General features: G+C 44.1%; 3 protein-coding genes across 11 annotated transcripts; 2 read left to right on the forward strand and 1 right to left on the reverse strand.

Annotated features, from left to right (window-relative positions):
- The first annotated feature begins 254 nt into the window (after positions 1 to 254).
- On the forward strand, positions 255 to 21,514 carry CASP8AP2 (caspase 8 associated protein 2). Of its 2 annotated transcripts, none has more exons than XM_075747703.1 (10): positions 255 to 376; positions 2,098 to 2,173; positions 3,324 to 3,404; positions 5,208 to 5,308; positions 6,514 to 6,588; positions 7,797 to 7,912; positions 9,034 to 11,573; positions 14,114 to 17,069; positions 18,611 to 18,710; positions 19,153 to 21,514. In XM_075747703.1, the coding sequence occupies exons 2-10, from the start codon at positions 2,125 to 2,127 to the stop codon at positions 19,207 to 19,209; spliced, it is 6,075 nt and encodes a 2,024-aa protein (XP_075603818.1). In that variant the 5' UTR covers positions 255 to 376; positions 2,098 to 2,124; the 3' UTR covers positions 19,210 to 21,514. The 2 variants fall into 2 exon arrangements, with proteins under 2 accessions (XP_075603818.1, XP_075603817.1); XM_075747702.1 differs by lacking the exon at positions 255 to 376 and adding an exon at positions 795 to 903.
- Positions 21,515 to 26,728: 5,214 nt separating this feature from the next.
- On the forward strand, positions 26,729 to 36,813 carry GJA10 (gap junction protein alpha 10). The gene is made up of 2 exons (XM_075747713.1): positions 26,729 to 28,101; positions 34,200 to 36,813. The coding sequence occupies exons 1-2, from the start codon at positions 26,737 to 26,739 to the stop codon at positions 34,236 to 34,238; spliced, it is 1,404 nt and encodes a 467-aa protein (XP_075603828.1). The 5' UTR covers positions 26,729 to 26,736; the 3' UTR covers positions 34,239 to 36,813.
- A 2,736-nt stretch (positions 36,814 to 39,549) lies between these two features.
- BACH2 (BACH transcriptional regulator 2) lies at positions 39,550 to 235,533 on the reverse strand. 8 transcript variants are annotated; one of them, XM_075747712.1, is made up of 9 exons: positions 234,091 to 234,862; positions 191,625 to 191,711; positions 191,236 to 191,282; positions 145,667 to 145,771; positions 126,126 to 126,277; positions 90,437 to 90,691; positions 60,033 to 61,577; positions 49,405 to 49,611; positions 39,550 to 43,675 (listed from the first exon to the last, which is right to left on the reverse strand). In XM_075747712.1, the coding sequence occupies exons 6-9, from the start codon at positions 90,677 to 90,679 to the stop codon at positions 43,196 to 43,198; spliced, it is 2,475 nt and encodes an 824-aa protein (XP_075603827.1). In that variant the 5' UTR covers positions 90,680 to 90,691; positions 126,126 to 126,277; positions 145,667 to 145,771; positions 191,236 to 191,282; positions 191,625 to 191,711; positions 234,091 to 234,862; the 3' UTR covers positions 39,550 to 43,195. The 8 variants fall into 8 exon arrangements, with proteins under 8 accessions (XP_075603827.1, XP_075603823.1, XP_075603820.1 ...); XM_075747708.1 differs by having other exon boundaries at positions 145,663 to 145,771; XM_075747705.1 differs by lacking the exons at positions 191,236 to 191,282; positions 234,091 to 234,862 and adding an exon at positions 235,428 to 235,533 and having other exon boundaries at positions 145,663 to 145,771.
- Between the last annotated feature and the right edge of the window lie 52,825 nt (positions 235,534 to 288,358).

A 288,358-nucleotide genomic window follows, 5' to 3' on the forward strand; every position in this document is an offset into this window, starting at 1 on the left:
AGGAGCCGCAAGGCAGGGCGGCTGCCCTGAAGCCCTTTAAATCTAGGTCATGGTATCAGTCGGAGAGTCCTGACCGAGGACGAGCGCGGGGGGTGACTAACCCAAACAGGCAGTTCAGGCTCGGGAGGAAGGCCGGCATTACGTTACCACTTCCTCGTCACCCTCCCCAGCTCTCCTCGCCGGCCGCAGCCAGCTCACGAAGCCCAAGCGCGGCTCTAAGGTACTAAGGATGTTTCCAGAGGAGTTTGACAGCGGGCTCGCTTGAGAGCAGGAGCCGGACTTAAACCTCGGGCTTCCCGGGAGAGCCGTCGGAGCTGCCTCACGCCCACCCCACCGCAGCAGCGGGGCACGGCCCACCGCGCCCAGCTCACACCAGGTGAGCAAGCGCGTCACTCCTGCGGCTCTGCCGTTCAGCACAGCCCAGGCAGCCCCCGGCGGCCGCTCCTCTCCCCTTTCCACCCGCCACAGCCTTTACAGGAGGGCTGCGTGACCACCGCGGTCGCCTCCGGGCCGGAGCCCCTCCGCCCGCAAGGCGGGCGAAGGCGGGAGGAGCGCGGCTCGTCCCGCCCAGAGCTCCGGGCACCGCGGCTTCCCGCGCTCGGGGCCGAGCGGCTCAGGCTGAGGCACGGGCCGGACCGGGGACGCGCGGCCGTGAAAGGCGGGGCTAAGGGGGTGTGGCCATAGCGGGGGGGGGGTGTGGCGCGAACGCCTCGCGCTCCTCGCTTTGGCGCCAACTGCTTCAGGCCGTGGGGCGGGTTTTGTCGACGTCGCGGCCCGGGACGTGCCGTGCGTCTGCGGCCGTTGGCTGCCGCCGTCGGGAGCCCCCGCCCCCTCGGCGCCCGGCCTGCGGGACCAGCGGCGGCGACCTGCGGGGTGTCGCGGGCCGGGGGCGGCGGCTGACCGGTGAGTGGGGGCTGCGGGCCGTGTCAGCCTGCCGAGCGGGTCCTTCCTCCTCACTCCCCTTCCGTCCTTTTCCCTCCTCCGCCGGCCCGGCGTGGGGCTCGGCGCCGAGGGTGCCTCTCCCCTCCCCCACCAGCCCTGCGCGGATCCCGCCGCCCGGTTCGGTTCGGTTCGATTCGATTCGGTTCGGCCCGGTCCGGCCTTGCCCACCTCGGCCTCTGCCGGCGCCCTGCTGGCCCCTCCCCGCGGTCGCAGCCTGCCCGCCCCGGTCCGCCGGTGGTTGCGGGGCGCGGCGTCCCACCCGCGCGGCGGCAGCTGGGGTGTCGCTCCCGGGCCGCGATCGGCGTCTCTCCCGCGCTGACCCCCGAGAGGTGCTGGGCGCTTCCGCCGTGACAGGAATTGGGGGGGGCCGGAGCCCTTTCCCGCCCGTGCAGGGAGGGTGAGGCCTGGGGAGTGGGTAAGGGCCGCTGCCTCTGAACTGGCAGGCAGCTGCTCTGCACTGGTCGGTGCCTCCGCTTGCCCCGGCCCCCGAGCTTTTTCCTGTGCTCTTTGCCTTGCAGTGGGTGCCTTGGTGTTGCAGGCTTCTGCTCTCACTTCAGAGGTGCTTGTGTATCAGTGCCACAAGCGTGTGCGCTTGTAAAGTCATTCTGCAGTAGCTGTTGTGGCGAGTACTGTACATCCTGTGGCTGAGCATCGTCCTGTGGCTGAGCATCGCTGTACGTCTTGGCAGGCAAAATGTTTCTTGCCTGCTACCACTCATTATTGGTTTGGCTGGTGGTGTCAGACAGTGAAAAGTTGCGCTTAAATGGTCAGCAGAAAAGAAATCGGAATTATCAAGTCCGATTATTTTAACCCGTTAAGATACACATTCAGATAACCTGTTCATAGAATACAGTGCTTATTTTCATGCCAGAGTTTCTTTATAGGTCCTTTATTTGCTACATGTGAATAAAAGATATAGCTGAAGATCTTCTTCATAATGTTTATTTACAGGACAGGTGATTTCTTACTTGATAGACCTCTACATTTGTTATCTTGATGTAAGTGTTTTCGCATTCTGCTGTTGGATTTTGTTGAAGAGCAAAGGCCACAGGTAGCTCAGGTGTAATTGACTTATTTCAAGATGCTTCTGGTTTATGACGACATTCTGAAATCGTCAATTAATCTGTTGTCTTTCCTCTGATATTTTACTCATAGATGGGGAAGCCATAGGGAGTTTGTATCATGGCAACAGATGAGGATGGACTGGGACTGTTTGATATCCGCTACGGTGGTAAGATGTGTTAGATTATTTTCTGGTTTGCAGTGAAAAAACACAAGCAGCCTTATGAAAATAAATAGGTCCAAAAATATCTTGGAAAACAAAATGGAAACAATTTAAGTTTGGACAAATACTGATGAGCTTCAACTGTAATTAAATGGCTGCGGCACAGTATAGGTGTAAGCCATATCCCATTACTAAGTTTGGATTTTAAATCATAACTGTGTACTTTGGATTTTTAGTATGGTTTGAGGGGATGGCTGGAACCGGCCTCTCCCCTATGTTTTACAGTGTGTAATTTAAGCTTCACTGTGTCCTAATGAAGCGTGTATTTGGACATGTTAGGTTTGCTCCTTTGTTTGCTATTTGTAAGAGCAAATACGCTGTCATCTGGTGTAGTACAAGCCATCAAGGTACTCTAACGTTATTTCCAGCTCCACAGTTGATTGATCTGATGCGTGTTTGTGAGATTCCCAGCCCTAGAAGAACTGTGGGTGTTGATGTTTTTCTTTATAGTAAAAATATTTGTTGCAGAACTGGAGAGATTCACATAGAAGAGATGAGAGTGATAAGAGGCATTGGAAAAAAGACATGGAGAGAGACTGAGGAGATTTAGATTAAAATAGTTTTGCAGAACCAGTTAACATGTGAATAGATAGCAGTACTAAAGCAAATTCTTTGAATTATGATACAGACTGTTACAATGCTTTCTGTTATTTAGCAAGAAATGCTTCTTTTAGCAGTAGTGGTTTTATCGTACGAATTCTTTTATATTTGTTTCTGAGTTGTGTGACTTTTGTGCTCAATGTATTCTAGAAAACAGTTTCACATTCAGATCAAGTTGACTTAGTTCATAATTTTAAATTTTGCTTGTACTTAAAACCATATAATTCGCTTCATGCACAATTCTTGTAGTATTTAGGAACTGATCTTACAAGTCTGTCTTTGCTCCCTGGTGAGTAAAGACCTTTTCTCCACAGAACCAGTAGCTTGCCGAGTAAAATTCTCCTGTCTTCTAGTAGTCTGTGCTACGACTTTTACTATTCTCTACTGCTCTAGGATCATAGCTATGCTTATTTTGTGGGGAAAGTTAGACATTGGAGTTTACTAAATGTTTCTTTGGCCTTTTTCTTTTTTTCCTTTTTTTTTTTTTTTGCTTTAGCTGAAGCTTCCCCCTCCAAGGAAGGTGATGAGAGCTCAGTGGATATTTATGATGGCTTGGACAATGGTTTGACAGTTCCTGGTAAGTTGAGTGTATCTTGCTGCATGGCTTGGAGCGTTATAGAATCTCTGTGCTTCTTAGGCTAGTTTCAAGCAAAACAAGAGTTAGCTATTAAGTTTACATTTAGCTGGTGTAACACATGCTTCAGTTAGGTACTTGTTCAAATTCAAGACATATGTTACACTCTATAAATACAGCAGAGAATTCTTAAATCTATTAGCTGAATGATTATGAGATAGTTTTCATGTGATACTGGCTAGTTTAAGAGACTTGGGCATATCAAGTGGTGCAGAAAAACCTCACCTATTCTATCTGTGCTTTGTTATAAAGCATTTTAACTTGGAAAAAGCACCTTTCTGTTGTGGGTTTTAGTTAGTTTCAAGACAAGAACCACCAGTCACTGATCACTGAATCCCCAGTGAGAGCTCCAAAACATACTTTCTGTGTGGTGCAGTACATTCAGTAAACCCTTTTAACCTTTTGTTACTTTCTCAGTAATTTCCCATGCTAATGTAAATTAATTTTCTCTTTTAATTTCTTTGAAGAAAGAAATGGACCCAGACGTTATTTTTTAGGAGTCTTAGTGTACTGTTTAACAAAATGCCATTTCTAATATTTAAACAAGTGTTTCTCTACTGACCTTACTACTGTAAGCTGTTGACTTTTTATGGAAGGACTATACTATATCCTACAGACATAAAGCACCTATACATCTTTTTCTCTCTTTTCATTTTGTATTTGTTACAGCTGATAAGAGGATTTTCTAAGCCTATCTTTCACACACTGGGATGCATTGTTTAGTAAATGTAAAAGATGCAAGGAGGAATAACTTAATGCACTGCAAACATTTTTTATAGTCTGGTTCTGAGGGATTTTTTTTTTCAGTTTGAAAAGATGATTGGTGAGATTTTTGCTCTATGCAGATAAGATGTTATTTGCATGTCATCTTGCATTGTCTTAATACTCTTTGCTTTATGGTGTTGTCCAAAGGATTGAAGCACAGCTTTGATAGCTAACTTCGTTTATTTGTCTGCTTACTCTGAATCTGTATGTCAGAGGTGTCAGACGTCCTGTCAGCAATGTGTATTTGGTGAATAGAGCACACAGGTTGATTTGAGGAAAAAGCACTATTATCTAAATAATTGGGGTGTTTAGGTGTTGGGTTTGGGGTTGTTTTAGTTTCTTTTCTCTGGAACTAAAGCAAGGGACTTTACGTTTGTGAGGGAACATAAAGCAGCAAAGAACATTTATTCAAGAACATTTATTCATCCCCATACCAACTCTGCAGTAGCTCCATTCCTCCCATTTCATTCTGATTGACTGATCTGTGTGTATGTGTAGATCATTGGCATCTCAGTATTCTTCTTCTCAATAATGTTTTTTCAACTGCAAATGTTTCCAAGGTGAAGTCTGGCCAAAAGCTGAATTCTAGCTTTCTGCTACCTATTCGCTCTGGGATTGCGGAACCTCAGATCACTGCTAAGATGTAGCCCTTCTTGCTTTGTAAATTAGGCAGATTTACTGTGAGTTAGCTCTCCTTTCACTTAAAACAACTTATTAGACAGTCATAAAATGCACCCATCTTTGTTGTTAGGTGTCTTGTATAGCTGTTAATTTTTCTAACACAGTGTTTTCAGTTGAACTTTAATTTTCATCATTACCTTTTATAGATGTAAATTGGATCGAGTATTTCCAATGAAACTAACATAAATATTGAAATACAGAATAGGAATTTCTTTAGATAAGGTCACGTGTTTTCCTCAGTGAATGCAACCTGACTAGAAAAATACCTTTTCCTTTATGTAATTGATTTTCTTTCTACAGACAATTCTGCTCCAAATTCTGCACCAGCTGGAAACAGCTTAAATTTATTTGATGAGATATTAATTGAAGAAGGGACTGCAAAGGAAGCATCCTACAATGAGGTGTGTGTTAACGTGATAAAAATAATTCTGGTGTTTGGGGGTTTTTGCGTTCCAAGTTTTCTTGTGTAAAGAGCAAAAAATGTTGTCAGTATGCTCGCATTGTTAGAAAAATAGGGAAACTTGTAAAATAAAGAATTAAAAACAGGAGCGTGCGAATAAACTGTTTTGCCAACAAGTTTATCAGAATAAGTGAACCTCTCACGCTGTGACATGGTCTGTTCTCATTTAACATCCTTTGCATAGGGTTCATGTGTCAGCTACATCATGGGAAAATGTACCGCAATTTCCTTCTAGTGAAATATCTGTTCAGACATCTGATACAAAGCTAGTCTTGATGTTTCTCCCAACAAATTTTACCACACTAAAGCAGATAGGTCATGGATTAATCTTGTGTGTCATTAAATTTTGTCCTTGAGACTGAAGACAGCCATGCAGTAGATAACTGTTTCTAGCAAATCAGCAGAACACTCACTCATGTAGCATCACCTATCCTGGTCCATAAGACACATCTTAACTATAAACTTGAGCTTTGGAGTCAAAGGCAAAGACATCCACAGGTATAATACACTATAGAAGAAGCAGGAACAAAACTTCCAGGAGTCTACTAGGTGATGAAAATGTCACTTTGAAAGTTTGAAAGCAGTTGACTGTCAAGTATGACAGTAAGGAAGTTGTCTATTCTTCTGTGAAAGTTTTGTCTCCATCTCCTTTTAAAGAAGGGCTCATGCCAAATGTATTTTATTTAATTTTGTCATCTCAACAGGAGCATGTCCTTTGCAGTCTATTTTTGCAGTCCAGGTTTGTTTGTAGTAACTTTTTGTTGTGTTTTTCCTTATCTGTTTTGTATTATATAAAATCTGACAGACAAGTCCCCATCTGTAGGGCTCTGAGAACTCCTGCTGCCTGATAATTGTGTCTTTAATTTCACAATAATATGGTTTCCTGTTACTCTCTAGCCTATTGCTGTTGGGCAAACACACATAGATTTCCTCTTATCTGAGTGTTTGTGATGTTTTAGAGACTTGTATACCTGTTGGAGCATATTGAAGCTTTTTGTTTTAATATGGCTTTAGTATGTTACTTTTGGAAAAAAACCAGAGCTTGGCAATATCAATTGCTGTGTTAACTAACTATAAATCTAGAGGAGTAACTTTTCAGTGTAATTAAGTCCACTTCTGTGCTGTGAATTCTTCTCTTTTTGACAGTTGCAGGCAGAATATGGAAAATGTCAACAGCAAATTAAAGAGTTGATGAAGAAATTTAAGGAAATACAGGCACAGGTACTGTAGTTCAAAGCGCAACAGTGTCAAGATTTATGTAAAGCAAACTGAATATTGCTTTGAGAGAGGGTTAATTTCGTACGCTTTCCAGAATTAATTCGTTTGTAAAGCACCTCTGTAGGTGCTAGGAGCTTGTTCTACTTAGGAGAGTTGCTAGGATAGCCTGCTGACAAAATTAGTAGGTAAATTCACTTGTTTCACAATGTTGCATGCAGTAAGACTATAGTTGCTTAAAGGCTATCTTCTATCTCCTTAACTGTTAATTTGCCATGCTTATTTTCTGCTTATCAGAAAGGTATCTAGTTCTCTTGTGTTTGTCTTTTTTTTTTTTTTTTTTTTTTAAATAGGTCTTTAATGCACTAGGGAGAGGGTTGCAAAAGTACCTGAGCTGTTATTAGGACTGGAAGAGGATGTCTGTGTTGCTTTGAGCATAGTGCCATTTTGATAAGGCTGAACTGCTCTTCAAATTGAGCGAGTATTCCCGTGCTGTGCCATTCTATATAATTGAATTATCTTGGGCAATTCTGCAACGTGCTCTACTGTGTATTACATCTAAGTCCCAAAAGTTCTGTGCTTTGCGATGGTAAGCAGCTTCTGCCCTATGACACTTCTGAATTGTTTTCTGCAAAACTTGTGTGCTTTTCTGAGCAGGCTTTGCTGAGGACAATTATTAAGAGAAGGGGCTATCCCTAGGATTGACAGATAGGGTTCTAGAAAATCATATCTAGAAATGTTAGAATGATAGAGCACCCAAAGTTGGTTTTGATACTTTGAAAGAAATGCAATTACCCTCTTTCACTGAAAGTGCTTAAAAGCTACATCTCTCATTTGACACAGTGACCAGGAAAGCAATAAATTGTGTAAAAGAATGAAGCAAAGGGGACAATTACATTTTTTAATCTCTATGGTTACTTGGTTTATTGCATATTTCAGTTTTAATAAATTATATGCTTAAAACATCTTAATTACCAGGAACACAAACAGGAGCAGAACCGTGAATGATGTTTAAAAAAAAAAAACCAACCCACATCTCCAAAACAGTTTCTATGTGTTCCACTGTCAGTTTGCATATGATGGGACTTTCTCTAATTGTTGTCTTGCACTGTTTTTCATTACACATTTGGATACCCAAGCTAAATCTTGTTCGTTTTTTTTTTTCTCTCTCTCCTTGCCCCCCTACTCTCTTTTTTGTATATATTTGAAAACAGAATGTCATTCTACAGAATGAAAACCAAGCTCTCAAAAAGAATATTTCAGCACTTATCAAAACAGCAAGAGTGGAAATTAACCGTAAGGATGAAGAAATCAGTAATCTCCATCAAAGGTACAACTACATAGTGGAACTCAAAGCATGCTTTTTGTCTGATCATGTTTATATACTTGTAAGAAACTTTTATGTATCAGAAACTGTGGCCAGCAGGGCTAGGGCAGTGATTGTCCCCCTGTACTCGGCACTGGTGAGGCCGCACCTTGAGTACTGTGTTCAGTTTTGGGCCCCTCACTACAAGAAAGACATTGAGGTGCTGGAGCATGTCCAAAGAACAACAACGAAGCAGGTGAAGGGACTGGAGCACAAGTCTTACGAGGAGCAGCTGAGGGAACTGGGGTTGTTTAGCCTGGAGGGAAGGAGGCTGAGGGGAGACCTTATTGCTCTCTGCAACTACCTGACAGGAGGTTGTAGCCAGGTGGGTGTTGGTCTCTTCTCCCAAGTATCAAGTAATAGGACAAGAGGAAGTGGCCTCCAGTTGTGCCAAGGGAGGTTTAGATTGGATATTAGGAAAAATTTCTTCACTGAAAGGGTTGTCAAGCGTTGGAACAGGCTGCCCAGGGAAGTGGTTGAGTCACCATCCCTGGAGGTATTTAAAAGATGCGTAGACGCGGTGCTTAGGGATATGGTTTGGTGGTGGACTTGGCAGTGCTAGGTTCATGGTTGAACTTGATGATCTTAAGGGTTTTTTCCAACCTAAATGATTCTATGTTCTATAATTGTGTGGTTTAGTACTGGTACAATCAGAAGAAATAGGTATCTATCTACTTTGCTTGATGAGGTCTTTGGTTTCTAATTAAGAAAACAAGAAGGAACACAAAGGGTGAGCTTTTTTTGTTTGTTTTGTTTTGTTTAATCACCCATTCCTGGTAGGTTATCTAACCATCTTGCATGTTTCAGAGCAGATACTATTACACAGTTCAGCTTCAGAACTCACTCTCATTAAAGAGTTGGCAAACTCCATTGCAATACCTTCTGATGGTGATGAAAATTTATGAACAAAGTATTTGATCTAGGTATTTTGGAGGCATCCATCATGGAAAATTGTGGGGAAAGTGGCTCTTTGAGGTCTTACAAGCATGCCTTGTTTGCTGCATGGTCTGTAATAAATTAGCTCGTCTGAAGCAATCTACCTATCTGTAAAGACTGAGGTGACTTTTTTTTCTTTTTACAAACAGGCTATCGGAATTTCCCAATCATCGAAGTAGCTTCACCAAAACATACCTTTCAGGATCAACTAATGGAAGGTGCTCTGAGATGTGTAAAACAAAAGATTCCAAATTCAGATCTTCTGATTCAGGTGACAGTATAAAGATGGAGCACAGAATGAAACCTGACTGTTCAAAAGATACATACCACAGTTACTCATCTCATAATACAGACAATGGGAAGTCTAGCTCCGAAAAAAGAAACACTCCATATTTACTGAGATACCCTCCCGAAGAACTCTGCAACAATGGTACTCATATGTGTCTACCGAACTATGATCATAGTTCCAACAAGGATAACAGAAAAGAAAGAAAAGAAGTGAAAAGTAATGAACAGTATAGTAGGGGAAATGTCAACAAATACAAAAGAGAAGGACATCAGAGCACCGGAAACAATGGCAACTGTAACAGTGGTGACAGTGAAGAGGGGAATTCAGATCCTCAGCAAAAGCTGAAAACTCTTTCAGAGAAGGCTGATAAAAATGAGTTGCAACAAAAAAGTCAGAGCGTAAAACTCAAATCCAGTCCAAGTGTAGAAAGAAGAGTAGAAAGGAGTGTTTCTTCCTGGGAGAAACAAACTACTGGTAAAGACAGATTTCCAACAAGAGGTGAGTTGTATGCTGAGGAGAGATCACAAAATATATTTAAAAAAGACATTAAAACACATGATAAAGATGAAAAAAATGCTGGCCAAAAAAATAAACCAAATGAAAAGCTACAAGAGCAACCAAGGAGGTCTGGTAGAGGGAGTAGTCCACACTCAAAGAATGAACATTCAAAGAGTCTTCATGAATCACGTAAATGTCGCGTGGAAGAGTCTAGAAAAGGAAAAGACATCGACTGCAAGAGGGAAAGGGGAACAAATGATCATACTCCTCGAGAAGGAAGGACTTCACCTTCTAATTCCAACAGCAGAGAGCATAAATACGCACGCTTGAAGGAAACTAGTAGTAGGTATGAGTGGGAAACAGCACATTCCAAATCAGAAAGACACAGAACTGAAGAAAAAAGGAAAAGAGAAAGAGAGAATCAGGATGAAAATAGACATTTTAGAAATGAAAGAAAGGTTGCAAAACAGATTTCTCACCAATCTGCAAAAGAATCCAAGAAAGGTACAGATGTTACAAAAAGTGAGAGAAACAAGTCCTATAAGCTAGAGGAAACATCCAGAGTAGCAGAGAGCTTAAAAGATCATAAAGTTCCCAAAACTAAAGATGATCACACTGGGACAAAAAGCAAAGACTTAAAACTTAGCTTTATGGAAAAGCTAAATTTAACTCTTTCTCCTGCTAAGAAACAATGTCTGTCTCCAACAGATGGATTTAAAGCACCTTCTCAAAAGGCCACTGATGAGGGAAGTACAGAGCTCACGCTGCAGGCAGAAGTGTCGGATTCTGCCCACCCTGTTAACTGTGGACCCACAGAGCTAACTAATTCAACACTACAAGTTCTGGACAGTGCAGCTCAAAGCGACGTGGAGCCAGCACTGCCTGTTTCTGTCAGTTCTGAAAATGAAGCCTTGAAAGTAGTGGCAACAGCATATCCAGCACAGTCTGACGCATTGCCAGCAGTGGCACCTGACCAAGTGAGCTCAGAAACCTTACCAGAAGCAGAAGCATGTCCGGTACAGCCCCAGGCCTTGCCAGGAACAGCAGAGGTACTGATTCCTGGTGAGGTGCAGGCTGAAACTTTGTCAGAAGCAGTAGGGGCTTGTGAGCTGGTTGAATCGGAAGCCTCAGCAGCAGCAGTGGCAGTGACAGATCTGAATCACGCTGATTCTTTTCCCCTGGAGGTGGCAGGGACTGTGGCAGAGTGTGAAAACTCGCCTGTGACAGTGGGTGTGATGCAGGATGATAATGTACGAGCAGCAGCAGTGGCACCGTCTGAACCTGCTAGTGAAGGTTTGGGTGCCCTTCCTGAGTCAGCAGGAGAGAAGAAAGAGGAAGATAAAATATGGCTAGCTGCTGACGTAGAAAGCTCAGCAGACCAACGTGGCTCTCAAAACCTTGTCTTAGGTGACTCAGAAGCCAAAAGTTCTGGTGACCTGGAGTCCTGCGTTGCCACAGATGATATTAGTGAAACAAAACTAGACTCTTTAATGGAAGTAGTGAAGGACGATGGTCACTTGGCTGCAGAAAATGTTGAATGTTCCATTGAGGAAAAGGGTATCTGTGAAATTCATATGAGTACATCTGAGTCACTTGACAGAACTATGCTAACCGGTAAGGATGAACCATTAGTTGACCAAAATGCTTGTGATCTGGAGCCAGACCTAACTGAAATCAGTACAGCAGCATCTTCTCTTAACGGTGAGACAGATCCTAGAACTAAAGAGAGAGAAGCTAACCCAGTTCCTGTGGATGATGACAGCTCAATACTGAGCATTGATCTCAATCACTTGAGGTATATTCCAAAGGCAATCAGCCCACTGAACAGTCCAATGCGTCCTTTGGCTAAAGCACTTAAGGTGGAAAGTCCCTGCAAAGGCCTTGCAAAGAGCTACAGCAAAGGTATTTGTATATGTGTATTCTAATTTCTTTTCTACACAGAGCCTTAGAAGATCCATTCATGGAAAGCAGAAATTACTTTTAACTGCTTTCTCAAAAATACAAATTGTTTCTTTAGCCATAGTCATAGTGGTCCTTTTTGTTTATATGGCAGCTGTTTAACTGTGCTGTCAAGAGTCTAGCCAATTGAACAATAGTGCTATAAAAATTGGAGTTTGTCGCTGCTGACAGATGAGTGGTTGGAATGAGAGTTATGTACTAACTTCTAAAAAAAAATACTACATGTATGTTTCTTAATTGTGGTTAGTTCTGAGTAGATCTCATTTTTTTCACTGCAGTTGTAGAGACAAAAGTTATTTAGGATCATATTCTTTAAGTGTTTATTTGTGAGAAAGCTGGAGAGAGTACCTGAGAATTTCTAGGAATGTCAGCTAAGAGAAGGCTGTGCTCTCCATCTGAATTAATTTCGGTGTGAATTTTTATATATGTATTACAATTGTGAGCCAGTCGGTGGAGAAAAAAGTAGAACAAATAGAACATTAGGATTTATCATTAATGAAGTAAGAGTTAACTCCTAAACAAGTTGTCAGGGTGATAAAATAAGGTGACAGCACTCACAGGAAGTGAAAATAGGTGATCCAAAGTTTAATTCTTTTTAATTTTCTTTTTTAAATTCTGTGTGTGAATTTAACTCTTTCTTTAATGTCCTGCTGCAATTAATAACAAGTTTTCTTGGAAGTTTAGATTTCCTACTAGAAGAGGAACAGGAGAGTGGCATTTAAATCCTTTTTCTTATGTTTCAGAGCATAATCCTTATGGGTTTTTTGCAAATCTTATTGTGGTTTACTCTGGAATTCTGTCTCTTGTGCTTGAGACAGCTACTCTCTTAACTGTGAATTCCTTAAGCAGTTTATATTTCATTCCTACAGCAGTTCATAGTCTTTGAAGTATCTGGGGGACACGAGAGCTTAGGGAGCAGAGTAGATGAACGTCAAATAAAACTATTCTTCTAATTTTGTAATGTTTCCTGACTTACTTATTAGAGGAATCTATCCTGTCCACAACTGGCTACTAAATTACAAAGCAGTGATTTTCAGCGCTGAAATTAGATGCCTAGTTGTCTTGTGATCTGACTAATGACAATGTGTGTCAAATGTTCTGCATGTGTTAAATTGACAGGAGGCTGTGGTTTCTCTTGGCCTTCAAATTCAGCAGTCACCTTTCTGTTCTGCAGGACAGGAGTACATGTATTAATACTATATTTTGACCACTTTCATTTTGTACTTTGGTTTGTCTAAATATTGAAGTGATTAATTTAAGAAGGTATTGTAAAACTGAAATGGAGGCAGTGATGGAATATGGTTTTGCTCCTCTAGAATCTGTATAAGTAAACATTTTCAAATGTTGCTTTAAAGTGTTAATCACAAGTGCATTTTTTATGGAGAGCAATTTAGATCTGATCTTTTATGAGATTGAATGTTTGTTGGAGGTCATTAAGCAGTCTAATCTATGTGTGATTGAACATGAGTGTTTTATTAACTAGAGTGCCCAGCAAGCCTAAAATTAACTGCAAATCTCATTAATCAATACATATGCACTTCAGTGGAATTTTTGTACAATGGAAATGAGCTTGGCTTCTTGTCTTTTGTAACACACTGCTTTGTAGCTAGCTGTAATTGCTTATTTTTCTTAACAAAATATCATTTGATTTGAATTTTAAGTAATGATTAAATACATATTTAATGATATCTCAAAAATACAAAACATTTCACAAACTTACTTGTGAGGAAGAGTAAGGCCTACTACGTTTGGCAAAACTTTAGCCTTTTATCTCACACATCTCGTTCCTCATGCCTGTCATTCAGGAACCTGAACTGGAGGCTTTCTCCAAAATTTCTAAGAAAAAAGCTTTTTATGCTGTTGTGCTCAGTTGCAGTGCCGGTAATCTTAAATGCATCAAAAACTGAAATAGAAGTTTATCATGTGTACAGTGCCTAGTAGTCTTTTTCTTTAATATGTCAGTTTATTGAGAGACTCAAAGAACCTTTTATCAGCCCTGGAAAAGATAGTTGAATGCAAACATTAATACATAATTTGTTCTTCTCATTTTGTTTTTGTTGTGAAACTGCTAAAAGAAAATCCACCTATTGTATGTTAAATGTTAGTCCAGAATATGTTAAACTTAAAATTCAATTTGTGCAGTGTTCAGAAAACTTGTTAAAGTAAATGGAAAGCAGTTCAAAACTGATGGAATCTGCTAGATTTTTCTGTTTTCATTGGATATATTTGTGAGATCACATGGTTTTGGTGAAATGTTGAGGTCTTATTTGCCCTTTGAAGCTCAGAAAAATCCCTTAAGCTAGCAGCTGCTGAAGCAAACCACCTAAACTTCTCATAGCTCAAACTTCCTGAGTTGTGGTTGACAGTTTCAAACACAGTTCTGAACAGTCACTTTGCAGAAGAGAATCTTCCAGGTTTTTCTGAAAATGTCTGTTTATAATTGCATTCTTTATGGTAATGAGCAAACTGTTTTCTTTTTATAGATTTAATTCCTGAATGTGCAGTTGTCTGTCCCTCAAAGAATTTGTCAAAGGAGGTAAACAAAGAAAATCAAAAGCCAGTTAGTATGTCTGATGAACACTTAGAGGAGTCCCAGCTGAGTATCTCTTCAGATGAAATAGAAGAAGGAGAAATCATAAGTAGTGATGAAGATGAAGAAAAATCTAAACCAGAAAGAGGCTCTGAAAGTACAAAAAAGTCAAGACCAAAAGCTTCTCCTGAGACACGAAATTTGACCAGCAGTCCACAGAATCAAAAGAGCAAAACTGTGTGTTGCAATGAAGGTAACGGAAAATTTGTTTCTGTGAAAGTAAGTACAAAGAAGAACAGAGAGAGGCATAAAAATCAGACTTTCAGATCTTCAAAGGATATGAAGAAAAATAAAACTGTGAGCATTACTTGTCTTGAAAAAATAGTTCATGTTGTTGTTGAACCTTCAAATGTACAAGAAATCATGCAGATGCTAAGAGCTATACGAAAACAGATGAGGAAGAATTACATGAAGTTCAAGGTACACTTCCCAGTTCAGCATTTTCACAGAATTATAGAATCTGGTATCATAAATTTTACATCGTTAATAAAATACTTGAACTTTTCCAAGATGTCTACATTAGGTGAGACATTAAAATTGAATATCTGTGATATTATAGAGTCCAAACTTAAGCAAGTTAAAAAGAATGTAGTAGTGGACCGCCTTTTTGAACAACAAGTATCAGATATGAAAAAACAACTATGGAAATTTGTAGATGAACAGCTTGATTACTTATTTGAAAAGATAAGGAGAATTATAATAAAACTATGTGATGTGGTAAATGTGGGAAGTGAGAGTGAGGAAAGGAAGTTTGAAAGAGCAGGAAAGCAAAACCACAAAATCCGTCATAAAAATGATGTGCAAAGATGTAGAAAAAAGTCCCTGAAAGCCAGATCTCAAAAGCCTGAAGAATATATCCTTTCGAAGCAAATTGTGGATTATCAACGACCCAAGTGTCACCAGGAGAAAAATAAAACAGATGCACCAAAACCTGCTTTTACAAAATGTCTTAACTCCATTGATAACACGAGGAATTCCCAAACTAAAGTGCACCTTGCTAAAGAGAATCATCTGCAAGGCACTCTTACTCCATTGAAGGGTGTAAAATATGAAAAGGAAGGATTCCAACTCTCCAGGGATGCTAACAAGTCCGATATTAGTTATGAGCTTCTCACAGAACAGCAAGCGTCCAGTCTTACATTTAATCTTGTAAGTGATGCTCAAATGGGTGAAATCTTCAAAAGCTTATTGCAAGGTTCTGATCTCTTGGAAAAAAATGGTGGCAATATTGACAGAAATGAGTGGGAATTCAGGACTCCAGAAAAACAGTTTTTAGACAGTCATAAATGCAGAGGTAATGCTGCTGGACTGGTGCAAGAGATTGCTCCAAAGGAAGCTTGTGTGGAATCTCAACCAGTAGAGGATATTAACTGGCCTATTGTTTCACCTGTAGGAGCTCCCTCTTTAGCATCTAGACTTCAGATGTCTGTTGATCCAGATGTACTGGATGAAAGCTGTATGTTTGAGGTTTCTACAAATGCAGCTTCGTGCAAAGAAGATGAATGCAATTTGCAAAAGAATAAATCATTTGTTTCTTCTATCCTCCTTGAAGATTTGGCCGTTTCCTTAACTATTCCATCGCCTTTGAAATCAGATGCTCACCTCAGTTTCCTAAAACCTGAGAATAATTCTAGCTCAACTCCTGAGGGTGTTCTCAGCGCACATTACAGCGAAGATGCACTTCTTGAAGAGGAGGATGCCACTGAACAAGACATTCATTTGGCTTTAGAATCTGATAACTCAAGCAGTAAATCAAGTTGTTCTTCATCATGGACAAGTCGGCCTGTCGTTCCCGGTTTTCAGTGTCGCCCCAGCCTACCGATGCAAGCAGTGATCATGGAGAAATCCAATGATCATTTTATTGTAAAGATTAGGCGTGCGGTGCCATCTACCTCACTAGCATCTGCTCAGGTGGCTTCAGTGAAGGAAGCACGGGCATCCTCAGCCAAGACTGAAAAAGAAGAAACGCGAGGTGGGGAAAAGGAAAGGGACAGTCAGAGTGCCACAGCAGCCACTGTGCAGAAAACCATCAAACCGGATCTGGTTAAGACAGATCAGTTGCCTCATGTCAGCACTGGACAAGAACAAAACCCTGCCTTACCTCAGTCTCTAAAGGAGTCGTGTGATAGTATTGGAAAGGAAGAAACTACTGGGTTGCTTGAACCCTGTAGAAAATCTTCAAACACAGAGAACCATGATACTGAAGGCCCAGATGAAGGCTCTGAGCAATCTCAGACACACAAATCGAAAGTATCTGAAAACATGAATGAAATAGTTGTTAGTTCTCAAGCTTCTTTTCCTGCTGGATGCAGTATGGAGTCATACATAGACTTAACAGATGATATTGTTAGTGAAACTTCATGTCTTGCAGTGGAGTCCACTGCAGATAACAGGGCTCAGGAAACTTCTGCAGCTAACTCAGAAATCAGTGATAAAAAGGAAGAACTGGAAGAGTGCTCTGATGCATTTATAGACTTAACAGAAGAGCTTTCCAATGAGACTGTAGCAGGTGAATGTAGTCTTGAAACGAAATGCACTTCAAATACTGATGTAGGATGCCAGATAAGTATAGATGATAAAACCAGTAAAAAAAGGAAAAGGGAGGCTGTCAGAGAGAATTCCAACTCAAAAAAGCAACGAAAAGAAATTGAGTCAGCGGGTGAAGGGGGCAATGGAAGTGATGTGAAACCTGAAGAGGTAAATTCAGCACCCAAACGATGTTCCAGTAAGAAGAATGAGTTGCAGCAGAGCAAAGACTCTTCTCCTTTGGCTTCATCTGCATCATCACCTAGTCTGTACGCAAAAAACATCGTTAAAAAGAAGGGAGAAGTAGTAGTTTCCTGGACGAGGTAATTTCTGATTTGATCTGTTTGATTGTTTTAGTTTTTTTCTAAACTGCTTGATATACTGAACAGTGGGAAGAAAAGGATATTTAGCTGATGGCTGAAGTTATTCGGTAGCTCTACATCCTTCTGTAAATAGTGGAGTGGGAGCCTCCTTTTATCTATGCAGGATGGCTTTATGACATTGATGCCTTCTCTTAGAGTACCGCTGAAAGGTGCCAAAGCCTATTTTATCATTTTTCTCTAATAGTTGTCCAGGAGAAAACACATTAAAGAGATGAACTGATTTCATGTAATCCTGTTAGCAGCCTGTGGAAGGGAACAATTTTTAGTCATTTCTTAGGTAGGTTAAATCAGATTTGCCTTAAAGAAGGTGGCCCCCGTACATCATAACAAATTCCATCGCTTACTCAGATCTCCCAAAGCAAGAGTACTTTTTGCTTTTGTTTTTGTTACTCCACTTAGTAGGATGTGAGTGACAAATGAGGTGACTGTATGTGTTGAAGATACGTGCAAAATTATTGTGCTGTATTCTTATCTTAAGGAAACTATAGTTAGCAAGTTTTAGTGTTCTTGCTACAACTTGATACAATCAACACTTTATAAAAGGTGTCCTAAAATTTTCAAGACAGGCTTTTCTGAAGTATAGTTCAGATATAAAGTAAGTTTCTAGGTAGCATTTTAAAAGAAAATCAACTCCTTCATGGAAAAAAAGACTGCAAAGGCTAATATGATTTTAGCATGCAGATCAGTGAGATAAGAAGAGATTATTACAGTTTTTCTTATGAATATGACTAGGTTTTCTGTGTCACAGTCTTTGTCCATCTTTGAACTGTGCAAAAAAAAAAGTTTATATAACTACTCATTACATTTTTCTTTGAAATGGAGGAAATTGAAGGTAGTTTATTGGAATATGGCATGTTTCAATGAAAGATACATAGTAGCTACTGTATAATGACTGTGTCTATATACATTTTACATATACCTAAATTCATTAATGAGACAAACAGCAAATCTGTGCTATGCTTAAGAATAGACTCCTGGTCCTTTATTCTCATGTGAACAGTAGATGTGCTCTGAATATGTTTGTTATATTAGGCCACTTAGAGAAGTCAGGCAACTCTTTGTTTAATCTTTGAATGACAGTGGGCCTTAGGTGAAAGCTGCTGCCTAGCCATGCAGACTGAGGCACGTCCGCCTAGAACTACTGGCCCCCATTGAATTTATGAATTCTTTTCAATTTGAGTTTAAATGTCTGCTCTAGAAGCTTAAAACTCTTCAATGGCTTTGTTTTTGAGCTAACTCTATTGTAATGATCCTGCCCTTCCTAATAGGGTAGCATAATCTCCACTGCCACTTGTTTGTACTGACTCAGTTACTCTGTGCTGGGAGAGGGGAGGATCCTCCATAAATTCATTGCTGCTGTTTGAACTCATGTCCCATGGTTTAGAAATACTCAGAATTTTATATATGCCTGTATGTGTTTTTTGTTGGTGTGCATGTACACATTTATTTATTAATATTTTAAAAATGCATTTTTTCTATAGAAATGATGACCGAGAAATTTTACTGGAATGTCAGAGAAAAGGACCATCAAGCAAAACCTTTGTTTCCTTAGCCACTAGGCTGAACAAAAGCCCAAATCAGGTAGGTGCTATCATTCTTATATTTGATAACACTGATGTCGCTACATTTATGATTGCAGTTGAACAAAAACCTTTGGAGATCCACTAATTTGGAGTTGTTTTTTCCTTATGTCTTTTGTTGGGGGAGGGGGGAAAATCTAAGATTCTTTCTACAAACACCTGGAAAAATTAAAGTCTAATTGACTTTGAAGCCTTCATTTTTTTTCCTTGTTGTTGTGAGGAAACCTGTGTTAAACCAGTAGTTGGCTGTAGCTCTCTGTGATTAACCTGGAGCCTATTTCAGATGTCAAATTCTCTCACTAAAATTTATTGGAAGCAAATAAAAAACAAAATAGTGATCTTTAAAAAAAACAAAACAAACCTTTATGCTGTCAGATCAGTCTGTCTTGGTAGGTATGGAAATCTGAGGCCTTAATGATATGTCTTTTCTTGTCCTCCGTTAGGTTTCAGAAAGATTCAAGCAGTTAATGAAGCTGTTCAAGAAATCCAAGTGCAAGTAAGCTTACCACCAAGTTGCTTCATGGTTACAGGGTTTAGCTGTTACCAGCAACGATGGACTACAACCACTGCGTTCATATGGTGGGATTAGTGGGAGGTATCCAAGTCAGAAATACTAAGTTTGGTAAATCTGATGCACTGTTAATTACTTACTTCCCTGTCCATGTTTCCTCTGAGGTGCTTTATAAGTATAACAAACTGGCTAGTAAAGAATGTGCACGTACAAATGGTGCAGTATTGTTTCAAGGGGGTGGCATCTCCTGTTGGTTAAATGTGTTCTATAAACAAAGACAAGGGCGTGCGGTCAAGTGAAAATGGTGGCTCTTGCTTACCTTGTCGGAAGTACTGCATATGGTGACGTTGAACTATGATTTTAAAAAGTAAAAGTGCTTTGGAATCCAGTTGGTGGATAATCCTGGAAAATGACAGGTACGTCATCTTGGTTACCTTGAAATGTATTTTAGTAAGTTAGATCCTTTTTCCTTTTAAAATGAGGCAGGGCAATGATAGCAGTAATTCCAAAAGCTGCTTATCTAGTAATTGGATTCTGATGGTAAGGAAGAGGTGGTTCTTGCTTCTTCATCAGTTGCTCATAGTGGGTTTCAAGGAGAGAATCTGGCACTGAGTGTACGGTTTGTCTTCAACTTTAAGCACATTATCCAAGCCGTTTCTTAATGACTGCAGTGTTCAACAGAAATGAATGAATTTCTCTTTGAGGGTGCCCAGCTGTCGTCATTGACAACAGGGAAAATGTAAGCCAGTTGGCTAGTCTCGACCCCTAAATTGACGATTTTTGAAGTCAAATAAAATGAGTCCCAACCTCTGTGAGAGGGTGAAGCCAACCATTAATGCAGTGACTAGTTTTTCAGTTTAAATTGTGAAATGCCGTAATATGTATTCATTTACAAAGAACTGTCTTGAAGTTAAAAATATTTTGCAGTTCTAATGATATTTAAAATGACTTAGTATTGAATTTTGAATAGTTGGGAGGGATGTTTCCATGAAAAATGTATTGGAATTTTTTTCAATTTTATTTTTCTTTGGAAAAGGCTAATATGTTTTTCTGCTCCAAATTACATCTGGAAAAGGTACTTATGTTAGGTCTTCAACATAATGAACATTCTGTTTTGTTAAAAAAAATCAAAAATTGACAAGTGATTTTCTTTTTAAAATTAATTTAGAAACAGACCTTTACAGTTTTGTAAAATGTGACTTTATACTTACTAACCAGGAGAAAAACTTTTCTGTAAAAACAAGCAGTTTCAAAAGCTTGTCAACTTGGCATGTTTTGACAGCAATTGTATCTATCTTTACAAATTGTTTAGTGCATTAGAAATTCATTACGTTCTATTTTAAAGAACTCTTATAAATGCTTCCAGTTTTACTAGTACATACTAACAGAGTGTGTGTGTGTGTGTGTGTGTGTGTATATATATGTATACACACACACCTCTCATATATATTGCTGCTTTATCCCAAATTCCTAAGAAGTTGGGTTTTTGGGTTTTCTTCTTCCCCCTAAGAAGCATTCCTGGAAGTTGTACAGGTTCTTGTATTATGAATTCTTTGCTGTTTGAGGCTTTATTCTTTATTGAGGATTGGAATTGCTGTAGTCTTTATTCAGTCAGAACAGCTGCTGAGTTTAGACTTCATTTAAGAGCCCCACCTAAGTGCATTACCTTTCAACTCAGATTAAATTGGCTTTTTTTCAGAATCCAATGACCCCTCCTTCAATTTCAGCATAATGTTTTTTTGTTCCCTCTCCAACTAATGGGACAGACTTCTCATTCTAATAAACCATCGGATAATTTGTCAGTGACGTTGCCACTGACACCTTTGGAGTATTGTAAACGCGACCTATGGAATGGATTGTCATGCTGCCAAACAGGGTGTCGTCCTCGTTTTAGGCAGTGCTCTGGAAACTGTTACAAGGAATGACTTGAGTAGGTGATAATGTCAGTTCTGGCAGTCTTCCATCTTACCTGCTTGCTTCTAAAATGTTTGCTTTTGATGATCAAGTGTCGTTTTCCATGCTATGCCAGCAGCGCCTCGTGATTTCAGTTTGGGATAGGTGCGCCTACCCGTGCTTGTTCTTAACAGATATTTGTAACTATGGTTTACTTATTGGAGATGATTTAAATCTAACCGAAACTGTTCTCAGAATGGTCAGTTTGCAGAGTAGTGCTCATGTTTGTGGAAAAATCAGACTCTTCTTACTCATTTTAACCATATCCTTAGAGATCAAAATGTGCACAGTACTGAAGGCACTGAGGGAAATGGCTTCTTTCCACTTAAGTGCTTCCTCTATGTCTCAAAAAAGCAGGCAGTATTTTATTACAAAGTTGTTTATTCCTTGTCTGTGTTTATTTACTTTCTTACCTGTACAGGTGATGGGGGGGGTGGGGTTTGACTGTTTTGGATCTGACTTGGATTCTGTTTTTGTAAATTATGAAACTTTTTTAAATGTTTTGTCTATTGTAAGTATGTGTACAGGTTCCTACATGGTCATGTAAAATATCAGAAGTGTGTATATATATATAAATATATGTGTAAAAATAGAGAGAGCTTTGTTTAGCCAAAGATGATTTTTTTAACTATATAAAACTCCAGGTTTATTTTGTATAAACTAAATAGTTTGGTTACTGTAAGAGTAATGCAAAAAAATAAAACTGTAAAATTCACACACGTATGTTCTTGTTGAACAAAGGTTGCCTTGGAGTGATTTTGTACCATTGTTTGTAATTTATTTCTCCAACAAGAATTTTGATACCTATATGCAAAATGTACTGTATGTAAATCTACAGTCTTATTTGTGAAACCTCAGGTAAATGAAAACATTTTCTAGAACTGTTGGCTAATGGCTCGACAACTACAAACGCTGTGAAGCAGCATTAAAATTGACTTCTGTTAGTTTGTATAAATGAGTAGCTAATGTTGATGTTCTGGCCAATAAACATGGAAGTAATCAGCTGCTGCTCTGATGCAATTACTGCTCCGAATAAATACTGCTTATTTCTTGGTGGACATGACTAGATCAGAAATTGGACAATTTCACAAACTACATAAAACTTTTAATCCACTTATGAATTAGAACCTACAACTTTCCCCTTTTTTTCTAGAAACATTGGGTTAGCATTGAGTGGAGCATTACAAAGGAGAAAGACCTTCTTGTAGCCAAGGCTTTTCATTGGAAGAGTATAGCTGGCAGCCCTTGGAGAGTCTCACTCTGATTTGCTATTGAGGAATAGGTCTGCTTCTATCCAACACACATATTTTGTGCTGCAGCTCTTCCGCAGTTCTCAAGTTTTCACAGTGAGCAGAGCTGAAGAGGGTGCTCCTGAGAAACACCCAGAAGCTGTGGAAGCCACTGGAGACATCAAGTCAACACCATCTTCTGGTGAGGCAGCACAGGGCACCCAGGCCTGAGTCGAAGCTCTGAGACAACTGAAGCAGCAAGGTAAAGCCTTAGGGACTTTGTAACCAAATTTGGTCAGAAGAGGCATGGAAATAAAATGCCAGTGACAGGTACATGAGAGTGCGTGGGCTTGAGAGAGAGCGTGAGAGCATGTGGATGGGAAAGGCCCATGGGGATCTGGGTGGTTTGGATGGATATTAACACACGTCTCCGGATGTACTCAGACAAGTGCAGCTTGTGTGAAAATCCCTTTTTTAAACCTTGTCTGTCGCAGATACCGATTCTGAATGGGCTTGGGGGTGGCTCTCTAACCCAGCTGCAGAAGGGTTACCGTGCCGAAAGCCTGTGTTTCTAACTGAAGACTTGAGTCTCAGTTCCTGTGGCCTCCATTTTCAAAGACTCAGTCTAACGCATCCTAAATTAACTCAGCAGGCAACAGAGTATGAAATCGGACGTGACCGATCGATCCTTGGGCATTGATTCAAAGCGAAACTAATGGAATGTAAAGAAAATGTAAGAATCTATCGTACTGTAAAGGGTGCCTATTTAAACACTTTACAAAATAAAATTTAATTTGGGAGCTCGGTGGAGGCGTAAAGTTTGAAGAACCAACTAAAACAAGACATAGGGGCGTTGTGAACTATCGCCCTACAGATCAAGCCTCGAGGGAATGGCTTTGTTAGATGCCACTGACTGCAATAATTGCATGATAATTTTGGCTAGAGGCACTATCCTATCATCTGCTGATTTTTAAACTGTGCACAGATAGTTTAGACTGAGCGATCTTGGCATCCAGCTACAAAGAACCGGGAAGTCTGCTCAGCATACACGTCTGTGCTTTGGCTTTTGGGGATGTCCTGGCACTGTCGATGGAAGGTTTCTGACCTATAGCAATCAGCAGCGCTGCGTGCTCCTTCTGCAATGCTCTAGGATAGACTAACCAAGGGCTTTCTTCTAAGGTAAGCGGCAGAAAAATAATTCTTCCTAGGGCAGTATGGAGCAGGCAGGTCCATGTCAGACTCGAAGCCGTGCAAATTAAAACCAGGAATATTTGCATCTGAGCATTTAACTTTTTTTTACAAGAAATTTAAGATTTGGCTCTGTTTTTTCAAATCACAGCTGATGAAAAGCTGGTATAAATTTAATATAGAAATGATTTGAGAAGTGGCAAATGATCAAATGAACTTTAAAGAAGTAAAAAAAACCCCAAGAAAGAAAGAAATTTCTCCAAGAGAAATGATGGATTTCCATCTGGTTCTAACTGATTACATGCATGAATTTTTATTGTTTGAAATAACCGTATACAAATATTTGGCCAGACTCAAAGGCAGTCAGATGATATAAAGAGAAGTGTCTCAGGTATGTACGATCTGTACTAAAAATGGTATGTTTCTAGTATACTAGGCTAGTATACTAGAATACTAGATTTTCTAGTACACTAGTAGACTGGAAATAATGATATCATTGATATTTGAGATTATGCTCTTACAGCAAAATGAAATACTCCATTGCATAGAGCTCAGATAAGACCAGGGAAGGGAAAGATGGAAAAATTGGAAGCACATTGTTATGACAAGATTGTAAAGTAGTTTTGGCTGATTTCTTAGAAACTCTGACTTTCGTGGCTCTAGACTAACTTCTTGGCTTTATACGCAACATTCACCATGTCAGTATTCATACTGCGGTTCTAGCAGTGCAGATTTGAGGGAAAATGTCTCGGTAAAATAAGCTCAGTTAGAGAGTGGAATTACACCACTCCTACACTTACTCTCCCCTGTTGGCTGTTATAAAGGAAAGATGAGGATAGAGTTCTTGAAATACTGGTAGAACAGCTTAAGGAAGAAGCACATCTAAAGAGCCAGAGTGATATGTTTGTACTCCTCCTCTTGTCCTCTCTTACCCTGAATGGATACATTCACTTTCTGCTCCAAAATGGGTGGTGATAATTCCTAGTGCTAGAGGAATGCTCTCTTTCCATCTTTGAGATTAAAACACGTCTCCTTTCCCTTTTATACCTTGTGTTGACATTTGAGCATCTAACTCGGGTTGGGGTTTGTTGGGGTTTTTTTGCGGAGTCCATCAATTTCAGGGAGGGACCAGCTGTTTGCAAGGCAGCAAATACACCCAAAGCTCCTTTGCTTAACTGCTGCGTTGCCATCCTTCGGTCACCTTTCAGGGGAAGTGGTACCGAGCAATCAGCAAGTGTCACCCACTCATACTTGGCCTCTTGAGTACTGTGGGTTTGGGACCTTGCTCTACCTAAATCTCTACTTCTCACTTTACAGAAGGTGAACTATTCCGTATTAGCACTTCCAAGCTCGGAAAAGCAGAGCCAACATTGTTAACTTGAGATGTAATATTTTCTAGTAAACATTTCAACATATAAATGTCTTTACACCCACCCAACTTACGAGGTTGCAGCAATTCGATATCTGCTCTGAAAAAGATCTGTATGAAGTCAGAAGAAAGCTCTGTGTTCTTCAAAGATGAGAAAAAGAGACTACAATAATTTTTGCTGACTTTTTTTTCACTTATCTCATTTCAATGACATGTATGGGAGGGAAGGAGTGGGGAAAGAAGGTATTCCAGGTGCATCACAGCACCTAAGAAATAGCTTGACTAGCTAGGCTTCCTCAATGAGTTCCCCACGCCAAAAGGGAAGTTCATTGTGTAGATTCAAATTTGCAGAAGAAAAAAAAAAAAACAACCTAGGAAAAACCTTTCAGAATAAAGTCTGTAGGATGCCTACGCAGAGAATGACTGTACTGTTGGTTGCAACTGAAAATCTTTACTTGCAATCTGAATAAATACAGCCTCCAAGCAGAATCACGCTATGTGGGATCATATCATAAACCATAACCAAGCTATATTGATAATGGTGATATCACCCAGCTGTGCTATCAATTAAAATTGTGTAAGATTTTGGGAACTGCAACCAGCCACTCTTAAAAAAACTTAGAAACTACACTTCACTAAAGGTTGTGGTTTAGTGGAATTTGGGAAGTTTTGAAAGTACGGTAGCATAAAAAATTTATGTGCAAACCCTAAGGTAGATATGATCCCAGTTGCTTTCTATATTTTATTACCACGTTAGCAGAAAAAATTCCAGGGACATGACACCAAACGTGTGGTGCATTCACAAATAAACAAGCAAATACCTTACATTTCAATTCCCCACGTTACCTGAAGCTCCTGAATAGTTTCCAGAGAAGCGATTTGGAAATGAAGCGTCTGGCAGCAGAACGTAGATCAATTTGCTGGTGAATCAAAGAGCTTCTGGAAAAGAAGTAGTTAAAAAGATCATCTCACACTCACAGCTAAAAACCTCCACATTACTCCATCATGTAATCCCTTTTTTATTTATCTTATATGTTGAAATTTATAATTAAGACAAAGTCTTGGTGATTCAGTAAGACTTTAAATGCATAAAATTAAAGGCAGTAATCCTAGAAGCGCTCTTAATTTATTAACGTATTTGTAGTTTTAGGAATACAAGGGAGAAACTTGTGGATTGTTACCCTGGTAGATGGGAAAATATTGGATGGATGGCACTAATAATGCTACTCCCTTGGGGTACAAAATGAACCGGTTTTCTGTCATGGTTATAAGATTCTTCTCAAAACCTTGTCAAGCAAATGAAAGCCCTGAGTGTTATATATTATTCTACTTGTTTTTCACCCCAAACCGTGGCAAAGCCACAGACAGTGGAATGGAGTGGGTGTAGAATTAAACTATAGTTGGCAAAGGATCTGCAAAGTGAAAAAAAAACTGTCTTCTTTCCTAGTGGGAAGAAAATAGTGTAAAACTGTAGGCAGTTAAGAAGTACTGTGGCTTAAAGCTGAAATCAATCTCTCTTCAGTTTAAAATAACCTCACTTTTGCAACTTTCACCATAAAGTAATCATAAAGTCTGCCTTCATTTAAAGACCTACTAAGTAGAAAATAATTATGAACTTCTAAGAGCTCTCCTGCTATCAGAAGAATGACTATGAAGAATGAATATGAAACATCATTATTTAAAAAAAAAAATACTAAAGAAGGCCATTTCCAAAATGAATCCAGTATTGCATTAAAATAACATAATTTTTTTGTATTTCAGATATGAACTTCTGATCATGGGGGACTGGAACCTGTTGGGCAGCATCCTTGAAGAGGTGCACATCCACTCCACCATAGTTGGTAAAATCTGGCTCACAATCCTGTTCATATTTCGGATGCTGGTGCTGGGAGTGGCTGCCGAAGATGTCTGGGACGATGAGCAGTCCGAGTTCATCTGCAACACCGAGCAACCGGGCTGCAGCAATATCTGTTATGACAAAGCCTTCCCCATCTCTTTGATCAGATACTGGGTCCTGCAGATCATATTTGTCTCTTCTCCATCGCTAGTTTACATGGGCCATGCACTCTACAGACTAAGGGCTCTTGAGAAAGAGCGACAGAAGAGGAAAGCCCACCTGCGGGCTCAGCTAGAAGATCTGGAACCCATGCCCGAGGAACACAGGAAAGTGGAGAGGGAACTGCGTAAGCTGGAGGAACAGAAGAAAGTGAATAAGGCACCCCTGAGAGGGTCCCTGCTACGCACCTATGTCCTACATATCCTGACCCGGTCGGTGGTCGAAGTGGGCTTTATGATAGGTCAGTATCTTTTATATGGGTTTCACATGTCCCCCCTTTACAAATGCACTCGGCCCCCTTGCCCTAACACGGTGGATTGTTTTGTGTCCCGACCCACAGAGAAGACCATCTTTATGGTTTTCATGAACAGCATCGCCGCGGTCTCCCTGTTCCTCAACATCCTAGAAATCGCCCACCTGGGCCTCAAGAAGATCCAGAAGAGCCTCTACAGGCGGCCGCGGCGGCCGGCGGGCCCCGCCGAGGAGGACACCAGCCTCTATAACTCCAAGAAGAGCTCCGTGGTGCCGCCGGCCTGCCCGGCCAGCGACGCCTCTCCGCCGCTCCCCGCCGCCGCTCCGCCGCCGTCCCACGCTCCCGCCGCCGCTCCCCCTCCCGCTCCAGCGGGGCCGCTGGGCCGCCAGCACCGCGGAGAGCTCCGCGGCGCCCCTCCGCCCCGCCGCCGGCACAGCGCGGCCCAGCACCACGGACAGCAGCCGCCGCCCTCCTCCAGCAGCGAGGAGGCGCCGCGGGCCGCGGCGGGCGGAGTCCCCGGGGCGGCGGGATCGGCGGCAGGAGCCCGCCGGGTGCCCCGCAAGCACAGCCGGGTCAGCGTCTGTCGCGACCTTGACGAGGAGCGCGGCGACTCCCCGGACAGCGGGCACTGCCCGGGCACCCGCAAGTCCAGCTTCCTCTCCCGCGTCCTCACCGGGAGCCGGGCGGGCAGCGACAGCGAGAGCGCCGCCTCCCGCGGCGGCTCCGGCCCCGGCTCCGGCTCCGGCTCCGGCTCGGAGGGGAAGCACCGAGAGGAGGGCAGCCCGCCCAGCAGCCCGCCGCCGGCCGCCGCCATGGGACGCCGCGTGTCGATGGCAAGTAGCGGCCCGCGGCCCCCCGGGTAGCCCGCGGGAGGGGGGCGGCGGGGGGCCCCGGCTCCCTGTCCCGGCCCCGGGGAGGAGGGGGCGAGCCAGGGGGCAGGGAGGCTTGGGCAGGACTTCCGACACAGGCCTAACGCCTCGCATCCTTCCCGGATCAAGCCGAGCTCCCGCACGCTTGATCCCCTTCTATGGTGAAAGCAAAAATATCACTAGGGAATTACTGCGTCTTGAGGATCTCTAAGTCACCGAATCCCAGCTTTTGTATACTCATTACGTCATCCCAGTCGACTCCAGAGGACCGTCCCAGGGGAAGCTTGTTCAGCTCCAGCCTGCTCGACACTGCACGAGAAGTCTTGAGTGCGTTGAGTTCAGTGACTCTACTGCTTTTGGCTTCAGAGGGTTTCTCCCAGGGCCGACCACTGAGTTGAATTAATTAATCAATGAATAAATCAAAAAATCTACATATAAAACACCAAATAATTGCTATGCCAGGGCCAAGAACTACAGCATTCCTATTTTTTGCCCACACACTCTAAGCTTGCTTACAGTCAGTGTTGATAAGATACAATGCTTGCATTCGAGAAACAAGTAGTGGGTTTTTTTTAAAGTAATCTGAATTCCGATTGGTCCAGATCATGGGATTTGTCCTCTGACAGCAAAAAAGATCCTTTACAAATGCTTGCAGGAGCAATACCTTTTTATAGGCCATGTAAAACCCAGAAGATTACATCACACAATACTCAAAGTTATCAATTCTGTTCAATTTTTTTCTCACTCTTCCTAAAAAGAAATACTTTTCCTAAATATAAAACAAAATGAACCAACCAAAAAACTTCAAATCTTTTGTGGCAAGAAGCAGAAGGCACACTTACACGTTACTCATCAAAAACCTGTGAGTTCCTGCTTTCACGGAGTTAGTTTCTACAATATATAAACATTCAGCATAAGCTATATTAAATTGTCACTTAGAGGCAATTTAATCACTTCCCACTTTGCCATTTCTCATATAGGAAGAGGGCCTAGAGCCCAGTCTGTCCATCTTCTGCTGGTTTTTGATACTCAGATGAGAAGGCTCTTTAAAAAGGCAAAGTGCAAAAAAGGTACCAAGCAAGACAAAATTTCAGTAGCACCCTGTTGAGAACTCACAGAAGTTGCCTGGCAGCTTTTACTGTTTAATGACAATGACATTGTCTTTCAGGAGAGATCTTGCAGAGAAATGTAGTCAGTTTGCAAAGCAATGATGTCATTACTCTTGAAAGTAACACTCTTCAGGCATGCTGCCTTTGGGGATGATTATATGTGGGACAGGTACTAGTGTTTTAAAATGTGACTCATGTAGGTATACTACCTGTTGCTTCCTGTTTACATCACATGATATTTTAAGGTAAAGGTGCTTCTGTATACAATTGAGTCAATATTTTGGCAAATGCACTTTACTGCTAGCATTGCTAAGGCATTTTGTGAATAGCAGTTTCAATACACAAATATGCTGGTGCATCATCATAATATGGAATCTGGGCATTAAAGCTTGTATATGCTTCTGGTCTTTATTTCCCAATTCCTATATTATTCACTATTTCATTTTGGTTGTCAAAGGCACTCAGCGTTGGTTTGATTTGTTTTAATTTGACTTTCAGAAGACAAGCATCATGTATTAATGTTTAGATAAAAGAAAAATATGTATGATTAGATTTATCTGTGTGACAGAAGCATTCAAAAATTAATGATCCTAGCTAAAAAAAAAAAAAAAAAAAGGCTTTACAAGGAATTGTATTAAAAAATTCCAACTGAAGCACACAAAAAAATATTATCTACTGCCATGCCTGATTAATAGTGACTTGCAACAGTAATGCAGGGAAAGGACAGACACTTTTTAACACAATAATGAACAAACATGCACAAACATTTTCTAAACAGCCAAAATACAGTCTATGCTAACCTGGATTTTACTAATCTAAACGATTGCCAAATGGAGCAAAAAGATAGTGGAATTGACACTGATCTTCAATTTTCATTGATAACTTTCCCAGACTATAATCTTTACCTCCATAATGGCTGGAATGTTTTCTTTTTCCCTTCATCCATACCATTCTGCCAGAATTTGTCTGTAGCATTCTTCGCATTAGCTCAACGAGAGAGGACTATTAACACAACATTGAAAATATCACTTTCTATACCTCAACAACCATCTAGCAACCTCCAATCAAACACATACCCACGCTCTGTGCTAAGATAGAAGGACAACTGCAACTGCCCACAAATACCACAGCTTGCTTAGCTGAAAGAAAAATCTCAAAGCTACACAAAACCAAACCATCTGATGCTGCAAGAGTCTGCATACAAGTCAACTGGATCCTGTGCGTCATGACATTGAAAGCACCTAACACATCTAATAGAACAGATACAGATTCTTAACTTTTAGCCAGCGATGAGATTTTTTAAGCAATATCAGCAGTGCCATTTCTACATCAAACCTGAGTCTTTAACAGATAAAATGTTGTAAAAGTTACCTCTCATACTATATTGCATCTGGAATTGGGGGAGGTGAAGAATAAATTCTTCATTTCACGTCCAAATGTGGCATAAAAACCTTGAAAAGATATTTACTTTCCAATAGTTTAGTTTTAAACCACTCACTCTTCATACTCTATTCAGTTTCTTAGTCATTGCATTGTCCAAAGTTATCCATTATTCATATTGGGAAGCAAAAATGAGAGAAGCAGAAATCTTGAAAAACTTAGTAGGCTAAAGGCTTCTCAAGAAACTCTGATCCATTGTGAAAAACCATCTTTTCCTTCAGTCACTGGTTGGTCAAACTTTAAATCTATCAGGTTCTGAGAACAGACCACCAAAACTGGACACAGTTTTGTATCAGCAAAAGCACAGGGCAAAGCATAGGAGAAGGGAGTCACTGCATGACATCAGGGTAATTCCCAACTGATTTCAGTCCACCTAAACGCAATGACAAGAGCATCACCAACTGAACGGGTGAGCTAATCTCAACTCAGTGGAGACCTAGGGTAAATAACATTATGAAACTCTACATTAACAGGGTAATTCAGCATGTGTGCACAGGTGAAAACATGCTATCTGCAAACCTCCAAAAACCCAAAACTCCTTGGTACTGAGGAACACAGCATGCCTTGAAGTGATAGCGAACAATTTGTTCATCGATAACTGGCCACAAACTAATAATTTCCAAGGCGCTCTTAAAGAATACATCTTAGAGAATATATGGTATCTTATCTTTTAAGAGATATTGTGGGTACATACATAGTTCTGCCCTAACTTTTGCATCTCTTACCACATTTCAACTTTTATTTAAGGGGAGATACAGCTATGGACCAAAGGGGCACCTTTTGCATGGTCCTAGGCTGCCAGCGTCCCTTAGGCAAGCAGGTCTTAAATGGCTCTTTTCACACACAACTCAGTGAAAAGAGCTCCACTGAATTTAGTATAAGTGCAATTACAATTAACAACTGGGAGTCGGATTCACAAAGGTGTGTAGGAATCATGCTGCTGTCAATAGGATTCTGGACATGAATGATATTATGAGAAAAAAAACCCCAAACACATAATTTGCACCATTCAGGCCTTTGACTGGTGCATGATACATTTTTAAGTCTGATAAAATTACTAGGCTGATGCAGTCAAAGGTCAGTATAAACCTAGCAGAGATACAATCTGTGCTCTCTTGAAAATAGGCAGGGCCAGGAATTACAGCCTGTAATAGGCATCTCTCGGAGCAGTGCCTTAAGGGGTATTGTCCCACTGCCTCGCAGGTGCAACACTGTGTGAGCCATTGGGACCATTAAATAACTCTCTTTTTCTCGGGGCAGGGGGTATGAAAATAAGAGATCTGAGCACTCTAACTGAACAATTATCTTTACTTCCAAAGTCACCCGTTGCCAGAATCAAGCAGTCTTCCTCCTTGGCCATTTTCTACAAACTGAAGGAACGATTGCAGAACATCAGAAAGCTCAGCTGAGCACGGCCACAGCCTGGCGTCACATCTTCAGAGTGTCACAGTGTCATCACAATTCAATAGCTGAACACGAACATTTCTACAAAAGCTGGAGGCTGTGTGGTATTTCATTACTAGCTGTGTTTGAAGTCTTTTGCTAGCTGTATCTCTCCTCGCCTTTCTAAAGCAGAGGACTCCAGTTGCATGCTACCTGAGCATGTCCAGCATCAGTTCTTTTTGGCCTATATATAATAGTTTTCTAAGGAATTCTAAGGTCTGCTTTAAAACCTATGAGTTTTAATATGGTTAACCAGGATTGGGACTATTTACACTAGATGGGCAACTCTTCTCACAAAGGCACCATCTTTCAGATGACTTGGAACTAGGTTATCACATTTGCACCCCAAGCCTGAACTTGCATTGAGAGAACTACTGTGCTAGTCCTCTTGCTAGATTACTCAAGAACGTACCAAGAAGATGGGGAGACTTGACATTACCTAATGGTTGTGTTTATTCATTCAGCCAAGATGAGTTCCTGGACTCACAAAACAATATTTGAAGTCATTAGAGGATTTATAATATTCTATAGCAATATTTTAGCTGAACCATTCTCCTGGGAAACCAAAATTACTAGATCAGTATTTTCAGACAGAATTAGACATTTTAGGTACTTGGATTCAGATTTTTGTTTTTCAAGAAGTGCTGAGTTTTTTTCACCCTCATGTTCATTCCTTATTCTTTAGCACACCCTCTCCTCCAGGGAGCCCTGTGCTTTTAGACTGCCGTTTCTTTAAATCTATATTATTGGCTACAAAATAATCAATGTCTCTTTAAAAGCAAGGCCCCCTCCTCATGGTGAATGAGAGGGATGAAGCTGATAGTGAAGCAGCTGGTAAAGCTGATACTCTCAGCTCACAGAATTGGGTTGAGATAGGGCTGCTGATTTCATTCCTTTGCAGAAAAGAAAGTCTCTGGGGCTGAAATCCTGGCTTTGCCGAAGTTGGGGAAATTTTACAATTCACTGGGTCCGGTTTCCTTCACTGCACTGCTTCTTTAGTCCTCTCTGCTGTTCAATTCTTTTTCAACTTCTCAAGTCTCTGTTCAGCTTTGAGCCTTTTACCCAGTGGGAAAATACTCCGTAGCGAGCAGGATATGAAAGAGAGAGCTGCTATTCAGCCTGAATGCTTGCAGTCTTCTCCAGAACAAGGCGTGTTTACTCACCCTTTCAACAACACTTGAGGAATAAATATCCACTCATTTAACTAGTTGCTCACCCACTCTTGCTCCTGGGGCTGAGAACAGTGTGATAAGAGTGAATGTACATTGAAATAACAAACCTAATAACCACGGAGGAGTTATTTAAACAGCTGAGCTCCACCATGAAAATCTACAGGTGGGGTAAGGGACTGGTGAAACCCTGTGCTCCTCTAGGATGTTTGAGAATCCTTAAAGGTATTCACATTTACACCTGCTGGTAACTACTGCGGGTTTTGTAGAGTTTTTCTATGCAAACACCTCTTTTTTTAAAAAAAAACAACCCAACAATAAGAAATTCCACAGTAGTTGTATTTTATTCTGTCCTGGAGCACTCAGGAGCAGCTCATGGTGATAAGAGCCAGTGTACCAGTTATCCTGCAAAAGCTACTTGGTCACCAAAAGGTTGCACAAACACCAACTCACCAATTGCACAAACACAGATAAACTTTGGAGGTCAGCAGTGGTTGACAACTAATGAACCCCTCTGAGGATTTGTGCAAAAACAAATGGATAAGTTGCATTTTTAGAAAGTGGAACTTGCTTAATTGAGTCCATCTCAAAATATACAAAAAATATACAAACCCCTTTAACACGTAAAGCTAGGGGTCCAGGATGGATACACTGACTTCAAGCAAGTTACTTCAGAGATTAATGTCTTTATTTTGGTTTAAAAGCAGGTGTTCCCTCCCTCCCCACTCTCCCCTGAGCACTGAACAAAGCCCTACAAGGTAAGTATGTTGTCAGCTGAACGCCAGATTCCCACCTTCCCAACTATGTATGTGTTGGGACTTGGGTTAATTACGATGATAACATTTCTTTTTCTCCTTTAAGCCAATTCAGCTTCATGCTTTCTTTCTCTGTTATCTTTCAGAGCATGCTCCTAGAACTATCATCTATCATGAAAAAGTAATGACATTCTGAGGAGAAGAACTAAACTAAGGGATTGAGCACAAACCGCCTTCAGCAGAGAGATAAAAAGCAGATAATATGTTGCCATGTTCCCCTCTCCCGACACTATAATGCTAAATTCATAATACAGTTTAAGAAAGCAAACACTTTATTCCTCCATTTTACGCCAGTCCCAACCCGTACTGTACTCTGATTGCTTGCGTTAACGGGTAGCTCGCTCCACAACTCAAGATTTTTCTCACGTAGACCGAGTCGGATCTGGTCAGTGTGTGCTGCCACTGCAGAAAGAGCCTTGTGTCTTTGGGAGAACATTTTGGGATGTACAACTTGTTGTGCATGCTAGCAGTGTTCATATCAGAAACCAGCCTGATCCATAGACCTTCAAGGTAGCGGAAGACCCAAGGCACCTACAAGAAAGGGTTAGTTTGATTTGAAAGTAACCTGGAAGGCTACGTGGCCTCTATCTCCCCAGGCTTCAGCAGCCAATGAATAAAAGATGGCAGAAACGCTCAAGGAATCTGAAGGGACAGAGAATTTGAGAGAGATTAAAAAAACCAGCTGAAGAATATGCTGCTGCCCATCTGCCAGTGCCAATGCAGTCCTCAAGCTCTGATAGAGACTTTCCGTGCTAATGTAGCTTCCTCGTAGCTAATACTTTCAGCTTCAAAATTGAAACTAAGTAAAACCGAGCGATTTATTTCAAGTGCAAAACATCTGTGCTTTTCTTCAGTTTGCTGTTCAAGATCATCTGCGAGGTGTCACTTCAGGGTCATGAAAATCTTATTCCTTTCACTGTGTCATTAGTTCATACAGAGGAACTGAAAGACAAGCGAAGCCCAAAAGAGCTCATTTTCAGTTTGCTAGGACAGACTAGCTCTGGAGGGTTGGATTTCTGGGTTTTATGCAGCCCAAGAAAGCAGTCCTTCCGCTTTTGTATCCCCAAAATAAAGCACCTTCCTCTGACTGTCCCTGACCCTGTTTCTGGCCACATGCTTTTAGCTGCTTTTATTTGTGAAGCTTATCATGACTCGCATTTGCTATCACCTCAACGGCAAGCGATGCTTGGACCAAGCTCATTTGCTATGCCGGTTTCCCTAAGCATAAAAATCCTCTATGAGTGGGCAACTCTAAGGCAAGGCCAGCAGAAAGCAGGACAGCAGGAAAAAAGAGGGTGAAGCGTAAAGATTGCTTGAGATTACAGAGGGTTTGTTCTAGTGCACAGGATTTACATTCCTATTCTGCCTCACTACAAACTGATTGGCAGTTTGCCTGTGCAGTTGTTCAATATTTTAAGGCAAAAAAAAGGGAAATATTTAAGATGGTGGCCATTAAGTGCCAGCAACAACTGATCAGGGATGGAGAAACAGCTTTCCTGAAGTACATTCTCTACTGCCAGGCTATGTGTTGATGCGGTGGATGCTACGTGGTCTGACAGATTTGCGGGGGTGGGAAGCTTTCTGCATATATGCTCAACAGGAAGATTCAGAAAACTGGGGAACTCCGGAAAGTAACGTTTGATTTTCTTCCATGAGAATTTTAAGATCGCAAAAATTGCAGACAACTTTCAGTGCTGCAGATGCAGGAGGACGCAGTTTACATCCCTAAGGATGGTGGCCCAGGGCACGCGCTCCAGGGTTTCCTCTCCGGTGATAAAAAAGCCTGAGGACCTCCCTTCAGCAGCTTGCCCTCCTCCCCACTCCCACGGCAGCACCCCAGCAAGGTAGGACCAGGGTAGGACAACTGGTCATGCCACTCCCCCTTCCCAGGTCTCCTCCTGCCGAGCTGTTGAGCGGGCTCTCAGGGTGTATCCAGCCCAAGGAGAGGGATGGCTGCCATGCGTTTGGGAGTCCCTGAGAGCAATCCCCCCCGCTAGAGCCCGCACCCTGCTTGTGGTAATAGCACCGCAGGCTGTTACAATTTTTTCTTTCCTTCCTGCATCTTCTGCAGTATAAGTGATGCTAACGGTCCATGGCACAAGTTCCTCTTTCAGAATGGAACACCACCATATTTGGGTTACACATTGAGATTTTCAGCTGTATTTTGTTTCTACAGAAACCTCCCTCAGTTTCGCTCAGGTTTTCTGTAAAGGGGAAACAACCCCCAACCTCTCCCCTTGCCTCCCACCACGTATACTGACACTTTAGAAGACCAAAACAAAGACTTAGCAGAATTGCCTTAAGTCAAGCACTAGGGGAATGTGTATAGATACAGCTCATTTCATCTTCCAAAACAACTTACTTCATCTTTGCAATGAAATACCCTACAGCAGATCAAAGACAACTGGATCCCTGGATCAAAGACGAGGAGTGAATTAGCAATGGGACCACATGAGTGGAGGACTCTTCATCAGTCCAGAGATTCACCCGGCAGCATCGACCACATCCAACCTACCCTCCCGAATCTCACCTACAGCCCGCGCATTAACTGAGCACTGCAACATCAATTTCAGAGTCAGGATGAGTCAATTTACAATACATAATGATATGTCTTTATTTCATCAACAGAAATGGTGTCTAGACAAAATTCAGTTAACACTAGCAATTCAAATGAATGAAAAGGGTTGGGTGTATTTTTTTTTTTTCATTTTTGCTTTTTGCACAATACTGTATTTACAATGAGTAAATGACGTTTTAAATTCATTAGTTCGTAGCAATGCTTTCTTCCAAAAAGGTAAAAATTCTTAGTAACAGAGAGTAAGCATCAACAGCCACCTCATTTATTTATACAATAAAAATCACAAGAAACCACAGTCACCTAGAAAAAAAATAAAGACAAGCTTAAGAACTAGTACAATAAAATGATGCATTGAATTAAGTTACATTAATCGCATAGAATTTGTGTAAAAAGTATGTAGAAAAAACACCTGATGTAACCTGTTACAGTCATTGACCAGTTATGAGAGGTACAGAGGGTTATACAGGTAGATATGTGTGAAAACTGTCCATACTGTTTGACCTGGGGAGGAAGAGAAGAGGGGTTGCACCCCCTTGCATACACTGATAAAACCCTGTTTTGAATATGGCCTCTGAAGTTTGTAAGGCATATATAAGAGGTGCACTTGTAACCAACTGGTTCTGGAACAAACTCTTAGGACATCCCCACCCTTGAAATCAAAGGTGATGCTTGGAACTACGCATAAACAACCACGCATCGAGTATCACCAAAGTGTTTAGTATTGTTCCTGCTGGTCTGAGGGATCCAGATAGCTTCAGGCAGAGCAAACCTAGTAGCGAGCAGAGGATTGAAACCACGCGCGTTTCTCTCGGGTACATCACAAATGCAGGGTAGCGCCAGCCTGGGAGGGGGATCCCAGCCTCACAGCCCCCGGCGCGGGGTAGCTGCTCCCTCCTCTGCCCACGTCCCGGAGGGTGGGCTCCTCCGGTCGCAGGGACGAGCCTGGCCGGCAATTGCAGCCCCCGCTCGGCTCCCTCCAAAACGGAGGGGTCGTTTGGGTTCGTAGCCTGGGACCGTCTCTGCTTCTAAGCAATCAATGAAATCAAACACTGCCAGTTGCCATTTCTATTTTTGGATGCTAGTTTTTTTCTGCATGCCCTTAATCAGCCAAAAGGGACAACAGCGGCACTGCATGAACCACGCAGTGACTTTCACCTACGGAAAGGGCTCTGCCCACAGTCACTAAAATTCGTAGAAGGACAGGAGTCATCTAACTGGCTTTTTAGCAATCGTTTGGTTGGGGTAATGACCTTATAAAAAGGTATTTTTCGCATTCCTTCCTGCCAAAAAGCGATTTTATTTGCAAAAATGGCAACGTTATCTGTGTAATACCTTAAACTGCATATCAATATTTGACTTTGATATAAATAATACCTATCTTGGTGGAGTGTAGGAAAATACTGTACACTTAGTCTTTGCAAGTAATGCCTTTAAAATTTTGAGAGTAAAGGGAATAATTATTCTACAGACCACCAACAATAGATCTTTTAAATATACACACAGTATTTGAACATATGCATATACACATATATTGTATTCTACAGCATCAGATCTGATGCCTGAGTCATGACGTACTCCAAGGAGTATTATAAATATACATATATGTATTATAAACAGGAAAATACACAAACACACACTCTGACTAGAATTATAGATGTATGTATACATACATGTATACATATATTATATATATGGATATAAAATTAACTTGGACTGTGTTGGCAGAGACAAAACTGAAACGAAGTCAAAATCTGTTGAGAAAATTTCTAGCAGGAAAGAGAGCATAAGTTCTTTATGTTAATGGTTTTAGTTTCACCTCCCTTCTGATAAAAATAAACTGCTCTACACTTAGCAGATCCCCCCCCTCCCCTTATGCAAGGCCATCAGCTCCCCTGCTCATACTGAGCTAAACCTTCTCTAGGCAGCCCTAAAATAGAGAGTTTTAAAATGCTGCAACCATGGGCTACAACATTCACCCAGCGGCACCTCCAAACGCATCTCAGATCAGAAAGAAAAGGTGAAAACAGCGCTCCTGGTTGCAGTGGCAGAGGACGTGAAGTGGAGCAGACTGCGAGCTTGTGTAAACCTGGCAAATGTGCGCTTTGTCTCACTGCAAAATTCACTGCAGGCCTCCTATTCTGCAAACCCACCCCGCTCGCTTTTTTAACCACCGCAGCAGTGGGTCACAAAACACAAGTGAGGATGTGGTGTTGATTCTAGAATTGCTATGCTTCACCGTGCTTTCTCCTAGTGGATCAGATTTCATTTTATTACAGGATTATAGTGATTCCAGCATGCAGATTTTAAAAAATTTGTTAGGCAATCATAAAGTTACATACTAAAAAAAAATCTAACTATGTATCTAGGTATTTTAACTTCTATTTAAGCGCTCTGTAGAGTACAGACTTGAAGGGTTGGAGTCCAGGTTAACGACCACACTATCAGCATTAACCATTTCTCTGGCAGCAGTTAATCCATTTAGCAAAGTTACCTATCTAGTTCCCACTCTCCTTTTTAAAGAGAAGTAGCAGTTAGCATACTAATCACTGTGGCTTGCCTTTGCAGCACATTTTACTTCCTTGGGAAAAAAAATAATACAAGGATTAGATCCAAAAATATAGTGCATCTTAAAAGCAGCATATACCCTTAGAAAGACATTTAATAAATTACTTGTACAATATATAAAATAATAGTTTTATACTGCAGCATCAAACTCTGACGCCTGAGTCATCACATGTTAGGAAGTCTGTGATATAAATACTGGGATCTCCTGATAACACAGCCAACATTTTTGCTTTTGTTTTGCTTGTTTTCTGTTTTGTTTTCTCTCTCGTTATTTTTTTTTCCTTTTTTTTCCCCACTACCTTTTTGTTCCAGAATCAGCTTGCAATGAGCTTTAATCGTGTTCAAGGCACCCCCAGAGAACGCAGAGAAACAAACACATTATATAGTGTAGTACTCACCTGACAAAGCATAACAAACCTAAGTGAAATGAGGTTTCCTGGCGATACAAGTATAGCAATGGCAAAGGAAAAGGAGGACTAGATACAGACTGGACAAAGCTTCAAGGACTCGCACGCCCTCGAGAGCGGTGCGGTGCCCAGCGGGAAAATGGGGTCTCACCACGCCATTCCCAAGCAACACCCGACAGGACTGATGCTGCACGTATCCTCTTTGACAAAAGCAAAGAGATTCTTACTTAAGATTATGGTGACTGTTGGCCAAACACTTAAAATTCATAAATACTGCAGTATTCTTGTGGTCAGTTTGTTTGACCTCATGATATGAACGGTTGGGTACGTCAAGTCAAATGGCGTCCAGGTCTGAAACTAATTCTCCCAATGTCTTCCTTTAATGTTAGCCCAGTAACTGCTTTGAGAGCAGCATGGTTCGAAATAGCAAAAAAACCCCTCAAAACAAAAGAGAAACAAAAAAACAACCACCACCACCAAAAAAACCCCACTGAAAAACCATGATACATGTAAATATAGGAAGTAATGACACAAAATCAGCCACTTCTAAAGGGAAAGAATGAAATCAAACATCCAGAAAAGCTCCTGGGGGAGGGGAAGAGAGCGAGACGAGAGAAACGTTGAGGAAGAGACACTTATTTGAGCAGTGGTTTTAAATATCAGTTCCCAAGGTAGAGGAAATCAAGAGACCCAGCACCAGTATGAAGCCAGGTCAAACCTAAGAGCTGCAGCGCAATGGGTTGTGTGGGTGGGTTTTTTAAACCGTTGGAATGAGGTCAAGAGTACCAGTTGCACATGAGTTGTTAGTAGAGTAAATCTTCATGTCAGGAAGCAAGTTAAAACTTGGTTTTATACTCATAAAACATTCTATCTATTCATATATATAGGAGGTCACTTAAAAATAAAAAAGGCAACAGAAAAACATCTTTAAAATACTGTGTCAGTTGACCCTTCCCACCTGCCCGCCCCCAGCCCCCCCCAAGTAGCTATGACTCTATAATGTGATTCACATTTAGTTTTAAATTCTAGCTTTCACCATGGTCTCATAGAAACAAAACTTCTCTGCGAAGCACAGAACTGCTTTGCAACGTCAACGAATTCAAAGGAAAATCAAATCCCCCCACCTGCCAAAGAGCTTCTCAGTCAGTTACCTGCAAAAGATGGCTGGGGGGGGGGTCAGATATTTTTAGTTTAAGCTCTTTTTAAAAAGAAAGGACGACTCCTCCCCCTTTTTCAACTGTGTGAACTAGGAGTTTATGGCATTTGTATACTTTTGAACATTTAAAGGTAAGGATTTTGTACAGTAATGATTAATACTTAAACATAAATATTCTCCTACATTATATACTAGGGTTTTTTTGTACATGCGGGCAAAAAAAGTATTTTCAACAAACATGGCACATGCTATATGCATTTCCTCCTCGGTAGCTTGGCTACAATAGTTTGGGTGAAGAGGGTAAAAGCAAGACTTTGTGGCGAGTGGGCGACGGTCCATGAGCACAGTCTGAAGATGGAAGAAGTGGAGAGAGGGAGCTGATTCCTCCTCCAGGGTCAAGATGCTGATCTACTGAGTGCCTCAAAAAAGCACCAGCGCACACCTCTAGTGTAAACGTTAGCACAGACCACATTATCACTTAGTGCTTCTGAGAAGCTGCCTCCCCCCCCTCCTTTTTTTTTTTTTTTAATAGGTGTGAACAGCTGGTCATTTTTTTTTCAGCGAGAACAAACAATATCAGCCAGTAAAGCACATGACAATTGTCGTCCAGGATAAAGCCACGCAACCTGGCACACATAGGGCAAAGAACCACAAAATAAAAACTCAGTACACTTAGAATAATAATAGTAATTATTAAAAAAGCATTAGGAGGACGTTTTTCTGTCTACACTGTACATACAGATGTTATGCTTGGAAAGCTGCTGTCTCACACAGTCATAACATGAGTCAACATTGCTTAAGATACAAATCCAATACAGTTACAACTAAGCCAATTCACTGAGTAGTCTCCTTTGAGACAGCGCTCTTTTAGCTGCGGTTTGTGCTGAGGGCAATGCTGCAGGATGAGAGGATCCTGGAACACAAGAACTGATGGGTAAGCGACCGAATCGGGTGTTGGCAGATGCATGTTTTGCTCTTAGAGGATACAGTGCTAACTTGACTTCTGTAAGGAAACCAAAGCCAACAACTAGGGGTCTGATCCTGCAACTCCGCCTACCCGGGCAGGATCACTGACCTCACCGGACCCACCTCTGCGACTCGGGTCTGGTGAGGAAAACAGGTAACGTCTGAGGACAGCTGAGGTGAGGCTCTGGGGACTAGCCGGAGCAGCAGTTGCTTCCATGAGTAAAGGATGCAGAGCGGGGCTGGAGAAAAAGCTCCTGCCTGAGTATATTGATGTGATCTCCGTTTGCTTTACTTCGTGGAACGTATGATGAACTGATCCAGTTGTCAAATACTTTTTTCTCTAAAGAGTGAAATATACTTTCCCCTATAAGAATCCAAAAGCATCATTAACAGCACTTAAACTTGGTTTGTGAAACAGAAAGAAGTCTGAATATAAAAATAATTCAAGCAGATTCTCTTTACAAATTGTATAGTGAATTCAGTATTTGGCAAGACCGTTTTTACTACGTAATGAGCTCCTGAGTGTTTGCCTATTAGCTAAAACTTTTCTATTTTCTTTAAGCCATAAAGCAAAGAAAACCATATACTCAAGTTATACTGAAGTCACGACTTCATTTATGAAAAGAGGTTTGACCAGAAACTCAGTGCAAGTGGCAAAGTTGACCATTACTGTACAGTATCTGCAAGAAAATAAAATAACTCCACATTGCTCAAGTGGCACGAAATGGCTGTGCCAAAAAAATTGTCTATAATAAAATCTCAAATAAGTTTCCAACATTAAAGTTTTATAAATAAGTACAAATCGAATGATATTGCTGAACTGTGAACCGAGAAAAAAAAATTATCGTGTAACAAGTTACCAAACTAGTTCTAGCATCGAAGACAAAAAGGAATGTTGGAACTTGTTTATACAATAGAAATGAAAGCTTCCAGTTTGTAGGATGAGAAAAATTGAGGCATGCAGGGACTTTTGCATATGGATATATATATTTTATATATATTATATATAATATGTACAGTTTAGCTATAAAACTTTGATGTGTAAAGAAGCTGTCTTCAATGAAAAATTGAACATTCAGAGGAAATTCCTGAGTTAGGGTTTTGTGACATGGGCCACTGAGAAAAAAGCTGCGGTTGGGTCCTCAGAGGTGTTATGTCCATCCCTGTTAAGATTGAAATCAACATACAAAAACAGACAGTGTTGCCACTGCTTCGTTCCCTGCCTGAGCAAGGGATAGCACCATTGTGAAGAGAACTCCTGCTTGTAGAGAGGAGGGAATACTTAAAAACAGTATTGCTGCTAAGACCACTGTAGTGTGCACCAAATACGTTCTTCTAGACAACAAATGAGCACTGCCACTGGCTGACTGAAGAACACCTGACCAGGTGTAACGTTAAGGTTACAAGTCACTAGGTGTAATCTTTCCTAGGTTGTTCATCTGTTGTACATTTATCAGTCATTTCCTGACAGAAGTCTACTGTGACCGTTTGGCTGCTCTGCTCTGGTGGAAGCTCTCTCTCGGGGTAAGTACCTGTGTCAGCTCCATCCAACCCCCCGCCGGCCGAACAATTTTCCGAGACGTTGTTGGGCAGCCAGGGCGCTCCCAGTGGCACCGAGCTTTGCTCCGAGCAGCACTGCATGCTTTCCCCGACACACTGGGAGGTCACCAGGCTCTGCTCCACGCCAGCTGGGGAGGGGCTGATGGTGGTAGCTGGCTGTAGATCCATGGGTCGGAGAACGGGGCAGTACCGGTGGAGAGCTTGGATCTGTTCCGGGCTCTGCATGTCTCTACACACTTCTTGGGAAAGACACGAGAAGTTGTCTAACAATTCTCCCATGCTTGCTTTCAGCTGGTTCCTTTCTGAGAGCAATTTCTCTTTCTCACACACCTGAAAAAGAAAGAAGGCATCTTAGGTTGAGGAAGGGCCATCTGCTGGCTGCACACCCCGAGCGTGTCTGCAGCGGTACCCAAGAAGGGCATCAACACGTCACAGTTATTTTTGTATGGGCAGAGGAAAAGTCACAGAGACCACCATAAGGGTTGTGCAGACTGCAGTTTGGGAAACATCTGGAGAGAAACATTTGAGCTGGAAGAGGATAGGGTCACAAGTTAACCCCAAGAGACTGTTAGTTCCCTTAATAAACTAAGGCTGCTTGATGGATGATAAATCTCTGAAAAAAAAACATTTTGATGGAGAAAAGCCACTGCCCATCTAAAGAAGAAACCAGGGTTTAGTTCCTGAAGTGATGCTATGCTGCAGAAGTTCAGTTCACCCTCTAAGTGCCGGGTCGGTCAGTCAGGCTGGGTGCCCCTGCTTTGGCCCACCTGCCAGCTGAACCCGTTACCTCTGCAAAGTGTGTTATTCAGAGGAGAGGATCTCAGTGTGTGCTCTGTGGCCAGCACCATGGCTCATTTTCTTATGTCCTGATGCTTATTAGTTTGAGCTTGACCTAATCAAGATATTTTTATGAAAACCCTGAAGGTCGGTGGACTTCTTAACGCTCAGAACAAGAAGCTTAATGTCATTTCCTCTTTGTTCTGCTCAGGCTCTGCCACCCATACTGCCAAATGTCCTCCCCTGCCAACATCTAGCTTAAGCGTTTCAGACTTCCACTGTGCCAGCGGGCTGCTCTAGGAGGGGTCTGGGTGAGATGCAGGACAGCACCGGTGAGGAGGAAGAGTAAGAAAGTTTGGTGGGACTTATTTTTTCATGCACAATTCAAAAACTGGGAAAAGGAGCTCAGGTTGTTCTTCATCCAACAAAGCACCGGTAAGGCCCCAAGCCCTTGCTAGTGCAGGGCACTGTGCAATGTGCTGTGGTGGCAGTCATCTCCAACTTAGACCTCATGTGGCTGGCAAGCCCCCCGTGGAATGAGCGCTGCCCTCCCAGTGCTCAGGATGCAGAAAGGGTGGGGTTAGGCACAGAGTCAGACCCGGCCTGGAGTTACACCTCTAAAAACCGGTGTTGACTCGGTGCAGACCGATTGGGATGGTTCTGCTGCATCACCTTCCATCCCAGGAAGGCAGGCATGGGGAGCAGATTTGGTAGAGTACCAGAGCTATTTCCAGCACTAAGTTGGCCCTGAAAGCAGCGCAGCCGTGTACTTCACCTAGTAACACTGCTAAACCCAAGCTGCCTTGGCATCTGAGGTGTGAAAACTCCACAGCTCAGATAATCCAACTATGGGTGGTTGTTGACAGCTGATAGTATTGCCCTGGGTCCAAAGCCCGCACTGGAAGGATACAGCTGTATGAATAAGAGAGAGAGCAGTGCACATGAAAAGAACCAACTGCTAAAATATTGATAAATCTATCAAGAAAGCACAAAAATAATAAAAAAATAAACAGATGCTCAAGTACATCTTGAGATAATGAATTATGGAAGAGAATATGCTGTCAGTTTGCAGGGAAGAAAGGGAATGTGAGTAGGTAGACAGATGAGTGAGGGAAAGCAGGCAAAAAAATATTACCTATCGAATGCAGAGGATACAATCATTTCACTCACTGCCTGCTGAGAAATCATCTATGTCAAGATGGGTGACTTGCAGCAAGTACATGCAGGGGAAAAATAGGTCTTTCATAAAGAAAACCCAACCTAGTGAAAAACCCTTAAACCCTAGAACCACTACATAATTCAGGAGACTGGAAATTACTAGTCACAAAGTGGACAAAAGATGACAAAGGAATTTCCAGTGACCATGTATTGTGTGAAGTCAACTGAAGTTTCACTGCTGCTTTTCCTAAGAGTAAAAGTAAGCTCTTGAAGCAGACAAGCTGTTTGGACAGCATGAGTATGGGGGGAGGGCAGGAGTGCTGGAGAGGAAAAGTTAAAGCTGCATGAGTTTAATTTTGCAGCTTTATACTCTTGCAAACCTCGTGATTGTCTCTTTTACAAATGCCCTTTTGCAGAACAATGCACCAGATCCCATATCGCTACATACTCAAGTCCAGCTTGCTAAATAGAAATTTCAAAATTTCTTTCGAAGTCTACTGCACCTCGAAGGGTTTCCGAGACATGAAATTCTGCAGGGATCAGGCCCACAACATCACTCATATGCCTTTCATTCATTTCTCAGAGATATGTGTGTGTGCGCGCTGGGGAGAGAAGGGCACTTGAAAAATTAATTTTGCCTGTACACAGTTGATTAGGTTAGACAATAACAATAATGTTCTTGCATAAAGCCAAGGAACCCAAATTAATTTTCAAGTGAAGGCTACAGGTATGAAGGTGAATCCCCCCTTGCTGCTAGTCCAGCTCTTAGAGTGCTGCCCGCAGTGCTCTGCTCTGGACAATGAGACATGTACTCCTGCCCATCATCAGCTCATATGCAGCCAAGACTGAAGCCGCTTTTCCTGACAACCTGGACGAGGCAACGCTCTTCCGCCCTGCAAAACCTCTGATTCACCCCACATGCACTGTCGATCACTCTCCATGTAGGAAGCAGTTGCCCACTATTTTATCTTTGATGTTTTGTTTGTTTTGTATCAGTGGAGCATTACTCTGAACAACGTTTTGATTTTTGTTTCTTTTTTTTTCCCCCCAGGGCTTCAGCAGCACGGCATCTGAAGGCTTCGCAAGCCTTGATGATTTAAGCCTCCCAACCAGCTTGTGGGGTCAGCGTCACCTCTGTGTTACAGATGGGAAGCAGACAGGCACAGGCAGTAAGTGAGTAACCCAAAGTCATGCGGCGTTCTGCCATTTGTGAGGTGAGGGTAACTCAAGCCTCTTCCAACAGATCCCTGCCTCTTTCACACTACGTTTCCTACAGCTTGCACAGAGAATGAAGCACAACGAAGCCGACACTAAAGGCCACTTTCAATATGCAACCTGTTATGACAAGAACAAGAAGTACCCTGTTCGCCAGACCCACCAAGTTCAACCTACAACTGAGCATGTTTTAAATGCGCACATAGACATTTAAATTAAAGACTCCAAATAACCTTTAATTTTAATGGAAGCTGGGTACACAGAGATCCAGTAAGGAAATCTGCTTCAGCTCCTTTTGTTCTATCTATGTGAATTAATTTATCACTCAAACCCTTGGATATTCGAAGGCCAGGTTTAATGCTGGACTCCTAAATCTATGCTGGATAACGCAATTAAACTGTCCGGTCCTGCATTCTGCACACCCACACTTCTCATAACAGCTGAACTGGGACAATTACATTATTTTTGACGTCTCAGAAAGCTTTTAGGACTTTTAAACAGATGACGAGGTGCCAACCCATTCTTAAGTTTCAGTGTTGCATTCCTCCAGCTGAATGACACCCTGTAGACATGTCTTCTCTCCATGACACTTGTATCAAGCCATTTTTTTGTTGTGTACCAGCTTGCTCTCTCAATGGGCAAGGGGTTGGCAGGGGAAGAGGAGCAGGGCCCTCAGACCACAGGAGCACTGTCAGAAAGGAGGGGAGTTTTTTCAGGTAAGGTGCCTAGAGCTAAGATGTCTACATCTGACATGGCTCTCCAGGTGATCTTGTTTAGCGGTAGAGAGGAATGGGCACTTCTGGGCTGGATGTCACATCCTCTGCTGCAGGATGACACAAATAAGACTCGACAGGTACCTATTTCTCTTCACTGACTATAAAGGAAACCAGGACAACTACCTCCAGTGCGGGTGTCTATATTGTAGACATCTGTATTTAGCCACTGAAACCACACCTGAGATGTCCATATGATGACTGAGAGAGGAATTTTCTGAGCAGCCTTTTAGTCTTGGCTCCAGTCACCTCACTGCCTTAGATTAAAATGCAGTAGCACTGTCCACTGACACACTTGACCCATCCCCAGATGTGCTCTGGCCAGCGAGCAGGGCATGCTTTGCTCTCTTCTCCGCAGCGGACTACTGCCAGAGACATGCATCAAGGAGGGTTGGGGCAAACCAACAGTTGTCACCTGAACCCAATGCATGGGATGTGAAGGCCAGTGCCCTGTGTAGTGGGAACAGGCCTTTTGTGTTAGATGGTCCTTGAGTCACAGGGCACATCATGAGCATTAGAGGGAGGAAGACAGCAGGAGTAAGGAGAAACATACCTTGCCATCTGACTGACCTATGCCAAGGGATGCCCATTTGTCTGGATATTCACCTTATTGGCTTTTCACTTCCCTTGCCATTTCTGCCATTTGCTCAGTGAATGAAAGAGCTCAAGAAAAGGCATAGCAAGCTGAAACATCCTGAAAACGCTGAGCTGCCTTCGAGCACACCAAAGAGAAAGTAAATCTCTAAGTAGAGATAAGTTGGCCCTGCCATACCACTGTTTGGACCAGACAACCTTCATACTCATCTCTCTGGAGCACGCCACAAATCCCTGTCCAACAGACTGTTACCGTAGCTAGGCTTGGAAATGGGGCTCAGATGAGGCAATGCCTTTGTGAATGCACTCTAAGTACTGGGGGTAAGTTAAACTGCAAGAAGCAAGCTGCGATATGGGCCTCCCTCCTCTTCCAACTCACTCAACAACTTGCTTGAGATGAAACCCTCCGCAGGTTTGCCAACGGCACCAAGCTGTGTGGTGTCGTCGACATGCTGGAGGGAAGGGATGCCATCCAGAAGGACCTTGACAGGCTGGAGAGGTGGGCCCGTGCAAACCGCATGAAGTTCAACAAGGCCAAGTGCAAGGTCCTGCACGTGGGTCGGCGCAATCCCAAGCACGACTACAGGCTGGGCAGACAATGGATTGAATGCAGCCCTGAGGAGAAGGACTTGGGGTTGTTGATTGATGAGAAGCTCAACATGAGCTGGCAGTGTATGCTTGCAGCCCAGAAAGCCAACCATGTCCTGGGCTGCATCAAAAGAGGTGTGACCAGCAGGTCGAGGGAGGTGATCCTGCCCCTCTACTCCGCTCTTGTGAGACCCCACCTGGAGTACTGCGTCCAGCTCTGGGGGCCCCAGTACAGGAGAGACATCGAGCTGTTGGAGCGAGTCCAGAGGAGGGCCACGAAGCTGATCAGAGGACTGGAGCACCTCTCCTATGAGGACAGGCTGAGAGAGTTGGGATTGTTCAGCCTGGAGAAGAGAAGGCTCTGGGGAGATCTAATTGTGGCTTACCAGTGTCTGAAGGGGCCTACAGGAAAGATGGTGAGGGACTGTTTATCAGGGAGTGTAGTGACAGGACAAGGGGTAATGGGTTTAAGCTGAAGGAGGGTCGATTTAGATTAGATGTTAGAAAGAAATTCTTTCCTGTGAGGGTGGTGAGGCACTGGAACAGGTTGCCCAGAGAAGCTGTGGATGCCCCATCCCTGGAAGTGTTCAAGGCCAGGTTGGATGAGGCTTCGGGCAACCTGGTCTAGTGGAGGGTGTCCCTGCCCATGGCAGGGGGGCTGGAACTAGATGATCTTTGAGGTCCCTTCCAACCCTAACCATTCCATGATTCTATGATTCTATATCAAAATAAACAGATATCTAGGCCTCATTCCACTGGAATTTGTGTTTTCCATATATATTATGTATACACACATACCAATATATTTTTCTATATTAAATTATCATACTACTGACTCCACTTACTTACGTACAAACTGACTGAACCCACTATCTCTGGACAGGAATTGCTGTCAGTGCCCTGCAAGCTGCGGCGCGAGGGTGAGTGGGGCTGCGGCGACAGCGCACAACTCACCAACTTGCGGATTTCACATTCTAGGTTCTGAATACAGTCCAGTTTCCTCTTGCGGCAGCGCTGAGCTGCAATTCGGTTCTTGCTGCGCCGGCGGACGTCGTGGATGAACTCGAGCTGTTCTGAGGTTAGCTTGTGCATCTTTATCATCATCTGGAAATCATTCCTTGGAAGATCTGTGATTTGATCAACAGGAAAAGGAAGTTTCACCTAAAACAAACAAATACGAGACAAGAGCAAAGAGTCATATTTTGCCTGCTGAATGCAAGCTGAACAATGCTGAGCGGAAGGATGCTTACCTATGCTGCCGCCCCCTAAACAAACAGCACACCAAGTTTTACATTGAGCAAGTTTTTAACACTCCCTTGTGGCATATCGTGGAGGTCCAGATGGTAAGGATCAGATTATAGTTGTACTGAAATGAGCAATATAGATGAATCCCAAGTAAAAATTTCATCTTTCTAAAAAAGCTCTAATAACAGATCTCCTTGTATTAAAAGAAGGCTCTGTCCACTAAGACACAGCCTTTTGGAAACAGTGAAGTACCTTGCTGCTATTAATTTCAAACTGGTTTCAAAGAATGAGCTATTACCGCAGCAGGAAACCTGTGTCTGCATGGCCTGCAGGACTGAAAGTTTGATTAGGTGTGAGGTTACAAACGCAACTTGACACTGCAAGTGGATGAAAAATACCATATTGTAATTAGGAAAGGTCGCCTAATCAGCATTTCAACTGAGCAGTACACTATATAAGAAGAAAGGGTCAGAGGAGTGTGATGCAACATATCCTAACCTGCTAAAATATATGCATTTTGAAATAAACCAATATTTACTGACATTCTAATGTTTTTGTAGACTGAAGAGCACTTAAGTTGCATTGCTTGAAAAAACCCCCAAACAGTCTAAAACCTCAGTTACTGGCAGTAAACCATTTTTTCCTTCAGGCCACAAACTGCCATCCCATTTTGACTGTAGACCATGCGACCATAGCTCCAGGTTCCGACTTCAGGAATTCCAATCATCTCTTCCACTCCATCCATTCCATCATCTCTTCCACTCCTACCAATTATGCATTACAGCAAAGCAAAACACAAGGCTCCTGACAGTTTGGAGCAATGAACACACACTATCTCAAAACCTGGAGAATGGCGGATGTGCTCAAAGACTTGTGTTAGCTTTTTTCCCCCAAACCTATCAGCTTGCTAAAATCAAAGTAAGCACCTCTTCCTACAAACCTTGCTTCACTTTGTAGCTTCAGACCGATAACATGACTATCAAAAAAATAATGTTCCTCGGTGGACTGCTGTGTTTGGTGGTCAAATAAGAATCAGTTGACAAAGCTGAAGGAGGTGACAACTGAGTAACTGATTGACCCCCTTCTTTTTTTGAGTCATACCCACACTGCCCAAAAGATGGCAGTAAATATTTACATTTCTGTCGCCATTTGGTACAATCCAACCTCTCGAACAAGGCGACTATTCTGCATGCAGGCTACCAAAGAAGATACGATTTACCTTGCTCCAGTCAAGCAAAAGATATGGGTTGAAAAGGTTCCTTTGATATTTAAAACATGGTTAACGTCTTCGAACAGTGCACTTTAATTATTTGGAGATAAATAAAATAACAGCACAGATTAGAAATAAGTTATTTTCATTGGAGAGCTGAGTTTGTGCAGAACAGTTTGCTGAGGACACATGTACACAAATACACAGCAGCGGTCTCTGGCACTGACAGTCACGGACCCTCACTGGGCACCCGGACATGCCAATAACCAGCTCCTCGCCTTGTTTATGAGCTTGTGTTTTCTTGAGCTCTTCTATCATTGCTCTGCACATCTCCAAGCCTGGGCCACGTGAAATTCAGTGGAAACACCTACCGCATCCTTTCAGATGGTTTCATGCCCTGAACATTGCCCTTCTGCCCCATGCGTCCACGCACTGCTTCAGAACACACTACTTGACAGGTCTATTTAAACCGGCAAGAAACACCAAACAATACCCCAGTCCCCCCAGATTCCTGCTTGTACACACAAAGGCTGACCTTAGGCACAGTGATGTGGACTACCTTGTTTACAGATTGCTAATGACATGAAACCTGTTTGATTTCCCCTCCCTAGCCTTTGGACGGTCAACATAAACTCAGTGTCACCTGGTTTTCTCTCAAGCTTCAATCAGGGTCTGAAAACAAAAACAGCCTGTGCTTTCCTCTGAAAGACACCACAGTCTGACTGCAAAAACAGTCCTTTCACGTTCCCAGTTTTTCCTTATTTTCTTAAGTCCAAAGCGGAAAGCAATGTTAACTTTATTTCTTCCTCCCTCTCCCTTGCAAAACATATTTACTTGCAAGGAGGAGATGTGCTTGCAGCTGGAATGGGAATAAAAGGGAAGCGACTTAAATCTGTCAGGTAGAAGTTGCTGAAGGGAAATGGGAAAATAAATTGAAATAGATTCATAAAAAAAAAATAACAGATATTGAAAATAAAACCATCCACACAGCAGGCCAGAGACTGCTATCAGTAAACCCAGCATAATCCCGCTCCTGTCATAGGCAGCACTGTGCAGGATTAAAAACGTGAAAGGGAGAGTGGAAGTGAGTCAGACTCATTTCCTTCACCATTCACAGCATTTTTATTGCCTGTCTCCCTCTCCGCAATTAGCTGTCAACTGAAAAAAAAAACCACCGAGCCCTTGGCGCGCACACAGTGAATAACTGCGCCGGGGTATTGCTGCAGCGAGAGGCTAACGGTGTTTTACGTCGGCGTAGGGCAAGACTCTCTGCTGGCATTTATCACAACAGAGCGGTAAGTCAATCTGCAAGAGCCGACGACTGTGCCACGGCTGTGATTCATCTGACCCACTTAGAGCCGTCTGAAATGACGGGTTGGGACTAGCTCGTGTCCAGGTCCCTGCTGTTGGCACCGAGAAGAGCGAGGCCTTTGGATGGCAATGCACCCCGCATGGCTTCTCCCTCCTCCTGCCTGCAGAATGAGCAGAGAGGAGACTTAGGAAAGATGCTGTACCTTATGGTATCTAAGGTAGGTGAGAGAAACCTGGCCTGCGGTGTCTGAAGAAGGACAGTCAATCTTTTCTAAGATGTGTAAGAAAAACACAGCAAGTATGTTTTCTTGTAAACTTTTATTTTTAATAACTATGAACTTCATACAGGAAATGACTGTGTGCTCTTTGGTTCAGACTATTTCAAATTAGGAATGTAAGTGGGATCCCTACTCCTCCCAGGAGTTACTCCAGCCAGAGCTAACCTCACAGAGCTCTAAAATCTTCCCTATCAGCACAACTGCTCTTTCCCTGCATTTTTACACCAACAACAGAAGCTCTGTTTCCACCACACAACAAATAAACCGACACTTTCCGCCACCGCTGCAGCCTCTTTTGACCCCGACTCTGGCTGATGCACGCCCGAGAGGACAGCCAACCCACTCTGGTGAAAAAGAAAACTTGTTTACGATTTTGCGGCAATTTCCCCCCCCTGTATTAGCATTAGGACGCCAGTGTAAATGTCATTGCTTTGAGTGGCTAAGTAACAGCAGCGATCTAAACAGACAGGGACAGCCATTGACTCAGCACATGAAAGGTCCAGATAAAACCAATTAATTCCTTCAAGCTTCACTAGTTAGTGCCAGCTTGGATCATATGCCAGTTACTGCTGTGCCGCTCACATACTGTACTAGTTACTGCTGCCGCTGCTCTCCCTCCTCTCTTTTTCTTTGGAATAAAGGAAAGGACCAAGGCCCCATATTCACTCACATTAAAATATAAATGCCAAATGTTGGGAATTTCCTTATGTCATGAGCAATATTAGCTTTTTCACACTTTCTTTATATCTAAATTTCAACATCATCTTTCTTGAGCTGTCAAGTGTTAGTAAAGACACTGAACTTCCCAAGCCTGGCTTAACATCACAGTAACTAAAAGGATTCCTAGATTATCCCTAGGAAAAAGTAATCACTATTGGGCATGGGAGGCTTAGGGGAGACATTATCACCATGTTCCAATACTTAAAGGGTGGCTACAAAAAAGATGGAGACTCACTTTTTACAAGGAGTCACATGGAAAAGACGAGGGGTAACAGGTGCAAGTTACTCCTGGGGAGATGCCAACTGGACACTAGCGGAAAATTTTTCACAATGAGAACTATCGGCCATTGGAATAATCTCCCCAGGGAAGTGGTGGATTCCCCAACATTTGACACTTTTAAGATTCAGCTGGATGGGGTGCTGGGCCATCTTGTCTAGACTGTGCTTTTGCCAAGAAAGGTTGGACCAGATGATCCTTGAGGTCCCTTCCAAGCTGGTGTTCTATGATTCTGTGATGTAAGGTACCAGCTTACCTTTATAAATGGTTCGAAATCTTGGTCATTTGTTCCAGAGTTTTAAGAAATAAAACTGTCACCTTAGTGCCCTTAAACTGAAAGCCAGAGCTATTGAAAGCCTCTGACACTTAAAATTGCCCAGCCTTTGGAAAGCTCTCAGGACCTACCCAAGCAATTTAGCATAGGGGCTGAATCATATCAATGCTTTTTTGATGCAGAAAGAGGTAATTTGCTTCACATAGAAGAGCCAAACACATTAATGCTCTTTTTCTTAGTATCTTCCCTAGCATGCAAGTCTTTCTTCTGCAAATGCTCAAGAAGAAATTCACCCCAGGACAGGAATTGAGGTGTGTTCACCTGTGTGAGGGGCTCGATTGCCTACACACTATTTCAGGCACCACTTGTGGTCCCACAGCATAGAGACTTACCTGAATTAACTTGGACAGAAGCTATCTAAGAAGCACAAAGCCAATGGGCCACACTTTGTGTAACAGGGAGAACAAGTAGGATGCACTCTCACTAGTTCCCTCACTCTGCTGTCTACTGGCATAGGTAAAGCCTTCAAAGCACCTCTTCTTTTCAGATGTCTACCACACCAGGAAGGCAGAGGACTGCAAGTGAAGAACAGCAAGCCCAGGCAGCAAAGATCTAGCACTGTGTCAACAAACCAGGTCTAAAATGGGCTTGATCAGCAAGTCCCACTGCAAGCAGCCTGTCCTATCTGCCACAACACAGCTGATGATCATGTACTTGCCTGGGGTCAACTCCAGTCTCACCTCCTGAGGGCCATGAGGGGTGTCTGGGTTGGCAAATGCTGCCTGAGAGGGCACTGCCGTGCACTTAGTGGAGGCAGCCTGGGTAACCTTTTGATTTGCCACCTGCCTCAGAGAACTGGGGGACGGGGCTGCTGGCCCCATGGTTGAAGGCTTTAACCTAACAGTCAGGAGATGTGGATGGAGTTCTCATCCTTTAACCCATGACTTGGACTTGTATTCAGATCACACACTGTTGGTGCTTAAAATGCTGAGCTGACCTCTTCCCTGTCACTGCTTGCAGCGTCCCCAGTTTCCAGCCCTTAAAAGGGCACAATACAGTATGCCTGCCCATTAACAGGCTTTTCTGTGACCAGGGATAGCACAGAAACATTGACAGAAGCCTCAGGCGCGTTTGAGAAGGGCAGATTAGGCAGTGAAACGAGAGGGGATAAAGTGCGGTATGTCTCTGAAAAATCTGCTTTTGCAGAAAAAAATACAAGAACTGGAAAGAGTTCTTCCAGAGCTCCAGCAAGGGCTTCAGCTCAGGGCATAACAGCATTGATTGTGGGCTGCAATGAAATAATACAGTGTTTAAAAGGACCTTCCTGAAATTTCAAGCTTGTAATGGAAAACTCTCTGTTGTTGAAATCCAGTAATTCTCTGCTACCAGCATGGATACCACTCCTGCTGAAGAGAGGAAAGGAAACAAAACTGCCATGAATTTTATCTTGCAAGACCAATGTTTGACAAGATTCCATTTAACCAGATGGTGCCAAACAGAATTCCCAGTGCTTTGCTGATGCTGCTGAGGATCCTGGTCAGGAGAACATCCACCAGAGAAGAATGTGGAGACTAACTTCCTCATTTTCAAATTTATGAACCTAGTAAGATCAGGAAATCTGGGATGACTGAATACCAAATTCTGAGGAGGAACTACAATAGAAAAGCAAGTTAACACCTTAACATGCATTTTCCTTGGTTGTCCTTCTTTTTACATAACAGTCTTCGCTGAGCAGAAACACTAAGCAGTGAAGAAGACTCAGCGCAGGTAACTCAGCACAGCTCCAGTAGATTTCTGCAACTTTGGTTTACCCCCTTTTACCGGGGCTCTGACTTTTAGTACTTTGCTAACAATCAGCAGATGAACAGAGAAAGGGTGGCTGCCTGTCACTTAACAAAGAGGGCTTTGGACTCTCGCTGAAGGTTATTTGCCTACAATATCCTCAATGGTCCAATTGCATTAGCTCTGCCTTTATGAAAATTTCCTTTGAAAAGTGAGTCACTAACCCAGGTGGGAAATTCTTTTGAAATATAAATGCAATTGAATACAATTCTCTAGATAGTAATAGTTCTTGGAAAACTCCACCTCTTACCTCCTCCTCCCCTTGTTTACTCTTTTCCTAAGAAAACTCACTCATCAAATTAGACTGAGCTGAGATTTCTTTTTAACTGGTTTAAGTAGTACAATATTTTTACAAGTTTTCTAGCAGAACCCCCCCCCCCAGATACTTGCTGAAGAAAATGAGTATCAAGAAAAGTAGGCAGTGTTGAAGTTTCTGTTCCTAAGTAGGTTAACAGATTGACAGACTACTTCCTTCTCAACAATTGATTATTTCAGGGCTTATTGTTTTGTTGTTGCTATTTTAAGCAGGATTGTCAGAACCTGCCTGCAAGCACCGAGCGTAAGTCTTCTCTCCAGTATTATATCCCCAATAACTGATTTTTAACAACCTGTGGAGGCCTTAGGGAGCCGGGTGAAAAGAGCAACACAAACTGTTCAATGTTTCTGTGAAGTCCCATCAGCTCAAGTAACAGCCCCGTTCCTGCAACTCTGTAACACGGGGACACCCCACATCGCACTTGCTGCTTCTAGCACAAAGCCTTAAGAAAGAGAAATCCCAGAAGATTCTGGGAGGCTCCCTTAACAGGAAAGAAAAGGAAAGGCAAAGACCTCCTGGAGAGGATATACCAGCAGTGTTACAGGGACCACCACCTCCTCTGACACTCGCGACTGCACCCCGCACCCCGCTACAGGAGGGCGGCTGGCCGCAGAGCGGGGTCATCTTCACCCACACGACACTCATGCCGAGCCCTACCACCGAACAACTTGGGCACGTGCTCCTGAATGGCATCTGTCTGTGGGAAAACAGAGTGTCCTAAAAAGGCAGAGAGACAAAACCTTTCACCTACTTCTCACACAATCGATACACTGGCAAACAATGTTTTGTGACATTAACTCTGGCACCGACAGCAGTCTGAGACCCAAATTGAGACCAACAAGGTCCAAATTCCAGGGGAACTGAGAAGCTCTGTGAGATAACCGAGGGTCAGAGTCCACCAGGCTTATTCCCATCAGGCCATCCCACCCAAATGAAAGCCCAGCAGGAGAAGGGCCTGTGCAGCCGCTCTCCGGAGGGGCGAGCGCCTGCGTGTTGACCCCAGCTATCTTATCAGGTGCTTTTTGAAGAGAAGCTCAGCAAACACTGTGTGATTCAATATGACAGGGGGCAAGGGACCCGTCTGGGAAGTTGTTAGGACAGCAAGGGCAAACCAACAGTTTTAGGAATGGAGAAATATTCCCATGCAGCTTAAGGGAAGGCAAAGGACAGAAAGCAGTCCATTTCAGACTGCTCTGAGTCTCTCTTGCTGTTTTCATGGCAGCCAAACTGCTAAAAGTAGGTAGAGCAACTTATACAAGAACTTCCTGCTGCCATTAGATACTTTCTACTGTCTGGTTTAACATATCCTTCACTGAGGTTTCCACAGCGGTGGATCTTTGACAGGACAAGGGGTAATGGGTTTAAGCTGAAAGAGGGTTGATTTAGATTAGATGTTAGAAAGAAATTCTTTCCTGTTAGAGTGGTGAGGCACTGGAACGGGTTGCCCAGAGAGGTTGTGGATACCCCCTCCCTGGAAGTGTTCAAGGCCAGCTTGGATGAGGCTTTGGGCAACCTGGTCTAGTGGAAGGTGTCCCTGCCCATGGCAGGGGGGTTGGAACTAGATGATCTTTGAGGTCCCTTCCAACCCAAACCATTCCATGATTCTTTGATCTTGCAGGATTGCAGGATACACACCCCAAGTCGCTCTATACATGCGACATTGTTTAATGAGGCTGCAATGTCCTTTCTTGTATTGGTAACAACCTTTACAAATTCATTTTTCAGACAAAATCTGTACCGAAGCACTGGTGTGATCGGTTCACCCTTCGCTCGTTCAGGACAGTGCAGTGCAACCTCACAGAGCATTAATTTCCTCACCACAGTTTTAATGCCTAGCAGTCCTAATCAAAACACCTTGGGGGGAAAAAAAAAAAAAAAAGGAAAAAAAAAAGCCTTATCAGCAGTCCCAGGGAGAAAACTTGTTCAGCACAGTGCGGAAAATCTTCCCAGGAGGAAACAGTGGCAAAACCAGGAGTGGAGCAGACCCAGAGCCAGCGGCACACCGAGACTGCCTCCAGTAGCCCACCTGCTTGCTCTCTTGTCAATGTGTCTCCTCTCATCCACGCTCTCCTGCACACATTCGCATACTTTTTTTGGGGACACTACCAACAATCCCCTATACCCTTCTCATTTGACTCTTCTGGGCTCATTTCTGCTGCAAAATCTCCACACAATTAGCCAATTATGACAGCTAATTAGTCATCAAACCCCAAAAGGCTAACCTCCCGCCCTCTTCACAGCCTCACACTGTGCACTAGCCCTTGCTGAGCGAGCAGCACACGTGGGTGGAGATCCCATGCTCTCCTCGGTCCCACTCCCTGCTCCCTTCTGCCCTTCATAAAGGCAGGACTTCACAGAGTAACCTTGGTATTGCCAAGCAGAGTGGTTCTGCTGTAGGGCTTCCTGAATGAGGTCCTATGTACAGCATGCCACCCACCTTCCAAGGAGACTCTTCTCCCTTCTGCATTGTCCCCAGCTCAGGACATGGGGACAAACAAGACCTGTCCTCTCAAAACCACAGGTACAGCATCACAGGACTTAGGACACCAGAGGCTTCCCAGGCTCTTCAGCTCTTCCTTAGAGCTAAGCAAAAAACCAGTCAACTAAAGGAATCATCCACATTTGCCTAGAAGGTGTCTTCCATAGCCTGGGATGTAGCTGCAATAAGGACTGGGGGATAAAATAAAGTTCATTCTTTTCATCCCTACCCTACAACTAAGCCCAACTGGTTCTGTCCTGGGTGCTCACAGCACGGGAACCCCCTACACTTGCAGTTGCTGCTCCCCACGCTGAAGCACAAGCTCTCAGTGGAGCATTTCAGTGTTACTAGAGGAGCCATACACACATTTTCACCCAGACACTCTCCAGGTCATGCAGTTTCCTAATGAAACTATGAAAACATCCAGTCTTTTTTTTTTTCACTTTCTGGGCTCCACAATGCTTCTCCATAATTTAAGTCTTCCATCAAACTAGTGACTTCACACAGACAGTTTATTTGATCATGGTTAGCCACTTATCACCACAGCATCTCCAGCTGGCCCATTTAAAGTGGGCTCTTTCTCTTCCATCTCATGGGAGAGCCACAGGACAATTCACAGCTTGGTCTCCAGCCCCTGACCATCCCCCTGCCATTCTCCTAATAGTCCTGTAAATTAAAAGATAACTTCTCTTCAAGACCATTTATGCAACGGCTGCTAGAGCTCACCACCAAAAAAATCACAGAATCATAGAATATTAAGGTTGGAAAAGACCTCTAAGATCAGCAAGTCCAACCATCGACACAACATCACCATGTCTACTAAACCGTGTCCTGAAGTGCCACGTCTACATGTGTTTTAAACACCTCCAGGGATGGTGACTCCACCACCTCTCTGGGCAGCCTGTTCCAATGCCTGACCACTCTTTTGGTGAAGAAAAAAAAAAAAAAGTAAAAAAAAAAGTAAAAAAAAAAAAGTGGGGTCACAGGTAGGAAACGTCATCTCAGTTGTCACTTATTGGAGGCAAACTCCATTACCTGCATGTGCAAGACACACACACACACAGACAGAAGATGAACACTGTTCCGCAGCCGAGGGTGGCCAGCTCTGCAACTGTTCAAGTCATTTCACACCTCTTTCTCCTCCCACTCTGTCTGCCTCCTCTGCTCAGGCTGTTAGTGATACGCAGCGAGGGCTCTTGGTGCAGGCTGCCCGACCCTCGGTGCCAGTGAAGGCAAGGCTTGAGGTTGCTCAAACACACCAGCAGCAATAACAAGCGGAGCTGGAACCACCTTGGCAAATTAAGGCTGAAGAACAGTGTTTTGTGCCATGGGCAAGGGAAGGAGGAGGACAGGACACTGCTAGTAAGACTCATAAGCACATCAATGCGCTCTCATCATTCAGCAGTTTGCTATTGCCCCATACCCAAGTTTTGATAAGTGCCAAACACCTCGGAGGTCAAGCAGATCTATTTATGTGAAGTCAACCACACGCATTCAGCTGATGAGGAAATAAATAGAAGTTACTCTTTGCCTCTATAAACAAAGTAAGTGCCAAGTCATTTGAGAGAATAAAGGAGTGATTAATTGGGTCACAATGACTGTGACATATGTACTTATCTTAAATCCCTACCTCATGCCCTCTGTCTTGCACAGGACATGATTCACTGTCTGCTTCTGAGAATGACCCAGACTCATCGCTGGAGTTTGTTCCATAGGATGGCTCACATTTAATCTGGGCTCGGACCGGGTTGTACAATCCATCCCCCACCACGCCGGGCTCCTGGTGCTCGGGCGCCAGGAATCGGGGGCCTTGGGAGCAAGGGGAAGAGGAGAGCTCGCAAAGACGCAGACTGCAGGGAGAGCCGCCGCTGCCGTCCTCTGCGTATGAGTAGGAAGAGCATGAGCTGGAGGTCCTGGTTCTGGTTTCCAAAGGAGGAGAGCGAGGGCAAACTTTAATTGGCACCGGACAGCTGGTGTTCGGCCGCATCCTTCCCGTCAAGTGATCAGCTGTCAGTCCGCTGTGCGAATAGGTCTGAGAGCTGGGGAGAGACTGGCTACTGCCAGCCCACAGACCCTTTGGCACAGTCTCACTGAGGTCTTTGTCCAAGCTGCTCACACCAGAATATGAATGCACCGAAGTGTTTACTTGGTCACAAGCATTTGAAGAGAATATAACACTCCTCCTGTCCAGTTCTCCTTCTTGCTTACAGAGAGTTTCAAAGCCGGGCCCCCTGAGCGGTGATCCCACTGTGAAGTTGGAAGCATCCTTCTGCATGGCATGGGACTGTCCATAGTTCCCTGTGAAAGGGACGTAATCAGTTTTGTGGTCACCCTGAGTTGTCCCTTTTTCAAAAGGGCATGCTGGACTCCTGCCAAAGTGCTGTTGGGAAGTGCTGGGGAAGCCAACCAAATCTATGCTTTTTGTTCTGTTGAAGAAAGACCGCAAGCAAGAAGGAGAGGACCCACTTTTTGGCCTGTCAACGCAAGTGGGGCTTGGCTGTTTCCTGTCCATTTCAACATCCCCTTCTTTATCCCTGATGTCAGGTTCATCTCCAGACAGGCAAAGTGTGATGCTTTCTTCATCATTCTCTTCATTCTGAGGCTCGCTTTTTATCTGCCCCATAGCAAGTCCTGATTTGAGGCCATTTCCAGAGCTCTCTTCGCTGAATGTGCTTGCAAAACCTGAGGTACTGATGTGTGATGTGTTGTAGACATTCTTGGTACAAGCAAGCTGGTATTTCTTGTATCTAGGGTACCGTGTTACTGCATCTTTGTCCAAATTGTCCTTGCTATCTCTCAGCATGTCAGAGTCAGGCAGCATCCCTTCCCCTTTGTCTGTTCCAGCAACAGTGGTTTCAAAATTGAAGGGCTCTTGGTGCACCCTCTCTCTTGGGCAAGATATTTTTGATGTCTCCGATTCCATCGTCTCTTCCTCATCTCCATCTGAGTTCTCCTCATCATGCATGCGCTGACAGGTGGTGTCTTTTTTGCACAGGAACAGGCCATCTTCGTTGTTCAGCAGTTGCGTCTGAAGGAAGCTGAAGCAGGAGTCCTCCAGGTTGTGCATGCGCAGGAATTCGGCGCAGTGGATGACCTCCTGGATGTTTTCTCTGCTGAGTAACAGCTTAGCAGTGTAGGCAAACTGTAACAATGGACCAAATCCCCTGACAGTGACCTGCAAAAAAAGAGAGGGAAATTGCCAGCATTACCATCAGTGCTTGCTATCATCCCAAGTCGTGTAGCTAGATAACCTAACACACCTAGCGTCCAGAAATAAATACTGCTCAGTACCAGTTATTTGTCTATCAGGTCAGCAACAACGCTACATCCAGTATCTAGCACTGCTCCCTTTATGTTGCTCCTGTACATTGTTGTACAGGTTGAGCCAAGCATTATTTTTCCCAAATGTCTGCAAGACTTATGAACTGAACCTCTGCTGTAATAAAAGACTGAAAAAAGACTGGTGTGGACGCTGCTAATTCTCGGATGGATCTTCTTTTAACTGTGATGCAGCCCACCACCCTGAAAGTACCAATTCAAATTTGATTCTTCTGCCTCGCTGGAAGCTCTGGCGAATGGTGGTTTCAAGCTTAAGAAACCCCTTAAATACAAAAAGTATTTTGAGAAGGAAACATTTAATATTGTAGAAAAATTCAATGGAAAATATCTTTCTGCCTTTTTCAAGAACAAACTGGTTCCTTTTTTCTTCTCAGATTTTTGCAAGCCATTGCTCAATAAATAGTAGGTAAGTAATGACTGCACAGCTCTTTTCTCCATCCCATGGAGATTTTTCTCCTCATACTGATTGTATTTGGTCTGGCTGAGATGGAGTTAATTTGCCTGATTTTAGTTAGTCTAAGGTACAGCTACCAGGAAAGAAATCCATATTCATAGTTCAAGTGATACAAATCGGTTCAAGTCCCACCTCAGTACATAATTTTCCACCATTTTCTTTGTAGAAAGAGTAACAACTGTTTCCAGGAGACAGATCTCCAACCAACTGTTCTAGGTCTGAGTTATGCACCACTACTTGTCCTTTTTTCTCATCATACCATCTATGCTATATTTTACATTCACACATCATATATTAAAAAATACACACTTTCTCCCCCCAGATTTTTTAGTGATATCTTCACATATAACTATCAAATAACTTGCTAAGCCACATGGTAAACTATAGATATTGTCTATTTTTTGATCAAAAACGCTAACTTCTGTTGCATTTTCTCCCCCCACCCCCCCCCCCCCCCAAAATGGGCAGGACACAAAGGTACTGGAAAAACCTCTATTCTTCATGAAGCTGTGAGAGTCTGCTTCAAAACCAGGGCTCACCATCAATACTAAAGGTTTCTTCACAAGAAGGAGATTCAGTGGTTTGGCCACAAAGTTGAGACTTGGGAGACCACAACTCAATTTCCTGCTGCACCAAACACCAACTACACGATCCTGGCAAATCACTTCAGTCTCAATTCACCAAGACACCTTTTTGCCTTGCTTGCCAAGGGCAAATCTGAGTTCTCTGTGCTTTGCCTACCAAGGAAAGGCATCTAGATGGGATTCAGAGCACCCAAACACCTGCACGCCTGTGTGAGATTAGGATGCACAGCCTGCAATCTCCTGGCTGTAGCTGTCTCTGGTAGGTGTTCCCAGGTCAGTTTCTTCTTTTAAAGCAAACAAGAAGAGGAAGCACTGCTGCCTCCTTTTCATAAAACAGTCTAAAGAACAAAAAAAGGGACCTAGAAAGTAGGAGACCAGGTCCCTTCCCCAGGCTGTGGGGTTTCAAACTCACATTTCTCAGCTCCTCAGAAGGATATCCTATCCAGTAGGTATGGGATACCCTAAAAGTGAGCTGCTTTTCCCTGTCCTTCCAATTGAATTAACACCACTGAGCAAGAAGCCAGTCAAGAGGTCGGTGAGACATCAGGCCATGAATTTGTGATTGATTGTCTTATTTGTGATTAGCATAAATCTGAGTGAATAATTTGGTTCATCCCAATGAAAAGCTTATAAATTCCCTACACTGCCTCAGGACCAGTGGTAGAGCTCACAGATTTTTATAGAAAAATCTGACTTCCAGAAGCAAGCCTTTGTTATTCATAGATCTGCACTTGTGATGCTGGATTATAAAGATACCACAAGTGGTGCAGACTTTGATGGAGAGAAAAATATTTTAAAACACCTCTAAAATTGGCCCCAATAGCTTTTCCATACATAATATTACTGCTGTATCTGCTATTTTAAGAAACAGTGCATTTTCATGCACATACTTACACACTTGCACATTCCTGTTTTACAGTACACCTCTTGTACAGAATTGCCTAGATTTACAGCTGGCTATTAAACTGATCTCTGCTTTATCAGTGTTACACTTTCTGCCTATTTGATTATCAGCTCACTAAAGGCCTATCTGCATTTTATCTATGCAGCATGATTAACAAAATTGCTCGGGAACTTAATGAGCTACTCGCAGGCCAATGTTTCTCTTTGAGAAGATCTTCAGTGTGGGGGTTTAAATATCCCTACAGAACTTTTAAGCTCCACAGCAGCATAGGTTCGTAGGAGCAACCATAAATACCATCTAGGGTTTCTGGGTCCCTTTTGATGAGGAGGGACTCTGGAGCACCAACCCAGCTCTCCTGGCAGTTGTGTCACTTGGCCACTAGGTGGAATGACTGGAAAGCAAATTAAAATAATTTTCTTGGCCGGGCAGGGTTTCACCTGCCTGCCTGTCGCCCCAGCGCAGGCACGCTGCAGAGCCTCGGGCTGACTCATATCACCCCACAGCAAGGCTGTCACCCACGCTGACTCAGGTTTTCGCTCCCAATAAACCACCGCGATAACAAACAGCAGCAAGACAGCTGTTACAGCTGTTCTGCGCTGGATGTATCAGAAGCAAAGCCCAAGACTGTGCCGTGGGCTCCCCACGGTGCCCGGCAGATGCCTCAAGTGAAGGATGATGAAAACGCCCGTCAAACATGTGCCTTGACTTCCTTACGAGATCTTACCCGGTTACACAACTTTCCTCACTCTCACAATCTTCAGATCCAGGGGGAGAAAGTTTCTTTTCAAGCACCCGGTGCTTGTCATTGCCCTCAGGGAGAAATCTCTCAAGTGCCAATGCTTGAAAATGCACAAACAATAACTTTGGTAACAAACGGATGCAAAGCTTGCTGCCAAGTGTGAAAGCCAGCACAATCTCTGTTGCCTGAAGCTGTCTAAATATTGATTCGGCTCCCATGGCAGGTCCCCTGCCTCAGCCCCACCAGCTTTGGGACCGTCCGCATCTGATGCATTCTGGCAGGAAGGCAGGAATCGAGGCGCTATGAGCACTGCACATTGGGAAAGAAAAGGCTTTGAAGCTGCATGTATTACCATCACACATGCATTTCTGTAGGAAGAGGTAAGAACAGTCTTTTAAAATAATTTGACCTGACTGATGCATCCCAGTGAAAACAGTTAGTGAAACCAAGCTGATCTGTGTTTGCAGAAGGAAACAGATCATTTCTCTGATATAACAGTCTCCATTTACAAGTGAGAGAGACTTTTGCTGGATGGGTAAAACACATGCCAGCAACAATTTCAGTTTATTTTTTTCTTACTGTAAATAAGATGCCATATGTTCAAGATTTGCTTGCTTTTAAACCTTATTTTCCATATAAATTCATGTTTAAGTAGGCAGGTCAATTTGTGGGAACCTCCACTGGGCATCTAGTCCAAACTCATATGCCAAGTCACTGCTTCCCTGCCCTCCAGTCGTTTGTCTTTTTCCAATTTCTACCCATTTCTCTTGTTTAAATGGAATTGACCAGCTACAAGAAAACCAAGGAGAGAAAAGGTAAAATGTACACACAAAACAACAATGCCCACACAGACAAGAAGAGCAAAGCAAAGATCTCCACTTCTCTGAGGCTTGCTTTGCCTTAACCTTCAAGGCAGGCCAGAAGAGGACTTCTCCTGTGTACTTGAAACATGCCGAACACCCCGCCAAGTCTAAAGACGAATCACTTTGCCTTACTTCTGTCCCCAGCTGGTCTTGTACACATTAAAACCCTTCTGCACACCTACTGCACAGAGGACAGGGGTACTGCAGCCCCACCTAAGCCATCTGACACATCTTCTTGCTCTACAGCAATCCAAGAGATCAAGCATCGGGGTCCTTGCACAGCTCCTGCCTTTGCTGTGCTGCCATGGGTACACCACGCTCAGCGTGTGGTGTGGTCATCCATGTCAATTCAGCGTTGTGGCGATAACAAGTTTGACCACTGCTAAGGTGAAAGAAATAAAGTTCTCCAGCCCTTTATCTGCCACTTGTCTCTCGGATTGAGCTAGCCGAGCCAGGGGACGTGTTTTGGATGTCCATGCCCTCCTGAGTTTATGATACTGAGGAACGGGCTAGAAATAATGCAATGATATAATCACCATCAAGAGAGCTGTTAATCAGCATTAGCCATATTGAATTTACTGGCAAAATACAGACAGCGGCTCTGCAGAAAATAAGCATGCAAAATCTATTTTAGTTCAGTCCAACACTGCTTTTCTTCTTACAGAGTCCTGTGGAGTGCGATGCTCTGGTTAGTTTTAATTGATTTAAGTGACCAGACCTCCACTACTTCCTTTGGGAGAACATTGCCAGACTCTACTTAAAACCTCCCTGTGAGGAAATCTTCCTTCCCTTATTTTCCTCCATCACTTCTCATTATATTTCCTCGATGCATTCCGGGCAATGCTTCTTCCTTCTGGAGAAAAAGTCGTATTGTTACTATACTCTCTATCTTCCCTTCTTCTTTGGTTGGTATTATATCATTAATGAAAAACTGGCTAATGCAAGGAAAACAATAATGATCACTGTGAGACAGGAGAATAAGAAGCTGTGATGAGAGTCAGCAATGAGAAATGCTAGTAGAGAAGGCAGCATTACAGATGCGAATATAGAGTGCTTTTAGCATAGCATTTTTCTAGTATTGGGCACACACTACTCTAAAATTAGGAGGAGGGTTAGCTCACGTCCACGTTAGGAACATTGTATTTTTGTAAGGGACTTCTAGGGCAGAAATTCTATTTTAAATGTAGTTGTATGCACACCCACAAGCGTCACGGGAGATACAACACTGCGGGTGAACTCTCTCTGGCTCCCCGTTGTATCAGGTCTCCTATGTGATGGCTGATCAAGCATGCCGTGGAGGCCTCCACGTTGTTTTGAACACAAGGGACGTGGCCTCAGAGCACACGCAGAGGTCTGAGATTTCCGTGGATGGGCTGGACTCACTGTGCACTGGAGAGTTCATCAGTGCATGCTCATTAGCTGGCTGCCCAGACTTCCAGATGTCTCAAAATCCCAGACAAATAGACAAAATCCTTCAATTCTGCACAGACAGTATTTCTTGGAGGGGGGTGGGGGAGGTGGGGAAGGTTATTTCCAAGGGAAACATGGATGTCTGGTAACCCTGCTCCAAATGGCATCTGTATGAAAAGTTGCATCTGGAGTGGGGAAGGTCAACCCCTGCAAAATGCCAGCAAATCTGAGTTCAATTTAAAGAGGGAAAGAGTGATTAAGGGCAAGGGAAGATCACTGTAAACACGTAGGAATGTAAAACTTGGCAAGGCAATATCTAAAATGGAGCAAGAGAATGTTTACAGTAATCTGATGCATACTAACATCAAGAACAGAGAAGAATTGTCTAGTTTGCTATGGGGTGCTATTGCTGATTGCAGCAAGAAGAAACTGAAGAAATCAAAATTGTAGGGATTTCTTCCTGGCTCTTAACCTAACAGTGAATTCAGTGCCATCTTGGAAGGCTTTCCAGGGAAGATGATGGATACTTTATGTCTGAGTACTGCAAAGCAAAACTTAGAAAGCACAACCTTGTTCTGGCGAGGTGGGCTTTGATAATTTGGTAGGCTTTTCCAGCCCTAATTTCTGTGTTAATGAGGGCACAGTGACAGTGATCTTCTAGAAAACAGCATCAAAGTTCAACAGCAAATGTACATGCAATTGTTCCTCTTCAAATAAAGCATACCTGGGGCATATTCAAAGAACAAACTCATTGACGGTGGCGTGGGAGGGCAGAGGCCCTCCAGGGATACAATGAGATCTGCTGAACATTAGTTGCTAAATCCCACAGAATTGGAGGTAAATTACACGGTCAGACCTTCAGACCCACTGAGAACACAGAAGTCCTGACGGAGCAGCACAGATGCAGATCATTATGCATTTGAGTAGTCTTGTTGAAATCAATAGGACTACTGATGGGTTTTCTGTGAAGCATGCAAGCTGCTTGTAAGATTATGGATTATATTTTTAGTATTTTGATTTTCAGGTTAAATTCATCACCAGGCACCCAAAAACAGTTAGAAACCCCTCATCTCTAATCTCCAAACATCGATTTAATTATTAAACCATTTTGTGGGGAAGGAAGGAAGGAAAATTGAATCAAACATCACATGCTGAATATAAAATCCCAAACTAAATATTAATTTAAAACAATTGGATAGAAACATAGAAGAAATATGACCATTTCCTGCAGAACCCAAAATCAATCCGTTATTTGCGTACTGTTTTGTAGCGGGCCTACTGTGGTACCCATTTTGTTAATGTTTTAGTGTTGCTATTGCAGTCTAAAGGCACGTGTGGAGACCTTTCAAATCCATCTCAGCCCTGAAGTTTGTCTATTAAGCCCAAGGATGCAGCAAACTACTAACTTCTCATTCGGCCAGCATGTTCCTAACACTACAACTTATATAATCAAACACATGCTAGAAATAGGAGATAAGATTAGTGACAGTTAACTGCTGCTATTTTTTTCCACAGCCTGAAGAAGGTCTCTGGGATTAAATATTAACTCTAATCTTATTTGCTAAAATTAGTGCAAACTGTATTCTTTTTCCTTTACAGCCAATTGCAAGTATAGCGCAGAAGTTATTTCAGAGTGTAATCTGATAACCAAAATCAGTCACCAAAGCTGTTATTCCATTAAGAGTTAAGAGACTTTCTGGTTATTTAGTTATTTTTACTTGGGATGGCGGATCCTGGCAGATCCTGGTTTTCCTAGCTTGAGCTTATTTGTTTTTGGGAAACTCTCTGAAAGATTTAAATATATTACTAGGCTCAAACAGGTTAGTCGCATGTGCAAAATCAGTGGTGGTAGACATCATGGTTTGTCCCTAAATATGCACAAAGGAAGCCTGCACACAGTCAGGAATTGATTTGAAACCGTGATCCTTTCACCTACGGTGGCAATCAGCAGGAGGCAGGAAAAAATCAGAGGAGAGCTGATAAACAGCAAAGTACTTTCATAAGCCAATGCCACAGCAGTACTTTACCATATTTTCCCTCTCTTTAATTTAACAGTGTTTCCATGTTCTCTCACCCCCAGCTTACAGATGTCTTTCCCCAATCTGCTTATAAAGCCATGGAGATCCTAAAAATCCAGGCCGTGGAGATCCTAAAATGAGTAATCACTTTGTAAAATTTAACTTGGGTGAGAAGAATCAGGTGCAGGTATTTGTATTACCTGGGCTTTTCAGGAAGAGAGGAATGTACAAATTGCTGATGGAAAAGACTGAGAGACCTTTGTTTTCATTCTAAAACCACTTTTTAAATTAAGCAGTTATCCTGCTGGCCCCGGTTTTACATTCTGCCACTTCTATAGTGTGTATAGATTTGGGCAGAAGAGTGACCTGAAGTCCAAGTGACAGTCTGGCATCTCCCACATCGCATCACATCACATCATGTCATGGCCACCACACCATCACCGCCAACAGACAACCCTCGGCACAAATGCACACCAGGGGAAGGGAGAACTCGAACACACAGCTCCTTTCTTTGAGAAGCTGATTTACCTTTTCTTAATTTTTTTTTTTTCTTTAGCAAAAAGTCCCACTGAAAACGCTACCACTTGCAAAGCCACACTGAGGTTGGGCTAAGGAGCATCCCAATATCTTTCCAGTGCATGGTCCACAACAGTCTCTTGAGGTGTCAGGCTGACAGCTTCAAGTAGATGCCTAACTCCCGTCAGCAGTACTTCTACAAAAGAGGCCACATTGGAAGTGCTTGTCCAACTTCTAATTTTGTACTTTTGGAAAAAAAACCCCAAAAAGCGCAAGTGCTCCCGTCAGCCTTCCCCCTTGAAGCCTCAGTTTTTGGCCAGACGATGAATTTACACTAGAAGCCCTGACTGCCTGTATAAGAGTATTTACAAATCAAAGGAGGAAAACAGATGACTTCTCATTTTCCTCTCTCTGGCATAACGAACACGTTGGGGGCAACACTTCAAAGGCCTCCTCCCTCCTCGCTTGAAAGGGAGGGAGAGACCAATATCCCTCAGTGCCCGCAGAGCATGACGATGCTCCCCGGGGGGCAGGTGAGACGGCAGGAGGCGAGAGGAGGAAGGAGAGGTCCTTCATGCTAGACTCGCCTTGAGGACAGGGAGCAGTAATTGCAAATCGCATCCATCGTCCCGTGAGAAGTGCGTCAGAACTGACGGCGGGGCAAGTGGCTCGGAATTGATTGCCAAGTGCAAAGATGGCATAAACAGCCAGTGGATCGATGCCCGTGTTATTGGTTATGTCAGCGTTCGACCACACGTGACTTTACGGGTGGAGTGCAAGAGTTAAGGCACCTGCATACTTGGGGTTTTTCCGAATCAAATTCGCTGTGTTAATGGCCCCAACTTCAAAGCGTTGTCAAAAATCCTGGTCCCCAAGCCTGGGGCCAATAATGTCAGATGAACCAAATGGGGAGAGAGGATCAGAAGACGTCTAAGAAATAAAAACAAAAATAAATTCAGAGTAGTAAAAGTAAAAATAATCTCTGATCCAACTGCAATGCTTATTTTAATCCGTGGCTTCAAGTTTTATTTCATCTCAGAGTTAATGAAGACCAGCTGAAATTCTTTTGACCTTTCAAAAGTGAGATGGTTTCAAATTAGAATGAAGAATTTACTTTTGGAAATCCTGACAGTATCCCTGGGCATGTTCAGCACCCTTCCCATTCTTGAAAATTTTAAGGGGAAACTAATTTGTTGAATTTGCCACAACTTTCAGAAAATATACTGGAAGATAGAAATCTCCAGGTATAAGCTTCAATACTTTGCTGCTGACACATTTCAGTGCAGGAAATGGGAGGCATCTTTACCAAACTAGAAGAATATGCTTGCAAAACCAAAAGGCTATAGGACTGGAAGATCCAGTGCTTTCCATAGCAGGGATGCACCGCCTAGATCACACCTACTCCAACCATCGGTCTCTGACAGATGTCCCCTGGCACACCCTGTTGGGTAGCTCTGGGTTTTATCATCCACAGTGGTTTGCTGAATGTAAGGGAACATTTTCCTGCACGGCTGCTGCTCCGGGGGAACGTTTTTCTGCATGGCCGCTCCTCCTGGCCACAGCCTGGCACGAGAAGCTGGGCAGCCAAGGGAGGCTGGTCTGCGCGGAGGTGAGGGGCTGCCGGCGGGGCAGCTGTGCGGGCACCGGGGCATGCCTCCCTCTGCCACCCCACCATGGTGCAACACCTTCGGCAAAACAGCTCTTGGGCTGGAGGGGGGAACTTCTTGCAACCCTGCAAGCAAACCTGCCACATGGTACCTGTCAGAGCACTTTTTTAAAACCTTACTTGGTAACTCGTGTTGCAGTCAAACACTGGTTTATTAAATCATGAAGACAATACTGCCTGTAATACTAGGCATCAAACTTGAGGAATCACAGCTGAAGTGCCACTCTTTGGAGAAAACACCTTAATAAACTTCAGCAGAAGGAGACAAATGTTTCCTAACTAATTACATGGTTTGGGGTATGTTGTCAATGTTAGAGGCTGCCCAGGGTGTAACTGGAGAACACAGACAATTCAAAATTATGGCCAAGAGAGTACCTGCAGGCAAGCATAGGTGAAAAAGCTTGGAGGAAAAATTTCAGGCTGCTCAGGTCAGACTCTGGGTGGAGGTGTTAGAAAGAAAATCAGACATGAGGATGTTTCAAATAATCTTTTCTCCAAAGCAACAACTTGGCTACAACATGACCGAATCAACAAAGAACACATAAAAACCAGTGGCGCTAATTAGCAGTTTAAGCACTCGGGCATGAACTGGAAGATAAAGCAAAGGGAAATATGGCTGTGGTATCTGGCAGCTTGCAATACATTTGTTTTTCCAATGCAACTCACACCTTAAGAAACCTGGAACACAGTAATGACGGATGACACAGGAGGGTGGCTCAGCAGAAATGCTGCCTTCTCTCCTTGGGTGCCCGTGCAAGCCATGCCGAAAATGGCAGGGGAGAAACAAGCAGAAATGAATAGATTTTAACCCAAGAGCATCATAATTAAAGTGTAACTGTAATTTAAAAGTAAAATCAGTCCCGTATTTTTGCAAAAAGAAAACTAAACTGACCCCCAGATTAAAAAAGAAAAAAAAAAAAGAGAGAAAGTGTTGAGCAGTCAGGAGGGGGAAGGAAGGAGTGGGAAAGCTTTCACAGAATGTAAATTGTGAGAGAAGACTCTGTGAAAGATCTGTTTAGGTGCGTATCATCAGCCAAAGTGGGAAGAAAAAGGGAAAACAAAAAGCAGTTTAAGAACTTCTAGAATGAAAACTCTAGAAGCCTCCAAGTTACATTAGGAAATATCAAAATAGGTACAAAACCAAGATATATGTAGAAATTTGCTAATTCACAGAGTGCTTAGAGGAACGGTTCAGAGTTTCCAAAGGTGCAATTAATACACAACCAAACACAACAATACAGAAAAATTACAAAGACCCGTAAATTACACAGGCTCCTCTTTCCCAAGCATGGCAGAATTTATTTGTGTGAATAAACTATATAATACAGTGCATTAAATACACTGTAATTACTTTATAAAAACAAGGACTACTTCACAGCAAGGCATCTCACCACAAGCCCTACTATTATACTTTGCATAGCGTAGGAGAGGAAGAAACAGGCTCTGCTAGATATGATTTAGGAAAACACAAGGCTGCACTCGAAGGAAGAGAACTGAATGAGAAGACAAAGGAACTGGAGAAGAAACAGGCTCAGGAGACGGGGCCAGACAACATCTGATGCAGCTCATGGATGCTCTGCTGTGGTTTCCACGTGGCTGACGATGCCAGCGCTTCCAGCACTGCCTGTGACCACATGCCCGCATGGCACAGCATATAAAATCACTGGCATCCTTACGTTGGGGTAGCAGAGAATGCAGCCCAGCAAAGAGCGTAACATTTCAAATCCAGAGATGCTTTTGCTGGGCTGTGGAACGAGCCACACGTCAAAGGCTTTACTATTGCGCTTCATGAGGTAATCACACAATTATGATTATTATCTGGGAGGCTGAAATCCTGTATAAATAACCCGGCTTCCTGCAGGCATCATATTTTTAAAACAAAACCTGCCAAATGCTGCATTTGTTCCAGTTTTCCTTCCCCTCCTCCCCTGCCTTGCCTTTTAATTTCCGGCATTTGCACATGCAATTTTTCTGTGTTCACCTCGTTTTTTGTTCTTGCATGGCTACTAACAGATCTGAGGATTACAGTGGCTTTTGTTCCACTGCTTGGCGTTCACATTTCATCAATGATGTCCGCTCAGCTCAGCAAAGCAGGTTTGCAAGGAGAACCAGCCACTGCTGAGCTGGCAAAGTTGGTCCCCTCCCGTCCTCCATAAGGAGCAGTTAACTCCTCCTGTGATAGCCCAAGAGGTTAGCTAGGCTCTATAAATTCCACCAGAAAAAAATGGAGGCCTTTGCCTTCTTACTAAGATTTCATGTCTTCTGCGAGCAAAGGTAAATGGCTCTTTTAGTCCCTAAAGGAGAGCAGGGTCTGCAGGAGTGTCCTGCAGCAAAGTGGTCGAAGGCAGGGAAGGATGGGCAGCGGCATCCCAGTGCAGCCACAGCCTCGTGCCCGGCTCCAGGCTGTCCCAAGGAATTGACTTCTTCCTTTCTGTTTCATACGCAAGATTTTTAAGATCTACCCAAAAAGTGAGGGGTAGAAAATGCCATCTACCCTAGCAGCCCTAGAAATACTCTTCACATAGAAGAATGATGGCATTTCCAGCTTGACATGCGAGTTCCCTGTCCTGGGAGGGTGGAAGTCAGGACTTTATAGTTATTTGTGTGTGTATGTGTGCGTGTCTACATATGCTCACGTGCACCCACGCATGCTAGTGTGAGAAAGAGACTAGAGAACATGAACATGTGTGAAAGGGACTGAATTAGCCCCATCTGCTCCAAAAAGATCATTTTCTCCTTGGATTTCTATTACTGTCATATCATTGCCACACTAGAGTGCTTCTAAAAGGCTACAGCTCTGGCAGCCAGCATCATTACAGCTGCTCAGATTATTAACAGTATAAATAAACTCTCAGAGACACTACTAAGAAAATATTAACTACAATTATCACTGTCTGATAAAATAATGAACAGTGAAGTGTTATTCTGCTGTCTCAGTCACCAGTGCGCATTTATGTGTGCCATGAGTAATGAAAAACAGTTTATTTGCATACTGAATCATCCTGGAATTGGTTCTTGCTATTTTGTTTTATTTATTTTTCTAAAGATCAAGCAGCACAGGTTGAAGCTCTGTGTTTGCAGAATTCAGTGTACCCCGCCTCCTTTTCCGCCGTATATAATCTCATTAATTCCAAGTGAGCAGAAAGCTATGCCTGTAGCCATGCACACGTCTGTCAGAGGAGGGAGATGGGGCAGTGTTCAAGCTATTAGCAGCAACTCTAAAACCTCCTGATGGACTTTTATTCTTGGGCCCTGTTGCTTTTTCTCCCTAGATGAGGAACAAGGGCCCACACGATGCCAACGCCGTGTCTGCTGTGTGGATCCTCCTTGCCCTTGCCTCCTCGGCTGGCCCACACTGCTTTGGCTTTGTCAGCTCGTTTTCCTCACATTCCCAAGCGATACTCCTGAGTCCTGTCCTTTTTGACAGCAGTGGGGAACTCGGGCTTGGTTTCTAATTAATAGAAGTTATTACTTCCCTGCAAGCACTGGCAAAAAAAGTTCTTAATCGCTTGGAGAGCAGGAGCCTCTCGCCCCATGTCCCCAGGTCGGGCTCCAGCCCCTGCGTGCGAGTAACACCCTCTTTGGCAGTCATCTTGTCTTCTTCACCATCTGTTCATTAGTGGAGCTCATTAAAATAAGGAGAAATAAGCTACCTGGGCCTGAAACCACTCACTGCTGGGCAGACACGACGCTGAAGCTCCGGTCCAGGCAGCCCATTCTCATGGCCCTGCTGCGGGAGAGGCTGCCCTCTCTTGAGCTGGGCCCTGCGGATTAGTAACCACCCAGCCCCAAGACATCTTTAATGTCTTCCCAGGACAGCGTCAAGTAACACCCCTACTTTGTTCAGCTCTTCCCTACCACGCCACCTCCACAGACCTGACCACCACCAGGGAAGGACAAAGGTAAAGGTGCAGGGCAGGCTGCTGGCAAGGAGGTGGCATGGGCCACACCGAGCATTTGCAGGCCTGAGCCCCAGTGTTGATGGCAGCTGACACTGCCCGAGCGCAATGGACACAAAGTGACATTTTCTCCATCAGGGCTTGCAGGGAAGCTGATGACTTGGGGTGATGGCAGAGTGATGTGGCTAGCATGAGGCATATTATCAAGCTGTATAGGCAAGCTAGGCTGTTTCTGCCTGAGCCTGCAAGGCCGGCCCACGGTGAGAATGTCCGTCAGGCTCCTGGGAAAGGGCCGCATCCCAGCCAGGTACGAAGGAAAATTAGAAAGAAGACAGGCAGGGGCAGCAGCAACTAAACGCAACCAGAAAGGAAGGCAAAAACATAATGCTGAGAGAGAGAAAAGGGCAGAGGAGATTTTCTAAAATAGCTTCCCTTAGCCTGGGCCAGAAAAATCCTGCACTGTACCTTTAGTGTTTTTATCCCCCTGCCCTTTTTCTGTGCCTATGTCCATCATTTCTCCAGCATCTCATGCTCCCTGCCTGGTCTCCTTTCCCTGTCTACAAGCCTTTTGTTCCTCCCTCCCTCTGCGCTCAGCCTTATTGCCAGCTCTGAGCAGCCAGCCACGGCGGGACCATCCTTCGATCTGCACACCTCGGGGCTCTCCTTGCCTGCATTAGTACGACAGGGACAGAGGGAGAAAAGCAGGGTGCAGAGGCAGGAGGAAATGCCATCCTTGAGCGTCCCTCTCTGCCAGCTGCGGGGGAAGGACAGCTTGGAGGAGAGATCTTCCTCCGTAGAAATCACTGCTTGGATGAACCTCCATAGAAATCACCGCCAGGATGAATCTCCACTCCTGGGAGGGGACGAGTCGAGCCGCAGCCTTCCTTGCTATTTTCCCTCCAGCATCCTCCCTCTCCTCACTCTCAGCAGTTGGCCTCTTCTGGCCACCGAAGCAGGTTAGACATGGCTTGCCCTGAATAAGTCACGTACATTAATTTTTCCTGTTTAAAGAGTTGTTCTGTAAAATGATTTATGAGAACTTCTTTGCTAAGGGAAAGAAAACAATGTATTGTTCCACACACATTTACAAAGACAAACATGCTCTCTCCAAATGAATTTTGTTCCCCAAAAAGCTCTTACGGAAGGCAAAACACAGCGAATGGTAAAAGATTCGCTGAAGAAGAACTGAAGTTCATTTTAAATCAGTGTACCATGTACAAATGCTGTCTTACAAATAGGATTATTTAATTTAAACCTTAGATCTGTCAAGTTCCATTACTTCAAATGGAGCCTGTCGTTTCTTGACTTCATTATAAATCAGGATTATATTACAATTTATGTTAGGTAAAGTCACTGCTTCGATAGGAGGCAGTGAAAAAAAATTACACAGCAGTCAGTAAATAGAGCAAAGTCATTGCACTGTTCTTGAAAGGCAAAAAGTCATCTTGCTAAATGAGGGTCCAAGCTGTCCTGTACCAAGACTGTTCCTAATAAATAAAAGACCTCTGGGAAAAGTGCTGAGCATACGCTGGATCTATTTTCAGCTTGCATCAGCAGCTGCTGCCCCTGGGATCGCATCTTTCCTCATACCCTACACCATATGTAATCACTCCAGTGCTGCAACCAGTCAGATAATGAAAGAGCATGGCATAAATCTATACTTGAGTGGAATGCTAAATGAGAAAAATAATACAAAAAAGGGGGAAATAAACCACATTTTCAAGTCATTAAGAAGAAAGACTTTGACATATGAAGTGTTGCAACCATTAATAGCACTTATCATATAGAGTGGAGACAAAGAGACAAATTAATCAAACTGACAGAACTGGGACATTTTATGCTAATGCAGGCTCCTGGGTTTTCGTTTGTATTCCTGTGTGTCTGGAAAACTGATACCATTACAGGGCAGGAAATTGCATGAATAACATGCAACAGATCATAAAAATTCACACACCAAGTGCAGAAACACTGCCAAAAGCACTGTAAAAACAAGGCTAGAGACCTCAACAGAAGAACTACCAACAGCTAATGAATGCAAATAAGTACAGGAATATTTCCCATCCATGCATAACAATGAGACATAGGCTGTGACTCCACGGTATCCAATAGTGTAGGTAAAATAAAGCCTGGAGAGCGAACATGCAGATAGCTGGGAGGAAGTGCTGGCCAAGGCAGGGTCTGAATTTGTTTGCAGTGTTGCAGCCAGCAGTTTAAAGCCACTGGGGAACTGGCATAGCCAAGTGCTGCCTCTGTCTAAATGTATCGCTATGTTAGATTTAATTTAACATTTCAGGTAGAAGAGAGAGGGGGAGGAGGATGGAAGAGGAAATAAAACAGAGCCACAAAACAGTACATAGTCACACAAAGCAAAAATCCCGTCACCCCTGTACAAATCTACAGTACACAGTAAAAACACTCGCAGATAAAGACATCTTAAACGTGATTCGTTTGGGAAATACAAAACGCACTTGCTGTCCAAAGCCACAGCCATGTTAGAAGGGGCAGGAAATGGCAAGAACTACAGGAATGCTGGGCAGGGCATGGTGCAATGCAGGATCTTGCCAAGGTTACTTTATTTGCCATAAAGGCTTCTCAAGGACCTTTAAAAAACCCTGGCAAAACAGAGCACTGGTGGAGTGCAGAGAGCTCATGAGCCACACAAACACCAAATGACAAGTAAGTTTACTCAATGGGCAACCACGGCATTTCTGATTGCTCTCCATTTTTTAAAAAAGTGATGCTTCCCCTTTGTATGGTAGCTATCGTGAAAACCTAAGGCGAAGACTAACTCTCGGGGGGTAAAAGGACTAAAGCTGATAGCTTTTGGAGCTGTGTCATTTCCAGCACTGCTCTCACCTTCCCCAGAATAGAACGATATGCAGCTGATAGGATTGAGCAAGAGCATTTACGTACCAGTACTACATGCACAAAGAGGGTGAGGAAACGCCAGCCTGCCCAGGGGTGGCTGCTATGCTGAGGCGCGAGTAGAGTTCAAGTCCTTCCCGCATTTGGTGCTGGAGAGCCCTGTGTTCAAAGGCAGCAGGACAGAAGCTGTTTTACTCCAGCAGAGGTGGACAGAGGGACCACACAACACAGAGCCCAGTTCTCCATCCGCTACCAGCAGGCTGCTGTGGAGGCTTTACCAAGTTTTAGCCATGTGAACAGGTTTTATCTCCAAACCTCAATATCTGTTTCTGTTCCTTCTATCACTACTGAAGTCTCAACAGGGTGCTTGGCACAGTAGCAAAAAATAGCTCACACGAAAGCAACCTGGTCCAAAAGCTTTCCAAAGACAATGATGGTGTAACCTTTGTTCTAAGGGGGGAAATTAGAAACAGGACATGGTTTAGTGGTAGACTTGGCAGTGCTAGGTTAATGGTTGGACTTGATGATCATAAAGGTCTTTTCCAACCTAAATGATTCTATGATTCTGTAATGCTATTAACTTCTGTAAATATACATCCACCTGACAAATGGACAAGGGTTGCAAGCTGCAAATGGAACAACGTTCTCCCGTCCCTTAAATAAAAAAGATAGCACAGACAATTAGTTACAAAAAGGCCTCACGAAAACCTCAGCTTTAAAAAAATGTTAGTATCAGGAGGGAAATAATTTGGTCAAATAGTTCCAACAACGTTGATTTCTTCTGCTCTTTACAATAGCAAAACTACCTTTGAAGTCTCTGAAGAACACATATGACACTTGACCCTTTCTTTTCCTCTACCTGCAATTAAAGTAGTTTGGCAAAAGAAAAGTCTAGAGTAAAACATCCATTCCTGAAAGAGAATATTTAGAGAGGTCTTTACTACCACCTTACCCTTCAACCAAGAGGTAGAAAGCACAGTGACAAGAAATGACCATGAATTCTCACACTCCTTTAGCTATGCAATTCCTCTTCAGAAAACCAGTTTCAGAACTGGACTGTAACCTCATCAAATAATTCAGAGTAAAACTGTATGTGAGAACTAAGCTGACAGTCCAGGAGCAGATGATGCAAACAGCCTGGGCCCCCAAGGCTGGGATCGACTTGAAACCCTCTGAGCTTGCTGTAAAGAGCAGCTTATGGTGTGCAGCGCCTGTCTGCTCTCCAGAGCTGCTTGGAGGAGGTCCAGCACAGCAGCCCAGGCAGTGGCTCCTGCTAAGCTCACCTCGGCTGTGCACCACCAGCTGAAGACAGAGGCCTGAATGACATCAATTTCTTGTCTTGAACAATTTACCTGCCTATGCCCTCTCAACTGATGTTTCCAATTGGAAAGTTCATGCATATTAGGGAAATAAATCCTGTAAGAGAAGGATTAGGCTCATCTTTGAAAAGGAAGCAAAATTAAACAAAGCCTGAGGTAGCTCTTACTGGGTGTTCTCAGTCCTCCAACTGCAAGATACATTGAAAACAGGGAAAGAAGAAAAGGAGTTATTGATTTAAAGGTTTCTGCCACTACTGAAAGCGACTCTTTCTGCTTCCTGAATGCTACCACGACTTTGTAAATGTGAACAAGTTGCTTTGTAGAATGCCCCAATGCCTATATATGTCATGGACACCTCTTCAGTCTTCACTTCCTTGGACAATGGTATAGGTATTACTTGTCCTCAATGGCTACTGCTTATATAAACCAAACAACAACGACAAGGATAGATGGCTCTTACAAAAGACAGGCAACTCTCTATTTTTTGTGCCTTGCATTTGACAAATTAATCGAGACATTTAAAACATAGCCTTTGTTTGATGTGTCCAGTCTCCTGAAAATAAACAAGTTCAAGGAATAGACAGAAACTGCTTGATTTGGCTTTATGTCCAGACAAAAAGGCCGTATGCAGAGCCATCCACAGGGGAATACACAAATCTGCAGTCAGATAAAAATAATGTTAAAAAATACTTCAGCAAGCAGATGGAGACCCATCCACCTCAGGTCCAGCTTCCCCTTCCGGAAGCAGAAATGAGCACTAGTCCTCTGTGGAAAGCAGAAGGAAAGTTGTCAGGATTTGTCTCTCCCCAGCTTTTTCCTGTCTTGAAAGGTTACTGGCTCCAACCCTGTCCTTTGAAAGAAGAAGGAAATAGCTTGAGCTTATTCTGGTTTTATTTGACCAAGAATACCCTGACAGGGAAATTTTCTCTGAAGGCTGCCTGTGTATCTGGGGAGAGAGGTGGCTACGCATGTTGTACTACTGCTGTGTGGTCAGAGATGGAAAGATATTTTGCTTCCATAGTTGTTTAAGACTTGTTTCTAACTAGCTGCAGGCCCTTGAAACAGAGCACCACAGGTCTGAATTTCAAAGTAAGCAAAAACCTAACACATTTCCCACAAGCAAAAGCTTTATACAGCCAAAAATGTAGCCTCAGCCTCCTAGCTGACAATCTGATGAAAATCCCAGATCACTTCATCAAAAGTATTTTTTCCTGAAACTGAGAACTGTACTGGTAAAGTTTTCATGGACAGTTTTTTTTTTTTTCTTTAAATCTACTCTTTTTACTTTGAAATGCTACCACAGACTGCATTCCCACCCATTTGGGGAACATAAAGTAAGAGGTATATGCACAGACTAGGGAATTTGGTCATATCACAATTCAAAGCAAGCAAATTTCATGTAGTGTATTATTACCAAGTGTTTGATGCACAATATACTGCATGTCCATACCTCTTCAAACCATTAGCAATCTTCGGGTCCCTTTCTGGGTCAATTCATTTATTTGGATGGTCTCCTTTCTATTTTACTACCTCCATAAACCCACCTCAGCCCTGGCTTCGGGTAGTACATCTGACACCATGGGAGCAGAAGGAAGCACTGAGAATACAACGCCGCCACTGAATCCATCCTGGGTCACACCTGCCAAATCTCTCTGCAGTCCTTACAGTAAGTCTGCACACTTCCATTTCTCTAAAGTGTGGTTCTGAAATGATGAGCAGCTGCTGCAGGGAATGATGTGGACCAGGTGCAATATATACTCAACTAAATATGTTTTTTTCAACACCAAAACAAAGATGCCTGGTTTTTGATGTCCTGAAAACCCACAGCTCCCATCTGCCGAGACTGATTAGCTCTCTGTGGAAGAGATCAAGTCTTGCTAGCTACCTACTCATCTATTGTTTGGGATAAATGGGATGCCCAAAAGCTACAATAACACAGAAAAAAGTTTTTACATCTTGCTCTAAGTATCAAGATTATTTTGTTTTAATTAAGATTTTCCTTCTGAACCTGGGTCTGAAACAGTTCTGTCACTTACGCAAAAATTCCTAATTAAGCATCCTCAAAGTGCCCCAGTCTCCTGGTAAAGGATTGGAAGTCTGTAGCAATTCACAGACTCTTTCTGATCTGCTCCATGCCTCCAAGTATACTTTCCTCTTGGATGTAGTAGTCTCAGCAGCTGTTATCGATGGCAGTGCACAGGACCTCAGGGGTGATGCAGGACGAACAGGCATTGAGCAGCTCCATCCTACCCTGATTGTCTTGAGAAATGCTGCAACTAGTCTGAAAATCCCCTCAATGCCTCCTGCATGCTTAAAAGATACAGAGGGAAGAAAATGAGACTGAAACTCTGGCTGAGGAGTGATAAGCTGGAAGCTCTGGGTTCAGTTACACAGGCTGCTCTGGGACCAGCAGCTGTGCCAGCTGTGGGTCAGTCTGTTCACCTCCATGTGAGGTAATGTGAACCCAAGCATTTAGAGAGAGGCAAACATAGCTGAGTGGTTCACACAAGGTGATTTAATCATCACTGACCTGATGCACAGGCCTACGCTGCAATTCCCATCTGATGCATCAGCTTCCACCCCAGCATTCAGAGAGGTGATGACAGTCTTTTATTTGTTCACAAGAGACCTCAAAAATCTACTGCTGAAGGTTTTATGTTACCATTATTTAATTTCAGAGCTGATACCTCTCAATTCCAGCTGTTTGGTGACACCTTGTTTATATATTGGTTTTACTGAAAGTGCTGGTACCGTGATTCTCTGCTGTTCTCAGCCCAGCTATGGCTATTTTAACTGCAGACCCCCAGCTAGCAGCAGTCCTTGGGTCATGGCAAGAAATTCCCAGTGCCATTTCAATTACAAATTAACCTTCTCTTCTCCACAGTGCCTTCTAAAGCCTCTATCACTGACTCTTAAGCGACCCAAAAGATGTATCGTGCAAACTTTAAGCAAAAAAAGCAACAACAAAAAAAATCCCCAAATACAAAACAAAAATTAAAGAAAGAAAAGATTTTAACTATTTTTGTGTGCGGGAAACAGACAGTTACACTTAACGGCACATTTTATTGCCCTCCGCTCTTACAAGGTCAGATTAAGCAAAGTGAAGGACAGAAAGGTTTATTAACAATCTGACCTATGTGATCTTAGGATCTTAAATTCCACTCAACTACATCTGTACCGAGCACCAAACTTCTTCAAGGGGTGTCTAAAGCTCATCCCTCTCCAAGGCCATTTGCCTTACAGTTATGAAACAATGTGCAGTCATACACATCAGTGAGCAGTTTGTCGCTAAAAACACATGCTAAAAACAATTTTTCAATTGATTTTGACCTGGCTTCAAAACAACTGCCAGTGGTTCTCATGATATCTTTACCCAGTAAATTAAAACATGCTTCCTACAGATATGCCTGATACTTTCTTTTCATTTAAGTCTTTAAACAACCACCCAACCCTCCTCCCAAGGTCTTTCAGAGAAATTAAATTCCATTTTTAAAACAAACCAAGCCTGGGCTAGATGGATCTGAAATTTGACCAAATACAGCTGCTCCTATTTATTTATTTTATTAAAGTAAATAAAGTGCCCAAGGACACAGCTTTCAGTAGTGTTAGACTGCACTGGGACTCGGAGGTGTTTGCTGGCGGTCTCCCATCAAAGCGGGACAGATGAAAATTCAGTGCTGCACGAAAGTCCTGGAATAAACCAGCCATTTCTCTCTTCAGAGCTTGCATCAAACATGTAACAGAAAGTTTGTCCACTTGTTTCTCTAAAAAACCCTACAGCCTGCCCGTAAAATTCACTAAGAGCATCCCATTCCCAAATCCTAGTATGATTCAATTGCCTTCTGCTCACCTAAAACCCGTATTTCACTTCCAAATTGAACCATACTTCCTAGCCTTAATGTTTGTTGACTGCTGCAATGCATCATTTGAATACATGCCATATTCCACCCCATAACATGCTCAATTTCACTGGTAGCTGAGAAAAACAGTCAGTCTGACATTATGCACCAGGGAATCCTTGTCAGAAAATGCTGTACGGAGATAAAACCTTATCTTCTTTGGGTCTTAGGAACGCTAACGAAACAAAGCATGGTACTGGGATCAGAAAGTACCTTACAGGTTGTGGTGTCTGATGTGGTGAAGCTGAAGGGTGTCTTATCTGGGCCTTATCTGTCTGTTTATTCAAAAGGCAAATGCTCAGTCTGTATTTCTGGACTCTTAAAAAAGCAGATACTTAGTTTGCTGGCATTAAAGAAATTCAAAGCTTTTTTAGAGGGAGAACAAGCAAAGGTGGAGGAGGAATAGAGGAGATCTTTCACTCTGCAGGTCCGGAGTGCTCACAGCATTGAGGTGCAGTCATGGCTCAGCCACCTAATTTTCATTCATGCCCACATCTGTATTTGAATACAGAAAAAATCTCCCCAAAACAATCAAATTAAAACATCAAAACATGATACACCTCCTGTTACACATGCTTATTGCTTCTGCTCATGCCCTTAGCATAATCTACCTCTACGACTTACTCTTCAGGACATCTTTTACATTTTAGATTATGTTTGTCATGTTTCAGCGAGAAAGTTTCCACACTGCAAACTGCCTTTTCAATAGCGAGTGCAATCACAGTCAATCAGCCCGATTTAGCACTAGCGGCAAGCAGGAGTCTAACAAAGCCAGCGAAATTGAGTCCACTTATCACGGTGGTGAATTTCATTCTGCGCATTCATCTCGATATCCCCTTTGACAGTATTTTTTTATATGCTTACTCGAATAAATAAATAGTACAACTGCCAAAGGGAGGGTAAAGGAGTTATTGCAAGATTTTCTCCCCTTAACACGCATGTATGCATGGCTTTTGTTTTGCTTTTTTAAGCCTAGCTCTCCCCACAACACAACAGAGATGTGTTTCACTTTTGTCCACTGGAAAAGATCAGAGAAGAATTATCAATAGTGAGATAGCCCTCATCAGAAAATAATGGAAGTTACACCATGTGGAATGAAAAGTATGTGGCTAGTTTCCTCATCATATTTGAGGCATGAAAAATCAGGCAGTGCCGGAAGCTTTTGCAGTTGGACATGGATGGAATTTCATATCACATCTTGATGGTCTCACTTACGGTTTATCGTTCATCTGCTAGAAACAAAATATGTCATTTGTACTTTGTACTGTGCTACATACGTAATGCACCTAAAACAAATGTGCATTTCTGTCTCACGGTATCTCCTGAATTACTATCATGTTATGTAAGACCTCAAAAAGTACCCGAACGCTCAGTTTTACTCTCACGACAGACCTGCAGCCTCCAGTCATCCTTCTTTGCGGTCAGTGTCAGCACTGTCAATCAGCATGAAAAATAACACATTCCCTAGGAGGAATTTAGGAAACCAAAGACCCAACTTCCATCCATATGGACTCACCGAAGCAGCACTGCTGAGGTGAGGTTGAAGCATAAATGAATTTGAAGCCTGACTTTATTTGAAGCGTGATGGATACAACCTCTTGCCACTACAAAAAGCTTTGCAGACAAAGGGGGTGGTGGCTTTCAGGAAGGCTTTCAGGTCACTGCTGCCTCCTGAGCCAAAGCAGAATTAATTCTGGCCAGTGCTGTGAGGAACATCAACAGCTGATACAGTCGTGTAAAAAGAAAACTACTAATGCTTCCCATTCTCTAAGAACTAACCTTAGCTACTCCTGCTACATCTCCGGGGTACCAAAGAAAAAGGGTCTTTCGTTGTTCCCTACTGCGTAATAACATCCCTCCAGCTGGGAAACAAACTTCCAGCCAGGCATTTTCTTCTTGCCCTCTTGCTCCTCTTTCCCATATTTATCACCTCTTCCACTCCAAGTGCCTATGCAGAGTGCTCCCAGCTCAGTTACTGCACTCCTTAAAGACATTATATTCATACATATACACACACTACACAGAAAGGAACGAGACAAAGTAATAGAATATCTTTTATTTCTAGAGAGATAAAAAGGAATAGTAATCGCCTTTAGCCAGCAGGGTATGTAATAGTTGACCTCCTGCATCCTGCCTTTGATTTTCTCCTCATTGCAATCATCTTTCGTTGGCTAATTCCCAGCATTTTTCCCTCAGGCTGGCGGGTTGGCATGGATGGTTAGCAGCTGCCAGTATTTCTCCTCCCTGTCAGCTACGAGCTATACTAATGTTAGATGCCTGGCTCAGTCCCACCCAGGGTGCCGCATGCCTTCGCTTTCCAACATACTCAGCTTTTGCCAGCCTTGAACCTGAACCGAGCTCCCGTCCCGCCTTTCTCCTTGCGAAGATTAACCGGGTGAGGGAGTTAAACCACGTCAACCAAAGAAGCAGATGACAGATTTCACAGGGCTAGACCTCATGGGCAAATGGCAGGTTTCGCAGCAGCCATCCGGGAGCAGTAAAGCAGTAAGAACGCAGAGAAATTCAGCCCGTGGTGTGTGCTAACATCTACTTCGAACATCATTCTCTTAATAGCAAAGAAAAGAACTGTGTGGGTAAACAAACAAAAAAGCTGCCCAAGCAAATCCCACCCCCCTCTTCCTAAAAGAGATGCTGCTTCCCTTTGCCCCTTGGAAGATTTGTAAGCCACAGCCAATTCTGTTTAATCCTTTTGGAAGGCAACGTTTCCAGCAGATAGTTCACTGTACTGAGAAAAGTCACCAGTAGCTACTCTTTGAAATCAATTCAAGAAATTTGAGGGTTACAGGTAAAACTAACCAGTCTATTTGAGAAGCAAGTTGGTTTTGTAACATACAGTATTAGACCAGTGCTACAGGAAGCTAGGTCTACTGCTTCAGATGACCTGCATTTAACTTCACCAGACAGAAAGGTGCTTTCATGGCTGGAATGACCATGTGAAATTATTTTTAAATGTGCACCCCAAAGTCAAAACAACCCAAGCAAGGTCAGGAATCTCATTTGTAAGCTGTAGGACTCTCATGCAACTGAGAGCTTTCACCATTTCAGTGCAGCCTCAGCTTTCAGAAAACCAGGTGAATGAGGTGTTTGCACAGACAATGCTCCTCTGTCCAGCGCCCAACTTTCAGCTTGCCCATACAGACTCGCTGTGCACTTCTATTAGCAAAGCCAGGCAGGTAATAATAGCGAATAAAAAGCCTATTCGATGAAGCACTGGCTCCTTCTCAAGTAGAGTACCACTACAGCATGAATGACTCAATCATCTACTCGAGAGCTATTACTTGCAGCGATGAAGCAATGTTAATTGGATAATGGCCTGCTGCCAGCTAATATTGGCATGACCTACAATACCTCTGGCTGACAGCCGTGTCTCTCTCTCTATCACACCTTTTTTTGTAATCTGGATGGGAAGTGGAAACCATTAAAAAAGCCTCATAAGTGCCATTTAACTTCTTATCATGAATTAAAAGCTTAATTAAGTGCCTTGTTATAGGAAGGAAGACCAGTTTTCGTGATTAAATAAAACAAAACAACAGTTAGGGGTATGGAGTGAATGAGTAACTTTACAGCTTAAAACTTGCTCTTGGAAAATACTAATTTTGGGTTGCATTTAAAAGCAGCTGCTAGAGGAAAACTGCACAATTGCTGAAAAATACCCTGAGTGAAAAGCAGGTGAGGTTCTTGTTGTTTACCAAAACCTGCAAACGAAGAGAAAAGCATCGCAGTGAAGAACTAACTGGGTCCTTTTTTATTAGCTGTAGGCAGCTGACACACTCCATTCCTCTAACTCTGCTCTGAGGGCTGAGGACACAACACAGCCGCATCTGAGCTCTTGTATTACGTGGCTGTTTTTCCAAGCACTTATCTACGCACTAAAATACATTGCTTTAACAAAAGGTGTAGTATAAAATCAAATTACCGAGGCTAGTACAAAAGGGTTTACAGAACACTCTTAAATCAGTGCAGAATTAGCTCCATACTGACTTAGTTGAAGTTGATGAGGAAAACGTTTGTACTGTGGCACATTAAGTCACACTTGAACTGACCTGAAATGTCTAACGCAAGGTTTTGCAGTGGTTTAAAACCCTCTAAGATCAACTAGTCTCAATTCTGTGTGTGCACAATGTCTCCCTACTGAAATGACTGGCATATCATAAAGACTGCTCTCACTTGTAATTGGATATAAACAAGAAATAATGTAAAAAACATCTGTTCACTGTTTAGCTAGACAACAGTTAACAATGTCTGGATGCCAGATTAACAAACAGACCCCAACAGGCTATGAAGAAAAAAGTCTGCAATTCAGACTTCAGAGGCAGATTTACTGCTTTGAATAATCAAAAATAAGATCTTTTATTTTGATGTTAAGCTCCCTCATACCAACATTACATGAGTGTAAAAGCTTTATATATAAAGCTTTATCCAGCTCCAATATCAAACCTTTGAGAAATAATAGTAATACTACTCATGCCCTTTCTCCACAATCACATACTTTAGCAGTTTTCAAACCATGCCAGAATTTAAAATGCAATGCTTGCATGGTTGACTTAAAAATATCTTTGTTAATTTAGGAGCGATCGTCACCTTTGGAAAAGTTTTGAACTGTGAAGACTATATTTAAAAATGATTTTCAATCCCTGGTTTTCTAAAATAATGATATGCCAACATAAATTGTCTCTAAGCCTGAAAAAAGTATTGGTTCAGGACATTAACTTTCAACTTTTGTTTGAAATTTTTTCACTGGAGGTATAACCCTCTACATGACAAATGAAGTCAGTTTTCACAGATACCTTTAGAAATAACTCATGGTCTGCCAGAGTGCTGCAGACCACAGACTGAAAACAATAGTCTTGGGAAGAGCCATTAGCTTATGAACTGAAGAAGACCCTGCTAACTTCTTTTAATGCAATATAACTAGGATGTTTTTTCCCCTGCTCTATCAGTTCTTAAAAACCAGGAGTGTTTCAGTTCCTTTTGTTGGGAGCTCCGACACTGTTCTTTGTTGGACACACAGGCACCTACCAAAGCACCCAGCACTCTGAAGCAGAGTAACGCCAGAAACAGAGACACGCACCTTACCCAAGGAGTAACTGAGAAATAATGAAGTGCATCAGGCAGCTGTCGTCACCCCAAGTGACTAGCATTTGTGAGGAAATTATTTATCTGACCATCTCACATATAGCTATTCAAATCAAGTAGCCACCAAGCAAATTAGATTCAATGCAGTTAACAGCAATTAATTTGCTCGTGGAAAATATCAGTACAAGTAAGCATCGGTAGCTGTAGGTATCTTGTTTAATAGGCTAAGAGAGTTCTTTTCCAGGATGAGAAAGTTAAAGCCCTGGAGCTCTGCAACTAATAGAAGCACGTGGCAAAGTAACAGTGGTAGTCTTAGGTGAAGTGTGACAATTTCAGAGAACTGGAGAAAACCCTAAGAACTAGATTCACTGCTTCTGCAAATCCATGGACTTCACCGGACCTGTAACAGCAGCCAGTGTAATCCTAAGTCACTAAAAATTTTTGATCTTTCATTGACACATATCTAAAATGTAAAATTCCAACAGTTCATTTATCCAAAGCGGATTCACTTAAACAGAAATCAATTATGATTGGACTGGAGGAATTTTTTTTACGTAATATCTCACATGAAACACATAGAAAGATAAACCTTTGTGTTTTAAATCTTTAGTGTCATAGGAACATAGGGCTGGGTCACCAAGTGCAGACATTATGATCCACCGCCCTGTTCCTCCCACTGGCCTGCGGCTCAGCACCTCACTGCTGCTGTGATTCAAAATCTGCTAATTCCCAATCTACTTTTACTAAAAGCCAGTTGAAACCAATCAATGCTTGTGTCAACACTGTCTTTTAGTATTAAAGAGAAACTCCTCCTCTCAGCTGCTTCATCTCCTCTGCCTACACAGAGCTGTAGCATGTCGCAGTTGTCATGCCAGCAGTATGAACCTACCATGGTCTGGTCTTCTCCTCCTTTAGGCCAGGCTCCTTCTTCTGAACATCTCAGTCACTCTTGTATATGCTTATTTGAATTTCAATTATTTTTCTTTAGTTAACAGGACCCGAATCATACACGGAGGTCTCACCAAGGCTTCGTATAAGAGCACTGATACTCTCCTGCCTCTTTGTACCTGCGCACCCTTGGGCACGTTTTGTCACCTCTCTGGTCGTGCCCTTGCTTTGGGGTGTGAAAGCTATGCGACACTGACTGAGACTTGATTATTCCACTGGAAATTATTAGTGGACACTGCAGAATCACAGTGCGCATCCTAGCACGTCCTCTGCGATATCTCTAAACTCCTATGCAAAATGTCTGGGTTGAAATTTCTTCATGAGTAATATTCAGTGTCAAGACTCATGAAGTCACACCCGGTGACCTACTTCTTCTAATGCTCTCCAATTTGTGCCGTGACAACATCACGCTGCTGCTGAAGTCTCTGGAGAGCCAAACCAGAGGGGGAAAAATGGTGTGTGACGCTTCAGAACCTGTCACCATTTAAAACCACACTGTGCTTCTTCATGGGCGTTAAGCAAATGATGGTGAAAAACCCTCTGTATGCCAGAGTGCCTTCCCACTGAGCGCCTGCCGCCTGTGCCCTGGGTACATCGCCACCCTTCTCGTGCCACCTGTCCCAGTCGGAGACGCTGAGCAGGCAGTGCCGAGGTGGTGGGTGATGGCAGCACCACCCAGCAGACACACATCTCCCCTCCGTGGGCAGTGAAGCCACCGGTGTGCCCTACGGTGGCTGTGCTGTCATGGCCATACGGCTGTGAGGAAATTACAGTGGGGGTGGAAGCCAGCCAGTGAGATTTTGTGGTAAAATAAAGTAAACTTTCCAGTGAGGTATGTATTTTCTAGGTCCCTTGGCTTCCTGCTGTGGGAGCCATGCCGCATGAGAAAAACCCTGCTTTTTGACAGACTGTGTTCATGGTTTCTCGGTGGAAAGCACATGGCCTGAAGCAGTTAAATCCCAAACTTGTCATGAGGGGAGGCAAGAGGAGGCAAGGCTGAATGAGGTGCAAGAGAGGGGAAAAAGGAGGACGAGGATATGAGCTGCCAGAGAGGGGTGGACAGCAATAAGCCTCCCAACAATGTGAAAGCTCAAATGATTTTTCAACAATAACCTGCCATCTAGCAGCCATATCAGCCCTTTCAAATTTCCTGTCTGGAAAAGCAGAAGAATATCAGGGTCTTGATAATGCCCTGAATGAAGATATGGTAATTAAGCGTTTGGGTACGGCGCTCTCAGTGGTGTTGAGAAAGGTGGGCTGAAGCATCTTAAAAGTTTTGCTGCCATAACCGTTAGGAGTTACCGCCAGTGAGGAAGGCTGGTGTGAACATGTCCATCCTTCAGCGATTCGAAACCCACCCAAACACAAAAAACACGTCCAGAGTTGTGCCGGGGCAGGCACTGACACCTGCAGCACGCTCCCCCTGACCACCTTAAGGGACCATGGAGGTCTTCCTTGCCACGCGGGATGGAGGGAGCTCGTGTTTACAGCAGGGGCATGTCGACATACTGTACCTCTTCCGGCAGGCTGACCACCAGGTCATTTTCCGTCTGCCCGACCAAGGCCTGCAAGAAGTACTCGCTGCAGGCAGCCAGCACAGCCCGGTGGGCGCGGAACTCCTTCCCCTCCACGATCAGCGTCACGTCACAGAGAATGTCCTGCTTCCGCTGGTCATTTAAGCAGAGGAGAATATTGGTACAGTGCACTGTTGACTCATACACATACATGGGGGAGTCAGTCTTCTCATCCACAGACATGCCGTTCACACCCTGCAGGGGAGAAGGGAGGAAGAAAACACAAACAAGGTGGTGAGAAGCAGCGCAGCTGCTGGGCAAACGTGGTGCTGCGGGGTGCTGCCCAATTTCTGGGTACCCTGGGATCATAGCCAAACAGTCCATTAAATCTTAAATCCGAATAGTTTGCTTGGGAAAAGTATGGGGAAGGGCGTTCATTGCCACCGGCTTTCACTGTGCCACGCTTCAATTACCTAAACCCCCCTAACTTCCCCCTGCAAAACCAAAATAGAGTTTAGATGGACTGCAAAGTGCTTTCCTTCAACCACCTACTATGCATCTATGATTTTTGATTTAGTAGAGGCAGTAACATGGGGACATGGGGAATTTTAGAAGATTTTAGCAAAAAATGCAAGAGCGACTGTTGGGTCTTTTAGCTGAAAAAAGGGCTTTGTGCTTGCTTCTGTTATTTTCAGATTAAGGGAAAATCCCCTCAAAACCCCAGCCTATTCTCCAACGGACAGGCAGCACTGCGTGTTTACACTGAAGACCTCGGCTGAAGTGAAAGGCAAGGTGGAACTGTACCTGATGAAGACAAGCCACTAACTACAGCAACCTCATTTTTCAATCATAATTAGAGGGATTAAAAATTAAGGGAGAGAGAAAGATGTTTAGCAGCTTCAGAAGAAATTCGCTTCCATGTATGGCTAAAGCAACATGCCTTCACTGGCAGTTTAATGTCATTTACAGAAAAAAACAATTTCTGAATTCCAGACCCACAGATCCAAGAAAATCCCCCAACCCCTGCAGAGCTCCGGCCCCAGGCGTCAGAGCAGCACATGGGTGCTGGGGCCACTCCTGCCTGCAGATAATTCACTCCCTCCTGACAGCAGAGGTTAGAAGGATGTAAGACACCTGCTACAACTTTCTGAGTAGGAAGTTCTCCGCCTGCTGTCCTGCAATTTCTGACACACGTAGAACTGGCAATGCCTCTGAATATGGGGCCTGGACTTGCAATGGTGATGGTGGTGGGGATCAGCTTCCCCCCAGCACCGCATGAATCCCCTTTGCGCTTCAACACATTGAAGTAATTCTTCTACCCAAAACTTTCTGCCCAGCACCAGCCTGAATTCTCTTTGCATTATTTTCCCATTTCAATTTCTCTGAGTAGAAAAGTGTAAAAGCCTGTGCTGTGTCTGAACAAACTGTGTACCCCAAAACAAACTGAACACACTAGGGTTTACATGGGAAAAAGTAGTCATATGTATTATTCTATCTGCTGCTGAAAGTCATGCAAATGCACAAACTTCATGTATTTTAAGGAATTATTTTTCCTTATTGCGAACAACAACTGCCTGCTGAGAGGTAAGATTCAGAGGCATACAGGGCTAAGAGCAACACACGTCAGTATTTTGGTATAATACTGCTGCACTGCAAATATCTGGCCTCTGTAGCAAGCAGAAGAAAAATTCCTCCTCCGCTACTTTTTAATCTGGACCTTTGCAGCATTTTTCCTTTGCCAGTACAATACACAGGTAAACACGTAGACACAACATGACTTCAAACTATTTCTCTTGCCATGCGTTCAAACCAGGGTACCATTTTCCTACAGTGTCATTCGAAAGACACTAATAATCTACACAAAAATGGACTTAAGAGGACCTGCTGTTACTTATACAAGTACTTGTAAGTACTTAGTAGACTTTTCAGAGATAACTCCATCTTCCCACCTTTACAGGAGTATTTTTAAGCTAGTGGCTATGATGACTCTTTTTTACAAAGTAGGTGTTTTTGCCAACGTTAAAAACTATAATATTACTGGAATTCTTAATGGGATGCTTACAGTTTCTCTTTTACCGGTATTTTCGGTATTCACTGCTGACTCATGCTATGCTTCTGAGTACCCAGCTTGAAAAGCCTACATGAACAGAAAAAACCCAACAAACCAACCCAGTATTCATTAGCCCTTCACCACTTCATATCTAGAGAGAAGATACAATTTTGCTGATCAATCTGCATGCAGGTAAGGGAGGGAGACACTGTGGGGGTTTTTTACGCTACCAGTTGGATTTCTTTATCAGGAGAAAATTCGTTCTTTTTTTTTCCCCTAAATTGAGACTAATGAGAAGAATTGACAGCAATCATTTTATTAACACTATGGTAAGGTAAAAGGGAAAATGATACTTGGCTCATCCCACTCAGCTTTCTGTGTAACTGAACTCTGATGCTAACGATAGCGTTATAATGATGTTCTAAGTGGTCACTCTTGCGTGCCATGAAATGCAAGAGTTTACAAGAACAATCTAGTGGGAAAACCTGAGAGTTGCAAATGACAATGCAAAGGGGAAAGCGTTCATTTTTTTCTTTTTTTTTTCCAGGCACGTCTTATGCCTGTAATGTCTCAGATGATGAAAAAATGTACAAGAAACCTGAAACCTGGCAGGTAATGAACAGAACATCAATTATATTTTCAGTGCCTTTAAAAAAAACCCAAAAAACACTGTTTGCCTGAAATTGCAATCCTTTTTTACAGTAATAGTGCAATTTGTGTGAATCAAACCCTGAATTACTTGGTTACTAATTAGTAATTTCCCACTTTTTAACTACAGCTCTCATAGAGTGTATTTTTTTTTTTAAATCATTGCATGCCCTGTGAAGTGCTGAAAATACCACGGTGTATTTCCCCGCTGGCAAACGAGCCTGCCTTCTATGCTAGGAAACCTGACCGATGCCGTACTGAAATGCTGGGGCTGTAAATCGCACCCTCTGCTCCAGCGGATCCCTAGCTATGCTCCTGGGAAGGACTTCCACCCAGCTGCTTGTATCATTGTGCTTTCCCAAGGCTACTGCTGTGACTCCAGGGGCTTCCCGAAAGCGGATCTACACCGTGCCCCTTCCCACAGCCGCTGAGAGCCCGTGTGGATGCCCTGGCCGCCAGCTGCAATCTCAATCCGACACAGACTTCCCCTGGCTGTGCCCCAGGAAGCACCCCGAGCCCTGCATTGCGCACAGGGAAGCCGGGGCTAGGCTATGGCTCAGGACCACCTATTTATCAGCTTTTAATCTTTCAACACAAGTGATTTATGGTCTTCCCTTTTCCACGATCTGCCATCGACTGAATGACCTCCAAGCATGAGGTGTTTCCTCTCCAGGAAGGCTTTATCCTACAGGACAGGAGCAAGATGGTGAAACCCTGCAGTGGGGAGCATATTGTTCATTTTCACAGGGAAAGAGTTTAGAGTGCAAAGAGAAAAGGTCACCGAAGGGCTTTGGCATGTAGTAGCAAGAAAATTAGCAGAATTCAACATTTATTTTTTTTCCTCTCCTTGGAAGAGAAAAGCAGGGGTTGGGTATTAATTCTGAACTATGAGGCAAGCTGGGCTGGAAGTCTTTTATACAGTGTTAATTCAAACCGCATAGTTTTTTGCTGAATTCAGTATTATGCTGAGTTTGCAGAACCTTCTTCATGGAAATCATTGTTACACACTTGGTATTTCTTCAAACCGAAGACAGAATGTCTTAGCAAGCCTTTCTCTGGCTCAAAAGAACATGCTGTGCATTTGTTTGCATATAGGTCACCATACTGCCAGAAAAAGCCTCTTTGAAACAAAAGTTTCCAGAAACTGGCACGAACTATTGTGGGTAAGGAAAGCACCATTGAAACCTTGCCAAAAAAAGTTGCTGCTAAAGGCCAGCAACTGCAGTGAAGCAAACTGGAACGTTGCTTACACGGTCCTTCCACAGAGACAGGTGGGAGATCCCAACGAGCCCTTCTGCATGGGCAGCATGGAGGAGGCACACGAAACCTCAGGAGACCCAAAAAAATTGCTCATGGAACATCCAAATCACTTCAGTTTGCAGCCCGTCGTCTCTACTGGCTGGCACTCGCCCAAAACTCTTCAGGAACTCATGAACACACTGCCTGAGCTGCTACCAAAAATACATTACCTATCATAAAAAAAAGCTCCTGCCTCACAAGACTATAGGGCAGGCAATGTGGTGTCTGTTTTTAAAGGGAAACATTAGGGGAGAGAAAATCTTATCAAGACAGACCAGAAAGTCCTGCATCAGAACTGGGTTAATTACATGAAAAGGTAAATCTCGATCGTGGCAGAGCTACAGAGCACTTAACCAGGCAAATTATCATCGTGACAAAGCAGCATGACTTCTGCAAGGGGAAGTCATGTCTCTGGTGGGCTCTATTAGAATTCCTGAAGTGTGTCAAATTAGCAGTGAGGAACTCTGGTACGTGTAATTAGTGTTGACTTTCAGAAATCCTTTGACAAAACCTTTACAAAAGGCTGCTAGAGAAGCTCAGTTGTCATAAGGTGAGAAGTTGCATCAGACTGGAAATCACTTAGGCTAAACCGTATTCAACAGAGAAGGGATGCAGGGGCAATCTTCAGCAGGTTAACAGTGAAATTCCTCCAGAAATGAAACAGCAGCAGCACCAGCAGCTCACATTTGCCTGTGGCCATGTCATGCAACACGCCTGAGCTTGGCTGATCTCTCAAGCTAAAGCAGGGTTGGGCACACTTGGTACTTGGATGGGAGACGGCTTGGGGGTACCGGGATCCTAACAGCAGCCTGCCACTACCTACAGCAAGGTCATCAAAAAGATGGAGCCAGACAATGGGAGCAGTTTGAAACAAGAGAGGCTTAGATCGGACATAAGGAAAAATTGAGGAACAGGTTGCCCGGAGAGGTTATGTCATCTCCATCCCTGGAGGTTTTCAAGACCAGACTGGATATAGTGCTGATCTCAGAGCTGACCTGCTTTGAGGAGGAGGTTGTGCTAGAAACCTCCTGAGGTCCCTTCCAAAATGGATTATGTGATGATCCTACATTGATTAGTGACCACAGACCATGACTGGGAGGCTGAAATTGATAAAATTAGTTCAAATGTCAAAGGTAGTAGGGATTGTTGGGAATTTCAAAAAGACTTAATATGAAAAAGAATTAGACACTAACAAGGTGAAACACTAAATCTAGGGTACTCTCTTATACATAAATGGCAGTTAGAGAAAAGGGAAAAAAAAAAAAAAAGATTGAGTTTGGAGAGGAACTCTAGATGTTGTCTAGTCCAGCCTCCCTGCTCAAAGTAAGGTGACCTACAGCAGGCTGCTCAGGACCATGTGCAGCTGGATTTTGAATCTCTTCAAAGATGGAGACTCCACACCATCTCTGGACAACCTGTTGCAGTGTTTGACCACTGTCACAGTAAATCAGGAACTCATTGACCTGGAATCTCAATTTGGAGCCTCTTATGAAAAACATGGACTGGAGACAGAGAGACTGTCATCACTTAGAGATAGATTTTGGAGAGAGAGAAATATTTCAATAAGGAGATATATTTTCTAGTTACTTCTGGTGTAGTACACTGTTGTGCAGTGTCTGCATCTGATGTTCAAACAGGGACAAAAGAAATCCTCAGGAGAACAATGAAAAAGATTATTGGCAATGAAAAAGCCCTCCTCAACATGTATGATCAATTCAGTAAACACTATACAAATAATACAAAATAAAAAGGTCAAAGTAGCACTGTTATTTATTGTTTCTAATGTTGCAAATAGGAGAGGACACCCAAGTAAAAGGAACAAGACAAATGCAGAATTTGTAAAAAGAAGAGCTGTGATTCCTGACCATAGAAACAAACTGAAATTGTACCCCATGCTCGTAGGAAGACACTTGCTTTGTTTTTCCTGAGAGATTTCACAGTCACTGCAATAACACTGCTGCATGTTACTGGGCAAAGAACTCACTGGATTCGTAAAAGGATTAGTCACTCCTCATAAAAATATCCAGGGCCACATTACTCAGAGTACAAGTTTACACGGGATGAATACTCACGTGCTCCAGCACGCTGGCCAACAACAAACTGCCTGGGCAGAGGAACGTGCGCGTGTTATCCATCTTTCCTGACCTACTAGCCACTGTCTCAGAAACAAATTACTTCATGGATGTCAACACAGATGAAAACACAAATCTATCACTTCAAGAGAGCAATGGGCACCCATGCTGCCCTGCGCTCCCCTCTCTCGAATGGGCACTGAAGTTGCATGGGTCCAAGCTGTTGAGGGCCAGCAGAAGAAAACATCTGTCCAAAGACTACATATGGTGAGTGTCCCTGACACCAGGGGCACCGCTCCCGCTGGCTCCAGCGTGGTGGTGGGTTTAGGACATGAGAAGCCATCAGATGTTAAGCTCAACAGACAAAAGGTGCACAGATTGCAGTGGAAGTGCCTTTGTAGCCTCTCTGCAGCAAAAGATCAGCGAGGAAGGGGATGGGGGAAAACAGGGCCTAAAAGTATCTTATCCCATGAAACAAAAGCTTGCTTGTATCCCAGGAGGTGTAAGCATGACACCAGATCTACAACAGCGCACAGAAGAATCAATTCCAAATTCACAGTAAAGGCCTGAAAAGGTTTATCGGTATCTGCTCATGATGCCTGTACCACCACATTTTAGTACAGAAGCCAACAGATAACACTCTGTGACTTCTCATCTAGGACTCGCAGTACCTGACCCAGTGTAAAATGAACTGCAGGTTTTGCTTGGAAGCAAAAGCTGGAGCTTGCATTATATCCTGCTATACAAGGTGACTCCCACCTTTGTCCTGATCATGTTAAGAGAGAATCAATAATGAACTGAGGTTATTTTTAGTTCCAGTTCACATTCTTCCAATCAGCTCCACTAACAGGTAAAAAAGACACTTAGGAATACCTTGAAGTGGGCTGCTTGAATGCATCTAAGGCTCTTCGGTCAGAGGTAGCTGGAGAGTTTGCACCGCAGATTTGCATGTAAATGTCTGACAGTATTTCTTTTTAACAGGATGCAGAGAGTGTGAAAAAATACTCTTTTGTCCTGAGGTTTTCTATTAATTTTTTCCCCTAACAATTTAGCAAAAGATACTAGGAAAAAAATGGGGAGAATGATGATAAAATAATGAAAAAGTCGAGAGGAACTCATACTTCTGACAAATGCCAGCAAAAGCATATCAGACTTGACAGTTTTCAGGGATAAACATGCACTGTTTTTAAGTGGCAAGTGGGAGGAAAATAATTTTCCAGGCTTCCTTCCCCATCTCCTAATATTTTTTCTACGAAAAGACTTGTTCTGTGTAATCAACACTTTGGTTTTAAAGAAATTTATCAATAACTGACACTTCAGAGCTCCTAAAATGACCATCCTTACAATTGGTTATTACGATCTCTCAATTATAACTATAACAACAAAGGATATGATTATATTGTCACTGCTTTCCTTTAAAAAGAAACTATTGAAAGGCCTAATGATTAATTCACCATTTTTGAGAGCTCACTGTAATGACAGAAGACTATATACAAAGGTCTCTTCAGTGAGCCCATTATTCAATTAATAAATGCTGAATACCGAGCAGTCATAGTCATATGAAACTCCCAAGAATTGTGTGAATTTTTAACCAATTAATTATCAATTACAACATCATAAAACACCAGCACAAAAATAGAAATAATGAAATTTAATTATACATTATTCTTCTTAGTTGCTGCAAATACTATACAAGACTGATTTTGATTAATAATTCATACAGCAATAAAGTATCAGGAAAGATAATTATACTGTGCCACGATTCTCACACTGATTTCTGTAATTACAGATTACAACAGTGTTAGCAATTTAAAAAGGTTAGGGAGCAGTAGTAATTTGCTATGTCATCCTCAGCAATATTAATGTCTTCTTCTCTGAGCACCCTAGATAATTGAAAATAGACTAGCAGGCCGCCGGGCTACACGGGCTTGCCTCCTGCCAAACATACTGTGGGTGCCAGGGCCACTAGCAAGAGCGTCTTCAGAAATGCGGTTTTCACATTCATCAAGTAACTTCTGCTGTAAAGCAGACGATACATGGCCAGGTGGAAAAGCTGTTGTAGAGCATGCTTGGCCGGCAGCTGTAGATGCGTGGGTGCCAATAGGGATGGCTGGTGCTTCTGACCCTACTGCCTCAAAGCAAAACGTTTGTCTGACCATGGGTGGGAAGGGGGATAGCTAAGAGAAACTCAAGAGAGGATTGAACCACGGGCCCACTACAGGGAGAGGTCTGGTTGGACACGCAGCAGGGGCCTACAGACATTTGGTAACTCTCCTAAAGGCAAGAATTTACATTGCTGAGGAGGTCGCGTGGCTCCAACACATCACGTGTTCACGGCCCAGGGAGCACCCTCTGAATTGCTAAACATCTGCACGTGGTTCAAGGGCCACAAACTGGTCCCTGATGAGCTACGTTGCGGGCAGTGCGCAGAAGTATCCACGCCTGGGCTGTTTGCAGAGCCCTGTATCTGTATGGCAAGCTTCACGTGCTTTTGAAGTAGAGATGAGAATACTGGAAATTCGTTCCTTCGCTTAAACCGACAGGAACAGGGCTGCATTCTCCAGACCATGGAACGGCTGCTTTTGCACAGCCTATACGTCGTCACAGCACACAGGCTTTGAAGCAGGAAGGAAGTCCCATTGCAAAAGTCACTTACTGGCTTTGTTATACTGGACCTAGACCCTACTGCACAACTGAACAGAGACTAGGTTAAAAAAAGAGGGACTCTGATCCTGCAGACCTTTAAACAGAACTGCTGAATATAACTTTTGCCTGCAGCATTTTGGTTACTTACAATGATTTCACTATTGGCAGATTGCACACACGAACAGAAAGGTACAGCTTAATTTCTGCAATGGATCTTGTTTTTTGTTTGGAGTTTTTTGGGGGTTTTTTGTTTGTTTGTTGGGGTTTTTTAAGTTAGTGTCAGGATGCCCATAGTTTCCATGATGAATGTTTATTTAAACCCCATGTGTCCACTCTAAAGAAACTGCACTTCAGGTTGTTCAGAGATTGGTACCATAAGGAGGCAGGGATTCCCAGTGGAAGGCTGCTTTGAAGAGTTCAAATAGATTTATGTTCCACATACAGATAAAACCTATTTCTTGACTTCAGAGGTTTTTGAGAGAATAACCCAGTTGAACAAGGTAATAATAGCTCGCAGTCTTCAGGGACTTTCGTTAACATGCAAATAATGTTTACACACGGTATATGTATTGATATATACATTCTATACAGGCCTACTAGGCTAAGTATGTATGTGCATCTTTCTATGACTCAGGAAAAATTAGGAAAAATTATATAATTATACTACTAATTGTCCTACAATCAATAAGACATGCTTAGTTTAACATGTGTTTTCAATGTTCCTTGAATACAAATGGTGATGCCTTCAGGAGAGAGGCATAGTAGGTGGGGTGGGGGAAGACGTAGTGTCGGTAGGACAAGAGAAGGAACAACAAAAGAACTGTCCTCTATCCTTACTTTTCAGAAGACAACTGACATACACGTATTGGAAAGTGAGAAACACAGGAGAACTCTTCCCTGATAAAGTCTCTTCTCATAGCTTTCCCATTGCTCTTTACAGTATCTGGCTACAGTGGAGGGGACTGGAACCAAGTCTGCTACTCAAAATAGCTTATTCAAAGCAGAATGGGGAATGCCCAACACTGAAACAGTGCCAGGAAACCACCAAGCAAAACAAACAACATATTATGTTTTTTCTGAAGTGGTCAAAGGCTTCAGGACCTTGGGGAAAAGACACAACCTTTTGCGTTACTCTTGGGTAAACCGGATTGCCAGATTAAAGAATCAGAGAGGCAAAAATGAACTAGTGATTTATCTTGCTCTCCAGCTTGGAGAGCTCTCTGAAAAGCTTTAAGGTCTCCATATAAACGGAGGCTGGAGATTCTGGCAAGGACTCACCAGATTTAGGTCCTGCCTTCCTTGCTTTAAATTAGTAATTTGGGGCTTTTGCTGAGGAGTGATATAATGACATGGTTTCCCTCCTTTTCCTAAACTTTTAAGTAATTTATGTCTACTTCTACGGGCGTATGTGCACATGTATGTATATAATTTGCACTACGATGCCATCTGGGATGACGAAATTGTTGAAGCATAAATGGTTGGTGAAGTATGCGAGTATCCAGGCCACTTGCCTGTATGACAGTACTTTGGGATAGTAAAAAATACGTTTCTCTACTTGAAATCTCTTTTGCTAATATGGCTATGAGAACAAAGGTCAGGCTGATATTAAACCAATACCACCAGTATTTGGAAGCTACATATTATCAGCAATGGTGCTGTTCTGCTCCTTTTAGCAGCCTTGTAATGTGAAAGATTATGCCAACAAGTTATGCAAGTAAAAGCTATTCATTTCCTTTATGTTTTATTCTCAAGGAGACCCAGTCTTTAAAAACTCCAGTAGAATTCAATGCTGAAGCTCTGTACTTGAATTTTTTTGGTTGCTATCAAATGAGCATTTTTTGTCAGTTGTTTTTTTTTTCCCCCAGAAAAGAACATAAAACTTCTCTCTCAGAATTACTCATTCATTTTCTCCTCACTTCCAAGCTGTACTAATTATTGCTTTTCCAGCCTATCTGCAGAACTGGTGGAAGAAATTTTGTCTGCAGGGGAGGGTATGGCCAAAACCACTGAAAACATCTTCCAACTACTCAAATTGTAGAGGTTGCAAAAACAACAAAAGCCCATTTTCTCCTGTCATACTACATAGTTGTTATGGGAAAAATCTGTTCTCGATTTTTTTTCCCCTAAAATGCAAGCTCTTCGTCTTTGCTGCAAGTTAGCAGATGTTTAGAATATCCTTCATGTTTCCTTGGGACACAAACTGGCATGTCCTTTGGAACATGTCAATTGTGATTAATAAGCAAAGAGCAGGAAGGCATGCAATAGGTCACTGGGTTAAAGTTGGGACAGAACTTTGCACCTCCTGCTCTTGGGAAAGAATACAGGTGTCGCCTTCTCCTTGGAGACTGGGCCACTATCTGCTTGTGTAGCGTTTTCCACAACCAAACGGATATCAATAGTAATGTTCTCCTTTGATAACATACATACTGAAGAAAAAAAAAAATGTTTCCTTATGGTCAAATCATAGATTTTTACTAATCTAAAAATAAATGAATGAATGAATAAATAAATAAAGTCTAGTGACTACTGCATTAGGATCCACAGATTTACAGGTATGAACATAGAAGGCATATCAACACATGCAAAAACCATTTTCACATGTTTTTCTAACCATCAAATGATCAGAAGGTCACTGAAATGACTATTTAGAAACTCTCAGAGCAAGCGCCAAGAGGATACTTGGATTACACCAAGGGATTCTGACAGTGGTTTTGATCCTGCAAGGATCTGAAAATTGCCATTTTGTTATTGGGAAGTTTAAGCAAGTTCAAGCAAGCCTTCCCACCATCCTCAGAGTCTGGCACATGCCTAGATTCCTATTTAAAGTCCCTTTATCCACGGACTGGCACTTATTCTGGAACTAAACTGCCTTTCCTGTTGCAGACAATGAATCATCCCCCAGCGAAAGGTGCATGGAAAGCAATCACTTCTGCTGCCACCACCTACCAGGCTGCAGCCGAGGTAAGGAGAGGATGTGAGCAGAAATGGGCACTTTGACTAAGTGCAACTGCATCTTGAAGGAGCCCAGAGAGCAAGAAAAGATTTGATGTATTTGGATCCTGGTTCTGAAGGTAAGTACAGCTGATGTAGCATCTATAGTTTCTTAGAGGGCTGCAAAGACAGCAGAAGGCAAAGACAAGTTTTCCTTCTCCTGTAAGATCCAGAGGAGCTTATGAAAGCTTCTTTGCTATGGTAAAGAATGAGCGATTAAAGCTGCAAAGGCTTCTATAAGAACTTGGATTTTTATCTTGAGGATACTTATATTATTTGTTGAGCTTTTCACGCAGCTTTTTGAAGTTTGGTTGGTTTCTTTGCCCCCACAGAACTACAATGTACTCAACACACTTAAAGCTGCAAAAGCCATTAAATCAAATCAAATCAAATCAAATCAAATAGGAGATTAACACGCAAAACCCCAAACTAAGCCACACTTCATCCCAGGGAAACAGAGTGCTTTGATTATTTCTGTTTGAATTAGCGCTCTCTGTCATGGGAGTTTTAATCTCAGGGTGTTTGTTCTACAGTTTGCAAACCCGAAAGGCAGAAAAGGACCACCTAATCTGGCCTCCTAGAGGCAATATCAACAGTTGCCTTTATCACACAGACTTGCAATCCTGACAGAGCAAAGAAAACCAGCAGTTTGTTTGACAAGCTCTCCAACTGTTACTGGAATTACCTATACCTTTAGCCTCCAACTTCTCTCTTGACAGATCCTGAAATAGCTGTTCCACTATTTCACCCTGGACTGACGTCAAGCTAAACCAGCCTTCAGTTCCCCGGGACATCCCTTTTATCTTTTGAAATATCAGAAATACAGTTGGCAGCCCTCCAATTCTCTGGAATTTCCCGTTTCCCAAGATTTATTATAAATTAGCAGCCACTTAACAGAGCTTTTCAGCTACCTCCTTTAAGATTCCTGGATGTAAAAGTTACTAGGATGTGAAAATGTTTAATTTCAACCACTCCTGCCTGTCTCAGATCCTTCTTTACTATAAGCAGTAAACTTTCTCTTCTTTCCACATCACCACAGAGGACGGACACATCCTCTTCCCCTGTTTCAAATATAAAAACCACCTAGGGAACATTTCTGCCTTTTCTATTTTCCCTTTTTTGATATTTGATTAATTAATGTTTTATCACGACTTCTATTTCTTCATTTAACCAGAATGACTTCTCATTAGAGTAACGTTTTTTGTTATTGATGGCAGTGTAAAATCATAATTTTGAGCAGCTGGCAGAATATTCTTCAACAATTCCCAGTGCGTTCAACGCTTTTTACTTTAAATGTAATGTTATGCCAACACAACAGGTTCTAACTCTGGAAAACATCTTTTTCAGTTCTGAGTACAGTGCATGCATAAATTTATCATCTCCTGGTAGGTGGTGTACTCTGCTTGCACGAGGTCACCGTATGGGATTTGAGGGCCCGTTACTCGCTATTCTTTGAGACTGTCTACAAATAATAGTGTTTGACAAATTGCTTCCCTTCTTGCTTCATTTTCTCATGCAACAGGTTGTAAACCTTTATTTTCCAGGCAGTTCTTAAGAGGACCACTCCCATTGAAACTCTTTTGGATTCCTGCTCGTGTGCCACTCTCTCCAATGCCTCTCCCAGAATGCTAATAACCTGGCTAATAAAAAGTCAAACAATGTGATTCTTGTACAACCATAATGGTTTAGAATTACATATACTGAAAGCATCGTAAGGTTGGTTTATGCGGTTGGATATTCACTGATGTCCCTCTCTCCCTCTATAGTTAGTTTACAGCCCCCATTTGCTCATTTGTCTTCAAGGGGAATGTACTATTGGTAGGGAAAGAGGCCACCAAAACCAGACACTCTTCACAGTCTCTGCAGACCATAGCTTGGAGAGCCACAAAATCCCCAGCTGTCCTCCACCCTCAGCAGCGTGGTGGCTGCAACCCCCTGCTACCTTCTGTCTTCCCTCTCCTTTCACAGGGGGACAGACACTCCAGGACACCTGACTGTACCATGTCTGAGGGCACCACAAAACAAATCGGTGAGGACCTTGTCTGCACGGTGGCAATCACCGTCGCCACGGTACTTTCAGGACCATGGCAGGTTTGCTCAGAGCTGTGTTTCAGGCAGCTGTGACCTACGGAAGCTTTCCCTGGCTGATGAAACGTACCCCATACCTACAGCCTGGACAATCTTTAAGAGATAACGATATTTGATGTGCGAGCAAATGCTTCTTTTCTGATAAGATAAAAAGTCTGCGTGCTTTTTCTGTTGTGAATTAAGAAGCTATATTCTCCATAGATCTCGGAGACATGCAATTAAAGACTGTCAAATTTGCATGCAGACAGGATCCAACTGAAGGCTGAGCAGGCGATGTTATAACATTTCTCGCTTGACTTGACAACCTTATATTCTTTTAACAGCTTCTGTGCATAATTTCCTTACCTTAAACAAACTAAAGGTGCCATTGTGTAACCTGACCCTCGAGCCCACGCAGCCCAGGAGCAGGGCGGGAACCATGAGATTTCTGCTTCCCAAGTGGTGCTGGCTGACCATCCCTCGTCTGCGAAACCCCAACCAAGCAGTCTGCAGCGCTGCACCGCATGTGGATGGAGTGAGCAGAGCGCAGCTCTGCCCGTCCCCCTGGTTTGTCAGAAAGCAGATTTCTGAGGCAGCATTAAGCAGAAGCCATCAGCTGCCCTGGGCTTTCTTTTCTGAAGTTTCTGGCTGGTCAGATGGATTTCCATGGGAATAGCAACAGCAATGACTGCACCTGTGGCCCCAAAGCCACTCTGCAGCTGAGAGCTCATGTCTTTGCTCCACAGCATGGGGGCACCAGAGCTTTAGAAGAGCTAAAAAAATGCTGAACATCAGAAAATTAACACAGAATGTCGAGCTTTATTTTTCCTATTTACTTCCCTCTCAGCTGAAACACTTTGGTGGTGGTTTTCCAACTACAGGCTGAGAGAACATCACAGCAAGAAAACTGGGACCCTGTGCACCTGAAGTCTGGCAAACTTTCTGTGGTTCAAAATAAGGCTTTGTAGAGGGAAATGACAAGATACAAGGCGGGCAGTCCTATTTCTGGTGCATGTGTAGAGTGAGAAGCATTGAGATGTCTACATGCAACAGGACTTAGCTGGCACATTCCAGCACTTATTTGGCAAGGTGTTGAGTGCCTTTAACGAGATTTGAGATCCCCTGCAACAAGCGGGATCAAGCCATAAAAGCATGAAGACAAGGAGATTAAACTACAGATTAATAATTATACAGTATAAACAATCTGGGATAAAACAAAACTCTTCCGCTCCATTGGAGACTGACACGTTTATGTATAAAGCGGGGACTCTATAAAGCTTATTGATTAGTATTTTAAATGAAACTAATCTAAAAGCATTACTAACTAAAATAGGTAACACAGCGTGCTAGGAAACAATCAATATTTCCCAGCGCTTGCAACCCCCTACAGCAATTTTTGTGCTAAAAAGGGGACCAGCCTAGATGGCAAACTCCAGTGCTTGCCAGGGAGCTTGTCTCTCCGTACACATGTAAAAGAGAACAGTCCGCAATGTAAAACAAGCATACTTTTTTCTTACTTCTTCCCCCTCAACTTCTGCCTACCCTAACTGTACCTAACCTATATCGCAGGCTGCAATAAAAAATAAATCATAATTAAAAAAAAAAATCACTCCCCAAATCTTCTAACTAAATCAATGATGTAGTGTGTTTCTTGGACTGTCAGAAGAATGCAAATACTGTTATGCAGGATCAAATCCAGTCTTTTTAGACAAACTTGACCACATAGTGACATAGCTTCATGGGAGGAAGAGACAATTTTCCACTCTCAGACTAAATGAAGATATTGCCATTAGCACAATTCAAGCTTCTGGAAATAGGCTCAGTTAATTTATATCTATTGGAAGTCAAGATCAGGTAAGTATAGCTACAGATTCATGCCATTACTTCAAAAATTTAAGTTCTAGTAATATACAGTTTTGTTATATGCCCAAAGGAATGTTAAAATGTTTTAAAAATCACTTCTTGTTTGATGAAATACAGGTCAGTCACTACTTTTTGTTATGAATGACACGATGCTTTTCCATCACAGCATACCATGCTCCACAATAGTGTCTTAGAAACAGACATGTATGAGCATGTGCATATAGTTATATATGTGTATACATGTACATATACATATATATTATATATACATGTGCAGATATACGCACAATGCTTAATTAATATCTCTTAGAAAATATGTATTATTGTAATTGCATGTTTCCGGAATAGCCCATGTTGCCTGGCACGAGCTTTCCAAACATTAAAAAATTACATGATCTCTATTAAAAGGGTCCGTGGGCCAGTCCTATCACTAGAGCTACCCAGACTTTATAGCAAGGAAGAAACACTCCTTTAACTCTGTACAAATTAGGTGGCTCAGTATTATTTGTAGCCATTATTCCATGCAAGTACCTATTCACAGACGTATTCTTCTCTGCTGCATGTGGCAAGAATTTTTTCAAAAGGAGCATAAAAACGAGGAAAAATTAAAATCCTGAAAAGGATGTTTGTGAAAGTGTTTTTAGTAATAATAAAGGAGGAAAGAGATGTGTGGAAAAAGCGCTGAAATGGGACTGGTCCAGAGGCAATGGTGAGAAGTTGAAGGGATGGGGAAAAGCCAGGAGCAACATCCACAAGGATGCTAATCATCATGTTATTATGGACGAGTGGAAGGATCCAAGATAAAAGAAGGGAAAGGAACTTGCTCATATCGGAGAGAGAGGAGACTGAAACGGCTGGGGGCTTACGGCTCAAGAGTTACACCGCAGGAAAGGCAAAGGAGGGATGGCTGAAGAAGTTTCAAGGGAGGAGGGTCTGTAGTGAGGGGGCAGGAGCTCAGTCCTGCCTCTGCTGCCTCCAGGGGGGCGGAGGGGCAGAGGTGAGAACAGGGGAACGAATCATGGCAAAGAGTGGCTATTTTCCAGTGTTTTCAGTGAGCAAAAAGACATTGAAGAAGCTGGAGATAAAGTTGTTGCATACTACAGCGAGTAAGGGTGCTGGGAGGGAGCAGAAAAGAGTGGGCAGGCGGCAGAGAGGGTGCACTGCCCAGAACAGAGAGGGGAATGACTGCCAAGGAGCTTGAAAGAGCAGTGGGAATGGAGGCGACGCTGATAAAACTGTTGCTGGAAATTGTCCTTTTCTCCAGTGAGAGGTGGGATGATGCTTTTTCAATGGGAGGCCATGGGAGGGAAAGTTGCAGGCACTCAGCAGCAAACAGGGAGAAGTGTCAGAGCGGAGAAGAGACGAGAGGGGAGAGGTAATCGCTGGTGAGAGGCTGGAGAGTGGGTGAGGACACAGCGCCAAGAGACGATAATCCAGCTGATTAGAGAATTAGGCACAAGAGATGTTAAGCGAAAGGCAGAGAGCAGAAGAGGCTATGGAGGTGGCAAGAAGAGCCTAAGCTTAAAATAAAACTGTCAAGCAGTCCGAATGCACCAGTCGTATGCTTCCCCTCTGCCTGCCCCCTCTCTCCATCGGCGGAGACGGACTAGCTTACAGCAAGGAGCAAACAAATATCCAGCCACCCTCAGGCTGATCCTGGAGGAGCAACAGAATAGGAAAGAGGGGAAATAAAAACTGGCTGACAATAGCTGCCCATGGATAAAAAGGAGGCTTTTAGCACAGCTGTGCAGCTATATTTGATTTACGTGGGCTTCTTCATGCAAAACAGAGGCACAGCAGTGCAAATGGCTTTCTAAAGAAAGCATTGTGGACAGAAACTCCTGCACATTAGAAAGACAGAAAGGAGACGCCGATGTCCTGGGCTATGCCGGGATGCACATGGAGCTGGGGATCCTGACTCAGGCAGCCAGCACAAAGGCGTTTCCATCGCGCCATCCCCATACAAGGCAGCGCTACGCCCAGAGGCGTGAGCGCTGATGTACACAAAGACCTAAGCGCCTTCTTAGGCGGCTTATTATTTTGAGTTTGAGCTTGACATCCCCTTGTAACGAAAAGGCGCATCTCCTCAGGAAAATGACTACCAAATAGTGGAAAAATCCTGTGCTTTGTGACAAAGAAGTCCATTTCCAAATTAAGAAACAAAACACAGCAGTCCTGACTGCACACTACACATTTTTGCAAATGTTCTTTTCTAGTAGCAAGTAATTAATCTTGCGTTAGAGCCTGAAAAGTCCCTACTAGTTTTTGAACTTGCAGACAGCTGGAAAATGCCTACTTAGGCTAGTGTGCACATCTTTGAGTAATTCCTACTTGCTAATTACTCTTCCAGAAGCTGCCAACAGCTATTCTAACATTTTGCTAACTAGGGAGGGATATCACATCGCATTATCATATATCATGTGAATTAACAACAGGATGCTGGTGAAGCAATGGGATAAAAATCAGGTAGTTGAGAAAGAAATTAAAGCTAATCGATTTGCACAAAAAAAATTCCATGGTACGTAAACAGTGCTTCAGAAACAAAGGGCACGGCTGGGGGGACAAAAAACAAAAGTGAAACCAGCGTTTGCAGAAGTTGTCAGAGTAAATTCCTTCTCTTGGTGACAGATGAGATGAGACTGAAGTCCGGGACCCCTTGCAAATGCGACTCGCTCGTACTCCACAAACCCACTGCGACCAAAGCAATATTCACCTCCGAAACACAACAGACATGATTCAAACTGTCAAGCCCTTGCACGTAAAAGCACAACGCTTTCCGCTGCTCGGCGAGGTTTCTGCAATTATTCATAGCGGCAGACCAGAGGGAATTCCAGCTTGCGGTGTGCAGAAAGCTCGCCGGTGCTCCTGCACAGCAGAGCAGACCCCTGCCATGGCTGAAGGGGCACCGAAGGGCAACAAGTAGGTGCTGCTGGAGGAACCCCCTTGAGATGGAGCTGCAGCGGCATGGGCATCCCGTGCAGCCCTTGGGCCTGTGTGGGAGGTGGGGGGAGGCAGCCTGGAGGGAAATCAAAGAGGTACCTTTATATATGTGCGTGCACATTAACTGCAGCGAGCTAGCGCAAGATTTGCAATAGGAATGCCTGCTCTGAAAATGGCAAAGGCAACTTATTAGCAGGATGAACGTCCTTATGCAGCATCTCAGGGAAGGCTCTGGCCACCTCTGATCAGATGTCTTTTTCTTGGAATGCTGTTAAGCTGTGGTCATCAATCCTATTTAAGGGAAGGGAAAAAAGGCTTCGTTCACTGCTTTCCCTCTTCACTTGATGTGACATAACATACCGGCACATTAGCACAGGCGAAAGAAACGGAGCCTGGCTGATAATGGCCACGCTTAGTTATTTATTAAGCAGCCCCGGGAAGGAGGCACCAGGCGCAGAAGATGACTACGCAGCTTGTTCATTGAATGCCTGCAGCAGCAGCAGCTTCCGACTACCGAGAGGTTTCCTTGAAATCCCTCCACAAACGCCCTGCAGCCAGTGTGTAAAAGCAAGCACTTGCCTTGCTCTGATTGCCCACTTGAACTTTTTGAGAAGGTTGCACATATTTACCATCAATCTACAGTACCGTGTTGCCAACAGACTTGCGGCAGAAAGACTGCAATGCCAACTGCGGTACTTACGCGATCCATGCACCCTTTTGCCGCTACACCTCAGAAGGGTGCGTAGGGAGGTACGGCGTTATCCCCACTTACTGGTGGGCCTTGGGGGTACAGGCAAACCACCTAGCTTAGGAGCTTGTGCTGCTACTGCCGGGGCTGTCGGCAAGAGAGATCACAGATGATTACTTTGACTTCTTGGATACTCGTCCAGATTGGTAAAATCAGTTAAAGGACAAGGCGATTCTCCTGATCATTAAGGCCTAGGCAGGAGCTGGAATTTGGCCCCACGTTGGTTGTTGAAATGCTTCACTGCTGGGCACTGCTACAGGGTTTAGCATCACTGCCTTCATTCTCTCTCTGTGGCTTCATCTTTTCTGTGCTCTGTATACATAAGCACACACGGACCATGAGACTCACAATGAACTCTCGTAATACCGGCTGTCAGCAGCCGACTTGGAGTCAGGAAAAACATGCTTCAGCAACAGGTCATGTCTATAAATATGGCAAAACTGATTATTCCAAGAAGGGTTCTCCTTCCTCTTAAAATTAGCAGTGTATACAGTCGGATATCTCAATGTAAACACATCGCTCTGAATTTCACTAGCTTCACTATCGAGCACTGTTGCACTGCTATGGAAGGAAAAGTATGAATCCTGTATGAAGTCTCTACTATAACAGACACTAAGTCTGACATGTGAAAAGTTTTATGGTAGTGTTTTTAGAAGAGTGAAATGAGAGAGAAAAAGCGTGAAGCCTAAAACCAGCAACACACTAAAGGTTACAAGAGAAATGTTAAACAAGTGTTCCTATGGGAAATGGGGAAGACAGCTGAAGCCCCTCATGTGACCAAGGCAATGGGCAAGCTCTGATGAAGAGCCCAGGAGAGAAAAGGGGCAGGTAGTTGTAAGAGAGGACAAGGGAGTTAATGACATCCTGGGTTGAAGAACAGGAAGGCTTTCCAGAAAACCTGCTCTGGGTACTTTAAGTAATCATCTGTAAAATATAGGGCAAGAAAGAGTCCCCAGGACTGGCCAGACCTGGGGACTATGTAAGACGTATCTCGCAAACCAGAAGAGCTCAGAAAAATCCTTGCTAGGGCATGCTGCTCTTTTATTTTATTTTTTTTTTTTGGCAATTTTGCTTCATTCTTTCAAGTCTGGTTTTAAGTAAATATTTCTTTAATAGTTAAAGGTATCCTTAAATCTCACCTAGTTGCCCAGGTTTTCAGAGACAAAAGCAGAGCACTGCATCCACTCAAGTATGGTTGGCCCTCAAACTGGTGAACGGGACCTCTCCTGCAGCGCCCAGCGGTGCTGCACAACTCAGCAGTAGCACAAGGATAATGAGATGCACCCCCCCCCATATTTAACGAAGGAACCTGTATGAAAGAGATGTCTTCCAGTGACCACCGCTAGACCGGAGAGCCCTTTAGCATGCAATAGGAGAGTGGAAAGAAAGGTCGAATGAATCATGAGCGAGCAAAAAAGGTTGTGGCGCACCCCCACACTCTTCCATTTCAGCTCTGTAAAGTTCAGCTACGTCCAGGTGATGCTATTGGAACCACTATCGAGAGAGAGAGAAGTGAGCAAGTCTGAATCAATCAGATTCTGTCTAAGAATTCAGCAAAATCCCGCAGCACAACAGAGGATGGAGAAGTTGTCATTTACGCAGGAATAACAAAGAAAGGTGAGTCTGGCAACCTTACACCAAGCAAAGGAATAATCAGGCAAGCTTCATCCAGCACTGTCACTGGGAGAAAAGGTCAGGAAAAACACAGCCAGATTTCCAAGCAGAAAATTCTCCCAAACCCTTTCCATGTCCTCAGGAGGAAATGCACTGCCAGCTTCTGCAGAGGGAGCCTGCCCTGGAGCCCCACGGGAGCAGAGCAGGGGACATGACAAGTGCCACAGGCCAATCTTTGCAGCAAAGGAGCAACTACCGCTTAACCAATGCAAAACAACCGCCTCAAATGCTCGCACAATGACAAAGCATCAGCAAAAGCCAAATGGGAGATGAACAGAAACATGCTCTCGCATCCAGAGCCATCTGTCCCTCTTCACTTGTTCTTGTTGTTTTACAAATTGACCTACTGTTCCAAATCCCAGATTTTCAGAAATAGCACTGGCTGAAGGTATTACCAGGAAAAACAATCAGCGTCAGCTAACCAGCATAACTGAGGAACTCTTTCCAGGAGGCTGAGGCAGTGATGACAGAAGCTGGAAAACCAAAATCCCAGAGAGGAGGAAGCACAGGCCACTCAGAAACATAGGCAAGAAGCAGCTGGACCAACATTTGACAGGACAGGTGATGTTCTCTTCTGCCAAAAGCAGGTGAGAAGTTTAACAAAGACCATTCCTGTTTTCTGGTACAAATGGTGCATTTCAGAGGACAACCAACCATCCTTTCCCTGCTCTCCAGACTGGCCTTGGAGTAAAGGAGACCAGAAAACCCAGGAGATTCCTAAAATCTACTGCTGTACCAAATAAACAGCTAGTATTCCCCTGTGAACAGAAAATTCCTTCAATTACTCCTGAACAATTACTGCCTCCCCACCCTGTACGAAGACAAATTTCCTCTCCAAGGTAATTTTTAGTATCATAATTAGGCCTGGTAATGGCAACCCCATTATTTTAATATCCTCAGAGACCTTTACCATCTCTCCGTGTTGAGGTTTTCCCTAAAGCACCCATCCTCATTGTTTTTCAGTCTTTTGAGCCCTTAATTTCCTATTAGATTGGCACGTCTTCATTGGCCTGACTAGTTTTATTCTGTGTTTTAATTGGTGGTAAGTGAATAACCCCTTCACAAGGCTTTTGGCGGGGAATTTTCTCCCAGCACTGCCAAAGGAGCCATGACTTGCTGTGTGTCCTCCCCCACCCTTTCCTTTGAAATGGGGAAAAAGGAAAACTAGGAAACACAACAGATGGTCTGAAATCCTCTTCCTGCGAAAAAACATCGCTACGGCAGCTAGCTTAGGCAATATTTCAAATATTTCCGCGTGTGCCAACAGCAGTATCCATGACTAGAGAAGATGAGGAGACTGCTTGTGAAACTCCCCCATAGGCACACTGTTTGCAACAGCCTAGTCCTCTTGTTGAAGGCTCTCTTCTTTTCCCTACTCTAAATCCAATGAGAAAAGTAATCTCCAGATTTAAAGCTGACAGGTGGTACATGCATAATTAAAGATGACCTAACAGAGAATGCTCTCATTTCTGGCATATTATCAGACACTTAAGCAAAGCAATTATCAGTAGGCAATCTCTTCTGTCAACAGAGATTGGATGAAACATTTTGCCAGTCAGGAAGATATTGTAATGACGATACATATGTATTTGCAAATACTCCAGCAATATAACATAGACTTAAATCTCTCTTATCTCAGAGAAATGTCTTCATCACCTCTGGAGGACTACAGTAACGTCTTCTCACATTTCCATGTTCCCCTGTGCTATTTCCAGGGACTCGCAGTACATACTACATAGACTCCACCTTGCTCCTACTCATGTCAACCTCTTCCTTCAACCCATCTGCACTCCCCAGAAGTCCTGCTGATCCTCCCCACCTAGTCTTACTGCCCTCTCTAGCTCCCGCACCCTTTACACCCACACTAGCTGGTAGATGGTTGATCTGTGCTCCAGGAAACCTTGTCCTCTTGCTTTTTTCCCCCCCAAAAAACAAGAAAAAACCCAGAAAAATTGTCCTCCCTCTTTCTTACTCAAAAGCAAGCAAAACCCCAACTCCTCCAACAAAACCCAACCAAGCCTCCCCCAAGCACCCTCTTCTTCACCTGTAGGCAGCAGCCACCTGAGGCATGTCAGGTGTTGGGCTCTGCATTGCTCTCTTTTTCTCTTCATTATACCTCTTGTGACAAGGACACCCGTGGGGAGGAATCATGGACCTCGCAACAGACTGTGCCCATTGTGAACAACCACATCTTACTCACTCCATCGTGGACCACGAGCTGAACACCTTTCCCCTGGGAGCTATGAAGGTGGAAGAGGTGAGTGGCCTTCCTCTCCCCAGCTTATAGTTGGGCCAAGTGCAAGCAAAGATCGGTTGGGAATTTTATGTGGAATCAACCCAAAAGCCTATGCTAGAACTAGGAACATCTTCCCTGCTTTTTGGTTGAACAAGCAGATGGCACTGCCTCCCAAAATAGCAATGTCACCCATGCAGTTTGAAAGAGGCAGAAACTTTTTAACCTAAACTCTTAAAATGCTTCCTTCAAGCACTGTTTTGCAATGAATCCAGAAAGTGTTCTGTGCCTTTTTTTTTTTTTTTTTCTTCTCCTAAGATGGGATTTTTTAAAAAGGATCTTTTGGGGAAGAAAAACAGGGAGAACAACAACAACAAAAAAATACTAGGAAAAGGAAAGCCTAAAAAGGTGAGTGGTTTTCTTAATTTGGGGGAAATTAGGATTGTAAGAAGTATTATAAACCGCAATTACATACACACACAGGACTGCACTTTACCTTATGAAAGAGCTGCTCTTAGGGTATAAAATTGCTTTAATATTGCACTAAAAGACAAGTGTTTTAAAAAAATGGCTTATGATAATGGATTTTCAAAGCAAAAGTAAAGCTCCTTTTCCCTGAGAACAGGGCTTTAGAGAAGGGAAACTCCACAATGCCAGTGGTTCGCATTTTGCTGCATTTCACAAGATCTCTCATTATTTAAATTCCAATGTATTTATGTCATACATGGATAAACGATCTTATTGTTCAGAACATGTCTTTATATGAACATCTCTGCTGTTAGAACTAGCGTTATTTTGCTTCCCCCCCCCCCCCCCCTTACCAAGTCAGAACAAAAGTCTCTTTTACTGCAGTTTTGGGAACTTCATGCAAATGGCAGTTTTTACACATCAATCGTCAGTTTAATAACACTAATGATAAGAGGGGAATTAACGGTAATGGGCTGACTTTTTGGCAAGCAAATCAGAGTTTATAGAGAAGTTTTTCCTATGTCAAACTTTATAGCCCTGTGTTATCAAAAGCACGAGCAGTGAAAATTAAGATTAAACCATTGATTCGTTAGCAAGCTGGGCTTACTGAACCACAACTTTCCTGCACAAAGATTGATAATTTAAAAATCCATTGCACAAGATAGGAAGAGATAACGATAGTCTTTTGGGACAGCAGGGAGCCATTTACACAACAAAATAAATTTGCCAGGGGATACAGATCTGACTGAGCAGGCTCAATATCTCTCTCAGTTAGAGCAATACTGGTTAGTCTCTCAGTCTTCCCTAAGGTGAAGAGTTTGGTCATTCCAACTCCCGCTCTACCCCATTCTTGCAATCACGGTACTTTGCAGCATTTAAAGTCTAGTCTTGCATCCATTGCTCCCATGAGTGACCCCAGTGACTTCACAGGTGCTGGTTATAGGCGTTTGTGCCACAGCACCAGCGTGGGAAGAGGAAAATGGCATCGTATGGTTAGCTAGGGCAGTGAGAACAAATGGGTCTTCTGTGGATTGATGGATGACTACAAAGAGACGCATTTTGAAAACGTGGCTTGATCATGACCGCAGGAATGACACTGAATATTAGGAAAAGCATTTGCTTTCCCAACATGCAGGGAAAAAAAAGCTGTGCCAAAATGCCAGCTTTTGATACAAAATACCACAGGAGAAGTGAGCGACAGCAGATTTTTAATACTACTACAAATGTGTGCTTAAGCAGGCATAGTAGTTTCCCATGGCAATGATGATGTAAGGACAAACTTTACATCTCTTACATCTTAACTCCCCTTTTTATCCAGACAGACGGATAGACACAGTCCTACACCCTGAGCCACTCCACCCCAGTTCTAATACGGGAAGTGTAGATACAAATGACACTTTGCTTCCTCCCACTCACCTTTGGCTATGATCAGGACCTGCTAATAAATTGCCCTACTGTTGAATCCCACATAGGACATCTTTTCCACAGATGCCTCACTGATTTTTCACACTGCCTGGAGGTTTGATGCTATGGTTTCCAGCTGCAGGCTGTAAGGATGGAATCCTGCATCCTGAGGGCCATTTCCATGGAAGCATTTGAACCGCAACCTTCCCAGAGTCAGTTTGGCCACATTTCCTGGCTAATGTCCCTACAACTTGAAAGAGTATTTCCAGGTAAAGAAGCCTATGCTAAGGATTGCTAATTTAACTGTGCTGCGTGTCCATCCTCCTGCCATGTGTGGGCTTTGCTGAGAATCAGGTTTTGGAGAGGAGAAACGAAGCTCGCTCCCTTATCATTATTTACAGCACGCACTTTCAGTGATGCTTTTCATGAGTAGGCAAGTGGAAAAATATGTTTTTAAGCAGTACAAAGTCTGCTGAAGTTTTACAAGAAGCCCCAAGGCAGGCAGGGCTTATTATGTGCCACAGGAATGAAACGTAGCATCTTTGGGGAGAAGCCGTTTTATCGTCAAGCAGCAGTTTGGGAGAACTGTGGGAGCTGGGCTGTCTCACCCACAAGCAAACTAGGAAATGACAGGAGCTTGTAGGTGTTATCTGCGTGTAAGGTTAGAGACAGAGAAGCAGTTAAGTCCCGTCTCTGAGGTAGCGCTCCTCTGAGGGTGGATGTAATAGGTCATTACAGAGAAAAAAAGAAAAAAAAAAAAAGGGCGAGAAATAACTATTCCACTCAACACCATCACTGTGGCTGGGGGAAGCGAGGTGGTGGTAGTAGTGGGTTTGGGTGGGCACTGAGCAAAATTGTGTGAGGAACACATACATATGATGCGCCAGCGCACGTGTACTGAAAGGGATGAAGTCTTTGGATTTTTGCTGCACTGTCACCATGACATCATGCTCCCAGCCACCTGCATCACAGACCTCGCCATACTGTCTGAGTGCCTCTAAGTGAGACCATAAAGTTAAAGTTTGTGTCGCATGACCTGCTGGTGCTCACCACAATCCAGCCCCAGACACTGCTAGTGAACGGTAACAACCTTCCCCTCCCCACAAACCTCTGCTAGAATTACCCCATAAGCAAAAGCCAGTCCCAAAAGCAAATCCTCAGCCAAATGAAGCAACACATAAAGATCACTGCTTGAGCTGGGAACACACAACTGAATTTTTCCCAAGCCTGGAGGAGTCCCAATTCCTACTGAAAAAATGGGAGCTGTGTGTGCTCAACCCTTTGCTGCGGGGTGGTATCCACTCCAAACACCACCTGAAAAAATACTGTTGCTTCATCAATACATCTGTAATTCAATAAAAAAAAAAAAAAAAAAGCATCTGAAGAGCTTTGCATGGTAAACATCAGAAAAACACTGCTTTCCAACCCTGCAGCCAGTTGTTCTATAATATTTTCTGCTTTGTGCTGACAACCTTTTTTCCATCCAATCATTCAGACACAATGCCTTCAGGTCTGTCTAAGTAATGTAATTTACTGGAGTGGAATTCCCTCGATACCTTCTGCAGCACTCAGTGACAGTATCATTTATACTCTACACTGTCATGCCATGACACTGATACATTGGCTTTCATCCCTCATTCAGCGCAGAGGGTGCAATTTCACCTTCCATTGTGCCCTTTTGCAGACTGCGCGCACAAATTTCCTCCATTCATTCCTAATTACAAACCTCTGCTGAAATACGCTCATTAGATTTATATTTCTCACTCCAAAGTGTCAATCTTATTCGAAAATTCCCATTTTCCGGAAGATTCATCCATTAGCAGCAACCTCCAAAGCATTCCTTAACCGAGTGCATTAAAAGTGAAGCTGGCAGATCAGAGATGCACTTAAAATACACCATTACAGCAGATCTCCATTGCTAATGTTTTTTCATTATTCGAGCAACGCAATGAGGAGCGCACGACCGGCCAGCTCTCCTCCTCCAGCATGTGACAGGCATAAGCCAGGAGCCAACCGCTACGCCGGGCTCTGCTCCCACGGCGAAGCTGCACCGCATCCCTGAGCATCCGCTGCTCCCCCCCGGGGTGCGTGGGGGGCATCGCTGGCTGGCCGGGATCTGCTGCTGCCGCCGTCTCACAGGACCTCCTGTACATCACGGGGAGCAGCGACAGCCGAGGTGGCTGTTCAAAGGGCTCCAGAAACTGAGAGCCATAGAAAGAGTTTACAACAACTGTAAAAATGCCTGAGTGCAGCTTGTTTGCTGTGGGAAAGTTGAAAAAAAAACCAACAAGCTGGGGGTTTCCCAAGGTAGCAGATCCTCTGCTACGCAACTTAACAGGTTGCTAGAGCATTTCAGCTGAACATCTCAACCACGTTGCTTTGGTCACTTATACTAATCCCAATTTAGTGCCCGCACGCTGGACCGTTCCTTTTGGACTGTGTCCAGAAAACACAACTCCGCAGACTCCACGGAGCAGCTCTGCGAGTGGTTAAAAGAATCAAAAAGAGATCTGTCTACCTCTTCAAGAGAAAGGTAAACACCTTAAAAACCTCATCACCATACAAGGGAAAAAATGAAGAGCCCGGCAGCGGGTACTGATAGTTGCACAACGCGTCCCATGTGCCATCTCTAAAAATAGCCCGTGCGGCGATACCCCTGGAAAAGACCAGCGTGTCTCATCCAGCTGGAAAGTGCGGCAGTGGTGAGCGGCGCGTGAGTGCCGTCACCGCATGACGCACTCTCTCCTGCCGTTTATCTTCAAAGCCATCACGTTTGAACTCATCTGCATCAGGCGCAGCAGTGGGGGGGGGGGGGGGGAAGAAAAAAAACCCACCTCTACTTCTGTATCAAAAAGGGAAAATTCCACAGAAAAAATGACAACAAACATTTACACTGCTCGTCAGCATCTGGTCACCTACAGGACCAAGACATGCAGGCAATTGTAACAGATGTAATTCCCTGCAGCAGCCACCACTGTGGAAACTAATTACTGCTGAAGTTTTGCCCATTCCCATCTGAAATATTTAAAACCTTGATTACTGCATTAGCTCTCTCGCCTTTCATACTCTGTATCAAGGCGCACACTGATGTAAAAGCAGAAACACGTTTCAGCAAAAAGGCAAAAGTAAGGCAGCAATGACAGACACCGAGCTCTCCTTCTAAAAAGAAAGGGAGGGTTACATCAAGATAATTTAAAGGGATTACATGTTGCATAATAAAAGACTCACCACCGACAGCATGGCTAGTCCATGGAACAAGTGCGTGTGCCTCTAAGTGCCCCCAGCACCCCACATCCTCCTCGCCACGCGGTGTTACTCAGAGCGAAAACCTATTGTCTTACGCAGCCCGATTCTCAAGAGCAACACCTCTGCTACCCTGTCAAGCCTGGAAAACCTGGAAAGGTCACGAAGCGACGAGAATGCAGTGAAGTTCAAGCTGCCGTGCAGGAGAAAGCAAGTTTTCAGCCTCTACCTTTGGTTCTGCAGCTCTTGGATAGATGCTCTCTCTACTCATCCATCACAAGAATGACATCAAACCGAGAAGCTTGACATGCAGAGGCACACTCATTCTCTGGAAATGCCACGGCTACTTAACGAGCGAAGCTGGGACAGCACCAAACCTTACGCCACGAAGTTACGAATTTCCCTGCACACACTGACAACATCTCTCTTTAATGTTTCTCTTGGCCATGAGCTGACATATCAATTAATGTGGTCAGAACAGATTTAGTAGCTCAAAATACTGCAACTAATTTAGCAGATTCCTAACACATGCAACTACCTGGAAAAGCTACCGAGACAGCATATTTCAATACCGTCACCCTACAAACCAAACCTAAAGGATTTTACGTGCCAAAAGTTAACCCTGAGAATTTGTTTCTTGATGCTCAGCAGTTTTGTACAGATTTCTTTTTTCTTTCTTTTTCCTTTTCCTTTTTTTTTTGTTTTCTTTACCAGAAGATGAAGTTCTGGATCAACAGTTCCAAGTTACATCAGCGAAGTTTTGGAGGGCAGATTTTAAAGATCTTTTAGTCCTCTCCAAAGCTGCTTTTTCCAGAGACCAGAACAATTCTGCTTCCAAAATCCTTTCATCACCACCTCTTACTTACGCACTTAAGCCTAACTCCTTTTTTTTTCCTAATAAAAAGTCGATGAATTAACATAGCTAGACCACACCACAAGTAAACTCTGCCTCTCCTTCCAACACAGACCCATTTACAAGCATTTAAGCCTGGGACTCACCAGACAGAGCCGAAGCTGCATGCAAGCCAGTCATCAGAGCTAAGAGAAGGATTATGCTCGCTCTACAAATTCTGAAGCATTTGAATCTTATTTTTAGTTGTATACAAAGGGCAATAAATGGAAAATCTTATGGTAACCACCATTTTTTCATGGCCACCCACACTTCCAACACCTACAGCAAGAGTATATAAATGCAAAAACCCCAGAACTCATGGCTCATCTGAGCAAGGGATGCAAACCAGCTAATTGCTGTTACTTTTTTTCCAGTTTGTATTCAGAGTGCCATTATATTCTGGTTAAACATCAAGGACAGCTATTTGCATGCAGTATGTATCTACCGTCAGGGATTGTCCTAGATTTTCATAAACTTAATTATTTTTTTTCCTCTAAGTTAACTTGTAGAGGCTTCTCTAAGTTAGCTGACCACTGACTGATTTCCAAGTAATGAAATCAAGGAGGTGCCTCTCCCTAACCCTCACTTTCTCCCCACCACTGCCCAAGCTATTGAGGTACAAGGAGTTAATGCTTCACTTACCTGTGAGAAATTATGCCAAATACTCTACCCAGAAACTGGTAATTAAAAAAAAAATCCCTTTACACTCATAATAGTAGAAGAACTTCAAACAAATTGCTGTCAAGGATGATTTCATTGTGTTTAAATCCACTTTACTTCAAGTCACTTTGCAAATTAGTCTTTAATTTTATACCTAAAACTCCCATGTCTACTGCGATGCTAGTTTACCCTCCTGTCTGTCCTATGCCTGATTCTTTCCACTTACCAAAAGCAACACAAGCATGAACCTAATTATCATCTGAAAACCTGCACAAAGCTAACCCAATTAGCTGAATAAAAAAAGAAATAAAGAAAAAAACCTCTGTCTTAAGACCAGGCTCAACAAGAGTGTAAGTTATGCCATGTCTGGAGATGGGGAGAGTGAACAATCTCATGTCTTTAATTACCTTGCTGTCTCTGAAAATGCAAGTTGTTATAGCCAGACAAGCATCCACTACAACACTTTTACTTCTCGACTCTTTGCAAATCGTAACAGGAAACACGTCCCGTAAGCTAACAATCAAAATTTACCAAAACAATTTAAGACAAAGTGTCAGCTTCGGAAAAAAGTACCTTTACCTGCCCTTGCTCATTAATAGCCCGCTAGACCCAACAGCCCATCGCCTTCCCGCAGCCCCCGGCAAGCCGAGCGCAGGGCTGGCCGCTCTCAACGCACACGGCTGGAATCGGGTGCGTGCTCTTCTGGCCAGGATTTAGGTCGTAGGACCCGTGTGCTGAACGCTGCAGAAGTGCGGGTATCTAAGTATTATGAAAATAAATGGGTCATACACCAGTGAGCTAACAACCACACCACCCCCAAGCCGGGCGCTGAATGACTGTGCAGGGCTCTGCCAGAGGGAGAGGACAGGGTGAACCAGCAGTGAAAACAAAACTGATGCGGTGAGATGGATTTTACTTTTCACTGGTTTGGGTTACAGAGAAAGTTGATCTCACCGTCACCATCTCTCAAGTGTTTTCTTTAAAAATTAAAATAAAATAAAGCAACACGTGGGCAGGTAAGCCGTCCCGTGGAGATGGGCTGGCATCTCGCCCCCCAACCCCGGTAAGGGGAAGTGCTGCCGGCCCCGGGCGGACGGAGGGCTGTGACTCAGTCCCTCGGGCTGACACATGCACGCACCCGGGCTGTCACCTGCCGCAGCGAAAAATAAAAGTCCTCGCCACAACACGGCAGCCACGTGGGAAACACCGAGTAAACAGATCAATGACACCGTGCGCCCACGCCGCCCGTTGCACCGCCGGGGCGATGAACAAACAAACCTGTGGTCAATGGCAGCAAAGGGGAGAGGTGCCAGAATAACTGGGTTTCATACCGCGTGCCGTACTGCAACAAACACCACTGTCCTCTTCTGTCGTACCAGCTAAACACAAGCAGGATGCTCCTCCTGGCCGTACGGCCCACGGTCGCCGCGTGTCCCCAGATGGGGACGCCTCCGGCACGGGGCTCTTGGTCAGAAACGTCCAGAGAGGGACGTCGGCTCACCGCCCACACACGTGTGCACGCGCAGCCGCTGTGCGCAAAACTACGCCAGTGCTTTACAGACTACACTGAAAATATTTGTCCAGATATATATTTTCATATTTTTTAAAATGATGTAATTTTGTATGACTATTTTATATAAAAATATAAACATTTACATATATATATATACACACATGCATATGTATATATAAAATAAAAATATATTTAATCAACAGATATATTTGCAGCAAACACTTATCAAAAGCCGTCCCCAGCCACCCAGGCTGGGGGGTGCAGCCTGCCTCGGGTACGGAGGCACTGACGCAGCGCTGGCAGTGGTCAATGGCTTTGTGTGTTCTCAACAGGGGGGCAGGAGGAGTAACCGGATTAATTAGCAGCAAAGAAGATTTCCCCTAGATCATAGGAAAACTCTTTGGCCATTGCACAACAACCAGGACAGGATGCCATGAGAGGTTACAAAGCTTCTCTGGGCAGGAGATGCTTCACGTGATGCTGCATGAGGGGCAGAGCCTTGCTATGCTGGTGCCACAAAATGGGTAAGAAAATGCCTTCTCCACTGTAAAACTGGCACTCCGGTAGGAAAACGTACCACAAAAAATCATGACATCCAGATATGGCCACATCTTGCATCAAAATCCTGTAGGATGAAACCACCTGTGTCCTCAGCTATGGCCGTGGCACTTTGGAAGTGGGTTTGGTACCTGGAGTTAGGAGTATTTGGTAAGTCAATGTTCAAAGGGATGCGACTTCCCCTTCAGAAATATGATCTCCTTCTTAATCCAATCAAGTTACCTGACCTTTCAGTGCAGGTTTAAAAAAAAGACACATTTTTCCCAGGCTGTGGTGGTAGGCGGGTGACAGACATTAAATCACCAAAATCTGCATCTTAAAATTTTACATTATTTACATCTGTCTACAGATGGTGAAGGACAGATTTCAAGAAATCTTATCACAAAAATTTTGAAATATTCTGAAGAACTCATACCTAGCAAACACAAACTTTGTGTGCAGCAGTTTCTGAGTTTCAGGTTGCGCTTATTTTTTTACCATGAACAAAACGCTTAAAGGTCATTGCTGAATTTTCAACACTGCATAAGCAATACGAATTAGGACAATTTATTAGACGCAGAATGCCATCGATTAGGATGTTATTTTTGCCTCTTTTAAAAGAAAAGACAGAGGGGTAAACCAAAGTGAGAAACGTGAGCAGAGCGTGGAAATTGCTAGGAATCGCCGCCCGTCTCCGCTGGGAAGCCAGCAGCCCTGCCCCAGCACCTGCCCCAAGGCACGGCCACATCCCCAGCACCCGAGCGAAGCCCCGTGCGTACGCTGCCGTTAGCCATTGTGCGGGATAACCAACCGTGAGCCACTCAGCGAAGAGCACGGCTTCTCCCTAATTCCTGTACTCCCTCATTATCACATATGCGGTCTAACCTGCTCAGGATTAATTCCCAGGGGACCTGGATAAATGCTGGGGTTTTTTTATCTTGACACACGCACTATAAAAGGATTTTGCAATCTGCTCTGTCAGAACAAGGAAGAAACCTTCTGCTTTGAAATCAAACATCAAAACGTATTATTTCTCAGCATCCTAGTAGTATTATAAAAACTAAATAACAAGTGGAAGGAGGGGGAAGGTATACTTGTTTACAAAATACTCTGCAACCTGGGAAACAGCAAGAATATGGTTGGTAGAGCTGGGTCAACTTTGTGCAACTGCTCTTTCCAACAGGGCTAATTAACAAGGGAAACTTTGTTTCTTTCTATGGGAATTGCTATACAAGGTAATTGTTACAAGCAGAGTTTGTTATCAAAAAAAGCCAGACAGCTGGAAACACTGAGAAATTGAGTAAGCAACAGGCAGCTTGCCCTCGCATCTACCTCTGCTGGCACAATCTGCATGCACAGCAAGTGCAACCCCGGCCAACAACCTGCGAGGCGACACGGGTGTTGTCTAGGAGTTAGAGCACACATCGTGATTTAAAAGTTTGACGTATCTCAAGCACATGACCATAATAAAAAGAAAAAAAAAAAAAGAAAAAAAAAGGAAAAAAGAAAAAAAAGTAAAAAAGAAAAAAAAAGTAAGGAAAGCACATATTCGATGATCCTTACACTGGTTTTCAAGTTTGTTTGGCCCTCAGACCCGATTTTATTGTTGGAAATGGAGACTTCTGATTATTTGCAGCACGAGAAGCAGCAGGACAAAACTTCTATGCGCTTCTTGGAATGAGACAGGGTTTTTTCCATTTATGTCCATCCAGTTTCTGGCTGCTTTTTCAAGTCCCCTATTCTTATTCATCCTTCTGGATGCCATTTTTAAAGTTAGTTCCTCTGAAAGGGTTTTTAATAGTGAATTTGCAAGATGCCTAATGATAAGTTTTGCAAGCTCCATGAGAAAAGCCTGCAAAAAATTGTGAATAAGGCTTCCAAACCTCATGGGAATGGTGCTAAGAAGGACTAATGAACAATCCATTGTTTCTGCCTGCCTACCTGTTACAACTCGCATTTTCAAGTTCTCTTCCCTTAAAACAAGGATTAGAAACAAGTTTCAAGCCAGATTCAAAATTCTCCTGTAGTCAGATGATTCCTGCTATCGGGAGTTTGATTAATAACTACATCATATATTGCCAAGCCCACAACGAAATGGCAATGCTCTCCCTTTTTCAGAAACAAAATCAAATCAACACCTTGTAAAGCCTCTTTGGCAGCGAATTCTCTTACTACCCAGCTTTGCTCCATTGCCTACTCTATTATCTTTGCTGATATTCATCACGCTGGAAAATTTTTTCTCCTCTCTTTAAAAACTGAATTTCCATATGCATTAAAACCCCCTGTCCTACTTTTGCAACACACTTCTCTTGTTTTAAATAATACTTCTAGTGTCACATAAACAAATAAAGCACCTCAAATGAAGGTACATTTCTAATATAAACTCTCCAGTTCCAAAATACTCCTATTTTTTAAAAAGTAATATCACAAATCAGTTCCTAAGATTAAAAAAGGTGTCAGTAAGCATTCAAGAAAAACTGACCAGCACCAAGTGCTGTGGTCGGCTTCACTGCCCGGTCCCAATTAAACTGTGTCGCATGAATTTACTACTGCAGCGAACGAACAAGGGCAGGAACATGCACAGTGCCACACTGTAAACCACAATTTTGTACTATCTCTGGCTCAGGCGGCCTTTTGCCAAGCTGCTCTATACCACCATTTGAAAGATAAAAACCTTGTAACCACAATGAGATTTGCTTTTATTTAAAAAATTAATGCAATAACGTTGCGCTCAAGCCTTTGGCAGCTCTGGGGTGTCCCGCTCTCTAGACAGCACAGGCCACCACATCCCTGTCATCCTTATAATGGTCCAGAGGCTTCTTCCACCTGCAGATCCATCCCGGAATTAGGGTTAGAACTGCTGACAAGTTAAAAAGGGTCAAAACAATTTCTCCCCTGTAGAATAGCCCAGCCGTGCCAGGCTGATGCTATGAGAAGTTTCAGAGGAGGATTAGCCATGATGGGGGAGGAAATTTGTGCACAGCACTACAGGCGCTCCCCATCCTGGGAGGAAAAATCAAAGCACGTAACACACATGCACCAGGAGCTACTACCCAGACGGAGGAGGCAGGAAGGGGTCTGCAGCCCCCTCAATCCCCTTTGTCTCTAGTAGATCTGTGCGTGGCTTCCTCCACTCTCCTATAGCCAGGTGGAGCAGCTAACTCCACCTGGAAGGAGCTGGAGGTGGCAATGAAGGTAGTACTGATGCTTAAAGAGCCTTTTGGGGCAGCAGGATGAAAGGAGAAGCAGCACCAGGGCTCCTCTGAGGGAAGAGTTCTGAAAACCCCAAAGGATGAGGATGTGGGTTTTATCATGGGAAAAATACAGGGATACCTGCAGTCCCGCTGTGCAAAGGATGGCCACCAAACTCACACGGAGCACGTGTGGCTTCAGCACAGCACACCAAGGTAAGTGTACGCACGCTTACCCAGTTGTAGAGAAAAACGAAGCGTAATTAGGGGGATGGGGTGAAGAGAAGCTATTTTAAGTACTTCTTGCTATGGTTTACTATGGTAGCAGAACACTTAGAAAAGCCTTCAAAATGACAATCACCATTTAGGTTAAAAAAGCAAGTAACTACTTCAATAACAATTTATTCACCACCTAATGTTTGCTGTTGAATTACAGCTTTTACAGTATTTTTCTAAAGTATGATGTTTACTGCTTCCACCTTGCCTCCCCAAGACCTTTTTTTTTCTTTTTTTTTTCTTTAAATAGAAAGGAATTTGAATCATGACTTACATGTAACTTTTCTAGGTTCTGTGCTGGCTAAAATGTTCTCACGATGCAGGGAACAGGATCAATGGAGAAATTAAGAGGCTGCAGCAATCCATTAAGAAGTGGCCCTCCAAACCTTTGTAGGGCAGTGTTCTGGCAACTCAGTCGATAGCAACCTAAAATAAAATAAAGGCAGGCATTAAAAAATTCAAGCACTGAATATTCACAAACCCCCTTTTTTTTTTCCCCCTCTTCTAATTCTAAAAGCAGTTTAGGGGCCTTTTTTTTTAAACATGGAAGGTCTTTATGTCAAACATGATGATGACATGATGCCCATTACATACCTCCTCTTACCTTTAAGCTGTAGACACCTTACAACAAAGACTATGTTTTTCTTGCATTCATACAGCACCCAGACATATGAGGCCCCTGAGAAGAATTACAGAACAGATAAACTAACACTTTTGTGATTACTCTACCAGATCATACTGCAGGTATGTGCGTACTTATGCACACATACTAAGAAATTCTTTACGATGAGGGTGGTGAGGCACTGGAACAGGTTGCCCAGAGAAGTTGTGGATGCCCCATCCCTGGAAGTGTTCAAGGTCAGGATGGACGGGGCTTTGAGCAACCTGATCTACTGAAAGATGTCCCTGCCCATGGCAAGGGGGTTGGACTACATGAGCTTTAAAGGTCCCTCCCAACCCAAATCATTCTGTGGTTCTATGAAACTGCGTGTCGCACCAGAAGGGTGTTCTAATAAAACTAGCAAAATGGTCTAACAGACTTTAAATAACAATTAATACTGGCTTTTGTCAAAGCTTTGCTTTGATTTTATCAAGGAATTTAAATTAGGAGCATAAATTTTTTTCCTTTCTTTCTGCTTTATTCTGGGGAGCTTCAGAGAAGCAACACCATCAGCGCAGTTCAGTGTCCCTGGGTTAATGCGATGTCATCATACTCCTCCATCCACCCTACAGGAAAGCTACGTGTCATGCCAGTCCGTGTCAAAAGAAAATCGGAGAGGGAGTAAAAGGTTTGTGTGCTCACAGCAAATTCACCATGCTGTCACTGCCGTGCAAGGGGCTCAGGGCTCAGGCCTGGGAGGGGAGGCACTTTGGGACGGGGAGGGCTGCTGAGAGCAGAGCTGGGAACGGGGGGCTGGAAGAGGGGGTGCACCGTCCAGCCCCCGAGTGCCAGCATCCCCGCACAGCCCAGATCCCACCCAATGCCCAGTCCCAGCTGACTCCGAAAGGGCTTCCCCCATCTACCAAGGAAGCAGTCGTGCTCTGAAGTGGTTGGGGAGGAGGCTGGGAAGGAAATACTTGTGGAAGGAGAAGTACTTAGTTTTAAGTTACAGGGATTTTCAAGTTGAAGTTTTCAAGTTGCCAGTGCCCAACACTTTACTGTTCTCCTGGAAAAAAACGCTTGAATGCTTAACTACTATTTACTTGAATAAAGTTGGCGATTGGGAGTGGAAAGGAAGATATTTTCTTTTGAACAGAAGGGGACAGCAGCAGTACAAGCAGTGGCACGAATCTGTCTTCCCAGGATCATCGCAAGGGCTGCGTCTGCAGAATTACCACAAACTAAAGCTAGATAAAGGGGGAGGTGAGGGGAAGTAAAATAAAACCCAAAAGTTTACATTTTTTCTAAAACTACTATTATTTTTCTGAAACTGGCAAAATGAACTCTTCAGGAAAAACTTCTGGTTTCTCAAGAAATGACTACTGACTCCATAAAAAAGTCAAAAAATAACACAAAGCAGTGCAAATGAAAGAGGTTTGGTTATTGCTTTTTGTAAGTACGTATTTCTTGGTTAAAAAAAAGCTCAATACCTTCTGAGCACTGATGCTACCACATCTAACTCCAAGCCTTGTAAAGAACTGGATCACTTATGAAAAGTAGGTTATTTCTTCTGGATGGCACCCTCCCAGACATCGTTTACCAACAGATGCTCAAAATGCTGCTACCTTTAAGGATTACTTGAAAAGAATGAGGTTATGCTAGGAACACAATGCTTGTGTCTCTTCAGTTCACGTAATTTTCTCCAACTGGGCATAACATTCATTGACAGACTGCAAGAGGACCAAATATTTATGGTCCCAAATATACATTATCTAAATTGCCTATAAAACTAAAAATATAAACTCCAAATCTGTTCAGTCATAAATCACTGGTAGAACAAAAATAACTGTTGCTTACTCAATGGCCAAAGGACTAAAACCAGGGAAGGCTCTGTTTTTTCAAGGACAAGTTAGTTTTCTGAGCTAAAATTGCACTTGTCAGGGCATATCAGAAGGAAAGAAGAATAAACATAAATGGGGAATAGGGAAATAAGGAAAAAAAAAGAGGGGGAGAGACCTGCAGTGCCACGCTTTTTTGAGAAGGTGTGATTGATGTTCACTGCTGTAGAAAGCATGAGGCTGCATCCCAAACATTTCATTCCCTTCGGCAAATGTCTCACTCTGTATCTCGCCCCATGTTCCCTAGAGATTCTTGCCTTACGTGGGACGATCCAGCCAGCATCAGGTTTTACACATGATCTAAAACATGAAAGCAGGAATCTCTCTGCCCTGAGGTCAGCTTAGGGTAGATTGAAACCTAACCCCCTGCCTACGCTTAACATGAGGGCTTCTTCATGCTTTCCATTCGATAAAAGAAACTTCTTTCTGACATAGGCAAATTATTAAAAGCAAAACTGTCGCTACAGCTGTAAACTTACAAGAAATACATGAAAACTGAGCTTATACAAGATAAAGAGCCAACGGTGCATCTACTGAAGAGATGTTTCAGCATTTTAACATGCTGACCGGCCAGGTTTACAGCACGGGAAGAGCCGGATCCTAGGCAGGGGAAGATGCACTCTCCGCTCCAAGGCTTGCTCACATCAAGGTCTCGGCTCTCAGCACAGACCTGCATATGTGGGCAATCAGTTATAGGATCATGAGAGGCCACAAAATCATCGTTCAATGTCAACTTGAAGACCCAGTTGCTTGAGTCATGGGAGGTGCAAGGAAACTTTATTTTAAGAAGAAGCATCTACCTTCACAGCTGCATAGAAAGCTAGAAAAATAACAATACTTCAAACCAGACATGATAAGCTTTTTTTTTTTTTAAACTTACATTGTTACCTCTTGTACATTTTTGAACCAGGTTATGTTTTTTTTCCCCTTACTGAGGGCTTCCAGTACTGCTTGGCGGCTCAAGTTAGCACTGAAGAATGCAAATGTAAAGGAAGATGCACCAGACACAACAATTGGCAGAAGGAAGCATGATGTTAAAAAAGTATTTACTTCAAGAAAACACCTTCCAGCTTGGATTTCTGTTACACGGAGGGTGTGTTTCAAAGAGAAGTTTTGTTGGTAATGTAAAATAATGACAGCTTTGATACTTAAGAGGAGGAAAACTGATAAGTTCTTCAGTTTGCAATGAACAAAGAAAGAAATATGCTTTGAGAAGAGCATAATGAATGAACCTGGGTATTACTCTGGTTAGCATGAAAGATGTTTCAAATACAGTAAATCATGTAACCATGCTCAAGAAAACCCGAAAAGCTGGGCGGACAGTGAAGGAGGCAAACAACAAATACACAGCGGGTTAGCAAACAGACCAATGTTCATAACGGGTGCGTAAAATTAGGGGTAAGTAAAATGAACCCACATGACAAGACAAGTTGGTGAGCTTCTCACAGATGCAGACAGGAGAAAAAAAATATTTAAGGAAGGCTGTGCACCAGCAAGCAGGAAGACGTGAGCACAGAGGTGCAGAGCTGGTGATTTCTGAAGCGACACCTCGCTTGGTGGAGTGTAATAGTTCTTACACAAACGCGTGCAGAAATTCGCCCCAGTGAAGTCAAGGATCCCAGTCTGTTATATGCAGTACCATCACAGATTAGCAAATGTGTTTTCTTTATGTTTGGTGTGGTTTTGAGTGAAGCTGGAGAATATTTCTTTCTGGTTGAAACAGCTTCATTGGAACATTTGTAGCTTGCAACTGCTTGAAGGATCGCCTGAGGCTGAGAAGGCATTTGCAATGCTCCTGATATCTAGTACAGGATCTCTCCCTGAAATCTGTAGATTAAATCCAAGATGATATCGATACCCATGTCAGAAAAGACGCATGGCCTGGCTTCACTATCAGTGCATTTAATTTCCTCCTAATAACCTGCCCGGTTCTTCCAAAGAGAAGGAACATGCTCATCCATCACTCCTGCTTGTGCTCACATGCACAGTTTGGCCAGAGGCAGCCAAAATCAAGAGTCTGAAGGGCACAGCAGCTCCTTCCCCACCACCTGGAGGCGGGACGCAGAAGACCACCGCAACCACGGAGTTATGGACCAGAAGCAGGGAGACACCCACTCAGGACCGCGAGGACCGGCCCTGCAGCGTGTCCCAATCTGGGCGAGCTGTGTCAACAGTCAGCAGAGATGAGATTGAGCTGTTTGTTCAGATAATGGCAAATCCACGTGAGGGATCAGTCTGGCTAGAAACCACGACTGAAGTCATCAGGAGGAGCAGCGAGATAACCTCCGCTGGCTGACTGAAGGGGAAGGCAGCTGCTGCTGCCCTGCGCTGGCCAGGGAAGCGCTCCAGGGTCTGCAAGCTGGATTTTCCCCTGCTACACTTAACAGCACCAACTGGGCTTAAACGGAAAACCCTCATAGAGGCTGGGGGATGTGCGTGGGGGGAATTTTCCACCCCCTCTGGTCCTCTGGTTGCAGTTAACTTTGTGACACATCAGCCAGGCTAGGCTGGGAGAGGTAGGAGACTAGTTCAAGAGCATCACCGCAGGAACTTGTAAATCTTTTTATGTAAAATCTGAATGACTTTATCACTGGAATATACTCGACTTAAAATAAAGCCACCCTTGAAAATATTTTATCTTGGTGGTATGACTCATGAAAGAATGGCTAGGTGTAACAGGAAGGTTAATATACACTGAGAAAGACCCCCGTACACCAATGTTACCGAATGACACAACCTGAATATTTATGCCCCACACAGTAAAACCAGTACACAGTGAAAGTCGTGCCTGATACTTGTGTATCAGATCTGATGAAAATTCAGATATCTGGCACATTTCTCCAGATACTAATCTCCAGGACTAGAGATTTTGGTTAATACACATGCAAACGGGAGAAAATGAGTTGGTTCAGTGACGAGGATGAAATCGCTGTCCCGGAGCCTGGCATCTCGGAAGACGACACTGGGCAGCCAGCGCCAGGTCTCTCGGGAAAGGATGCTTCCCAGAGCGGCACAAAATGATGCAGCTCACTGGGTGTGTGCTCCAGGACTCCTGCCCCAATGCACGTGAACCACATGAACGCACGCCTGCCCTGCCAAAAGAATGTTCCCGCATTGAACGTTTATCACAGTCAGACTTTTACTGCCGATTTCTTTCAAAAAATGCAAATCGAGAAAACAGTTAACATATACAGAATGAAAGAACAGGCCACAGTCAACCACAAAAACTCCCCATAAGGTTCAGCATGTGGGAAAAAGATAAGTAAATGCTGCGAAAGATGAACAATATTTAAGTATTAACACAAATGTTTTTTTTGGGAAGGTTTATCTGGCATCTCTACCGGTTTTCCTCCAAGCTCTAATACAAAAATAACTACATCTAACTGCGACGGGGAGAGATGGCAGCAGCTCAACATTGCTCCCTTTTTTTCTCTGTACTCAGAAAAAATCCCTGCCATCTTACAATGTCAGACAAACTAATTTTCAGGTGATTTCTGATCAGGGTGAAGTCAGTGAAGCATTTGCCAGTTCAGAAAGTTCAGTCCGTGGCCTCATTTTCATCAGCCTGTGAAATGAGGATGCAACGCAAGGGCAGGAGAAATACAGCCTTTCTCTGAGCTGTACAGCTGGTCCCCCACGCTCTAGCACAAAGTGAAGGAGTTATCCTTTAGCTCGTATAAACACTGACTGCAACAGTTGTGCATCAAACTACGCAGAGGGAGCCCATGGTGATGGAGGTTTGTGTGTACCATGAGCCCGGGCGAGCTGTGGTGGGGCCGAGAGTGGGCCAATGCTGCATCTCACGTGAAGGAGCTGCCACTTAGCTTCTCCGTCTTCAGCCTCACGCCAAGCAGGGGGAAGTCAAGAGACCTGAAAATGCTCTGTGAGTTAACTTCTCTGGTCATAACAAACAGAAAAAGAGAAAGGCAGAATCGTGATGGGAAAGAGCTTCAAAAATACGTTCCCTGTTGGGTGAGCTCAAGTCTGCTTAACAAGAAAAGCCAGAGAGGCCACGTACAGTAATGCTGAGAAAAAGGAAATGGTACTTCATTTTAGCCAGAGTCATAAATCTTACCAGCGAGCCTCTAACGGCAAAAAGGCGAGCAGGGGAATTTTTATACACAGATAATTAGTTGCGAGCTGATATCGGGTTTACTGTGCTTTTCACTCCGCTTGTGCAGTGCCTTCTCAACCTGCAAAACACCGCGTGAGGCTCTGGCTGCCTCGCTGCCGCTGGCTTCACTTAGGGTTGTGTGGCTGAAACTCCCAGAAACCCTTTTAAGAAAAAGGCAAAGTGGAGACGGATATTTCTGCTCCACAGAAATCTTTCTGATGTGCACCCAGATAGATTTTTTTCAAGGGGGAAAATGCACCATGCTTATAAAACCACCCCCTCTGCCACAGGGGAGATGGACCAACAGGACACCTTGTCCCACCATTGGCACCCTTGTCTTCTGGGGTATAGATGCCACTCACAGATCCTGCAGAGCAGGCAGTTCGGTCAGGGAAAAGGCTGGCCCATTGAAGCAGAGAAAGAAAATGTGGTCGAGGAAATTCATCAGCCAGAAGCAGCAGCAGAGCTGCCTCACAAGGAATAAAGTCAACTGGGTGTTCCCACCACGTCTACTGGAGACAAGGCAGCCCATCTGCCAGCGCTTGTTCCTCGACATCTCACTCTGTTTCAGAGCATGGCCAGGGACTTCCACTAGCGACTGACGTAAGCAAAGACTCCACTGCATCTAATAGTCAAGACTGCACTATCCAGCCAAAGAAAAGCCGCTTTTCGGTTTCTAGATGAGAAGGTATCCAGGGCACACGTGACAGCAGCACACCGGGTGCGCTAGGTGCCGGCGAGCGCCCCCAGCACTTCTGATGCTACCTTAGAAGGGATCGATTTGGTCTAGCAAAGGAGGTCTGGAAGCCTTCATCACCAAAAGACACCCCAGTTAGAGAACAGCTTGGAGAGGACAGCAGCCTGCCACTCTAAGACTGGCTGAGGACATCTCAGTGAGCAAGGAGAGCCCACCCCGTTTGCACCAGGAACTCTGAGGCGGTGCTGAGCTCGAGGAGGGAGCAGCAACAGGCCATGGCCCCTGCAGGCTGCCTTGGTGCTGTCCATCTCCTACGCTCTTTTTCTTCTCCAATCCAGCGCAAAAAGGCAGCTACACCCCATTGCTCAACCCCGCTCCTCTGCTGGTCCCAAAGAGCTGGAAGTGGGTTAAGGCTATGGGGCAGACCGGCTCCACCATCCCCGCAAGCCTCGTCTGCACGGGGTTAAGCAGCAGCTCTCTTGTCCAAGGCTCAGTTCTCTTGCTACCGTATGTTAAATAGAAAGACCAATCTGTATTTACTGCGCTAAACTACAATTATGGGGATTTTTTCAATCATTCAGCCTAATGGTATGCAGCTGTCACAGAAATCTTTGAACACATCACTGGCTCTCTTTAAGCTGATTAACCAGATAAGGAACCGTAGCCAAAAGACATGAAAGGATGGCTCCAAATTTCAAACTCTCAGCTGAGCAAAGAATTTCATTCAAAGGACTGTATGAAATGGAGGGGCGGGAGAAGGTTCACAACACAAATGAAGGTTTTGTTTACTACTGATATAAACAGCTGAAACGCTCTGCGTCGCTCGGTTTAAGAATCAACGTCCACCAGCCTCAAAGCGGTGCTGATGGGGATTACAGCTGCCACGCCGATCTGTGTGGATGCCAATATTCATGTCCTTTCTTCTGGACTGGAATTGAGGGAGAACTTACCAACAAATCTAACTTTACGCTGAAGAAACCTCTGTATGATATTGAAGAGCTCCAACACCAAGAGCTGCACCCCTTTAACTGAACTGCTTCTGTTCAGCGCGTTTCTTTGGATAGCATGGTATTTTTTTTTTTTTTTAAATTCAAGACAGCTCCATGTATTTGCTTTTATTTTTAGCATAATGTTTACTATTCCAATCAGAATGTTCTGTAATCTTGTCTAAATGGTTTTTTATTAATTGCTGCACCCCCCCACACACACCCTTAATAATTATCCTTGGGAGAGGTAAACATTTCAACACGAGTTACTTTAGTTAAAGCCATGAATATGCATTATTTATTTATTTAGGTAAACAGTAATTAAGAAGAATCACCCAGACTGTCTTCTCTTTGAAATGAGCGCTACTTGTGCTCATTCCTGCCTTGCCATGGGAATTGCAAGGCCCTTAGACACACATATTACTTTGTCCTCCTCCATTGTGATTTACGTTTGTGGGCCTCAGACCACGCAGCAGCTGCCAGGAAGACAGTCCCTATGTTGTCCAAGGCCATGCAGAGTGTCCACAGCATCCAGACTCACTCTCAAGAATGAGCAGCAGGGACCCAGACGTCAGTAGAGAAGAAAGTGGCAACATCTTGGGTGCAGGATGAGGACCAGAACGCTGCTATCTATCACCCAATATGCTGATTTTTAAGGTTTTTGCAGCGAGATCACCTCTACTAATATCAAAACTCTGATGACCCCTCCTCTGCTCTCTCTCCACGGACAGAGGGCTATGTCCTTACAAACCGAGGGGCTGTTACCACCGCAGCCTCTCCGTGCTAAGCCAGGGAGCATTTGGCACCAAACTGACAAGCGTTTGGTGCCAGAGCAGTGAGATAGCCCTGTGTGCAATATATATAACCTATGCATTGGGCAAATAAGCAGCTGAGTGGCTCCACTCAATTCCTCTGGATTTCTTCCTCAGTATTGCACAAGCTCAAACGTTGCAACATCCCATCCTGCCTAACACTTCCACCAACTTCTACCACGCCGTGACAGAATCAGGCAGCACCAGAGGCAATGAAGCCACTTACAGGGCACTCATTTTTTTAAACCAAAAAATTAAAATGTGTCAGACAGTCCTCACATGGCTGATCATCCAGCCTAAGGATCGCACCGGCGCTACAAGAGAGGAATCAAAATGTCTCCCAAAGACAAAGGGATTTTCGCAGATCTAAAATTATTAAGTAAATAGATAAAACTGCGGTCTGGGCTTTGTTTCAGTTTTCAAAGCTAATTTCCGGCCACCGTTCAGAGAAATGCTTTGCATTTCCATTTCTGACTCACCCGTTTTAACAAGTGCGCTCGCTGGAATTACTAAGCATGGGATCCGATCAAAACATTTCGCTTTCTGAATCAAAGTGCTTTTCAATCTTATTGATGTGAACTTATCTATAAATTTAACGTGGTGACCAACAACCTGGTGGTGCGTGGGTATGGTCCGGGCGCGTGATGCGATGGATCAGAGGACCCCTCTCTGACCGGGTGCCTTGTGTCCCACCGAGGCACAGGGACACCTCCCAAATTCTGCACAACTGCTTGGCGCGGGCTGATGCCGGTCTCTTGCAGCCCGATCACAAAATGATACACGCTTCCATAGACACGTTTAAACGTCGGGTATGAATGAAAAGCATTCCTGAAAAGAATCTGTTATGAAACCGAAAATCGGAGACCGCCGCAGCACTGTGCCTAAGTTGAGTCATCAGTTCCCTTTACAGCCTAATAATTGACACTGCCTTGATCAGAATGACTGATCCGAATGTTGCTTTGTGTTTGTGTGTTTTTGTTGTGTTTTTTTTTTATTAAAAAAAAAAAAAAATTTCCTATGTAAACAAGCCGCCTGTAATCTCACAGAAGCATTTGTATTTGCCAGATCACGGGAAACATCTGTCGAAAACAGATTTCGCTCTCCTCAGTCAACTCGGTACAGTCTGAATCAGACTGTACTACAAAGAAACCAAAAACAGGTCTTGTTACGGAAAAAATACGCTGCCAACTCTCAGTGGAAGCACTGATTTTCTTGCATTTTCTTGGGATCAAACGCTGCGAAGATTATTAGAAGAGTTCCCTCCTTCACCTGCGGGATGTCTCCCCCAAAGGAAATCCTGGGAATTTAAGAGTTGCTTTTCTCCCTTCTCCCTGCACTTTTCCAAAATTAAGAACCTTCTGGGAAGAGACAGACAGGAGAAGAATCAAGGTCCAGTGAAACTTCAGAGCATGCTGATTTCCCACCTTTTGACACTGGTACTCGGATAATGGAGCCATTCCCCTCCTGATGCTTTTAACAACCAAACACTCCCACGCGTCTGCATCCCTCAGGTCACACCTCCCCAAAACGATTCATTAATTATTTTCACATCTTCTAAACAAGGAAAGATCAAGTGAGACTGCAACTGCCTCTAGTGGTGTTTTCTGAAGAAGAGGTGACACAAAACAGCCTGGTTGCTACTACCAGGATAAGGGTGATGCTAGAGAGACGTACTGTGGGTGTTCTGCCAGGAAATCTGCCCTGGAATAGCAAAACCACTAGAACAACAAAAAAAAGAAACAGGTGTGAGACTTCAACAGAAAGAGAATTAGGCCACCCCATAGAAATGGAGATGACTGGGGCAGGAGGATCAGGCTCGATGGGTACCAGTCAAGTGTCAAGGCTGGGACTGAACACGAAGCCTTGTTAAATGGAACAATAATTTATAGATTATGGGGAAAGTATTTGAAACCTTTAACAGTGGATGCATGCTCTTTTTAGAAGTATGTCCCTGGATGGGTTGAGAAATTAATAGCCACGTCTGTATTAGTCTTTGTCGGTAGACTGAAACCACCAGTACCGTGGAGCTGATGTGATGCCCAATTTCGTGTTTTGCCTGGCAGCAAGTCCAGCCTGGTGCTGCAGACTGAGCACCCACCAGCAGCTGGAGCACATCAGCAGTGCTGCTGGAGGCACAACTCTCAGCTTTTATCACTAACTCATGGATCACACAGCATGTGACTAATTCTTAAAAACAAGGCATGGAGGTAAGAGGAGAACTTGATACACTTTGGAGAAGATGGAGGAGGACCCATCTAAACACCAAGTACTGAGAGGAATACAATGGTAGATTTTAAAAATTCCGTCTCGGAATGATGGAAAAAATGGCAGAAAAAGAGAAAAGAAAATTATTTACTGGCTGGAGATGACATTAAATTCTATTTCCCTAACTATGTAGGTGGCTGGGCATGAAGCTAATACTTCGAAGTATCTGCAAAATATTGTACTCTGTCTCCTTCAAATGGGACAAAAGTGGATTTAGATGAAAGGCTCGCTTTTCAATGACAAAACATTTTGATGCAAGCAATTTACACAGCTCTTTTGAAATAAGAAATCACTGCAGAGTTTATGACACCTATGACAATACAAAATAAGATGCAATCTCAACTGTGAGTTAGAAACAATGTCCAGAAGCATTTAGCTTTAGCTATATTCAGCACAGAATTCAATGAGTTTCATCAACCTTACAATGTATTTGGGGAATCTCATATTTACACTTTTACTTACTTCAGCTATTTTAGAGAGAAACGGATGGACACACTCCCAAAATGCAAGGAGACATGCTATTTTAGTCAGATTTGAGAAGAGATGGCACTTAGCACTGATTTTATCTGCCTGACCTAGGATAACACATGCTTTCGACTGTGACTTTTAAAAACTCTTTGAAGTTTTATTATTCCAAGGTACAAGGGTGGCAATATTAAGACAGAGGAAGCAGAGGAAAATTGAATGGGAATTGAAAGCACTTTGCACTCTCAAGGCAGCAAGCGAAAGAATCATATTTGGCTTCATGAGAGCATTGCCAATACTAACAAACCATTTGCCGTCTGGCGCTGCATACCAGCAGGTTGTGTACAAATGTACGTTAGTGTTTTGGTGCAAGCCAAGTGGGCAAAATTTGAATTGTATCTGCCATGGCTTCTTTTTAGTTCATTTTACACCCACTCCTGAATGTCACGATGAAAAAAAATTAAGGCGTGGGGAACAAAACAAAACAGGGTTCACCACCTCATAAAGAAAGGTATCTAAAATCGGAAAGACTGGACTTCACACATCTGTCTAGTTCTCCCTAACAGCTCAACTCAAACAGAAAACCTGGGCACTACATGAATTTCTTCTTCAGTTTCATGCCATCTAAAACCAGAAGTTACTATCAGTATTGTCACCATCCCAGTTAATCATCACCCAAAGCAGCACCAAGAACCAGCAAGACCAGAATCAAAGTTAACTCTATATCCAGAACAAAGAATGATTTTCTTAGCAAGCTCCTTTCTCTGCTCCTGAACTGTGGCTATCTCAGCTTCAGGGACCTCCAGCATTATCCATGCTCACTGCTCATTCCTGTAAGAAAAATGTTCTTTGCACCCAGGAATTATAGCTTAACTTTGCCATGTGAAGGAGCCTCTCTTTCCAATTCTCATGGCTTTTAGAGGGGTTTTGCATTTTGTTTTTGACTCATACCACAAAACCTGTCTGTTCTGCCTTGATTCTCTTGTTTTATTATTCTCTGTAGCCCTGGCATTTGTTTAAAATTATGTTAAAAAATAGGCAGTTGCACAGAGAACGATTAGTACAGCGAGTACCATAACCAAGCAATGTTATATATTTTATTGCTTATGAAGTCAGTGTACCAGAACCAGCCAAATCTATTAGTTTGGTCTGAAAGTCTATTTTTCCCTTCCTTGCTTGCAATAGGATAATTAATACTTGGAAGAAATAACAGAGAAAATAAGCATGGCAGTAGGTAAGCACTCCTAATGACATAAGCTCACATTTGGATCAAGAGTTGTGGTTTGGGACATATCTCTAGGAACAAAGAATAACAAAGTCTGTGTCTCAGCGTGTGACAAGGACACATGCCACACTGTCTGTTCAGCCATCATCCCAAAATACTCATTACCTGTGCCAGTGTCCTCGTCCCACTGGAAAAGTCTCTACTTCTCTGAAGCTCTGCAAGCAAAAAATTAAATCTAACACTTTCCCGTTTGTTCAGAGTGGCTGATGAAAAACTCATTAATGAATACTTGGGCAAAAAGGCTCACTGCAATTACAGCACACAGCTATAAAACCCAACGCACGATGGCCAGCAAATGTTTCTATATAGAAATTGGCTTAACACAGCTTCCTACTTGGTAATAGTGAGAGGAAATTCTGAATAAATATTTGTTTTCCCGTATTTATTTCTACACTGGGTGATGCAAGACAAAAGGATGTTGAGGCACCGAAGTGATTTCAGGTTTTGTTCTCTGTGCACGATTTGGCCTGCAATGTTGTAAGGCTTTTAATCTCATATACCTTGTTGATCCTATTATCATCACCATCATAATGAAACCAGACACAGCTTACTTCCCGTTCCTCCAGCCCGACACCGGCGGGGCACGCTGAAATGAGAGAGTCACTCATGTAAAACTGACTGAAGAAGGCTACCCATCATCTCAGCCACTTGGCTTCACCTCCTCGCACCAAACGGTGCCACCTCAAGCTGCTCCTGCCAACAAACGGGTCAAGCAGCAGCGCAACCCAAACCGTAAGGCCCAGAAGACATTCAATGTAGCTCGTCCACGGCAAAGGCAGAAAACAATCCCTGGGTGTTTCTACAATTCCTGTTGCTCTCACCGCAATCAGATTTTATTGAACTGTAATCCTAGATAAGTATATTGAATCTTACAGCTAAAGTCAATTACACTGCATTAAACAGCCAGCTTCCTGATTTGCAGGAGGAAAATCACTTCTTCGGTACAAAGCTAAATTAGTTCAATAACTCATTTCTTGCAGCTTGGCGTGGGGTTGAAATGGCAAAGGACAACTAGGTGGTTGCCATATTTTCAGGCACCAGTCCTTTAGAGATGCAAGCAGACTGAATTCCCAGTTTTACGAGTTGGGAAAAGGGATGAGCATGGCAGGCAGAGAGCGGACACCTGTAGTGTCAGCAGCACCACATCTCAAACCAGCCATGTTTTCTCATGGCAGGGGACTCTGAGCTAACCAGCCTTGGAAGGGACAAGACATTGCTTTTCCTGTAATTGAAAATCCTCGTACTTAGAGGTTTGGATTAGACACAGCAGCCGACCTGGAGCCTCACTGCATCTCTCCAAGTGATAAGCGGGTTCTTTATTCATCTAAAATGTGAGTAACTCAACCAAAATCAATGGGGCTGCTTCCCGGTCCACCAAGGCTTACGGAAGGCTCTCAATCACAGCCTCTCCAGCACATTCCCCCAGTGCCCCGTGCTACCCTTGCCTGTCTGCTGCCTTCTCACATGCTTTCCATGGACGTCCGCTCCTGGCCATGGTCAGAGGCAGGGCTGGCGGACCTCTGGTCTGGCATTCATTCTGCAGCCCAGCTCAGAATTTAGGCTGCTGTGTGCTGCCTTCAACTGGGATCTGAGTGAGAAACCAGATCCAAGCCAAACCATTTCACAAATGAAGAGAGAGGGAAAGCTGAGTGCAGTGAAATGGTGGGGAAAAATGAACAGGAAAATAACTGATGAGAGAGTTATTGAAGAAAAGCCAACTGGTCCAAGACAGAAGCTGGCTGCCATTTGGGAGTAAGGAACAAGCAGAGGAGGGAGGACGTGGGAGGGAAGAGCACCTTGTGCCACTTCTGTATCCTACCAAACACAAGTCATGATGGAGAAGAAACTTCTCACTGAAGGGTCAGCATAGGGAGAATCGGTGGCAGAAAGAGGTCCAGGTGAGTATGGCCCTCAAAGTAAGGCTGAGGAAGCATTTCTGTGGCCACGGGAGGACGACTGAAACATGGCAGGGATGGGAGGACTACACAGGTCTCAAAGAGGAGGATCTCTTATTAACCCTGGCAGCTCGGAGAAAGTTGAGGGTCAGGTCAAAGGAAGGTTTGTGAAAGCAAGGGAAAAAAGGGAAGGCAGTAAGGAGGTGGGAGTACAGGAAACAGCAAGAGCTGTTGTAGCAGAATCAAACAGAAAACAAAACAGGGCTCTGGTCTGAATATGAACCTGTCTGTGCTTTTGAGATCTCATCAGTGGCTGGAGAAGAGCATTACTAATGTTTGGAGAAGAAAAAGAGTGTATGGGGCTCCACACCCTCTTCCCAGAGAAAAAAAGAATTCCTGTAAGGGGTGAGAAAAGTTTAACTGCAAACCCACAGGAAATAAAAGGACACATCAAAAGGCATGTGACTTGTCATTTCTGATTCCTTACTCAGAATTAGCATCGGCACTGAGTGAGATTCATATCAAAATATCTTAAATGAGTATTTGCCTATCAGGGGTTGAGTGGAAGAGCAGGGGGGCTAAAGGTCATCGGTGGTAATGGGCTATCCAGTCACCCCAGCGGCAGGTTGGGAAGGTTATGGCCTATTCCCTCATACCACCTTCCTTATCTGCGGGGGTCACCTCCTGAGCAGGTTCAAGCATTCTTTGGTTTCTTTCTTACACACAACTGTATTTAAATGTCAAGAGATCTCTGTGTAACTCGGGAGATGACAGAAGCTGTGTTTCTGATCCCATTGGATTTGTGTGGGTCACACGTGTTGAGCAGACAGGAATGACTCCAAGCCATGAGGAGAGAGACTGTGAGGAGAAAGGCGAGAGACAGGGAATACTCTAAATGCCTGCTGCTGCACCAGGGCAGCCAAACTCCATGAGAAACAGGCCTGAAAGACTCATAAAGAAAAAACCCAGCCCTTTCTAGATCTGGAAATAATTTCCTCTACTCTTGAACACTGAAATGCAAGCAGCACAGGTGATTACCCCCCTGTGAGGAAGTACATCCCTCTTGCTCTAGTCCCAGGCTGGCTCCCCCCATCACAACATCTACGTCTTTAGGTAGCATCAGTAGGCTTCACCCTCACGATGGAAGGCAGGAGGACGATCTCCGCTGCACAAATGAGGAAGTCAGTCATGTGGCAGATGAAGGAGGTTGCCCGAGAACGCGCAGGAAACCTGTGACCGAGGCAGGGAACTGAACCCAGACCATGAGTTCCACTTGGGTGCCCAGTCCAAGCTGGGTGGCTGACAGATCACCTCTTCTACCAGGGCTTTGAAATTTAAGTTTGGTGGAGTTTTTAATGAATGTGTTTGGGTTTTTTTTTCATTTGTCTAGCCACTACGTTTCATTTCACTCACACTTCTGCTTTGTGGAAGTTTTTTATTCTGCTTCTTTTTTGTTTTGTCTTAAAAAACCAACACAACTGAACATTAAACAGAATTTAACCTTTGCTATTTGGTCTTCTCCCATACCAACATCAGCCTCTCTCTAGCTCTCAGTGTTCAGTGTCCTTCGTTCGTGCATCCTGAGTTCACAACTATGGCTTCATCACACACATCAGTGATATTTAGAAGGAGATGTCTTATTCACAGTTTCAAAGAATTACAGCAACTGCTTATGCAAACAGCAGAACTGTGATGCATCAGAGCAGATCTGGTGGGAAAACCAGAGAAAGGAGATGCACGAAAAAGGTAAGTTCCAAAGTCCATGCTTTGATGCTGCTATGCATCATGTCAAAATGAGCAATTGGCTGAAGAACAGCTACCAGTAAGCCACTGCATCAGAGTGCCTAGATTTTGTTACTGGCTTGGCTAATGAATCACTGGGCAAATGTGAGCAATGTACGCACAGCCAGGGTAGTCTTCATGATGGGTGAGAACAGTGTCTCTTCCTTTATCATCATGATCTGTGGTTTAATTGATATTTGAAAATGTCTTAAGATCTTTCAGTGAAAGGCACACAATATGTATTTCTAAGACAAAATTCTGTGGTATTATACTATATGCAAGGAGGTGTAACAAGTCAAACCGTTATTTCATTAAATAATTCACACTGGCTGAATCCCTTACAGAAAGTCTCAAGATCTTGAGAGGGAAAACCTGCTAATTTCCACCTGTGTAATAACTAGCATAGTGAGAAAGAAAAAGACTTCAGACTTTTGTGAGAAAATGCTGCAAAGCCACAAACTTTCAAAAGTGCCCAATATGCTATTTTCAGCTCATCTGGAAGCAGCTCAAACTATCCATAGCTAACTAAGGTGCACCAGAAGACTGTCATCATTCCACTTCCACTGCAGGCTTTCAGTAACTTGCGCCCACTGTGCATCCAAGGCTGTCAAGCCCTACAAAATAATATAAGACTTTTACACATAAAGCAGCCGAGCAGCTCCAAAAATAACCCTCTAAAAATACTGAACACTTGGTACCACTCGACAGCTGGAAAAACAATTGCTGATTGAAAAATTCAGTGATTGATATTACTTAATAGTTGGGGAAAAACTATTCGTGAATCATAATTAACATTTAGTTAACTATTTAAAAGAATGCATTTACTGTTTGAGGCTTCATAGAGAGCCAATATGTGGCCTTCTGGCACCATTAAACAGACTAATACAGTTAAATTGGAAGGACATGAGGCAGAAAGCCAGGCTGGAATAGTGAATCCTTCAGGAACTGGTATAACTGAGATCGCCTCAGTAGTGTGCACCCTGTGACACCAGGTCCAAACCCACTCCACCAAATGAATAGCAACCACCTCAGGATAGATTAAATAAAGGCACAGCTCCAGCTCTGGGTGCCACAACGATTCAAACACCATGACAAACTGAATGAAAATCCAGCGCTAACAGCAATAGAGCAAAAAGCTCCCCCTGAAACAGCTGAAAGGCTTACGGACAAATCTACGGCAGTGCCAGCCTAGGGCCAGGTGGCAGTGGGGCTTCTTGCTGGCAAGTGCTGCAGCACCCTGAGAGAAAGGACCAGAAGCACTCGCCGCCCCAGAGGAGCCAAGATCCTGCCTCCCGCGCTGAAGGGGTGGCCAGCAGGACTAGGGGACTGATCGTCCCGCTGCACTCGGCACTGGTGAGGCCGCACCTCGAGTACTGTGTTCAGTTTTGGGCCCTTCACTACAAGAAAGACATTGAGGTGCTGGAGCGTGCCCAGAGAAGGGCAACGAAGATGGTGAAGGGTCTGGAGCACAAGTCTTATGGGGAGCGGCTGAAGGACCTGGGGTTGTTTAGCCTGGAGAAAAGGAGGCTGAGGGGAGACTTGATCACTCTCTACAACTACCTGAAAGAAGGTTGTAGCCAGGCGGGTGTTGGTCTCTTCTCCCAAGTAACTAGCAATGGGACAAGAGGAAAGGGCCTCAAGTTGTGCCAGGGGAGGTTTAAATTGGATATTAGGAAAACTCTCTTCACTGAAAGGGTTGTCAAGCATTGGAACAGGCTGCCCAGGGAAGTGGATGAAACAGCAGTCAGTGCATCTGGCAGATAACTGCTGGCAGAGCTGAGCCAAGGAATTTTGTTCAGCACAACCTCTCCTGGAGCGCGACCCAGGTGTGTCAGTTGACTGCGCAGAACAAAGATCCATAAACAGGAAACTTATTCCAAAAGACTGACTCAACTGCTTTACCACTGGTTTTGAAGGACTCAGTGAAGGGATTAGCATATATATATATTTTTAGAAACTAGTTTATGTACAGAAATTTAACCTGTAGGGAATAATTTGCAAGGTGCTGAGCAGTGTGAGCAGCCTGTATAATATGCTTAACTTCAAGTGATTCGAGCCCTAGGTCACTAACCCTCCCACCCTTGCTCTCTGAAGCAACCGTATTATCAGAGGCCATTTCAAGGGAAATGCACTTAAGTCATAAATACTTTGCGTATCATACTTCTCATAACCTGCATCATCAGCAGCAGAAAAATGAAGGCAATATAAAAAGAAATAAAAGTTATAAAATTTCAGGTCACAAACATCCCCAAATGGATTATGCTTTCAAAAGGAACTGTATAAATGGCATGATGAGGTTTTCTTGGGGTACATCTCAGAGTTTTCTAGGATGATGTTATTCTTTTTAAGCGCAAATATGTTCTCAATACCATACTCAATGCAATTGGCTTGTATCCTGAAATGGGGTCTTTTTCATCGACACACGCTCATCACGGAGACAGATGCAGCTGACCAAATTCACCATCACTCACAGCCTACTGAGGTTCCCCAGCCATCCCCACAGCTTGTCCGCCGAGACAAACCAGTGCTCTTTTCAGATCAGCTAGGGCAGCTATTCGTGGACTATTTCAAATTGAGTTAGGCAGATCACAGTTTACGAAAATCTCCACAAAGCATTTGCCCTAGCAGGGCTATAACTGGTACAGCTGAAATGCTGAAGTATGAAAATTCAGGCAGGGATGAACACTCAAAAAACATGTATGCCACAGAGCAAAAGACAAAATAGACCAGTACGTATTTTGCCAACTTTCTTTCTAGGCTTATATGTAGCTGCCTGTTCTCAAAAGTGTTCAGGTATTGTGTCGAGGAGTTTTAGAGCAAGTCAGCAAAGAGCCTTTAAAGGGTTCTACCTCTGTGCTTTAGACATGGGAGCGCTCATGGTCCCACATGCATTGCTACTGTCTAGAAGACGTTAAGAGTAAAACTATGAAATTCTAAGGAACAATCAAACATCCAAAAAATGCCCCAGAACTGAAGAAACCATTTCATGCTACTTTTGCAAAAATACTTACTTACAACACAGTCCTGGAAGTGATTTCCAAGTAAGCCAACTGCTGTTCTAGACAGTTTACTGGATGGTGTGGCTCAGCTCTTTCATACAAGCAGCACCTACAGTTATATCTAGAAAAGGAAATAAAACCAAAATACTTTGTGAGCAAATACGCAAATCAAGTCATCTTTCTTTTAAAAACCATAACCAGATTAAAACTAGCTTTAGTAGGACTCTCATGCCAAGCTTCACGTGTGCTGCTCGCTTACGGAACAAGCTCCAAGGCGCAGCAAAGCCTACCTAGGGTGCTGAAGCTGAGAGCGACTGCGCTTGAGAAAAAAGCCCCACGCTGAGTGTATCAAAGCAGCAAACAAAAGCACGCAGCTGTTTTTCTCATCTAGTTCTACTTAAAGTGTTCGCAGGAAACACAAGATGAAATACTGGCTTTAGTGCCAAAAAACGTAGGTGATTTCAGCAAGGCCAGGAATTCCAGGCACCAACATCTTTTTTCTCTCTCTTGAGTGGGTGTTCACTTCTAAGTTGTAGACATGTTAGCAATTCAACGACTGAGCGAATTAACGTTCAACTTAACAGTCATTGTTAGTTTGGGAGGTTATTACTGCTTGTTCTGCTAAAGTGACAGGTTAAAATAGGTTTGTATCTGAAAAGTTGTTTTCTACAATATATATTCCTCAGCTTTTCGTACCAAATAATTTTCTTCCATCACATCGACTCCTATTGTATGAACCATCACTGCCAGCTCCACCACAGAAGCTGGGATAGGCAAGGAGAAACAGCACAGGGACAGGTGAGGAAGAGAGAGAGTTCAGTCCCCATCATTTTTCTTTGGGCTGCCACCTAATTTTTCCAGGCATTTTTTTGTTGCTTATGCAAGCGTTCTCAACAAAGGAACACGCTCGCATTTGCAGGACACATTCTGCTTTTAAAGCAAGCAAGCAAAGGCAAAACCTGAGTTAAGAGAGGGCTCTACTTCATCTAGCCACGAGCCTGAGAAACCTGTTTGCTACCAGGTGTTATGTGGTGCACGGGATGGAGAATTGTGATTTCCCAACTTTGCGGGTAATTATTATTAATGGAAAAAACAAATTTTCAAGTTTGAGCTGACTGGTAGAGAGGAAAAAAACGCAAAACCACCACATGTATAATTTTTGCAGACTCAGATCCATGTTGTACTAGTAAACGAGCTTTTATCCTTCCCTCCTTCGATTTTTTTTTTTTCTTTTAGGGTAGCTCACAAGCTGCTGACAACTCACACTGTACTAAGAGCTGTTCACACCGCACAAAGTGTTTACCACTCACAACTGATGCTAAAAATTAATTTACAGCACCGCTACAGCAAGCTTTGACAAACTGTCATGTGTTGACACAGTCATAAGTTGTTGGTTAAAAAAAGTAACACTTCCCTCTTCTGCCACCTCATGTTTGAGACCAGGGATGGGCACATTATGCAAAGTTTGAGGGTTTGTAAGCTTCACAAATGTTTGGGCTTCACAAAACAAGCTCGGTTGTGAAAGTTTTTTTCTCTTACAGTTAGGCGTGTTTATTGCCAAAAAGATTCTAGTAAGAAAAAAAATAAAAAATCCTTTCACATCTACCAAGATCTGTGTGTTGTGCAAAACTAGGAGAAAAGGCTGTAAAATAAATAACCTTGCATGATACTTGTTCTAGATAAGATCAGACCAATGACAAATAGCCTGTATCAACTACTCAGAGCTGCAGACACCACCCTCCTACTGTAGAAAGGAAGGAAAAAAAATATAGCTGCAAGTAAGAGGTTTAATTGTTCTCAGCTGTCACACAATGTTATCTTAAGCAAACGCATTTATTTCTCGATTCTTCTGTATAGCTCTATATGGAAAAAAAAAGAGCGGCGGCATTCATCAGACAAGGTCCAAATTGATTTCCGTGTACTCAAGATAGTAAGTGTTAGTCAGCACTCGTGCCCATTTTAACTCCTCCTCTTCTTCCTCAGGGCAGGATAAATAATCTGTCTAGTTTACACCCTGGAATCAGTAACAGACACAAAGGCAGTCTCGGCTGAAATGAGCAGTGTTTTGGTGGCAATGTTAACTTAAAACGTTAGCCCCACACTAGCCTAAAACAAGGCCAAGGATGGAGAGAACCAAACCAGCAAGACATAACCAAGGCATCCATTTGGTTGAGGTTTCAACAAGTCCTCTTCGTTTTTCTCGTCTTCTGAGGATTAGGTTGCTCTGCACTTCTAGACACCCATGTAAGCTAGGGACTGTCCTCCAGCAACCAAACCAAGCGGTCGGTTGGTTTTACCTCCAGCGTTGTGGATGGTCAGGACAGGAAGACTGCCGATGCAGGAGAGAAGAAAGGGAGTCAGGCTGGGCCCGACCCCAGGCAGAAATCAAAATGCTAACAATAGTCCAGGGCAACAGAGCACAGTACTGTGAAATAAGCACCCTCGGTGCCTGCCAAATGGGCTACATGAGGAGCACTTAAGATTTTATTAGTTTAGCACCGCTTTATCTTTTGCACCAGCAACCTGGGCTTACAGTGCTCCAATACCACTCCCTAAGCTCCACCACCTCTCAGAGCACACATTGCGCAAGAACGCAGAGAAAATTCATTCAGGAAATTAACTTGGCAATACAAGGAATTAATTTTCTTTGGTTTTTTCTCCTAACACTTGTACAAAGAAGAGATGCTTCAAGTGGTTCCTAAGTCCCAAAAAAAGGCAACGTTGTACCTTTGCAGAACTGATCCACCTGCCCTATGCCTGCATCGGTGCAAGAGTGATCCATGTAATTTCTCTACAAAACTCAAAACATGTAACATCAACCAAAAAGAGCTCCTGCAAAACATTAAGGGAGGGAGAAATTTCATACGGACTCTTCACTTGCTCACACGTCACACACTCTGTACAGAACTTCTTCATCATCTGAGATGTTACTCTGACAAATGATATATGTTACACTCTGATAGATCTAATGGAAGCAAAGGACATTTACGTCACTATAGTCAGGATGGACATTATCTTGTGCTGCTGACTGGAATGATATCATCCATGCTTAATTAGCTTAGATTGCTGTACATTTAGAAAAGCACTCAAGTGGCAACTTCTACCTCCCTCCCCCAAAGTAACAAAAATTTATAAATATTTTCAGCGCATCACAAGAAATGCATTATTTCACTGGATTCAGTCCAAGAGTCAATGAGGTTGAAATAAAGACGATTCAACTATTAAGTCAAAAACTTCAGCTGTGTAACTACCCAGAAGGTAACACTAATCTTCCTCCACCTTGGAGGAAAACTAATAAAATCTTAAGTGTTACTGTAAGTTATCTCAACTGGCCAAATACAATCTCTTCTGTGCGTTTTTACTTCTTTGCTGTATAGAAGGAAACACAAGGAACTTAAACTCCCTGGGTTCTTACTTTGGGATGGAAAAAGCCCAAGACATCCCCACTAACCCAGTGAAGAATACTATTAGGAAAAAAGTGTGACGTGGGTTTTTCTGGGGTCTTTTCTTTTTTTTTTTTTTTTTGAGCAAATGTACCTATTTACTTGTGATAAGTCTTTTCCTGATGGCTCCAACTTGCAAGTGTGAAGAAACCACCTAGAAGCAGAGGGGCCTTTCTTGCCAAACCCTTTCCATGAGCTTGTGCCTGCTCTAACCAACGCAGGGCCAGCACGGGAAGGTTCACTGCTGGGGAAATGCAGACCGAGGATCTCCTGTGGCCTCCCTGCTCTGCCCTTCAGGTTTTGGCACAGGGAGGATGGCAGAGTCTTGACCGATCCCGCAGAGGCACTCCCTCCCGCTGCTGTTTGCAGGGCATCAAAAGAAAGCCATAAAGATGACATTTGCCCTAGCAAGCCTTCACCAAGATTTCAAAAGCAAATGGGAATAATACGTGGAGCTGTCCTGCTCTCCTGATGATGCACACATACAACTGAAGAGGTAAATATATATACATATATATACACACACACACACACATACTGAATATGCACTGGGTAGTCACAGTCTGCATGGGATGCAGACTGTGTGAAACAAACACCCCTGGCTACAAGTTAAAAAAAAAAAGGAGAGTTGCAGCTTTCTTATTCCCACTCTTCCAACCAGCAAGGATAGGACTCTAACCCAAACCCTTCAGAGGTGCGGGGCTTTAAGAGGGCCTCTCCTCTCCCAAGGCAAGTGGCACCAGTGACTAACTACACCGTGGGCAATTTTCCTGTCTCTGCTCTACGCCCGTCTTCACGTCGCTGCAAAGGTCACCGCGTCATATCTGTTACACTGAGGTCTGCCGCCCACCAGCAAACAGGGAAGGAGCTTATTTGGACAGTCTGGCAGGACCTCCTGCGAGCATTTGGGGGTGGGGAGAAATCTTGCAGCTTTCCACTTGGGGAGGGCGCTTCAAAAATTATTCCAGTTCTTAAACCTTAAGAAGGGACTGAGATGCTCAAATTGCCTTGAACTGAACGGATCTCAACCTGCACCAGCTTTGCACAGTAAGCTTTGCTCAGCAAAGCCCAGGCCCTAAAGAAGCTGTTCCCTTCTTGACTTCCCCTCCCAGGTGCAGGAGAGTGAGCAATGGAAGCGATATCTCTGTAAGCATGAAACAGTGGGAAAAGGCAACAGATCTTTGTCCGCGCCTCTCCGGAGCACACCCTGTGCTTCCAGCCTTTTCAAGCAGAAGAAACTTGGTGGCCCTACGAAGAGTTTAATCACTTGAAAGCCAGCATCTGTGTTCCCATTGAAAAGGAAGTGTGAGGATCGCTCAGGAGGTAGATTGGGAACCGCCTGCCCCCCGCACACAGACGCACTCACACACACGCACATGGGCATCCCTCTCCCTTACTTTACCTTTTTTTTCTAATTGTATACACTAATATATTTTTCATTAATTTCTCAGCATTACATCTATTGTATGGTGCGTAACGATCAATGCCAGCATCACCTATAGCATTAGCACAGAGGCATGTAATTCACTGAAATAGGACTTCACTCTTCCCCGACTTCTCATAGCCAGTTTTGTTAAATAAATCCATCTAATTTCGTGTTTGAGTTGTGTTTACTCAGATCAAACCTTTACCAAAGCTAGAAGCATTTTGTTTCTAAAAAATATATTCTCATCCTCCCAAATCAAATCTCTACGTCTGGCTGAGACAATGTCATCCAACTTTTACTGTAGTGCGACGCTTCCAAACAAATGAAGTTTAAAAGTCAGTTAAATGGCAACACACAGCTGGAGGGCTCTAGAGGCTTATCTATCACATGGCAAAAATCAATCTTCCTACAGCATTTGTATAATGTGTTGGTTTTGCGTGGCAAGGTTTTGGTAGCGGGCGGGGGGGGGGGCTACAAGGGTGGCTTCTGTGAGAAGCTGCTAGAAGCTTCCCCTGTGTCTGACAGAGCCAATGCCAGCCGGCTACAAGACGGACCCACTGCTGGCCAAGGCCGAGCCCATCAGCGCCTCTGTGATAACATATTTAAGAAAGAGAAAAAACAGTTAGAGAGAGCTTTTGCAGCCAGAGAGAGGAGTGAGAAGATGTAAGAAACTCTGCAGACACCAAGGTCAGTGCAGAAGGAGGGGCAGGAGGTGCTCCAGGTGCCGGAGCAGAGATCCCCCTGCAGCCCGTGGTGAAGACCATGGTGAAGCAGGCTGTCCCCCTGCAGCCCATGGAGGGAGGATGAGGGGGTGTAGCGATTCCACCTGCAGCCCATGGAGGATCCCACGCCGGAGCAGGTGGAGGCACCTGAAGGAGGCTGTGACCCCATGGGAAGCCCACGCTGGAGCAAGCTCCTGGCAGGACCTGTGGATCCGTGGAGAGAGGAGCCCACGCCAGAGCAGGTTTGCTGGCAGGACTTGTGACCCCGTGGGGGACCCACGCTGGAGCAGTTTGCTCCTGAAGGTCTGCACCCCGTGGAGGAGACTCACGTTGGAGAAGGTCGTGAAGGACTGTCTCCCGTGAGAGTGACCCCACGCTGGAGCGGGGGAACGATGAGTCCTCCCCCTGAGGATGAAGAAGCGGCAGAAACACCGTGTGATGAACTGACCGTAACCCCCACTCCCCGTCCCCCTGTGCCGCTGGGGGGGGCGGAGGTTGAAGCCGGGAGTGAAGTTGAGCCCGGGAAGATGGGAGGGGTGGGGGGAGGTGTTTTTAAGATTTGGTTTTATTTCTCATTCCTCTACTCTGTTTTGCTTAGTAATAAATAAGATGAATTCCCTCTCTAAGTTTGGTCTGTTTTGCTTGTGGTGATAATTAGAGAATGATCTCTCCCTGTCCTTATCTCGACCCGTAAGTTTTTTTTTTTCATTGTACCTTTTCTCCCCTGTCTAATGAAAGAGGGGAGTGATAGAGCGGCTCTGGTGGGCACCTGGCCCTCAGCCAGGGTCATCCCACCACAATGATCATAGGATTCTCTGGATGGTTTTGAGCCACCTCAGGCCAGAAAGGTAAGTGGGTAACAAAGAAAAGCATGTCAAGTTTTATGAGATGTTTAGCAAAAATGTTTAAATTGGACTATATTGGTCAGTACATTCTGAAATCCTCCCATGTACTCCATGTGGCGTTACCTTGTGTGTGCAACCCAGTTACAAGTCAGGAGAAAGAACCAGCTCAAGAGTATTTCAGAGATTGGTCTCATCTACACAGCACTGCAGCTGGAAACCTTGCTTGAGCTTTTGATCCACAGTGATTTCCACAGGAGAAATCACTGCACGAAAAGTAAAAGTCAAAGTAGTCAACTAGCAGTGCACAGTCCATCTTTCATCCCTGCTGATAGAGACAACTCAATCAAAAGACGAACATGCTCCCCTCAAATAACCTCCCTGAGGCTACTTTTCTTTACAGTGTTCAAGGAGCCACCACCTCCTTTATGGGGTGGTGGGGCATGGCAGGAGAAATGTTACCAACTCTTTGGTACTTCCCCCCAAATTACAAAAGCATCCCAGTTTCAGGAGTTGCTGGGTTCCAATGAGGATGTGTTCAAAGCGCTGTCTGTTCAGCAGCGCGGATGCTAACATTGGCAATGCAAACATTGAAAAAGCACGTGGATATATGCAAAAGTTTCCTTCAGCAAAAAGCAAAGCAAGACCAGGACACAGGGATCCTAAATTAGCCCAGTTCCTGTCTTCCCAATGACTTCCCTCACCATTGGAAAGACTTTGGTTTGGATTTTAGTCAAGTCTGGTTTACAGTGCTTGACTTCGGCTGTCAAAAAAAAAAACCCAACCCTGCTGGAACGCTGTACTCATTACATAGTCTTGCAAAAATTATTAGCTACGTTACAAGGCATTTCCCTTTAGGGACCAGAAGGGGTGAAGAAAGGGGATGGAGAGTGACAGTTTGTGGTTTCTAATCCAGCAGTAAAAAAATAAATAAGTAAGAGGAATACAGGATATAATGTGTTTACATTTGTCAAAACAAATTTCCTGGAGACATGGAGGGTTCATGCTGCTGAGCTGTCACTTCTGCTAGAAACTGCTGCCTCATGCTATCGGGAGGTCAGTCACTGACCTACTTTCTGATAGAACTGAATTAATTTGCTGCTTCTGTACACAAACCTTTTTTTTTTTTAAAGGAATACTCAACAAACCCATAAAAAGCTGCCTTTTATCCAACTTGGAGCTTCAACCAATACTGTGCAAGGCTATTACATACCCTGGCACAGGGCCCACTCTGCTTGGTCTGCTTATTCTTTTGGAAAAATCCGCACAGAATATTTTTAATGAGTTGACGCTGCAAATAACATCTTTCCTCTTTGAACTCTCACATTACACTAATACCAGCAATATAACCCGCTACAGACAATAATAGAGGCTAGCACTCGAATATGCTGTGCTTTGTCTAGGCTGCTCCTGAAACAGATGCCTACCACAACAGGATTAGTTCCCCAAATAGACAGATGCATGGCACAATATATTTATAGGATTAAAACACAAAGTTATTAATAGAAAACAAGATGAGTAGGTGAAACTTATAAAGTAAACACCTGTTGATCCAATCATCCCCTGTAAAGAGCCAGATAACAAACATCTGTGCTCACCAGGAGATGGTAGTACTGACAGGAGCACTCAAACTAAAGCAGTTCACTCGGAAAGTGAAGTAGCAGCAGTAGAAGAGCTGCCACCTACTTGCTCTCTTTGCTTAATGTCACTACACAAATCCTTTCACTAAAATAAACCATACTTGAGGGTTTCACAGATCTTCCAAACCCTTGGACCATAAAAATATCAGAAATAAGCTCCTGAAATCGTCCTTAGCAATACCATAATTGAAAGCTTCACTGCTTGGGTGGACTTTCCAGGTCTCTCTCGGGTAGCAGCACTGCTGTTCGGAAAGAGAAAAGCAGCGTACGGATCTGTGAAAGCAGGGCTGTTCTGCGTTAAGGCTCTGGGCTAACATTTGCAAGTTGAGAACGCACCAACTAACACTTGCATCAGACCTCTTCAGCAACTTGGTGTCATACATTCACCTCACTCTCCATCTGCAAAGTGAAGATAAGGATCTTCTCCAAGTGCTTGGCTTGCTTAGTACCAAAACATTGTGGGTGAGACTTGCACTTTCCTTTGCATTTCCCCAGGGTCCAATCTAACAACAGCAGAGGTAGTACTAACCACCGTAATACAAAACAGCTAATGGTATCACAACAGATTTACGATCACTCGAGTTCCTGGACTTGATGAAACTCATGTTGCCTAAGGTAACTACGCCAAACCTAACACTTGCAACTGCAAGTGCATTTTTGTCAACCTTTTTAGCTTTCATCTGTGCATATTTACAAGCCCTGAATCTCAAGTTCAAATAAATTCAATAATTCACTCAAACCCACCAGGATTTGAAAACATTAGGGAAGTGTCAAGATGTCATCGAGCTTGTTTTGCAGGAAAGAGTGCTTTATAGTTTCAGAAAGAAATAGACAAGGGAGCTATTTAACGAGACAGTGGCATATTGAAACATGGATAGATAAGTAATTAATAGCTACCTTCTCTAAGTGAAAACTTTTCTGAGTGAAAAATCAGTTTATATGAAAAACTACAAGTCAATTGCTGCCATTTTTGGGTGGATAAGAACTGTCACGCATGTTAGCATCTCCATTACCATGAAGGATTTTACTACTTTAAGCAACTCACAAAGACCTTCACATAAAACAGCATGTGGGAAGCAAGGAACTAACAGAAGGAGACACCAACGAAATGTTGACGTTCGTAACTAGAATTCTAATGAAAAATGTTATCAGGAGTCCATGAAAACAGGAGAGAACTTCTGCCACAACAAGTCGAAGCTAAGGCAACAGGTTCATTTTAGTCTCTTAGGAGCAAGAGTAATTGCACAATTCTATAGGTGCTGTCATTACAATACAGAATATTGGCCAAATAACCTTTTTATGTTGGGTTTTTTTTTTTTTTTCTGCTGTTAAAAAGGTTCAATATTTGACTAGTAGGTCACCTACTTCAGAACCCTCTTAACCCTGACATGCAGGTTTCTTTACCAAATTTCTATACAGCTTCAGGTGGAACATATGGCACCTTGAAGTAAACAAAACAGGAGAGAGGAAAAATAGTCATGCTCCAAGAAATAGGAAGTATAAAGCCATTAATTAAGCATTTAATTCTTTTTATCCCTCATGTCTGTCTTCACAGTTTAAAGTCTCTCTCGGCAATCAACCAATTTTGGGATTCACTGCTGTCATGCCAATCGTGGCAGTACTTCAGCTAAGAAGGCACTGTCAAACAAAATGAAGTTTTCCTTCAGTTGGTACAGCACACAGGCTGCCTGGCAAGGGAAGGTGGGGGATAGGGCTTTACCTGCCCTACCTCCCCAGGACTGCAGACCAGTCCTAAGTGGCAAAGGCACCACTGAATCACACTGATGGTTGAGACTACATCCCACAGAAACCATCTCACTCCCTCCTGTACAACATACAAATAGCACTCAATTGGCTTTGAAACATATTTGAGATTTTTCAATTGTTTTCTTGTATTTCCAGCTTTCCTATTTTCTTTTCCAACCTGCACATGCCTCTGACTAAGGCATATCGTGAATGAAAAAATTTCCCAGCACTTCACTGTTACAGCTCAACCTTTCCCTCAACTCCAAGGACACCATTGCCTGTCCTTCACCCAGGGATGCTGCGCACAGAGCGCGGGGAAGGACAGGGCAGAGGGATTGCCCACTGGGAAGGAGAAAACACGTATCTCTAATTGGTATTTCTGTTTCTACCAGTTTGCTTTCACACTGGTCCTACTGGAATTGCGTTGGCAGACACCAAATAGTAGACTAGGGCTTTTAAGGCTTTGCAATACATAATGATAGTCACCGACACGATGAGCTGTGCATTTCTACCTGCTGACTCAGGCGAAGAAGGCAGTACGGATGTCCTGACTGTAAACTGCATTTACAATGCACATTTGGCTGCCTCACCTGAATCATCCCTGCGTTACCCATCCTGGTAAGCTCCGGCCCGGCAGCCGACGCTCCCAGCAGCTGGTGGCAGCAGCCATCTGAAACCAGTAAATCAGGCTGCCGGCTCCCCGGGCAGGGGCTGTCACCGTGCGCTCACCCAGCACCGACCTACTCGGCCTCTGGGAATCACTGCAACATAAATGAGGATAAACCAAATGCCAAAGAAGGGCAAATATTCAGTCCTGGAACAACGGCATGCTTTACAGCAAACGCCTTGCGGCCCAGAGCTTGAAATAGAAATTTATGTGACAAAAACTTCACTATGTGAAAGTCTGCATCAAAACCCCAGCAAGCTGCACTGGTTGGCATCTCAATTTCCAACCCTTGTGAAGTCCAAATAGCTCAAATACAAATCTGTAATATCGCTCTCTGAGTAAAAGCTATTTTAAACCAATTTTGGCAGCCACTAAGAGTCATAACCAGGATGCCAGCTGTACGGTTTCTTGCCTCCTTCTCCCAGCTCCAACTGGCCAGCAGTGGCGAGGGGACACTCGTCTTCTCTGCTAGGGAAGCTCTGACGCCTCCACCTTCCTTCAGACCAAATGTGCTGGATTCCTGCAACAAGGAGAGCCTGCCTTTGCCACTCCGAGGACAGATGAAGAATATCACCAATAAAAATCAGAATCTTCGAAGTTTCAAAAGTTCCCTTTCCATAAAACAAGCCTTAGACAGAGAATAACCAATAATGAGCTGCAAAGCTCTTTTTTATAGGCACTCACTTGAGATGACCCACATAACTCATCCACTTTGCCACTTAACATTTCCAAACTTAGAGCAGTATAAAAGCTTTTACAACCATGCATGATCATGTCACTTTTTTTTGCTTTATGTATAAAAGCGCCTAGTATATTTTTTAATTTTTCAGCAAAAATGAACATCACACAAATACATGGACTGTGATATCCATTTACGAATGACTGAATATCTAACATTTGCTGATCCTGGTCACTTCTGTGCTCCTCTCTACGTTTGCCACCAGACTCATCTGAAACATCTGAGCACATTTCAGCTTTCCAAACACCAGCCGACCCAGAAGTGCGGCTGGAGCACAGCATGCCCTTTAGCAGACTCCTTTCCCTGCATCCCCAGGCAGCACAAAGCTCCCATCCCAGTTTCCTACCTGGGAATGCATGATGGGAGGGCAAGATTAAGCTTCATGACCACACAGCACAGGCTACAATGCATTAAACTAAATATAATACAATAGAAATAAAAATAAAGGTCCGCAATAAGTAAATTCCATTTTTACAATGCACACTGCAGGAACATATGTATCTATCTGCAGAAGGGATTAGCGTTATACATCTGTGTTAGATGGAAGGAGGAGGAGAGGTCAAGTTGGGAAATTTGGGAAGCAAAAGCAGGAATATCTGACATGAAGACGGCACTGCAGAAAGAGGGGAGGGAATTTTTTTGCACAGCCATGGCAAGGCCTGCAGGGACAGGAACGTGCAGGGGAAGCGGTGGGGGTGGGAAGGGATGCTGTTCAAATGGCATCGCTGGCAGAGTGTGAGGTCAGTCAAAGGAGGTCATGTCATTCCTGCCTGAATTATCCTACTGGGCAAGAACGATCACCCTCCCGGAAAGAGTGCAATCCACAGCCTAACTCAACATAAGCGACCCAGGACTCAGGCTATGGAAAAACAAATCCCAGGAAGCAAGGCTGCTCCTGACAAACTGGACAGATAGAGTTCAGCTGCTGAAACACATAACCGGAGTGACATAATATTAGAACATATTTTTATGCTTACTAAGACAACAACAAACCAAAGCCTGAAGCTGTATTTTGGGCATGCTAGCTCAAACTATCTTTAGACAGGAAAAGTGTGTGCGTACAGATGTTCCAGCAGGCATGGAGAGCAGAGAGCTGGAAAAAGTGCTCGCTCACTTCCGAGCCTTATAAAAAAACGCCTGTTGTAAATAAGGGTGGGAATAAATACACCAGGCAATGCTGAATTGAAATAAAATTAAAAAAAAAAAAAACACCAAAAAAGCCCGGGAAAGAAGCCAATAGTTGGTCAGGGACTGGTGAGGTCTAATGGCTGCATACCTCCCCCCAGCTTTGCTTCTCCCAGTGGATGTTTTCAGGTGTTACCCCCTCCTGCGGTCCCCCCCATGTTTAATTCCTCCTGCCAGCTCTTTCATCCAGCTTTCTAACTATCTCACTTTCACAGATGCTCTCTTGGAAGCATGACTGAAGCTATAAATTCACGTCTACACATCTGTAACAAAAACAGTTTTTCTAAAAGCTATTCTTCTTCCCTATCGATGGTGACACAAATGATAAAGAGTCACTGGCAATTCTGGGGTCTCACTGCAGCTTTAAACACAATGCTGTCTCACAAGGAAAACAGCAGTAATGGGACTACTTTATATATATACATATATATATATATATATGAAGCTGTTATTCTTGGAATCACTTCTGTTTGTGAAGAACTGAAAAATACAAGAAGTGGCCTCAAAGCTCTTGTTCCATGGAGGTACTATTATTTTTTGAAGTAAAACATAATTATCACCTCCCTCCAGAAAAAACCTCATAGTCCATCAGTATGAGGACAGATCTAATTTACCATGATCACTGTTCAGCTGGTAGTAGTAGAAAAATGAGGGCAGCAACCACATGAAGTACAATTTAGATGTCCCTTGAAAAAAACCCTATATAAATAGGACACAGAAGATTAGGATGCTTCCATGTTAGGTTACGACTGAACCTTGCTTTTAGCCAAAAAACCCTAACGTGGTGTGGCAAAGAGCTGAGTTAAACCTCAGGCGCAGCGGGCCCTGCACTTGGGGGGCTTTCTGCCACAGGGATGGACACCCCTGCTGCAGCCCATGGAGCTGAGCTCCAGGCACAGCAAGGAGAGGGTCCCCACGTACATCCTGCTCAAATCTAGATGTGTTTTTCCTTGCCCCCTGCTCCAGATGTAAGGAAACCCTTGATGCCAGAACCAAATCAAGCATTGCTTGCAAGGTCTCTAGAGGTGACCTGAGCGTACTAATCATAGAATCATAGAATTGTTTTGGTTGGAAAAGACCTTTAAGACCATCAAGTCCAACCATTAAGCTAACACTGCCAAGTCCACCACTAAACCATGTCCCTAAGCACCACATCTACATGTCTTTTAAATACCTCCAGGGATGGTGACTCAACCGCTTCCCTGGGCAGCCTGTTCCAGTGATTGACAACCCTTTCGGTGAAGAAAGTTTTTCTAATAACCAATTTAAACCTCCCCCGGCACAACTTGAGGCCATTTCCTCTTGTCCTATCACTTGTTACTTGGGAGAAGAGACCAACACCCGCCTGGCTACAACCTTCTTTCAGGTAGTTGTAGAGAGCAATAAGGTCTCCCCTCAGCCTCCTTTTCTCCAGGCTAAACAACCCCAGTTCCCTCAGCCGCTCCCCATAAGATTTGTGCTCCAGACCCTTCACCACCTTTGTTGCTCTTCCTGGGACACACTGCAGCACCTCAGTGTCTTTCTCTAATGGCACAAAAGACCCTGCTCATCTCACAACCTCCAAATCTTTCTTAATCCCAAGCTTGTGCTTTGGGCATGATACAGAAGCAACTGCTGCCGCAAGCACTGCCTGTATAAGACAACTGTGATTTGCATGGAGATGCATCTCCTTTGGGCTCAACCTGATTTGCCTTTATGGCAAATAAATTAACTGTGGGCAACCACTGGGTTAATATTGGCACAGCAAATTCCAGGCATGAAGACATGGGAGAAAGAGCACGGCTTTGGGTGATGGAGACAGGCCACCAGCCTGCTGGCGGCAGGGTGACGGGGGAACCAGATAAAGGGAAACAAAAATGCACCAACAGGAGTAAAGAGAGATAACAAAGGGATTGATTTTAAAAACAAAAAGCCAAAGGAGGGAAGCTTGGCAGACAGGGACAGTGCTTGTGGAGGAAGTTCTACAGGGTATACTTAAAACAAGGGCAGGGAAGCAGGAGCAGAGTTTAGCACTGGAAGGGTCTGGTCCAACCTGGCGAGTGCCTCTGCCTCCAGAGAGCCCAGGAGCTTCCCATAGCTCCTCTCCTCTCCGCGTACCCAGCAGCACAACAAAGCTCTGCTTGCAATGGGTGTGCAGTGCCACCGCTACCGCAGCGTGACAGCCAGCAGCTTCCCAACACGTTAGGAGGATGCCTGTAATTCTTGTGTTGCCCTGGTTATTTGCCCTGAGTTTTGGTGAAATTTTCATATTTAGCAAAGTCACTACCGGTTTTATTGAAATTCACATACGCGTGCGCACACACACACACAGACACGGTGCTTAGAGAGAGACACAGGGAAAAATAGATGCTGAATTAAAAGTTCAGCTTCTTTCAACTAAATTTGTTAGTAAGTTCATCATCATTTTTTGACAGATAATCTTTCCATGGTGAATTATTTCCACCAGAAAAATAGGAGACCAACAAATTGCTGGATATAATTTGTGCCTTAAATAATAAAGCAATTAATGGCATTTTAGCAGGAACACATTCTTCTCTCCAGAAATAAAATCCCTATTTCATCTCATCTAAATTGCTTGGTCAGCTTCAAATGAGAGCAATATAAATCTCCTTCCCATACTGCTTCTGTTATCTATGATAAAGGGAAGAGACAGAAGGTAATCCTGTGTTCTGTATTCACTGACACATCATTTTCATGCTACACTACACTGTAATTTATTTCTAATGGGATAAACCTCTTGTAGTCTTCCTGCATTGTTCAGCCACACACATCCTCAATCGGTACCAAGATTGCAGGACTGAAGTGACGAGGTTCAGTGGAATTAGGATGTCTGCTGCACATTTCAGCAGTGCTACAGCTGTAAAAATAAACAGCTAGACTGTATAATTAAGGTATGCCTTCATTCTTTCCCACCCACTGCCTCCTGGAAGCAAGGCAGTCAAAGAGTATGACACTTTTCAGTACTTCTTGTAATTGCCAACTATACTTTTAATTTGGCATCTAATCAGTTTGAGACAATCCAAAAAGACACACGGAGCCAGAAGAGATTAAAGGGCGCGGAAGCCAACTGAAACTGAGAAGTCCTCACAGTCTTAGCCATAACAGAGATATCACTTCATATAAAGGAGAGTATCTTTAAAGCTCTTCCTGCTGTCCTGATCAAGAAGAACGCAAGAAATAAGTAAATCAATGTATGGAAATGAATCTGGGCCTCTGAAGAGCTACATGTATTATTATTGTTTAAAAACAACATTTTCCATATGATAGAAGAAGAAAAAAACATAAGACTTAGGTTTATAAAAGCTTTCTTCAAATTAAAAAAGTCTGGACTTTGAGGCAAACTGAGGATCCAGTTATTCTTAACGCAATCCTAAAATGGCTAGGTGCAAACAGAAAGCTACCTGTGATATTCCTGCAGAAATTAATATATTTTTAGAAAACATCCACATTTATTTGTAAAACATTTTTCTCTGTTAAAATGTGCAAGACCACCACAGAATACTTAATCTGCTGCCAGTTAATAAACAATATTATCAAGCACCACAACTTAAAGAGACAAGAATCTCAGTACTACTATGCCTTTCACACCCACCTCTCTACTTCAGCTGATCGCTATACTCATATACAGAGTGCACCTTACAGAGTAAAATATTATCTAATTAGCTGTTTACTACCTATCCAGCTACTTCTACGGCCCTATCACTCCACCAGTTTACAATAGGATTAATCTTGTCTGATTCAGACGCAAGGTAGAAACTTGCAGCCGAGACAGTCATCTCTCCAGATTTCCTTTACCATCAATGCAAAGTGACAGTCCCTTCCAGGGCACATGTCACACCATTTCAGGTAACCATCTTCGAGGAGGTGAACAAACCCCTTTGCTGCCTACAGAAGAGACTAAGAGCTCCGCTGCGGCCATCTGTACCCGGACAAACCCCTGCTCCAGGGGGGCTGGCAGCAGGAGAGCTGGGTCTGGTCTCCTGGGCCAGGGTCGCTCGCAGCAGCGTTTCAGCAGCTTTGCCATCTCCAGCTGGACTGAGGTCCTCAGTGTGCCCCAAGTCCCCCCCGGGTAGGATGGCAACAGCAAGTCTGCAGAGAAAGGGCAGAAGAAATCTAACACTGGGCACCGGCAGCGGGGTTGCAGCTGCTTTATACTGCTTCTCGCTGCAAATTATGAATCTGCCCTGTTAGCTCTGGTTTACCAACAGTTCACGCTTCAAAAATTTGACAAAATACCCCAAAGGCTAACTCCTGCTGAGCTCCATCCCTGCTGCCATGACCAATTTGTATTACAACTTGTTCTAGGGACGTATTTGCAACCACTTACGCGAAGGGTCCAAATGACTTGATTCAGCCTAGCTAGGCAGGCAGCGCTGCTCACGTCCGTGTTGGGTCATGGGGGAAGAGAAGCGGTCTCAAGAAAGCTGCCTTCCAGTTTAACAGGGTTTCCAGCTGAGATCCTCCAAGCGAAGCTCCCTGCAGAAACCACCGAGCAGTCTCGCCAGGTGCTCCTGTGGCTCTGCGGAGTGCTAGATGGAGAAGCCCTCACGCATCCAGAGCTGCCCCCCCAACCCCGGCGAGCCCCCAGCTCCCACAACTGGCCTCTGCTGCGTCCCAACCTACCTACAGGGTTTGGTGTCAACCTGTATTCTGATGTCTGCTGATTCTGAAGTTTCAAATACAGCAGGTCCTGTGTTCATTTAGGCTCTTCTCGTCCAAAACTCCCACTTAAATGCAATCCAGATGAGCTCCTTGGCGTGGATAGCACACGCAGTGGCTGCCCTCGCTGTCTGCAGCCCCATTTAGCAGTCTGTTTTCGAAAGGGAGCAGAATTATTTTAGATAGACTGCCTTTCACTGTGATTGGAAAGGGGCTCCTTGATCACACTCCCAAACTCAGACTCCGGTTTCTGAGCATCCCCAGAGAGGGAGGGCAGCGTAATTCACACCACCACCAATGCAGGAAAACATTTGTGCCTTTACTAGGCTGCTTGTGATGCTTATTGGTTCTTGCAGGGAAAATGCAGGACTGACTGAGCTCTTGGTGGGCAAACAGATGAGTGTAGTTTGTCATCCAGTAGCTCTAGACACAAAGGACGACATCACATGAAGCGCTCAGGTCTGTCTGCACCTACTGCCCAGGGTCACCCTGCTGCAGGGGGGCTTTGCTGCATGAAAGACGGCAGGCAGAAAGCAAACCCTCCAAAGTGATGCTCAGTCACGGGCTTCTTGTTTCCAGGAGCCCCAGCTGTCCTACAAGGCTACCAAGAAAGACTGCTCGAGGAAGAACCAAAAGGGCAAAACCTGGCTAGCTGGGCAGGTCGTGGTAAATGGTGATAAATGCCCTCGAGGCACGTGCAAGTAAAATAGCAAGATTAAATCCAGGAGGAAAACGTTAGGATTCTGACTGGCAACAATTCCATGGCAGAAAGCTTGGGTCTGGGTGCTGGAACTGCACAAGCCTGGAAGCTTCTCACCTCTACCTTTTACAGCTAGGCTGGATGAGAACTAATAGGAGGTTCGCAGGGAGAATGCCAGCAGATGATCAAATAAGCCTTTTCTGCCTTAAAACTCTCTGAAAAATCAGCTTCTCATCCAACAGGCTGATGACATTGCCACTAGGAATAAAAATGACAGCTGTTTGTACCCAAGTGTAGATGTCAAAAGAGGAGCAGCGGGTAGCACAGGATGTCTACCCAGGTAGATGTCCAAAAGAGGAGCAGGTAAGGTGAGGCAGCATAACTGGCCTAGCAAGAGGGGTGCAAACTACTTCAACCCTGAAGCACAGGAAGGTGCAGTGATAAAAGCAGGGAGAATGAATAGCGTCTGGTAACTTTTCTATGAAAGCAGAGTTTGCATAAAGGAACCAGAGTTATAAACAACAACCAACCAAAGCGCTATTTGTACAAATGAAGAAAGGATAAAAAAAGAGCGTGGGATGTTATTTTTGTCCCCACATTCTGCAAAGTCGTCTAAAACTCAGTAACCTAAACACTTTTTTACTGTAGCAACTGCCGTCATCTAAAACACCAAATGAAAAAAACCCACAAAACTGTACTAAGTCAAACACGCAAGCACCCATAAACGAGGAAGCTAAGGGCTAGCGTTCACTTCTGAAGATGATCTGTAGCTACAGTTACATCATCTTAGGTCAGTTTTAAATAAAGCTACAAGCAACTTCTTTACTCCCACTACAGTGTGTGAAACACGTGCTTTTTTCCTATTTCCACAGCAGCTTGCTTCACCTACTAGCCCCTGCAGATGGCTGTGAAACCAGAAAAAGAAGTGTACTGTCCACTGTTCCTAATTAAAATCCCATAGCCTTGTGGCCAGAGAGCTCTGGAGAACCAGTGGGGTCGCGTGATTTGCTTCAGGTCAGACAGAAAAAGCACGCCAGACCAGAGATGATGGATCTTTTGGCTCATGTGTGCAACGCAGCACTCCACAGCCAGGGCCAGAAAAGCAGTCACTGGGAAGCTCCAGTTCCTCTCAGTAACCTAACCTTAAATAGTCTAAATTCACAAAGGAGAAAACACCACGTAAGTCCCGCCCTCCCTCAAGTGAACCATGAGTAACTTTTTCCCCCAAAGCCTTCTTGCACCCGCAGATGTTGCTCTGGAAGCCAACGTGGCTCCACCGTCTGTGCCGATCTTTAGCCGCTCTCTGCAGTTTTTCTGTATCATTGAGTGCCAGTAAGCGTTCACAGTCCAAGTAATATCTGGTTTGACCATTTGCGGGTTCCTCCAGCTGCTCAAGAGCCCATCTGCTTGGACAGGCTTGCTGGCTTCACTCTCAGCACATGACCCAAGTTTTGCCATCACTTACCCTGGAGAACTTGGGGGACACACTGGTGACAAAGTGACAGATCTTTGCATTTGTGACAAATTCACTCCGTCTGTTACCTAGTATTTTCCCCAGGTATTTACTTCTAGAGGCATGAGGCGTCTGTGCCTTTGGTGAATTTCCAACACTCACATCCACATGTTAAAATGGAAATAACATCTGAGTGGAAGACTCCTAGTTTGGTCTTTACATTTGTATTTTCAATGACTAATTTTGTTTAAGTTGGTAAACGCAGCTGTTGCCTTGCCAGTTGGTGACATTTCCTTTTGGACTTCCCCGCTGGTTGGTGTGTTTCTGCCAAGACATGTAAATTGACTCATTCCTTGTATTCCTTTGCCTTTTTATATAATGCTTCAGTTGGCATTTGCTGAAGGTCTCCTGAGATTTGTTTTCCTAAGCAACTATTAGCCCTGCGATACTAGACAGTCTTTACTCAGATGTTTTCTTAATTGTCACTTAAGCACCCTATGCTCAGGATGCTGGATATAACTGATGTAACACTTCACTAAATTATATCTAGCTGTACTTTTTCTCATGGTGACTTGGCCATGTCAACATCAAATCAACAGCAACTGTAAAGAGGTGACAGAATGTATGTCTGTTTTACACTAGTGTTATCCACAATGAACCACTCATTCAGCTCTCCACTTACTTCAATGGTTCAAGCTTGTCAAGAATTCCCAATTATTATAAATACATACTTGAAAAGAGTGGATTAATCTCCTGAAAAAGGTAATAAAAATACCCTCCCCCCTCCTCAAGAACCCCAAACAAACAAGTGCATTGGGTTGGCAGGTAATCTGCCTCAAACCAGGGAGCAGGAAAGGCTATCCAAAAATCTGGCCATTCCTTTATCTCCTGGATTGAAATGGCTGAGCTGAAGCTGTAAGAGGAAAAAACCAGAATCTCTGTTTTGTTTTTTCATTTTTCATGACTGTACCACAGAACAACTCTTCAACTGTTGCAATCACTTGCATCACCTTTCTAGGATACTTTAACTGGAATCCAATTTCTCCATCAGTCAGATTATTTTTTTTTTCATATTCCTGTATTTCTTGAAGGACTCAGCACCTACTCATTCAATCATTTTTCAGCAATGAAAAATTGCAGCTTCTACTTACAGCTTCTCCAAATTTTTTTAGTGAATTTTTCACATCTGCCTTTGTGCTGTGAGACAGCATCTCTAATTTGGCATTTTCAGTTCCTTTGGCAAAGTCATAGTACTCCTCCCATCAGCATTCAAACGTCCAGTGTTGGCTTTGATATTTCCATCCTTGGAAAGCCCACTATTTGGGTTTGCTTAGCTGAAAACCAGTTACATTTTTTGCAACCTATGCCTTGTTCACTTGGTAGCAAAACCAAAAGAAACACCTTTTATTAATTCTCCTGCGGAGGTTTTTTTCTTTTTGGTCCTGTCACAAAAAATAACAATCACTTCTACTGCATGTGGAGATCTGCTGAAGACATGCACTGTGTTTGCCTCAAATACACTCAGACCACAGTAATTCCACCAACTGCTCTGGGGACATCTTTACATTATGCCCACGCAACACCAAGAGCCTTGAGAGCAGGCAGAGCTCTGCCAGGCCCCGTATTATCGCTTTGAAGACAGAAGATGATGCTTGGCTGTAGATTCCTCCATTCTGTCACTGTCCCTAAACCTGAGAAGGCAGCCTCCCCGTTAGTAAGCAGATGTCAGGCTGAGGAATTTGGTCCAAATCTGCTGACAGCTCTTATCTCATCATAGTAGTTGTCTGCTGGTAACACTGTGTAATTGTCATTTCATGTACTGTGTTTGAAATCTAGTTCAGAGCAATCGACCGCTAATTGGTTCCCAGTCTATAAGCTATTTTTCTGCCGTGGAAGTCATAATTAATGCTACTCCCTCTGAGTTATAATCATCTTGCTTCATGAATATATTATAGCTTTGTTTTCATTCTTAGATTGCTCTTCATCAATTCCTGGTCACAGACATTTTGCTTACTCAAACGATTTTATTTAATGTATTCGTCCATCTCTTTCACCTGCACCTCTTTGTTGTTGCAGCATTTCTTCCGGTGTTCCAGAAACCTACTTTCAGTGATTGGGGATTTTTTTCCAAAACTTTCCCTGGAGAACTTCTCAGAGGCTTGCCTGGCTCATGGTTTTCACCAAAACAGGTCATATCATAGAATCACAGAATCATGGAATGGTTTGGGTTGGAAGGGACCTTAAAGATTATCTAGTTCCAACCCCCCTGCCTCCACTAGACCCGGTTGCCCAAAGCCCCATCCAACCTGGCCTTGAACACATCCAGGGAGGGGGCATCCACAGCTTCTCTGGACAACCTGTTCCAGTGCCTCACCACCCTCACAGGAAAGAATTTCTTCCTAATATCTAATCTAAACCTGCCTTCCTTCAGCTTAAGGCCATGACCCCTTGTCATGTCACTACATGCCGTTGTAAACAATCCCTCTCCAGCTTTCTTGGAGACCCTCTTCAGGTACTGAAAGGCTCCTTGGAGCCTTCTCTTCTCCAGGCTGAACAATCCCAACTCTCTCAGCCTGTCCTCATAGGAGAGGTGTTCCAGTCCTCTGATCATCTTTGTGGCCCTCCTCTGGACTCACTCTAACAGATCCATGTCCTTTTTATGTTGGGGGCCCCAGAGCTGCATGCAGTACTCCAGCTGGGGTCTCAGGAGAGCACAGTAGATGGGGAGAATCACCTCCCTCAACCTGCTGGTCACGCTTCTTTTGATGCAGCCCAGGATATGGTTGCTTTCCGGGCTGTGAGCACGCACTGCTGCCTCATGTTGACCTTCGCATTCACCAACACCCCAAGTCCTTCTCCTCAGGGCTGGTGTCAATCCATTCTCCACCCAGCCTGTCGTTGTGCTTGGGACCACGTGCAGGACCTTGTACTTGGCCTTGCTGAACTTCATGGGGTTCACACAGGTCCAAATCTCAAGCTTGTCAAGGTCCCTCTTGATGGCATCCCTTCCCTCCAGCATATTGACCACTCCACACAACTTAGTGTCGTCAGTAAACTTGCTGAGGGTGCACTCCATCCCACTGTCCATGCTGCCGACAAACGTGTTAAGCAGTGCCGGTCCCAATACTAACCCATGAGGAACGCCACTCATCACTGTTCTCCACTTGGACATCGAGCCATTGACCGCAACTCTTCAGTGCGACTATCCAACTAATTCCTTATCCACTGAGTGGTCCATCTGTCAAATCCTCGTCTCTCGAATTTAAAGACAAGGATGTCGTGCTGGACAGTGTCAAATGCTATGCATAAGTCCAGGTAGATGACATCAGTTGCTCTTCCCTTATCCACCAACGTGGTAACCTCGTATCATTTCACCCAAGACAGAATGTGTTACTTACCCGGCACGTGCTTTGCTGGAACAGCTACCTCACCATTTTCCTCTATTTTGCCTCTTTTTCCAAGGACAGATTTTTACCTGTAGCTGAACCACCAACACAATTATTGCTTTTCATCTCAACCATGTCGTTTGGCCAGTTCGGTTTGGGTCATGAGACTCTACAATCTCGCCCTCAGTGAGTTCAGTTGCAACCTTGTTTTGGTCGTTGAGTTAGGTGGTACCCATGCACCGCCAACCGCTAAGGGAACACAGCAGTTTTCCTGTCACCTACATTCTACTTGATAAGGATGCTGCAAGATGAAAAGATTGCAGAGTATTCACATTTTACAGTAACAGCAGCCATTTCAATACCTGGCTTAAAAAAGAAACCACATCTTATATCTCAGAAGCAGCTGCGTTCTGTCTCCAGAGCTGCTGTGAATTGTTCATACCTTCTGCAGCACGACATTTTGCATGTCTCCCTCCCTCGTACCCAGCACACTAATACGTTAGAAGTTATCACCACCCGAAGCTTACGCAGGTTCACGTTAGGACTCCCTAAATACAGTGAAACACAGAAACTTAACACCTACCAGAGCTGGGAGAAAAAAATTCAGAAAATTTTTTTTTGGCTACTGAACTAGCTCATATTCTTCTATACTTATGGTGCTATTTGGTTCAGCAGATGGAGAATGAAAAGAAAGGTCCTTTTTGCCAACAATTTATACTACCTCATGTGAGAGATGTTATCTACACTCGGGCCCCACGTGACAAAGTCATTCTGGTCTTGACAGTAAGTAAACTGTAAAGGAATGGCAGACTTTGCACTTGGATGGCCAAGCCACAGACCTGAAATATTAACATTCAAAAGTCAAGGTTCAAGAGAGAGCCAAAATGGACCAGCAGTGTTGAAAAAAACAGTAGCTCAACATTGCAAAAAGCTCAGTCCTTCAGGGACACAGGCTTGATGGACGGGGGAAATTTAACCCAGAGGACCAGTACCTGGGACTTGCTTATTTACTTTTTCAGAGTAAAATTGTGGGGGATGATACCTATCAACCAAACAATAGATGTAGAAGCCAGACTGAATCAGGATGGTATGAGCTGCTCCATCAATCTGCAGAATGGTCAGTGGATTAGGTCAGTGCACTATCTGCACTGGTGGTGTCATCCTTGGCACCAGCCAGGTTAGTGAATGGGGTGGGGAGAGGGGAGAAGGGCAAAACACAGTTCAGGGTTAAAAGAGAATCTTCTGGTTAAAAAAATCAGACAAAAAATGCTATTATCCAAGATATTCAGAAATCAGTATCAGCCTTTTAATCTTGCCAAATCAAGATGGAAGACACAAACACAGAAGACAAAGAAGAGACGTTCAGAAGAACATAAAAACCAGAGACGACTTAACAATATTTGCAGATAACCAGCTCTCAAGTAGTATAAATATAGACTGAGCAAGTGTAACCAATGTATAGTTTGCCTTAAAAAAGCCAAACCACTCTCATTTCACCTCTTGTTGGTAACACACAGTAACAAGCAAACAGCCATGTAAAGTCTAAAGCAAACAACAAGGGACTCAAACCTTTTTGTATAACCCTGAGCAACTTCATTATGCCTCAGCTTACACACATGTAAAAGCTGTGTATACTGCAATAGGTGTCTATAAGATGGGTTTAATTACACTCTGGTGATTAAAGTACTGTTCAGGTAATTCTGCCATTTGTCGTTATCTGATACATCACTTCTCCTTAGAAAACACAGCTTTGTTCCAAAGTACGAAGAGCATAAAAAAGTGCCCTCTGTTTCTGAAACTGAAAGAGACTCTTGAATCCACTTGTTCAAATCCAGACTTTAAAATGCCATAAGCAATGCCCCGAGACTTTCTGAAACGTGGACCATCACGCTGCGGAGTTACTCACTGCTGAGAAAGAATGATCAGCGAGCAGATACAGGACACACCTGGTACCTGTCTGCACCAACTCCCCACCAAGTCTCCACGAGAAAACTTACAATGTACTTTTTTTTCTAGTGAAGAGCAGGTGTCCAAGTAAATACAGGTGCCACAAAAATCTGTAGCTATCAGGTCTCGGATGAAGAAAAGAGGAAGTTGAAGGAAGACTGAAATAACTATTTCAGATTTGCAAGAGAACAGCTAGCTTCCCTTGCCCCAAGTAATTACAATACCGCTTCTTTTGCTTTGGTTATGAATTTCAATTTTGTGATACCTATCTTTCTTTGCTTGGCCTCATAATGGCTAGACAACAAATCCATGCATGACTGTGCTGCAGTTTCGTTTCTACCTCTCTACAATTAGCCCTCTTTGACGGAGCACGTTTTAATATTATCTGTACTTCCAGATAAGCCGGGCTGCTGCTGCAATGCTCCGTCAAGATCGGGTTTATTGTCAGCTTTTGATTTTACCGCTTGTGAAAAAGCAGTAAGGGTGGACATGGAAAGGCAAGAACTGAAGTGCCAGCCCAAACAAGAATGGGCTGTTCCCAAAAGCCAGCGCTTGAGATACTTGGGAAGCCTGGAGAGCATACAGGGTCACCTCCTCTTTAACTCCTCCACTTTTGTCAGTCTCTTGCTTTGCATTTTAGCGCCTGTTGAACAGACAGAAGAAGAAATACTTGGGGGATGAATGCCAAGGAAAGACTTCCTCGCAGAACATTTTTGTTTCATTCTTCATTAGCGGGTGGGCGACAGCCATACATACCAACGTGGGTGAGCATGGGGGGGGGGTTTCATGGAAGACGGAGCACCAACGTTCATTCCCAGGAGGCTGAGTCTCACTTACGTGACACCCACGTTCACACTGCAATCACAACTGCACCAGTTACAATCTTGTTGGAGCCTCTACTCGTAGGATGCTGGTTAAAGATATCCTAAATCCCAACCCCATCTCCCATTATCCTAAGTCCTCTGACAGCAGACTCAAAACTCAGGATCCTTTATGGTAACAGAAAGACTGACCAACAGCTTTGCCACTATTATCATCTGCCAAGGAAGTACTTTTCATTATCTGTTTTTAAATACATATTAGCCTCATTACTTATTCCTTACCAACTACATAAAATAACACTGAAGAAGACCAGCGATACAGGAGCTTTTATTGTTTGCAACTTGCGTATCTAAGGGACAGCACCGTTGCATCGAGAAATGTCACATCAAGGTTTCCAGTAGCTTCAACATTTCCCATTTCATTAAATAAAAAAGGGGGTGGAGAAAGGAGGACACCGTGTTTCTGCTCCACTTATTTGACGAATGCAAGAAACTGTGTATAGAAGAGATCATCTGACACAACCTCTGAATCTTGCGGAAATGCACAAACAAAGCAAGATCGACCAGGGTAAGTAAAATTTCCTTGCACGATTTAGGCAAAAGGTTTAAAAAACCTGAAGCTTCTTGATACCTTGGCTGAGTGCTTCCAAATAATGAGTATGTGCATGCAAGAAAACTCACCAGTAAATAGCAGGTTTCAGAATTCAACGCCTTTCTATCTACACCACTTCAGTCTTTCAACAGATTAACTCCATATGACAACTTAGCTACAAGTCTCAGCCTGGAAGCACTTCCCTCCCCCCTCCACCGAAATCATAGTCAGAAATGCTCCGAAGGAGATTAGGGAGATGATTTTGCAAAGCACAAAGCACTGACCTAAATGTGTTCCCGTGTAAGTAGGTGGAGGTTCTAAATTTGACTTTAACAGCAACATTCAGTCCAGCCCTTTGTGTTTTTCAAGATCCGCATAAGCTTTTAAAGCCTCTCATTTCATTTAAAACAGATTTCACCATCTCTAGAAATGTTTTCTGCTCTTAGCCTATTTTGCTATAAACATACTGACAAATTGCACATACACATATTCTGCTGAACCTAGAGAAACGAAAGGTTTTGTGCTTCACCTGCTAGCTCTGAAACAGCACCAGTTGCAAGCAACGCTCTGGCTTGTGCCAGCATCTGGTAGCGGTGCTCCAGCATACAGGAGGGACGGCTGCTTCATCAAACAACGTGCTCTGTGAGCTTTTACGCTAGGCAAGGAGATCCCAAAATATAGGCCAGCCACATTTCTTGTTTTCATCCATGCAACACTGTTAAATCAATGGGATTTGCATGGATTAGCGAAGGACAAAATTAGTCTATTTTAGTAACAGTAAAATGACATTAAGATCATAACCCATCTCACGCTCCCAAGACTAGTTACTTTCCAACTCAATGTATCGGAAGACTCTTTCTGTCTAACAGTCATATCAGATGAAAATAAAACAGGTTGGGTTTTTTTTTTCTTTTCTCTCTTTTAGACATGATATATTTTAAAACTGAAAGAATTAATCACTTCATTTACTTTAAGGAGTGAAAAATGAGCACAGGCTGCTATGCTACTTGGTTAGAAAAAACAGACTCCAGAGGCTGCTGCCAGCTCACTAAGCCCTGAGCTATGACATCACAGCTGGCCATGACGTAATTCCTTTCGGAAGATGGAGCTCTCTTATAAACCAGTGAGGTTGGTGTTCCCCCTGCAACTGCTCCTGAGACTCTTACATGTGAATAACAGCACCTGTATGGGAACACTCAGATAAAATGTCACCAAGGTTTTGAAATGATAACCAGAAAATGCGCTGTGGTATTAGTTCTGCTAAATGTTATAAAAGCTTGAATTTTAGTTTTTATTAGCCTCTGCAAGGCTGAATTTCCCAGAATGAAGTATTTGGTGTCTCAAAATCATTTGAAAATGGTTTTGTTGTCCTCACGCTAAAGCTCTACACCCCACCCACCACTAAGATACATATAAAATAGCTAATCTGAGAGCAACTCACATGTTGGTTTTAAAGGTACCCAAAAATAAAATGGGCTGAAGGATACCTAGGATGAAAAGAAACCATGCATAGAAACACGCTTCACACACGTCGGGGACACAACCGCTTTGGTATCGCCTAAGAAATCACCAGCCACCAAAGGACCCGCGGCAGCTGCCCATCTGCACGCCGCTCCCGGTGCACAGCCGCCCCAAGTCAACTCAGCCCAGCTTAGCCTACAGCTAAAGCGGGCTACTCCATTTTTAGCCGCTGAGAAACAAAGGGGTTATTTGCTTTTAATGCAGCGAAGATTACGAAGGGCAACAAGTTATTAACACAGAGCCCAGGCAGACACTCGTTCAGCGCCTGCCCCTCCAAATACTTGGCTGCGAGCGCAGCGGCGGCGAAGCCCAGCGTGGCTCAGGCTGGGGGGGAGCACGGTGCAGGTCCGCAGGTGGCTTAGCGATCCCAGGGTGGGCAACTCCGACAGCATCCCGAGCCAAAGCCCTGGCTGTTGTACCTCAAGACTGATGATTTTGATAGCATTTTCCTCCAGAAGGCAGTTTTATTGTGGCTGCTTTGTTTCAAGCTGCTCGCATCCATTGCTCTTCGCATCCTCAGTAAAGCAAGGCTGGTTTACAGCCTCCATCCTAGGGACTGCACCTCAGCGGGGTTGCATGTGTGCACTACAGTTTAAGTACTTTGGGACTGCTCAGAGTGAAATACACAAAATGCTAATGTATTACTAGACTCCTACAATATTTTTAAATAGCATCTCCGGTATATGGAACTATTTTACAAGTAAGTCAGTGTTCTATGACACCAAAGATTTTTATTTTATCTTTTAAAGTTTAAATATCACAGAAAAGTGGGAGCTGATAGGATCTGCCAGCAGCACAAACAAAATGTATGAATCCAGAGTAGAAATGAAATAATCTCTCCACAACAGGGAAACTATGGCAAAAAACCAAAAAACCCAGCAGCTTAAAAGTATCGAACAAGCAAGTGGAACAAAGATCTCGAAGCACATTTGGGCATGCCCTTCTTCAGGCAACATGTCAAAACCACTACTTCTCCTCCCCTTCTCCTTGACAGACGGTCTGACTGGGCCCAAAGCCACAGCACCAAGCTGTGATCCTGGCAAAACCCACAAGGTAAATAAGGTTGGGCACAAAGTGCAACTGGATGGGAGGCATGTGAATGCTGAAGGATGAGACGCTGGCGATTTAGCAAGCAGAGCAAACTGCTCAGAAACAATGCTCCGGCACAATGCCAAGAGTTCTCTGAAGGTAAATGCTACATCGTCGGGCTGTATCCATTTCCAGTTGAGGCCCTCGTGCGTTTCAAAGGTTAAACGCTTCAAATTTCCTGGGCAAATACCAATTCTGTTAATTTTTCCTCAAGCTACTAAAAAAACTCCAACCAACAAACCCTCAATTATCCAGTTAGCATTTAGTGAATTTTGTTTTCTTCTGTGCTGCTAGCGTGGCATGAAGATGCAAGAAAGTGCTACCATGCTCTTTTGCAAGACAGGATATATTTCATTGGTACCAAACCACGTATACGTGTGCTTTGTAAGAGTAGCTGATTCCCTCAGAGCTCAAAAACACCAAGAAGATGCCATGTGACATTATTTGGGCATTTTCTTTTGTTTTAGCATTGTGTAGTGGAACTATCTGCACAAGACCCAATCAATAATCAAAGCCAGCCACAGCCAGATGACAAGTCTCTCTGCTTCTGCAGGTTTAAATGTCAAATTACCGATGCCATTCGAATTCTGGTTCGCTTTTAACTTCAGATCAAAGCTAACATAGCTGGGAAGACAATGCTTTCCACCCTCCACCTTCCCCCCCCCCCCCCCCGCCTCGCTGCTCTGAAATCATCTGTCTCCAAGCCAGAAGTCTAAATGGAGTGTAGGGCGAGTTCAAAACAGAGAAGGTTGATGGGAGTCTACTGCCAATTCCGCTCTGCAGTCACAGCTTGCTCCCACAGCTCCATTAGCTGCCTGCAATCAAGGGCGGCCGACTCAGTCCTGCTTGCTGTCCAGGTTTAATAGGTTCAGCTAGTTAATGAGCAATGGCTAGATTGCATTCCAAGACTTCACATCATTTACAAAGCAATTAAGTATACACTTCTTGGTCTCCTCCAGGAGCCCTAGAGGAGTGCCTCATTCTACTGAGAGGATAAATGCAAGCTGCAATTTTCGAAACTGAATAGCGTGACACAGTGGGAAACCATCAGAATATTCACCTTCTCTTAAGTATCAAGCCGAAGGCATCGTTCCTTTTCCACAAGCCTGTGAAGGGCTCCCTTACCTGTACACCCCTGGATTACAGATTGCTCTTGCCAGATGAAACCAAGATCTGTAAGCTGCTGGGAAGCATCTTGGTGAGCTGCTGACAAAGCAGGCTAGGGAGCCGTCGTGTTAACGAAACAAAAGATATTTAATTGGAAAGCCATTGCAAAGTCAGGGGTACGTTTTACATGTTCCCGACGGAGGACTGCAAGGCACCTTGCAAACAATGAAACACTTACCCCCAGATTTACAAAGCTCAGAAGCTAAGTGACTTGGGCCATCGGGCATCCCTCACAAAACCAGGACCATGTCCCCAGAGGATGAGGCTACCTCCAAGGGCAGAGCTGGGGGAAAAGCAAGCGTTTTATTTTTCACTCACACATGCTCATTCACCCTCCACGCTCTGGCACAACTTTACTGCTGTTAATGTATGTATTATTACTGCTCCAATGCCCCTTCCAAATGTTTGTGTCCTTTCAAGCTCTTGCTTCCCAGACAAAGATCCTACTGTTACAGGGTGGTAACTTCTCCAGCAGTGCAAAGAATCCTCAGCCTCAAACGGTTGATTCACAGTTGGACCAAAGCTGGATCCTCAACATACTCTGAAAGGATGACTCCTTACCTGTGCAGGCTGCCTCTTCCAGGCTGTGCAGCTGAACCTGAGGGAGAAAGGAGTCCTGCCGGCAAAGACCTGTTTTTTCTCTCCGTGAAGGGACTGAAAAGACACGCTGCTTCTATCTCACACCAAACGTTAAGAGCCATGATCACAGAGCTAGTGTGTAGACGGCAACTGCATCTAGAGAACAAGGAGACAGATGCTGGGCATACGTTCTCTCCTCATCCCGTGTACAGCACTCACATATGAGACTTACAAAAGCCTGGATACTTACTGGTTTACCACACCATTACCAAAAAAAAAAAAAAAAAAGAACAACAAAAAATCCCCAAACACTCAAGATCCCTTCACAGCCCGTTTCTGTAAAACTAGGAATCAAATAAATCTATCTTGGACAAAGGAATCTTTTGAATTTTTAAAAATCAGATTACCCAATCAGTAAGCCCACATCAATTCAGCTTCTCTGAGTGAAGACACACAGGTTTATCCACTATCTAAACTGGAGATGAGTTTAACAAAAAAAAAAATACTCCTTCACTCATTTACCAAAAAACTCATCACTAAACTTTAAAAAAAGACTCACACAATAACTCAGAGCAGTTGCTTTACTTTAAATGCAAAACCTTGGTATGGAAAGGAAGCACAGCTGAAGGGTTATATAAGTTTTTTCTTCTATTATTCTCCATTTCCTTTGCACATGCCAGTCAAAACTATAAAATACTTGTGGGATAAATGCAGAAGGCACGGTTTCACATTCCACAAGATCTATTTCCATGTGCTGCGTACAAGCCAGGCGACCACCCATGAAAGTCGGGCAACCACGATTTCGTCCACCAGCGCTGCAATCACATGCTAGCAGCCCTTCTCCATCAACGCTTTGCCCTGTATTTACTATGAGATTATTACCAAGCCTCATGAGCGTCCAAGCCTGCGGCAGCATCACCTCTACGCCTGCTCTGAAACAATACTAACGAGCAGCTCTGCGTTTTCTCCTCCTGAGAAGCTGTGCCAAATTCAAACGCAGTGCTAAAATAGTTTGAATACACCATCCACAAGAACAAAAGGAAAAGAAAAAGTAGGTAATCTTAATACAGGAGCCTGTAATATTAACAGCTCTCTACTTCTCGAACCTTTCCATCCCCTGTCATAGAATTCTAGAACGGTTTGGGTTGGAAGGGACCTCAAAGATCATCTAGTTCCAACTCCCCTGCCATGGGCAGGGACACCCTCCACTAGACCAAGTTGCCCAAAACCCCATACAGTCCCTTTTTCTGCCCTTCATCAATGATACTTTCGCCCCAGTTTTACTGAGAAAAGGAAAGCAAAGGTGGGTCATCATTAGTCTTAGGAAAGAGTATGACCAGCTATTTCCTCTCCTTAGAGCCCATGTTTATGTTTTTTTTCTTTTCATACGCTGATGACAGAAAGATTTGGTAACTGTTTCAGAGTCACTAAAAAGGAATCAGTCCCTTGGAGGCCAAGCTGGTTGAGAAACCTTGCTGGCTGGAGCAACAGAAGTAGGCACGACTTGCCTTTAACAAAGCAGAAGGCATTTGTTTTTAGTTAACTGGGTAAAGGGCAGTGAAACTTGGCCAAGTATTTATTTATTTGACTGGAGCGCCTGCAGAGAGAGGAGGGTGAGATGTGTGTAAGGTTTTTGTAATCCCAACCTTGGAAGGGAGGTAAGTGAACTTTGTTTTCACTGCTGGAATAAGACAGCACAGAAAGCCTGTGGTATGTCATTTAGAAACACTGATTTATAAAAGGGATGCTCTGAGGGGGTGTGGGGGGAAACCAAAGAAAAAGGTCTTTAGAGCTTTCCCAAGACAAAACCTTTTCTACATCTGTTGGCCATTACCTTCTGCCAGTTCAGGACAGCCAAGAGTACAAGGAGGTAACAAACCTCCAGTGAGCTTTTTGCTTTGCAGGAACGCTGCTTTCATTTCAGCAATGAGGAATGCTGACTGTACCCTGGGTGTCACTGAAGCATACCCCTCTGATCTCTCCAGTGGGAACACCAATTAAATTTAACAAAAGTAACAATAATGGGGCCTTACCGAGTCTTGGCCCAAACTGACGCTCAGCAGTGTTACTACTGGACGATACTTCAGCACATGCTAGTATGTGGCCCCACCAACTGTGACCAAAAGGCTTATTTGGCTCTCGGTTGTGTCCCTCTACTCGGTCTGAGGCTAACGTGAAAGGGATGGGCAATGAGAGATCCCAGCTCTGGATTCATATCAACTCTGGCAAACATGACTGACTTTCAGATCATGGCAGGGCAAAAACATGAAAAGGTTTTCCACCAAGGATGGCACCACTTGGGGATGCTGCAGAAGCTCGTTGGATGTGTGACAGGGAGCAAGAAACAAAAATAAAGAGGAAAACCCAGATGACTCTGCAGTACTTAGCTGGAGCTGTCAGGCAACAGTTAATGCTGAGGAATCTTGCAATTCTGTTTACGTTCTTTCACCACAAGCAGGTGTTGGGAAGCCCAGGATGGGAGGGGCATGCAGATAAAAAAAGAAAGAGGAACCACTTTTTTGTTGACGCGAGTGATCTATTCAGATGAATCTTTTTTACCGACAGCCTCTTTTCCTGGAATCAGCACGGACGCCCAAGTGTCACTCACTCGCGGGCTCTCCGATAAACAGACAGCGTACCTCAAACATTTAGGTTATGTTACCTGTTTGTGGTGGAGGATGACATGGTTTTGATGGGGTTCTGGGGGAATTAAGTAATTTTTAACAGAGACATTATTAAAACCTCCAGCCTTTTGCAAATTTATATTTGTTTTGCTGGGGTTTTTTGTCATTTTCATACTATTATAGCCATGTGCTGTCATGTTTACCATCTGAAAAATGAGGACCAAAGACGACCCCTCTCGTTTCTTCTTGGTCACCTTACATACAACCGTGCATACAATTTTTACACCAACAGATTTTGTACAGAGAAATGCTTTGACCCGCAGATTTCCCCCCACCCGCTGCTGCTTCTTGTCCAGCGCGGCAACCACCTCGCTCTCTCCTTTCTTCTGCAGCGCTTTGTTGCTGAATGTCAGGGTCATCGGTGCCACCGGCTGACATGATTAGTGTGGCTGACATTACACCACTGCTCTAAAGGAAGCAGGCAGAGGGCAAGGGGAAAAAAACCAAACCCAACAACCACCACCCAAAAGAAAACCTGCAGCCATTTTAGGCAGAAGGACTCAGGCTCAAATAAGATATTAGCAACCTCACTCTTTCCAATTAAAGAGAAGGTCCTTGCACCGCAACGGACGTATGCGGCATTTCAACGCGCTCCCGTGCTCGTAAAATCAGTACACTTCTGCCCGCCCCAACACATATCTTGGAGGTGTGCTCCCATTCTCAGAGATCAAAGGCAAAGATTATGGAAGGAGAAAAACAAAACGGTTAAAAAAAAAAATACTAAAAACCAGCACCAGACAGGAGATAAAGCCTGACCTGTGATTCAGCAGATTCGAATGCTCAGAAGTACAACAGCCTGTGCACTACTGAAAGACAGCAGCAGTCCATTACACGTATTGATTTGCAGCACTTTGTCAGCACTAATGATGTTACCTCATTAAAAGAGATAAATGCCCTACTGTTCTACCAAAAGCATCTGCTCCTTCCTCCTTCTCGCCTGTTCTCCAGCAGGGCCCTTAGCAGCAGCGCAGCGAAATCAAATCAAAACCCAACGCTAAACTCACTTAGAGCTGCTTGCTAAGGTTGCTTTTTTGTTATTTGTTATTTATTTTATTTATTTTTTTTAATGGTATAATTCTGTGTTTCCTACCAGGTATCTCTTCTCTTGACACCGACGGAGCACATGAAAGGAAAACAAAGCCCTGTGAATCACCACTGCCCTCCTGCTGGCAAAGGACTTCTCAGAAAATAACCTTATGTCTACCTCAGGTAATTCATTGACTGTTAGGTAAAATGATACGGGCTGCAACTTTGATCAAAAGAGGCGAAGCGATAGGTAAGGCAGCGATAATGACTTCTGTCCTTTAACGCCCAACGTGTTGCCACATACAACACGCCGGTTTTGTTTCGACAGATTCCTCGTTACATGCAAAGGTAGCAGTTTACCGTAATGAATGTTTTATGCATAATTCCTTTGTGTATAGGGTCTCCAAAGTACACATTATTAAAGTCTATTAAACTCTCTATTTAGCAGAATTACCAATGTGCCTTTGGGGAAATTACTACAATAAAGCCATACCGGTATTTAAATTCCAGTTGTTTAACAATCTTTTCCTAATCACCAATCCAGGTATCTACATTAAAGTGCAGTCAGACTTCTTCCAGCACGGCATAAACCTGTCTATGAGCTGCTTATGGAAATTAATTAAAAAAAATCAGTATTTCAACTTGGCATGTTTTTCATAATTAGCCTCAGACAGCTACTGCTTTAAAATAATAGGTACTCCTTCCTGATCCTCTTCACCAAGCAGGGCACTCCACAGTTAAGCCTAGGTACAGAAACAATTAACTATTTGCAGCCATACTGTTTATATCAACATATCAGTATCCGCAAGACACCAGCCTGTTTAAGGAAAATTTGGCCAACAAGGTCTCATTCTTTACAAATGGCTTTCCTATGAGAAAGGACCTGTCCTTGTGTGGGACTGCATGGCTTCACGGATGGAGCAGCCCAAAAGCTGCTCAAACTAGGAGTGTGCCTCTGGTCCAGCTACTCAACCCTCTGAATTGTGTGTAAAGCAAGAACAGAGCAGGTACTAAGTGTTGGTTGTGCCCCTCATACCACTTCCCCTGAAATACTGCATACTCCAGCTATAGCCAGCTACTTTCTAAATGTGCTGGTTTTCGTGGCAATGACTTTTAATTCCCAAGCTGTAAATGTGTGCCCACGCTGCCTGTGATAAGAACAGGTATTTTAGCAATGGGAAGAGTCTCACGCTTCTCAGGGGAGAGGAAGCAAACTTCATCATGCTAGAAATCACAGGATTCAGCTTCCTGGGGTGGGGTGGAGGACACCTAGATCCTAACCTTTCTGATTTCCTCCATGACCTTCAATAAATCACCATGTTCCTGCCTCCATTTCTCATCAGTACGAGGGTGATATTTCATCCTCTTTTTAGATGCTCAGACATGCTCAGGTTCTATCTATGGGGCAGTGAGGCTCTCCAGCAAAGACAACCAAGCAGGTACCTGCGCAGATGTCTTGTCCTTGCCACTACACACTGACAGTTTTACAACTTCAACACTGGTTCACTTCTCAGTCAACTTCAATGACAAAACCAACATTAACATATTGAAAAAATGCCTACAAAGATCTCACTAAACCAGTAGGCATAGAAACAGAATATAACTAATGAAGAGGAGTTGCTCAACAGGGCTTCACATCAAATGAAAATGCAGAATTTAGGCTATCATACAACTGCATGTTTTGATGTGCCAGAATCAAAGTTTATGTCCAAGTACAGATAAAAGGAGGACTAAAGTCATCATGGGACGCTGGTACGTATAGTAACAGTTCCTCTGACAGGTATGAATCAAATACTGTGTGCTCTTTTGGGGTCTAAGGCAAATTCAATGCCCTCTGGCAGGCCTACACAATGAAGCTGTTTCTGTCATGACCAAAAGTCCTCCAGAGAACAATCCTTGGAAAAAAAGCACAGCAAATGGGTGGACTTATTTTAGCCATACACTAATTCCCTATAAATCAATGGACAAAAGTGCTTCCTTTCTCCAGTTACAAACCCTGTGCCAAACCACCTCCTCTGTTTTACATATGCAACCTCATTGACTTTGCTCGACTTACACATGCACTAGAGCAGATTTTGCCCTTGTGTGCAATGGGAGGCCAAATCTCCCATAAATAAAGGAAACAATCTGCTCATTTTAACTGAAGTGGGATGAGGAACATCCCTTTCACCTCTAAAAAGGAGACGTACTTCTAAGAGACAGAAGGGAAAACACCACTAATTTCACTTCTTCAGTCCATGTCTCTATTAGCAAAGACTCTTGAATGCTTAGAAAGCGCGTATTTTTCAGGCTTTTAAGGTTACCTTATCCCACTGCAGATCAGAAGTCCAAGAATATCAGATGTTGGCTTAGAAATGCCTCCAGCATCTACTTCACTATCCATTAAAGAAGCACCTCTTCCATCCAGTTTTGATGGGGTGGTAGATCAAGGGTGCAGCTCTACTGCAGCCTGAAGCCATGAGTCCCTTTTTCCTCTCATTTGTTCCTTTGACTCAACCCTAGTTTCACAAGCATTAGGTGAGATGGTTCTGCTGAGTTACCCAAAATCCAACCATGTCTTTAGTTTAGTTAGCTGTTGGCTGGATTCACCACATCAAACAGCTCATGGTACAGCCTCATAAGCACCAAAGCAGGTACAAGAGGAAAGGGGGGAAGTTCTGGTCAAGGACACTGTGGGGAGAGAAGGATGAACAGCTGTAACTGGGACTGGCTTACGCTGCCATGAAACCTTTAGTCCCTGACACCTACCAGAAGACATTGTAGAAACACAAGACATAGTGCAGTGTGGCATTTAACGCGCACACTGCCATACATGTGTCTAATGTTCCCATCTTCTTATGTCCTCGTGCTTATCACACCAGGTGACAGACGTCATTAAAGCACCTGGCAATACGATGTCGCTTTTTTTCCAGGGTATTGGGTGTAGACATGGTGCTGCCTTCATTTGCTGTTGCGGCACGTGGACAAACAGCTACCTCAGCCAAGCTGTCGCCTTGTCTCTCCTGCCACCTACTGTACTGAAAATCAAAATATTTGTCACCAACTCATGTGTGTCTCCACTTCTGTTGGGAAATATCAACCTTTAGTTCTTGTAGAAGTACCACTGCATGCATGTGGGAACTCCCTGCTGTCACAACTCCTCCAGCGATGCTATCCAATGTTTCTTGATGAAGGCTAAATGCAGCACTTTGAGCTCTACTTAACTCACTGATGCTTCAGGGTCAAAATTAGCATTAAATACTAAAAATTCTCCAGAGTTTAGGGCATGAAGTCCTCTTCCCCTTTGCCCCTTGGAGAATTAATCACAGAAGATTTATTTTAAACGGTGAACAGGCCACGATGCCCCATAAACCTCCGTCCCGTTATTTGCTGTTATTTCCGATGACAACACTCACAAGGGGCAAAACCCAGCAGAAAATAACTTCCCATCGGGCGTGTGACTGTCAGCCCGTGGGTAGGGGTGAAACTGTCACTGCTCTTGAGCTGCGTAACCAAATGAGCATCACCCAAGAACAGACCCGCCAGATGCAAGAGTCTGCTTCAGACCGTGGTTTACCTTTGTCCTTTTAACCTCTTGCTCTCACAAAAGCACAGCTGAGCTAGCCTGGCTGTGCCACACACACCCTTGGCAGCGCAGGGCTACCCACGCGAGATGTCCTCCCGTGGTCCCGCTGCCTCCAACATCAACAGCTGCAGAAGATCCTTCACTGACGCTTGTGCCCAAGTGGTGCGTCCAAGGAGAAGACAATTATTTTGTCAAAACCATCTGGGTTCTGCCATCCACCCAGACACTGTTAATCACAGTGAATGGCATTGAGAAGGGAGCAACAAGTTGGAGTTGGTCCAGCATAGTCCAAGCCCACCACAGGGGCTTCAAATCCATTCATGGTACTACCTGGAAGTCAATAAGCAATCAACCCGAAAACGAGTAGACAGATATCCCATATTAATTATTTATGCCATCCTCACAGAAGGCATGACAACTTTATTTTTTAGTATTTTATTATTAATTTTGAGAAAGTATTCAAATAGAAAACAACAAGCTGAAGTTGCAAAAAGAAATCTCATTATTTTCTTGTAAGAAGCTACCTCGCGGATGCTGGCTTATTTTCCCATATATGGTATTCCCTTTTACCTAATCAACAGTTTGGAGCTCTATGACAGCAGACATCTTTGATAAAAGGAGTATTCTGATGAGGGAGAAAGACATTCAACATTTGCATGATCAAGTAAGCCATCAAATGTATTTATTTATGCTGTGACCATAGTAATCAAGAGGTATCATGTGGAACTGAACATCAGTTAAATGGATTTTAACTGGTTTTAATCTGATTTCTCACTGGTTGCAGTAAGGAAATCGTTGACTAGCGGGACTCTTTAGGGTCTTTACAGGCTGCAATTAGAGAAGCGGATACAGAAGATAAATTGTTCTACTCCTGCAAAAGCAAGCCTTACTTTTGCAAGTAATAGTGAGCCTTTCATCTTAGCACTTAGAATTTGATCAACTGAGAAAAAAACATTAACATAATTCCACTCACTCACAGGTAAACATCTCTGAAAAATGAGGATATTTCTTTTCCTTAAACAAATCTGACAAGGTTATAACTAAAAATATTTGTGCAACACACACAGTTCGGTATGGACACAGGGAAACAACTGGCATGAGTAACCGGAGTGTCTAATCCCAGCTATTTAGCCACTAAAATGCCTCAAGAGCTGTGATACATCTACTTAGAGCCAAATACGGCCCACAAATATCTATTAAACATGAATGAATTTATCAGGGAGCAACAGTATGTTCCCATTAATTGCACAAAGGCTGCAAACAGGTAGAAAAAGATCTTTTTACAGCACGTGATCAGAAGCAGCTTTTGCTGACACCAATTTAATTTATAACAGAATCAAGGCAAAAAACTAAAAGATCACGTTAGCAGTTAGTAACACTGCAGGAACTATTGGCTAAAAGCTAATGGAGTGAACAGAGCCTTAAAACAACTTGATATTTTTAACACAAACTTGCAAAACCTGCTACTGCAAGGGCAGTGTCAGAGGGCGCTCGCACATCCTCACTAGAAACTCTCAGACAACTCTCAAGGATCCCTAAGGATGCTCCAAGAGAATTAAAGAAGGCAATTTTATAGACGCTGCGCTGTCTGGATTGATGTCTCACTAAACCAACAGGCAAAGTTTAATCTCCAAAAGGACTTCTACCTCTGCTGCGCTCAACTGAAGGGAAGGGAAAGAGGTTTTAAGCTTGTTTGGTCTATGGCTGATGGAGACTTTCTAGCAAAAATGGAAGTCGCCCGATGAGCAGGTGATAAGCTGCTCTCAGAGCTTCCCTTGCTTTGAGAGGAGCGGAGTGGCTGGGAGATTTTCGGAGCAGATTCTCCACACAAGCTGTTACGAGAAGCCCCTATCCAGAAGGCTTGACAGGAGGAAAAAGGAAGCAGGGAAATCACAGTTAATGGGATTTGGCCACAACCAGAAAACGGCTAGGTTTCCGAATACATCACAAACAGTCCTGCGCTTCACTGCTGCACCAGTTCATTGCTGGATGAGAAAAATTTACATAGATTTAATGCCACGGAAATTTAGATTAATCTGTTTAGAACAAATCTAGCCTCTCCCCTGGGATGCCCTGTAGATGCATACATGAAGAAGAGGAAATTGCCACCACTACACCGTAACTTCTATGATTTTCTCTAAGGAGGAAGCTGTCAGGCTAGAGATTTATTTATTTTATTTCATAAGTCTCGTAAACGAACGTTTGCGATACAGGGAGGTCACCACCCCACTCATCTTAGAAATTGCCGCAGAGAATTAGAAAGTTTGCCCAAGTTTTCTGTGGGAGGGAATTGCTATCCGATCCTGTCATGCAGGATAATTTGAGTTCAAAAGTAGAGGGTTACCTCGCTCCCAGAGCATCTCTCCTTGGCACAACTTCAGATCGAAGAAGGTTATACAATTATGGCACTGAATAAGGTCTTTGGAAGGAAACATAGTGCTCTCACGCCTGGAGGAAAGCAAGCAAACCCCCAGCTATGGGTGGCATCACTTTGGAAAGAGCAACCTCAGCAGGAGGTCCTTAGAGCCTTCCTCACCAAGGCAGCTGGGCAGGCACAGCCACCTTGGTGAGGGAGGCACTGAGGACCTCCTGCTCACCCTCTAACCTAGGCAGAGAGAGAGTCGGTTGCTTAAGGCGGCAAGGAAAGAAAAATTACCACAGACGATGCCCTCTACCTGTGCGAGCTGAAGCCAAGCCCAGGACATGACACAACACGCACGAACTCCAAACTCATCCTTCCTCAGATCCCAAAGGAGGCAGCGCCACAGTATGTGCTAGGAGGGAAGATGCCAGCAGCAGAGAAGTTTCTGGTCTAATCGTGAGATAGAGGAAGAGGCAGAAGGAGTAGAAGAATGGAAACGATAGGAGAAGCAAGATAAAAGAATTACAGGGCTGATAGCATCTTATAGACAACATACTTTTAGAAGAAGGGGAGGAAGTTGAGTAGCTGTGAAAGAGGGGGAAGGAAAAGTAAGGCAGATTTTCCTGATAGTTAGGTCATGAACAGTTCCTGAAATCTCTCTTAGTTGGGCTGGTTGTCCAACATAAAGATGCAAAAAGCAACACATGCGGCATCTTTGGAGTGGAAAAAAAGGAGATATTGGGGAGCAGGGCACTCTGCAGGGGAATTAAAAAAACCTACAAGCCTTCTAAGTGCCATAAATAGACATGAAGCTATTGAGCTCTCAACCAATAACGAACGTGAATAGTTAACAGACGAGTTATGCAGAGTTGTCCACTAAGACAAAAATCCTGAAAACTTTGGCGCCTCACAAGCATCTTTTCTTTTGGAAATCCCACAGCCACTGCTGGGAGATTAGCTTTATAAAGTGAGAATTTAACTGGAATTGCAGCTCTGGGTAACTACGGGAAATGTTGCTCACAGCAACAGAAAATGTAGGATAATTAGGTATTTTGAGGAAGAGGGGAAAGAAAGTTACAGTAACTATGCAAACAGAATAAATAACAACGCTGTCCTTCTCCGGGACCTTTCTGAGGATCTCAGAGCAATCTATAGCCATTCCTCATTAAAAGCTGCCGAGCTACGGCCACAGCTTATTGCACAGGCTAAGTCCAAAGCCTGGCCGTGCTTCTCATCCTTATCCTCTTATTCCTCTGCTGATCCTGGACATCAGCTGTAACCTGAGGGGCAGGGACCCTGTCACAAGTTTGTGCAATGCAGGACCCCAGCCAGGACTCAGGGTGCTGCCAAGTGCTCCTTCAACATAATTAATGAGGCGGCCTGATCAAGAGACACAGAAGACAAAAGGTTTCCACCGAGTGAGAAAACTCTTACGTGCGAGAAGTGGAGGCTCTCCCCACGCCAAACGTGCTCAGCGGCGTAGCCCGGCAGGGCAAGCGGGCTGGGAAAGCCAGCCGCTTTTCAGACAAAAGTGTAAAAAAGAGGCAAGAGGAGAAAAAAAAGGGAAGACGAGGTCAAGCAGAGGGAGGCAGGCTCCAGACAAACCCTCCCCTCCCCAGAGGAAAACACCTCAGCAGACACCACTGTGGAGTCTACAGAAGATGCTGCTCAGTGGGGGAAAGGGTCAAGTTAAAATACAAACCCACGTTTACACGCTCCCATGAGTTCCTTAACTGCAGCTGAGAATTTAATGATATGGTTTGCATTGGACTTGTTTGATTGCACATGTTTTCCACAAATTTCCAGTTCCATTTTCTGCTCCTTCTCTGATTTTTAAGCATCATCGGGACAAACCACAAATATTCAGATATTGCCTTGCTAAGAAATCCGGAGTAACTGGAAGTTATATTAACAATATTTAAATACAGTCCATGTCTGTTTAAAGGTCTGAACGCATCTTGTTAGAACACTGCATAAATTAACCCAACCTAATTCCCCGGGATGCATCAAGATCTAAAAAGCCCCAAGTTTGATGTTCTCTCTTACCACCCACTTAAAAAAAACAAAACCAACATGCTGAGGTTAGCTTAGGTTGCAAACGGTAACAAAATCAACATTCAACTGAATAAATGCAATTTACTCCGTGATGTAATGAAGATCATGCCGTAACCAGTTCAAAACCAAAACAAGAAAAGGCTCCCCGCCGCCCCCTCCACGCACACCCCCACCCCATTTTCGCTGTTAGCGATGCCCCAGCGCAGCCTGCCCGCTCGGCATCCCGCATCACTCCCTCTATCGCTCCCCACCGCCCGAAACCATCCCTGGACGGAGCGAAGCGCGTGCTACTGCCGGGCTCCCTGTCCCCACCGCCCCGCTCGTGCTGGCGCCCAGACAAAGCAAACTCCGGTTGCATCACGGAGCAAACTCATTTTCCAGCAACCTCCCAGCCCGGAGTTTACCGCTACTGTAATCCGGTGCTGTCAACAACGCCGCCTTTGTTGCACGCCCGTGCGCACGGCTTGCTTGTTGGTTCGTTTGTTGTTTTTTGGGTTTTTTTTTAATTATTAATTATTATTATTATTTATTTTAAGGACAATTTTTGTTTTAAATGAGTAATCTGTTTTCGAGTGATTTCTCCTCCGCGCTGGCTCCACCCTGTACTGTAAACGAGACATTACCTTATACAAGAATGAATCTGCTGCATTCCTCTGTCTAGCTGCCTCGCAGCACATTTCCTACGCTCGCAGCAGCCCCGGCAGCGCACGCTCTCCCACCCCTTCCCCCCCCCTTTTTTTCTTTTTCTTTCCTTTTTTTTTTTTTTTTTTTCCTTTTCACTGCCTCGCTGTGTTTTTGTGTAAATGATCTCACATGACTCAACAAATCCATCTGCCTGGAGCAGGCCAAGTTTGGAGCCTTCCCAGGAGGGAGGAGAAGAATTGCTTTGTGGAAAGGACCTGGAGCTTTGCCCTTTCTCTGGCTCAAATTACCCGCCTGTCAGGCCTGACGGATTTGGCTAAAAATAAAAGGAAGCGGGCCGTGAAAAGGAGATGAATGAGCTCAGCAGTTCCTTAGATAACATGGGCCTGGTGTCGCCCAAAGATCCCAGAGCAGGAACTTTGGATGCCAGGCATGTGAGTGCAGTGCTGCAGCCTAGGTGAACTTGGCTGCATGGGGACCCAAAAAAAAAAAAAAAAAGCGGGGGGGGGCACAAAAAAGGGCAAAACCAACCATACGCTGTTGGAAATAAACGGATTAAAGACACGCAGAATGAGAAAACTGCCTGCTGTAGGTTTTGAGCTTGTAAAAGGGGAGATTTAGGGCATTTCCACTGGGGAAAGGGGGCGTGGGGGGGTGTGGCGGGGGGACACACGTGATGTCAGCCTCCCGCCCTGCCCGGGGAGCCTCAGCATCCTCCCTGCAAATGCCTGCCCAGCGCCCGCAGCGGGTATTAAGCACTTAGTTTGGCAATGTAATGACACGCTGCAACAATCTGTAATGTGAGGCAGTCAGCAAAGCCCTGGCTCGCAAAGCTCTTTCTCCTAACCATTAACCATATGTTTGGCTCTGCCGCCGCCTGAGCGAGCGGGTGTTCCAGCGCACCATCTGGTTTCTATCCACACAAGCAACTGCAAAGCACAGAGTATTTCCCTCCGGAGCCGCGTCTTCCTCCCCGGCTCCCCCCTCCCCACCCGGCCCCCCACTCCTCTGCTCCCCATCTTCCTCCTTCGCCCCCATCCAGCACCACCTTCGCCTCCCCATCACGACGCTCAAAGCGCCGGGGACCACCGTGTGCCACCCCACCAAAGATACAGCAGAAGGGGGAGGATGCTGCGGCATGCCGCCCCCCACGAGCTCACACCCATGCACGCACACACACAGGGATCGCGTCCGTCAGTGCTTGGGGTACCACGTTAAAAAACAGGCACGATTTTGACCGGTTCAGGAGCTGCTGCAGTGCCCATCGCATCTCGCTCAGGCACACATGCGCACAGGGAGTGTTCAATTTGGATTACATCAACTCCATCCCGACACTGCAGAAGGACTTTGAGAATGAACCTGACAACAGGAGGACAATTAGCAGTGTTATCTCCTGCTCCCAAGTAGGGCTTTCTAGTCACATCAGGTGTTGGTCCCCCATCCCACCAAATTAAGAAGATTCTGAGGGAAAAAGGAAGAAAAAGGACAAAAAAGAAAAAGAGGAATGGAATGAGAAAGAGCTGAAGAAAAAGAAATGAAAATATTTACGTTTCCTGTGATAACTAAACAAGCTCTTTCTGAAACTATAAAAAAAGCTTTCAAGTGTTACATTTTAGAAGACCTTGTACCATATGTTTGCTTTATGATTTTATGAATTCTAACTACTATTTATGTTTTTAAAGCACTTCCATCCTTCTGTTTATTTCTGAAGTCACCTATGGGAGATCAGCAGTAATTTTCCTCTCAGGTTGGCCAATTTAAGATTAATCATGACCTAATGCAAGTATTCAGGGATGCAAGCAATAGGATATTCAGCAAATCCCACACTTGCTCCTTTAAAATAAGTTTATACTCTACAATGAGTCACACATACAGTGTTTATCCAAGTTACCAGTGCTACAAGAAAAAAAAAGCCTATTACATTTGCAAATACATACAAATCGCAGCTGTAAGCACCCAACTGCTTACACCAGGACTCGTTTCTATGACTGGATATTGATTTTTTAATAATGTGTCATTATACCAATGTTGATACAGCAACTATCTTCCCAGAGTATGCAATTTAATACCAAAAAGAAGCTGGCTCTAGGAAATATCAAATCCACACCCATTCACATGCTATTTAAATGTCTGTCTTGGTCATGACTACAGCAATGCAAAGCCACAACTGTGTTTTTCCCACCTAGCACCTACAGAAAATGCAAAGGACTCGCCAGTTAAAAACTAGCTTAGTCTAAGGCAACGAGGTCTGCTGCTTGCTTCTTGATAAAACTCTGCAGAACCTTTCCAATCGGTGCTGGAAACCAAGAGGCCACGTTGAAAAAGATGCGTGTTTTTTGAATCTCCTCATACGTGTGAGAAATCAGTGCACAAAAAAAGCGTGCTGTAGGCCTTTATCCTGGAATCAAATACACGTGGGGAAAACCCATGTGCTTGTGAAAAGCCTGATGACTTCACTGGGATTGCCTAAGAAGTTTGAGGGTAGGATCTGGCCCCAATTATGAACGTGGAGTGCAATTAGCACTGTAAACTCCCCTCCTTCATCTCCCACTCCCCCTCAGTGAGGGAAATAATTAAAATGATTAAAAACATGAGAGTTGCATTTTAGCTAGCAACTTGTATTTCCTACAAAAAAGGATCTAAATATGTTAAAGTACATTATTTTAAGATAAAATTGTTGCAAACATATTAGTAGCATGCTTAAACATCACACATTAGGTTTCCTACAACCATGCAACAAGAAATTGCCTTTGTTCCCACACAGAAAACAACCAGCGGTAGTCCTCTAAAGCAGTAAAGGTCTAGGTCTGGGTCTTTCAGCAGATAATGATCTGCTCTGATCCAGAAATCTTTTAAAAGGGGGAACTCAAGGGAAATATTCATAGATTCAGAGTTGTGCAGTCTGAAGGTACAGTTAATCATCTGACCTTCTTCCATAAACAGGCATGGAGCTTCCCTGCCTACATCGATGCAGCTGTAAGAGGTTGAATTAGAGAATTTCTTAGGGTAAAAAAAAAAAAAAAAAATTTTTAAAAAAAACCCCAACCCCCCAAAAAAGAACAGCCTCAGATTCCACAGCCTGACATAAAGAAGGAAGCTACCGCAGCCCCAGCAACGTTGTCCTATTCAGCAATCAGCTGTGCTGTGGGAACACTCACACCCTCTCGCCCGGTCTGAATTAATTTAACAGCCAGCCACTGGGTCTTGTTATACCTTGTCACCTTCCTCTACTCCTCAATCCCTGACAAAGGGCCACTGTCAGCCTGAAACCTAGCCAGTTTTTAAAGCATAATAAAAAGCAGTGTCACATTATTACCTGAATCCACCGAGTCCTCCTGCCAACAACGATGTTTACGCAATCACATTTTTCTGTTTTTAAAAACTCCTCTCTTGTCTCATCGCTCTGTGTGAAAAACAACACAAAAGAGAAAATTGATTAACTGTGCACAATTATCTATTTTCTGCATTGGCTTTCCCAGCAGATATTTAGGTCTTTTGTTTTCTGCCATGTGTCATAAAGATACTAAACAAGAAAAAGTCCTTTCCCCAAAATTGCTCATTGACCAAACAGAAGTGACAGAGAACAATTTGGAGGGGCGGCCAAGGTACCACAGCCTATCACTTGTAGAGTGATAGTGAGTGGTAGTCCTGCACAGGAGAACGCAGCTGTCCTGCGCCCAAACCCTCTGCCCTCAACCCGAGGCATCCTGCCTGGCAGCGCTGGGACCAATGCCAAGCAGACACTCAGTGCCACCAAAAGCAGAAACACGGGGGAAGAGAAAGCTGCTTAAGTTTCTTTCAGTTTTGACAGTAAATACATGCCACTAATAACTGCAGCAGCAATGTAAAAATAATACTTGCAAAATTACATCGACAGTAAATTACTTAATTGTACAGTTTCCCTGAACTTTGCACCTACAACATTATTTAAGTAGTGACTTCGCTTAAAATTCTCAAAAGGGTCTTTTAGTGTGTGTTTACTCCCCACTTCACATATTAGTAGCTTGAAGTTTCAGGGTCAAACTCTCCTGCCAATACACCAATAAACCAAAACGTACACTTCAGATAAGAAATTTCCATACTTAAATAAGGAAGAAAAAAGCCCATAGGGTAGAAACCCAACCAAAGATACAACCTCAAAAAAACCCCACCAGCCTCTCTGAATGGCCAAAAGACACATCACCAGTAAAGAAAAAATGCAAGTGGATTTTCAGTACTGGAAATGCCATTAACATCAGTATTTCATCGCTTTCTCTGAAAGCAAACCAAACCAAACCCTTGGCTTAAGGAGATGCAACTCAACCATCTGTACCTGCACAAGGCCACATGAAGGAAAAGCAGCCACGCAGCACAGGGCAGGGGATACGGCTGTGATACCCTTCCTGTGATTTCAGGGCTTGGGCATCTGGCATACTCTGTCCATCGATGACATGGATGTCTGCCAGAAAGTTTTCCTGCAAGGTTTCGGTCGCAGCGGTCTGATTGAGCCATTCCCAAAAAAGTGGCCAGAAAGGCTCAACAAATTCTGGCAACCTCTGGAACAGAGAGTTTAAACCTGGGACTAGCCAGGTGCCACACGAAGCAAACCGCATGTTCTAGTCCAGGGATGAGGAGGAGAGAGGTGGCCTTTGCCTCTACCATCTGCTCCCAACCGGGTAGGGCCACCTCCCGAGCAAGGACAGCCATGAACCCTCTTCCTGCTCCAGGTGATCTCCCCGTGGCAGCCCCGGCAGCCTGCAGCCATCTTCTCTCAACACAGAGCAGCCAAGAGCTGGGCCAGCAGACGGCGGGGAAAAATACATCAAACCAAGAAATTTCACTTAACGGGGATGGAAAATTGGAGGTAGGATGGGGAAAGAGCGACAACCCGGTTAGGCACAGAGGGCTGCACGGCGGCTGTGCAGCTGCAACACTGCCAATGAATCGTGTTCAAGCCCCTACGATGCTGGTGGATGCCGTTTGCCATTTGTTTGCTTCCTGACTTTTTTCTTTGGTGTACCAAAGCTACGTTGCAAGAGACATCACTGATGAGCTGAAGCACTGAAATGGGAGGCAGACGTGTCAGGCGAGCGCTGCCCGCAGCGGCTCCCTTCGCCCTTGGCGCAGGGGATGTACCCGAGCCACGCATCAGGGCTATGAGGCAAGAGCGCGGGACAACTCTGATAGCTGTTGGCAGCGAAGATGGCAGCCACCCCGCCGCTCCCTGCCACCCCTCTCAGCACTCAGGCAGAGGAGCTGTGTCTTGGAGAGCAGCCACACAGCGCCGACGCAGCGCCGCTCCAGTCACTTAAACCTGGCATTTCCCAAGTGGCCATTAATGGTGAGTTCCTAACCAACCTGAAACCCTGGCTTCTCTCAAGCAAAACTAATGAACACTCGCAGCAAAAGGGAAATGTATTTCCAGTACATGAAATACTACGCAGTACGGAGACATCTCAGTGGCAAGGCTGAGAGATCCTCAAGATCCTTTGTCCTTTTGTATTAACTAACTCTCTTCCCGTAGAGAAGCGGCAATGCTTCCCAAATCATTCGTCAAACCCTCACGCCTGGCACCAATAAACAGAAAAGTTTGTGAGGAAATGAAGCTTTTTCAGAAGGATTTGAGTAAGGTGCCGTAAATAAAAGCCCGGGGACAAACACGGAACAGTAGGGGAAAACCAAGATGCTGAACAGGGCGTTCGCCCAGGGCTTGCAGCTACAGCTGTACGCTCGGCACCAGGCAGGGGACTGCCGGAAAGAGCAGGGTGCCATCACATAATCGAAACCTGTCCATGCATTCACAAGACTTAAAATTAGGGCTGCACAAATCCTTTTTATATCTCACCGAGTTGCACTCTGACAGTAGTTGTATTTTTATGTATTTGTATATGAAAATAAAATGAACAGCGAATAGTTGAAACCGCCCTAGATATTATGCTGCCTTAGACATTCACAGCTTATAACAGAGCATAGGTCTACAGTCAACCAAATGCACAGTGCAGGAAGACAGACCTTAAAGGTAAATAATTCAGGGCTTGAATTCTTTAAGGTAAATAATTTAGGGCTCTAATGAACTCGCTGACTGTAAGTAGAGAGTTCCGCTGCTTGGAACCCTCCAAACTGCCCTACATCCAATCCTCAGGAGTGCAGGGCAGAAAACTGTCAGCAAAAACACGCCTTGAATATTCCTGGCTATAGCAGCAAGGCCTCTGTCTAACACAAAATGAGACTCATATAGGAAAAGGCAGCTTCACAGACCGGTTCCACTGCTCTGTACTGTACCCATGAGCTGCTGAAAAGGAGGTGCAAACTCAGAAACACCACTTGGGCAAGCAGTGAGGTGATCTGTGAAGCAAGGTGTAGTTGACCCGTGTTGTGTCCCACGGAAGCAATGGAAAAACCCTTCAAGGATAGCCAACACAGCAGTTTGGTCCAGAGGTGCTAAAAATGCATGTGACTATGGGTGAGGCTGTAAGCTCTTTGCTAAATAAGATAGCTGGTAGATGAGAAGGAACCAGACAAATCCCAACTCCTCCTCACTTCACAATCTCTCTTCCCTACCCTCTTACAAAATTGGCTATGGTCAAGTGCTTTTATCAACACCTGGGAATTCCTGTGCATCTGTCAAAAAGCATCTCAGCCAGACAAAATCCATCAGCAAACCACGCTATCAATCCTCATCAATTCTTAAACTACCAGACAAGTCTCAGCCTTCCCAGCCAGCATCCTCTAGTTCCAAGGAGTCATTCACAAGCAGCAAGTATTCCTGACCAAGCAAGGAAATTGTATTAAAATGGAAAAATCACAAATTGTCAGTTATACAATGTTGTTGCTGCTAAAAAACCTCCGAGGACTTTTATGCTGTCTCACACATACATAAAGTAGTATGTGAAAACACCCTGGAGTTGCCTCACACCCTCTTACGAGACCTACATGAAACCAGACTGTGGAAGAAAACCCCGCCTTTCACCACCAGACACGGGCACGTCAGCGGCAATAGCCAAGGCGCTGCAAGGCTGCTGACGAGCCTGGAAACACCGTATGGGAATGTGCCCGCGGATCGGCAGTCGAAAACACAACTGCTGTCCTCGCTCCATGCCCAGCGGAGATGAGATCTCATCGCCAGCAGAGATCTGGGTCACCACCAGGAAGCTGGAGTTATCCCAGCACCATCTTCTAGGTAATGCTCCCAAAAGGGGAAATAAATCTGCACTAAGGTTGCATCTGACAAGATCCTGGGTGTCAAAACCAACCACTGGCAGTTTCTTTGTTCCCTGGTAATACCATCCAATTGAAAAAAAAAACCCTAAAAAACAAACCCAAACATATTGCATGATGTCCTCTATGCAACTACTTTGCAGAAAGAGTTTGCTGTAAATGCAAGGGTCAGATTGCAGCATCTCAAGAGCTGGCAAATGCATCTCGATTGCCAAAGTCTGCCTCCTAAACATCAGGCTAAAAAGTACTTGTTTGCCTGTCCTGTACTTCAAAAAATGAAAAACCCAAATGTGGGGAAGGAAAAAGCAAGAAAGTCAATGAAGTATCAAGTTTAGACCTATGATTGTGAAAAATAAATGCACTGAGTCTCCAAGTAATCAAGTAGCTGGTACCTATCCAGGCGCAGCACTGAAAACCAAACAAGCTTTCCAATCTCTGCTAACCAAAACTTTTGCAATCTTCCTGTATGCCATTTCCTTGTTTACATCTCATGGTACTAGAGTTCAGCTTTTGGAAAAATACGGATGGTGAACCTAGAAAGTGAAATGTGATATTATTTACAGAATAAGAGAGCACACCGTTTGCAAGAATTCGTAGCTGCACACATCCCAATCCTGTTCCTCAGTCCAGCACCCACTCCTGCAATCCTGTACCAACCAGATTAGCCGATGTGCACATGCTTGTGCTCTTGCAGAAACAATAGTCTCTTTCAGTCCGTACAATCTTCTGAAGAACCAGGCGAAAACGTCATGGGAAAAGTTAGGAAATATCTGCAGAAAACAGTCCGCAAGATGAAAGGCCTTTTAACTTGTACAAAATACATAACATGGAGGAGAAACACATAGCTTTGTTACCTAGCCCCTCTTCCAAGGGGCTTTTTTTTGGTTTGGGTTTTTGTGTTTGTTTTTTTTTCCAGGATGGAAAAGGGGCTTGAAACAAGTTCAGAAAATAAAACACTCCCGTGATGGAATGGCTCCCTTACAAACAGAGCGCTGCAGGCAAAATCCAGCTCGGGGAGCTGCACGGCAGATCTGGGAGCCGATACCCACTCCCCTCGCGCGCAGGGATGTCCCGGTGACGGCAGGGATCTTGGCAGGCAGGATGAGTCCTCCTGCCCCCAGCGCACAGCGCTCCTCCCTTTGCTCCCCTCCCAAACAATGCTCTGCTGCTGTGGAAGGCATAGCGCCATTTTTTAATTAATCCAGCACAAGGATTGAGCTGCCTCAGGGTTAAGCTAAATATTTTCTGTCTTTAACCAGCACGGCAAAAGTAACTACAGAGAAAAAGACTCTGCCATAAGGCTAGGGAATTGAGGACAGAAAAGGAGCTGCAACAGAGCCACCCTTGACCTCTTGAAATTTCACCTCCAGAGGATTCAACTATAATAAACTAAATTTTTCATCAGCAGGGAAATGGGGCAGGGAGACTGGCTTTTGGTCACATTATGGTTGGGAATACCATCACATAAAAGTCCTTATGAAGTCGTACCATCCATCTTCTATTCCAAACTGTAGGGCTCCAGAAAAGCTATCAGAAATTTTTTCCCTCGCTGTCAGGACAGCACTAAGCACTCAGAGAGATTTTAAACTAATACAGTTCCACAAATCCTTGTTTCTCCTCTCGCAAGGCGCTATATAACTCCTGCAGGAAACAAACACTCCCGTATCAAAGCAGATTTTCTCTGCATGCACTCACGCTGCCTATTATTTTTTTATCATCTGGTATGCATCTTCCTACAGCATTGCTTATGTTAAGGGAAATACCGACATTAGCTCTGCAAAAACCACCGACTCCTGTTCTGCACAAATGCCGTGAAGGTTAACAGCAGCAATCGTGGCTTGAACTCTGCCTCTGCCCTGTGTCGAGCAGACCATATAACCGCTGGCATCTTACCTCTCACATGTGCTTCCCCTCAACTCACGCTCACTCGCTGCAGGATTTTACTAAGCAGTTCATCTAAACCTGACGGTAAGTATTTTTCAAACTGCAGGAGCGAGTCAAAGTATAATTTGATGTGTCTGATTGCACAGACGCCGTATGAGAATGTGAGAGCTGATCACAGAAGAATACAAGTTGCTTTTTCATTTCACAGCTCCCAAAGTCAAAAAGGGTGTGTAGGACCCTGATATATACCAGATGTTTTAAAGTAAGGTGGAAAAACTGGTGTGGACACATTTGTCTATCGTGAAAGCTTTCTGAGGACTACCAACCGGCTGTGCCGCAGCGAGCGGGCTTGCTCTGCCTGCGAAAGAGTAAAAGCCTAATGGAACGGGAGTATTCACACGGCTTTCACGCATATGTTTAATCCTCGCTCTCCATCCTGCTCACTCCTCCAGAAAATAAATTTGACAAGTCCATTGGTGTGATGTGAGAAAGCCTCAAAACACAACTCATTTTGTTACATATACTCTTGTACTTTTAAGAAAAATGGATTATTTTAAAGAAAAAAAAGTTTGGGCTGGAGCGCATCTGTAGTTTCACCAAGTTCCACATTCAACCCAAGAAATGAAAGGGCAAACTTTTTTCAGTTGTTTGTAGCAAGTCTTTCATCAGTTTCATTCACAATTTTCTCAGAATTTGTGTTTGGATTTAAAAATAAAAATAAATAAAAAAACGCTTTCACCTCAGCTCCCAGGGGCCTCACCCACTACCCTCCCTGCAGTAGGCACTCTGCAAATGCATAGAGCTGTCACACCTCTGTCCTGAAAAGCCAAGTTCCATCTCGTAGTTACAAAACTGGAGGTTGCTTGCTTTTCTTTAAAAAAAAAAAGGGAGGGGAAGTCATCATTAAAAAAAAAAAAAAAAAGGCAAGCAGGCCAGAAGAAAATGTCATTTACATTGGCCTCTTGGGTGAAGCTCATTGCAGAGAGAAGTCACCCCTCCATGGACTTGGGATAAAGTCTGGAGCGTTCAACGTATTACTGAGAGTGGACATGGCTGCCCTTGAGTGCGTGGCGAGGGGATGTGTGAAGGGAAGACTCCTCCATCAGCCACACGCTTCCCAGGATGAGAACCCCGGGCGCTGCTGGAGGTACCCTGGTACCACGAGAGCGCACACTCACAAGAGCTGTCAGACAGTACGGTGATACCAGTCACGTAAGATGGAGAGAGGCTTTGATAACCTTCTCGTCGGTGACTCTGCAGCTCCTATTTCCACAACCCATGCTGGTTCAAAGAGCACCACAGGACACGCATGAAAGCAAAATCAGTATCTCAGGCCAGGGACAAGTAAACACATACACAGGTGAAGCAAGGTGAGGGCTGGGATCTCGCAAGCCTCCCACATCCAACCCAACAGCAACTTCTTCACTGGACACTGCCTCAATTCTTTTTCTCCATAACGTCTGCAATCATAAAAGGAGGTTTTGGACATTTGCCTAGAGTTTGTGAGGTGACAGGATATTCTGCTCACCGTCCCGATGAATATATTTATGCGTGTTGTTTTGTTCTTTTACTTGTGCACATACTCTGCCCCCTTCTTTCAGCCTGGCTCTGTCTGAGGAGCAGAACTGCCAAATCTTCTGGCTCTTGGAGCAAATCACTGCCTACGCCAGCCTCGAGCTCAGCATTGAAATCACTCATTCCCGCATGGGACCATGGAGATAATCCTTTGCCCGTTAAATATCCCACTTTTCTTCCTTATTGCTCCAGGAGGATACGAATGAATGAACTGCACTTTTTCTGAACACCACCTTCTGCTTTTATTGAGTACTTCAGTTACTGGTTCCAGCTGCACCTCCTTGCCCTTCAAGGCATCAGTTAAGGATGCTGGGTCTGATTTCCAAGTCCCCAGCTATAAGTCTCTTCAAGGAAAAAAGGTTGGATGCTATTAGGCCTATGAGAAAACAGGCATTTAGTCCATAACCGTGGGCTCCCGAAACACAGCTGTTAAGCGCAAATCTCAGTTTCTGAAATCTTCTTTCTGTTGCCTCATTATCTTTACTACATCCCAGCAGAAACCAGAGTCCCTGCAGGCGGAGGGAGGAAGTCTTTATGCTTCCAGCTGCATCTAATGCTGGCTAGTAAACCAGATGCAAAATGTTGCATCAACCTGATGTTCCACTTCCAAGTCTCAAAATTTTTCTCTTACTGCTGGGACTAGGTGCTTGTGGTTTGAGTTACCACTGGGGAAATGGAAACTCACAGCCAACATTTCAGATTACTTCCCAACACTGCCGGGCTGCCCTCAAAAGAAAAACAACCAGAAGATGTCAGACACAAAACAGCTTAAATCAGATACCTAGAAAACACTCTGTAGTAAACAAAAAGTGCAATTAATTGAAGGCTGAAGCTCCCAGCAAGTCATCATTTTAATCTTAAAAGTAGGACAGGATCCCTCAGTAGCAGCTCTGGCCAAGAGGTCCTGACCACTAAATTTAATCCTGCAGGTGCTGACTTCATGCTGTTGTTGTCTTCCAGCCAGACTGTTCCAGCTAGGCAGCCTTTAGTATTTTCAGCAGAACCCATAGAATGAAACTCCATTTTTTAGTATAGTCATGCACACACACACACACACACAAAATTCACCTTGCCAATGAAGAACAAAAATACCAGATCAATGAGCATACAGTCTTAGAAATATAACTCTAATCCCTTACTTGCTAAGAAATCTCTTTCAAAGAAATGTTTATGTTAAAATTTAAAGTTATGTTCAACATTAATCTTAGGGAATTTTACAACAGAACGTACCAATTTTAAAAGGATTCTACAGTTTTAATGAATTCCTAGAACCCATAGACAGAAATTAAATGGGGGGGGACCTACAGTGTTGGCTAGACGTATTTCAATATTTGTTACCATAGAAACAAGCCAGCAGATTTAGGTTTTGGAGTTATCCTTGCTATAAAATATTAAACTTCTTACAGTTTTTGCATATGTATATTATGGCAAGAACACTGTCAATCCTGATAAAGCCCAAAGCATCTTAATTATTTAACAAGATTTTAGCTTTTTTTTTTCTTAACAGAGTATCTTTTAATTTTTTTTTTCCCTAATAGACTGTATTTTAAAATATTCCAATACTTCTAGAATACCAAAGAGACACTTCTGGCTGACAGAATAATATACAGGAGATGCAGAGGAGATAAAGACTTATTTTTCCACGATGCTGTGGAGAAGTTGTAGATGAAAGGAACACAAACACATTCTGATGAAGAAGATTCAACTATAACGATAAAAATTTTACCAATTAACAACTGTGATAATTTTACCAGCTAAAAGTACATTAAATGTTACATTTAATTTGAAAAAAGAGTTCATACTTCACGTTTGGTGTTTTTGTTTTCAACCCTTGCAATAGAGAAACGCTGAAGTACAGAATTTAAGTGATTGAGATAACATCTCGACACTTGAACACTATCAAATACTTCTGGCAGATGCCCGAGAAATGAAACAAATGCATCATCCTTTCATGCTTCAGAAGAGCATCGGCGAGTTGCGTTCAATCCACAGCGCACCCAGCATGTGAAAGGATCAGCAATTCAAACGAAGAGGAAGGATAGATGTTTACTCCAGCAATGCTCCTTCAGAAAGGAAGGGGAAAAAAAAAGCTTGTTGAGACAACCCGATGGCGGAGGGGACCGACGGCTCAGCTTGCCATCCCGAGGAGTCCTGAGCGTCATTCATTGCTGGGACGCAAGCTCAGCCAGGAGCAGTGGGGAAGATCAACACTTAGGCAAGCCCAAGCTCACCGCCGCCTGGACGAGATGTGCGCAAGTCACTTTGACCCTGACTTCACAGCCAAAACTGGTTGCAGGTCGCAGCCCTCACTTTTTGTTTGGATTCAAGAAAATCTGTTTACTGGAGGCTCAACATGAGGCTTCCACATGATGAAAAAATGAAAAACTTGGGAGTAAATGCCATAAACCACATAGTTGTTTCAGTACTATATTCCAGCACTGAAGGGGACCAGGAAAAACATCAACAGAAGCAAAGCATACCAGAACAAAGAAAAAAAATGAGCGAGACTGAAACACCCTCTTCTTCCAAGAATTAAACAATGCTTTTTATGAAGTGTAAAGATAAGCTGTGAGACCAGCATTTCCTAACGTTTCTGAGGTCAGTTCTCTAACACAGGTTCTCAAATAGCCAATTAAATGTATGCACTGCTCATTAAGGTGTTATACTCACATGTATACCATCATCTGAAAAAAGCCCAATAGCTCAAGCCTCTTAAAAAAAATGGAAAAACTTATTCTTGAAGGCTTGCAAGACAACCCTTTAACTAATGGAAAATCTTCAACACTTTAAAAGAGGAAAATGGTAAGACGGCTTAATTTTAAATGAGTAAGAATTTAAATGTCACTTCCTGCATGTGACATCGATTTGAAGAACCTTGCATTTTTGTTTTCTTTGGTGTGGTTAACGGTGGAATCTTTGTAGAGTACATTTCTATGGCATTTACTGTTGCATGTTTATGTTCAGCAACTGCTTTGCATAATTCTGAACACAAGAAAAGCAGAAAGTGATTTTTCCTCCGTAAAGAGAGAGAGATCTCAAAAGTAGCATGCTACTAGGGCTCTGAAAGGAAGAAAGACTGGAGGAAAACTATCCCAACACTCGAGGGAAAAATGCACAATTTCCTTTCACTGACAGCTGCAGCAAGGTACAATGAATTTATTTTATCTGAACAGTTACATATACATGTTAAAGGCAGAGCAACAGCGTGCACTATAGAGAATTCACCCACACGACTCCACAAAGGGCACAACTATCAACCTGCAGTCGAGAGGTGGGAAGTTATTCCGATGTCTGAATAAATCCCAGAAGGATAAGAGATGCAGGCAGCACACGTTGCCAAAGATACGGCATTGCATACATGCATTCGAACGCAGAGCTATACGCGCCCTCGATGCACCCTCTCGCAGGCTCTCCGGGCCAGGTCTGTCCCTTAGGGAGCTGCACACCGCTGGACACGCGGCTCTGGGTCTTTCATTCCCAACTGCTGCTGCAGGTGTCAATGCCTCAGCACATCCCCTCATCGTTCTCACTAAGCATTTCTAAGTCAGTGGCTGGTTTGAAGAATCGCTTAAGAAACAGCTTTTATAAAGTTTTCTGTAGAATTCGTAAATACAAGGACAATAAAGCAGACAAGAGTCTATGTATGCGCTGCAGGTATATCTTAGAACAAAAGAGCTATCATTCAATCAGACAGCTCAGCTGATGGACACCTCTCCGTTCTTTGTTGACCCCCCCAAGAAACGCATGCACACAGTAATGACTTTTAAATCATTTGCCAAACACCTCTCCAATTCAAGTGACAATTTGCAGCGCCATTGGGGATGGCTTGGGTTGCTCTCCTGGGGTGGCAGGACAGCACAGGGCCGGTGCCTGGCCACCTCCGTGCCTGGGCTTCGAACAGGGGTACCCCAGCACTGACTGACAGAAATAAAGAGGAGACAGCAAAACCCTTGCAGCAGCAGTGCTGCTGAGCAGGAGGAAGGTACGCTCCGGTTCTGGATAACATGCTCCGTTCGGTCGGCTTAAAATATATGCTTTAGAAAATAAACTGGAAAGATAAAATAGGAGATTGTGTTTCTCGATCTCGTAACACAAGAAGAAAATAAATTTCAACCAAATAAAACCTCAACGCATGTAAAAGAAAATACTCTCTATACAACATGCAACTTACCCAATAGCAATTCATTCCCCTTTATACCAGGGAGGCCAAGAGCCCAGTTGGATTTAAAAAGGGACTGGACACGAGCTTCCCATCTCAGCAAGGCTTTGGAAAGGAACATAAACGTCTCATGCTCCAGTCTTGACCCAACAATTAAAGGGTAAAGCCACCACAGGCTGCCAGGATGCTGTACTTGCCATTTGAGGTGGGTAGGAGTACTGCCTCTTGCTCCAGAGCATCTTGTTGCTGGTCACCAAAATAAAGAGAGGAAATTGGGGTATACGGACAGGGATCTGAACTGGCACAGAAACACACACGACTCCTCTAATATTGGAAGATTAGCATGCAAGCGAGTTGATGAATGGGAAGGATTAAATATAGAACCAAAAAATAAGCAAAATGATTAATTGCTAGGGAAGGGAGCTGATGATTTATGGAAGAGAAAATTAGTAAGATGTAGGAAACTGAAGGGAATAAGCAGCGAGTGAGCTGCGGGGTGGGACCATCTGGTGCATACGAGGCACGGCAGTACAGGGCATGTGCCCCCAGCTTCGGCTGCCCCCTCTCCTTCTCCCAGCCTTGGCGTGCGCAGGGCAGACGCAGCCAAAACAGGCGCCGTTTAGAGGTTACTGGCTGAACATAACCGACTTTAAAAACAACAAGCTGCAATTGGCTTTAAATAATATCCTATAATCTGAAACAAAAGAAACTGGTCTCCTCACTCAATTACACGCTTCCATGCGGTCTCGCAGCGGGCTGGTGGCACTGTCGTGCTCATATCCTCGTATTCCAGCGCTTTCTAGAAATTTCTAAAAATAAATGGATATTTGTTTAACACTGTTTTCATTTATTTTAAGAAGGGCTAAGTAGGAATGGAAATGGGAGGCATTTTTAGCATTTTTATTTTTATTTTTTGTGTTATAACATCTCAACAGTAATCCATGCTTTCGGTCCTATGCTGCTTTGCTTTGCAACTATTAAGATAATCGAACTCTTTCGCAGTTGGCATGCAAGCAACAGGCACCTGAAAGCAGCATAAACCCGAGCAATAATCCAGCACCTTAGAGTCTATAGTCTATTATGATCAGCCGTTTGCTCAGTGTTTTCAATCCATTTGCTTTTGTGGGAAATGATAATACAGAGGAAAAAAAACAGATATGCTGTGAAACTGTAAAAGCACTTCACATTTTAGCATAACACCTGCTTGATTTTTTTTTAACTTACTGCCATTTTTAAATCACTTACAAAAATACTTTTTTCAGTTAAAAAAAAAAAAAAGATACAACCGACTACATCCTCTTTGGCTTATGCTCATGAATGAGCTACTGTTTGTATTAGAAACAAGCACCTGGATCAATTCATGGGCATCCAGTGAAGCCTGTCGGTTTCCTTTCCAAACACTACTTTACAAAAGACACTGTCAAATCCCAACTTGCGAGAGGCCTCACTTTTAAATACAAAATCTCAGGGGTGGAAGCGATGACGTGCAGGAGGCAGAGGGGCTGCCCGCCACGGGGGCTGCCGACAGCCGGAGGAGCCCGAGGCTCCGGCTCGCAGCAGCCACACGGGAAGAAGACCGCTCCCTCCCCGGGAGAGGTTATTAAGACACAGAGGCAAATACTTTTCATACCTTTCTGAAGGTCCATTATGAAATGCTGTACCGAAGACTCATTAAGAAACAATTTTGTGCTATCTTTGGGAGATCTTGCATTTCCTCACACAAGTCTTCATGTGGGCTCATCCCCTTTACAGCCGAATACTCTCTGCACGGGGTAAACAGCGGGACCTGGATTTGCACAGTGAGCCATCCAGGAAAGAAGTGGTCTGAGACTGTGCGGAGGCATTGGCACCCTTCTGTTTCAGCACAGTGGTGTTATTAAAAAAAACACTCAACAATTAAGTGGGGACCCTTCCCACCACCCTTCATTTCACCTGGTCCAGATCCCTCACAGAGGTTTCCCATCCTTTGCTACCTGGAGGAAAGGACAAGCTCGGAAGAGCTGTCACTGTGTCACTAACGTACCTGGGGGGGAGCAGGGGGCCTTCGGGTTCTTTCAGAGGGCCAAGAGAAAACTCACCACCATCTACGCAGCTTTCCATGCCCGTCACTCCCACCTCCCACTGCCTCACAACTTCTACGCTTTGCACCATCCCCTCTCCCCCTCCGTCCCCCAGAAGGGGTTTTCTTCTAGACATGAGGATACTCAGCACTGCGTTTCAGAGGGACTCCAGCAGCAACTCCCGCTCCACTGAAGGAAGATCCTCATATACTGCAGAGTCAGGGCTTAAGGGATACATTAGCTTGATATATTTTTCTTGCTGAGGTCCAGTTTTACTCATTAGCCTTTTGAAGGAGCACCTTTTCATTCAACATAAGCGTGCAGAGGATTTCCCCCCCCTATACAGAGATCCAGGTGAATAGCACAGGTCATCTGCCATGATGAAATTCTGCATGACAAGCAGTAATAAATTTTTTGAGACCCTGATATATCAACACACGAACCTCAAGTTTCAAGAAACACACCATTCTCAGTTTAATGTTGTAGGCTACAATACGCTGTATTTTCCACTCAGTAGTGTTATACAGTCTCCCTATTAACTAAATAAACTCCCATATATGATTTAATGGGAATCTGTTGTTCTAAACCAAATATATAAGGCAAAAACGTTTACTTAAGTTGCCAAATATTTAAATGAAACAGAGAAGAAAAATGAGGACAGGCAAAACATATTTCACAAAAGGGCAGCTACAGCAATAATTAAGTTGAAGTGGCCAAGAGATGAAGCAATAGAAAATTGGAACCAATTAACATATAATATTCAAGAAATATTAAATCCATACTGAAGACTCAACACAGCATTCACACAAAAAGACGTGGTGATGAAAAGCAGATAGTTTGCATAATCAGTAACAAGATATTTCAAATGTAGCCATCAAAACAGAGGAGACCGGTAATGCCACACTGAGAAGAGCTGGCTGCAGACCAGCAGCGCTGGCAGCAATGAGAGGGAGGGACAAGGCACAAGTGCCTGTGCATCTCCCGCACCACCAGAAGAGGAGGTAACAGCTACACACAACCCTTTGGCATCTGCTTGCTGCCAGCCCGATGGGTACTTACGGCTTTGGCAAGTGCCTTCCCCCTAAAGAAACACCTCTTGGTAACACCAGAACAACTGCAACCTGCGTGACCAGCAGAATCGCAGCACCTGATCGGTGCCCGCTCTCGCTGCACCGGGGAGTGAACGTCACCCTCTAGGTTTGTCTTGACCCAAGTAGGCATCAACAGTGGCCTCTCCTCTGGCACTTCCCAAGGTCACCCTTCCCGCTGGCTTGCTTCAAAATGGGACATCATGGTCCAGCTCCCTTCCATCCCCAGACCAGCACCGTCCTCTCAGGCTTCCAGTAGGCTTAAGCACATGCTTAGTCAGAATTCAGACCTAACTCCAGGTCCACAAGTTTACTTCTTCCAGGGCACAGAGCAATAACTCAGACATATGGATGGAATTTATATGGGCTCTAGAAACCAACTTTTACTTCAACAAGTACCAGACATGTTGTGTAGCCAGACAAAACACCAGTTCCCTACATGCTCTACCCTTTCTTTCAGCTGATGCAGAGGGGGATACAGTAAGTACTCTTTGGACATCCCTTGCTGGTCCAGAATCACAGGGCTCATCCTGTGTGTCAGGGACCACCACTGTCTGCCCTTCACGCCCTACTTCTCACTGCAGCGAGCCCATTTACTACAGAATCGTACCTCACAGCTCCTCTCTGGACTCATGCAATTGCTTACACGTTCTCCCGGAGCCTCTGCAAGCTGGAGACTCCTCGTTCATGCTACAAGGGAAAAGTAAGGAGCTTGCCAACTGCATTTAAAAGAGACAGCAAGAAGCCTGATGATAATGAAGTGCCAGGGTTTTCTGTCTCAACTTCAGGTAGAACTTCAAGATGACAAAGAAATCATCCACCCCATCGCAGATGCAGATGCCAAGAGAACCTTTTCCTTTGTTTTTCTCCTATGTTAATATTTCAAGAGGATGAAGTAATTTATTTTTTTTAAAAACTGAACTGTCATAGGCTTTGAAGTACCACCACGCTTACAGTGTGGGGTCTGGCACAACTCTGATGAAAATGGCTGATGAATTTCAGAAATTTTTGTTCTGTTGTTCTTATGTTTGATGTTCACACTTTGAAACCTGAAAATGTTGGAATGCAATTGCTATTCTTGCATGACAAAGGCTGTTTCTATCACAGCCCTGAAATACTGCAGGGGTTACACAAAACATGCACAGCTCTATTACTTTATTGTATCAAGCCCAGAAAGTTGTTACCTGCAGAAAATCAATTCCTACATGGTAGTTATTACAGAACATTACTTTAATTTGCACAAGGAAAAAGTATGTTCTCCCTGGACTTATAAAATTCTCTTTTAATATTATAGCCTTTTGTCTTCTTGGGAGGGATGAGGAACATAAAAAAAAAAAAGAAAAAAATAAACAGAAATCTGAGATAATGTGGGAAACTAGCTGATTTTTAACCAATGGATGCAGAGTCCTCTGGAAGGCAGGGATGTGCTTGGGCATCCCTTGGGTCTGCACAGTGCAGGAGCTCTCTGCACCCCAGTTTCAGACCCTGCTTTATCTGTTGGGCATTATCCAGCTCAACTACATGGAGTTAAATCCCAGAGGATGCAGAGGGGAACAGGTAGGAAGGGGAACCAGTCAAGGGGGATACGCCCCCACCGGAGACACAACCAGGACCCTTAAGCAGATGATGGGGAAGCTATTAATGGGGAGGGCAGCGTCCCCTCATTGCAGAGGCAACGGGAACTAACGGGAATGACAGAGCACACGAGGAAAGAAACGCGCTCAGCTAAGCGGGAAGAGGTAGGCAAGCATTTGTGCCATGGATTCTACTACGGGAGGATAATTTGTCCTGAACCAGGTTTTGAATTTGTCTGGAGGCAGGCACTGAGCACGGTTTTCAACATTTCCAAATCTGTGCTGGAGCACGCTAAGTGGCGAGGCTTTCCTCCCCGGGCAGGCTTTTCGGGGGATGCCCGGGCCAGGCAGGCAGAAAGCTGTGCGATGGAGCCTGAAGGCAGCATCCCCCAGCCCAGGGTGTGCACCCAGGGTGCGCACAGGGACGTGCACACGTGCACGCCTGAACCGGAGCTTGCTCTGCAAGCCTGGCACGTGCAGGTCCCAGGCGCAGTTTGTTTCTCATAAGCTGATTAAAGCCAACAGGTTTGTGCTCGTATTTACTGAAACGCTCTGAGTATTTTGCCTCTGCCTGCCTCCCTCTGCTTGCTTTAAAGAGCAGGCTGCAGGCGTCCCAGAAGCGCCAGCCAGCCCCACGCAGCTCCGGTCTCCCCGTGTCTGCTGGTGGCCTTCCTTCCACCCCCACGCACCCACGCAGGGGCTCTCCTGACCCGGTCCTCACCAGCTAACGCTCCTCCCTCTCCAGGAGCACCCCAGTGCCTCCTCCCTTCCCATCTCCAGAGCAGACCTACGTCACAACATCCCTGCTTAGTGCTTCTCCTCTCCAAAGCCAGTCTTAAGGAGTAACTAATCATCTCTAAGCCCCGGGAAGGCAGGTAGCCTCCATTTTACACGTACACAAATGGAAGAAGGGGAGAAGAAGCTCAGCTTGTTTCTTTCAGTAGATCCCCGAAAACGAAGCACAGCATTGGTAAGCGTTTTAACTTCAGCTCTTAGGCAACACAGGGTAACCTACCAAATAAACCTAACAAGCAGGCACTGAATGTTTATGATAAATTTGTTTACGTGGCACACAAAAAATTTACTCTGGGCGATTTCTCTTGGTATGTTCATTGCTCTGTAAGCTTGTGCGTGCGCGCTTGTGGCTGTATCCTCTCCTCTAATCTTCAAGCTAATTTCAGCCAAAGAATTGACTGGAGGCAAAAGGAGCATTGTGGGCTTCCTCCAGAAATCTTTGCATGGACTACACGAGCCACACTTCACATTCTCCCAGCCTAATTGCTATACAAGTAAAGCAGGAGGACAAACCAAGGCTGGGGAATGCCATTTGCAGAAACCACGAGGTAGCCAGCTGCAAACCTTGCCAGCGTAGGATCTCGCCAGCCCACTGCCAGCATCATGGATGGACGTCCCACGGATTACCTGCCCTCTGGGCTTCTCACACGCGTGGTCATTATGTAAGGTCGTATGGTCTGACATGTGTATTCCTAGAAGTGATGGGCTTGCTGGACTCCATCCAGAGGATCAAGGGAAGCTTTGAGAGAATGCTGCTGTTCGGTCAGTTGTATCCTGTTTGGATGCTTAACGGGGATGTCCCTACTCTTCTAGGAGGTTCAAGAGCTCAGTGGAATTAATTAACACGGTGGAACCCCACACCCGCATGAGGTGTTGCAGGAGAATGATCTCCAGTACCACTGCTGGTAGGTATCATCCAGATGGAATATAAAAGTTGCTTTAAAAAGCTATAAACCTTCTGAAACCACTTCATGATGTTAAGATTTTAAAGTGACTGAAATAAATGCTATCTGCTAACAACAACATTTAAAGTGGGTGGCAATCCTGGTTCTAGCATACTTAAGCTTTGCATCAGAACAAAACTATCATAAATTGGTTAAAAACCACAGCAATATGCAGTTGACACCCACGTACGTTACAGTGGTGCCCAAGAACAAATTATATGTGTATAATATATCTCGGTATGCTCCATGTATTACTGCTGCTAAGAATAATGCAAAGTACTTAAGATCTAAAAAAAAAAAGTCTAATGCAATTTAAAAGAAAGAAGTCAGCCTCTCTTGTACACATACATATTCCTCTACATTCCTACATTCTCTATAAATTTGGTATTGTTTACTAAAACATTCTTTGGATAGATAGCAAAAGATCAACAAGAGATCATCAGAGAATATAAATGAAATCATACAAGAACATAAATGAAAGCATATTTAAAACTATGATGTCCTCCAGTTCTTTTTCCCTATGTTCTTATTGTAATACATATGCTGACAAAGGAAAAGAAACTTTATTTATAAGAATGATAGACAGACATGCAAATACCAGCTGAAACAAAAAATTAAGCTGCCAGACGTGGCCTCTGACTAACAGCGATTCCTTTGGATATTCCAAGTAACAGGAAACCAACTAACAAAATCACCTTGGTCAGGAGCAACTGTGCTCAACGGCAGTAAATACTGCTGATGTGAAAGAGTGGTATATTATAAAAACTTCCCTTCTGTTTTTGCAAAGAATGAAGTGCCATCTGACTCCTCACCTGTAGCTCCACAATACGGTTATTCTGACTGACAAACTCATCTGATTTCCAATCCAAAGTTTGCTTTATCTCAGTCTGCAGAACTGCACAGATGCTTCCCCCATGAAAAATGAAACGCAGCCTGCTGCTGACACTTCGCTAGTAATCCAAAAAGCAAGAACTGTGGACCCTTTGCAGTTTAAAAATGTTATGCTTTCCTGCTAAAACCCCACTACCAGTTCTGACAAAGTCCTACAAGAAATCACCCACCCTGCTCGAGGAAGAAAAGCTCTGCAGGCCCCTGGTGCAGGGAATCTGCTAAGGGAAGGGTTCTCTGCCCTCGCCTGTGTGCCAAGGGTTTGCGGAGCATCAAACGCTTCCCTCAGGACCAGTGAACAGCCCCTCGGCAGAAGGTGCAAGTAAACTAACAGCCATTACCCCCCCCTTCATTATTTGTTTTTCTTCTGAGTCCAGCAGGTGATGCCACCACTAAATTTCTCAGCGTTTTATCTACCTGCAAACACATTAGTAAAATAAACGAAGGTGAAATGGCATTTCAAATGTCGGTTTCCCTGGGGTTGTCTCTGCCACGGGGCAAAATTTCATTAGGGAAAAAACCCCTCCACATGAGTGTTTGGAACTAAATACTTGGACTAAACCTTGGAAATAAACTTGGATGGGAAAAAGCTAATCTTTCAGTTTATGAAGGGAATTGATTATTAGTTTGCATAATCCCAAATTCTCCTCTGGTTAAACCAGACATTCAAGACAGAGCATAGACAAAAATCAGATACCTACCAGGACAAAAAAAAAGGAAAGAAAAAAGAATCTTTGAAGAAGACTTTATTAAATTCAGACAAACCTCCTCTTCTCAAAGCCTAACGCTCATTTTCCCTGCATTTATTTTACCACATTTAGCAGACAGATTCCCTAACACCCTTGAAAGGATGAACACGAATTCTAAGCATTATTAATGATCACAGACTACATCTCCTAACTGCAATCATTCTAGCCTGAACTTCACGTAGTAAACACTGCATTCCACAGACGGACGAGCCAGCTTTCAGATAAACATGCTTGCTTAAATATCAAGTATTAACACCCTATGGCAATCCGAGTCCATGCACAGTGACTCAGTGCAATTATTCCAAGTGTAACAATAAGTGGGCAGTCATGCGGATTTGTAACTTATTGGTTTAAGCATGAAATTAAACAAGCAAGAAAAATTAATGAAAACTATTCAATTTTAGACCAGACCGGGTACAAAATATGAGTAAGTATTATAAACATGACATAATCTCATTTAAAGAGACTGTGTAACACATAGGTTTTACAAATATTTACAGACATTAATCTTGTTAAGTTGATTTCCAGAGTTTTATTCAGTAACAGGATTGATTGGCTGGAGAAACACAGGCTCAGACAAAAAAATAGCTGAAAGCTCTATTTTTGTCAGAATGATGGATTCTTTTCTTAAGTAACTTGTTTTGTTGTCTTTTGTTCCAAGACTATAAACATTATTAGCAGTTCTCCAACTGGCAAGAGAGGCTGAGATATTTTGTCTTCACCATTCTGGATTGCTTTTTGTTTTCTCACACACTCCAAGAGTCAGGGAAGAGGGAACAAATTCCACTTCCCTTCCCTGTAAGACCACCTTCCTTTTGCCCACAACTGGATCTCGCCTCTGAAGCGGTGCGTATACATCTGCTCCATGGGCTCACGCTCACTCTGATGAAGAGATGGGTTGTGGATCCTTATAAGAAGACTATTGCAAACTACATGAGTTTAGATATCTGACACAACCAACATCAACATCCAGTTCCCTGTTGTTTGCTTCCCATCACCCCTGACTTCCCACAGCCAAGACTCCATACGGCTTTCATGTGGCCACAGTTATTTCTGTTTGCAACGAGAGGTCATTTTGTACGCTGCTAGCCGAAGGGATACTGCTTTCTTCTGTGACTTCAGGCAGCTTTTAGGAAACACAGATTTCCTGCCCCCTTTCCAACTAAAGGCAAAGGTCAGCGAGTCTAACAATGAAGCACAGTGTTGTAGCTCGATATTTTAGCGCTAGAAAATTTACCCACAAAAGCAAAGAGGACAATTGCTATATAAAATTCCATGCACAGTGTCCAAAACACGTCCTGTCCAAAACATGTGCTTGTAGCCCAAGTGAGGATTTGTGCCCACTAAAACAATGCTATTATGTATAGGTTTTCCCAGAAAGATGTGTAACTAAGCAAAGGTCCAGTACATTAAAATGGGTACACCTATAAGAAATGAAAAGTACAATATATGCAATATGAATAAAATAGGGTACATTCTTTGCTGGACTCAACAGATAATGGTCATGTTCACATTTTACTTTCATGTTACGACCTGCCCCAAACTATCTGCTGTCCCCTTGACCTATCAAAAGCATTACACCAAAGGGGTTATTTTTTTTACATTAATATTGCTCGGCCAATTATCCTCCTCTTTTCACTAACAGGGCTACATGTGATGTACCATCCTACCTCTGTGGAACAGCTTTGCCATAAGTTTTTCAGAGCAGTATTATACTGTCCAGAGCACCAGGACCTCATTACATATTTATGAGCAGCTGATTTTCAAACACCCCCCTTCCCAGGCAAAGAAAATAATCACCAAAAAACCACACTGAAGATTGTTTTGTTATTTAGGTCACTGCTTGAAAGCATGATCTTTGCTGTCCCATACATGAATGTCAGCTTTTTTGCTCATGCTCACTGTAGTTCTACTCCATTTGGAAGAGATGGGGCCCCAAATCTGCACAGATCAATGCAGTGTATTTATGACCTGCTCAATCAATGGCAAGACCCTTACCTATTTCACTGCGTACAGCCTCGTGGTCTGACGGATGTAATACACTGCATTAAGTTTCACTAATTTTCTGTAGAAAAATTTCTGTAGAAGCCAAGTGTTCCCCACACTGTGGTACTTTTTTTTTTACAGACTTTCTTATGAGGCTTCCAAATGCACCATTCAGAGTAAATACTGGCAAAGTTTAACAGTAACTGTATGATAGTAGTTTATACTGTACACAAGAAAATGTCTTCTCAGATTCCACTCACGGTTCACCCCACCATCAGCTTCAGGCAGCAGAGCTACAGCAGCTTCAGGGCAAGGCTCAAGAAAACTAACATTGGTCAACACAGGAAAACCTCCCCCATCCTGTCTCTTCTGTTCCCCTCACCCTGCTGGAAACCAAGCTCTGAGGAGGATGCTTATGCCCCAATGCACCATGCTCCCAGCTAGTAACTCTCCAGAAGCTTCTATCCTGGAAGGCCTCATTCCTTTGGGTTACTCACCGGGGGCCAGAAAAAGCTTGTGCAAACCTCTAAGGCTTCTTCTGTAAAAACAAAGCTGAGCCACTTTCTCTGTCCCGGCCATTTAGTTACGCTTCAATCTGCAGCCTCTGTGATGAGCATCCAGCCACTCACGCACGTGACAGAACTCACCGTGTCGGGTGCTCACCACAGCACTTCCCAAACTAGTCAAGCATGGGGTTGGAATAAGGACACATGCAGAACAGAAATCCAGCTGCTTTCCCTGAATGGCTTCAGTGAAATTAAAACCCTCCATCTACTCGCTGACTTCCTCCATTTAAGCACAATTACTTAAATGGCACGCATCACTACAGAAAACAGGTGTGTTGTACCCAGGGGTTAGAGAAAGACAAGAAATATTTACTACATAGATAGACTGCCCATATGCAAGGAAGACAGACCAGTATAGACTGAACTTGCTCAGGTGTCAACAGCCAAGAAAGAAGAGCTAGGAATGAACAGGGAAACTTTTATGGTTGTCTCTTCAGCTGGGCAGAAGCAAGAAGAAAGGCCTCTGGCAGGTTGATCAGATGACTTCTCTTTTCACTACTCTCCAAGTAAGGAGGCAGGCAGGAAAGGAAGCATAAGCTCTACTGCCAGAAGAGCAAAAGCATGCTCTTCTCATGCTCCAGTCCCTGGAGAGCTGCCACCTGACCTGCAGCACACCATTATTTTTCACTAGTCCTTTATCTGCCTGCTCTTGCCCTGCTACAGAGACATCGGTTCATGCTCCAGCCCTCTGATCCCATGCTTCTCTTCCAGCCCCTCCACACCTTGGTTGAAGTGGCAGAGGCAATGACACAAATGGTTGTGCAGTGGTTATAAAGCACCTAGAACTCCTTCAATAGGACCTGGCAACTGGGACTCCCTTCTCCAGCCCAGGTGAGCCACCCCAGCGCAGTGGCATGGGTTCCCACTACCCCTGAACCGCTGGAGGGCCTGCCAAACTCTGCCTCCGCTTTAGCATGGCATTCCTCTGCCCAAGGGAAATAATTTCCCCTACACTGATTCACTGATTTGCAGCTGGTTAAATACTCCCCCCACCTCCTTGGTGAGCGCACACACATACACATACACGTGGTGTGCAGCTGCTGGGAGAAACCCCAGGGGAGGCAGAGCTATTGAAGTGCCATATATGGCCTGCCACCAGTTGAGAATGCTCCCATCTGAAAGGATAAATTTCTTTATCTTCAGTATCACATGTTCTTCGCACTGTCCTAGATGAAGGATCAGTCCCGTGTCCTAAGCCAAACCCCTCCCTATCCATAAAAATCACACAGATCCATAAAGGAAAAAAACCCTCTAATTGCAACAGACTGTGCTGCTTGGTCCATAGGACAATTTACCCCCTCTCCCCACCCCCACCCCCCACTGCCTTCCACATGTAAGTGCCAGGAACCATGTGTTGATATCTTGGGTTTCTCCTCTTTATAGGATGGAGAAAAGCACTGAATCACAGATTGGTAGGGGTTGGAAGGGACCTCTGGAGATCATCTAGTCCAACCCCCCTGCTAAAGCAGGATCACCTACAGCAGGTTGCACAGGATGGCATCCAGGCGGGTTCTGAATATCTCCAGAAAAGGAGACTCCACAACCTCTTTGGGCAGTCTGTTCCAGGGCTCTGGCACCCTCAAAGTAAAGTTTTTTCTCATACTCAGATGGAACTTCCTGTGTTCCAGTTTATGCCCATTGCCCCTTGTCCTGTCACTGGGCACCACTGAAAAGACTCTGGCCCCATCCTCTTGACATCCACCCCTTAGATATTTATAAGTATTGATGAGATCCCCCCTCAGCCTTCTCTTCTCCAGGATAAACAGACCCAGCTGTCTCAGCCTTTCCTCATGAGAGATGCTCCAGTTTCCTCATCATCTCTGCAGCCCTCCGCTGGACTCTCTCCAGTAGTTCCCTCTCTTTTGTGAACTGGGGAGCCCAGAACTGGACACGGGCCTCCAAAAGCAGCTGAAGAGCGCTTCTTCCTATGGCCTTTGTTTTGGCATGGGCCAGGTCTACACTGCTGTGACGGCTGCAAACCTGACTCCCACTGAACTGCAGGTATCGTAGCTAGGCTCCTAGGGTACCCAAATTAACCTGTTCTCGGTTATGCTGGCAATTTCAGTGTAAAGCTGCTCCCCATCTTAACTTGATCCTGTTTTCAAGGTGAGGGTGACGGCTGTATGTGTTGTAGGAATTGCTTTGTGCCGAAGCACAGAACAAAAGAAGTGACAGTAGGAATGGGACAGAAATGCTGACCTACTTGACCAGTGGAGTCAAAGGACAGCAAACTGGCCCGCATCCTCACAGCCAAGAAGAGACCCGCTGGTTGAGGGTGGATTCTTGCACCTCAGGAGACTACTAATGAGAATGCCAACGAGAGAAAAATGAAATAAAAAGCTAGGTCACTGAGACTACTAAATGCCAAGAGGCATGAGAAACATATGCAGAAAAGCTCATTAATCATAAAATACCCTCATCGCTCCCTCCCGCTCCTTGCACTGTGGATCCAAGATAAACACTGGAGTTTTAATCTCTTTTCAAGAAACTACACCAAGGGACATGAATTCTTCATTTCTCCATGTTTGGGTTTCTAGGCAATAAGACTTTAATACAACTCTATTCGACACCAGGTACTAGTTTTAAAATGGAAGTCAGACCTCCTTGACATCTGATGGTGGGAGGTCTGAGATACTACGTATGACCAAATAAATCTACTTCTCTGAAGACACTGTGGGATTCCCTCCCAAATGTATGAGAAGTGGCTGCTTCTTTTTGTTGTTGGTTATGTGTTTTTAATGTAAATACATTTCCCCTTCTCCAGAAAATGTGCCCAGGGTATCATGGCACCCCAAGAGTAAGCCTTGCGTGGCATCCTGCTTGAAGGTAAAACTAAAGGTTCATCCTCAAGAGAACTGAGAAGAATCCACAGCCAGGGTCCTCCCAGAGAAGACCAGCAACATGCTCCCAGGGGAAAGCAGAGGCCAGGAGCTCAGGACCAACATCAGGATCTTCAGTCTTCCTACCTAATAACAACTGTTGTGCTGGCACAATACAAGCCTGAAAGTTCGAGATGTAAAAATAAGGTCCCTACAATTAAATGCTAAAGTAAGCTGTGGTGAACAATCCAAAAAGGAGAACCTAACTATGTCAGATTTTTGGACAACTGCTCAAAGTGGGTGGTTCCTTACATAAGGCCTAATTTTAAGGTACGACTGTCATACAAGGATGTAAGAACAGTTTCTCTCTCGCTTTTGCCCTTAATGGAGACTCCACATAGAAGACCATTTTCCCCAGGGAGCAGGTGGCGTTGCTGCAGACTAAGAGGAAAAACCAACACTGAAGGGCGCAGGCCCCACAGCATGTATCTGCAGCAATGCCAGCTCAACACATTTCCATCTTCCACCATTTGCTTGATCCCATTTCTCCTCCAGCACAATCCACTGACCCTTTACTTTTTCCACTTTACATTTCTGTAAGCTTGCTTATGAGCACCACAATGAAATGGCTGAGTTTGAAACATGTTTTAAGAAAAAGTTGTCTTTTTTTTTTTTTTTCCTAACCAGAATGTTTCATTGATACGGGTTTTATTAATAGCTATTCTGGTCCAAGTGCATGCGTAGTAAATGGTTGTTCAGCTTAAGTTACCAGCTATAGATGACTGCTGCCCTATCTATGGCTTTACAGCAGCAGGTACAACAGTGACATGCTCTAATGCAAGGCATATTAAGGTGCCACCAGAAGACCAAGGTGTGTGATGCTCTTACCTCTGGCTACTGCCCGTAGCAAGGCATGGACCAGTGTTGTCTGACCAAAGAGGCATGGAGCAAAGAGGTTTTGCCTGCTGCAAACCCACCAGAACAATAACCACCTCACGAAGGGTACCACAGAAACTTTGCATGCTCACTACTGATGTCTGCCCTGTCCCACTTTTAGCTCCTGGTGCCCCATCCATGTGTATTTCAGACAGGGCAAAGGGGATACTCCTATTTCTTTAATTCACTTATCAATACAGGCATGTTCTCTGTGCATCATAAGTTTCCTCTGTATCTGCCGAGCACAACTGGGAGGGGAGGGAGTAAAGGGAGGAAAATATTCTGCATTTATGTTTCCGTTAATTCAGCAAGAGAAATAGATCAAACATTCATTTATTCTGTGTTCCAGGACACTTCTCCTAGACACTATATATAGTTTGTCAGATACCAGCATCTCCCTCACCTACATATTCATACTAATCCATATAAAACTATGAGTCATTACACAAAGTTCCATCCAGAAGAGTAAGCCATTCATCCTTTGGGGGAGGAGGAGGAGAGGGGAAATTAAGAGCTGTTTCCAATTTAATTGGCAGACTTTACATTTTTGTTCTGCTTCCACTGGAAAGTGTGGTGCTAATTTTTCTGCCACAGCTTGCAACCACGGTGAGATCTCGATCTGCTTCATTTATGTCTACCAGTAGGACGTCTAAAAAAAATAAAATAAAATAGAATTGTATTTTAATTAGAATGCAAGTTCTGTGTGCTGAACTAAATACTTGTCTTGTTGTGGGGATTTAAATGGTTTAAAACTTCCTGCAACGGTTAAGTCCCTTTTTCACCAAATGGATGGTAAAATAGCGGAGTTTAAATGGCACACTGTAACTTCCACGCCAACTGCTCAAGCCTTGGTGTTTTATTTTGAGAGCACGGTACTTTCTGAACTCATTTTGACAAAGGGAGAGAAGTAACATGGATTCACTTACGATGCTATGCAGCATACCCTCTCCTTTTGCTTTCGTACAATAAAGCACATGTATGCCCCACCCTGTCTTTTTACTGTATCTTCTAGTCAAAAACATGGTTTCCTGTATGCAAGCAGCTCTTTCTTTGGGTAGAGTTAATTTTGAAGTGAGGTTGCATAGAAAGTACCAACTTGGAACAGGTACGTGTTTTAATTCCTACATGACCTACTCCAACACAGGAGTTTTAATTATATGTAACCCTTTCCAATGTGACAGAGGACAGAGTTTTGATTGTCTTCCCATTTTTTACTCTTCATGTAATTTCTGATTTTTTTCTCAGCTGCTTCTTGGCTTTGCACCACCTTCTCTCTCGTTTTCCAATCCAACGATTCCAGCCTGGCAGCTGCACACAACATTTACAGCTATTTCAACTCAACCTCCCTCATCTTGTTCCAAACAGCCCCTAAACAGTTCTTGTTGCAAACAGCCCCTAAATCAGGATGGCCAGCCTTTGCTTCCCAAGGAATCTGGGAGCCATTCCCACAGATTGCGTCAACTGAGAGGTACGAGGGCTCTGCTGGCGCGGGGACCAGCAGCCACCCTGCTGGCGTTGAGGTAGGTGATGTCCACAGGGGCTGCTGAGCCCCCAGAACCACCAGCAAGGCTGCGCCAAGGCAGCACTGAGCAGCAAATCCTCCGGAGAAGAACTGGCACCTTCTACCTGAGCTGCTCCTGGAGGTCCTGAGGCATTCAAGGAGGGACGCCTGGAGGATCTCACCCATACAAGGATTTTGGTGAGCGGACTACAGGGTTACAAAGACTGGCCACCTCAAATCCAAAGCAAATAATACACAACAAACAACAGCTAGGCAGCCATTCTGCACAAGATGAACTTGAGCCAAAGTGCTACAAGACTTTCAGCACCATTTCCCAAATTAAATCAGTTTAATTCTGTATGACTTTGCTAACAATTCACATATCTCGCTACATCTTTGTGGGGCATTAGATTTCCATGCAGTTACTCCTTTTCAAACCATTTTCAAGCATTAACACTTCCACAATGGTTGCGTATCAACATTTTCAAAGGTGTCAAATATACAGTCTAGAACTACGGTTGGGTTCTTTTGTTGCAATCTCAATTAATAACGAGATACTAGGTGGCACAAACATCAGAAAGACTGCTCTACACCTCTGCTTGATATCTAATAGCTACATTTGACAGCTCAACTCACAGGAGCTCCCCTGGAGCAGAGCATTTGGAGCTTATGTCAACCACGAGTTATTCCAGGTACCTCCATGGGGATAACACCCTTTTCTCCAGTCAGAAGAGCAGGTAAACCCTATCGCACTCCACAGCGGAACAGGACATGAACTGAAAAAAATGGTTATCAGTTGGCACTAAAGATGCATCATCTGCTAAGAAAGAAGGGTGGTACATCAATCAGATGTACATATAAGTATAGGTCCGCTCCCTTCCATTCCCACCTCCTCCCCAAGCCAGCACATGCAATCCTATCTTCATCATTAGCAGGACAGCAGCATAGCTTGCTAGGCTATAACGTTTCATCTGAAACGTAAGGGAATATGAGCGCACATGCAATACACTCAAAAAATGTCTGAGGCATTAAGCAGCATCTGAACCGTTAAGGAAAGTTACAGGCCCTCAAGTAGAGTTCAAAATTACAAGGAAACGAATCTGTACTTGCAAATGCTAACACCAAACTTCTTGGGGTATGGCTGTCTAAAGAGAGAGAGTCTCCTCACAAATTACAGGTATGTAAGCTTCCTTTTTGTTTAGTTTTAAGGCTCATTAACAGTTTGTAGTAGATATTTAAACCTTAAAGGCTATGAAATTTCAAAAAATGATCTTTGAAAGGCAAAAAATGCCTACTCATAGCTGACAAGTAACAATCAGGGAAAACTTTTTCTTTTAAAATAAAGTTATGCTTCTTGCCTTCCAAAAGTCATGGAAACCTCTAAATGTAGATAAGGTTATGACAAAGAAAAAAAGAAAAGAAAAAAAGAGAAAAAAAGAAAAAAAGAAGAAATGCAACACTAGATAATTTTAAACACTTGGTATACCTAAAAAGGGCATATTAAACCACAACCTTAGTCATAAACCTACAACAGCAAATCAGTATGAGCAAAGACAACGTACCACAGGCACAACCTGCAGCCGCTCGGCTGTCGGCGAGGCAGCAGGTTCAAGCACATGACAACACACGCCAGAGGAAGTGGGTGTTGTACCTCACCCCGAGCATCTCCTCCTCCGCCCCCCATCCTCCTCTGACCACCTGTAGCAGCCTCAGAGGAAGCAGATGCGCTCCCACATACTTTCCAGCTACGCTGCGCCAGCCACAAAGTACACATGTAGCCATCGGCATGCATGTAAAAATACATACATGGAGTACCAGCGTCGAGGTTTCTGCAATGATTAAGCTACTTTGCAGACAGCCATGCTTTCTTTTTTTTTTTGTAATTTAAAAAAAAAAAAAACCAAACAGAAAAGCAGCCCAAGGGGCAAGAGAGACCCCCTCCATCCCATTTGTGCCATTTTCCTTTCTCCCCCAGACACATATCTACCCACACCTACACAGTGCTGGAAAAAGGCTGTAAGTAGGGCATTACCACTAGTGCGTCCTGGGTATTGGGAGCTCTGGTTTTGAGATTAACACCCAGCAAAGAAATTTCACCCTTTTGACCAGAATTTTCCATAAGTGATTGAACACGGGTTAGGAAAATAATAAAAAATTAAAAAAAAAAAAAAAGAGAAATGTCTAAATTTCCTCTTGTGCTCCGATGCACCAGTATGGTTGAGAACACTTCTCTGCAATAAGCTAAAATTAGGGCAAAAAGGGCACACGCCAAGTGCCCAAGAGAGAAGGTGCCCGGCCATGGGGACCACGCTACTAGGGACAGCAAGAGCCAGTGCCCAGGCAGCAGGACCTGGCTCGGGGACTCTCCTTGCGGGTGCCAGAAGGGCACTCAGCCTCCATCAGCTTCAAATACGTCGCTATCGGTATCTTTTCATCAGTTGTCAGCCCTTAAAAAAAACCCAACAAACCCAAACAAAAAAAAACCCAAAATCCACCATGCAATCCCCCCAAAAAACCCCAGAAGCCACAGAAAAAGAAGTTTTACCCCCATAAAGCCCAAATAAGAAAGGAGCAGAAGGTAACAAGTGGGGTTCTGGGAAGGAAGAGATGCGGGATCTCTGTCATTAGGAAAGCAACTCGCTTTCCGAGGGTCCTCTGGAAACTCCTGGGGCGCTTTGCATATTCTACAACAATGATTTTCCCTCCTCGAGCTGTTTCAGCCTCACCAATACACCAGGGGAGGGGCCCGTGGGTGGGGAAGGAGTTAAAAATAAAAACAAACACTGAAAAGCTATTTGTAAACTGTTTCACCCCGGAGATCATTTCAACTCGCGGTTTCTTTAACCGCCTGAGCAGCACACCTGCAGAGCAAGTCGGGGCAGGAGACACCCCTCTATAAATACCGGGGAGAACCCTCGCCCAGCTGCACCTCCTCGGGCACCTCTCTGCGCAGGACGACAACACCGGTGTGCCCGTCTTCGTGGGAATGTCCTAAACTTTGCAGTCAGGAAATAAATGGAAGGTGGGTAGGAAAAAAAAAAGGAGGGGAAAAAAACCCCAAAAACTTTTTTTCCTCAGATAAAAATGCCCTGAATATGATTTCAGCTTTGCAACAGTCAATACTGCCCTTATCTGGGTTTCAACAACTACAAGGTCTTGGTTGCGTGGTCATCTCTCCTTCACTCCCCAGCCTCTTAACCAGCCGAAGAAAGCAGCTGTGCCAGGTGTTATACCAAGTACGGCCGTAAATCCTGCAGCCGCCTCTGCCCCGTCCAGGTGACCTGAAACCTGAAGTGCCAAACCCGGCGACTAAGCGATCCCCCGAACACTGCACACCCCTGTGAGAGGCAGGTGCCTGTCTCCTCTGGTGTCAGTTCAGCGCTCAAGGTCTGTCGCCTGGCATTGACCGCTGGAGGTCAGGAGCAAAAGGCTGGGGGCAAAGGCATTCCTCACAGTTTTGGTTTATTCATAATCCAATGACATAGCATCAGTTCTCACCTCTGGGTGGATTACATCCTTTAAAAAAAACAAAAAACAAAACGCCAACCAACTTCAGGTGGTGAATCAGCCATTGCTCGAGTCACATGCGCATGGAGCGCACCGAACCCAGCCGATAGCTGCTGCACCACTGACCTCAGCCCTTGCTCCTCTCTCCCCCTTCCCCAGAACCAGCAAGGAGGAAAGCTTCTTTGTAATGCTCAGAAGGTTTAAATCAGAAACCCAAAAGCAATGCCGGTGTGGGGCACAGACATCCTCTGTGAGGTGGGGGAGAGCAGAGCGGGTTCAGCAGGCGACGGTTCCGCCGACCAGGCGCCTATCGGCAGCTCCCTCTCCGTTGAGCTCAGGAGAGCCACGGGCACAGTCGCCTGCCCCCCAACTGCACGGGGCTGCAGCCGGCAGCAGAGCCACCTCCACTGGTTGAATGCCTCCTAGGAAGGCGGAAATTTTGATTTTGGAAAACAAGGGAGCAATTTCATAATAACCTCATCTTACAGAGAGTGTTTCCCAGGCTATTTTGGTACAGCTTTTGGGTCCCTCCATATGCAGTACTACATAGTTTAATTTTTTTGTTCAAAACCAGGCAGAGGAGCAGCACTCGTACAGGTTGGCTCCTGGATACCTTTCAACCAAAAGCAGGTGAAAGTTCTGCTCACACTTGATGCAAGAAATTTTCAGATTCCGATCCAGCATTGGTCCTGAAAAGTAAAGCTCAACAGCTGAAACTGAGACCAAACCAGAAACAAGTAATTTTTGAAATATGATAGTTGAAATCAGTCTAAATAGCCGAAGGCATTAACTAGCACAAACTGGAATTGGATTCTAGGAATGGGGAAATGGATCTTCCCTTACTTTTTCCTCAAAACCAAATTTTTTTTTTTTTTCTTATTCTGACAATAGCAGAACATGACAGACTTCTGCTTTGACCCTGTTATGCTGTGGCAGGAGATGGCCACAGGCTGCCTACAGACCCTACAACCCAAGGCTACTCCTTCCTATCCACCAGCTTTTGCATTGCCTGTTTACAGAACTGTGGCACCGGGGACACCCTAAAACCATCTGCACCGCAGGATAATTACACACAGAGATGACGACTTTGCTGCAAGAAACAGACTGAAGTTGGAGGGGGTGAGGATGACAAGTGCCTGCGGAAGGAGCAAGGAAAGTGTCAGGCCAAGCGAACCACTCTTGGTACCCATGTTTACGACCTCACCCTACTCCCCACGCACGCACACCCTCCCCGTAGCACTCAAGTCGCTCCTGCACTGTGAATTCCTTTGCTGCTGAGCGCGGTAGTCAGCCCTTTCATGTTATTTTAGAGCAGACTGTAAAGACTTTGGTCCTATAAAGTTCTCCCGTGACATTACTGACCTTGTTACTCTTTATGCTACTCCAGTTTCCATAAGAAAGAAAAAAGTAGTTAAAAAATTCTCAAGTGATTCAAACAAGTACTGTGTTCATCTTCAGAAATGACTGGCATCACCTTGAGATCAAATATCTACCCGATCGCTATAGGAAGGCTTTATAGCTTCAAGTTCTACATAGATAACACTTCAACAGCACAATCATTTTTTTCCACTGAAAAGAATCATGAAAAGCACCAGAAATATTTGCAGCAGGCAGCTAATACCAATTCCAGCTTTCCTTGCAAGCTATTTTCACTAAACTAGTCTTGATAGCATCACAATTTGTTGAGGTAGGGAACAATATAAATTAACAAAGTCACAGCAGTCTGGGGAGGGAGGGAAATAAGGAGGCAATATTTACCCGTTGAAAGTAGGAGCTGCGAATTAAAACAAGAAGCATTAATTAATACGGGTTGGTGTACAACAGAACTTGTGCATTACATTTGCAACCTTGTGTTTTGCTTTAATAACTGGGACTAGACAAAACAATTGGACTGTAGCTGTACTACACTGCATGCCAGACCTTACTTGCTTTGATCTTACGGAATAGCAAAAAATTTTGAAGAGAAAGTTTGGAGATGATTTGAATGATGCTCACAGCTTTTTAAGCTCGGAATTTGGTGGTTAGTGCATTAAGTATTACTCACTTTCTGAACAAAGTGGAAAGTTAACACAAATTGGCAGATGACTAACTGTCCAAGAAACAGATTACTGAATGAATCACTGACTCTACTTTTAGTCTAATAACAAGACAAACCAAGAGGAACAAGCAGGGGGAAAAGACAAACAAAAAATTTCCTTGCAGAGTCCTTATATTTGCACTGCCTGTCAACTTCCAGGTACAACAAACTGCGCAACAATTTTATAATTTACCATGATTTTTACATTGGGGTTAGCTCACGGACATGCCTCATGATTACTTCGCACCATCAATTAATTTGGATTTCTGTAAAAAGAATTCTGCACCAGGCTTCCTCTCAGTGCATGTTTAGTAACAGTTACAGGAATAAATTAAAGGATTGGAAATGAAGTTAAATTGCTGAGTAGAGTCAGAAGCATTTGACAGGTTACAGGCTCAACACACAGAAGTACCGCACGCTTAGCAGATACCTGAAGTTGACCTGAAGCAGAATTTCGGTTTCCCGGCTGAAGAGCAGGACCTAATCAAAAGTCTGCAGACGCTTTGATTTTTTCGCTAGTCAAGCTCTGGCCAAAAGTTTGCCTAATACACATGGTCAGCATTCAGCTTTGCACAGAATCACCACCGGTGCTGCTCAGGAACACGGAACATCGGCGGCACCGTCCCTCTTCCAATCAACAGCAACCGGCTCCAGCAGCCGTGCAGGGTGAAGCTACACCCAACAGCTCGAGCAGGTCTGGGTTTGCTTGGCAGAAGCCCTGCACCCCCACTGCACCCCCCTGCCTCCCCCTGCTACTTTTTGGACCTGTGGTCTCACTCATCAACTTGTCTAGGAAATTAGGCAGGCTAAGAAGATGATAAATTGACATGTACTGGGTTGGAAAGCTGAATCAGCTCAGCAAAGTCCAACCAGCACACAGCCAGGCAGGACCTTCTGCCTTCACACCGCGGCACAGCTCCTAACCTCACCTTCTCGTTACAAAGGATGAGGTTGGACTCCCTCCTTCACCTGAGTAAATTCAGGCCGATCAGGGCTGCTCTGATCATCTGCTGAACCCACTACTCAACATATCTTAAGTGCACAAGCTTGCCATCATCCCCAGAGTGATAAAAGGTTGTAAGGAAGACCTGAGGGTCTAGACTTGCAGCCACCTGGTTCAAGAAAACCCTCTATAATCACCAGGTCTGCTCATCTCCTCAGCTATAACTTATGTTCAAAACTTAAATTCCTGAGAGCTCATCACAGCAGGGACATAGGTGGCATGACCAGGTCACATGAGACCAGGAGTGACCAGAATTGGGTGGAAAAAACAAGTTCTTTGAATATTTTCAAAAGATAGTACTTTTGCATTTTGTTAACATAGAAGACTTGGTTGAGTTCTGTTGTCCTCCAACATTACTTTCAACTGTTGCAAACACAAGCCAAATTTAAACAGCTCTAGTCTTAACCCAAACCTCTCATGCCCTGGCAGTAAGGTCTTACCACCAAGCTACAGGTTAGGCTGGGTACAGGCTGCTAATGGGTTCCTGCAGTACCACCACATTGCAAAAGCAAGACAAAAGTGACTTTCAGGAGATGGCGCATGATGCTGTGATGGTCATTACGTTCTGGGGGCCAGGTGTCCCATGGGCCAGCTCTAGGACTTTTAACAAATTTTGGTTTAATTTGAACCCTTACCCAGGTCTTTGCCAGACCCTGCAATAAACTCAACCAGCAGAAAATTAACCCTACGCATACAATGAATAATCTTCTGTCAATTTAGCTCTCAGGGCTGGCCCACCCATGGGATGAGACAGGTGCCAGGGTGAGCACAAGGAAAGGTGAAGAGATGATGCAGACCAGAATCACAGTCTCAAAATTCAGTAGCGACAGTGTCTGTTGCCCTTCACAGGTCCAGCCTTCAGTGATTTTGGACACAAGTCCCGTTTCCGAGTCAGCAGAGCTCAGAACATGGATAAGCTTTAGACACGTTATTCATTCATCATGACCATACCCTCATGACACTTCTGATGGTCAGGTTTGTAGAAAACAAGCTGAAATCAGAGTGCTGAGCCTTATGTCCTCTTGAACTCTGAGTAACCACTGACACCGATTTTGCAGTCCTTAATGAATATTATTCTGTGAACTTCAGTAAGAACTGTCCATATATAAAACCCTTAAGTAAGAAGTTGGACTTTTCTGCTATACAGATCTGAAAATAGAAAAGTCTCTTTTATTGTTGCCATGTAACAAACAATTGGCTTTTCACATCTTTCAAAGTTACATCTCCACAGGCTTCTGCACCTCTATTTTTAGTGTGCCTTGCCCAGTAAGAAGATACAAGACAAAAATTCTCCATTACAGTCTGTTTATACGAGAAACTAACACACACATCCAAGGTATTTCAGCAAAATCCAAATTAGCTACATAAACATATTTAAATATTTAGTGGTAAAAAGATGCCCATTGACACTGACAGAACTGAGATAGGTCTAGATTTACTGAGGATCTGTCCCAGAATGGATTTTGTAAAAGCACACCATGCTTTTAAAATATAATAAGAAGAAACAAAGAACCATCACATCCTTATAAGGAATAACTTACTACTATAAATATTGCAACAACAGAGGAAGTAAACACGGAGGTTTCATAAATGTTGGAACTCTAACAGGGAAGACAAGACTAGTTCTGCCTCATTTATAGTCTTTAAATCTCGTAACAACACAGGCAACTTGAAAGCAGGCAGCAACACTATAGATTCATGCAGCAGATCAGAAGACAGCGATCGGACTACCATTAAAAGTAGAATACCTTGCATAAAAGAATTAAAATTTGATATTCTGTAACAGCATGAAGGGCATGCTCTGCTTATATTAAAACAAAATAACCCCGCATTCTAAAGGCAGAGTTTCAGAAAAATGCAGTATGCACTAGGGGTTGCTTCACTGCACTGAACAAGGGGCAGAGTCTTTACAAAAAGATTTCAGCCTCGTACATAAACAGCTAAAAAAGGATGCCAGCACGTTTGAAAACTAGAGAGGAAGAGAAGAATTTAATAGATCACTTTCTGATTTGCCCTTTTTTCAGTATCAGTTTCAGTACTGGAAGACGTGCGTTTCCTCCTAGGTAATGACAGATACATCCTGCAGTTGTCGTTTATTCTTCAACTTCTATTTTCTGTTTACTTTCCTCTCCAGATCCTCCGACCCCAGCTCAAAGAGCAATACAGGTTGCTCGGCAGTCTTACTGTCCTCTCTTTACCTATGTGGAAGAGAGGTGGAGAACAGCAGCTCGGCAAGACGAGGGTAGTGTGCCAGGTCTTCCCCCCACTTGACATAAATAGATTATACTTTCCAGATGCGCACCTCTGACATCAAGGCTAAGTGTCGGCAATACCCACTGCGGTGAAACGCTCAACACTGAAGAGACAGGAGAGGGGAAGATTTTAGTACCGCAAGCAGAGGTACGATTAAATTATCTTTTTGGAGGGTATGAGATCTTTCACTGTTGCACAGCAAATCACGAAAGCGTCCGTTAAAAAAAAAAAAGAAAAAAGAAAAAAGAAAAAAAAGCTCGAAGTAATATTTTCCAACCTTTCACTAAGAGTAGGGGCCAAAACCACACGTTTTAAAGGTCTTCCACAGTTTTGTTATTAGAAGCCCTACTGATACTGATGAGTCATTTGTATTGGCGGAAACCAAGAACACCCATTTTCTTCATGGGTTACAAAGCTCTCAATGTGGTTTTCTATTCATTACTGGTCAAAGCAGTTGACTAAAACCAAAACAAGCGACAAGAACTCACCTTATTGTTATTAAAGCCTGTTTTATACCAGCTGATTTTGTTTATCGCACCTTTAGGGATTGGTTATTTTTCACCCCATTCCAAAAACGGAAGAAAAATACACAAAAGACAACTACGAATCTAGACTCTGCAACAGTAAATCCAGAACTGCAGATGGATAATTCACTTCGCTTCTGCAAAGGCTTTTGTGATCAACTAAGAAAAGAAAAAGAAAGGAGGGAAGAAAAAAAAAAAAACCACAACAAGAAGATCAGTTAAAAATCATCAGTCAGCAGAAGCTATCGTTTTAGGATCCTTATGAGTAATCAGAATAGTCTGTAAATAAAGAAGCAGTTGTACAAGAGCGTAAGTTTTCATCTTCATGCAAATGAAGGAATCCTTTCACACCAACGGCCAGTGTTACTGCCACACAGGAGATAAAAAACAGACTAAGAAATAGCAAAATTCTGAAACCAAGGCTTTTAAAGTTTAATCAGAATTCCTTGCTGGCTTTAAAGAAGGTTTCTGCTGTAAAAAGGAGTAAAGGGTGGGAGACTGCAGCTTGCAATTGGCAAGTGAAAATACAATTAATTCGCAGGACTTGCACTATCCAAATTGGGAACAATGCTCGGGGTGTGGTTTTTTTTGTCAACATCCCATTCACAAAAAAAAGAAACAAAATCAACCCCAGAGCTTTAGTCCTGCTGAACATCCGTAGCATCTAGACGCACTTTGAGCACAACCCCCGCAGCAGTGCAATGAATTTCTACTTTACACTATACACCCAGCAGAACAGCAGCCTGGCAAAATGACAAGTGTATTTTGGTATTACCAGGGAAGAAAACCACAGCAAAGCAGTGACCGGAGAACTGAAAATAACCTTTGAACAACGGCTCAGCACTGACGGTCTCTCTGCCTGTGCCTCCTATTGTGGATAGTTTATAGTGAGGGTAGCTCCAAGCTGCACCAGACACGTGAGTCAGCAAGAGCAGCTTGTAGGAAACTGCTGACATGTTAAATTGCTCTCACATACACTGAACACACCTACCCACTAAATAAAAAACAGGCTGCATGCAAATCGGGGTAAAGGAACACCTCCACACCTACAGTTCCTGTTTTCCTAGTTCAGGTTTAAATTTTAAAGTGATCACCAATAAAGAAGAAGAAAAAAAAAAAATCCCTCAGTGGATGTCAGCTATAGTAAGTAGCTATGATTAAGTCTCAAGGGTCATTTTGTTTATTTAAACAGACGTAACTGCTTTTCCTCTTTTCAAAAAACAAAATTGCTGCTCCACAGCCCAGAAGCCCTGCACGGTGACAAGCAGTAAACAGTTCCTGTTTTTCTTAGCAGGGAGACTCCTTTTGAACCTATGCACCAAACCCCATCTACCCATCACAACCCGGCTGAGTGTTTTCAAATCTCAGGAGCAAAAAAAAAAAAAATAAGCTTCCAGCTTCCATTTCAACTCCTACTAGGGGTAATCTGGAAATTCACAGGTTTTGCATTCCTAACAGTTTTTCAAGCATCTGTTCAGTTGATATAACAGCAGAGAAAGTCTCATGCAAATTATAGGTCTTGGGAATAAATCTGGGAGGATCTCACCCTTTTAGGTCACCTTTCACACTAAAAAGAAGAAGAAAACGGCATACCTCAGGTCCAGGTACCTGTTGCCCCTGCAGCCACGACCTGACCACCTCCTCCTTCTCTTCTTCCTTTGAGGCACAGAATCTAAAGTGTCCCAGCTTGCTCTGAGGGCAGGTTTACACCAAGCAGGTTTACAGAGGCAAAGGAGATCAGGGAGGGACGAGGGGTTATGCACAGGGGGGGACTGCATGCCTGGCAGCCCCCTCACCCACGCAGGAGCTGCAGTTCAGCCCCTGCTGCATTAGGAGCTTTTTGCAGACAACCTGTTTCAAGCCAAACGGGGACACATCTATTGATCTTGCTGAGATGCCAGTGCAGTGCAGCTGGTGTTCTTCAGGTTGTTGCTGTGGCTCTTTCTGCATAAAGATCAATACAGTCAAGCAGAGGAGTCTTCTGAGCCTGATTTTTGATGGATCGAAGTTCTGCTGTACATGTAAACTTTTAGCATAAAGGTTTTTTTCTGAACTTATTCCCTTGTTCCTTTTTATTTACCTGTTCTGAACACGTGGTTGCTCTTTGATCGGTATCATTAGTTCTAGTAACTCAGGCGCTTCGAGTCCATCACTGACCACAAAGGCATTTGTATGCATTCCACTGCTTGCCTGCTTTAAAATTATAATTCATAGTCCAAGAGTGACACAGTAAGTAGTGTTCTTTTCAATCCACTACAAAGATGTTTCTGCCTAACTAAAAAGCAAAATGAACACATAGCAACTCAGCTGGCTATATTCATACATTTTACATGTTCTTGATGCAAGCTTCAAATGCACGCGTAATATTCAGGCAGCTGCCAAGGTTAATGTCTTTTGGCTGAATTTAAAGGAATGATGACCATTTTTTGTAAAAAGCTGAATAAGCAGTTTGAGCGCTATTCTGAAAAACCTTGGGGAGTTACTGGGGGTAGAATCTACTGCCCATTCAGCTACTACAACAAAATCATTTAGGCACCTCCTCAAATATCGGTAACGAACTGCAGTGTCAGAAAGACTCTCTTCCACATTCTCTAAGAGCATCTGTAGTCAGGAGGAACACTGAAAGCAGCAGAACTAACTCGGACTTAAAGAAAGCTTTAAGTTTAAAGCCCAATTTTCTTCAACACATTAATGGAGTTACTAGCATATGTCCCCTAACACAGTTCAACCAAGAAACCACTAATACAGGACCATCACACCCAAAATGAGGCAAGCTGGAAATTCAGACCCAGAGTTGAAAGACGGAAGCATGCATGTCTTCAAACGTAAGTCAGATCTGCTAAACACTACAGGTATGTTCCTGCCACTTGTAAACTGAGAAGCCATTCAGAGAGCATTCCTTTGAGTAAAAAGGCACGTACATTTTGATTTGACTATATAAACCATGTTCATACCACCTAAATTAAAATCACAAGAGACTCTGTTTATGTCACACAATAAATGCTATTCAATTTACACCAACAGTTTATTACATAAAAATGTCATTACTACCAAAATGATTACTTTGCATATATTAATGCTACACATCTCATTTTTCAGCTTAGTGCCATAAACGTCTCTTAGCTACACTCTAAGAGGTCTCGTCTTTACCTTTGTGCACGTGAAGTCGTACCCGAAAAGAATATCACAGGCACACAATGAGAAAACATCTCTTTTTATTCTTGTTGGATTTTTTAAAAAATAAAAGTGTGATCACTGATTTTTTTTTTTTTTTTCATGGCTGGTGATATTTTTAGAGACAACCTTGAGGAAAATAACTAATTGGCAATCATACTGCAGCCTCGTTAAGAAAAATAGTTATTGCACTTCGGAACAGAAAATCAGGCAATGAAAGTTTTAAAATAAGCAAGGGCAAGAAACTTCTGTCACATATTCCACGTTACACATCATCTAGACGCGGTTTTATTTTCAGCTCTCTTTGTCATTAATTACACACATGCAGATAGACACACAAGATTGCTATACAGTATGGGGATTTTATCAAACTCATTAATTTCAATGAGTCTCTGAGGCCTTCTACATATTTCTACATACGAGGAGCGGCACGTCAATGTCTATTTATTGGGATTTAGACCGTTATTCTAAGCTAGCAACTCAGGTGCTATCTCTAACTTTCCTTCACCCCAAGCACAGAAGAACTAACCAGCCAATGTTTTCTTCCTGCAAAATGAATGACAGAAAGCAAAGAAAGAAGGAGAGGAGGGCGTCCCTCCTACACCACCACCACATCCTGCCAGTGTGCATGCCATTAATACCAACAGATGCTCCAGATGTGCCTCCAGGTCAGAAAAGGACCAGGAATACCTGTCCTAGCACTGTTTGCCAGTGTGAGATATCTGGGCACAAACAATTGCTGATGATTAACCAGTCGGGATCTGTCAGCGTATGCATCAGTCATGATCTGCTGCATGTACCTTTCCCATCCGATCTTCACAATTGTGAAAGTTTTCAAAAAAGGTAGTTGTGTAAGCACAAATTACACAGCAGAGTTGCCCAGAAATGCACATTCTGCTTCTGCGGAGCATTTCTGCAAAAGATCTCTAAGTAACCTGACAACTACCCTTTCTTCAAAATCACTAAGGACCCTCCTTGCCCACTTGACAGCTCAGTGTACTGGCGTACATCTGTGTGAACGGCTCGTCCAGTGTTACAGAGCAAACTAACGGGAAAACTAGACCTATGATCCCGATTTTTCAATCCTCTACTTTTTCAATTAAGTCACGGCTTCCTTCCATTTCTCGCAGAGCACCTTCAGAAACAGCCTTTGAAGCTGGAGGGTCAAATGTGAAAAACGATGCTGAAAGCACAGGTTCAATACACCGCAGGGAAGTACAACGTCGATCCATTTTGCTGCACAAGTGCCCAGATCCCAGTGACGGGGGGCAGGCGGGTGGATATAAAAGGCAACACAGGCTTTTAAAAGAACAACCCCACATCTGAAGGGGAATTTTATTTCTGTCAGATGTAAAGACTCCTAAAACACGGGTTTAAGGCTGTTCTTACAGCACCTTAACACACACTCGTATCATTTTGTTCTGTCCTTCTCATCAAACGCAATTATCTCAAATTTCAGTATTTACATACCTGAAGAAGTCAATTTACCCAAGCACCACCACCCTCTTCAAACTGCAGAGCATTCCACCCTCTACAGCAGAATCTCAGACAATTCCCAGCGTGAAAAAACCGACTTGTTTCTAGCTGTAGCCCCAGAATACCAAATTAAAATATGCACAAGTTTAGTGACAGTTCCAAAGTCTTCGAAAATGGGCTTTCATCACGAAAACACCGACACAGTTTCAACTAGAGCAAACAGCAACACTGTAATTTCCCAATCTTTCCAACATCCTAAAGAGTATTCCTAACAGGATGTCATCCCTGCCTCACGTTTATTATCAAAGAACGAAAAACGCGGTTTACTCCGGAGCTGCCGGGGCTTCAGCAACAAGGGCACAATGATCTCACGATAACTGAAGCGTTTTAAGCAAGACACCCGCTGCATTACAAAAATAGCCTGCTCCACAAAAGGAGAGGCATGATTTCACACTTAGCGTCTTTCATGACAGCCAGCGTCTTCGCGGCGCGCTGCCTTGCCTACACGCTACGTTTTAATGATCCAAGAAACTGTTATCGGAGTTCTCATCTCTCTCCGAACCTATAAAAAAAAAAAACGGGGGTGGGGGACACAGAGGGGACGGCGCACGCCCGGGAGGTGCCCGCTCGCCCCGAGCGGCTGCAGGTGGCCGCGGCGGGGCCGGGCCGGGGGAAGGCGCCGGGCCGGCCCTTGGCGGAGGGGGCTGCCCCGGGGCTCCGGGGGGGGGGGGGGGGCGGCCGCGCGCGGGCTCGCTCGGGGACACACGCACACTTGGGCGCCTACCGCGCGCTCCCCGTTACGCAACGCGCGTGTTTCCCACTTCAAGGAATAAGCAATAAGCACTCCTGCAAAGCCCGCGGCCGCTCCGGGGGTGCAGCCCCCCGGCTAACCCCGTGCAACAGCTGCTCGGGGAGGAGGAGGAGAGAAAAAATACACTGCCGCCCCCCCCCCCGCTCCCGTTCAGTCTCCCCCCAAACTTCGCCTTCCCCCCCCCTCCCCCCGCCTTGTCCGGCGGGGCTGCCGAGCCGCGGAACAGGCGCACTCACCTCGCCTCCGCGCAACTTTCGGGGGTCGCCCCTCTCGCTGCAGCCTGGGGGGGGGGGGGGGGGTGTAAGAGGCCGTGGGGCGGGGTGGAGCGGGCCGGGGTTGGGGGGGGGAGGCTGTTACGGCTGAGGAGGTTTGGGGAGGGGGGGGATTGCTCTTGTTGTTGCTGCTGCTGTTGTTTCGGAAATTCTTATTAATATTTCTCTGCGGTCAGAAACCTGCACCCCCCCCCCCCCAAAGGAAAAAAAAAAACGCGACCCAGACGCTCATCACATGGCGATTGCTTTGAACCAGCTGCTTCCAGAGCCAAAGTCTTGCAGAGAAAAATAAAGGGGGAAGGGAGGGAGGGAGGGAGAGAGGGAGGGAGGGGGCTGGCAGGGGGGCCGGAGGAGGAGAGAAAGCCGCAGCGGAGGGAGGGTGGGAGGGAGGGAGGCGGGGGGGGGGAGCGGCACCGCGGCGGCTGTGTCGCTGCCGGAGCGGCACCCGGGGCTGGCGGCGGTGGCAGCCCGGCGGAGGAGGGAAGGCGGCGCTGCGCTGCTGCCGCGGCCGCTGCTGCCCGGCTCTGCCGCCCGCCCGCGCCCGCCGCCGCCGCCGCCTCGCGCGCCCCGGCCCAGCGCCGCCCCCGCCCCTCAATCGCTACATTGTTGACATTCGCAGGCTGACATCATCCTCCCCGCCCCGCCGCCCGCTCCATTCACAATAACGCTACGCCAACGGCGCAGCGCCCTCTCCCTCGCCTGCCCCGGCCCCTACGCACAGAAAGCGGCGTACGACCGCTCCGCGAATAGCGGCGCTGCTGACAGTCCACCCGTCCCGCCCCTCCCCTCCCCTCCCCTCCGGCCGGGAGCGGGCGGCGCATGCGCAGGGCGGGCCCGCTCCCTCCCCTCCCGCTCTGCCCGGGGGGGTGTGTGGGGGGGGGGGGGGGTGCGCGCGCGCGCGCTCGTGTATGTGTATGTGTGTGTGAGCGCGCGCGCGCGTGCCGCCGCTGGCGCCGGACCCCGTCTTGGGGCTCGCGCCGGCGGCCGCAGGGGGCTCTGGGAGCCGTAGTCTGCCGCGAGGGGCCGGTGGGGCGGTGCGCGCGGGCCCGCCGGCCGCCATGGCGCAAAGAGGCGGCTGCGCTGGCGGCGGCGGCCCGAGGGGACCCACCGGCGCGGCCCGTCCCGTCCCGTCCCCGCCGCGCTGGCGATGGAAGGGTGAGGTGTGCACCTCCCCGGGCGGTACGCGTAGGGGAGGCCGGGGCCCGCCGCCACCAGGCCTGGCCATGTGGAGAGCGAGCGAGGGCGCCTGGCCCGGGGCAGGCTGTGGGCAGAGTGTGATGGGCAGGGCAAAAAATACCCACCCGGTCACCCCTCGCTGCCGTCGGAGCCTCGGTGTTGATCCTGGTGATACTCTATGCGCTCCGCCCCCGGAGAAACCTCATCCTACTTACACTGCTGACCGCAAGCGTCCAACAGTCATGAGTCAGCCCTGCTGAACATCACAAGAATAGATAAGTGCTCCAGAGTCTAAAAACGAAAACAAAACCCCGTCGAGTCTTCCCAACGTGAGAGGGTTGGTTGGTCTTTGCCTCGTCTCTCAGCAGGTGTGAGGTCCCCGTTTTTCAGCCCTTTCCCACCCCAAGGCCTGGCGCCGTGGTTCCTTCTACCAAGCGGAAAGCTGCGATTCCCGCGCGTTATCCTGGTGCCGGCAGCCGGCACTTCTGAGCGAGAGCCCAAATGCCACAAGACGTGAAATGCAATTGGGAGAACCGGTAAATGAATAAACTGCATTCTACAAGCCTGAGTTATTCAGCCCGGCGAGGGCAGAAAAACATAAAGATGAAAGACGGCTGATAAAAAGGAAAGTTAGAAAATAAATGATTCACAATAGGGGCCGTGAGTGAGATTATCTCTGGAGACATCTCTAATTAAAGGGCGTTGGATAACTAGAGGGTTACATTTTCCTGGGTCAGTGGTCTTGAAAAAGAAATTGCAGTTGCAGTAAATGTCAATAGAGAATGATGGTGACCTACTGCTAACAAAAGCACGTTTGGTAATTAACATGTGCATGTTTGTTATTTTTTCTGTGTTTACGTCAGTTTTTATTGTACATTTTCATCCTCTGTTTCCCCCTCTCGCTACAGACAGATGATACATAGTGTGTTCTGTATCTTTTAGAGAGGAGCAATTGAAGTTATTTCAGTGATGTCTTCTGAAATTGCAGCAGCTGCATCAGGCTACCTGCATTTTCCGAGTCTACTGCTCTACAGAAAACCATGCAAATACCGTGTGCCAACATAAAATCAACTCTTTGATTTGTTGTTGCATGTAACAACAACTATATTGTCGCTTTTCAAAAGCATAGTTCTCCCCTGGCTTGCATTTTGCACGGTTGTCCGCTTGTGTAAAGTGAAAAGCGTTTTAGGTCAGTAGTGTTTTACCCTTGCTTTTCCTAGCTACATGTGGCTGCAGAATAGCACCCCACTGGAGGATTTGACTCATAAACTTCACTTTCCAAGTAATGTTCATATAAAGCCTTGCTCACAAGTGCCACTTAGATTCTGCAGACATGTATAGTGTTATGCACGTGAGAAGTCCCACAGTGTGTAAGGGGACTTGAGTTTAAACGCCAGCAGGACTGAGTCTCCCTGTTGCCTTGTTTTTCTTAGAGACACAAAAATAATTTTGTATTGGCATGAGAGATAAAAATACTATCTTGAGAAGGACTGAGAGATAAAAATAAGCCATGCAGCATTTGTAATGCTTTAGTTAGCACGCTATGTGCCCATTATGCCACTGCATTCAAAGTGCACATATTCTGTTATTTACAGCACGCTACAGGAGATACGGCTCCAGGTAGTCAAAGCTGGCCAAGTAGAAAACTCAACAAAGCGCTCTGTATACACCTCTGCCCATAGCGCGCATTTCCGAAAGGCACAATAGTTGCTGGCTGACATTTGAAAAATGAATGTTCCTATTTGGCTTATGGGAAGCGTAATGTGAAAACGTCCATTTTAGATTTTATAATTCTATTTGTGATGAAATTTGCAGTGACTTCCGTGTGAACCAGGTCATGCTTGTGCAGGACAGAGATCAGCACAGAGAGAAAGAAGCTAAAACCAAGCAGGAATTGGGCGCGCAGGCCTTTTAAAACCTCACCAAGCACCTCCGTGCAGCTTTTGGTACCCAAATACTGTTAATAATTTTGTAACCAGGGTGGTCAATTTGTAATGGAAGACAGAGTTCAGATTCCTGTATATCATTCAGGTCCTGATTTTATGATGGTCCATTATATATCTCTGTATAACACTCGAAAACTGGGGAAAAACTAAACAGAGTTGATTTTCAAAGACAGAAGGATTATTGCACTAACTAACTGAATGAAACCTACTATTTAAAAATGCTGGGTTTATATCATGTATATTACATTTTGATGCATTGGCTTCCCAGTTCATTCCCAAACGGCTTATATTCCAGTAACAAATCAAGCCTGATCCTGTTTCCATTGCAATCAACTGTCTTCACGCCTCAATTTTTGTATATGTGACTATTTCTGGACCATTTTTCTTGAAGTACGGCCAAACATAGATTCCAGACAACTATAAATTATTTGAAGAGATGCCATGTATGGTCTCTCAGAATGATCCACGATTTGTCAAGCAATGACAACAAAATAAGGTGAGAATAAATGCAGAGGTACAATTTAGGAGTTATCCCGTGCATACTTGAGGGATAACTCACTGTGAATGCTCCAACGCTATCCTCAAGAAAAGGCTACATCAACGCATTCAATGACGAATTTCCTGGTTATGCATTACCTTCACTGATGTCTTAATTAGGTGGTTTCCCCACATTGCCGTGACTTCATCCCTTTAGAGAGGACCGCCTGATTGAGCTCATGGCACTTGACCTACTTTTCAGTGTTTTCTTTATGGATAACACAAAACTTTCCAGACTATCTGAATTATGAATATCTATCTCAATCATATTTCATATGTAAATTTAAAAGATTTTAAATGGAATCCAATATTGTAAAACATGTCCCAACATCCCTTTCTGAGATCTCATTTGCATATCAATCTCGTAACTTGAATAGTCTTAATAGTGCCACTTGTTGGAGAGCTCTGTGTATTGCAAGGTATTTCAATCATGTATTTATAAAAACAAATTGCTTTTTCCTGGTGAGAGGTAATTCCTAATTTAAAATGCTTCCAGAAGAGATGAAGTACTGCCGAGAACAACTTTTTGTTGCAGTCTCGGCTTCAACCACGCCGACTTGAAGACTGAATGAGCAACACGTTAGTGGATCTTATGCAACTTGTTCTTTGCAATGGTAATGAAGGAGTGAAAAAGGAAAAATAAGGACAAATCTTGTGGCTTTTAATTGAGGAAATTGTCATTTCCTTCCGAAGTACATTTTACCCTGCAGTGTTCGGGTGAGAAAGATCAGCTTTCCTGGATGAGCCCTGGTCCTGCGCACAGATCTAAATCATTATTGATAATTATGCACATATTCTCCTGGGTTGTGCAGGTAGAATTCATTAAATTGCATCATTTTCTTTGCAGTGATTAAGAAATTCATAGTTGATTACTGATTATACTACAGACACCGTATGTCTTTTCACAACCAGATTCTAACGCACCCCAGGTACATTGCGTTTCCAGGAGTACAGACAGCACGCCGTGAGTCAGTGGCTGTGACGGCTACGAAGGAGACATTGTCATGGTGCGTGATATCAAAGATCCACAATGCAATGTCTCCGCAGCGTGGCTTGACATCACATCAAAAGCTCCACAAAGGAACATTTGCCACGCACAGAGCATCAGATCTCTGGCATGATATTTTGAGGAGCTGGTGAGATATGATATTTGAAATATATTGAAGTATTAACAAAGCGTTGTTCTGGCACTAAAATTATAGTGTCAGGAAGCAAGGCATGAAAAAATGGCAGACACTGACCTTAAAAAAGCCTGGATGCAGATAACATAATGGAAAGGAAATTTAAGGAGCTTTTGACTTCGTATGTCAAGGAATCAAGAGTCAGAAGTCATTGAGGTTTAAGCATTATGTCCAAAACTTGTTCTGTCACTAAGTCAGTCAAATGGTAGGGTCTTCTCTGGTGGTTATCTTTTTCATAAAAAAAAGAGAAGTACACTATTCAGATCGCCTACTTGCTGGGGTTGCCGGACTTTGGTTTGACATATAATAATTTGTGAAAAGTAATTGCAACATCTATGATAAACAAATAGGATGAATGGCCTAAAGATTATTCTTTCCATTGGCCTATAGGAGGTCAGAATTTGTCAGCCCTAGAATCCTAGCAGCCTTCTGGTGTCTTGAAGTTCAATGCCATGAGAGGCAGTCCAGATACAGCCACAGCAAGTCCTGGAGACAGCCAGTGAGGTTAAGGCTTTGTCCTTGCCCATTTTGTCTGTAAACCAGTGCCACCTTCTGAGATTTTCGTTAGCTCTATTACTGCTTTCAATTTATTTTTTTTTTTACTTAATATGTCCATTATTATTTACAGTTAATAAGTAACATTTTAGAATTTGCATTTAAACTGGTATTTTAAAATATCAAACTGCATTTTTTATTAATTTTTTTTTTCGCGTTCCAAAGGTCAAATCTTGCAAATTCCCTGATTCTGCAGGTCAGGATGATCCCAGAGTCTGCTTCCAAAAGCAAGGGCATCCGTAATGACATATTTGAACCTCAGTTCATATTCCCCTATCACTAAGAATCAGCGCAGGCAAATCAGCTCCAAAAGTCATTTGAGGGCAATTGTGGACAAAGCTCAACCTTGTTTTAGCTCAGCTTTCTCAAAAGCCTTGTAATCCATTTTTTTCAACAACGCTCTGTCTTTACAGTTATCCAGAAAAGTGAAAATATCTGCAGCAAACCGTGAGGGCACGGACAAAGCATCTGCCTTGGCAGGACTGTCCTGCAAATCAAGGGATGCACAAGAGGGCTGGAAAAAAGCTCCTTTTCTTGAGCACTGCTGAGGGAGGGAAAACATCTGGGACTGGAGAACAAGGAGGGCAGATGGAGGTTAATCCAGATGTGACAGGGCGGTGTTTGTGCTCTCGACAGTAAATATCAGTCATGGGACTTTTTCCATTCAAGAGCACAGTGATATTTCTGAGCAGTCTAGGTCCCAGTTCTGATGTGTTGCAGGACACCAGTAATCTGGCAAGATCTAATTTAAAGTCATGATTTTGGGAAGAAACATAAGATGGGTAAGAAAACAAAACAGTATTCCCTAGGGAGAAATTACTACTTCTAAGGAGTCTTCTACTCCACATAGTCTTTAACATCAATGAGAGTTTATGCACATGTACCAGTGGCTGACTAGACCCAAATCCATTAATTAGAGTAAAAGCCTTGAGGTAATTATTACTCACAAACAAAGATCCCGGGTTGGTAACAGCTCTGACTTTCTAGAGCCTGTGATTCTGCTTTCAGTGGATAACTGCAGCAGAGGCTTGGTGCAAATAGATTTCTTTCCTTCCAGGCTGGGCTGTGCAGCCACCGTCCAGGACATCTCGCTGTTGTCACAAGCAAGTCATGAGGAGTTTCTTCAGAACTGGCAGTGGTGGTGGGATGTCCAACGGGATACTCGGCTGCCACTTGTGCCTCTGGTGACCTCTCCCTTGGTCCTCAGTGCTGGGCTGCCGTCATGGTGGCCGTGCGCTCCCTTTGCGTCTGCAGGAGGAGATGTACTTTGCTGAGCGCGCTGCTGCTTCAGCATGAGCGGGGATTTCTGGTGATGAGTCATGCAGGCTGTAGCAGATGGTGGGAAACACGAAGCCGTGAAGACAATGCAATGCTGGTAGGACTGAGAGAGGAGAATGGGGCACTGGAGGTGGGCAGTGGAGATGGAGGGGAGGAGGAAGCAAAGCGCAAAGCCACCAGCTTCGGCAGAGGCTGGCAGTGGCAGACGCTGCTGTGTTAGGGGCACGGCTGAGGTGCCCATCAGTGTGCCTTCAGAGGGAGGGGTGGGAAGTGACAGGCAGCAACATGCGGGAATCTAAAATTTAAGAGGCAAGTCTGATCGTCGTGTAGTTTAATAATAGCGTGTGTTTCGTGTAGCTGAAACATGACTGGAGCATAAGAAGGCTTCTGGAGGTCAGGGATGGTTTCTGGCTGAAGAGAAGCCTGAGAAGGACCGGCAGGAGAACACGGAGGGTGCAGACGTACTGGCACTCGGCAGGCACACAGTGGCTGTACTGGCATGGTGGCTCCCTCTGCCTCTGATGGCCTTGGAGTAGATGTTGGAGTATTTTGGAGTTGTTATTCCAGGCTGAATCCCTGAGACTGTGCAGTTCTGAGAGGAGTTGGAGTCCTTCAGTACTATACTGGAGGCTTTGGCTTTTGCAGGGGCAGTTTATTTTGCTTTTAGCTCTAATACTAACCAAAGAACTTTGGACCCCAATGAATCTGTGGCTTTCCACTCAAATAACTAACGACAGCTCGATTCATTACTTCCTACATCAATTGCTTTAGCTTTTTTCAAAAAGGCTGCAGGATGGTCTTTCTCTTTAAGCAAGGACCGGGACAGAAAATATATTTCTGTAAGGGTGAAGATGGCTGTTTCCATGCAGAGGGATTTATAAGCCACATTCATTTATTTTTTGATTAATAGATAGTGTTGCTGAAGTGTTAGCACTTAAGGCAGAGGTCAAGTCCTTGTTATTTTTCTGTCTTAAAGGTGAAAGCAGAGTGCATTGGCTTGCAGCGTGTGTGTGATTTTTATTTTTTTGTAGCTGTGGCAAATAATTGTGACCCCTGATTACCAGAGTGATTTAAAACTGCTCTTTGCTATGTTAACTTGAAGTTGTGAACTACAAAGGTCTGCTGTGAATAGCATATGAATAGAAAAGGGACTCTGCTGGAACTCACTATTATGTTTGAAGTTGGTAGAAACTAGAGATTGAAAAGACTCACTGGTTCACTGAATGAATTCATTGCACATGCAAGACAGAAGCTCCTTGCAAAATGATATCCTTCCTATATTTCTCAGGAAAAAGAAAACATGTTGAGATGTTTCTGGAGAAAATGCTTTGACACAATGCAATCCATTAGGATGTCTACATTTTGACCTGGTCTGCCACCTAGGTAATTTTTGCATCAAATTTGCAGTGTCAGTTGCAGAATGACTGAAAAATTAAAGCTTCATGTAGAACAAAGATGATTTATTATGTATTTCTCTTTCTTGTGCTGAAAGGAAATGTTATTCCACTGCTGTTGCAGTTCTGGTGTTCTTTGAAGAATTGTCAGTTTACTTTAAATGTAAATGTTGTGAAAACATATATGAAATGCAAGGTTGAGAATATTTTTTTTTTACTTTTAAATAGAAAAGTAAAACATTTTTTAACAACTGGCAACCTGCAATTTCCGAAATTCACATGATGATATGAGTAAAAGCTTGAAAACCATGGTAAGGAAACAAAGCATTGGTGACATTTGGTGATTATCCAAAGTGGAAAGAAAAAAATAAACAAAGGCTGCAAAGAATGACAAGAAAATTCCATGAGAAGAAATTTCAGTCATCTAATAATTGAACTTAATTTAATTTAACTAGACGCGTAGGCCAAGAAACCCTTTTTTTTTTTTTTTAATGGACTTTCATGGGAAGTTGATAGAGTTGCTCAAAGGAATAGACTTGCTAGCTGCAATTTATGTGTGGTACAGCCTACTTTTGTCTTTAGCTTATGAAATTTGGTCTAGTTTGTCATGACTACTTTCTTTGTTAAAAGGTAAAATGCACATTGGGCAAATGTTCTATTGCAATTTGCATAAAAAGTGATGACAAAGAGCAATTAATTCCTCATTATTATGCAGTGAAATGCTACTTTGCTCCTAAGTGACTGTAGAGGAGGGTTTTTTCTCTGTGTGTAAATCTGTTGTGGCATTGTTCTAAAAATAGTACTTAAGAGCCCTCTGCACTCTTTATAAATCAGGGTCTTTGACACTCCATTCAATTCTCCACAGAGAGATTTTTCTCACACATGCTGAACACTACAAGTATCTCCCCAAATGTTCATCACAATAATAAGCATCAGAATTTTGTTAGATAAAGCAAGATAGAGGAATTTAATATTTTGTCAAATTAGATCTCTATCCTTTTTATCTGGAGATCAGTATTCAAAGTACACTCAGATCACACACAAATAGAAACATATTCCTACCACACACAGCTAGTCTGTACAGAACAAAGAGTCAAGATACCGTTTTCTATGAAGGCTTGATTCTGAGTACAGATTTCATTACTGGCTCACCATAGGATAATGAAATTCCTTCAGGGCAGAGATGAGGTACATCAAAGAGGCAGCGTGGAGAGGCAGACTTTGTTAGTGCATGCTCTGTCACCTGCATTACTGGTCCTTGCCTGCCTTTAATTTGTAAGGAAATGCTAGTAATTCAAACCCTTTTATTGGACCAACTTATATTTATATATACACACGCATACATGTATGTGTATATGCACACGCACACTGAAACGTATTTTTCAAAATACAAAACCTTCTGGAAGTTGTATGACTTCTTTGCAGCTGAAATGGAATACAGAAAATAATTAATTTCTTGCTAGCAAAACTGACCCATGCAGGTCCTAAAAGCATCTTTGCATTTAGTAAATAAATGCTGTCTGCACCATGTAGATAAATAACCCTTCATGCAACTTTGCCTTTTTATTTCTGTAGCAATTCAGAGTGACTTTAGTGCTTATGGAAATGAGAGGCCAATGTTCTGTAAGACCAGGAGCTGCTGAAGACATGAATCACCAAAGCTTTCCCACAAAGCTTTGCCAATGTGGGAACAAAAGGGCTGCCCTACAGAAACACATCACGGGTCTATCTAGTCCAGCATCCTGCCTCTGGCAGCGGCCAGTAACTGATGCTTCAGAGCAAATCAAAACCACAGCAAGCACCTCACTAATTATGAAATGCTATGCGTAGAGGAAAAAAAAGGTTGATCCTGACTCACAAGAGAGCAGTTTATGCCCTGAAGCGTGAGGTTTGATTTCCCTTGTATCCGTTCACTTAACTCACACAGTTGCAAATACTATTTATGCTTAAAAGAGTTTCTAATCCTCTCTTGGATCCTAATCAACAATCTGCCTCAATAACCTGAGTTACCAGGAAGTTCTTGGGGCTGAGCACACACTGCGTGGAAGCTTTGTGCTTTGCTAGTTTAAGGAAAGTTTTCCAGCCTTGGCCTAACACCCACTGCCCCGAGGATCAGACCTAATTGTCTAGATGAAAAATACCCAAGCTACCACTCCCTTGCCCTTGAGTCCTCCCTAACTGAAGCAGTTAATTCTTTCCCACCCCCCCACTTGCAAGACTATGCTTTGGGTAGACTTCTTTCGCTGGCACGGGGCAGTGGCTCCTGCTTTCTATCCTTCTAGGAGGTTTGGACAGGTTCCTCCGTGCGTCTCACCTCAGTATGAGAGGTCTGCCTGCAGGCAGGGGATGCTGCCTGGCCGCACTGCCTGCCACTGTTGCAAAGGAGAGGGCAGAGGAACAGGGCAGAGGCGAAGCGCCCGGAAAGCTCCTTTCTGCTCTTCCAGCATTTCCTCCACTCAGGCTACCCTGTGGAAACATGCGATGCTTCTGAGACTCCTTCTCCTTCCCAGCCTTCTCCAGATTTTCTGCTCTCCTGGGCAAGAATGCAAGCCAATGTTTTCAAATCATCCTTTGATGACCTTGAATGACCTTGAGCATCATTGCGGAGTGATCTTGGTTCCATTACAGCGGAAGGATAATCCTCTCTGCGCTCTCCCCATTGAGTGTGGGTTTCTTCTGTGCACATCTCAAAATCGTTACTTAAATCCAACGCACAGACCATAGCAGCAACACCAGAAGGTAAAGGAGATCCAAAAGAAGCTTAACTACTCCCCATGGGGTGTAAGTGCTTAAGCCTGAAGCTGTGACCCTGAGCTCCTAAACAGAGAGGTGCCTCCTAAACAAAGAGGTGACCAAACTCTTGTAGCTTTTCATCTCAAAGCTTCGCTTTCGCCACCTGAGGCTGTCGTTGCTGCTCAGGCACAGACAAGCCTCAGTTTTGATGGTGGCAAGCAGAGTGGTGCCTGAGGGTGTGCTTCCAAGACAGCTCCAAACAGCCCTCGTGGGCACTGCTGCCATCCCATCCTTACCTCTGGCTGTGTTTTCCCATCTCTCCCCCGCCGTTTGCCCCTCGGGCAGACACTGGTGTATGGTTGACCTTGTAGTAAGCTGGTTTGGGAGCTAAAGTGGCTGCACATCTCTTTGCAGGATTAGTTTTCTGCCAGCTTAACTTCCTGAACCAGCTGACCAGGAGATCAGATGGTCTGGTGCAAAAAGGAGGAGTGGGAATGGGAGGCTGGGGACAGGGCAGAGCACCCCGGACTTGCACGGACCTGCAGCCTCAAGAGTCCGGCAACCAGGTGCTCCTCCTCCTCAGCCTGGCAGCCGTGCAAGAAGATGCTCTGCCCGCTCAATGCTTCCCAGCGTGGAGGCTCACCAGCACCTGCCGTGGGGCAGAGCCAGCAGCACCTCTGTGTTTTAGTGAGGGGCAGTGCTGTAAGTCCAGGGAAGAGTGGCAGGGCGGTGGGGTGGGGAAGGAGGAGCGGGGGGACACGGGGGGTCGGGCAGCGGGCTCAGTGCAGCAAAAGTGATAAGTCTGGTGGCTCATCTCAGGCTGAGAGCTGGGAAGCTCTTGAACCCCATCAGCCCCTTTCGTGCGAGACAGAGGCACTGGGCAGGCTGGGAACACTGCAAAGGCTGGGTGCAAGCAGCCTGTATGAGCAGTGAGGATGGACACACGTGTGTTTTACTGAATAAGGCTCATTCCCCTTCATGCTTTCGCCATACCTAATGTCACCCACGCCTCTGTTTCCATCAGCTTTCCCAGGATCTTTCAGCCGTCGCTTCAGCTATGTCAAACAACACAACAAAACCCAAATCAGAGCCCTTGTTTAGCAATGATCTCCACACAGGGGATACAGCCTGCCAAATACAGAGGTCTGAAACTGCCTGAGGTGTGTCAGATTGTTTATCTAGCATGGCTCATGCTATTTTTTTGCCTAAGTGTCATTACCTGCGTTCTGGGAGAGGTGAGAGGGATGCCTTCTGTGAGCTATACTGAATTTTCCTGAAACCACCGAGCGAAGAGAATGCCATTTCATGTTGAGAAACTGTTATTTCACCTGCATGCCTGTTATGTTGTGTTCTTCAGACTACATTTTTACATGCCTGGGGTCTGTATGTGTGATCTACTGAAATCGCTCACCATCCTCCATAATTTATGCTGCCCTTCAGTCTTAGCAGCGTGCATAAACTTCAGCAACACGTTGTCACTCCTCTCTATATCATTGTGAAAAATCATCCAAGGGACAGCACCGGACCCGGGGCAGTTTGCATTTTGCCTGCTCTGCTTTCCAGACTGGGCTCTGAGGTGGCAGGATGACACAGCAGAAGAAAAATCACAGCCAGCAAGGTGTGAAATAACATCCCCAATAGAAAGAAGTTAGAATGGATAATGCGTTAGCACGAACCTTGGCATGGCCGTTCAACCTAGTAGTGTCATCCTGGGGGTGGTGAGTCAAGGAAGACCTGGCTTTCTTGAAGGCAAATGTTCCCTTTTTTCTTCAGGCAGCCTCTTCATAAAACCTCACAATGAGCAAATAGATGTAGTAGAAATGGGAAGACGTGAGGGTTAACCTTTAAGTCACCAGGGGTTTAGCATTTACCATTGTCCGCAGGACCGTACCAGGATTATTTGTTTCCTATTGCTTAATCCATTTATAACGCAGCATACTAATCCACGATTTGTCATTTGACCCATCGCTGTGCTATGAGGAGCTTTGTCAAAAGCATTTTGAAAACCTGCTGACGCTTCCCGCTTCCTTAATTCGCTGGGACATTTTGCAGGTTTGAGGGCAGAGAGCTGCAGCCCAGCTGGCCTGATCCTGCTTGCCCAAATTAACCTGGTCTGTGGTCGTGCACGGTGGGCATCCTCGGCCCTGGGGTCAGCAGGTTTTAATTTCTGACTCATCTTTCGGAACAGGGAAATTCTTTGGTCTTGGGAAACACCCTTGTGTTTCAAAGTTGCAGGCTCTTGCCAGTCACTCTGTTCTGAAGTTTAGCTTCTTCTGAACACTCCTGGATTCTTTTAACTTCATCAACTTGGTTTTCTAAACTTGCTCCGGTACATCTTCTTCAGAAATGTTTATCTTCATACTATCACACTCATCATTTCCATAAATTTCCAAATCCCCCACCACAGTGAAGACAAATACAAATAATAAATGCAGCTTCTTGAAAATGTCTTAATCCTTGTTAATTGCGTCCTTAATTCCTTAGTGACCTGGAGGGCCTACAGAGACACGCATGCAGCTTTATTTATGTTTAGTGTATTTGAATAATTATGTATTGTTTATCTTAATATCTTTGGCTATTTGCTCTCTCCCCTCCCTCTGAATTACTATCTATTTACGGTTTACTTGTGACTTGTGCTGAGCTGGTTTGGGCAGAATTTCTAGCACGTCTGTGTGAAAGCTCTCTCAGTGTTGTCCTGGAGGCAACGTCTCTGCAGTTCACAGCACCGTGCTCTTCTTCCAGTACAGCAACTCCTGCCTTGAAACAGCCTTTAAGGCTCCAGAATTTCTTATAAAGGTTTTGCTTGTCTCAGTTCAGTGTGATAATGCTGTGCGATGTGATAACTCAGTGAGGCATTTGATTTTTTAAATAGTATTGTCATTAACAACAATTAGCCAGGAGAGCAACTTTAACTTAAGGTTGTCAGATACTTTCTTCCTGTCAGCTGCTCACAAACTGCCCCATTTTAACCATTGCAGATGGTTTCTTCTATGTTCCATGTCAAGCTCATCTCTTATAAATCTTTTTTAAGAAGAGAAGTGGGGATTTTAGGAAGGGAGACGGGCTGGGAGGTGAGGGAGGAGGCAAGAATGGGGCCGAATGAGGAGCTGGTGGGAAATACTGAGGCTGCCTGACCTGAGGACCACAGCTGAAATAAAGCATCTGCACCCAGCAGCCTCTCTCGGCTGCCCGCGTGGGTGACTTACAGCGTGCCCTCTTGGAGCTTGTGATTTGTATAAACGAGGCTCAGGAAGAGACCGCAAACTTAATTTATACGTCTGCACCGAGCCAAACCTGTAAAGATGCATGGCTAGTTCACTAACTTTACCCAGCCTCTGATTCCAAGCAATTTTCATTTTAACTCATCACTGAGAAGGTCATGAGAGAAAAAACCCTTTTGACTAGGTTATCTTCACCTTCTTTTTATGACTTTGGTACAAAATGGATTAATTAAGAAGGAGAGAAAAATAATCTGTTCTTTTCTCTCGTCATGAGAACCATATATGCCGTGTAAAGTAGAGAGAGAAAAGTAGTAAGTGAATTATTTTATATACTTCATGGGAAAAAATTGGCTAGCTCATTTCAAAGCAAACTATGCCTACAGTACTTTAAAGGGAAGTAGAAGGAAATAATAATAATTATATCTGAATTGGCTTAGGGCTAAATTCTGCAAATGAATATGGGTGTGACTGGCAAAACATTGTCTCGATGTTAACCCAAAGGAGAAGTAAACCTATCAAACCCAGATTCAATTGCAAAAAGTGTTATGTGTGGTATTGTATATCCGTGCAAGGATATTTGAATTTTTTTTTTTTATCTTCTTAGCTGAGTATGCAAATTAGTCTACTCCTTAGTAGCCTTTGTAGGAGCATATTCATATGAAAAATTATGACTACTTAATTTCAGTATTTCAGTCTTAAAGATCCAAAATGGCCAACATAAATGTTAACAGAAAAAAAAAATCAGTTGGGTGTTTGTGGGTTTTGCTCTAAAGTAGATGAGAAAGTGAGTAAGAACCAAGGAAAGGAAAGACCAGTAAGCTTATCTTTATCTGTGGAGTTAGTGTTATCTTTAGGGCAGATGGGATTATGTTATTGATTAAAGCCAATAGCCATGGTCATAAAGAGTAATAAATAAGAAAGTTATTAAAGGGAGCTTATCATAGGAAAACTTTGATGCATGGAGCATTCAAGGGAGGTGATTCTGCCCCTCTACTCCGCTCTCGTGAGACCCCACCTGGAGTACTCTGTCCAGCTGTGGGGCCCCCAACATAAGAAGGACATGGACCTGCTGGACGGAGTCCAGAGGAGGGCCATGAAGCTGATCAGAGGGCTGGAGCACCTCTCCTATGAGGACAGGCTGAGAGAGTTGGGGTTGTTCAGCCTGGAGAAGACAAAGCTCCAGGGAGACCTTCTAGCAGCCTTCCAGTACCTGAAGAGGACCTCCAAGAAAGCTGGAGAGGGACTGTTTACAAGGGCACGTAGTGATAGGACAAGGGGTAATGGCTTTAAAGAGAAAGAAGTTAGATTTAGATTAGATATTAGGAAGAAATTCTTCACTATGAGAGTGGTAAGGCTCTGGAACAGGTTGCCCAGAGAAGCTGTGGATGCCCCCTCCCTGGAAGTGTTCAAGGCCAGGTTGGATGGGGCTTTGGGCAACCTGGTCTAGTGGAGGGTGTCCCTGCCTATGGCAGGAGGGTTGGAACTAGATGATCTTTGAGGTCCCTTCCAACCCAAACCATTCTATGATTCTATGATTTTATGATTATAGACAAATCAAGGAAGGACTAAAGGATAAAGAGACTTCAGTCCTATGTAGTGGAAAAGAGCTCCACTGCAGCTCTTAACTGCAGCAGTTAGGGTGTTACTGAGAAGAAATTTTTTTCAGCATCCAGAAATGTATGAGTTAAAAATTCTTTCTCAACTGACAAGGGCTCAGCTAAACAGGTCAAAAAGAGAAGGAAAACCAAAACACAAGCTCAGAAGTTGCCTTTGCCTTGTACCGGGAGTCAGAAAGTGTCAAAAGATGTGTCATATCTTAAAAGGCTAAGCGAAAAGTTATAGTTCCTCAGTACATGAAGAAAGAAAAGCTTTATTGAAATAGTTTCTTTGTCGCATCCTATAAAAATATTATGAGGACAGTGTATAAAAGAGTAAGAAAAACAGAGGTTACTGGAAATTCATGTAAAGGCAAGTTTCTGTTTTATAGCATAACGAGAGAAAGCCATCATTCCCGGTACTAGTGTTTCTAATTATCTGGGATTTTTTTTTTTTTTATTATAGTTTCTAGACTTTTCTGCTAAAAACCTAAGGCACTTCCTGCAAACAGCATGTTACAGACATTACCAGACTAGCTGGATAACTCTTCCGTCTTTCTTCACTCTGATTAATAAATGAGAATAGTCATATTCTCCAGAAATACATTCTTCGAAGTCAAGGGCTGAGGTTTTCTCCAATGGATTTTGACATAGCGACCACAAACGGTGACGTACCAGCAGCCACTCCTTCAGCGGCACTGTGCAAAGTGCCCTCCCCTGCCACGGGATGCAGTTGTGGCTGCAGAGCTGCGTGGATGCTTACCCACACTGGGGCTGCCACTGCCAATTCTGGACCAGTTTTCTGTCAAGGCAGACCTTGAAAAAGGTTGGAAAAAATTAGTTTGCTCTGGTACGTGGCGGTCCCCGAGAATCCCCCTGCCAGCTGCAAAAAGCTGAAGTTTCAGTCGTTCTAGCAGTTCGTCTTTCTGTCCCGCTCCCTGAACTGACTCCTGCTGGATGTCAGCTGTGGATGAAAGTGGTTGATGGAGTTGGCCTATACATCACTTCTGTAAATCCCAGAGATTTTCTTACTCCACTCCTTGCCCAGCTGGAAATAAATGAGTAGGGCTGATGGAGATGAATGAAACTGTCTTCAGTGCTTTTTGGAGGTTAAACATGAATATTTTCCGCTGAGGCACAAGTTACAGGTGCAGGCTAGAACATCAGCACACAAAGTTACTCTCAGTTGATTTGAAACCTAATGAAGCTTTGCCTGTGCGGTAAACCTAAGCAAGGTAAAATTGAACCGTTTCATCCTAAATATCTCAGCTGAGCCTATACCTTGTTTCAAGAGGATTCTGGATGATACTCTTGAGGCAAAATTTGCTGAAGAACTGAAAGTCATGGTGAGATAAAAACCACCCAAAGTGGAGGTCCGTTTCTGAGCTCAGATGCATTTCTGAGCCTGTTCAGGGCTGCACTAACCCTGATGCGGAGATGGCCTTTGTCTTTGTGCATGGTGTGGCAGCCTGTCCCCTGCCAGGAGCCTCTGCAGCCATGTTGCACAATCAGAGCTGGGTGGATGAGAAGACTTACGGTGTTTCTTAGAAAGGGCCCAAGATTGCTGCTAGAAGGACATGCAGAATTTGTAAGCTGCAGCAGCCTAAATTCAGAAGGAATGCAAGCACAGTAAGGATTTTGGGGAGCTAGGATATGGGCTTCCTCAAAAATCCCAGCTCAGATACAGAACAGACCCTTTTCATGACCTATGACCAGGTTGAAAATGTCTCAGTTCGGTTAAACAGGGAGTAAGTCTGCCTTCAATTAGATAAATTCTGCCTTCAAATTATTGATGGCTTTTTGCATTGCTTACTCACTGATACCAGTGCAAATTAGTTGTAAGTCACTTCTGAAATGGGAATGCTTTGTACCAGCCGTGCACCAGAGAAATTACTTTGCAGCCCACTGTCCCGTGGACTTCGCTAGGTGTTACATGACTGTAACTGAGGCTGTTGCTGACCCCAGGTACGCTGATGGACACCATCCATTTACCCCGTTGGCTGCTATGCTTTATTAGTTTTTGCAGTGAGACTAGAAAATAGGATGTGCGTCTATAAAACCATATTCAAAGTACTGTGTTTCTCCTCTTTGTCTAAGTGCTGCAAGCTCTCCTTTTCTTCTTCCCAGCCAAAGAAATACTGCTACAGTGCATAACTGAAGGCAGGTATTTCTGCTATTTTTATGTTACAGATATGTGCTCTGGGAATAATTGCTACATGTCCTTCTCACAGCTGAAAACCAAGTAAAAGCAAACCTTAACCATAATACTGGTAAATAACTAGCTATGATTTCTGTTAACAAAGCTTTTCTTCACACACAGTGGAGAGGTAGCAGACTGGGAGTGTTGTTAACAATATATTGTCTTCTCACTATTGTTAGAGTGGCATATCATCACCTCATTTTATTTCTTCCATCTGTTTCATGCCAGGTTTGCTATAATGCTGCTTTGAGAATACTGCGATCGTTTGTTTGTATTGATATCAGAAATAAATATAAAATGTTTTTGAAGGCACCATAAGGATGGAGAGTTTGATGGGATTATGGTAAAAGCAAGCAAGCTGTGAACAGAGACACAGACTGCTGCAAGATACAGAATCCATGGAAGAAATGAGTTAGAGGTTATTAAGGGAGAAGCAGAAGAAAGATATTCTTGTGACTAAGGCACTGGACTGATACTAAAGAGGTCTGGCCTTTGTTCCTGGATGCCTTATTGGATTCCTTTGCGACCTGTGACAAGTCACTTAATCTCTCATTGCCTCAGTTCTTCACCAGTAAAATGGAAGTAAATAAAATTTCTTTACCTCACCAATGTGCTTCAGGGATAAATCCATTCAAAAGTTATGAAATGCTCAGCTGTTGCAGTGATAAGCACAGGGAAAAATGAGTAAATCAATGAATTCTAGCTCTCTGCTTGTGATGAGTTTAGTGAGTCATTTCTCTGGCCAGTGAACCTGGTATGAAGACAAACACTGGCTTTCTCCTAGTCAGAGAAACATCAATGACCAGTGTTTTGTGTGAAGTTGTAACAAGATCTGAGATACTTTTAATGATAATATGTCAGTAAAGAAAAAAAAAAGATGAAACCTCCTTTTTTCTTATTACATCAAGGAAGAAAAGACCCAAGAGAGAGACTGATAGATGTCCTAACTGCATAAAATGAAAGCTTGAATAGAGGAAATGTACAACTTTTCTATCATTGGGAAACTTTTAAAGATTAAAACATACATGAGCTTGACTTTTCACTGCTGGGTACCTTGCACAGTCAATTACATCCACTAATAGTGAGAATAAAATGCTTCACATTTAGCTGGTTGCATTTCATATTCCTCTTGCACCTATATGAATGACCACACAAGGCTCTGGGCGTGGAGAATCCATTTTCCATAGATTTCCAGAATATTACAACTTGAGGATGTTGCTTTATTCTTCAGTACCATGTTTGTCACTAAAGCTACAGAGATATGATGTAAATGCTATCAGTGAATCACACCCAGAAATCTTCCTAATCCTAGATAACTACTATGTGATGCTGTATGTGTTTGGAACTGATAAGGAAATCTTTTAAATTTCCTATTATCTTTGATTAGATATGGGTTTCGGTTTTGGTTTAGTGTTAGGCACCTACTGCGAGGAACAAAGGAGGTGTCACAGATAACGGAGAGATAACTGTTTTAAAAAGTGAGATCCCTAAGAGAATAAAAAGCAGGTTGTTGAATTTCTTCTCGTGTTATTGATTATCCTTTCACTACGATTATCCATCTGCGGAAACATATGCTTTCAAAGGAGTTAATCTTATCTGTGAGATGACTAACATGCATCTAAATTTTCTGTTGTTACATACCAGTGACATGTCTTTAAACCAGACCCTTCTCCTGAATGTGTCAGACACCAGTGACATTGACTGGTTTTCCTTTAGGATGAGGACAAGCAGTTTTCTTTGAATCACTGTGTTCTTCCTTCATGGCTCACATGTGGTTGAAAATTATTTGCAGGCAGATGCTGACAATTTCCTGAAGAAACTTCATGGTTCATTACCTCCCTTTATGATAGCAGCAAAATAAATTGCTGTAAAGTCAGTTAATGTGATAGAAAATGTTCAAATTTCCAATAATAATAATACTAAAATCTCAATCCTGCTCTCTAAACTCTTCCAAGATACTTTCCAAATCACCTCCCCTTCCGCATTTGCACGCAGATATTGAGTCTTACTTTGTGCTAAGTAGAACAAAGGTTGCTTCTGCAATGCAAATGCTGCTGGTTTGTGATGCTGCTTAAAGAAATTCTTCAGGAAAAACAACATGCGTAATTTAGTGCAACTGCTGGATGAGCGGAGGAGAAAGAAGGAATGAGGCTTGTTGCTTCTCCTGGGTGTTGCTTGCTAGGTCCCTAACACGAGTCAGAATTACAGCATACAATGAGATACCGGTTAAATACATGCTCACGTCTTTCCCTAGAGAGGAATGGACATATATAACAAGCATATAGCTACTGTGTGCATTCTGGTGATCATAAAATGAGTACAGGTGGTATGGTAAGCAAGAAAGAGCAGACAATCAGGCATTTCCAAATTCCAGTGTCTTTGCTGTGCTTGATATTATGACTATCTGAAAATAGCTGTGCCGGTTTACGTTTTGCTGAATGGCCTCCTGGCCAGGTTTCCAAAGAGGCTTTAACTGAGCTGACTCTCATGTTCAGTGGGAAGAAATAACAGGGGTGCTTTGGGGCTTGCTCCTGCCACTCAGGAGGGGGATTTTCTCCAGGGCTAAGCTTGGATTCCAGACCGTGTTGGCACAGCCCTTGTGTATTATGATGGCTCATGGCTCTCAAAAGGGTAAAATGCAAGAAGGTGAACAAAAATAGGAAGCTGCAAATGGGGGACGTTAACTAAAGTGGATTTTCTTGATCAGCACAGGAGATGCTGTGCAAACAAAAGGGTGAAGGTGATGTGGCCAAGTGTATCAGGAAAATGCTTTTGAAAAATCAGTGCTAAAGAGCTTGGATGGGAGTCAAACAGACGATATCCCTCTATTTTGAATGATAAAACAGCAGATTCTGTAAGTAACCATGGCTGCATCCAGGACAGGTGGGTGGTTATGACCTGCATAATGTATGTTTTGATAAACACGCAAGTAGCAAATCATAATCTCATAGCAAGTGAATAATTCTAAAGAGGAGATTTGCATCCTAAAAGCGTGCCCTAAGCCAGAAGATAAGTCTTCCAAAGCCTGTATTTACCACATGTAGCACATGTTTAACTCTGGGTGATGTGATTTCACTTACAGTTGAAGCTAATACCACAGCTCACACTCCAGGGGTACGCAGAGATGAGCAGTGTTTCAAAGTGTGTACCACTGGACAGACTAACCATTTCAGATGGAAGAAAGAAATAGGGTTTCAGAGGACTGGGCGAAACTAAGGCTTGAATCCTGTTTCTTATTTTCCATTAAGCCTGATCAGTAAGTAAGGGAATAGAATTGACATGCAGACCTGTAAGTTCATCGCTGAGATGAAAGAAGACACTCAGCATGAAGGCACAGACACCAGAAAGAAAGACAGGGAAGTAAAAGAGGAAGCAAAAGGCAAAACTTCAGTAGAAAAATCCAAAGCATCAGAATGGCTGATTTCAGCTTCAGAGAGTCGCCCTGAGCATACATTAAACCGGGTTCAGCTGCTCTATGTACCATCAAATATTTCATATTAATAATTAACAAGTCACTGGCTGTCAGAGCAAGATTCAAATGGATGGAAGGGGAGTTTGGGTCACCTTCCCTAGGACTGAGAGTCTTAATGAAGGGATAGCTTTATTGCACTGCTGAGGAATGATGATATACTAGGCAGAAGGATTAAGCGATATACATCTTGAAGGCTCCCTCCATGCTCGCTCCCTCATAGGAGGGTATTTCATTTCCTCTTTTTATTTTTCTCCTTGATACACTGCCAATGTGTACACATAAAGGGCTTGATCTTGCCTGCCAATGTGGGATGTACCCCAATGTACATCTCTGGAAAATTAGCTTGCATATATGGAAACTCAACAGCAAAGGTGCTGTGTATCAGGGACATGACTGCATTCAATGACTGTTATAAATCAGAGTGCTTGGTGTGTCTTTGCTGGACACATTCTCATTTATCAAGGTGAATTTTAAACCTGTGCCAAATTCCCGTGTGTGAGAAATAGGAATTCACTGAAATCTCTTGCAATGCCTTGTTCTGGCTTTAGATTTTCTCCCCAACACTCCTGTTCACCTTCAAACCTACTTGAATATGAACATGAATGATAGACTACAAGGCACTGGGTTTATTGCCTTCCCATTGATCACTGATGGGCTCATGCCATTACAGGAACAGCTCAAAATGGGAGTCAGCTCCCAAATTTTCCTTGTTATTCTGGTGAAGCGGAGAACTGAAATGGTGCAAATTCAAAGAGACACCAGAAGACCTTCATGTCCTTGACTGCAGGACCACTAGTGACTGCAGCTAGAGAATAGCCCTGCGGGAAGTGGCGAGCAGGATTTAAGAGAGAAACTGAGGAAACAACAGTCTCTTCAAGACCAACTGGAAATGTTTATGAAGTTGGGCTGCCATTTGCACCTCTGGCTTGAGATGAAGAACGAGCATAATAGCTATGCAGAATTACCTTTGTTCTAGTCCTATGGAAGGACAGACAGACACACTGACAAACTCTGAAAGCCCAGAAGAAAAAGTGGCATATTTCAAAGAGCTAATTACAATTTCTTTCCCTTGGAGATTAATCCATTGACTGTAATTAAGCTCCCTCTATTTTTGAGATCTTGGCAAGATCTAAGAAAAGCATGAGCGAGCGAGAGAGTGCCCTTGCTAGCCAAGCAGATTTTTTACTAAGCTCTATCAGCCCTAATTAATAGACCTTTGTGCAAGACCAACGAGAAATCAGATTTCCAATAGAGCTGAATCAAATGGCTACCTCTGTACACACAGTTTGTTAGGAGCCAGGCCACAGCCAGGATTTACACATTCAGAGCATGAAAAGGAGGCGCAGGGGGGAGGCAGGATGAACAACTCCCCCCACCCCAACTCCTTCTTCTCCTCTGCTGCTGCTTTGTTCCATTTGTAATCTTACCAGATGGCTAAGGCAGCCTAGAGAAGAGACTGCCTGAAACAGGCAGGTGATGAGGCCAGCAGCAGGGACTCCGGCAGCGATTGAAGGTTTCTGATACAGCTCTCTAACCCTTGCTGCTAGCAAAGTGCTTTGTTATTCTCCTTTTGCTCATGGCTACATTGCATTTTGTGCCTTTATGATGGCCAAGAAGGATGCTAGAAGCCAGATCCTCGGCTGGCATAAGTGAGGATAGCATCATTAACATCCCTAGAGCATGGCTGATCTGTGCTAGCTGCAGCTTTAGCCCTTAATTTCTGCACCCCCCAGCTCCGATCTTCTCCTTATAGCTTCTCCTCTGAGTATGTGGGCACGCTTCTCTCAGAGCAGGGAGGACCCGGCCCTTTCCCACAGCTCTACCTGGCAGACAACATGTTTTTCTTTCCACCCACACCAGGGTAATGCTACGGGCAAACAGTGGTGCAACAGAGACTGAACTGGGTCACAGAGAGCATTCAGAGATCCCCAGAAATCTCTAGAGAGAATGTTGACTATGCCAACACCACCCTCAAGAGCAGACTTGACTGTTTTCCATATTGCAAGTCTGTAAGTGCAGCCTGGGTTCAAGGTGCACTCTCTGCAGCAGCTGCAGGGACCACACTTGCCTCAGCTTGCTCCATGGGCTAGGATGCTCCCAGGTGCATTCAAACAGGCCAAGGGCAAGCTATTTGCGAGGCAGCTGTGTGGACTGAAAATGGGCGGGATGTGGGGCAAAATATGTTCACAGCCACTCTGGGGCTGGTTTTCAAAGCCACCAGGTCTGTTCATGTTCAGCAGTCCTTTGTAATCCAGATCAAAACCGTGGCACTGTCAGAAGAGGTTGAAGCAGCTCATTCTCCACTTCCATTGCAGCTCCTGCAATCTGGTGTGAAGAATTAGCCCTTTAAGGGAAAACAAAACCTGTCAGGTATTTAATTCCATGCAATATATAATCTGACCCCACTCTCATAAAAGTCAACAGCGAAAATGCTGTCGACTTGAATGGTAGCAGAACTGGGCCCTACTACTGCACTGACGAAGCTGTAAGAGCAGAACAAAGCTCACGATTGCTTCCAGTTATTGTACAGTCCAAGACCCAACTTTGCCAGTTCTGTAATACTATTTTAGTTTGTGGATTGTAATGACATAAATTAAAGTACATTTAAAGTTCTAGTATTGACCCACAATGAACTAAACAACAATAGAAAGCTTGTCTTTGTAGTTAAAAAAAATAAACTGAAAGCTGCAGAACAAAAGCTGAAATACCATAGAAATAAGGCAGGCATATTTTTCATAGCTAAGCTTATATGCAGTATAAATATCTTTTGTCTCATATATTTTTGTGGAGAATTAAGCACTGAATAAAAAATGAAAGAAAAATATTCTACTATTCTTTTCTTAATCCTTATTATAATTATCTTTTAATCCTTTTTAACACTTTTTTTGGAATAGTATCAATTTCTCACTTTATATCATCATCAAACACTGCTAAGACTTTCTGTATATCTTTTAAAAGTGGAAGCACTTGTACTAGAAAAGTAGAAGTGTTTATTTGAACCAATAACTCTTGAAAAAAAGGTAAAGTTTAAACACAGACCTCTCATACAGGAGGTTTTCATCTGGGAGTTTAAGAGCTTTCTTCTACAAATGCAGTGATCAGGATGGGAAGAGCACTACCCGTTCTTTTGACCTCTACCACATGTCATATTTGCTTCTTACCTGTGGTCTCCTTGAAGTGGGAGCTACCAGACCTTCTACAGAAGGAAGTTAAGGGTCTTAAGAAAAAGCTGATACTCTTCCAAAAGGCCAGAAATAAGAAAGCTTTTCTGACAAGTTTCCTCAGGCTGGCCAGCATCATGGCAAAGCTTTCAAGCTTTGGCAGTGGAGTTAAGTTGCCCAGGAAACATGAGAAACAAAGCAAGAGGCTGGCAATTTGTCATCATCAGAAGCAGAAGAACTGGAACGTTATCGTCACATCTGGAGGTATCGAATCACCACCAGGTGCTGACTCAGACATCTGAATGAAGAACCTGCAAGAACCAACTGGAAGAGAGGACACGCAGGTGGTGGAGTAGGAAACTGAAAAATGCTGCTGGTCTCTAATGGGGCAAACCTCAGAAAAGCCCATAAGGGCCTCCCAGCTGGTCCTAGTCAAGACAGACAATGCAGATGGTTGTCTCTGCAATGCCAACCCAGAGGGGCCGGCGGGGCATATGGCTTTTGGAGGCACAGGTGGATCCCACGTCAGTTTTCTGCTCTCCAGAAGTGAACCGCATCGTTGCAATAATAAAGGACGTTCACGTGGGGCATCCCAGACTGGTGTATTTGGTGGGGATCTGCACTGGTGACATTAGTTTCACCTAAGACACTGTCCATTAAGGACATTGCTACTTTTTCGACCATTACAGATCATGCCCAGGCTCTCTGAAAGGTTATAGCCTCCACTTTCAAGTGGTGAATTAAGGAGGTGTTGGCGAGCATTTATTAAAGTGCATCTAATCTTACGTGCTCTTAATCTTTCTATATAATGTGCAGTAAAACTGCATTATCATGTGCACCTTTCTGTCAGGATGCACTGGCTGGACTCCTCTGGCTAGCAGCAACATTTCCTGAGTTTCCAGAAATGACGAATGATTTCTTAATGCAGAAGTGCTGTGACTTCACTGCAGTCACAAAAGCAGATTAAATTAGCATTGACCTCCGTGCTGCAGTAGCTGCGCAGGTATCAGTAGAACATATGACAACTCTGCATACTGGTTCTCATTCTGCTTGATGAAGATGAGATCATCACTGACCTAAAAATTGGCAGCTGCCCCTGCACCAGTGAAAGCAGCCTGGTTTCAATGACCTTGTAAAGAAAGTACCAACATCTATCACGTATACTTGGAACTTCAAAAGGGAGAATTTTCCAAAAACTCAAACCTTTTCCTGACATAACTCATTTGTAATGTGGGAAGCATTACCTCAACCTGAGCATTGTTTCATGCTATCCTACTGGCGTCCCTCAGCCTTGGTTCTGCAGTCACATGGGGAAGTTGTGCTGCCGGAAAGATTTCCAGGCTGAAAGAAAGGAAGGACAGTGAAGCTAACAACTGTAAATAATGCACGGTGATGTGGAGAGCTAAAGGAATTACTCATGTAGCTTGGGATTAAATGGCTAAGAGCAATGAGAAGGTATTTTTGTCATATCAGGAATAAAAATTGTGTAGGTCAGGTAAGGGTCCACTGCTGCTTGCAAATGGTGGATATGTAAATAGGATCTTGAAAAGGCAGACATTTTCATAGAATTGTAGAATCGTAGAACGGTTTGGGTTGGAAGGGACCTGCCATGGGCAGGGACACCTTCCCCTGTACCAGGTTACTCAAAGCCCCATCCAACCTGGCCTTTTCAAAGAGATTTTTGTGCTGTCGGTGGGGTGGAGCAGGAGGATATGCCCAGCTCAGATTAAGTTATAGCCGGAAGTGGAAACCTCTCATGTACAGAAAAAAAGTGCATGAAGCAGCATCTGCTAAAGATCAAAATTTTGAAATCAGCCTGCTCAGATTATGCGTAGCCAAGAGGCTGAAAGGAGTGGGTCAGGGTGCTCAGAGCTTGAAAATACTGAGACACTTAGGCAAGGAGAGAGCAGTGTGATTCTGGGAAGTATAAGACCTTGATGAAGATCTTGGTCAAAATAATAGGACAGTGAATTCAGGACTCTACAAACAATAAACTAAGCTCTAGTTACAACTAAAAATATAGCAAATGTCAGTCAGTATGGTTTCAGGGATGGCATGTCTCATCACCCAAACCTGTTGCCCTTTTTTGAGAGGATTACTGGCCCACAGATCTGCATCGATATATACGCTCATACTTCTCAAAGCCATTTGACTTAATACCGCATTATCTTTTGATTGAAAAACTTTCACAGAATGAGGAGCACTTTCTTGGAAAGTGGTACTGAACAGAAGGACATAGGGGTCATTGCAAATAATTACCCAACCACAAGCACTTAACGCAATGCCATGGGAAAAATTGGCCAATGCAACCCATAGATGTATAATAAAGGAGTATGAAGTAAAAGAAGGAAAGTGATTTTGAATTAATGACTGCTATTACGATACTTTGTCCACTTCTCATTTTCATGCTTCAAGAAAGATGTGAAATACTGCAGAGAATTCAGAGGAGAGCTACAAAAATGACCCAAGGGCTGGAAGGCAAGCCCCAAAGATAAGGCTTATGCAGGCTGAGAGGTGACTTGATCCGTGTTTATAGATATTTACACAGAAGAATGAGATCTAGGGCAATGTTTTAATGTCATATGTAAAAGCGTAACAAGATCCAATATCTGTAAGCTGAAGTTAAATGAATTTAACCTTGAAATAAAACCAGTTTCCTAGCAGTGGTGGTAAATGAATATTGAAATAGCTTACCATAACGGTGGTGGGCTTATTGTTTCATGTCTTTAGGATAAGATCAGTTGCCTCTCTAAATGATGTGTCCCATTACTGTCAGAAAGTCTATGGTGATAGAACGTTTTCTGGCTTTGGGAAGGAGGAGGCTGAGCCCCACACCTGCGGCTGACCAGAGCTGTGGTGGAGGCAGGGCGAGCAGGGATGGGGCTCTTGGGTGGCACGAAGGGTTGAGAGCCAGGTCTGTGACTTGGGGCTGTGCAGCAGGGGCAGAGGTTTGCTGCTGGGCACATTTGGGCATTACCCCCCCGATTGCTTCCTTCCCACAGTGGTGGCCTCAGGCATTGGGGGAAACTGGTATTTCTCCTGCGTTGGGCTTGTTGGCTGAGAGTCCCGAGGCTTAATTTAAGTTTTTAGGCCTTATCTTGCTCAGAGTATTTAGGCCACATGAGGTTTATATACGGGACGAAATTATTCTTATTATAAGGAATTTTAAGGAGCTAAACCAAGATAGCTGCAAGTGATGATAACCTTTCTGGGAAGAAGTTTTTTAAAAAAAAAAAAAGGTTTCACAACCATCGGTAAAGTGTAGACCTGCCTGATTCAGAGCAGGGATCACAGTGGTTTTCACAGACTGGCCTAAGGGCCATCCATGCAAGCCAGCCAAGGCTCAGTTTTATACTACAACTAAGCTAATGCAGCCAATGCCTTTAAAATGTCCTGCTTCCTCTGGGCCCGGCTTTGTGGTCCCACAGCTCCCTGCACTGCTACCAAGGACGATTTGCTGACCTGGCCCTGCAGTGACCTGTCTGGGGCAGAAAGCCAGAAGGAAACTAACCTCAGAAGACAAGGTGACTTGCTGCCTGCTGGTTCAGCTCCTGTACTGGAGGACCCTGGCCTCACATGAACACCAGTGCTCTGGAGGAAAGAGGACATGAGTAACCCATGGAGATGACAATGAGGTGGAAGACCACTCATTTTGGCGATGGTTTGACTTATGTGTGATGTCAGGTTATGCTCAAAAGCAACCCAAGTTCACCCATGCCACCTACTAACCTCAGAAGAGGACCTTCCTGCCATGGGGAAGATTTTCAAGGCCCACAGTTCAAGAAATGTTGAAAACAACTGGAGTGGGTGATATCTTCCTCTCCTTTCCAGTCTGACTTGGTGTGCTTCTGTGGTTATAATGGAAAAAATCAGCCAACAGAAGGACCATGAGAGCAGAGGCAAGGACAGGTTATGTCAATGTCAGATCAAACATGCAAATGTTTAGTCCCAGCTGTTGGAAATGGTACGAAATACCATTTGTCCCAGTCTCCATTGACCAGCGTGTTGTGGACAGTACTAACTCAGCTAACTGGGTTCTTCAGGGCTCTCTCTGAACAGCTCTGCTCTCTTCTATTATTTTTCTGTTTCGATGGTGTTTGTATTCTGTATGTAATGAAAAAATACCTTTTCTAAATTCAAATAACTGTTAAACAGTTTGGTATACAAATGACCTGTGTTTTTTTCAGACATTCTCTAGTGCTGAGATGGCCAGATTATTGATACCAGGTTTTAAAAAAGAAAAGAGAAATATTAAAAACTCAGATTAAAACATACAAGCAACATGGTATCATTATTTAAAAAGCATTAAGACAGGTGTTAAAATTAAGAGTAACGATCTTTTTGCTCAGTCACCAAGTTCAGGATCAATCATTTCTTTGGACAATTAATGTAAAACACTTTTTCTTCCCCTGTTCAAGGAGTGTGTGTGTATTTTGAGTATAGGTGTGCATATAGATTAGGTAAGGAGAGGACCTAATGGTCCTAGCAGACATATAGGCTATCAGATATAGCCACCGTTGGATCTGCTCTGTTTGTCAGCAGTACTCATATACACATAAATCCACAAAGACACCTTACCCTGAAACATTTTTCTACCAGGATCATAAATTTATATTAGAGTACTTTTATGATAGTCTGCTTTTCTTGGCTTGAAAATATCAGTGTATAATTTAATCCTCCCCTCTCACTGCTGTCTTTTCTGTTTCTCCCCTGAAGAGAAGGAACTTGTAGTAAGTAGTGGCCAGAAGATGCCCTGAGGAAAGCACGGTCCCCCATAAATAGGAAATGAAACAGAAAGCTGCAATCATGAAAAAAGGAGCTCTGAAAGATTTTAATAACGTTCTTCAAAAGGTGTCTTGTGAACACTCACCACAATTTAATCCTTGAGCGTTTAAGTGCTCCTGAAACATTACATCTTCTAAAGGGGAAAAAAAATTACTTTCCATCTCTAGTTTTTCTAAATCTTGTGATTTTTTAGCAGTACGTTTTCTCACAAAGCCAGTTCACGAGAAAGGGAAAGCAGTCCACACCCCTTGCAAAAGCAGGCACAGCTGGGGCTTGGTGTGGTGTCCTGATTTTGGCTGAGATAGAGTTAATTTTCTTCCTAGCAGCTGGTATAGTGCTGTGTTTTAGATTTAAGATGAGAATAATGTCGATAACACACTCATATTTTAGTTGTTGCCAAGCAGTCAAGAATTTTCAGCTTCTTATACTGCCCTGCTAAGGAGGAGGTGGGGGCACCCAAGAAGCTGGGAGGGGACACAGCCAGGACAGCAGACCCAAACTGGCCAAAGGGATATTCCATACCATATGACATCATGCTCCGTAGGAGGCGGGGCAACTCAGGAACTAGCTGAGCATCGGCTTTGGGTGGTGAGCAATTGTGCTGTGCATCACTTGCTTTGTATATTCTTTTATCACTATTCTTATTATTCTGTTCCTTTTCTGTCCTGTTAAACTGCCTTTATCTCAACCCATGACTTTTACCTTTTTTTTCTTTTCTATTCTTTCCTCCACCCCACTGTGGATGGGGGTGGGGGGTGGGGGGGGGAGGGTAGTGTGCGAATGGCTGTGTGGTTGTTTTAGCTGCCGGCCAGATTAAACCATGACATGTGGTTTGCACCGACACCGTCCCATGCTGCTTGCGGTTGTTATTAGTGTTCCCGTCCTAAAGTCAGTCCAAGCAGCCTGTGGGCACTGACTGCTTTTGTCCGAAGGGCTGACTGGGAGACTGATACAAGGCAAATATTGCAGGTTTGGCTGTTTTACAATTTGCTGGTAAAGCTGCATAGCTGCATTATGCCTCCAGATATGGCCAGACTTGCTGAGAAAAGGCTCGCTGTCTGAAAAATTACCTTCTAACCCTGAACTTGCTGCTCTCCCAAGGACAGCGCATGCTGGATTTGAGGTGTGGGAAGCCAATGGGTTACGTTGCCTTTCCCAGCCCTGAGGCGGCCAGAGATCTGCAGTGGGAATTGCCGTGGGAGCTGGACTCTGGGCTCCTCTGCACTCCCAGCTCTGCAACGCTGGGTGCTGCGGGAAAGAGAAACCCCTGCACGAAAGGCACACGTTGAAATATCCGGGTGAAGAAAGACACTCTGCAGCGCAGGAAGCAAGCATGTACTGGTCAAGGAATTAGATTACTCAAGGTGGTGACTCACTCGCTAACTATTCAGTGTTTGTGGTTAAAAGAGAAACCTTTGCCAGAGAATGACTAAAATCCATTGGCACAGGCTCTAAAGGAATCATGACTGGGCCTAAATGACTGTGTACGCAAGTGAATTATTTTTCCGCCCCTTTCCACTGAAGTAAGGCGGAGGATAAAAAAAATACACTATCCCTGTTTACGTAGGTTATTACAGCGCTGGAGTCGCCTCAGGGGGCCTTTCCAGCAGCCGCTGTCGTTGGGGCCAGGTTCAGGCTTACATTTCCCTGTTCAGGCTGGGCTGTGATTTTTGTGTTCATTTTAAAGGCTTGAGTTGGCAGTGTACAGCTAGCTCCGGGGCATTCATTCTTGCTTCGTTGAGTGGTATAGAGGAGGAGAAAGAACAAATTCCAGGATCTTGCCGTTTTGCCACAGAAATGAAAAACAGAATGACTGGCTTTTGCAGGCTGCACCGGAGTAATCTGGGACTAATCTCAGCTCGATCGCTGCAAGCTGCTGAGCCTGGCAGTGGCTTGTAGCTCAGCATCTGGCAGGATCAAACCAAAGCCATCTCAAGTAACTCAGAGAAAGTATCGCTAATGTATGCAAAAAGCGAGAAGGACATGGCATGATCGAGAGAGATATGAGATGCCTGTTTTAATTCCCACTCATCTCCAAAGTTGTTTTCATGTTATCATTTTCTTTGTTTAATTCTGAGATCCCCAATACCCTGCTTTTTTTCCTCCCTACAGCCTAGCAAACCTTATTTACTGTCTTTGTCAAAGGTCAGCGAAATATTTCAGTGGCACGGACTGTCAGCAAACATGCTTAGAAGAACTTGCAGTATTTGGTTGCTTTTGTCAGTTTTGTGTGGCTGTAAGGGATCTATGCAATAAGGCAATAGCCTGGCATGCACAGATGTGTATTTTCCTCCAGTAAAGGTTAAAGCACAGCCCTGGCATTATTCAGAAAAGCCTTCTCACACCTGCTTTTCATTTCCTTTTGCTATTTCTGGTAATGAAAATTGGAAGTGTTGCTATAGATTTGGGGTGTAGAAGGCCTTGTACACATTTTCTTTTTTCTTAAAGGCAAGCCTGGGATTAAATGAATGTTTAAGACTCAAAAAGATGAAACCAGAGAATTTCTGGAAGGAGGAGAAGAAAAGGAAAAAGAGCTTGCTCTCGGTTATTATTTTTTACTACCAATCCAGCTGGGAAGCTCAAGTTGCCTTTCGTCCTTTTCAAACCTCCACTGTTTTTGCACCAGAAAATCTGCTGCTTGCTGGAGCTGCCCCTTTCTAGCGTTTAACAGGGAAACAACAGAACTGCAGTCTGTTTTACAACAAGCCATTGAGCTTCCTGTAGAAACAAATTCCTTTCCAGCACTTTCTTCCCCTGCTTGCCAGTCAGCCTTTTGTTCTCTGTCTTTTCAAAGCTTGGCTGTGCTGCCTGAAGGAAAGGGGCTAGCCTAGCCAAATGCACTTTTTTGCTGCTCCCCCCCCCCCCCCGCCTGCTACTGAGACACCCACAGTAGATGCTGGCAGCAATTAGGGTGCCCTAAGTCCCATGGGAGATCCTTGTTCATATCTCCCCCTCCGCTCCCGTCACTTGGCTTCAGCAGGACCTTTGGGTGTGTTCTGTTTTTCTGGGTGGGATTTCTCAACCCCCCTGAGGGACAGTAGTACCAAATTCCCACCGGCCCTGGCAAAAGAAACCACTGCCTTAATGTCTCTGTAAACAGTGCAGACGAAACCCTCAGAGCAACACTGCTTGTAAGTTCATATCTCACCCGAGTGTTTGGAGTGTTTCCCCAGAACATGCAAAGCCCGGGCTGCACTCTTGTGCTGCCTCATTTGGAGAAACCGCTTTGAATGCTTGCATCCCTTGGGATCCCACCTCCCACTACAGGGTATGGGCCGTAATGACTGGAAAGTCCTTAATAGAGGAGGTTAAGACTCATCCAAAGTGGTCATACTTCGGCAGCGAGGGCAGCCTGTGTGCATGGTGGGTGTCCTGGACTCATAACCTGCTCCCATCAGACATGTGGGGCTGTGGGCACAGCTGCTCTCCCCAGCCAGTGCTCTGTTTGTGGGTAATGGGCGTACAAAGCTGGAACAGAGCAGGAAAGCTCTTTCCCTCCTTTAAGAAATGCCTGGGCAAGTTTTGGCAGCCAGCTCCAGGCGAGAATCCCAAGCGGAGCAAAGGATGTGGCTGTCTTTGAGGGGCTTTGCCTAGTCCGCTCTCGCCGCTAATGGCCACCCACTTTCACACGGCTGGTTGCTCACTCCCCACTCACCTTGCCAGCTTTACAAGACCCCAGTCTTAGGCTTTTCATCCTCTGCGTGCAGCCCGTGGGGAGCGCGGGTTTCTACCCTGGGGCCACATTTCCTACTGATCAGAACCTCCAAGTCACGCAGCACTGAGTCATGAGGAGATTTAGCCTCAGGTGCGCCAACGCCCTCAGGCACGTTTGCAGATCTCATCCTGTGACTCCAACCTCCTCTTTTCCTGACAATGCTTTCGCTCTTCCAGGGTTTTTGGTCAAACGATAATGTTGTGATGTCTGTGCCCGTAAGTGCCATTCTGAATACATGTGAACGTGCAGATTTCAGTGTTTCGTTTTGATGAGACGATCTCGATCTCCCGAGGTCCCTGCGGACCTCAGCATCTGTGTGATTCGGGGTGTAGGATTTTGTACACGGAGCGACATTCCTGCCCTTCCTGCTCTCCCCACTTTTAAATCCCTTTTGGTGCCTCTCCATACTTTTGCACTCCATTAAGGTTATTAGCAGATACTTAGGAAGAGTGTAGTTTGGCCTACCCACTCTGAAAGCATCTCATCTATACGGGGACTTTATAGGCAGGTCTCAAACTTTGCAGGTCAGTTTAATGTTTTCCAGACACTGCACGTTCTCTTTTAGCATTCATAAAGCAGACCGACTCCATCACTTTATCTCACAGCTCGGGAAGGGAATCTCTCTGCTTGCTGATATCCTTATTTTAACATGTAGGACAGAATCACAATTGCTGTATACAAAGAGTGAAACCGAATATGATGGGCCTTGAAAAAATGAGCAGGATCTGGTCCTGAGTTAAGTGCAGCACTGCGCTTAGCTCAAGGGAAAGCAGGAAGGATGCAGAAAAGCGATTTCCACTGAGGCATTCCTTTACTACAGGTTTTGTATCTCATCTTTATTCTCTGTCAGGGTTTCCTCCACCTTCTTTAAACCACAGTGGATCAAGTGTGCTCCTTTGAAAGAAACATGCAATTGTTAATCAGTATATGTTATGCATAAAGAAATGTAATAGCTGAAGCTTTTCACTTTGGCAGTATCAAATTGTCCTGATTTACCCGTGGTCTTTTTTTTTTTTTTTTTTTTTTTTTTTTGTAATATATGCTGAAAGTGCTCTAAAATCCCCCATCACTGTAAGGATTGTCACTTTTAAAACAGCTGTCCCATCCTTTCTGCCTTTGGCACTATTTGCTGATTAACCATCTGCTGTCACCAAAGTCCTGGTGAAGAAACACGTGCTCTGCAGTGCTGTCTGAGCGGGCAGCATTTGGCAATACCAAACCACAGAAATACTCAAAGCAGCATCCATGCAAAGACCGGAGCCCCATGCAGCATATCTACCGCAGGCTGGGCAGAAAGCTGAGGGAAGCAGCAGGAGCTCTGGGTGCTGTGAAGGGCTCCAGTGATGGGCATCGCCACTGTCCGCCTCGGCTGCGCTTCTCAGACGAAACGTTTCCCTCACTGTGGGATGCCCCATGTGATTAGCCTTGTTTTGGTTCAAACCTCCTTGAGTATTACCAGGGTATCACATCAGCTTCTGTATTCGACCTTTCATATAAAAAAAATATTTGCAGGAAATAATTGCTGTGAATACAAATGATGCACTGTCCGCCCTGAATTTTTAGGAGGAAAGATTCCTGAACAATCAGGAATGGCACGTGGTCAAGAACACTGATTTGTGCCAATGAAGAAGCAAAAGCGCCGTGTTTGAAAGAGAGCCGATCTCCTGCAGCAGAGTGTTGCTGCTCCTTTTCTTCAGGTGCTTGTTGGTTTTCATTTGCTGTGGTGCTCTTATCTCATTATTTTCTACAATAACTGCCATTTGACCTAGTGATGCTAGTCTAGGCATAATAATAATAATATCACATCCAGCGCACCATAATAATACATTGCAAAAAGACTCTGTATCAAAAGAGACCCTAAAAAATAGCATTTATTTGCCCATTTTTCTGAATGTGTACTACGCATTCAACTTTGAAGGTTGGATATGTGGATGAGACATACTGCACCTGCGTTGGCCCATAGATAAGGAAGGGGGGACGCTGGTCTGTACCCCTCTGGCAAGGTGCAGAGGACACCAACACCTCCTGACTCTGGGTGAGCAATGACCTTTTTTCGTCCCAAATGCACGGCAAGAACATTGCCTGCACCTGGGTAGGGCTCCATTGCATGGATCCCCTCTGATGCCAGTCGCCTTTCCTGCTGCAGGATTGAGCAGGGTTTAGGACAGCCTGCTTAAACACCCACATTTCAAGACCAACGGCCCTAAGCCACTTTCTGCATGAGGCTGACTGGATGCAACTAACTGGCTTTGGATTCAACCGTGGCAATGTAATGCGGAAAAATAATGTAAGAAATTGGGACAGGAAGGAGACACTTTTCCCTCACCTGAAATTACTGGGAGAACTCTAGGAAAAAGAATATCACCTTGTGCTTGGAAATCTGGCTCAGGCAGAGCATTTAACCTCCCCTGCTGAAAGTGTACGTGATGTCCTTTTTCAGTTTCTGGTTAGCTCTTAACAACATATTTGTTGCACTTGGATCTATATCTAATTGACAGAGCTCTTCTTCCAAACCCAAGAAAACAGAAAGCAAAAGAAACCAACAACACACCCCGATAGGTGGAGAACAGCAAAAAATCTCCATGAAGCTGCTAGCTAGAGACAGAGCCCCAGAACACATGATGCGATGAACAAATGCATGGTGAAAACTTAACATACTCCCTGAAGCTATATGGGCTTCACAGATTTTTACACTCCTCCAGTGTCCCCAGTGCTCCTATCTGAGACTAGTGCTTTATTTTGCCATCTGGTTAAAAAACATGTTTTGAGGCACGGTTGGGTGACAGTGGGGAAGCCAAGCAGCAGCGACAGCTCCTACATTACTATACACAATAGTTAGTGCTATTAGGGGATAAAGGGACGCAGCGATTGCCCTTAATTTAGAAACAAATAGCAGAGGGATAGCTAGCAGCTGGGGGAGTCTGAATGCATGTGTACTAACAGAGAGGCTATAGCACGGGAGCAAGAGGACACGTTTACAAGATGACATGGAAAGAACCCACTTTGAAGTTCTCAGGCTAAGTAAAATCAATATCTAAATGCTTCAGTGAAATGTGTTTGATGTTGTCTACATGTAGAAACCCAATAGTGGCCACTTATTATTGAATAGTACTACACTGAGCAAAGTAGGTCATATTACAGCTTTGTTTGGGAAGGAGCATTGTACCCGCCAGAACAGCATCCTTAACGCATCGTATCTGGCACTGGAGAATAGGTAGGATACGCACCCAAACCACCTGCAGGAGTGAGTACACAGACAAACAGATATAAGCTATGATTGTTTTCCAAAATAATCATTGGTCAAATTGCCAGATTCTGTCAAGTAGCTGCTTGAACCCATCTCACATGCCAGGCATTTCCAAAGGCTATTTATAGAGCGACTGTGACTGCGGTGGTGCTGCAGGTCTGTCAGCATTTCCATTACAGGCTCCTATAACTTGGCAGTATGATACCCATTCCAGGCTACAGCCTGACGTGAAGGGTGGGATTTTGTTTTGCAACAAAAAATACTTCTCCTTACCTCTGGGTTCCTTTCCCTAAATGCATTAAAATCTGCTGGTACCTATTAGACTTTCGCATTCCTGTTGCTTTAAAAACAAGAGTATAAATCTTCTTGATTTTTTAAAGATTTTTTTTTTTCATGGCCACAGATAAAGCTATATTTTCCTGTAGGGAAAACAGAGCTGTCTACAGAATTGGAAATGGCAAGTGGCTGCCCCTGTGCATTATCAACACCGTCGCTGGCTGATGGCTGTACGTGACACAGGGATGTTGTGTTCCTGGGGAGTGTGTGTGACACGATCCTCTAGCCACGCAGAGGACGCAGGTGTTCCTCACACGAGACAGAGAACTGCTCCGCTGTTGTGGTTGACACGCTCTGACACCATCACATGTTTTGGGGCACAGTTGTTCAAGCACACGTGGGTCTGCCCACACCCACAGCTGGGCACGGCCCCTGCCCGTGTGGACACCTCTCTTTCTGGGGCCGAGGGAAGAGCTTGCCCTTGCTTCTCTTGTTGCTCAAGGCCCATTGGGATCTCACATCAGGGAGAGCCTGGGAAAAAGACAACCCAGGTTGCCCGGTCACTTCGCGCTGGGGTAACTCCACCCACGCGCTGCCCGAATTGTGGGTGACCCCGGCTGCGGTGTGAGTGCTGCTCACACAGCCGGATGGAACCGTCCTATGCCCATGTGTTCGGCAGCTGCCCTGCCTGTGTGTCTGTCCATCAAGCGTTGCTGGAGCCACCTTCCTTACAAACGGCGAGCACCAGAGGAGGTGTTTTGCCGATGTGCCCTTCCTCGCTCTGGCTGTCTGGCCCAAGAGGCATTGCAGTGCCTGGCAGTCCCAGCTCCTCGCCCGCTCTCATGCAGAGTCTGGACGCGCATTGATTTTTACGCTTTTCTCAGACTGCACTCATCCGTCATTTTATATTACTGGAGATACCATTAGCAATAAAGTAAAGGATGAAAGGTACAGAACCCATTAGAGTGCTTACTTCATGTGTACGAGAGAGTGAGTGAAACAATTAAAAGCACATCAGCTTATAAACATGCTGATCCAGTTATTAGCACAGTGAATAACATTCAGAGCATGATATCAGGGGACAGAGATGAAATCTCCCCTTTCCTTTCTCCTTCCTTTCCTGGGGAGCAGAGGGAGGGATCTGATATGTCATAACTGCACTGAATGTATGTAGCTGTAGGTATTGTACATGAGCAAGATGAAAAGAAGATTAAATAATAAAAATCAAGGGAAATTACACAACAACCGGTCCACAGCTGGCTTCTACGTGAATGAATTTCAGACCCATGATGGTAAAACCAGAGTGACAAGAAGGTTAAATGTAAAAGGAAGAAACAGCAATACTATCCTGGAACTGGTTTATAGTAAGCTGGGAAAAGCTTCAGCAAAGAAAAGAACAAGTTTGATTATTCCCATTCACATAATGATTTAACCAAAATCCTTCTGAGAGTTTGATACCCTGCGAGGATGATATGAATAAGAATAAAATGTGTATAAATATTAGATGATAAGCAGGCACTCACCTACCTTCCTGAACACTCCAGTGTCATTTGCAAGGAAAAACATCTGCTGTGTGTGTTTTGCAGCTTTTGTTTTTATTATCCGCTTTTTTTTCTCTCAGCAACCTTGAGTGACGTGCCTGGCATCTGGAGCCCCAGGTAACTTCCCACCAATCAGCAGGAATGAGCAAACCTCGTCAGTGGCGTCAGGTCTCTTCCTCCGGGTTTTAGATCCACTTACTCCAATGGGTTGTGTGTTTGGTGCCTCTGTGGGCTAGTGGACCCGTTGCAGATAGGCTTCTGGCACTTCCAGATAGTGTCCCAGGAGGTTGTGCCAGGTTAGGACCAAGCCATTTTGGAGGCTGACTATGCTTGAGAACTTGCACAGAGCAGAAAGTTATTGAGAGCTGCACTGCTATTGGGGATGGGAGTTTTTACGAATGGTCTTTTTGATGAGGTCAGTGTTGAAAAAGCATGGATTTTCTGTATTTTTATGTTTCTCTTCCTTTTTTACTCTGTGACACTGTGTAGAAAAGAGCTCCTACTGTGATAATGTACTGGACGATAATGTACCAAAGTGGGGTGGGTGAGTCAAGCATGACAGGGGAGCGGAGGTGACAAGGTTAGCCCAGCTGACAGCACCACGTGGTGGGCGAACCAGTCTGCAGCTGCTGATGCACCCTTGCCCTTGCACACCTTCCCTGCCCTGGGGCATGATCTCCTGGGTCAGAGTCTACACGGTCCTCGGTCCTGTTGGTCGCTGTTTCTATGCGCTTGTGGCTAAGAGCTCAAAAGAGCCGGAGACCCAGCCAAACTCAGTGAAGCATAACCCAATGGTGTCCACAACCGCCCTCCTTCTTTCTAGAAAATGATACATATGAACACGGATCTTAGGTCTGCCGGAAGACGGCTGCAAGATGTTAGGGAGTTTGTCCACACCCACATCTTCATGGCTTTAATTGTATCAGAGCAAATCTCTCTGGACTGACTTAGGATGTGGTTATACTTGTTTACCTTGCTATATGTGTAGAAGCTTAAGTCCTATAAAGGACACGAGTGTACAAAAATCTACCCCAGGTTCAGTGACCGGATGTATTCACACTGATCAAAACCTGCTTAATATCTCAGCTATAAGCTAAATGAAAACAACAGTGTGTTTACATCAGGCTTAATAACTCCCTGTGGAGCAAACCCGTGGTGCTCCGATGCATGAGTTCAGTCATGTTTGTGCTTGACAAGGACACGGATGGCAGAAGTTGAAGGTGAAATAAAAGAGAACAAAAAATGCTCTCAAAGTTATTAGTTTGGTGAAGGGGGATCACTGTGGGGGGAAAAAATAGAGAAAAGGGAAATGATCTTCTTCTTTTGACCTGTGTAGTGTTTTAATCTTGCTTTGAACAACAAACACTGCAATCCTTCAGCCTCTGGTTCAACACAAAGTTTAGAACGGAGGTAGAAAAGACAAGATGGATCCTGCAAGCCTGAGCACGTTTTGAGAAGACACAGAGTGTCAGGACATTTCCATGGCCCTGGGGCAGACGGCGGCGTTGCAGCACATTTCTGAGTGGCGTGAAGGTTCTCATCTCCCCTGGTGAGCAGGAGGCAAGTCTGCACGGGGAGGGCGAAGCACAGCTCTGATACACGCATACCTCAGTTCCTGTCGTGGGATCAGGAAGGAAATGCTGACTAACAGAAGAGCGCCGAACTGGGATTTTTTTGTCACCGATCCCCTAGCATTAAGCAACAGTGACTTTGAGTGGACTGACTCATTTCAGATATCCCAACTACGGAAAAATAACTGAAAGATCCCAAATCTGTCACAAAGCTCGTTTTGGTTCAGGTATTTGCCTACTCAAATATTTAACCAGTTCACATCAGAACAGCTGCGTTACCCCTTCTGGATGCCTCAGTTTGCGTTCTCAGGGAAACTGCCGAATGAGATTATGACTTCCTTTTCTTGTGTGAAGCAGCAGTGCCCAAACCTTTTAGGTCGCAAGGCCATGTGGTTTATTACAGTGGCAGGTGAAGCTGTGCTGTGTGATGCCTCTGGTTGAGTACAGCCCCAGGTGAGCTCCTGGAGGTGCTGAGCACACTCTGCACATCCCACTCAGACCCTGTGTCCCAGGGGAAGGGGCTTCAAGAGCCAGCAGTTCTTTCCCAGAGCAGCTCATACAGCTGGACCTGGACCAGCTGCTTCCCTGGGTGAGCAGCTGAGCAGTGGGATGAGTCAGATGATTCAGGGTTGCAAGAACCTGCTGTGTCTCCCTGGGACGTTGGGACCCCTTTCCGCTCCCCCGTTGCACAGTGATACCATGCGGCCGTGCCGGGGCTGTACACCCATGGGAAAGGAGGGGCCGGGCGTTGGCTGCTGTTGTTGCCAGTGGATTTGGCCTGCTCCTTTGGGTTTCTGGTAAAGAGACTGGACCGTGGGATGCACCATGAGGCTGTGGCCAGTCTCTGGGCACTGCTGATAAATGGGCTGTGCGGGGAGCAGCCCGCAGATCCTGTTAAAATGGTGAGGCATAGATTCTCAGAGGGGATTTTCGTGGTGCCTAACTCCCAAGGGCTGGGAAACCTTTTTTAACTGAAAAGATCCTTTATTTGCATTATTTTCTTCTTCAGAACAAATAAGATTGCCAAAGAGAAAACCTTGTGAGTAGGAAAAGAGAGAATAAGAAACAATGAGAAGAAAAGTATCAGAATAAGCCAAAGCCACTCCACTCTTTGCTTTGCCACAGCTATTTCCTGACCTGTTTCTTGCAGTAAGTGCCGATTAATGGGCTGACTCGAGCTCTCAGATGTGTGAGCTCCTACCCCAATAGTTATGTCATGGTAAAAACAAAGCACGAACAACAACAACCCCAAACCCTCCACAACCAGTTCTTGGCATTGAAAGTGTTAGCAAGCACTAATGTAGTAATTAAATGTACCCAATGCTTTCTGACTTCACAGATGACAGTCTGTGGTTTGCCTGCCCACCCAAAATGCGTGGGAGGGCAAACCCAAGTCTTAGAGCTCTAGTTGCGCCGAGTGTCTCATCACTTTCCTTATCAAGATTTTCACAGTCACTGGGAAAGGGTTGCACCCATCAGCAGGAGACATTCCAGCACAGGAGATGAGATGACTTTCCTACAATTCAAGTTGCACAGGATTCCTGCATAATCATACTCCATATCTCATCTCTTTCTGCTACGCACCTTCTCCCTCCTGTGAAATTTTGCATTGCTTCTTCATCTGAATATAAAGGAAACTCACAGGAGAAAGCAGGAGTTTAAAGCAAAAAGAAAATACTATGGCCCCACAGAGACCTTAGAGGCATGGCCAAGGTTGTTCTACTGTGGCTCTGAGTACCTGCACTTTTGGGAAGCCTTTGACAAAGTCCCTGACAAAAAGTTAATAGAGCAAATAGTCACAGGATGAGGGTAGTTGTATTGGGTGGCTGAGAAGTACAGGGCAGGAGCAGCCTGGCAGTTCTCAGCATGGCTAAGTGCTAACAAGGAGAAGCTCCAAGCACCTTATCTAGAGCAAGTGTTTGAAATATGTCAGTCGGGAAAGGAGGGGAAACCACTGTGGCCACAAAGCTGTACACAACCTGTCATTGGTTCATGACTCAAGAGAGGGCTGTGAAGAGCAACAAAGAGACCTGAGAAGATGGAGCAAGATGGCAGAAGGGAAACCGTGCTGTTAACAGCAGTGGTGTAACACTTTTGGAGCCTTGGGTCCTGCTGCCCCTTTGGGATGCTTGCTTGGCAACTGTATGCAGAGGTGAACTTTCCTTCTCCATGCCCTTAGTTTTTTAGGGGCCAAGTAGTTTAAATAGTATTTCTGGCTTTGGAGCTGTAGGCATGCATTTTTGCCAATGTCCAGATACCTGTGTTTTGAAACAGATGCAGCACAAACATTTTCCTATCACCTCCCTGGCTTGGTGCTGCTGGCAGATGCCATCTCATTCCTCTTCTGCTGCTGCTGACCAGGACTCTCACCCTCTCTCTGACGCCCACTGCTTGTCAGACTGACTGTGGAGCTGATCCAGCTACCTGATCCATCAGAAAATGTCCTTTGTTTCTGATACCCATTTTTCTCTCGTTTCGTGAGCTGCTTCAGCTCAGTGAGAGATCCAAGAAGCACTAGTGCTGGAGGATGGGAAGCAGCGCAACTGCAGGATGGCGATGTAGAGGTGTTGGGAGGATGAAGTGGGGCATTACCTCCTGGCAGCAGTGACCCTGTCTGACTGCAGCTCAGTCATGGTGCCCCACCAGAGCTCAACCGCCTCTGTGGCCCATCACCGGGGGCTGGGTGTTCAGGTTGCCAAGTGTTGTACAGCTCTAGTCCAAACTGGGATTTTCGAAAAGAACCAGAAGGGTTTGTGAGTGTCTTTGTAAACAGCAGCATCAAGATGCCACACAATATACCATAGCTATTAGAACACAAGCAAAATGCTTCATACACTTAAAAAATGAGTGAGAGGATACCATTTACATCTGCAAAGGCAGTATAGTGATCTGTCATGCAAGGTAAGCTCACTTTAGTGATAGACCAGTCTTTCTGGAGATGATACAGAAATCTAGTGATAAAACAACTGAAGTGATGGGAGACTTCTCGATGGAAAGTCAACAAAAAGGTTGAGCTCGGTCAGCTAAACAGGAGGTGGGTAAAAGGGGTCAGAGAGGAGCATCTTATGCCACACAAACCATGCATATAGCGCTGCCTGAGTTAAAAATGAAGTGAAACTGAAAGGTAACCATTTCCAGTAAATGGTAAATACTTTTTCAACAATCTGTCAAGCTCATTGCGACAAAATATGAAGAAAGTAAAGGCACTATTAGGCATTTAGACATTTACATCAATAAAAGAACATGTGTTGTTATTCTGTGTAGGATAACTGGAAAATCTGAGGAGGTAAATACTCACATCACAGATGATAAGCCTGGTGCAGGTAAATTGGAAACTATTTTGGAAATCACACTACTCCATCACTACTTAATAAGATTCTGGCACCTTTCTCAGAAATATCTAGAATTGGGCAGTCTCAGGCAGGAGATGAAATGCTTTAACCTTCTATGGAAATCCTCCTATTCCTAGCACAATAAAGAAATCCCATGTGAACACAAGTGCGGTGGATGTTGGGAGCTCATTCTTCTGACACTAAGAACCAGGAATGTTTGAAGGAATGGGTAATGGTGTGACCCCATATGCCCATCTCTGCCTCCAAAAACGGCGATTATGAGGTGCAGTGACAGCCTCTGAACAGCCATATAGAGGCATTCAGGGCAGAGTGCAAGAACCATCCCCTCTTCTTCTCAGCTTTAAACCAAGAAATATTCAGCAAATTGTGTAACGCAGAATCATAACAGATTCTCTCAACAAATGGCCCTGCAGACCCGTGTGATGTGAGGGTCTTCTGGCGCCTATTGCCATAGAGGCTAAGAGAAGAACAGCACCCACCCATGAACAGTGTGAGCCAGGAAACTGAAATTAAGAAGCCTGTTTCATGTTAGATTAACAGCTCTTAATGGCTTTTTGATCTGCCATTCTGTATGAATTTATAGTAAAGAAGTGGCTTGTTTTGGATCCATAAATAATCATAAACAAATGCTGGACCAGATAATCTTGCTCCTCCACACAGAGGAGGATTTTGCAAACCTTTCAGAAACATCACATCTTGTTGCATTTGGGTACAGAAATTAAAGTTGCCTTGAGGCAGCTTTAACTTGTGTGACCGACACTTAGAAAGCAAATCACAGTAGGTTTTACTGACCTTGGCAAAATCAGAGGTCATATTTTCACAGATATAAGCCCTTTTAGACATATTCCCCTGACGTATTCACTGCAAAAAGGTTTCTTTCTGTACCTCTACAGAATGTAATGCATGTCCTCACCTTCATTCTTCTCTCTTCAAAGTATTACTGAGGCTATCGAGAAGAAAATTAAGTTCCTTTTAGAACATTTCAGTACAATTATTCAGGGCAGGATTCTCTGCCACGCTCTTGGGTATTTTTATATTTATGAGTTCTCTTTAAGGCTTTAATGGGGCAGCAGCCACAGTAAGATGAACCAAATAGGACTCTTAAAGAGACTCTTGGTACATTAGGGGCAGATTCTCATTCTCATTAGCCTTATAATTTTTAATCCTCTAAGCAGTGGCAGTGATTGCAATGTGACTTGTGTTTGAGAGAGGTACAACATAGGGTGAATCAAGTTTTCAGAGTCTGACCCTTCCTTATTGCACTAGAAAAGCTCAGACCAAATGTGAGTTATTTCCTGCTGAAGAACAGCTGATGAACGAGGGAGGTTATCAGATCAGCATATCTTCATTTTCTCCATAAAGGAAGCATTACTGCTGACAGTTCAGGTAAAATAAGGAAGAAGACAAAACATGGAAAAAGAATAAGGTCCAGAGGGTTTGCAAAAGCCTAATGCTAAGTATTCTGCTTCCCTTCATGCGTTCTGTGGGTTGCCCCCTTTAGTTTGCAGTAAAAGAGCATGCAATGCCAAGGCGGGATGGAGTAGTACCATAACTGTGTGTGGGCTCTTATAAATTTATGGTAAATCTGAAGCAGCTGATGGAGATTAGCTTGCAGTGAAAAGCACTGAGTTACCTCACATTTAGCACAGACTGAGATCAGTTCCTATGGCTCAAATGATGCAGTATGAGAGGACTTTGACCACCCAGACTGAAGCCCCAGCTAGCTCAGCACCCTGTCTCTAACAGTAACTGACAGTGGATAGGAAAATGATTTTTTGCATGACAGTGATACAGGTATATTCCCAGCTTCTGACAATCTCTAACATAGAAACTTCTTGAGCTGGAGGTGGCCTCTTTGTGCATAATAGCTCAGGATGGTCTTTTCCTATGACTTTGTCCAATTGCTTTTTGGAACCCATGCACCCCATCCCAAACTTTTGGGATTTACAGCATCCTGTGGCAATTCATTCCTCAGTATAATCTTTGTGTTGTGAAAAAGTGCCACCTTTGTTTTGAAACTACCACCTGGTAGGTTCAAAATTTGATGCTGTGCACTTCCTGTTGTATAGGAAGAGTGAATAATCATTCCCTATCCAACTCTTCCATGCCATTCAAGGTTTCCTAGATGCCTGTCATCTCCCTGATCATCTCTCTCTAGGCGAAAGACTCCTAGGTTGTTTACTTGCTACTTGAATCTTTTTTTTTTCCCCATAGTTTTAATCACTTTTTTTGTGTGTCTGTCCTTTTTGTAATTGTATTTTTTTTTAAGATGGATGAAAGAACTGTGTGTTGGTTTTGTGTGGCAAGGTTTTGGTAGCGGGGGGGGGGGGGGGGGGGGGCGCTACAGGGGTGGCTTCTGTGAGAAGCTGCTAGAAGCTTCCCCTGTGTCTGACAGAGCCAATACCAGCTGGCTCCAAGACGGACCCGCCGCTGGCCAAGGCCGAGCCCATCAGCACCTCTGTGATAACATATTTAAGAAGGGAAAAAACAGTTAGGGAAGCTTTTGCAGCTGGAGAGAGGAGTGAGAAGATGTAAGAACATCTGCATACACCAAGGTCAGTGCAGAAGGAGGGGGAGCAGGTGCTCCAGGTGCCGGAGCAGAGATTCCCCTGCAGCCCGTGGTGAAGACCATGGTGAAGCAGGCTGTCCCCCTGCAGCCCATGGAGGGAGGATGAGGGGGTGTAGCGATTCTACCTGCAGCCCATGGAGGACCCCACGCCGGAGCAGGTGGAGACACCTGAAGGAGGCTGTGGCCCCATGGGAAGCCCATGCTGGAGCAAGATCCTGGCAGGACCTGTGACCCGTGGAGAGAGGAGCCCACACCAGAGCAGGTTTGCTGGCAGGACTTGTGACCTTGTGGGGGACCCACGCTGGAGCAGTCTGTTCCTGAAGGTCTGCACCCCGTGGGAGAGACCCATGCTGGAGCAGTTTGTGAAGGACTGTCTCCTGTGAGAGGGACTCCATGCTGGAGCAGGGGAACGATGAGAGGAGTCCTCCCCCTGAGGATGAAGAAGCGGCAGAAACACCGCGTGATGAACTGACCGTAACCCCCATTCCCCGTCCCCCTGTGCCGCTGTGGGGGGCGGAGGTTGAAGCCGGGAGTGAAGTTGAGCCCGGGAAGATGGGAGGGGTGGGGGGAGGTGTTTTAAGATTTTAGTTTTATTTCTCATTCCTCTGCTCTGTTTTGCTTAGTAATAAATAAGATGAATTCCCTCTCTAAGTTCGGTCTGTTTTGCTCATGACGATAATTAGTGAGTGATCCCTCCCTGTCCTTATCTCGACCCACAAGCGTTTCGCTGTACTTTTTCTCCCCTGTCTAGTGAAGGAGGGGAGTGATAGAGCGGCTCTGGTGGGCACTTGGCCCCCAGCCAGGGTCAACCCACCACAAACTGGAACTCAACAGAGGGTTCAAGATATGTGACTAGCAAGGATTTTTGGACTCTGTTCCTTTCCTAATAGTTCCTGAGATGCCATGTGCTCTTTTGGTGCTGCTAAACCCTGAGCTAATGTGTTCATAGCAAAGGCTGCTGTAATGCCAGGATTACTTTTCTGAGGGGTAAAAGGTAGCTCAAAACCTATCATTGTGTCTCTGAAGTTAGGGTTGCTTTTCCCTGTATGCATGGATGTTGGGTTCATAGACACCAAATTTCCTCTGATGTCTTATTGCCCTGTTGCTTTGTACCATAGCGCTGAATTGTGATTTTGCACAGTCATCACTCATTTTTACAGGTTCAGTGGCTTAGTATCATCAATAAACCTCCTCGGCATACTCTCCATTGCCTTTTCTAGGTGCTTAGTGAATATGCTTAATGACACAGAAGCAGAACAGATCTCCACAGGACCTCAAGATTTATGCCCCCTCTTTGTTTCCTTTAACTTTAATCCATGAGAGAAGTTTCTCCCTAGTTTAGCATCTTTAAGAGCCCTTGGTAAGGGATGTGGTGAAACTTTGTTGAAAATCCACTCCTGCTTTATCAACCAAATGAGCTAGACCTACATACTCATTACCTCCTTTAGAAAACTCCAGTAGATTTGTGAGATACGGCTTCCCTGCACAACAGCCATTATGACTCTTCTCCATTATATCGTATTTTTCCATGTGTCTACTTGTTCTGTGCTTTTTAAAAAGTTTCTACTGATTTGTCCAGGACACCTGTCAGTCTTACTGAGGGCAGCTCGCTGTTTGCCCTATCTTTACTTCACGAAGCCGCATGCCAACCGCCGATGTCCAAATCATCAGGAAGGGAAGCCTGGAAGATAGAGTCTTTCTGAAATGTCCAAGGAATGCAAAGATCCCTACACAGACATTTTCAGGCCTCCTTCCTGGAACTGCCATCTGCTAGCAGATATGTGAGCATCAGTTGCTATGGTAGCACACAAAATACTGTGTCCAAACCCTGGAAACACAGAGTATAGGTCTAGAGCTGGGCTGTGGACCAAGAATCTCTGCAAGGTCTGGAGGATGAGAGTTTTATCCCTTTCCTGGCCTATGCAAAGAAATCTTTTTACTGTTGTATAGTCTCAGGGCTGACATGGGTTCAGTTGCAGATATTGTCATCCTGGTTGGGGATGACAATGTGTGGAGCTTCTTGTAAAACAGGCTTTACCTTTGTTTTGCAAATCTCCCAGTGGAGAGGCCTATATGGAGCAGCAATGGGCTGCAGTGACATTTTGGTGACTGTTTCCCAGTAAACTTATGCAGCATCCATTGTGCTTGTGCAGCCTCTTGCAAAAAATGGATGCCATCCCCAGAATGTCGGCTGAATATTGATTTTGCAAATGGGGAGAAAAAAAGGAATGAAATAAAAGGCCATTGTAGCTGGTACTGGATATAAATAACTGGGAGGTTTATTTATGTCATTTATGGAAATCTGGAATACTGGGAATGCTCTAATGCTTATCCCAGCTAGACTATTAGTGCTGTTCAAGCTCTTACATGCATCACCATGTTATCTAAACGTCGCTAAGCCCTCTTTAAAAGCAGTCAGGCAAGGCTTTAAACAGACTAGTAAGGGGACTGTGAAAAAAAGTATTGTTTTCTGTAACTATTTATAAACCTAAAAGGGTGCATGTAATACAAGTGCATGGAAGAAATGCTTTTATTTACCAAAAAGTAGAGAAAAGCTGCAATAAAAGAAAAAAAAAAAAAGAATCTCCCTCCCCCCAAAAGAACAACAGTTCAGGGTGATTTTTTTTAAAAAAACCATATATATAGTTCTTTCTTTTTTTTTTCTTTTTTTCTTTTTTTTTTTTTTCTGCTGGAAGGGTACAGGTATGACTAATGGAATCTCTCTGAACCAAAGAAAACACTTCAGACCAATTAAAGTTCAACATAAATTTACCTTGTACAAAACACACACTCCTCACTCATTTGGCTATGCAAATAGCATAAATTAAGAAAATCAATAAACCAAATGGAATATGTATCTCATCTCTTAAGGGGATGATAACCACAGCACTTCTATGAGGGGCACCATGATTTGCTCTCAAACCTTCTCTTTTAACGGCCTGTGGTAAAGGTGTGACAAGGAGATCCAATGGTGAAATGACTGTGCTACATCAGCTAAAAATACTCCCTGGTCAAAGAAAAGAGCGGATGAGAATGTACCAGAGGTGGGGAGGGAGGCGAGCCTGCAACGTGTATAAACAAATGCCCCAGCGACAACTGGAATGTATACAAAGCCATTGTCGGAGATTTCCTACACCTTCAGGGGCTCATTCTTCTGCTGAGATGCACAAACATAGATGCTTTTCTGACAGGGTATCTCAAAGAGTGTAAAAGCATAAGCCACCGCTAAATATAGATGGCTGTCACATGCTGCCTTTAGTCACATTTCAATTCATTGTAAACTGCAGCATGCCTCGCACCACGGTTCTTTTAACCTTGGCGACGTGTTTGAGGCATTTTTTTGTTTGTGCACATCCCTTTCCTCTCCTCTAATTCGGAAGTGCAAATGTAGATGCGCAGTCAATAAACAGGCAGTTTTCATGGTCCTGTTGAGCTTTAAAATCTAAAGGCATGTCTGAAACAACATGGAAAGTGCTGGTGAAAGGGGGGAGTGAGTGGATGAGTCACTTTTCAAGCAAAGCAGGCAAACTGGGGGAAAAAAAAGAAGAAAAGAAAAAGATCTGTGTCTTGACTCAGTGCCCAAACTCTTAAGCTGATGCTTCACTGTAGACTCTGAAGTTCAGCTTATTTTTCCTCTCATTTGTTCTCTTGTTTTTATGTCTTACATAATGGAGCTTTGATTCATAGAAATCTATTTATATAGTCTAGGATTTGGGCCAAACTCTGAAGTCCTAACTCTGTCTTTCCTCAGGCAGAATGGCCATTGTGGTTAATGATATGAATGAGGTTTACTGGGACTGTGTGTTCAGGGCTGGATTCCTGGGGGGCTATGCCTGATCACCCTGTGATTTCTTATATTCTGGCTAGAGTAGTGATTCAATGTAAAGAATATAGACTGCAGAGCGTATACTGCAGCTGGAGGACAAATTGCCCATGACTGACAAAATATCCCAGCTTTTACTGGTGAGGGCAATAGGAGCCTGTACTCCCTCCACATGCCCCAAGACCACCAGTCAGTACTTTGGGTCCCAGCTTTTTGCCTTATCCCCCTCCCTCCCTCTGTGTCAGTCCTACAGCAGGACAGATATGAAAGTCACCTGCCAGCTGCTTGCTGGGACAGACCTGACACGAGGATGGGGATGTAGTCCCCCTTCCCGTGGCCTTGGCTTGGGATGCTTGCTGTGGTGGAAGAATGGCGAGGGACTGGCAACACCTCAGCAGCAATATGTAATTTTGAGGGCTGCGGCTGGCTGGTATAATTGAGGGCAGGTTCACCACTGAATGGGATCTTGGAAGCGGGGAGTGGGAGCTGGCTTCTCCCGGGGCTGCTTTGCCTGGGGCGGTTGGGTGTGAGCAGAGCACCACATGCACTAGGTCCCTCTACGGAGCCGGCAGAGCCAGCTGACCTTTTATCTGACAAGCTGGCAGCGAGGAGATGGCTGCCAGAGAGAGAGCTCCCTGCTGACATCAGAGTTATTCTTGGGGCTAGATGGAAAACAGCAAGAGATAATGCTCTTTGCTGTAATGATGAGGCTGATTTCAAATACTTCGCATGAAAATAGCAACCCAAACCCAACTAAGTAGGTCAGAGGAGCAGAACTGAGGGAGATTGCTTCTCTGTGGCACCGTGACCAGGGGCTGGAGTTTCTACTCTCTAAGAAAGTGTGAACCCCAAAAGAAGCTCCTCCGGGGGCCAGACATGCCCAAGTGTATTCTTAGCAGTCTGCTAATACCTCAGTTTACTGTCCATCACTTCTTCCAGTGCAAATGCTCTCTTAATCCTGGTTTTTTTATGGCTGCTTGTGAGAATGCAGCATCTTTGATACTGCTGCCTCTTGGTCATATTTGATGACACCATGGTCATATTTTTAGCCAGACTAAAAGAGATCACTGTAATGATTCAGGGAGAAACAGGGAAAATGCTTTCAGTTTATGCTAGAATACATACACACACATATTTTTATATATAGCTTTCTCTATGTATATTTGTCTTTTCACTAATTTGTCACAGTTCAGGATGCAAAAGCCATAGATAAAGTACTCCAGTTTTTGGCAATACCAGAATAATGAAACAGCCAAACAAGCACTTCTTACCCCTTCACTCCCTCAGCTATTATTCTTTGAATGTTGGAGATAAATGTCATTTGTAAATCCCACTCATTGCTAACATTAGTACTATGCATATGCACTTCCTTTGACAAGTAACCCTACCAGCGAAATCTGTAAGGCAGCAAACTTTAAACAGTTTTCTTTTAAGCATGGATAATTAGTAATTGGGGGCATCTGTCTCTGCTGAACACCCACACTCACTCTTCTCTAAGGTGTTCCAAGTTGGTGACTTACAGTCAAAGAAGAGCCTTGAAACGTTTGACATCCTTTCTCCTAATTGTGAACTCCATTATCAACTTTCTCTCTGCTGGAGTGGATTTTCCTTTCTTTCCCTTTCTCTTTCATTTTCCAGTGCAAACTCTGCCTATGGGGCTCGGGCTATGCTCCTTTGTGCTTACAGCCCAGCAAACTGAGCTGAGCCACAGGGTCCAGGACAACCCTGAAAGATTTGAGCCTGTTGGGAGCATCACACAGCAGCGAGCAGAGCCGGTCTTGTACGAGTCTGTCCCATGCCAGGAAATATGAGGGCCTCACTTGTGTGGGAGAAATCATCCCTTTTTCACAAGAAAGGTGCTGTTCCTCAGGAGCCTGTTTCCTCCAGACTGAAGTTTGTGTCTGGTTGTATTGCCACAGGAGACACCATGAGGGGTACATCCCGTGGAAATAAATCATCCAGACCAGTGGGCAGAGCTACTCCTTCCCTCAGCCCAGGGAGAAGAGCGCATTTTCTCCATCTGCTCCTCTCCCAGGTTTTACGATAACAAGAGGAGGGCGATACCATTAAAGGTACCTTAATCAGAAAGCCAGTGCCCCTTGGTTCTAGCTGTGCTGGAGTGCAAGGACTCCAGAAGACACTTCAGATCTGAAGTCTGTTAAGGTCCCCCAGATTGCCTTCTGGAGTCACCTTTCTTTCACCACTCACTCCAGACAGGCCCTTGGGAAACTGGCCTCCAAAGTCAGCCTAGGGAGGAGGTGGAAACTGCCATCTGTGAATACCTCTGTCCCTTGTCCTTCCCTTCCCATATTATCCAGGTATCTTGAAACCTTGAAGCCATCAATAGTGATGAAGGGATGGAAGAGAAATCTTAAAAGGTAAAAAGCATCTTTGCTTAAATTAAGCCACTTTATGAAATTATTTTTCCAAGTACAATGATGGCAATGCTAAAACACAGAATTTAGGAAATAAATGTTTCTGGGCTGAGATTTTTATAAGTCAACCTTAACACCCTTGCAAATACTACCACACTTGCCAAGCTATAAACTTCTAAAACCAGAAGTTAATTACAGACATTGTCAATAATAGACATTTAATGGTAACAACACTAGCAGGTGATACAGCAATAATGAAAATAATGGCCCCTTGCAAATAAAGGATGGGTAATGTCTTTCCACGATAGCTCTGCATCATGCTGAGCACACAGCGCAATCACGGCGTCTGCACTTTCCAATGGTTTTATGAAGAGCAGATTGCAATTCACTGACTAAATTACATTTTGATTTCTGTATGGATGTTGCAAGGGATTCAGGTACATCTAAACTTAGGTCACCCATGAGAAAATTAGGTTTCCTTAAGTTTACTTGACTCCTCCTCACTGTAATTTTCTTCTTAACAAGTGTCAACCTATGTGAGAAATGAGGAATGATGTAACAGCTCAGCATCATGGACCATTTAATCAGCCAGGCAGTTCCTTTGCCCTGTCCTGGCCAGAGAGCTCCCTGCAGCCCTGACAGCCCCTGCCATGGGGCACATGGAGGTACCGTGGTGGCCTGAAAGGGACCCCCATGCACAAGGAACTGCGTGCCCCGAGTCAGCCCTTTCCTTGCTTTTTCTAAAACTCATATTACAAGTGATGCACCAGTGGAAGAACCCAAAATTACTTCATCTGATCCTGGAGATGGATGGAAGAGGTCTCCAACAGCATGAATTGTCCAGAGTTAAAAGTCAGGAGGAGAAAGCAGGTAAGCTGCAATGGGCTCACCCATGCTGCCATATCCTGTGAGAGCATGCCTGGCAGGATACCGCACAGAGTATGGTTGCCTGCCCCAAATAGTGACCCAAATGCATTTTCAACACATATTCATAAGGTATATATAATTTATTAAAAAAAAAATAAAAGGAAATTTATTTTCTTACTTTCAGCTGTGGCACTTCAGTGCTTGAGTATAATTGCTTCCTGACCTGTGATTTGCCAATCTTTTAAAGACAAAACATGTTCATCAGATGGGCAAAGCACTGCTGGCAAAACAGTTGCACTGCACAAAGGAGGTGGTGGTTTTTAGTAGTGACAGAGGTCTGCTTCCTTCAGACTCACCAGTGCTGAGACAGGCCAGTCGGTCTCACCTCCGTGCCTGGCAAGATCATGGAGCAAATCCTCCTGTGAACTATGCTCAGGCACATGGAAAATAAGAAGCTGATTAGTGACAGCCAACATGGCTTCACTAGGGGCAAATAATGCCTGACAGATTTGGTGGCTTTCTACAATGGGGTTACAGTGTTGGTGGAAAAGGGAAGAATGAATGATGTCATCTACCTGGACTTGTGCAAAGCATTTGGCACTGTCCCGCACGACATCCCTGCCTCTTAATTGGAGAGACATGGATTTGATGGATGGAACACTTGGTGGATAAGAAATTGTTTGGATGGCTGGACTCAGAGAGTTGTGGTCAACGGCTCAATGTCCAAGTGGAGATCAGTGACTAGTGGTGTTACTCAGGGGTTGATATTGGGACTAGCACTGTTTAACGTCTTTGTCAGTGACATGGACAGCGGGATTGAGTGCACCCTCAGCAAGTTTGCCAATGACACCAAGCTGTGTGGTGCGGTTGACACACTGGAGGGAAGGGATGCCATTGAGAGGGACCTTGACAGGCTGGAGAGGTGGGTCTGTGCAAACCACATGAAGTTCAACAAGGCCAAGTGCAAGGTCCTGCATGTGGGTCAGCGCAATTCCAAGCACAGCTACAGGCTGGGCAGAGAATGGATTGAATGCAGCCCTGAGGAGAAGGACTTGGGGGTGTTGATTGATGAGAAGCTCAACATGAGCCAGCAATGTGCGCTTGCAGCCCAGAAAGCCAGCTGAATCCTGGGCTGCATCAAAAGAAACATGGCCAGCAGGTCGAGGGAGGTGATTCTCCTCCTCTACTCTGCTCTCCTGAGACCCCATCTGGAGTACTGTGCCCAGCTCTGGGGTCCCTAATACAAGAAGGACATTGAGCTGTTGGAGTGAGTCCAGAGGAGGGACTGATCAGAGGACTGGAGCACCTCTCCTATGAGGACAGGCTGAGAGAGTGGAGGTTGTTCAGCCTGAAGAAGAGGAGGCTCCAGGGAGACCTACAGGGAAGATGGGGAGGGACTGTTTATCAGGGAGTGTAGTGACAGGACAAGGCGTAATGGGTTTAAGATGAAGGAGGGTCGATTTAGATTAGATGTTAGAAAGAAATTCTTTCCTGTGAGGGTGGTGAGGCACTGGAACGGGTTGCCCAGGGAAGTTGTGGATACCCCCTCCCTGAAAGTGTTCAAGGGCAGGTTGGATGGGGCTTTGGGCAACGTGGTCTAGCGGAGGGTGTCCCTGCCCATGGCAGGGGGCTTGGAACTAGATGATCTTTGAGGTCCCTTC

The sequence above is a fragment of the Balearica regulorum genome, chromosome 3 (assembly GCF_011004875.1).
Source record: "Balearica regulorum gibbericeps isolate bBalReg1 chromosome 3, bBalReg1.pri, whole genome shotgun sequence".
Lineage (NCBI taxonomy): Eukaryota > Metazoa > Chordata > Aves > Gruiformes > Gruidae > Balearica > Balearica regulorum.

What these genes read in the sequence shown, in the direction of transcription:
- GJA10 (XM_075747713.1), top strand. Translation starts at nt 26,737, where the DNA reads ATGGGGGACTGGAACCTGTTGGGCAGCATCCTTGAAGAGGTGCACATC. An exon ending in TGGGACGCCGCGTGTCGATG is followed by an intron (nt 28,102 to 34,199) that starts GCAAGTAGCGGC and finishes GTTATCTTTCAG; the next exon opens with AGCATGCTCCTAGAACTATC.
- CASP8AP2 (XM_075747703.1), top strand. Translation starts at nt 2,125, where the DNA reads ATGGCAACAGATGAGGATGGACTGGGACTGTTTGATATCCGCTACGGT. An exon ending in GTTTGATATCCGCTACGGTG is followed by an intron (nt 2,174 to 3,323) that starts GTAAGATGTGTT and finishes TTTTTGCTTTAG; the next exon opens with CTGAAGCTTCCCCCTCCAAG. An exon ending in TGCAAAGAGCTACAGCAAAG is followed by an intron (nt 11,574 to 14,113) that starts GTATTTGTATAT and finishes TTCTTTTTATAG; the next exon opens with ATTTAATTCCTGAATGTGCA.
- BACH2 (XM_075747705.1), bottom strand. Translation starts at nt 90,679, where the DNA reads ATGTCTGTGGATGAGAAGACTGACTCCCCCATGTATGTGTATGAGTCA. An exon ending in TGCAAGACAGAGGGCATGAG is followed by an intron (nt 49,612 to 60,032) that starts GTAGGGATTTAA and finishes TGTTTGTTTTAG; the next exon opens with GTGAAACTTCCTTTTCCTGT. An exon ending in AATGTGAAATCCGCAAGTTG is followed by an intron (nt 43,676 to 49,404) that starts GTGAGTTGTGCG and finishes TTTCTTTTTCAG; the next exon opens with GTGTGTGAGAAAGAGAAATT.